The sequence below is a fragment of the Misgurnus anguillicaudatus genome, chromosome 2 (assembly GCF_027580225.2).
Source record: "Misgurnus anguillicaudatus chromosome 2, ASM2758022v2, whole genome shotgun sequence".
In the NCBI taxonomy this organism is placed as follows: domain Eukaryota; kingdom Metazoa; phylum Chordata; class Actinopteri; order Cypriniformes; family Cobitidae; genus Misgurnus; species Misgurnus anguillicaudatus.
In genome coordinates, this window is record NC_073338.2 from 11,223,091 (window position 1) to 11,511,448 (window position 288,358).

At 36.7% G+C, this 288,358-nt stretch overlaps 8 protein-coding genes across 13 annotated transcripts; 3 read left to right on the forward strand and 5 right to left on the reverse strand.

The window, feature by feature from the left end:
* Nucleotides 1-2,116: 2,116 nt before the first annotated feature.
* Nucleotides 2,117-157,261, forward strand: pde1cb (phosphodiesterase 1C, calmodulin-dependent b). Of its 4 annotated transcripts, XR_012371928.1 has the most exons (19): nucleotides 2,117-2,484; nucleotides 21,753-21,800; nucleotides 25,349-25,517; nucleotides 108,503-108,616; nucleotides 112,428-112,610; nucleotides 113,147-113,213; nucleotides 118,338-118,454; nucleotides 118,537-118,677; nucleotides 125,127-125,227; nucleotides 125,957-126,085; nucleotides 129,158-129,259; nucleotides 141,731-141,851; nucleotides 144,241-144,322; nucleotides 144,431-144,545; nucleotides 147,057-147,211; nucleotides 147,715-147,924; nucleotides 151,710-151,766; nucleotides 151,879-151,968; nucleotides 156,628-157,261. XR_012371928.1 is itself a non-coding variant. In XM_055201352.2 (18 exons), the coding sequence occupies exons 1-18, from the start codon at nucleotides 2,322-2,324 to the stop codon at nucleotides 151,887-151,889; spliced, it is 2,085 nt and encodes a 694-aa protein (XP_055057327.2). In that variant the 5' UTR covers nucleotides 2,117-2,321; the 3' UTR covers nucleotides 151,890-152,862. The 4 variants fall into 4 exon arrangements, 3 of the variants coding, with proteins under 3 accessions (XP_055057327.2, XP_073728846.1, XP_055057329.2); XM_055201352.2 differs by lacking the exon at nucleotides 156,628-157,261 and having other exon boundaries at nucleotides 151,879-152,862; XM_073872745.1 differs by lacking the exons at nucleotides 2,117-2,484; nucleotides 156,628-157,261 and adding an exon at nucleotides 16,429-16,832 and having other exon boundaries at nucleotides 151,879-152,862.
* Nucleotides 157,262-176,430: 19,169 nt separating this feature from the next.
* On the forward strand, nucleotides 176,431-178,839 carry neurod6b (neuronal differentiation 6b). Its single transcript, XM_055201363.2, has 2 exons — nucleotides 176,431-176,574; nucleotides 177,192-178,839. Exon 2 carries the CDS (start codon nucleotides 177,201-177,203, stop codon nucleotides 178,164-178,166), a length of 966 nt encoding a protein of 321 aa, XP_055057338.1. The 5' UTR covers nucleotides 176,431-176,574; nucleotides 177,192-177,200; the 3' UTR covers nucleotides 178,167-178,839.
* A 30,211-nt stretch (nucleotides 178,840-209,050) lies between these two features.
* On the reverse strand, nucleotides 209,051-212,488 carry xcr1b.3 (chemokine (C motif) receptor 1b, duplicate 3). The gene is made up of 2 exons (XM_055201358.2): nucleotides 212,363-212,488; nucleotides 209,051-210,603 (listed from the first exon to the last, which is right to left on the reverse strand). The coding sequence occupies exon 2, from the start codon at nucleotides 210,596-210,598 to the stop codon at nucleotides 209,558-209,560; it is 1,041 nt and encodes a 346-aa protein (XP_055057333.2). The 5' UTR covers nucleotides 210,599-210,603; nucleotides 212,363-212,488; the 3' UTR covers nucleotides 209,051-209,557.
* A 639-nt stretch (nucleotides 212,489-213,127) lies between these two features.
* Nucleotides 213,128-215,476, reverse strand: LOC129441685 (chemokine XC receptor 1-like). 2 transcript variants are annotated; one of them, XM_055201362.2, is made up of 2 exons: nucleotides 215,260-215,476; nucleotides 213,128-214,171 (listed from the first exon to the last, which is right to left on the reverse strand). In XM_055201362.2, the coding sequence occupies exons 1-2, from the start codon at nucleotides 215,337-215,339 to the stop codon at nucleotides 213,133-213,135; spliced, it is 1,119 nt and encodes a 372-aa protein (XP_055057337.2). In that variant the 5' UTR covers nucleotides 215,340-215,476; the 3' UTR covers nucleotides 213,128-213,132. The 2 variants fall into 2 exon arrangements, with proteins under 2 accessions (XP_055057337.2, XP_055057336.2); XM_055201361.2 differs by lacking the exon at nucleotides 215,260-215,476 and adding an exon at nucleotides 214,328-214,592.
* A 15,633-nt stretch (nucleotides 215,477-231,109) lies between these two features.
* LOC129441682 (chemokine XC receptor 1-like) lies at nucleotides 231,110-232,254 on the reverse strand. The gene has a single exon (XM_055201357.2). It carries the CDS (start codon nucleotides 232,130-232,132, stop codon nucleotides 231,110-231,112), a length of 1,023 nt encoding a protein of 340 aa, XP_055057332.2. The 5' UTR covers nucleotides 232,133-232,254.
* A 4,206-nt stretch (nucleotides 232,255-236,460) lies between these two features.
* Nucleotides 236,461-238,747, reverse strand: LOC129441684 (chemokine XC receptor 1). The gene is made up of 2 exons (XM_055201359.2): nucleotides 238,642-238,747; nucleotides 236,461-238,176 (listed from the first exon to the last, which is right to left on the reverse strand). The coding sequence occupies exon 2, from the start codon at nucleotides 238,144-238,146 to the stop codon at nucleotides 237,118-237,120; it is 1,029 nt and encodes a 342-aa protein (XP_055057334.2). The 5' UTR covers nucleotides 238,147-238,176; nucleotides 238,642-238,747; the 3' UTR covers nucleotides 236,461-237,117.
* Nucleotides 238,748-242,592: 3,845 nt separating this feature from the next.
* On the reverse strand, nucleotides 242,593-244,685 carry LOC129441681 (chemokine XC receptor 1). Its single transcript, XM_055201356.2, has 2 exons — nucleotides 244,547-244,685; nucleotides 242,593-244,269 (listed from the first exon to the last, which is right to left on the reverse strand). The coding sequence occupies exon 2, from the start codon at nucleotides 244,237-244,239 to the stop codon at nucleotides 243,187-243,189; it is 1,053 nt and encodes a 350-aa protein (XP_055057331.2). The 5' UTR covers nucleotides 244,240-244,269; nucleotides 244,547-244,685; the 3' UTR covers nucleotides 242,593-243,186.
* A 1,698-nt stretch (nucleotides 244,686-246,383) lies between these two features.
* fyco1b (FYVE and coiled-coil domain autophagy adaptor 1b) lies at nucleotides 246,384-275,155 on the forward strand. Of its 2 annotated transcripts, none has more exons than XM_055201348.2 (18): nucleotides 246,384-246,532; nucleotides 247,018-247,117; nucleotides 247,752-247,858; nucleotides 249,913-250,038; nucleotides 254,316-254,422; nucleotides 255,106-255,249; nucleotides 255,501-255,594; nucleotides 256,024-258,216; nucleotides 258,466-258,558; nucleotides 259,237-259,355; nucleotides 259,672-259,839; nucleotides 260,198-260,341; nucleotides 263,040-263,212; nucleotides 263,441-263,561; nucleotides 265,075-265,167; nucleotides 265,716-265,926; nucleotides 273,303-273,412; nucleotides 273,501-275,155. In XM_055201348.2, exons 2-18 carry the CDS (start codon nucleotides 247,066-247,068, stop codon nucleotides 273,574-273,576), a joined length of 4,131 nt encoding a protein of 1,376 aa, XP_055057323.2. In that variant the 5' UTR covers nucleotides 246,384-246,532; nucleotides 247,018-247,065; the 3' UTR covers nucleotides 273,577-275,155. The 2 variants fall into 2 exon arrangements, with proteins under 2 accessions (XP_055057323.2, XP_055057324.2); XM_055201349.2 differs by having other exon boundaries at nucleotides 265,078-265,167.
* Nucleotides 275,156-288,358: the final 13,203 nt, after the last annotated feature.

Genomic DNA, 288,358 nt, shown 5'->3' on the forward strand with positions numbered 1-288,358 from the left:
TGCTAAAAAGGGTTCTTCACAGCAATGCCATTTTCTAGTTCCCCAAGGAACCTTTCTTGAAAGCAGCATACCCTTCTTTAATAATCTGCAGATTTATCTTACACAATAAATAACTTTTTGTGCAACACAAAGATTCAGTGTTAAAAATAAAGTGTTCAAGAACAATTATTGGTTCCCCAAATAACTATTCAGTCAAAGGAAGCCCCTTTTGTATAGCCTGTAAAAAGTTTGCCCACTATAAAAAAAAACATTTGGGCAACTTTGTATAACAGATCTTTATACAATCAGACAAAGAATCAATGACATGTATTTCTTTATTGAAGTAGGAAGAGTTTATCCACTGTAACAACACAATATAGCACAATAACATTATTACGCAGGGCTGGACTGGTAATCTGGCATACCGGGCAAATGCCCGGTGGGCCGACGCACTTGGGGGCCGGTGGATATAATATGCTTTTTTTATTTGCCAACGACCTGCCCATAAAGCAGGGACAGCGGCCCATTGGTTAATTTTCCATACTGACACTGGGCTGGCCCAATCATCTCTTAACAGGCTCCACCCCTCCCCCGCTGTGTCAGATGCAGTCAGTGGACGAATCATACATCTCACACTGTTTGTGTCTGACTAGCCCATAATACTCGTACATCGTGCAACGCGGCCCGTTGCTTGCTTTCTTTGTTTGTGTTTTAAATTCATTAATGGCGCTAAAAGGCGCGGTGGCAATGTACTGTATTTTCCAAAAAAGTTTGCATAAGATGTTTTTTTTTTTTGACAGACCGGCCCAGGAGACACCTAATCAGCAGCCCATTGCTTCTTTTTTATTTGACATTTGGCTAGCCCAATCACAACTTTTCGGGCTTTTTTGTGAAGCATGCAGTGTCAGTGTGCGTCTGTCAAAATAGGAGAGAGAACCGAGTGGACGTGCGGTAAGCAGAACTGCTTTTAAAACACTGTCGTCATAGATATTCTCTTGATACAACGCAGTCAAAAACAGAAGTGGCAAAATGACAGTGATTACACAGCAATAAAATACAGTGTGGGCAGAATTATTAGGTAGCTACATCAAACTTTTGATCACAGTTTTATCAAACATATTTTACTAAATCCAAACCAAAAAAATCTTAATAACTACCATGAATTTTGTAAATAAAGCATGTATAAGTAATACATTGTTGTTAATGATGACTGGCTGGAGAAAAAAGCACCTTATATTCAAGTGTGCAGAATTATTAGGCACATTTTCTTTTACAGGTAAAATAGGCCAAAAAAAGTTTAACACACGCACTGTAAATTCATTATTTGATGTCCATAAGAAAGATGCCATGCATGTGACCATTACACAAGAAATCCTGATTCGGGCAGCAAGGTCATAAAATAGGATGAAAGGAAAAGATGTATACATAAATTAATGTAAGTTATAAAAATGACTGTGGTTTGGAATTTGTAAAAGGTGTTTTAGAAAAAAAGTGATCAAAATATTCTGCAAACACTATAATGGGACTCAGCCACGAGTGTGCGACATCATTGTAACATTTATCAGGTCTCAGTGTTATCATAAGGTGTTCAGAATGGTTTGTTTAAACATTGTGCACACTCACTGGCTAAGACAATTAGCAAATTTTTAAAACCTGCAAAGTCTTTTACAGCGCTTACATTTTTGTAATGTCACATGTCAGTTCTTATACTTTTTTACTTAATCATTATATGGAGTTGGTAGTCAAAATTGCACAAAGATTTGTGATCCTATGTAGTGGGCCGGTCTGGACCAAAATGCCAGGGCCAATTTTTTGTCCCAGTCCAGCCCTGTTATTACGGTTAATAAATGCTTCACGTTGTTCACTGTTATGAAGCTAATTTTAACACCTACTTGACCCTATTGTGTTCCCATATAAATGAGCGAACTGAAGCAATAATATGGATGTCAAATAGACAAATGTTTAAAAAGTAAATATTAATTGTTATTTTACACATGTGGCTCGATAGGTTCGTATTTCATTACTGTGATACACTTGACAGACTAATTACAGCCGCTTGTTTTTTTCGCGCGTGGCCCCAGAGGCGCGTGTTTGCCAAACTACAACTTTATTCGTGACGAGTGCGCGCTTCTCTCGGGAAACAGCGCGAGAGACTCACCTTATTGAATCGCGTCAGTTTGATGAAATGACCCGCAGGTAGACGAAGGCGTTGCAACATCCCAACAGCGATACACTTTGTGTCGTGAAGAAGAGAGAAATGACACAACCCGCACCAAAGTCATGGAGAGTATAATTGTTGTTTTGCGGCAGAGGTTTATTAATCTGAAAGTGGTTCCGAAGAGATGGGCTCGGTGACCTCAGCCTTCACCAGGTCGCGTAACACGCTGGTCAAAGTGGGCTCGGAACCGCAGAAGGAACCGGACGGAAAACACCGGACGCGAAACATCTCAAAGCGCTCCAGCAAACAACCGCTGTCCCCATCACAACCGCCTGCTTCCGTCAGAGGTGAGTTCATATTCTTATCAAGGTGGATAAAACGGTGGCCCCAAATGTTAGGCTATATCTGAACCTTACAGACACACTTACACTTTTAAAAATAAGGGTTTATTATGATCATTAACATGGTACAGTATGGTAATCGTTTCAGTTTGTATTTCTATAGTTTTGCTACAAATACCATGGTTGACCTATGGCTATTTTGGTAAAAATTTGAAAAGAGTCAAACTTAGAATTTGAATTGAGCAAAACATATTCATTATACAATCCCTTACGAAATTTAACCATGTTTATTTTTGTGGTAAAAGTTTAGTTTAGTCATGTTTTTTTGGTGTATTGATTACTATTAGCAAATATAGGCTACCAAGCAACAGCACTATATCTCATAAAAACCATTGTTGTTAAAAACATGGTTATTTTGTGGTTATCATTGTTTTACCATGTTTTTGTTGTTGTTTTAACTTTAGTATAACCATGGTTAATTTTCGTGAGAGATATAGGGGCGGTTTCCCAGACAGAGTTTGGGTTAATCCAGGACTAGGCCTTATTTATAGACCCCTTCAACGTTTGTAAACATTGAATGACTATCGGGTGCGTGCGCAGCATGGGGTCAAACTGTTCATACCATCCAGGCTTTATAATTGAATCTAACAGGGCTGAAAAATGATGACTTACCTCAAATGAAGTGAGCACTACAAACACAAGCCTCTTTGATATTTGTATTGTTCCAGTCTGCACGTTAATTGCTTGCAGCTGCAGATGTTGTATTTTTTTGTTTTTGAGATTCTGCATGAATCGGGAAAACTTAACGGAAGACCTGGTGCGATTTTCACAGCCCACGACGTAAGTAGGCATTTTTGACGATACCGAATAATACGCAACTCTATCTGCTGTCATGGCTTTTCTGACCCCGACATGCGCAGTGGAAACTGCCTGTGACGTGAACCGTGAAGGGGTCTATATTAGGCCATTTAAGAACTTTTTACAAACATACATTACAAAAAACACTACAGGTGTGCATCTTAAGTCAAAACAGTGTCACTATGTTAAAATTAAACATGACTTATATTTTTCTGAGTTTTTTTTTACACAGAATTTATGATAAAGTTATGTATTTTACAAAATCAATAAAACTGGTCGTATATAACACATTTGTCAATACAACACAATCGTATTGCCCCCCAGTTTGAGAACTACTGGGTTCCTCTATGGTTTTACTATAAATAAAACAAAACCAGCAAATACATAAGTAAAACTAAGGTTACTATACTTAGCCTAAACCGTGGGTTAATTTTCATAAGGGTGCTTTTGGACCTGTATAGTTTCTAGGCATGGGGCGGCATGAGATTTTGACGGTATGATAAGCTTAAGCAAAACTACCACGGTTTAACAGTACTGCGATTTTGACAATGCTTAGACTCCTACGTATACAAACAACAACTTTTTAACTGGACACAATACATTTTATTTTTAATCAACATACAATATGTATGCCGGGTAAAAATAAAGCCTAAAGTTAAATGATAATTTTCTTTAAAAATATATATATATATTTTTGTAATTAAATGTAAATTACATGACTTAAAGGATTAGTCCATTTTCTTAAAACAAAAATCCAGATAATTTACTAACCACCATGTCATCCAAAATGTTGATGTCTTTCTTTGTTCAGTCGAGAAGAAATTATGTTTTTTGAGGAAAACATTGCAGGATTTTTCTCATTTTAATGAACTTTAATAGAGCCCAACATTTAATACTTAACTCAACACTTAACAGTTTTTTTCAACGGAGTTTCAAAGGACTATAAACGATCCCAAACGAGGCATAAGGGTCTTATCTAGCGAAACGATTGCCATTTTTGACAAGAAAAATAAAAAATACGTACTTTTAAACCACAACTTTTCGTCTAGGTCCGGTCCAGCGCGACCTAACGTAAATGCGTAGTGACGTAGGGAGGCCACGTGTTACATATATAAAACATTTGCGGACCATTTTAAACAATAAACTGCCACAAAGTCATTAATTAGTATCATTCGACATACAACAACGTCAGAACGGTCCTCATTCTCAACACTTGTAAACACTGGGGCAGAGTTTCGCGTTCGTCCTCTGTGACCTCTTGACGTCATGACATATTGCGTCGGGTCAACTGGCGCATCACGACCGGATCTAGACGAGAAGTTGTGCTTTAAAAGTGTATATTTGTTATTTTTATTGTCAAAAATGACAATCGTTTCCTTAGATAAGACCCTTATGCCTCGTTTGGGATCATTTAGAGTCTTTTGAAACTCTGTTGAAAAAAACTGTTAAGTGTTGAGTTAAGTATTAAATGTTGGACTGAACAAAGAAAGACATCAACATTTTGGATGACATGGTGGTGAGTAAATTATCTGGATTTTTCTTTTAAGAAAATGGACTAATCCTTTAATGATTTAATGAATTTTGTGTAAACACAGCTCATACATTGGAAACGGTATCACAGAAAATGTTAGTGGTTTTGAAACCTTGACTCTTTAAAATCATGGTATACCTTGAAACCGGTAACCGGCCCATGCCTAATAATTTCTTAAAGAACCCATAGCATCCTGTTGCACGAAAGGTTCTTTGTGGCAAAAAAAGGAGTTTAAAGCAGGGGTCTCCAACCTTTTTGTGAGCAAGGGCTACCACCATGGAAAGCTAATTTTTTTATATAGTCTACTCAAAACATTTTGTACTTTAAAATAGTTACAGATATGTAATAAATAAATATTAAAATTGAGGCTATTAAAGGGATAGTTTGACCAAAAATGAAAATTACCCCATGATTTACTCACCCTGAAGCCACCATCTTTTTCAGATATTTTTAAAAATGTCTAGCTTTTCCAATCTTTATATCTTAATAAATGAATATGGGGTCCGCTCCTTCAAGTCCAAAGAATGTGCATCCATCCTTCGCAAAAATAATCTTCACGGCTCTGGTGTAGTACGCAAACGCATTTTTCGTAGTGACATGTGACGTATACGGGCACCATGTTGGAGCCAACTGCTCTAGACTATGAAAAGGTAAAAAAATATGGTTCTTTTAGAAACCTTACTAAATCATCACTACGAAGAACCAATTTTAAAAACCTTTTTTTATAAAAGTGTACTGAGTTTTGGTAATATATTAATATTTGCCCAACGGGATACAACATGTGATGATACCATCCATATCAGTACTAGTACCAGTGGCGCAGAGCCGGCGACAGACCATGACTAACGGGAGCACGCGGCTTCCAATGGGGGGCACGCAATTAGCAACAATAACTTGCAAAAACAAGGCATTAAAACAACAAATACAGTGTAAGCACACACTCGTACAACTGGTACAGACTATCAGCTCATTTCCCGTAAAGTGCAGAAGATCACAAACTAATCAGTATTACCATAATCATGTCGCAATGCTGTTAAAGCAACACCAAAGAGTTTTTTTTACCACTCGAAACAGGGTGAACGGCACTTTCACATTCGCTTTGCAGCCCTCTATCGGCCTAAACCGCACTAAAGAAGTTTCCAACCGTCGGGTCGCGGTCCTGTAGTTCGAGTCAAAACTACAAAAACTTGCTTTACGGCAGACCTACAATCCAATCAGAGCCAGTTATGCTGCAGTATTTAGTAATGGACAATTCCGCTTTTAACCTGTAGGGAGAGCAAAGAACAAAAACTCTTTAGTGTTGCTTTAACGGTCTGCCACACTTCACATTTAGGCTTACGTAAATTAAAACAATGCTAACTTACCTTTAAAAAAACTGAAGGTGGTGTGTGCGAACATTAAACTTCCTTAAAACAGTGTCCAGTAGATTTGAAAATTCCACCTCGACCTCTAATCTCTGAGTTTGAGCCAATCGGTGTTTGCATGAAATCAGATGGTGCAGGCGGTGCTGGTTCGTTCTAAATGTTCTAATATCCATATTTTACACAATCCATAAAATGCCGCAAAAAACACGTTGCTATCAAGTCACATTAATATGCTAAAGAGGTTAAGACGCATGAGACGTCGCAATACAACCAATCAGAGAAACTAGTCTGTTTTAATTAAAAAACATATCAACTATATTTTCCTCATTTCATTACATTAAAAGTCATGAAACATTCAATGTTTAATTTATCTGAATTATTCTTGATATATATTAAATTAATAAAAAAACTGTGTAGGGGGCACAACAAACCGTTTGGGGGGGCACGGCCCGCGAATGCCCCCCCTTGACGCCGGCATTGCAGTGGCGGCCGGTGATTTCTTTTTTCCAAGGGCGCTCGATGCGAAGTTTGTCACAACATGTATGTAGCCTGTAATGTGTGTGGTTCGTAATTTCAAGTGTCGAGTGAACCTATGTGCATCACGTGTCAAATTAAGTACCTGCTGCAGATGCGTCTTAAGGGTTTATGATAAAAGAGACGCTCGGGTTTGCCAGATACTCGCATAATGTCATGCGTAATCAGAGTTTACTGTTAAGGGAGTGTCTTCCCTACTGAAAAATCCAGCTAAGACCAGCATAAGCTGGTGAGCTGGTTTTAGCTGGTCTCCAGCTTGGTTTTAGCTGGTTTTGCTGGTGTTTCAAGCTGGTCTAGCTGTGTTTTATTCACATTTTAAGCTGGTCTAGCTGGACTTAGCTGGTCAGGCTGGAATACCAGCTGGCCCACCAGCATGACCAGCTTTGTCAGGCTGGGAGGACCAGCGTAAACAACCTTAAACCAGCTAAAACCAGCTACCAGCTTATGCTGGTTTTAGCTGGATTTTTGAGTAGGGTTGCGTGTATTTTGTGAATGTGAGCGTCTCTTTTATCATAAACGGTTTTGACGCGTGTGCAGCAGGCACTTATTTTGACAAAACACGTGATGCACATGGTTCACATGAAGCAACAAACACATATATTGAAAACACAAGCAACACACACGACACTCCGAACACATATTTTGAATTTGCGCCCCTCGGATGAGCAGTCACGAGCCGCCACTGAATAGTACAGTCTGTTCTCCTTAGCAACAAAAGCTGTGCCTGAATGTACATTGAGGTCAAACATACAGTAAGCTTTATATTTTTAAACAGGGTGGACAAATTCAAATCTTTTTAACAAATGTGATTGAAACATCTCACATAAGACATGCCTTGCATATAAACATTTATTTCACTTTTAAGAAAATGCGGGGATATTTATTGTATATTGATAAATTACTTGAATATGAATTCGGGCCATGTCCAAATATTTATTGTGCCCACTGTATTTATTCGATACTATCATTAGGTGATTGTGGAATTTCAGTGCATACCTTCATGAGACGGGTGGGAAACAGGTGTTTGCTCATTTTGGGTCAAAACGTGGGTGAAAGCGATCATTTATCTGCACATGAGAGAGTTCAGGCACTTCTGCATAACAGATGAGAATAAAACGCCTCATAATGTGATGATCAGTGATGCACCGCAGTGCTTTGAAGTATCCCGGCCCTTTATTATGTTTAAACGCTTTGATGTAATACCAGGAGTTCCTGGTGCCTATATAGCACATGTGTCTAAAACGGCCCGCGAGCGTTATCATTTAACGATTGCTGTCCTTTTGGAAATATTGACTACACATAAACCAGGTTTATTGGGTATTATACAATCAAAGGGGGAGATATTGTGTCTTACTAAATTTAGTCTCCATCTTTTTATTTTTTTCCACAAGCTTTCAAATGCTATGTCAGTTTATATGATTATATCTCACCATTAAAGGAAGAAAGGGCTCTAGAGGGGGACTAAAATATATCCTGTAGCTCTATGTTTCATGGTTACCATGAACAGGCGACAGTTAAGCTCCCGGTGGGCCCTAACACCTCCCTGTATGGCGTTGCATCTCTAGAGAGACACAGGCAGGGAGACACCAGCCAACACAGTCATGACGGTCAGATCAAAACAAAGGAAAACTTTAGATTTATGAATGTTATGAATGTGCTGTTAATTATACTTACCAGAAGCTGTGTTGTCTTGACGCATTCAGAAAATATGACGCAAGGCTGTCACTAGGGCAGTACCTATTACTCCTATTAGTCCCATTTTGGCTGGGATCAGGACAGACAATTCAATTGCAATGAATATTTAAGGCTTTAGTGAACAGATAAAGTAGATCTAGGGATGCACCGATAGGATTTTTTGGGCCGATACCGATTTAAACAGACAGCTTCTGGCCGATACCGATATTAAACACTTGTATACAATACTATACAGTTGGTCTATTAGCTAGTTTATTTCTGCATCTAATTATTTTTACTGAACATGGATTGGATCTACTTAACATTCAACTGACCAACATAATAAGAGAGGCACAAATTAAGCTAAAACAAATATAATAAGACAACACGACAACCTTCAAAGGGGGTTTGTGCTATTCAGCATTTATTTTATTAACAACATAAACTCATTTTGTACATATAATGGATTTCTTTAATACACATAAATAATGCCAGTGCTATTGCTTTAAACAGAGTATAAATACTTCTTTTCCCCCACTAAAGTGCAGTCTGTTTCTTTTATTGTCCAAGACATTTGAGCCAGCTCAACAAAGGTTTTCTGTCGGTGTTTAAGTATAGTGCACACCAGAACATTAAATCATTTTAATTGAACAACAGACATGCAATTCATTGCCTTTATGTGGTTAATTAATAAACAATCGGTATCTGCCTTTCTCGTGCTATTGCCAATATGCCGATGGTTTCAAATTCATCAAAAATCGGCCGATAAATATCGGCGGCCGATACATCGGTGCATCACTAAGTAGATCTACAGAGATTGTGCCTGACTTGTAACAGTAGAGCTTAGAAAAAAGTTTATTGTTATACTGCAGATCAATAATGTTAATGTAATTAATGAAAGCTCACTTTATTGACCATTGTTAAATATTGCGTCCCTGCTTCGATGATCTACTTAGATCAGCCTATATTGAATTCTCGTTCATGCTTTTATGTATATGTCCTGTTATATTATGTCATATTATTGCTATCAAGGGTATCAGACAGATAAACTGATCTTTAATTTTAGGGTAGACTCATTATAGGCTATTGTTGATGAAGCGTGAATTTGCTTTAATGGTTAATAAGTTATTGTTAAGTTAACATTGTTTTATGGTAAAATGTGCGTTTTAAAAGTGTATGCGATTTTGAAAACAAATTGTCTATGAAATGATACTATTTAGGCAGTAAATTAAAATGTTGTTTGACTTAAATTGAGCTCTGTAAAAGAAAAAGGTTTGTTTTAATTTACAGTATAAGACATTTCCGCTTTTTTTGACGTCACCTCTGTAATGAGCGCATGCAGGGAATGGCGGGAGGACACGCTCTGTCCGTCGCTATGGTAACAGGGACAACTCATTCCCGTGAGCTCGTGCTGTCTCAGTGATGTTCACTCTAAGGAACTCATTTATGCTCTAATGTATAATACTATAAAAATCACTGTCACGTCATTAGATCATGCTGTTAACGAGAGAGAGAGAGAGAGAGAGAGAGAGAGAGAGAGAGAGAGAGAGAGAGAGAGAGAGAGAGAGAAATATTAGGGATGTTTTATTGACCTCTTCTGGTCACTTTTGGAAAATTCACAAGGCACCCAATTACGGACACTCTTATAATTTACTCATCCTCATGTCAGCTCCGATGTATGCGACTTTCTTTCTGCAGCTAAACACAGTTTTATTTTACAATGCCACAATGTTTTAACAATTTTGCAGTACTGTATCTTCTGATATGTGATTAAATAGTGACCGATATTCACATAAACTGCAAACATTCCCACCTATTCAAGCTTAAAAGCTTAAACCCACAGTTGAGTACACTTAGATGTTCTTAAGTTTATCTTATGTATGTACTTAACACATTTTTTTCAATATTAAGTACAATATCAATGTGTGAAATTAGTACATTTAGGGGCGGTTTTCAGGACAGGGATTAGCTTTATCCAGGACTAGGCCTTAGTTTAATATAGGAAATATAATTAGTTTTAACAAACATGCCTTATACTAAAACATTACATGTGTGCATTTTGAGGCAAATGGCCCTGATGTATTTTAAGATATGTCAGTGCAAGTGGTTTTCAGTTTGGACAGCTCTTAAAAATGTTTTAGTCTAGGACTAGTCTAATCCCTGTCCGGGAAACCGGCCCTTAAACAACTTAAATAAAGTGTATTTTAGTGCATCTTTTAAAGAGCACCTATTGTTCATTCATTCGTTTTTAAATTTCCTTTGGTTGTAAGTGTATATTGATACATGTTAACGATATGCAAAAGGTACAAACCCCAAGGTTAACAATGACTCTTCTTAACAATGAGTTTTGGGGCTCTATCTTACACCCGGCGCAATGTGCGACGCAAGTGTCTTTCGCTAGTTTCCACCCTAATTTTCACGTTTAGCGCCGCGTTGTTTAAATAGCAAATGCATTGGCGCCCCCTTTTGGTCTGAAAACGAGGTGTGTTCAGGCGCATTGTTGGCGCGTTGTTATTTTGAGGCAACTAAAATAGACTACGCCATTGACCAACTAAAACCTGCTCTAAAGTCTAAAGTCAATGGCGCAATATGTTTTATGTTATTTAAAGAGCGAATTAGTAATATGCGCCTATAAACGGGAGGACAACGCGGGTTTGCTTATCACAAAGTACATGAATGCGCAGCAGCACAAAAATGCTTTTAAGTATGAAAGATTAAAGGACTGAATGTAAAAGATTATTATTGAGTCTCTTGGACATAAATGAGGACTAATTATGAGACGTTGGAAAGGCGCAAAGAGCTGCTTCACCTGCAGCCTGGTAAGTAAATAAATGCTTTGCTTTAAACAAATGCATCTGTTTTTAAATGTTTTTTTTAATGCTACCTCACGGATTTATTGTATATGATGACTCTGTACCTGTGGATATGGTGAGATGAGAAACATTTTTAAGTAATGCTTAAAAAAACTCTTTGCTAAAAAAACGCTGTCCAAAGTGCTGAAACGCGCATAGAGCCGTTTGTAAATTCTTTATCTCCTGTTTGTTACAAATAAAGTATTTTTACAGTACAAACCTTTTCTTACATACTTGTAAATTATGTTTTGATGATATTGGATAGCCATACATTTAAAGCCATTACAAGTCTGCTTTTTTACTTCCATGACTAAAAGAAAAGGGTTTTAAAGGTTTTAATGAAAAATAACTATTTCAATACAAGTGAAAACAACACAATTATTAAACATTAATCTTAAACTGGGGATCTTCTTCCTCCGCTTAGTTTTTCAGTTTACAAAGTCCGTCATCTAAATAGGGATTCGACATGGCGCCAGCGCAACTTGCTTTTAAAGGGGATGAGAGCTGAGACTCTCATTGGTTTATTGCACGTTACGCCCAAAATACTCCCATTACAATAGGACCAACCCTTTTCGACCATGCGCTTGGCGCACAAACCATTTTTCCCGTCATTAAATTAGCAAAAGTGGATTCGGACACGCCCAGTTAGACGTTGTGGTGTGCGCTTTAGACAATGCGCTTAGATCGTTAAAATAGGGCCCATAGTCTTCAACGTAAAGCTCTTTTCTTGGACTACAACAAACACACAGATTGTAGGCAACAGTTTACTACTGTGGGCCTGTTGATGTGAACAAGACCGACATTATCATAATTCCTCTGCTTCGGACTCACAACCTGTAAATTAACTCCTGTTAACATTGCGTTGTGTGCGAATCTTTCAAACATGGTAAGGAGCGCCACGTTTCCGTCTGACGTCAGAGGTATTCAGACACAACGTACAGATTCGCTGGCCAATCAGCGACACAGAGCTTTTCAAATTTGTGCATTTCAGATCTGAAGCTACAAAAATGTACGGTATGTGGAAAATAATGTGTTTTTTAACCATAAACCACGCAAAATATTGTATTATACCAAATACACAACATAACGTTGCTTTTTAGCAATGAAATAGGTGCTCTTTAAAGTCATTTCAAATCACTTGAAGATATTGCTATTTTCAATCAAAAGTTATTTTCAATCCAGGGTTTGGTCAAAAAGGGATGTTGGATTAATTTAACCCAGAACATATTTATATTTGACACAACAATTGGTTAAAACAACCCAGCATTTTGCGTTAAAACGACCTAGCAGGTTAATTTACAACTTACAACAATAGTTTGGGTTCATCTCTTGAAGATAACCAAGTTTAATTCCCAGTGTATTAAACATATTTTTATATTTAGGTTTTATATTAAACTTACAATGAATCTCATATAACTTATAAAATAGTTGAGATTACTACATTACTTCAATGAATTAAATTATTGATCTCATCATTCATTGTACAGTATAAACAACATTTCAGTAATGTTCCAGTACTCTAACAAATGCTTGATTACTTTAACCCTTTGTTGGATCAAACATGGGCCAACGCAATCAATGTGTCAAGTTAAATTTAAACATATTTTAGTTAAAGCAATCCAGCACAGGTCATAGCAAGAGTTGCGTTTGTCCATATTTTACCCAACCATGGTTTGAAACATCCCAACATTTTTATTTAATTTAGAGTGTATAGACAACTATTTAGCACAATTTTAGAAAGCACTTTACCACTATAATAACCACTTTACATCTGACAAATAGATTCAAATCATGTCCATCATGTGTCTGCTAGTATGTACATAGTATGTAGTGTTGGGCTTTAAGTATTTTTTTTACAAAATATCTTGGATTATTTTTGTCCACACAAAACAGCACCAATTTTTTCTGTGCGTTTCATTATCCACACATTAACCTCGGGATCTCTACAATGAAAAAAGCCTTGGCTGGTTGCCTAGTGACCAACATTCACAATATGACACCATATATGAGCCGACCTTGCGGGAAACCACGCAAACAACCACAGGAACTTTTTATGATTAAATACTCATTAAGCACATTTGATAAAGGACCAGTGTAAGACAGATCATCATCCATTGAATTGCTTTATGATTCATTGCTTGCCTGTAACATATGTTATTAATAACATGACACTGATGTGAGTTTCATCTATGCAAGATTTGAGCCACAACACCATACAAAGGACCCCTTGAGTTGTTTTAGGAGGGTTCACCCTGGCATACATACATAAGGGTTCTATTCTTTTCTATTCTATTCTATTCTGTGTCAATTATCTTCTATTTTATTCTATTCTATGTTGGTTCTGTTCTGTTCTATGTCTATTCTATTCTATTTTCTATTCTATTCTATTCTATTCTATTCTATTCTATTCTATTTTTGTTCTGTTCTGTTCTGTTCTGTTCTGTTCTATTGTCAATAGTGTCAATTCTCTTTAATTCTATTCTATGTCAGTTCTGTTCTGTTTTATGTCTATTCTGTTCTGTTCTGTTCTATGTCTGTTCTATTCTATATTCTATTTTGTTTTATATCTATGTCAGTTTTGTTCTATATCTTTTCTATTCTATTCTATTCTATTCTATTCTATTCTATTCTATTCTATTCTGTGTCAATTATCTTCTATTTTATTCTATTCTATGTCGGTTCTGTTCTGTGTCTATTCTATTCTATTCTATTCTATTCTATTCTATTCTATTCTATTCTTTTGTCAAGAGTGTCAATTCTCTTTAATTCTATTTTATTCTATTCTGTGTCAGTTCTGTTCTGTTTTATGTCTATTCTGTTCTGTTCTATGTCTATTCTATTCTATATTTTATTTTGTTTTATATCTATGTCGGTTTTATTCTATTCTATTCTATTCTATTCTATTCTATTCTATTCTATTCTATTCTATTCTATTCTATTCTATGTCAATTATCTTCTATTTTATTCTATTCTATGTCGGTTCTGTTCTGTGTCTATTCTATTCTATTTTATTCTATTCTATTCTATTTTATTCTATTCTATTCTATTCTATTCTATATTTTATTTTGTTTTATATCTATGTCGGTTTTATTCTATTCTATTCTATTTTATTCTATTCTATTCTTTTCTATTGTCAATAGTGTCAATTTTCTTTAATTCTATTTTATTCTATTCTATGTCAGTTCTGTTCTGTTTTATGTCTGTTCTGTTCTGTTCTATGTATATTCTATTATGTTCTATGTCTATTCGATGTCTATTCTATTCTATATTCTATGTCGGTTCTGTTCTGTGTCTTTTCTATTCTATTTTATTCTATTCTATTCTATTCTATTCTATTCTATTCTATTCTATTCTATTCTATTCTATTCTATTCTTTTGTCAAGAGTGTCAATTCTCTTTAATTCTATTTTATTCTATTCTGTGTCAGTTCTGTTCTGTTTTATGTCTATTCTGTTCTGTTCTATGTCTATTCTATTCTATATTTTATTTTGTTTTATATCTATGTTGGTTTTATTCTATTCTATTCTATTCTATTCTATTCTATTCTATTCTATTATATTATATTCTATGTCAATTATCTTCTATTTTATTCTATTCTATGTCGGTTCTGTTCTGTGTCTATTCTATTCTATTTTATTCTATTCTATTCTATTCTATATTTTATTTTGTTTTATATCTATGTCGGTTTTATTCTATTCTATTCTATTTTATTCTATTCTATTCTTTTCTATTGTCAATAGTGTCAATTTTCTTTAATTCTATTTTATTCTATTCTATGTCAGTTCTGTTCTGTTTTATGTCTGTTCTGTTTTGTTCTATGTATATTCTATTATGTTCTATGTCTATTCGATGTCTATTCTATTCTATATTCTATGCCTGTTCTGTTTTGTTCTATGTCTATTCTATTCTGTTTTATGTCTTTTTTATATTCTATTTTGTTCTATTCTATTCTATTTTATATTATAATATATTCTGTGTCAATTCTCCTCTATTTTATTATATTCTATGCCGGTTCTGTACTATTCTATGTCTGTTTTGTTCAGTTCTATGTCTATTTCTATTCTATTCTGTTTAATTCTGTTCTATGTCTATGTCAATTCCTTTCTGTTTAATTTTATTCTATGTCTTTTCTGCTCTGTTCTATTCGATGTCTATTCTATTTTATGTTCTATTCTATGTCTGTTCCGTTCTATGTCTATGTAAATTCTATTCTATTTTATATCGGTTATATTATATTATATTCTGTTCTGTTGTCTATTCTGTTGTGTTCTATGTCTGTTCTGTTCTACTTCTATTTTTATGCTATTTCTATGCTATTTCTATTCTATTTTGTTCTATGTCTATTAGATGCCTATTCTATTCTATATTCTATTCTATGTCGGTTCTGTAGTGTTCTATGTTTATTTTGTTCTGTTCTATGTCTATTCTATTCTATGTCTATTCTATTTCTATTCTATGTCTATTCTCTGTCTATTCCATTCTATGTCTATTCTATTCTATGTCGGTTTTGTTCTGTTCTATGTCTATTGTGTTCTGTTCTATATCTTTTCTGTTCTATATCTATTCTATTTTATATTATATTCAGTTTTATATCTATGTTTATTCTATTCTATTTTATTCTATTTTATGTTTATGTTTATGTTTGCAATAAAGATAGTGAAGGAAGAGCGATCCGAATATATACTGCACTCTAATCTTTTGCTCACATGTAAGACAGTCACATATTAAACTGTCACAGTATCTGCAGGGGTTTAAGGCCTCCCTCCTTTCTGTGTTTGAACATATGTGGAGAGAGAGAGAGAGAGAGAGAGAGAGAGAGAGAGAGAGAGAGAGAGAGAGAGAGAGAGATCAAAGCTTCAAATCTGTAGCGTATTATTTCATCATAATAGCTTCATTTCTGCCTCCATCAGTCTATTCATCTCTACAGTTTTCTATCTTTTAAAAAAGAAATGAGTGATTCATGATGCCTAAAAGAAACGCATCAAGTAAATCTCACAGCCTTGGCCTGGACTGACATTTCTGGGAATGTGTTAAAAAATCAGCAGTAATTTAGATTACATCTAGAATCACGCAAGCACATTTGAACATCACAACAGAACATTGAACAGACACAGCAGATTTGTAGTGTGGATGAGAGAGGGCACTGTGTGTTATGTTATGCATGGGTACACTACTGTAAGTGCTCTGCTGAGAGGGGACTCACATTCACGGGAGAAAATAATGAGACGGCGCCAGGGGTTGAGAATGATGGCAAGAGAGAAAATAGTGTGTCTCGTGTGATATTACTGTACTGGGAGAAGAGGTCAGATCTGCTTTCTCTGACAGACAAACAAAAGGACGAGAAACCAACGACACGTTGAGTACTTAACTTCACATGCACACAGTTTGGGATTCTCTCAGCAAGCGCTTTGAATGTTTCGAATCTAAAGGAGAAATACAAAATACTGTACGAAAGGAAAATGGAAACAGACTCGAGAAAAAAGGGCTTTACCAAGGGCAGAAGTGCTACTTTTAGCATCGATGGATTCAGCTTCACTATTGGTAAGAAACCAAAAGCTGCTAATTATTACAAGTTTTCAGAAAATGATTTTATTTTAAAGGGTGTTTGATGTTTAGGTTTTCAAATTTCACGCATTGTGTGTTTTGGTATTCTACAGGTACAATCATTTTGTAAACAAAAAGTAAAAAATGGGAATCTGGTGATTGTCTGGTTGTTGAAAAGACACTATTAAGTATCACAACAACTCTATATAGCAAGTTTAGCAACACTCTTAAAAAGAGGATTTGTTCATTATAATGCCATTTAATACATTATGTGTCATTATGTGTTGAAATAAATTAAAGGGATAACGCAAGGTATGTTAAAAGTAACACAAAATGTGTTGTTCCTATAATAAAAACTTACACTTCACTTACAGTGAAGCAGAGTAAAAATCTCCTGACTCAACACAATATCATGACAGTTCTTACACATAAGTAGTCAATTCGTATTTATTCGTACAACCACATTCTGTAACGTTGGAATTAGGGGCGGGGTTTGATTATTGTTTTTTTATAATAATCATACATATTTGTGTGATTCACTTCATTTAAATTCTTATAAATTAGCAAACTTGTAAAATATGTATAAATGCTTGTACATCCAACCAAACTTAATCATTTTATTTTACAGCTCAGGAAATGTATTTTTCCATTTAATATTTTGTTATGTCACCATCACCATGATTGCCAACATCTATTAGGAGAAAAAATGTAAATGCAGTTTTTGATAAAGTAATCACATTTAAAATCATATTAAAACTCAAGTAATTTGGACGAATTGCAACTTTAGATTGCAGTCTTTACTATCTTGACAAATCTGAAGACAGTTTTCCATTTTTTGTCCACTAACACCCAGTTTCTTATTGCTGTCTATTATTCATGGGCTGGTTACTGGTTTCAAGGTATATCGAGGTTTTAAACAGTCAAGGTTTCAAAACCACTTAAATGTTCAACCGTCTCCAAGGTATGAGCTGTGTTTATACAAAATTAATTAAATCATTAAGTCATGTAATTGATTTAAAGTTAACATTTAATATACATTTGAAAGCATATTATAATTTAAAGCAACACTATGTAGTTTTTTTTACCTTTAAATAATGTCTCTAAAATTATTTCAGTGATAGAACAACTTTTAACTGGACAAATTGTACTGTTGCTGCAACCTGAGCAGCCTCCTAGCTGCTACAGGCACACTCTGAAAGTAGCGGTGGAGGGTAGAGCACACAGCCCCGCCCCTTCCCCTGCCTGCAGAAGAGTGTCTGATACCAGGCACTGTTGGGCTTTTCAACCACATGGGGGAGCTGTAAGTCATTTTTACATGGAAACTACATAGTGTTGCTTTAAAGGCTTTATTTTTGCCTGGCATTTAAAAATATCTCATTTTAGGGTTGCAATGGCAATACCGCAACACCGTGAAAGCGTGGTAATTTTTCTAAAGGTTATCATACCGCCAGAATCTTATACCGGCCCATGCCTAATGTCTAAAGGAGAAATTTAAGGGAGTTCACCCAAAAACCTTGTCATTATTTTCTCACCCGCATGTCATTTGAACCCCAGTGTTTTTCTTTGTTCTTCGGAACTCAAACTGAGATTTTGTTTGGGGTTTTCTGGTTACTATGGGGATGGTGAACGAGGTGGTCACCATCCACTCAGTTAGTAAACAGAAATCCCTTGAAGCTTCAAAAGGACCCAAATGTGTTCGATAAATAACTCCACTTGACTTGTATCACATATTTTAAGTGTCTTGCAGACATTTACTCTACTTACTTGTTGTGGATATCGCTGTTGTTTTAAATTATTACACATTAATTAAAAGAAAACTGACTGAAACTGACTAAACAACAGTTCGGACACAGAGAATGTGCTCTGAAAGAGAGGCAACACTTTTTAAAAAAAAATCTGCATTTGCGTTCTAAAGAACAAAAAAAGTAATTTATGGTGTAAGGGATGCATAACGATTATTCACGATTAATCTATTGCAGAATAAAAGTTTTTTATAAAACGGGCAGTTCTGGTTCTTCATTCTGATTGGTTGAAATGGGCTCTAAGCCGTGATAAAATACCCTGGTAAACCCACGGTTCAGACCGCATTGCATAAGTATAACTGCGCCACTGTTGCCGGTACTGATTTATGACAATAAACACCACTTTAATCATATTTTTTATTTGTCTACAATTGCACAATTATGGCGATATCCAGATAAATGTCAATAAATATTGTTGAGTCATCTCGTCAATAAAGAGAAAACGTTCCCTGAGGAGTTTCCACCTCAAATTCATATTTCCGCTATCCACTGGGTGGCGATCATACACAACTTAAACACTGACTCATTCACTCAACACTAAAAACACTAAAGTTTTGAATCTGGCTCTGAATCTGGTCTCTTACAAAAGTTATTCACAAAAATTGAATTATCTCCGCTTTTAGTTGAAAATTTGAGAGGTGATAAGAGAACAAATGAAGGTAGGATGAAACTATTTTTTTTTTAAAGCGGAGGGTCTGTTCTTTCATTTGATATTTTATGTTTATTTGAAGAAGATCATTTTTCTGTAAGGCATTAAACTAAAACTGGGTGGCAACTTAAAAACAGGGAAAGAGTTCAGCATGCTTCCAAGCATATTTGATCAAAATAAACACCACAGTCTTAAATCATATTTTCATTGTGTCTTTGCTGCGTCTGTGTTGGTTGGGAACTGCGCTCTGTTTCAGTCACACTTGATTCTGAGGAACTACTTTGTTTGGCGGAAGAGTAATATTTGTAGTAATATTATTACAACTTATTTGTGTTTCATTTTATGAAACCCTGCTATGCATTTGAAGTAACCGTTTTATAAACGCAATAAGCCCCGTGAAGCAGTGGGGTTACATTGCATTTTATAACAGCTAAGGGGGTTTAAGGCACTCCGCTTCGCGTCGTGCTTAACAACGCCCCTTAGCTGTTATAAAATGCACTGGTAACCCCACTGCTTCACGGGGCTTGTGTGTGTGTGTGTGTGTGTGTGTGTGTGTGTGTGTGTATGTATGTATGTATGTATATATATATATAACCTAACTCAACTCAAACCATTTTAAAAAACCGGTCGCAGTAAACCATTTAAGTTTTAAAACACATACATTTGAGTAATGTGAACTTAAACAAATTGAGTCATATGCAGTTATGCACTTATATTTAAGTTCACACTACTTATATAAATATAAGTGCATAATTGCACATGACTCAAGTTCACAGTACTTAAATGTATGTGTTTTAAAACTTAAATAGTTTAAGGCAACCGGTTTCCTTAAATGGTTTGAGTTAAGTTTACTGTGTTTTACAGTGTGTATATATATATAAATAAATACTTAATATATAAATACTTTATATAAATATACATTTTTCTTAAAATTATACATGCATGTGTGTATAATAATTATGTATATGTACAGTGCCCTCCATAAGTATTGGAACAGAGGCACATTTTGTGTTATTTTAGCTGTTTACCAAAATGTATTCCAGTTACAGTCATATAATGAATATTGGCTTAAAGTCCAAACTCTCAGCTTTATTTTGAGGGTATTCACATACAAATTGGCTGTTCCAATACTTATGGAGGGCACTGTAAATATGCACAGTTCACACGATATAAACAAAAACTTTTATTCTGCTATAGATTAATCGTGATTAATCGTTATGCATCCCTAGTGTAAATTATGACAATATTGTCATTTTTGGGCCAACTATCCCTTTAAGATATTCAAAAGATCTCATTTGTTATTTATCTCACACATACACAAAGTGATGGAAACAGGCACGCTCTGGAATGTTTGATTCTGATTGGTTAAAATAGTTTGTGTAATACTCAATAATAACGCAACAATTAACTCAAATAATTCACGTTCCTATAAGCAAAATAAACACTTCATGTCAGGGTCTTGATCACTCTGTCTTAAATGATTTATTATTTCATACTTAGACAGACTTATTAAACATCTGGTAAGTGCACATTCATGTGGAAGGACAGCGGACTGACAGGGTCTAACAGCAGAGGTGTTACAGTTTCTCATGCCAATGTTATTCACAGCAAATAAAATAAAAATCTGCTTCCTTGTAAAAATTGAATTTAACTACTTAACACTTTGTTAATGAGAAAATAAGAGTGTATAAACTCGCCAATGAGTTGAGGAATACAAGAACGCAGCAGGGAAGCTCATATTCACATTTTAACATAACGCCTGTGGCATTTTCAAACATCTGCCCGTCGTCATGGTTACATGGATGAGCGATCATTTGTTCAGTGCACTGTAAGCTCATTTTGTGTGGCGTGTTGTCAATCAGGTCCAGTGGAGCGTGAGCATGACCACTTCCACCTGGCACCTGAGAATCACTTTTAATGGGTCTTAGTGTTGGAAATGTGTCTTGTCGGTCTTAATACAAACTTACCAATGCATTTTCAGGTGTTGCCCAAAAACAATATATTCCAAAACAACAAATCCTTTGTTTTTTACAGAATGTACACAAAAGAAACAATATAAAACAGTTGGACTTTGAGCATGCCGTGTCGGTAAAAAAATAATTTTTAGTTAATGAAGCAAGCATCACTATTAGCAAGTTTTTTATTTTAGCATGGTGGCATCAGCTTTTAAAAAAAGCCTTTCTGTCTTTTTCTACATTTTTAAGAGACTTGCAGTACACTACATCCCTAGACCCCTACTGACAAAGATTCATTTTAAACACTAATGAAAGCACAGATGCTAAAGTCAGGGTACAGCAATGCTTCACACATCTACCAGCGTGCTGTATTATATTCACATTATGCATACAAATTAGCAGCAAAAAGCTTTTTTGTGTCATGCATTTAACTAAGCCCACTTATTATTATCCTGGATTCTCTCTCTCTCTCTCTCTCTCTCTCTCTCTCTCTCTCTCTCTCTCTCTCTAGTGGCTAATGAGGATGGTGAAACAAACAGACCACTGGCAAGATTTGCACGTAAGTATGTTCTTTTGCACCAGTAGGATTTTGTTTGTCCAAAACCTTGTTTTACATTAATGAGGGCTGGTTTGAAATGATGTGTAGAAGGAGTCTGTTTGCATGCATATCTATTCATTTAGCAGACAGTTGTAACATGACTATGACAGTGTGATGCTTTGATTCTGTGAGGTTTTAACATCTTACAACAATCCAATCAGATGGCGGATGGATTTGACCTGCACAGTTTTGTACACTGGTCCTCCACTAGATGGCAGCATCTGCTCTTAGATAAAAACATCAATACTGTTCATTAAGCAAGAGTTGCATATACCACATGCATCTTTATTATTACATATTAATGATCATAAACAGCCGAAATGAATATAATCATGTGTACAGCATTGGTAGGAGCCAATTAAATGTTTAATCTTATGTTTCCATTTATATAATGTCAAATCAATATACTGCATACGTACTAATAAAAACTACTTAAACGTACTTATATATTTAATCAATTAAATGATAATGTACAACAAAAACAGATCAAATGATCTCAAGTGGTGTTTTGTCTGTAAAATGTCATGTTGACCCCCTGAAATATGTTGAAAGATGTAAACGTGTTTTGATTTACACCAAACGCAGATCCTTGTTTACTTTCAAGTAGTCTTGCCCTACCCAATATGGCGGACTTGTTGATGTATCGCAGTAAAAAGCACTGATGCTGCGTCTATGCATTGTCTAGGCAAAAAACGTCTGGACACAGGGCAACGGAATAAAATTAATTGTTCACAAAACACTTTAGACAATGTTACGAGTACTATTTTTAGCTTAACATGCGGTTTTAAAAACATAACGCCATTGTGGGACTCATAAACAGTGGCTGCTGGTCAGTTTAGGTGCCGGTCACCCAACGTTGCCAGATGTTATTATGAAAAACAAACAAAAATAATAGGCCATAAAGAACAAAGTATATTTAAACCTTGTCTTTCAGACAGGCCCTTGAAATCCTTAAAAGTTTCATCACTCTGTCTTTGTAGTTAAGACTCATCATTGGTTGAATTTAATATACACATTTAGACGCACTTACCCCTGGACGCGTCCCCAAAGTGTCACCGCAGTGACGCAGCGCGAGTTCCCTCGAAAGGGAACCGTAACAATGTATCTTTAAAGGTAAACGATGTAACCTTGCTCTCACTTGAAATGTGTCTTCCCATTTAGTCCTTTAATTTGAGGGTATTGGATCTGGAAAGTCTTTGAAAGGTCCTTGAAGTTAACTAAGGTGTGGGAACCCTGTCAGAGAAATGGCTAACACTTACCTACATCATCACTTTATATCCCAAAGTGTTTCATTAATGCTAAAACACTACGACTAAAGAGTATTTTTAATAATGGGATCATTATTAAATCTGATCAATCTCCGTCATCATTTTACATTAAGTTATAAAGTAAACTGTCTAAACTTACTTATATATGCGGATGCCAATATGAGTAATTTTGAAAATCTAATTAGTCATTCAGGGAACTTTAAATTGTATTTTTAATATGAAAAATTCTGACCATGCAGTAATTCATTTGAAAGACTTTTCCTAAATTGTTTAACTTAATGGTTCAAATTGAAACATTGAGGCTCGGTTTCACAGACAAGGCTTCGCTAAAACCAGGACTAGGCCATAGTTAAATTAAGATGTTTAAGCAAGCCCTAAGGCTAGTCCTAGATTAAAACACATGTTTGAGCTGTCTCAACTGAAAATAACCTGCACTGACAGATGAATTGTCTCTCAAGATACACACCAGTAATTTCTTTTTCTAAGGCAGGTATACAAAAGATGCTTATACTGGGTACACACCAAAAGATAATCGAGCTTATTTTGGCAAATTTCCCCCCTTCCGACAATCCTAGTTATGTCCCGATTATCTTATCAGATTTCCCCTTGGTGTGCGGTGTGTTAAGAGTGTTCGAACCTGATCAGAAGAATGTCAGAGCCGTCCCGATCGCGAATCGTAAATATTAAACATATTAAATCCTGATGTGTGGGGTGAACCCCGAGGACAAACGCGCGCACGCTCTTGAGATTATCACGTGAAACAAAACAATATCCAATCAGAAAGCAAGATGATGGAAGACAGAAGCAGTCATGGCGCAGCACAAAGTGTGGTTGATGTGGATAGAGAGAGACCATGTTCCCGCTGTCTCCACGACTTCACCCAAAACCCTTTACTTTTTTCCCTAGAACTTTCTGTGAAAATCATTCCAAACACTATCACAGGGCTCCAGACTAACTTTTTTCACTAGGAGCACAGTAGCCCCAACTGAAAATTTTAGGGGCGCAACCAAAAAATGTAGGGGCACACACCGTAAATCAACATGCTAACCAAATATTCACATTTCTACTAATTTCCACTGTATTACTAATAAATACTTTAATGATAGATGCAGAAACTATAATGTGCTGTTTCAAATTCAGTGTCACATCACAAAAAAAGGTCAAATTTACTGGTCGCACATTTGGTGGCAGTCTGGAGCCCTGTATCATTGAAATTTCTTCCTGCATATCGTCCACCATGCTTATTCTAAAGTCTCGCGAGATTTTGCAAGATTTTCTGTGTTCACAGTCGAGACTTTGATTGAAAATCTGTTTGTGTGTGTTGTGCTGTCTTTGACACATCATGGCACACCACACACTATAGGTGCAAATGCTTAAATCTAGGATGTTTGTGGTCTATCACATTTTAAAAATCTTATAAGATGTAAAAAATCTTTTGGTGTGTACCCAGCATTAATTGTCTTATTTCAACTAAGGCCTAGTCCTGACTTTAGCTCAGCCTTGTCTGTGAAACCAGACCATTGCGTTGAACCTGACACGCATGAACCTGGTGTCCTTAATTCTTTCTGACAACAAAGCACCTGAACACAACAAACTTCTAATCACGACTTCAGGGGTGGGAATTACCAAATTTACGATAGCACGTGAAGGCAATATCAATAGTGAGAAGTGTAATGTTTCATTGTTTACACCCGTTCACACCAAGAATGATAACTATAAAGGTAACTATAATCATATTAGTGTTCACTAAACAGTCGGTTTATGCTTTGGCTTTGGCATTTTAACACTGACTTTTTCCACGTTTAAGTGCTACAGTTGGGTCTCCAGTGCTTCTATCAACCTAGAAAATGTGAAAAAGATCAACCCAGTAACTTAGTTTTGGTAAACCATTCTCCACAAGCATGTGAAAAAAATAGGTAATTGAAATTTGGCTCCCCTTGTGATGTCAGAAGGGGATAATACCGCCTCTTAATCTGCACTATCCAACCACTTTTTTACATCTTAAAAAAGTCTTGTAAAATGTCCGCTTTAAATGTGCAGGGTCTTTAAATTCAAGTGAATTTTGATTGGCTGGATCGATTCGTGATCATTTGAAAAATATTCCACCCAAAGTGATCCCAAGATTTCATCCTTTGTATTTATCGTTATTGCTGTGGTGTGGACTTCACTATTATCCTTGCTGTGAATGGACCTTAAGTCCTTGATTTTATGTAATAATTTTTGGCTAATTGTACTTTCCAGGCTCAAAGTCTCAAAGTGCACTATGGAGCACGCTCACAGCTGGGACCGGAAAAAAGGAAAAGGTCAAAGTTCAGAGCGATATTCCAGATGATCCACACAGAATAGAAGAGATTCTGGCCGATGAGCTTCCTTTGGATGGTCCAGACGCAACTGAAAAAACTGCTGTCAGGTTCATTTCACTCCTTTTACTCCTATGGCTAAATGTTACTTAACCTTTCTTCTGATTGGTTATGATGTTTCTCTGTGTCAACTCACATATAGTAAGAGTATAAAATGAATGTAGATTTACATATTTCAGATAAATTGGTCTCTGAAGTGTTTAATGAGAAATTAATTTACAATGACATGTCTGACTTTTGTTTACAAGTTTTGAGATCTTGTCATCTGTCTAAGGACAGTTTGAGATGTTGTGGTGATCTCTTCAGATACTCTCGAGGAGGAGAAGCATGTGAGATTACTTGTATGGTTTAAACCAAAAAGCAGCAAGAGATTCAGACATAAGTTGACATTTAATTCATTGCAGTGTGAAATGTAATTTAAAACGTCTTTTGTTTTCTACAAGGAATGGTTTTGTAAGGCCATATGAATTGTTCTTGGAGAATTGATTTTTACCACAGAGATAAGATCGAGGTCAAACAGTATCATGGTGAAGTATTATCAGCCTGACCTGACAGTATTTTCTACTATATTGCCCAAAAAAGCAGCACATATATTATGACATCATAATGATGAAATCAGCAGGACAAAGCATCAATGATTTGAAACAAGTTATTGTTATACCGCTTGGCCGCATGCATAGTTTTGTTGTATCGCAGTGGATACACACTTGAATTCATTGTTTCAATCAAGTGAATACAAATTGATCATGTTTGTTGGGACCTACATGTGACTAGTCCCTTTCACACATACAGTCTTTACTGGTAATTTACTGGTAAAATGCAGTTAACATGTCATGTGTGAACAGAACCTTTCCGGTAAATCAGTGATCCCAATTTTACCAGTAAGACAGGTTGTAAGATTACCAGTAATTTACCGGTAAGCGCTATGTGTGAACAAAAATATAGGATTACCAGCATTTAGAACGGACGACGTCAGACCGCGCTGACAGATCGGGCCAATCAGAAATTTTCTTATACAGGTGACGCATTTACCCCCGTACTGTTTACCGACGTTTCCACACACATGCTGCTTAAAAGTTGAGCACACCTGAAGTTAACATCCACATTTCTTCACCAAAGTTGTTTAAAACGGCTTACCATCAGTTTGCCGAATTGCCGACGTCCTTACACCTTCTGTAAAGGATAATGTGGAAACGTAGGTTCCGTTTGACGCCGCCTAACGCAATTTGTTTGGTCACGAGCAACTTCGCGACTGTTTGCCACAGGACCGTGGATATTAAGTCATAACCCGCCATTGTTTACAAATACGACACAGAGCTCGCCAGCCGCGCGCCACAGGTAACTTCCGCTTTCTCTCCGAGTTTACCGGTATTTTGATACTAATGTGTGAATGATGTCTTACTGGTAAAAAGACGGAATGGCACTGCATGTGTGAACAGCATATTTTTGTATTTACTGGTAAATTAATTCTGGTAAATTCATGGTAATTTACCAGAATTACTGTGTGAAAGAGGCTACTGTTAGATAACATAGAGAATGGCATGCAATTGGCTGCATGTGCACGAGTGCATGCTTGTACTCTGATGTTTATAAGATCAGAAAGAATGGGAGAGATATGTTAATTACACAATTTTCAGTTTTTAAATAGACTTAATTATAGTTCAAACTGATTTTTACGTGGAAAAAGCTAGCTGCTAGCTTTATTGAAAAACGCAGAGCTTCCATTGGAAACAATTGAAAACATACATCGACCACGGCTGTGAAAGCTTTAGTGTGCACGCCCCCTTAGGAGGCGTTCCAAATTCTGTTTATCCTAATAACAACTTTAAACAAATAAATAACAGCCTTGACGAAAGAGAGATGACTGGAACTCCACCGCTCTTATTGGTTGTCGCCAGTGTTGGGGAAAGTTACTTTAAAAAGTAATGCATTACAATATTAACCCTCATAAGACCCTATTTTCCTGTATACGTTATAGTTCCTTGGGGGTAAAAATGACCCCAGAGATTAAAAGAGTGATTACAAAAAATATGTATACATTTTAATGATACAAATAATTTATAACTTTTTCATTTACTTCCCATTTATACATTAATGCTGTGTTTTGGGAGATATGAAGTGCTTTTACACCCGTTTACCACTCAATTCCTCAACTACACTATTAGCTTGCCTGAAAAATATCAATTTTATGTAAAATTCACATAAATTATGATCTAAATTTGATTTAAATTGTTTTTAGATATTGATCTAGATGTTATGTGTTGAATTCAGCCATTTGGTGTTTAGAAAAAAAACAGTTTTATGGTTACAGTTTAGGAAATAAATCACTTTGACCAGTAGATGCCCATAGAGACCCCTTCATTTCACTGAATGTGGCCAACTGCTCAACATCAGTACTTTATTGATACATTTTGTGAATTTATGTTTATATAAACATTAGAAAGGACATTTAAAAATAAATATTATTTCAAATAATATAATTTTTTGTAGTTTTTGATATATTTTGAAATGTCTGTTTTTACAAAATGCCACAGAAATTTGACTGAATGTAAGTGTGTGTGTGTGTGTTGTGTGTGTGTGTGTGTGTGTGTGTGTGTGCACACCTGTGTGAGTATTTTACATCTTTGTTTTGCATCTGTGGCTGTTTTTTTTTGCCAAATTGTATAAGAAATGCTCTCTGTGGCAGTCATACCTTTGTGTGTTTGTGTGTGTCTGTTTGTGTGTGTGTGTGATTGAGCATGTCTTTTCTATGTAACATTTGTGCTCTAGTACCAGGCCTATCTTTCTGTGTTGAAATGTTCGGATTTATTCTGGATGCATTGATTTTTTTTTTTGACAAATTAAAAGATAATTGCGTTACTTAGTTACTTTTAATGCTTATAGTACTTTTTAGTTACTTTTGCATTACTTTTTCTTGGCTGTGGCTTGATCTCTTTCAGGCCTTGCAGGTGTTTTTATGACTGAAAAGTTCTGCATTCAGAAACTGCATATTTCATCACAAAATGTTGAGCTCTGGCCTTCCAAACTGTTCCCACACAGGCGTGCAGGCATAATGTGACTATGTTTAGTTTAATTCAGTACACATTTTTTTAAATCAAATTAATTAAACTAAAAAAGTAACTTGCATTACTTTTTTGAAAAAGTAACTCAAATATTAATTTGTACATTTTAAAAGTAATGCATTACTTTACTCTTTCCTTCAGAAAAGTAATATTATTACGTAATGCACATTACTTGTAATGCATTACCCCCAACACTGTCGCCAACGAAAATCACTTGTCATTTGCATAAAGTTGAACTGTTCTCAACTTTGTCGCGTAGCTGGACACGCCAATTCATATCGCCAATGGCCACTGTTGCTTGTGTCACCGGAAATCGGCAAGCTTTCATTGAAATGAATGAGATTGCGTTGCTTGCTAGTGGCTTGCAAAGTGCACAAAGCTTTATCCTATTGCATATCATATACATTTTTTGTGTATCATATTTTTCCTTAATATCGTGCAGTCATGACAATATTGATGTATGGCTATAGCTTCAAAATCAGTTTGTGATTCAGATTAAGGTTTACATTTTAAATAAAAAATGTAGTTTTTGAAGTAGGTTCAGCTTTAGATCAGATTCAGGTAAGGCTGCAGCTGATGAGAGCATGACTGTAGACTTTTATCCTTTGCTATAGGATATGGGTTATGATAGAGTTAATCATTTGGTACATGTTGGCCAGGCTTTTATAGGAATTGCTTTCTTTCAGCCTGATGATTATAATGGATAGTTTGAAAGTGTGTTTGGTTTAAAGTAGATGCTCCAATGATTCAATATGGTATTGAGTCCATTACCTGAATTTCTCACCACTTTAAAAAGAAGCATGAACCACCATCACTTCATGTGCCCTGCTCTTGACCCTGTGAAATCAATGTGTTTACATTCGTTTTCAGGGTTAATTTCACAGATGGAGTTGTGTGCATGTTTTCTACATGCAAGATTGAAGATATGTTGAGTGTAGCTGAGCATATCGTGAGTGGAGCAATAACTCTTCTGCTCCTCATCTAACAGTCCTGCTGTTTTATATGTGCCGATATCAACACAGCAAAGTGCCATACAGTGTGATCCATGCTTGAATTGATGTGAAAGCAGAATACTGTGCATTTTAAGTTTGGTAGTAAAACGAATGGAATTAAAATCTGGAGTAAAATGTAATATGTGTGAAAAACCAGCTAAAGTTTATTTATTTATTGAGTGTTTTCAACATAAAATCATCCTATATAATGTAAAGAACATTGTGACAATATATTAGGGGTGGGTTGATACTACTTTTTCCATATGGATCCGATTTTGATACCTAAGTTCTGAGTATCGGCCAATCCCGATCTGATTACGATACCTGAGTTCTGAGTATTGATCGATCCCGATCCGATTTAGTTTTATGTATCGGCCAATCCCGATCCGATTTCGATACCTGAGTTCTGAGTATCGACCAATCCCGATCTGATTTCGATACCTGAGTTCTGAGTATCAGCCAATCCTGATCCGGTTTCAATACTTGACTTCTGAGTATCGAACAATCCTGATCCGATTTCGATACCTGAGTTCGGAGTATCGGCCAATCCCGAATCCGATTTCAATACCTGACTTCTGAGAATCGACTAATCCCGATCCGATTTCGATACCCGAGTTCTGAGTATCAGCCAATCCCGAATCCGATTTCAATACCTGACTTCTGAGAATCGACAAATCCCGATCTGATTTCGATACCTGAGTTCTGAGTATCGGCCGATCCTGATCCGATTTCGATAACTGAGTTCTGAGTATCGGCCAAACCCGATCCGATTTTGATACCTGACTTCTGAGAATCGACTAATCTCGATCCGATACCTGAGTTCTGAGTATCGACCAATCCCGATCTGATTTTGATACCTGAGTTCTGAGTATCGGCCGATCCAGTTTCAATACTTGACTTCTGAATATCGACTGATCCCGATCCGATTTCGATACCTGAGTTCTGAGTATCGGCCAATCCCCATCCGATTTTGATACCTGAGTTCTGAGTATCGACTGATCCCGATTTTGATACCTGAGTTCTGAGTATCGGCCAATCCCAATCCGATTTCAATACTTGACTTCTGAGTATCGACTGATCCCGATCCGATTTCGATACCAGAGTTCTGAGTATCGGCCAATCCCCATCCGATTTCGATACCTGAGTTCTGAGTATCGACTGATCCCGATACCTATGTTCTGAGAATCGGCCAATCCGATCCGATTTCGATACCTGAGTTCTGAGTATCGACTGACCCCATTCCGATTTTGATACCTGACTTCTGAGTATCCAATTTCCCAATCAAATTTCGATACCTGCGTTCTGAGTATTGTCTGATCCCGATCCGATTTCGATACCTGAGTTCTGAGTATCGGCCGATCCGATTTCGATACCTGAGTTCTGAGTATCGACCGATCCCGATCCGATTTCGATACCTGAGTTCTGAGTATCGTCCGATCCTGATCCGATCCTATTTTTTGCGTTTAATTCACCGCAACTCCAGTGCATTAACTCCGCGAGCACCACACCATTCAGTTTTTGTGACCTTAAATCTCTTCATATGCATTTGATTATCACATAAAGCTTTTGAATATATTAGGAAGACTTTGAATATAGTGTATAAAAATGTTTATGTTGCTTTTATAATAGTCTGACTTTTGTATAGCATTACAGTAGTAACGCACAGAGTATCGGATTTGGATCGGCACCGTTAGGCCGAATACCCAATCCAGCAAAAAAAGTATTGGATCGGCCCACTCCTAGAAAAATAATATTGATATATTTAATATTGACTGACTGAGTAAGATCATATCAAAGATTGAAATCAATATATACAAACATTCATACCACATCAATAAGTACTATATAAGCTTTCAGGTTCTGCGTTTGAATGCACTCAGACTGCTTTAGTTTGGAGAAATGCTGAGAGCTGTTTCTGTATTCTGTGTACAGAGAGCCGTCTTTCATTCCTACTTGAGTCTGAGACAGATAATTGAAAATATCTAGTTAGTGGACGGATTGGTGATGAGTGTGAATATAAGTGGAGTGTTTTGTCTTTTCTCAGAGATACAATTCAGTGCGGTCTGTTTGACAGTATTAAGACTTTTAAATTGCATTTTCAGCCTTTTGTCTCATTTTATTTGTTTGAGAGTATGGAGTGACAAATGTTATTAGAGAGAGAGGAAATTATATCCGTAAATATTTCAAATCTTTTATCACCCGCATGAGCACCACGCCTCAATGTGTCGAGCATGAGCATGTGCGTTGAAGTTTCTAGTCTGCGTCTTTTTCCCTGCCTAGTCTAGGATGTATTTTTCTGTTTTTTGAATGTACTACTTTCATTTTTGTAAATTATTCTTGTTAATACAGTGGCAAGAAAAAGTATGTGAACCCCTAGGAATGAACTGTTTTTCTACAGTGATTTGCCATAAAATGTGATCTGATCCTCATCTTGGTCACAACAATAGACAAACACAATTTGCATAAGCTGACAACACACAAATCATTTTAGTTTCTTGTGTCTTTTTTTGAAAACACCCATTAAACATTCACAGTGCTGAAGGAAAGTAAGTGTACCTTGGATTTAATTGCTTGTTGAACCTTATTTGGCAGCAATTACTTCAAGCAAGTAAGGAAGGAATTTTTACCCATTCCCCTTTACAAAACCGCTTCAACTCAGATATATTTGTATGATGTCTGATGTGAACTGTTCTCTTGAGGTCATCTCTATGAGGTTAAGGACTGGGCTTTGACTAGGACACTCCAAATGGCACATTTAGTTTTTATTAAAGCAAGTCTGTGGTGGATTTACTTCGATGCTTAAGGTCATTGTCAACCAGCTATTACTGAGCCTCAACTGGCAGACAGCCACACTGACATTATCCTGTACGGTTCATGAAGTCTTCTTTACTTCATTGAGTATTCTGCGTTGTGCCTTAGGAGTCATCTTGTCTTTGCGCCCACTTCTAGGAAGGGTAGCTATAGTATTAAACTGTCTCCATTTATAGACAATTTGTATAAGTGTCGACTGATGGATCTCTAAACATTTTGAGATTGTTTTGTATCCCTTTTCAGCCTTATGGAGTGCAACAACTCTTGATGGGATATCTTTAGAGAGGCATGGTTTATAAGAGCTAATGCTTCTTAGGACATCAATCTTAAAATGTTTGAGTGTCTTTTAATCAATCAAAGTATTCATTCAGACTTGTCTGTCCTCTGTTTTAAGATACGTATTAGAGGAGTCAGGGAAACAATGTGCAAACTTTGGCCTTGTACAAATTGCATTTAAATTCGGTTGCCACTTCATTTTTTTAATGCGTAATCCTGTTCTGTACTAGGGCTGCACGATTTGGGTAATTTTTCCCATTGCGGTTAGTGCTGCTAATATTGCGATTGCGATTATACTAAATGGTATCATGAGTCAACTTAATGGGTTTTAAGGAAAATCCACAAACAGTTTAGCTAAAACGTGTATTTGTAAAACTAGAAATGTTTTCGTATTGCCACGTGATGTAGCAACTGCTCAGTGTCAGTAATCCTAAATCCAAAATACCGCCATACAACAGACATAGTTTTTTTTAGCTAGCAGATCACTGTCAATCTCCTCTGCATCCATCTTCGCTCTGGTATAAGTGACGACGCACACCACACACGTGCACTGCCTTTTTTGTTCGTTTTTCTTTCTTTTTTTAAACAGCAAGGAAAATCATCAAACTGTTATCAGAAAGTTGGTGTTAACAAGTCCACACATTTATTTATTTAATATAATTGCAACATTTTGCTGTCATTTAATTGCACAGGCTGACATTGCGATTGCGATTGCGATGCGATTAATTGTGCCGCACTATTCTGTACACACACAGTTCAGTAATTTACGGGACTAACAACCGCATTCTACAACCGAATTAACTCCCGCAACATGCTGGTAATGACAACTGCATTTACAGAAACTCTGCATAGTGTGTACATAACCAAACTAAACAACTACTTGTTGATAAAGTATTTAAATGTTCATCACTGACATAACAGGTCTCTCTTCTGAAAAAATTAAATGCCTATAAGAGAGAAAAGTCTTCTGTATTTGGGGTGCAGAAAATGACAGAGGCATGAGCGTTTGTTGACTAGTGTTGCCAGATCTTGCACGAAAAATACAGCGAACAAGAAAAATCCCATAATAAACCGACATAAATCCAAAGATCAAAATATTGATACCGGCAGCTTTTCACTTTAATAACACCAAAAACTGGAGCTAAAAGCCATAAACGGTAAACGCCACCACACACAATGCCAAGACAGTGTTTATTGCAAAACATAATGCTGTAATATTATTTTGGTCAAAGCTGTGAATGATAACCACGCGAGACGGCAAAACGTTGCTATGGTTACCTCTGTGTCAATCATCGCATTTTCGAGAATAGTTGCTTTCTACATACCTCCATCACTGCTTGTCTTCTCAAATAACATACACAAGCTTCTTTTTTTATTTTTTGGGTTTCCTGGGCAAGTTGCTGCTTCTTCGACTGTTTCACTGTCACAGGTAACGTTAGGGATGCCTCATAGCAAAGTCTGTCCCCATAATTTGATCACATATGGTTAACGTTAGCTGTAAGCAGTGGCTGAAACTGCTCTTTCAAATAAGCTGTCATAAATTGAGACAGTTATTAAATTAGTATTTATAAAACGGGCAGTTCTGGTTCTTCATTCTGATTGGTTGAAACGCATTCTAAGCCGTGATAAAACACACCGGTAACCTCACGGTTCAGACCACATTACATAAGTATCACTGCGCCACTGTTGCTGCGTACTGATTTATGAGAATAAACACGACAGTCTTTAATCATATTTTTAATTTGTCTACAATTGCACAATTAATGGCGATATCCAAATAAATGTCAATAAATATTGTTGAGTCATCTCGTCCATAAAGAGAAAACGTTGTCTGAGGAGTTTATAACTGAAGTTCATACGCCCGCTATTATCCACTGGGTGGCGATCTTTCCCAACTTAAACACTGACGCATTCACTGAAAACACCGTGTAGTACTGTTCATGTCTGAATCTGATTTCTTACTAAAGTTCTTCACAAAAATGGAATTATCTCCGCTTTTAGCTGAAAATTTGAGAGGTGATAACTGATAAGGGAACAAATGAAGGTAGGATGAAACTTTTTTTGTTGTTGTTGTTTGAAAGCGGATGGTTTGTTCTTTCATTTGATATTTTATGTTTATTTAAAGAAGATAATTTTTCTGTAAGGCATTAAACTAAAACTGGGTGGCAACTTTAAAAAAAAAACGCTGACGGGGAAAGAGTTAAGCATGCTTCATAGCATATTTGATCATCACTTCAACAGTTCCACAATATAAATGTTAATGTATAAATTAGATGAATGGTGATTTATAAAATAAACACCACAGTCTTAAATCATATTTTCATTGTATCTTTGCTGCGTCTGTGTTGTTTGTGAACTGCGCTCTGTTTCAGTCACACTTGATTCTGAGGAACTACTTTGTTTGGCGGAAGAGTAATATTTGTACTAATTAATTACAACTTATTTGTGTCTTATTTTATAAAATCCCGCTAACTTTATGCATATGAAGTAACCGTTTTATAAACGCAATAAACCCCTCGAAGCGCCGGGCCACCAGTGCACCCCATAACAGCCAAGGGGGCTTAGGCACTCCGCTTCGCGTCGTGCCCAACAACGCCCCCTAGCTGTTACAAAACGCACCGGCAACCCACTGCCTCTTGGGGTTTATTGCTTTATTATAACTAACGTTATATGAACATAATAATAGGTCTGGCATTGATACTACTAGGTAGGGAATTAAGGGGCGTTCACATTATAACGATAACTATAAAAAATATAGTTTTGAAAATCGGTTTATATTATATAAGAGAATAGCTGATCTCACACCAAAACTATACCGATACAGATACAATGAACGACATTATTGGGATCACTTTCTAAGCGATTTTTCCCACCTGATGAAGGATAAACCATTGATAGCATTAAAATCTATTTGAACTTCAAGTGCACGAGCACTTAAAATGACAGTGAAGCTCATTGCTGAGGTCTATAACATTAGATTACCTCCAGTTGCTGTGACAATTGACTACGTAATGCTTTTTAATCTAGTACATTAACTAACTGTTATGCCAAAAGGTAAGAGATTACACAAACTATTAGATTCACTGTTTAGAGTTACGTGAAACGCAGCATGTTGAGGACATCTGCAAAAGTTTTTATTACAAGCAATATTAAAGGCAAGTGATTTGCGTGAGTGCCGTGAGCGAATTAGCATAAACGTATTGTTTGGTGATGTGGACGATAATATAGTTATCGTTATAGTTATCGTTATAATGTGAACGGCCCTTCAGTGCTTGTATGATGTATGCGGATACTGTATGAACGATATAGTTATAAATATCCGGATAAGTTACGGCTGGCAATAAGGACGGATCTTTACTTAAGGCTATTGGGTCTATTTGATATGGGTCCACAATAATCAAGCTCATCTTCTCTTAATACAGACGAGATGAAGCCATTAGGCTACTGCTCCCCTCAACTCAAATCTACGTGCGGCTAGGGGCAGGACAGATGTCATGTCAACAATATGACCACGGTTAGCGACTTCCGGTGTTTCCGAATAAGCCCTATAGCTCCGGGTGACTGCTTATGGACAATATCAAGCGTTGGTTGAATGAGTGACTCCGGGCGGGGCTGCCACCACAGCAGCATGCAGGCTCCTGATTGGTTAACGCGGCGCGAAATTCCGCCAAAGTTAAAAATTTTCAACTTGGGTGTCAGCCGCAAATTTGCGTGAACCGCAAAATGCACAAAAGCACCATTCGCGCGTACCGCACACAACGCTCAATTCGCGCGCGAATGAGGCAGAAACGCTTCTTCCGCGCCACGCCGAACGCCTCTTCCGCGCTGCGGGACCTCCAGACGCGCGTCAACGCGTCTTCACATTGACTTAACATTGCAATCACTCGCGCTTCACGCCTCTACTGCGGTTGGTGTAAAAGCAGCATAAGTATGTAATCTACTCGCGCAAATCGTTGAACTGTAGTATGCTGCGCGTTTGCCATAGAGATACACAAACAACATGACAGCGAGCATGGAAGAACGCGTTCCCAAGAAAGGTACAGTGTCATCTGTTATTTGGAATTGGTTCGGTTTTGCGGCGTCAGACACAAAACAAACAACAACCAGCTGCAAAGTGTGTTAGAAGTCTGTTGCTATCAAAGGTACGAACAATTTACTGCAGCACCTTAAACAAAGGCACGCTGTCGAGTGGGAGAGATGTTGTGCCCTGCAAAATTTAAAAGACCGCGGCAGCACAAGCAAACACGGCAAAAACATTTACAAACTGCATCCAGTGACGTTAGTGATGCGGGTTGTCACGTAACCCGCCAGGGGGGTAAAGTTGTCACTTTATTGCGGAGCGGGTCATTAAAAACAAAATAAAAAACATGCATGTTGCGTGCAATACCCCATAGTCTTTATTAATGTTTATTTTCATATTTTATTAGGTTCTTTGATAAGGTTAAATTACGTAGGCCTACGTAGCAACGTAACTTGATATCACTGTTCTGCCCTACAAAGGCAAAAGGCAGTAAATTTGTTTTTGGTCAAAAATTACTTATTGATATTTTTGAGACCTTCAAGACCTCCTTTATTATTTGCATTAGTATCTTGAGTCAATTTTATGTTTTTTCGAGAAAATAAAAATGAAGAAGCAATTAACTGACAACTGAAACTCACTATAATTCTAAACTTTAAAGTCATTTTTCTCAGTTTCACACTCTAGAGAGTTAAGGTCTTTTGCCTTTGTAGGGCAGTGTTGGCCTTATGTCACGAAAACGCTAAGTAGCTTCTGCTGCCAGCCACAAAAATAAAATAAACAGAGAAATAAAAGTGAAGATGAAAGACGAGGTGCAAGAGATATTAAGGTCTGAATTTGTCGGTAGATAATACAAACTTTGCTTTGTAAAGGTTAAAAATGTTTATAATATGACAATGCTGGTTTCTATGGTTCATAACTTAAAGAGTAACTAAACCCTAATCCAACTTTTTTTAGTCACTGATCTGTAAGAATGACGGTTTATTAGTGCTGTTCATTGATTTAAGTAAGTTTTTTGACATTTGGATATAAAGTGTTTCAATACTACAATATATTGTGTAAAAACGTCTGAGTGCTGCCCTCTTCATGTTGAACGGTGGCTACTGCAGTTGAATTTTCCTATTGGATGTTGGGTCCAAAAAATGACTCGTGACGTAAGCAGGTTCAAGCTTACCACGCCCTTGTTACAATCTCAACACACACTTGGTACGAGCTTAGTTCGTCCCCTCTATTTCCGTTGGGATCTGCCCACTTTTCTTGCATTTTTCAAATATTGCCAGTGGGTGGAGTCAAGCTCTGACCAGGGGTTTAGTTACGCTTTAAGCGTATTGTTGCCAGTTTACAGGGCGATGTAATCTAATGGCTGTTTCCAAGCACTTTTAGGCTGAAAAAAGCCTGTTTTCGTTTACATTACACATGCTTAGTATGTCTATTTTAATGGTCACAGGGTGGGTTGGAAAAATAGGCTACACTGTATGACCTACCCAGAACTATAAAAACCCCTAAATCTGGTGCTCTTTCAAATGGACCAACCTGATCTCATCGGAATCCAAACATATTTAATGAGTTGGATAATTTATATGAAATATCATATTAGAAAAAAAAACAATAATGAAATCCCATCCCTAAACCCAATGTCACAAGCGAAAGCAAACCATTCAAAAACAAATTTTCATAAGAATTGCCATGAGATTGTGTTAAATGGACATACTGTTGTTTTCACAGCGGTGATGCAATCATGTCAATTATGCCATCAAGAATGGGTGATAATATCTGCCTGGTTCCTCTTTTAATGTAATAAGGGCTCAGATTTAAGTTCTCATTTACATTTTAATATATAGTTGAACTAAAAGACAGGCATGTGATTTTGAACCCATATTGTGTTTTAACAGTTTATAACCCTGAAGAATGTTTATGTTGGATTTTTATATAATCTAAACTTAATTCAACTTACAGTTACTTGTTATAAGTTGAGATGGATGAGTTTGGATTGATTGCTTTAATTGAACTGTCTGTTTAAACAATTTCTGCGCTCAGAAATATATCTGAACCAAATTTCCGTTCGTTTCCATTAATGCTGGTGCGTGTAAATTTTTTTGCAACCTACAGCTCACCCCTCAATTATAAAACGCGTATGGTAGCTGCCACAGGACAATCATGTCGTCGTCTGAGACAATCGCTGCGTCCGAAAACTCAAGGCAGTGACTCGTTGCCTCGCTGCCTCATGAGGAAATGACTTCGGAGGTATGAAGGCAGCTCAGAGAAAGACTTTCGGACACACTTCAAAGGCACCGTGTTTGAAATTTAAACAGAGAGCGCCTTTGTGATAACTAATTACATATTTGAAAACTACAATACTAATTTCTCGCTAGAAATGCAATTAAAAGGTGTAAAAAGTGAAAGTCTACCTTTATTTACACTAAATTGGTGGTCCAGTCGCGTCCTTGGCCGCCATTTTATTTTTTCGAACTCGACCGGGCTCGACCAATCACATTCTTAATGTACGCCCATGCATAGGTATCTCAGGAGACAGGAAGTAAACCAAACATTGAGTTCGGACATGCCTTGATGCCTTCCTGCCTTGGAAAGCTGCCTCAGAAGGCAGCAATTTAGAGTTTTCGGACACAGCCAATGTAGGGACGAAATGCACTCTGTAGAGCAGTTTGTCCCTTTAGGGCTATAGAAACATGACGGTGACTTACATATAAGGAGGCCAGTGATGTATATAGATAAAAACGTCTCATTCTAAGATTATAAAAACAGTACAGTTCATTATTTAAGGTCTTTATACACCACTGATAATATGGTTAATGTAGATTATATTGCATTTCTGTCAAGACATCCTCCTAAAAGTTACACAATTAACATTTTTAAGGTTTGTAAGTCAAAAAGCGGTCCTCTAAACAGGTATAACATGCAGAAAGGTTTTTGTCCTCTGTGCCAATTGAGAAATAATTCCTAAATGAAGTCTCATATCAGATGAAATAGCCCCATTAGCACAAGCACGTCTGTAATATTTTTGTAATGATGCTTTACGTAATTACTCATGAGACTAAGAAGCATCTAATAATATTCATATCAAATATTCATTATCTTGCTCCCCTAAAGAGAAATACACTTTTGAAAATGATTGTTATTACATTGTTTGTTCCCCACAGATGTTGTCATGATGGCAGTATTCGTAATGTGAACACATCCTTTAACCCATATGACGTTGTCACTTTTCTCAAATACGACCCATAGGAGTATTTACTCACTCAGTGTAACTTACCCGAGGCAGACGGGGCCACAATGAATTGTGGGATTTGAATCTATGTGATAGATAGGTATAGATATTCCTGTAGCTGAATTGGTAGAGCATTTCATTAGCAGCACAAAGATCATAGGTTTGGAAACACATATACAGATAAAAGTTATAGGCTACATTGAATGCATTGTACATGGCTTATACAAAGCGTCTGCCAAATGCATACTTTTTTGTGAATTACTACTAAGGATTTACATATTCGAATCAGAATCGTCGAATCTTGCCGACTGATAGTTGAGTCATCTAAGTGTGTGTACATGGGTTGGACCAGATCAGGTTGTCAATAAATGGTTAACTTTTATTTTCTTTCACAAGCAGCACACAGAAACAACTTTCTGATAAGTGACCAAAACTGCCTTTCAAGTGATGAACGAAGAAGAAACTGGCGATTAATTTTTATCTTTTTTAAGTTAAAATAAAAAGCAATGTTATAAACATTCGTTAAATGATTCCTCATAACATTTTACCACAATGTACACAACATCACACAAAATATAATAAAAACACTTTCGATAACTAAACCTAAAAAATAACAAATGTGATCCTGCTTTGGAAGCCCCGGCTAAATTCAGCGATCTCATTTAATTTTGAGATGTAGCGCGTCAAAGTAGTCAAAAAATGACAAATGACATATAATTTGTGATTGTTACTGTAAATGATAAAAACTAAGCCTTATATGCAATTCCTTAAACGTTAATTTATAACAAGAAAAACACTGGAATGAGTTTAAGACATTAGGCTTTATTATTTTACACAGAAATAACTACTTGCTTACTTTGACTTTGATCATCTCTGTATTCACTTATTCTTATATCATTTGTTTCAGGAATCTCTTTTCTATCATTTGAAAGTGAACACCGACCATAATATTAAATCACAATAGAGACAATCATTCATAAATATGGGTTCTTTATTCAGTGCAGATTTTGTGTCATAACCATAGACTGTAAAAAAAGATGGACGACGCCCGTTTGCTCTCTTCCATTGATGAAAACTGAACCCGACAGTGCCCTCGATACGGCGCTGACATTTTGAGTCTTGAGTCTGCACAGTAGCGATTTCGGGACCAGTCCTGCGCACTAGTGAGCAGGAAGTAAAGCTGCGAAATCAAGGCCCCGCCCTTTCAGAATGCCCATATCACAGCTGTCAATCATGACGTCACACTACCATTGTTATAGCATTAAATAACTAACTAAAAACAAACTTATTTATTTACATCAGCGTGATAAAACTACAGTAAATGACAGAAACCAGCCTCGGAAAAAAGATAATTGAAGTGTAATTAAATTGTTTAGTAGGTCTCAAGTCTCATTGAATAACATGGGGGAGGCGGGGTTTATGACCTATACTGGGACCAGTTACTGGGGGGCGATCGGGACGTTTTGGCTTTACTTTTTAGGGCTTGTGTGGCACGCTTGGTCATCACTGAAATTTCAGAAACAGCCTACCTGCTTTGTAGCTCAACTTTTGACACGATAACCACCCTGTGTTAAATATATTTTAAAACTTATACCTATCGAAAAAAATCTGTTTTTTGATGTTTAGTTTGATGAACTCCTAAATTTGCTCTTAAATCTAAAACGCAGAGCACCTAGCACATTCGGCCAAATTTACGACTTAAATTAGATCAGAATTGACTGGTATAATAAAAAAATAAGTTCAGAAACAATTAAGGGGCAGAACGAATGTGCAAAATGCCTGAAGTGCAGGGGAACAAAACACAAGCCACAAATAGTTAAATCCGATAACCCTGAGTGATCTATAAATAAAATAAAAATAAAGAAATTATTAAAATACTGAAAGTATAGCCAGAATTGCCAACTTTGTCTTTTTAACAGCAGAAACAAAGAGACAACTGCTTTATAATGGTTAATTAACCTGGAAACCTGGACCTGTAGCCCTGTCATTGTTGGATTTATTCACTCACGTTTAAAAATATTTATTGAAAGCTACTTTTTAAAATTATTTTTTATTATCATAATAGGTTGTATATTAATATCGTGCACTCGTATAGACAAAATTTAATAATCCTCATCATAACACACATGCAACGATTCAACTGAAAAATTCTATCAAAGCATTGAATCTTTGACTATTTGAGGGACAGCCTTATTGTCGTTACCAGAAGCTAGTTATTTATTAATTTGTAAAGTTTTAAATATTAATATTTTTCTTACAAAATTGCATCGATTGTCCTTTATTCTATGAAGGATGGACTTTAGGATGTTCTTTTTTGGGCTTTAAATCAAAAGCACCATTTACTACCATTATAAGGCTTGGAACATCCAGGCATTTTCTAATATAACACAATATATTGTGTTCATCAACAAAGATAATCATATACATATATTGTAGGAATGTAAAGTCTGAGAAGGTCATGTGAGGCCTGATGAGGTCATATGAGGACTGATAATATCGTGATTGCATTTTTCAAACTTTAGTTGGTGTGTAAGTTTGCTGTTAGAGCATAAGTAATACATGCAAAATGATAAAGCTCAAAGTTCACAGCCAGGTGATATATTTTCTTTAACAGAATTCGCCTTTCAAAGCCTACAGTGAAAGTCTTGGTTTGGCCAAAAGCCCTCTACTTCCTGCTTTAATGACGTCAGTAGAACCGTTTTTTGACTAAACTCCGCCCACAGGAATACGTCAGTCGCCAGCTAAGCTAACGGCAAGCTAAGCTGCTATTGAATTACAACACACTAAACAAACTACACAATCAGAACTCGTTACGTATTTCTGAAGGAGGGACTTCATAGAACAAGGAAGACATCAGCCCGTTTTGAGGACAGTGAAAAAAGCGCCATACAGATAAGTCAATTGTGTAAAAATGTACACGTGAAACATAAACACATGTTATACTGCACACTGTAAACACAATCAAAGCTTCAAAAACGCAGAAAGAACGTGACCTTTAATTTTTTTTAAATGTGTGTGGTTTTGTGTAATGCTGAAAGAGAGACCTACGACAGATCTAATGCCTCCCTGACCCTTCATGAAATGATCAAACCTGTTAAACTTGTGCTTGTGTGTGTGTGTGTGTGTGTGTAGTGGATGGTGAACTAGTTATTGATTGAGCAGATTGATGAACTCTAACTGATTGTAATCAATAACACAATTCCACATTGACTGTAGTTATCAGTTATCCTCTGACAATGCTTGACCTTGCCTGCTATACCGTAAATTAATCTCGAAGATCAAAATGTAAAAATCTGTATTTCAGAAGGGTGTTGATACACAATCCTTTCAAAATTGAGTCACTATTTAGATTGCCCTTATTAGTGTGCACGCTCTTAATAGCAAACAATCATAACGCTGTTTGAACAACAGGGCTTTGTCGACTCATTACGTTGACGCAAGTAATTTGTAACATTCACCGGCAAGATGTTTATAATATGCTGGCTGATGAAAATTATTAACAGACACGCAAGGCTGTTGTTAATATTGGTTAGCAAAGCGTGTTGTTGTTACGTTCTCATTAAAGCAGCTTGTTCAAGTGCCATCGAAATATGGAAGAAATAATTGCTCAGCATTCTTTAGTTTGACAGATAAACACTTTAAATCAAATACAAAACAGCTCACCTAAATGAGTCACTCATTAATTTGTGTGTATGTGTGTTTGCTCGATGAAAGAAAAATTACCAAAAAAACTATCGGATAAATGACGGAAAACTTAAACTCAGTAATGAGATTCTTGACTCATTTTGAACAATGTTTTTAAATCCAAAAGTATTTCTCCGTCTCTATCTGTCCCATGGTACTAAATTAACAGAGGGTGGTAAATGCTTAACTATATGAGGCAATTTCATTTTGCAATTCAATTATATAAAATAACGTACTGTACAGTATATGAGACGTGCAAATTTAAGATCATTATTGTCTCTGTGGCTTCACTTAATGATAACTGCACATGACAGTGCACCTCATTGTGTTATATATTTTGTATGGTAACACATACAGCCAGAAATATTTCCACCCTCTTGTATTCTGGAATTGTACATTGTTGGAGCGGCACCTGTGTGCCTTCAGCCAATCAGATTTTGAGGAAGCTCTCGCCAATTTAGTGTGCGGTGTGCTTCAGGCCACCTATAAACTGAAGCTGAAACTATTTCTCGGTTGGGTGTTTTCAGATTTGTGTGAGTTCTGCATTTGAGACAGAGCATCGTTTTAATGTCCTCCTGTGAGACCTTTCCTGTGTCAACAGGGCTGCTGGCAATGACCTGTGACATTTGGAGACGTTTACCTTTGTAGGCTGTGATGTCAGCAGGATTCTGTTTAACTCTAAAGTAGAGGTCTGCTCCCGCCCGCTCCCGCAAGGTTCTATTTTGCACTCACCCGCTCCCGCTTAAAATTCACTCCCACTTGCTGCATGGATTTATATTTAAAGAGCACCTATTTCATTGCTAAAAACAACGTTGTTTTGTGTATTTGGTATAATAAAATGTGTTCGCGTGGTTTATGGTTAAAAACACATTATTTGTATTACCGTACATTTTTGTAGCTCCAGATATCATGCCTTCCTCAAACGCTTTGATTTTGTACAAAACTCATCGATCTGAAAAGCGCTGTGTCCCTGATTGGCCAGCTGATCTGTACGTTGTGATTGGCCTGAATGCCTCTGACGTCAGCGGAAATTTTACGCTTTTTACCATGTTTGAAAGATTTGGTTGCTAACAGGAGTTAATTTACAGGCTGTGAGTCCGAAGCGGGAGAAATTATTAAAATGTCGGTCTTGTCTACATCACCAATCTCAGGAAGTAAACCGTTTTCGACAATCCGTGTGTTTGTTGTAGTCCAAGAAAAGAGATTTACGTTGGAAATGATACTATTTACATTGGGGTTTGTACCTTTTGCATATCGTTAACATGTACTGATACAAACTCAAACACCAAAGGAAATGTAAAATCGTGAATCGGACCATAATTGCTCTTTAATGTTTATGGCTAGTTGTAAGAACACCGGCCTTTCTGTATTTTATGTGAATCATAAAAAAGTAAGATTTAAAAAAAAAAAGCAACAACAAAGCCCCAAACCCTTAATCCCATGCTAAACCCAACATCATTCGTGCGAAAGCAATTTGTGGTGAGATCGTATGAATTCTTACAAATTAGCTACCTCGTAAAATAGTTTGTGAGATTGTGAGAAATGTACCTAGCTCTGATTATCCTATGTAACTTTATAACCTCCTATTATTGTATTTAATGTTTGTTTTAGGACTGAAACTTACGATTATTTTCATAATCGATTAATCGGGCGATTATTTTTCGATTCATCTACTAATCGGATAAAACATAAATATTTACTCAATTTGATTTAATATTATAGATACATTAGGTTATTCACTTGTAGAAGTGTACTCTAAAAGTGCAAAAGCCACACACTACCACAGAGTTTTACTAATACGTCATGGTGTCTTTTATCACATGTATGCTGACGACACTCAATTATATTTGCCTTTTAAAGTCGGAAACTTGAATTCGTTACAGCCTCTAGTACTCTGCCTGGACGAAGTCAAACTTTGGTTATCACACAATTTTCTCCAACTAAATGAAAACAAATCGGAGATAATTATCTTTGGTCCATCGCAACTTAAGGAAGCCATGTCTAGTGCTATTGCCCCTTTGAATATACCTATTAAAAATACGGTTAGGAATCTGGGTGTAATCATTGACTCTTCCCTAAGCTTTGACAACCAGATTAAGTCAGTAGTAAAGAGTAGTTTTTATCATCTTAGACAATATTGCCCCAAGCTATATCGCCAACCTCTTAAAAGACCATACTCCGGTCAGGTCTTTGAGATCAGGAGATTAACTTCTGTTAGCAGATCCCCGCTCCTTAAAAAAATCAAGGGGTGACAGAGCATTCATGGTCATCACCCCAAAACTGTGGAACAGCCTCCTTTTGCACATTCGGCAAGTCTCAAATCTAGAAGGTTTTAAGTCTCAGTTAAAAACTTATCTTTTTAATTTAGCGTTCGTTGAGAACAGACCATGTTTGGAGATAGCTTCTTGATGCTTTTATATATTTTATTTCATTTTATCTCTGACCGGTTTCTCTTTTATTGAATTTTATTATTATCTCTTATTCTGTCTTAATTTTCTTTGTATTAATTGGTTTGATATTTTGCTTTTTGTCTTTTAACTACTGTGAAGCACTTTGGGCAATTGAAATTGCAGTAAAATGTGCTATTTAAATGAATAAACAGGGTTTCCCGCAGAAAATTTTTTAGTTAAGGTGGTAGGGTTGGACGGGTGGGCGTGGCAATCAAAGGGGTGGGGCGTGTGCGTCATGATGAAAATTAAAATATTTTAATAAAATAAATAAATAAAATATTTATTTTTAAAACACTCAAATGAAACTTAATTTTGAAGAAACTATGACAAAAAATGAACACATACTAGATTATTAATGAATTAAATGTTTTTACCTCTAAAGGGAATAGCTGCATGATGAACTAAAGGGTTAATAAACACAAACTACAGCACACGTTGTAGAACGTCTGGCGAAAGATGATAGATAGCGCAAAAATTGTAAAAACTGATTATTTTCCACTATTAATTACATTACCTTAAAGAAGTCTAACTACTGTAGCATGTAAATAATGCACATAAATAAAGTGAGCAAGAGTGTTCAACAATTATATCTAATCAACAGGCACGTGAAACCTAGCTAGCAGGTTGCTCAAACAACAAAATCACCAGCTAACTTACTTTAAAATTGCAAGAACTATAGACTAATACAATAACAGACTTAAATAAAACCAAAACATAAGTCCACTTACAGTTCTCACGGACACGCGTTTTATCAACTGACCCTCCTTCAGACATGACGGACCACGTATTTATCTCATTTCGGCAGCGTGGTGCGCGTGCACGCTCGCGGTGTGAAACGTGTCTGTGCTATTCTCCGAGATGTTTTATCAACTGGCTAGTTATCCTCCAGACATTGACCGTCCGGACCACGTCTTTCTCATTTCGGAGATGTGGCTCGCGTACCCGCTCACGGTGTGATGCGCGTACGCGCTATTCTCCGAGATGCATTTGACGGCCTTTTGTGCAGCTAATTTTTTTTTTTTTTCTGGACGACCAGTTAAAGGCGGAGTCCATGATGTTTGAAAGCAAATGTTGATATTTGAAATCACCTAAACAAACACGCCCCTACCCCAATAGAATCTGGACCTTCTGTTGATAGACCCGCCCCACACATACGCAACCCGGCATTTGATTTGATTTAATTGGCTATAAGTGTGTTTTGGTAGTCGGCCCGTCTTCTTTTCCAATGCGTTTTTCAAACATCGTGGACTCCGCCTTTAAGGCGGTAGGGTTTCCAAGCTTAGGCGGGCCGCCTTAACTGAAATATGCTGCGGGAAACCCTGATAAAGTTGAAGTTGAAGTAATATAATCTTTTTGATTTTTATATCTTACGCACTAAATAAAAAAGTTTGTGCAGCTTTTAAATAGTAAAACAAACGTCAAAATATAAATAAAGAAATAAAAAAAATTTCTTCAGAGATTTGCTGGTGAATACATTTTGCCACAGATTAATAAACTAATTTACCTTTAGACCTTGATGAGTATTAACATTATTCGTTATTAACAAAATAAATAACAAAATTTCATAATATGAAAGATATCAACAATTAAAAAATACAAACTCACTTATAGTAAAGGACAAAATTAAACCTTTATTAACCAGCCTTCGTTTGCCCTTTTACTTCCGTCATTGTCCTTCAGAGTTGCTGCATAACAAAATCAACTCAATGACTATTCACAACCCAAATACAAACAAAAGGCAGAGGACCTGGCAACACTGTCTTGCTTCTAATCAAGCTGGTCATGCAAGCTTCTGAGCTCACGCTGTATGAAGAAACGGCCCTGACTATGAGCACGCAGCTCGCCCTGTATTTAGAAACAGCGCCTTGATGACAGCTTGCACTGTATGAAGTGGACTTTTCGACTGTGGTGCAGGAACATGTGATGTCACAGACCAACTAGTAATCGATAGATTATTAATGATTATTATCGATTTTATCGATTAGTTGTTGCAGCCAGTGTTACTATAAATGTACACATTAATATTTGAGTTACTTTTTTTAAAAAGTAATGCGAGTTACTTTTCAGTTGAATTAATTCAATTGAATTAATTAAACTGAACATATTAACGTACAATTACGCACTCTGTGCGCCTGAGTGGGAACAGTTTGAGTCAGAAACGGAGATGACAGGCCAGAGCTTGATATTTTTGCGATCAAGTCTCAGCCAAGTAAGAAAAAGTAACGCAAAAGTAACTTAAAAGTAACGTAAGCATTACTTTCCATGAAAAGTAACTAAGTAACACAATTAGTTACTTTTTTGGGATTAACTTAATATTGTAATACATTACTTTTAAAAGTAAATTCCCCGACACTGGTTGCAGCTCTAGTTTGTTTGCCACCAAAGTAAGGCATGAATGCTTAAAGGTAGGGTAACACATTTTGAAAAATGCTAACGGTAGCCGCCTAGCAATGAAATCATGATCCCGCCCTCAAGGTAAATCGCCATCCAAAGTCACACCTCTTTCAAAACACATGAACACGCACAGATCAGACGGTCACATCTCTTGTCTCATTCACCAGTGAGAAAACTTTGCAGTACTAAGTGAATAACATTTCCAAAATAACCAACATAAACTGGTTTACATCAGAATTAGTTTAAGCACACTTCCGGTTGTGTAGACGTTGTAACTATATCGTTACGCTAATCCATAAACAAACACAAATTTCATAAGCAACACATTGTTTCATCAAAGTAGAATATCTGAATCCATCTCAATACAAACATATCGCGTACCTACCTTACCAAAATAAACAGTGCAACGACCCTTTCAGACCCTTTACGTCCTGCAGCTGTTTGCATCTCGTGGTAAAGCAGTAAAGTTACCGATGTTAATTTGGGTTTTTGTTCTTGCTGATCCAGGCAGTTTTTGCTGTTGTTGTTATAAAAGATGTATTTCGTTGTGTGCCTCCTGTATAGGTTGTCAATTCAGCAGACAAGTTTGCTGTTCTCACTGTTTACAGACAGGAGGACGATGATGATGGTGTCTGCGTGGACTAGCTGCGCGGTGGGCATTCAAATTACGCTTGTGTATGAGGGACAAAAAAGAAAACGTCCGTTCGGACCGAAATCTATGATTGGTTGAACATTTTTTGGTCCTACGCCTTTCACAGATGACATAAATTTCTACAAATACATTTAAACAACTTAACACAGTGATTGCTATCAGGATGTGAGGAGACTTTTAACCAGCATAACTAAAAATGTTTAAAAATCCGTTACCCTACCTTTAAGTACTTACAATAGGACTGCATGCATTATTATGTGTTTGCGTACTAGTGTATAGTGTATACTGCGGTTAACCTGTTTGACACACACTGCCAAAGAAACATTATCAGGAGAAAACAATCAGGATTTCTAGATGAAAAAATGGGATAGCTATAAATGCTTATTCAAGCCTTATCAAGCAGAAGTGCAGCGTTTTTCTCATTTGAGGGTAATTTGCCATAAAATTGCACTGACGGCAGCAGGCTCAGCTTTCTCAATAGAGCTTAAGGTTTAGTCTGTCTTTTAGATATTAATTATTATGTAATTTACATGTGATTTTTGACTTTATGAACAATTAATAAATATTTATTACACATATTTACGATAACAATATCCATGATTATTACGGAAATGTTGCAGATTGTGTTTTGGCCTGTAACAGTCTGTTGGTGCATATATGTTGCTTTTAACATTTGGGTGATTCTCACGAAAACTTGGTTTTAAAAATGTCAAGCATGAACATGTAAAAATTGCTTACATTTAATTTTTTCCCACCAGACATTGAAAAACAAAGTCTGGAGTAAATGGGAACATTAATTTAAAAACTTTTACTTATCATTTAACACTTTTTGTAACATAATTAAAAAATTAGTCCTAAAAAATCTCATTACCGCAACAGTCAGAAAACATCAACACTGACATATTTTCAAAATAACATGACAAACCTGAAAGAACATAATTTGGAGATTCTGCACATGCATTTAAAATCAAAGTATTATGCTTCTATTAATTAAATTAACATTTAATAAGCATCTGTTGCGGTAATGATAATCAAAATGTCGTGTAAGCATTCTGACAAGACAATATTTCAAATTAACTGTAAAAAAATGATCTTACCTGGTAGCCATCTTGAAGTAACTGGTCCATGTGCTTGGTCACTCAAAATCAAACTTTATTAAAATTCTGTATGTGTGCTTAAACTGTTCTCAAAAAGTGTTGCGGAGGATGAGAACATCAGGCATGGACACATCATTTTCCTAATTTTTCTTCATTATTATTATACATGAATATTCAGTAAATATTTTTTCTGTCATCTAAAGTAGTCTAGCAAAACATCCATTTATTTTTTTTAGGGCTGTCAAAATTAACGCGTTAATAACGCGTTAACGCAAATTCATTTTAACGCAACTAATTTTATTAACGCCGATTAACGCAACCCGCAATTTCTGTTTGACCCTTGGTCCAGCCCATAGTTGAATGAACAGAGACCAGAGACGCAGACAAATGGGATCCTGTCTAAATGATTCAAAGGTTTTCATAGAAATAAGAACATTAACCAAATCGTCTAGCAAATGCTCTAAATGCTCGTTGGACATCTGAAATGAATATTTATACGTCTGAGGTGTAACGTTCCCGTCCTCCTAATGCTTAATCTAATGCAAAGATGCGTCTCAATTCATTTTGGTTTCGCTTTTATGCATGACTTAGAAAATAGACTGCAGGACTTGCTTGATGTTAAAAGAGTCATTAAGAGAGATAAAGTTCGGTACCTGATTAATGTTAAAGAGTTATTAAGAGCGACAAGACTCAAAAGCGATGTCCTCACGCTGACTGACTGACATCTGAAGCGCGTGCACACAGACGCGCGAGTGCGCGACCCGGATATATAGACATCTACACAAAATTAAAGTTTTACAAATATCTGCTTTGATAAGAATTCACGCAGGTAGGATCTATAATCTGCTATGTATTAAGTAAATGTTTGGTTAACTGTTGGGTAAAAATATCTGATGTGTAACATTATATTAGATCACTTAGATTTTAAGCAGTCTGTCACTGTGTCAATCAAACAAAAGAAAAAATACATATATTGATTATGTTTTTGCTTTGTGTGTGCTAAATCTTATAGTTTTACCAGTGACTTTAAGGTATTGATGTGGTAATTTAATGTATGGATGTGGTGATTTTTCTGGTAATTTAACTTTGCTGACTCTTTCAACTTCAAACAGGTGTAGTTCTGTCATATTTTGTTATATTCCACCAAATCATGCATTGTTCTATGTTTTAATAGAGAATGTCAAAATATGAACAACAATTTATTTGAAAATTTGCTAATTTCGACTAAATTTGACAGCACATGTCAAAAATGATGCAGCATCAAATAAAAATGGAGAAAGAAAATTCTTCTTAAAGGAAAATGCATATACAAAACAATGGCTTGATGGTTCTGTTAAAAATGTAAACAGGCTGTTGTTAACATACATTTGCATAAAGCATCTATATATGTATATATGATCAGAGTATTAAAAACCTGAAAAGTGTTAAATTAGGGTAAATTTAGAACGGATAGAAATGTGCGATTAATTTGCGATTAATCGCGAGTTAACTCATGACATCATGCGATTAATCTAGATTATTTTTTTATCTATTGACAGCCCTAATTTTTTTTCTTAATATTTTTGTGTTAATTTGATTAAATTACAACATAACGCATGTTCAAACACAGTTGGACACATTGCGGTAATGAGAATTTCAGCAGAAAATGAGATAAAATTTACAATTATAAATTCTTATGTTGAAATCACACATTGTGCAAGGTAGAACACAGTATTGTGTTAATGCTGATGCTTTTTAATGTTACTATATTACACATTTTAAAGCTAAAATCATTAGTGCCGTGGTGTTTCAATGGTTTTGTGAGAATCACCCATTTATGCATTTGTAAGATGCTTTTATACTAAGTAACTTAAAGTGCATTAAGTTATACAAGTCTTCCTGTCACCATCACCATATAAACCAAGACGAATGCTAATACCAGATGTGTTTGTTTATGTGTCTTAAGATGATGTCAATGGCCACGTTAGAAGCCAGTCCCCTGGGCTTGAAGAGCATACAATGTAAACCCCACTTAAAGCACGACAACAGCACAAAGTGCAAAGCATCATCAAACAAGACCATCAAAACAAGAAGAAAAGCTGTGGCACTCACACACAGCACAGGCAGCATCTTTTCAGATAAAAGCAGGGTGGGAGTGAGGTGTCTTTGAAACTTTGGCCTGGTATTTTCTCTCGGGTCCTGCATCAAGTAATTGAAAGGCTTGTAGATGTGAGTTATTGTCGTAAGGGGAAGGAGAGACGGGTGGAGGTGATGAACTAGAGGCAGAGAGATAAACAGACATTAGGTCTGTTTGGACAGGAGCTGTTTAACTTGGGGCACGTGAGGTAATTTAATTATTCACAGGTTGCTGGTTTTATTGTCGGCTGGATGTCAGTGTCTTTCTCCCCTCGCACAGAAGAAATTTCCAGGCCTTAATTACTTTTCGACATTCGAGTAATGCGATTTCCATCAAAATCAACATCTCTGAATGGTATAGAAATGGCAGATTTTGACTAATTCAACACTTTTATCCAAATATATATCACAGCAATGCATTATTATCATTTTTGAAATGCACTTGAAAAACAACAAAGATACCATTTAATATAAAATTTTGAATTACAGATTTGTTCAATTATATTTGATTAAATAGCTTGGTTTTAATGAAAACCACTAAACAGCAGTTTTCATTCCTCTTGTGTTTCTTCATGGCTGACAACAGCTGTCTCTCAATGCTTCCCTGGAGAAAAACATTTCCAGCATGAGGAATCAGATCTGCACTTTAGATGCAGGCCGGACAACACAGCTTTCAGCCTTATTGGATTTTGGGGGTGGCCAGGAAACTTCCCTCTCCATTTATATAATGATCCTATTGTAAGGAGCAGATGGAAAAATAAAACAGGACCAGTAACAAAAAGAGGGATAAACCAAATCGAATCATGCCTTTGTGATGTTGTTTCTTGGCCGGGAGGTAAAGAGAGCAGTGTTGGGTGTTCCTATATACAGTAGCTCATTTGGGTAAGCATTGCATTGTCAGAGCAAAGCTCTCCTGAAAGCACGTATAGTGATAAAATGTATTGCTTCAGTATGTCACGTGAATTAAAGTAGATGTCAAATGGATAAATATAAATCTTGGGCGACAAAAGAAACATACCTTGGGATTTATGGCCAGATTTACTAAACAGGGTAAATAAGCGTGAGAGCGCAATTCCAAAAAAGCACAAATGGGAGTGGTAATATCTGCAGGTTATTTACTAAAAACACGCAAAATAAATTACACAGGGGCAACAGCTGATTTCCATAATGACCAACAATCTACTAAAGCCGCCTTTCCACACACAACATACACACACGATTGTTGGACTTCGCCCCCTAGTGGCAGTCGTAATGAAGTTTCAATATTTACCATAGTGGAATAAAATAAAGGAACACAAATATATGAATCAATAAACATCTCAGCATATATGAACAAAGACCGCAAATAGATTAAAATAACGTGTACATATTAAATTAATAATGTATTAATCAATAATTTTTTTAACGATTCAAATGTTACTGGTAAAATTAAACAAAAAAGGATTAATAATTTTCACCTCACACACTGTTTTTGATTGAATTACACTGAATGCATTACTTGCCGTCAGCATATCAGTTTAATTCAATTTTATTTATGTAGCGCTTTTCACAATTGGTAATTGTTTCAAAGCGGCTTTAAATGAATAGAAGCAGTAAAAAGCACAGAAAAACAACAGATAGCATAACATAATACAGATAGCATAAGCAGCAGTGCGGCTATGAATCAACATTATAAGCGAGCGTAATACTAATGTTACGTATAGAAGAGGGTGCCACGTTAAGCCAATAAAGGCTGACTCCCCAGGTTGAAAAACCCCCTAGGAGAAAAACCCCCCAGACTTTTTAGCCGGGAGAAAAAAAAGTCCTAGGAGGAAAAAAACCCCTTGGGAGATAGAGATATACTATATGTAAACGAGTAAGGAAATTAAACAGGTTCTGGCGGTGGTCGTTGGTCAGGCATCAGCTGGGCATCACGTTGAAGGATGGCTAGTAAATCAGGGATGTTCCAACCTTCACATCAGGGGTGTAGCCATGAGGGGGTCTGGGTGGGCCTTGGCCCCCTCATTTACATGTCCGCCCCCTCAGATTTCCAATTGCTTAAAATAAAATAAATAAAATAAGAAAATGTTGATTTCTTAGTCTGAATGACAGCTGTTTTCAAACTTAATTGGATTAGCTCATGTCATGTGTTGTTGTGCGTAACTTATGCTGTCATCTTTGCATGAGAGTTCATTAATATTTGGTGACAATGGCAGCTGGCGCAAAGTACAATATTACGCTTTTTCAAAAAAGTACGGAAAGATAAGCGAGAAGAAGAAAATGTGCCATCCATATCATCTGAGTCTACTTCATGTTCTGCTGAAACGGTGAAGTAAATATGCTGTTTAAAATGTGTACAGGTGTTAAGCTGTTTTATTTATAGGTGTTAAGTAACATGTTGCCCCCTCCTTTTAAGATGGGACCCCCCAAAAATAAAATTCTAGCTATGCCCCTGCTTCACATTTACCGCATGTAGTCACATTTTTTAACGGATCCAACCCTTAAAACAAATTTGAAAATTACGTATCCGCAGATGGTCGGCACCTAACGCAGCCCCTTTGCTACTCTCCATAGGAAATTAATTGCTTCCGTTTTTTCAGCCGTCATTTATCGTGTACAGTGGAAAGGTGGCTTAAGAGCTGCACAAATTATTTCAGGCTCACAAACATTGAAAAGAACTGGAGGACCAAAAATAAACGTTTACAAGAAGTTTTGAAACACCTGCTATTGTGAGACTTCTCCGAGTGAACCTTTTTATTTAATTCAGCAAATAAAAAATAACGGCTTGGCAAACAATATTTTTAGATAATAAATAAACTGTTACATGTTAAAAAATTCCTCTGCCTTGTACCACGCGCTCTCTGATTTCAATTTCATGCCTCTCCTATCAGCAATAATTGCAGTCATTTCAAGGGCAAAATAATTTAGGACATGCTTTTATCTGCATTGAATAATGGCGCAAATAGCAGTAATATCACACGCGCAAACATTCGTAAATCATGTTGTGTGAATCATTTTAAATAATCTGCCATAAATTTAGCATATAAATATAAAAAATAATAAATAAATAAAAAGCTGTTAAATTTGATTGTTGCACAGAACTAAATGAAGAATATTTAGTATTGTTTTATTAATATTAATGCAGTTAGACAATAGTTATTTTCAAATATATTTTTTAAAAGTCATTTTCAGTTTCACTTGCCAAGTGAATTTTCATTTCGTGCATCACTACCAATTACTACATTTATTGCTAATTTAATAATTTTTTTTATTAATAGTAGGGATGTGCATTTTTGTCATATTTTGATTTCATATCCGTGAGTATGCTTTGAAAGTGTTGCGTGCGTGAGACAGATGCAAGAAGAAAGTCAAACCTTCAAATGCCGCCATACAGGGCCAGAGTGGGGCCACTTTTCGCCCGGGAGTTTCAGCCTCAGGACCGGCCCACTTTTTCCATGGTGTATTTCAAAATTAGCACTTTTTTCAAATTGGATAAATGAAGCAACAGTTCAGCTCTTACTGTTGTGTATAGTTTTTATTAATACCATTTTTCAACCAATAATGTAAAGGTTAAATAAAAATGTAATAATAATTCACTTATTCACTACAAAAAATATTAGTAATAAAAATAAAAAAATAATACAAAGTAATTTTACTGCATATACAGATCAAGCTTGAGTTTTGTTATTAATATTAAATTACATAATATATTATATAAAGTCTATGAATCGCCATATATTGGGTGATACACAAAAGGCTTTTAATAAAATTTTATATTTTGCTTGTGAATAGGTTGACAACGGTATTAGCCAAATAATTACGTTGCTAATGCTAATCATAGGCTATCTCTCTTTACCTGTTGCCACTTGTGTTTGTGCTCTTGAAAATAAATCGTTAAGCTTGGCACATTTGGCAGCATTCTCCTCCAATGCCTTTTCCAGCCCCTCCTGGCCTCTTCCTAACGCGTACCATTACAGTAGGAATGGTCCAGCGCCAGCAGTAGCCAGGGTTGCCAGGTCCAAGAAAAATTTCCAGCCCAATGACAACTTTAAACCCGCCCAAAAGGAATGAAAACTAGCCCAATTTTTACATTTGGCCAATCACAGTTGAAAACCGCGGGATTACTATTGCTTTTAATGTACTTTCCAGATGAAAATTTTCTCAATGCACTTAAAGTGCTCTATTTTCACACACTATTCTGTTCTAAATATAAAAAAATCTACTTTAGTACTTCTTAAGATTATCTTAAGAACATCTAATGCTGGGTACACATCAGAAGATTTTTTACATCTTATAAGATTTTTAAAATGTGATGGACCACAAACTTGAGGATAAAAATCCTAGATTTATCCGTTTTGCTCCTATAGTGTGTGGTGTGCCATTATGTGTCAAAGACAGCACACCACACACAAACAGATTTTTAATCAGAGTCTCGACTGTGAACACAGGAAATCCCACAAAATCTCGCAAGACTTCAAAACAAGAAGATGCGTTTAAAGGTGCAGTGTGTAAATTGCAGCGGTATCTAGTGGTGAGGTTGCAAATTGCAACCAATGGCTTAGTCCACTGCTCACCCCTCGCTTTTGAAACACATAAAGAAGCTACGGTAGCCGCCACCGGACAAACATGTCATCGTCAGAGACAACTTAGTAAAAAAAGTCCGTTAAGGGCGTATGTAGAAAAATGGTGGCACAAAATGGCGACTTCCATGTAAGGGGACCCTCGGTGTATGTAGATAAAAAGGTCTCGTTCTAAAGTAATAAACATAACGGTTTATTATAAAAGGTCTTTATACACCCTGATAATGTAGTTTTGTATATTATTTTGCAATTCTGTCAAAAGATCCTTCTAAAAATGACACACTGCACCTTTAAGGCGAATATCGCATGTTTTTCGCTGCAATCGCTTTGCCCAATTTGCCTCACCCAATGTCTCAGCATGTATTATACGTTCATCAATAGTGTCGCTTTAAATGAGATTAGATAAGATTTACAAGAAAACATTTCCAATGTACTTAGAGGATTTTGCGTCTGAAATTTCAAGTTAAAATCACAAAAAATGAGGTTTGTGTTACAGTTTTAGTGGTTTTACCAACAACGGCCAGTAGGTGTCAACGGTTTGCTGCATACTCTTGTCATAAATGAATCAATTACTTTCACTGCATTATTATTACTGCTAAAACATTTTGAAATATGAAAACTACATTCTAAGAGCTTTCCAATGATATATAGTTTGTCAACATTTTTGAAGATGTATAATAGGATATAGCATTATTAATAAATAATAATAATATGCATTCCTTTGGGAGGGGGGGGGGGCATGTAACAAAAAACTGTCACTAAATTATTTCTATCATCAGATGACTTTGACATATGAAAACTACATTCTGAGAGCTTTCCAGTGATATATAGTTTATCAAGATTTTTGGGGTTTAGGGTGGGGGTTTACTGTTAGAAAAATGTAAAAACATATTGGGCCTACATGTGGGCCCGTGACCTTTTTGAAACTGACTTTCACTACGTCATTTTTTTCTCAAAATGGTAAAGATATATGATAACTACACTCAGAGCTTTCCAATGATATATAGTTTGTCAAAATTGTTTAGGTTTGGAATAGGGTATTAGTGCTATATATATGTAAAAACAAACTGGGTCCACCTGTGGCCCGGTGACATTTTAGAATCTGACTCTTACTCTGTTATAATTTCTCCAAAATGGTGATAAAATATGAAAACTACACTCTTAGAGCTTTCCAATAATATATAGTTTGTCAAGATATTTTAGGTTTAGATAGGGTATTTGTGTTACCAATATATAATAACAACATGGGCCCACCTGTGGACCTGTGGCATTTTAGAAAATGGCTCTCACTACGTAATTTCTTTCCCAAAATTCTGATGATAAATGGAAACTACACCCTTAGAGATTCAAACAATATATAGTTTGTCAGGATTGGATAAGAATTCACATGGAAAACACTGAAGTAAACGTAGGCGCCCCTCTGGCGAGACAGTGACATTTAGCAGGATATAAATGTTTTCAGGCACACTCTCTTCATAAATGAATCAATTACTCTCCCTACATAATTTATTTTATAAAACACTGCTGAAATATGTATTCTAGAGGCTTAGACCTTTCCAACAATATATAGTTTGTAGTGATAGATTAACATTTACCTCAACAATATTGAAGTAAACTTAGGTGTCCCGTATACGGGACGATGACGCTTAACAGGAACCCTTGACTGAATGGTTCTTTGGGAAAGCAAAAATTATTCTTATATGGCATTGCTATAAGAAACCTTTTGTGGCATTATTTTTAATAGTGTCGTAAAGAATAAAAAAACATTGAGAACATCCAATTACAATGAATTTACAGTACACATGCCAAATATCAGAATCCATAATGTTATGTGTTAATAGTCGTGTTTATTGAACAAATTAAATTCAGTGTATTTGTAAGGCAATGTTGAAATTATTTAGTTTTAGAAGTCTAAACAGAATTGACAGCTGGGTTTTAGCAGTTGTCAGTTAAGTGCTTCTTGTCGTCTGTCTGGAAGAAGCTGTAGTTGGCAGGCGTAAGTTAATTTAAAGTCAAACATTAAACATTAAAGTCCACTCTGAATGTCTGAAATAAATCAAGCACTGGTCAGTGAAGTCTCTCAATGTCTCTCTATATGGCTGCAGTTTTTTTCGCCACTACTACACCAAGTATTTGTTTCTTTGGCACAGTGGCATTTTGTTGTTCTTTTTAGTTCCCTTAAAGGGTACCCTGACTATAAACGCATGCATGACGTAAAAGATTGGACACTGGGATTGGTTAGTAAAATTAAAAACAGTATATTGGGGGCTGCCATGTTGTTTTCATCACAATACACAATATGTGTCCCAAATCAAAGACTGCGACCTTCTATGGTCGTGACCTCAAAAGGTGAGCACTCTATCTTTGAAGGTCACAGCCTCCGAAGTCCACAAAGAGAACTGAAATGAGACATTAGCCCTTAAATTGGAATTCCCAAAGGAACCCGTAGCAAACAAAGTTTGTAAACGAGCTTCTGGCCAATTTTGATCATGAAATCCACTCTTAAAAATAAAGATTTGATATATTTTGTCTTTTTTTTGGGCATAAAAGAGAAATCAATCATTTTGACCTGTGCAATATATTTTTTGCTTTTTCTACAAAAACCCGTGCAACTTACGACGATTTTGTGGTTCAGGGTCACAAATAAAGTCAAATGCTTGCAATCAAAACCCTTTCTATAAATGCGAGGCTAACATGGTCAACAAGTCTTCAAGCAGTAGATTGTAAAATGACATGAAACAGAAGATGAGAGTTATAAATCCATTCAAACAGTAGGTGGCGGTATGTGGTCTTGACACCTGCATGCCATTAAAAATACAAGAACATCAACATCTTCCGTTCAGAGAAGGTGGGAGTTTGGAGTAAAACATTCTCACTTCAAAATATATAGTAGATACCATATTTACTATAGTAAACTGTTATAAATATTGCATGTCATCAACCCAGAATGCACTATGCATGAAAACATAATGACGGACCCCATATTTTAAAATGAGTGTTTTATAAGTTTCTATAAATAGATTTTAGTAGTAAGAAGCAAATTGTAGGCAACAGTTTACTTCCTGGAATTGGTGATGTAGACAAGACCGACATTATCATAATTCCTCCCGCTTCGGACTTCGGGCATACACACCAAATGCGAGTTCAACGATTTGCATAAGTAAATTACATAAAGAGTCAATGCAAAGATGCAATTAGACGCGTTCTCACATGGGGCGATGCAAATTAAGCAATATGGGCAGCGCGTTTGCCGTGAAAACACGAGCTATTCGCATCAAACGGGTCTTTAACGCGTCTTCAAGTCCCAAGGTGAAAATATTTAACTAGAGCGAAAAATTTTCATGACACGAAGTAAAATCCCGCGAGTAATTTAGAGTGAGCAACGCATTGCCCCGCAATTGGTGTGTACGTAGCATAAGTTAAATCCTGTTAGCATTGCATTGTAACTGAATCTTTCAAACACGGTAAGGAACGTCACAGTATTCAGGCCAGTCACAACGTACAGATTAGCTGGCCAATCAGGAACACAGTGCTTTTCAAATCCGTGCGTTTCAGAAAAAAATAATATGTTTTTTAAACAATAAACCACGCAAACACATAGTATTTTACCAAATACACAAAATAACGTTGTTTTTTTAGCGATGAAATAGGTGCCTTTTAAAATAAAGCTGGAGGTAATACAGGTGCTTGTGACTTAAAAACATGAAGTAACGTTAGCATAACGGGGTATAGAATTGGAAACAAAGCTGGGAACAAAGGTAAAGATACTAACTAAAAAAATACACGTTACACCTTTAACTGTAAAAGCCAACTAGACGAAACGACCAAGATGTGAAAGATCTTTTTTTCTGTGTATCCATTTCAGCATCCAGTCACAAAGCATCGCAAAATATCATCGACTGAAGCTCTGTAGTGATAAATTGCACTAATGATGTGATGGCGTTATTACTTTCTGGTGCTGTTACTCAGAAATCTGTGACTTTGATCTCCAGATGTCTCAGCAGAAGTTTAAAGATGCGTGTGCGTGTCCTGATAAGACGGTTTGCTTAAAGAAACACAGCTGGATCATCAACATAAACACATTAGCTGCTGCAAGATGTTTTAAGTATATCATTAATGACAATTAATGCTTTAAAAATATCAGATCTGTGTCAGCCAGACTTTTGAAGATTGGCATGTAGAGTGATACATTTTTTAAAAACTTATTTTGGTCACGTACAGGTACACAGGAACAGACTGACAGATTAAGCAACCAATCACAGTTTTTCTCTAGAAAAGTGCAGGGTACAGGCCAAGTTTCATGATTGACAAGACCAATACTAAACATGAAGACTTAGCAATCATTGTAGGATTTTGTAAACTATAGAACAAAAGAGCTTTAAATGTAGGGTAGGCATTTCGGAGAGGTTAGCCATAGCAAGCTAGCTTTGAAAGATTGGTCTGCATGACGTAATGGAACATGTAGGGTTGCCAGATCCACTTAACAACACCATACCAATGACCTGAGTCAAATTAGCCGTACGATCCTAGAGCCCAAATACCAAAACTTTATTTTTATAAATAAAATCATTATACCTTAAAGGTGCATTGTGTAACTTTTAGGAGGATGTCTTGACAGAAATGCAATATTATTAACATAACTATATTATCAGTGGTGTATAAAGACCTTACATGATGAACTGTATTGTTTTTATTACCTTATGATGAGTCGTTTTTATCTACATACATCCCATGCCTCCTTACATGGAAGTCGCCGTCATGTTTCTACAGGAGCCATTTCGTCAGACGATAGCGTGTTTGTCCTGTGGCGGCTTACAGATGCGTTTTGAAATTGAGGGATAAGCTGTTTGCTGCAATTCGCCATCTTACCACTAGATGTCGCTAAATTTCACACACACCACATTTAAGATTGACAGCTTATGAACAGCACACAGCTGACTGATTTAACCTGTGGAAAAAACAACCACCGGCAACAGTATGTATTCGTTTTACCTGTGATTTTAAGGTATGGATGTGGTCATTTTTGTCCTAATTTTGGATTTTTCAGCTTTTTTTACTTTACTGAGTCTGTCAACTTCAAACAGGTGTAGTTCTGTCATGTTTTGTCAGATTCCAACAAATCATGCATTATTTTGAAGTTTTTTAATAGAGAATGTCTAAATATAAATAACTATTTTTTTTTAAATGTTCCCATTCTGACTCAATTTGCCAACATGGGTCACAAATGATGCCGCAGCAAACAATATGGAGAAAGAAAATGATCTTTTTAAAGGAAAAGTCATATACAAAACAATGGCTGATGGTTCTGTTGAAAATGTAAACAGGCTGGAATAAACATACATTTGCATAAAGCATCTATAAGCATCATAAAGCAACTTAGGAAAATAACTCTACAGTCTAAAAATGTCTGTTTTTTTTTTTACACATAATGGGTAAATATTGGACAGAACACATGCTGGGTTAAAAATTACCCAATGTTGGGTTGTTGTTATGCAACAATGGGGTATAAAGGTCTCGTTTGAATGCTGGGTTATTATGGTTGCATAACAACAACCCGACATTGGGTCCATTTTTAACCCACCATGTGTTCTGTCCAATATTTACCCATTATGGGTCAAAAATAACTCAAACATTTTCAGAGTGTAGTTTTAAGACAAAAAATATAACATTTAAGTAAATTAGTGCTTAAAGGAGCATTTCACCCGTAGAAACATTAATCTTTATTGAAAGTGTGTCATATTTGTAGTCGAATTGTAACATACATTTAGAATTTGGTGCCTGTTTGACCGAGAAAAGGGGTGTTTGTAGTCTCACCCCCTCAACAAAGATATTGGACTTCCTTCTTTCAATGATGCAAAATTATGATTTTTACATCATTGAAAGAAGGAAGTGCAACACTGAAATCTGTATTTCTCCTGTCTCAGCGGGAACTGAGGAAATGATGCACGATCATTTAAAAACATGACTGGGGTTCTACAAAGCTTTATGCAAATGGGTTAAGTGTCCCTTTAAAACAAGCAAAAAAATCTGCCAATGGAATAAGATTTTTTTTCTTAAAATACACTGAAAGCTACATTTAAACAAAAAATTGAAATACCAAAGAAACTTTTAGTTTAAATGTAGCTTAAATAAATTGATTGCAACCGCTTACCTTATTCTAGTTCTTCTCAAATAGTGGGGTGGGACCCCCAGGGGGGGCTCGAAGCGACACCAGGGGGGGCGCGCGAGACCCCAGGGAAAATACTTTTTCAGGAAGTGATTTTTAAAGACATTACACCCCAATCACGCTGTAAACCGCTTGTGTTATTTATTGATTATATTTAATTTTTCAGTATCAAATGGTCAAAAAATATATTTTAAATAAGGATTGATTTTTTTTTATTTCAGGGAAATTGATGCATTTTAAGTCTTTTCTGTCACAGACTAAAAAAACAATGTTAATAAAGTTATTCTTTGTTGTAAGTTGATCGATATTTCTTTTTTTGTGTTTTCTTGTGTTTTCTCAATGTTAATAAGGATACAAGGTTTTGCAGATGTGTAATTTTATAGGCAAATTATATTTACAGTCGCGGCGGAGAGTTGGGGGGGCGCGAAATGTTTACCTCTTCCTGGAGGGGGGGGGCGTGACAGAAAATAATTGAGAAGCACTGCCTTATTCCATTGGCAGATTTTATTGTTAGTTTTAAACACAAATTCGCTTAAAGTTTATAAAGTTAAAGTTATTTTTGTAGGTCTCTTTGCTCATCAAGAAAATACATCTTAATTTGAGAATTTTTATTTTTTTTACTGAAAACAAGACAAAAATACTAAGTAAGAAAGTCATTTTTGCAGTGAAAATGTCTCCATGATCCACTTTTTTGGAAATATTGTTGTATCCTGCCTACATCACAAAAAAAATTATTCATTTTATTTACTAAATTTTTTTAAGGTAAGTGGTTGCAATCAATTTATTTAAGCTACATTTAAACAAAAGTTTTTAGTTTTTCTAAATGTAGCTTAAATAAATTGATTGCGACCAATTACCTTAAAAAAAATTTGTAATTTGAATGAATTATTTTTTTCAGCGATCAAGTATGGGACAAGTGCTAGTACGCGACAAACTGAGGCGCGCGAGTGATGTCCGGCTATACCTTTTTTCCGTGTCCGCGTTCGGCTTGTGCGCGCACACGTCTGCAGAGCTTTCAATGACGGACGGCCATGTTTGACACGTATGCAATACAAATGATTTGTAATTCAAGTAATTACTCTACCAGGCCGTCAGGGCAGCACTGATTTGCGACATTTACAGTACATAAAAAATTTAGGATTAGTGAAGAAAAGTTGCCGATCCTCCATTGCAAACAAAGTTTAGAACAAACATCAAGAAAACAAAGAACAGGAATCAAACATTATGGTACCGAAAATGCTTGGAAGAAGTGAACGATATTGTGTGGGTGCAAAGCCGTTTATTTCGTTTGTGTAATTTTGTAGTGGAGTGTCCTGTCTCAATATTTTCTCGCACATGGGCTGTTGTACGCGTACTGTCCGTGCATATTTTGTTATCTTGTAGGACTGCATTTTTCAATGGGGGCATTAACTCATTCACCGCCATTGACGAGTTATCTCGTCATTTATGACTTCATATTTAACTAATAAAAATGCCTTTCTGGACAAATTTCAAAGTGAAAGTGTAATACCGCCAAAACGAATTTATCAAAAACGGATGTTAAAAAGATTTTAAGATTTATTTTAAATGCCTTTATGTTTGATAGTCATTCTGAGTCTGATCTCTAACATAAATTCCTTTAAAAAAACGCAATTTTTTAAGCTTTTTGCTCAAAATGTTGTATTTTTGAAGAGAAATATCCATATTTCAGTGGTTAAATTAAGTGGAAAAAGTAAATATATAATGAAACGTTTTTCCTCATTTTGTTTGTTTGTTTGTTTGTTTATTGTTTGTTTGAAAGCAGAGGGTGTGTTCTTTAATTTGATATAATTTGTATGTTTATATATTTATAGAAAATAATTTTTCCTGCAAGGAATTTTGTGAAAATTTTGTTAAAATCACAAAAATGCAGGTGGGCAACTTTTCTCAAAAAGGCTGGCGGTGAATGAGTTAATATGGCTGTATTAGGGCTCAGTAATGGCAAAATAGTCACCAACATGAAAAAGAGTTGTAATAAAATCGTGAAATTGTGATTTTCCCCTAAAACAATCGTGATTTCCCCCCCATATCTCCCACCCCTACTTTAAGTAGGGTTGTGAATGAATGAATGTGTATGTGTTAGACAGTGACATGACAAATTCATCTAACACTCATAAAATCACAGTTTTGTCAGAGATAAATCACTTTCATGGTTCTCCACTATTCAATTTCAGACTAATTACTCTCTTCATTCTCTTTCGATCTATCTCTCTCTCAATCTCTCTCTCTCTCTCTCTCTATTCTTCATTATAGTGTTTCACACTAGGTTTGATTATTTGGCTTGTGTCATCAGTGTCCACAAAAAGTTCACCAACCTACCAAACAAACTGAATATTAAAGTTAAGCAGGTTCACATACAAGGTCTCGTTTGAAAGCATCATGTTAGACTTGGATGTTTCTCTCATCATTTCCTAGAAGAATTAAATGTTGACATACAGTATGAGTATTAGGGCTGTTTTATCACTGATAATGTGATTGCACACTTTAGTACCTTTGCCATTCCAAGCACAGTTTGAGACACTCGAGGAGACATGCGTATGTCAGATTACTGGGGCTTTCAATTTGCTTTATTTAATCTCACTGATGTCTAGCGAAAACAATTGAGGTATTAAAGAGATGCCATTGGTGATTTTCATTTTGTCCCCATGGGAGCGAGAAACAGTGTGTCATTATTGATCAGACTGCACACTGGGACCTTCAACGCTGGAGGCTTCAGCCTGCCTGCTCTACTCCCTCCCCATCACTCATGAAGTCTGGGTTAATCTGTGCTGCGCTGTATTTCAGAGAGAGAGAGAGAGAGAGAGAGAGAGAGAGAGAGAGAGAGAGAGAGAGAGAGAGAGAGAGAGAGAGAGAGAGAGAGACACTGCAGTGCTATTACACACACACTCACACTCTTGCTTTGAACGCATTAGCATCACGGGTATGACATCTGCAGGGTCCTGAACACAGCTGGGACTCTCCTCTTGTCCGTCTCCGGGATTAAGTTTTTCCTGCCTCAGCATCATGGAGTCTCCGACCAAAGATATCGAGGAGTTCGAACGCACGTCGCTCAAGTACTTGCAGCCAGAACAGATCGAGAAAATCTGGCTTCGATTGCGGGGACTGTAAGTATTTCAACAGGTTTTCTTGTGTTGTGTTGGGTCTGTGTGTGTACTGTACTGTACTGTATGTAGACTCTTAAAAATAAAGGTTCTCAAAGGGTTCTTCGCAGGGATGCCATAGAAGAGCAATTGAACAGCAGATGCAAAACCTTTTAAGTCTGTCTGACACGTTTTCTTGTAAATCTAAATATGACAAATTATATATCATTGGAAAGGCTTAAGATTCTAGAATAAGAATTTGGCCAGCGTTTTACAAAATAATTTATGAAGGAACTGTATTGGAGTGATTTATGACCACAGTGTGCATACATTTTTAAAAATACTGTTAACTCGTTCCACCAGCACACCACTGAAGTTTATTTCAATATTTTGCTATTGAATTCTAATGAAACCTCACAAACTATATTTTATTTGAAAGCTCAAAGCATGTCGTTTTTATATTTGACCCCTGTTTCGTAAAAAAGAATGACGTAGTAACAGTAATTTCAAGAAATGTCACTGACCCACAGGTGGGCCCATTCGTTATTACATGTTTTGACACTAATGTCCTTTTCTTAAAAAGTAAAATATATATCATTTAAACGCTTCAAGAATGTAGTAGTGACAGTAATTTATCAATTTATAACAAGAGTATGCAGCAAACCATTGACATCTAGTGGCCGTTGTTGGTAAATCTACTAAAAGTGTCACAAAACCTTGTTTTTTGTGATTTTATCCTGAAATTTGGATCACAACTGGTTGAGTTATATGGCTTAATTTATTTTTTTATCATATTTGGTGTGAAACATTTTCATTTTTATATATTTGTAATATAAAATATATACTTATAGCATTCTTTTTATTTATTCTAATATACTTAAACTGCTATAACTATTTTAACTCCAGACAGTGAAAAACTTTAAACTTTAGAGATCAAGATTAGGCTTGACAGTTAAGTTGTTAATGAACATATAATACATGCAGAAAGCGTTCTGAAAAAAAAATCATTCAATTTACTCAATTTTTTTAAGGTAAGTGGTCGCAATCAATTTATTTAAGCTACATTTAAACAAAAGTTTTTTTTTTAGTTTTTCTAATTGTTTTTGTTTAAATAGCTTAAATAAATTGATTGCGACCACTTACCTTAAAAAAATTTAGTAAATTGAATTAATCATTTTTTTGAAGGAGGTGGCATTTACAGTCTGAGGTCCTCATTTTTGTTTCTCTTTTTAAGTCAAAGGTTATAAAATTATAAAACTTTATATCTTTTTTTTTAAGTTTGCAGATTCTTAATGAAACCATACAGCCTTTTGGAGCCTTTGTTTTTAACGGTGTATGTTTGCGTGTTTGTACTTATTGTGTTTGTACTCACTGTTATAAGGTTATGCTGAGTATCAGAATTTCATGAAAACATGTCTAGGTGTCAATTTAAATGGGTTTAGTTTTATTCCCAAAATGGAAAAGAATAATGAAATGATATTTTTCTGGGGAAAATGCATTACTGTATAGTTTAATATATATAATGCATTTTTAGTGCATTATTATTTACTTTTTCGGCATTACATAATGGAAACAAGATTTTTTATTCTGATAATAAAAATAAGTGAAGCTTGCACTTCATTGTCATAAAAACAACTTTTACAATGTAAATCTTTTAATTATAAGACAAGTAATGTTTAACAAGTAATTGTGTGCACATCCCACCTTCTGGCAGGTGCAGGGTGAAAAAACTACTAAAGTGAAAGAAATGTAATGTTTGTCTGCAACACTGCTTTTAACTCCCATATTTAATAAAAAGCAACGTTTCGACACTGCTGGGTCTTCTTTAGGCAAATGAGATTGAAGAAAATACGGATCAGCATGTTTTTCACTTTATGGATATATTCGTGACAGGTTTTTCAGGAGATTATGAGTTATTGCGCTCTTTAGTCAGGTGTTTTAAGACTTTCACAGCACTGAGAGCCGCTCACGTTTTAATGTTTCAAATACTTCTTAGATACAAATGAAAGGTTTTGTTCTCCTGTATACATGAACTCAATTCTTTGACGGCAATCAGTTTTTCTCTCTGGCTGTTATTGGGCGCCGGAGACTCTTCAGAAGTCTCTTATTGCTCCAGGACTCAGTGAATGAAATGCAATTTCCTCACAATGTGTGAAGAAGAAAAGAGAAAGACAGAAAGAGAGATTAAAAGACGTGTTACTCTTTTTTCTTTTCTTAGGCCCTCCCATCCTCTCCTCACCTGCAAAGGAAAATTTTATCATTCATTCACCCTCATAACATTGCAAACCTGTATGACCTTCAACCTTACGTGGGTTACATACATTTTAGTTTATATAGTGATCAGGGGCATGCGTGGTATATTTTATAGGTTCTGGGTTCGATTTGAAGAAACAGAGACTCACATAATGATAAAATGCTTCTTCCATAGGCATACATGTAAATGTAGCTAAATTAAATATACCGATAAAATCTATAACTTGAATGTATATCACTTTAGGTAAAAGCATGTTTTAGCAGATGCATTTATGGTGCATGCTTTTGCAACTTTTATAATCCGTTTATTACCAAGCAATGCAATGCTTTCTGAGTGCATTAATAGCATTCAATAGGTTTCCTCTGTAACACTTATTACAGCTTCTGGTCATGCTTTCAGTCTTTAGAAAAGAGCTTTTTTGTGTTCCTCATAAGAAAGAAAATCATTCAGGCGTGGAACAACATGAGAATTTGTGAATGACAAAATTGGGCAAACTATTCTTTAGATTTTAATAAAAAATCTCCTCAGGGAGAGCCAAAACCAATTGTTTTGCTATCATTGCATTAATACCATTGCTCATTCTCAGGATGTTAGGCCAGTTCACGGGATTATAAGCTGCTCTCATGTGTTTCGGGCACGAAGATGAAGCTGTAATGGATAGATGTAGATGTTAACGGTCTACATCTGCCTTAATCTCGTGGAAAAGCTTCAAATGGGCACAGCTGTCGGGTTTGTGTGCGCACATACGTAAACACGGTTTTGCACTTGACCTTGTGTGTGTACAATAGCTTAATGGTTTGAGGGAGTGATTTAAGACAGAAGAGAGAAAGTGAGGGAGTTTCTTTTTCATAAAGAGCTGTTTTAGGCAGCTGTGATGTATTGGCTTATGACAGGGATGAGTAATGAATAGGCAGTGATGGTCTTTTTGTGCGCTGACTAATTGCTTTACTGTCAATTTACTGTTATTAACAGTCTTTAGGCAAATGTACAGTATGTACTGCATGGGTTGTTAGCAACAAGCGTTGAAAGCATACTAGAGGCTGTAGCTGTGTTTCCATTACTCTTCAAATTGGCTCGACCTGATTTTGCCAAGTGACAGATGTCCGCAGGGCAACATATTGTGTTGACCCAAGGACAACATTTTTGTAAATAAAACCCAACCATAACCGAACCCTAAAATCAGAAGGAAATGATAAGTGAAAAAAATGGTCTAAGCAGCTAATCCTGGTTGTAGGCTTAAGCTTGAAACAAACTGTAAACTTATTTCTGAAATCTGGGGTGCGTTTCCCAAAAGCGTCGTTAGGCACCGAACATTCCATCGTTACTTACATCGTTCAACGATTTGGCGTTTCCCGAAACCATCGTTTGAACGAACATTCGCAAACTGCATCGCTAACTTGTGTCGTTGCAACGACAGCTCTTCACCTGTCGTTAGAAGCATCGTTCCTTGTTATTATCATATGTAGACTTACATTAATCATTCTTTTGAACAAAATAAGCAAAAAACATGTTTAAATTTTATAAACAGACTGAAAGCGCTGCATTTGAAAACTGTGCATGTGCGCAGAACTACGAGCGTTAAGACCCTGGGGAATCCCTGGGAGGAGTGACGTAAGAGGGAACTTGCGCGTGAATTAAATATCTTGAAAATAAACAACCGATAACTGAATCACGATAACAAAATCAGTCTTCCGATGCAATATATGTTATTTACAGCAATAATCTGACTTTAAATCGGATTAATTAGTACTTCAGCTCCCACGTGACATCATCAACTATGTTGTTAAACCAACATGGTTCAAACGACGAATGTGCGACAAAGTTACTATGCTTTCATTTCAGTTCATTTCTCCAACGATGCATTGTACTATGGTCGTTCAGCAACGAGTTACGTCATTGTTTGGGAAACGCACCCCTGATTGGTTGATTGAAATGTTGTCCCAGGGTCAACATAACATTGCCCTGAGGACATCAACCACTTGGCAAAATTATGAGAGCCTTCAAATTGCGCAAGTTGAAATGATGGTTTCAAACATTACAATTTCGAGGCATTTTTTAGGCAATTCGTAAATGGGAAAAAAATCGCAATGGAAAAACTTTATCGTATTTACACATCACCTGGCACGCGTAAAACTCACATGATCACTCTTTAGCGTCTGAATTTTTTTTTAATTGTCTTGAATTCGTCCTTCGAGAACTTATTGGATCGTTTGAAATTGGGTCTTGTTGCTAATTGGTACGATCTTTTCGTGGGCTCCGCCCAGGTGTCATAGCTTGTGACCGTAAGTAAAGAGAGATCATTTTAGAGATGAAATGATTTTCTTTTGTTCAAAGATTATGAGGGCACATAAATAATAATACATAAAAAATAATGAAGTCATTTGTAATAAATACCACATTATTCTAGGGCTACATAGCAACTAATCGCATCTAATCTTTTGCAGAATAAAAGTTTTTGTTTACATCATATGTGTGTGTATTGTGTATAATAGTTATAAATACACACACGTCTGTATATATTTAAGAAATATTTACATGCGTATATATACATTTTTATATTTATATACAATTTATATTATGAATAAATATGAATACTTAATACTGTATATACATTTTTTTTCTTACAACTATACATGCATGTGTACCGAGCCCCTTAGGTGACATTGGAGTAAAAGTAAAAAGTTTCACGTGTGCACACGATAGTTTCACGTGTGCACACAATAGTTTCACGTGTGCACACGATAGTTTCACGCGAGCATGCAATAGTTTCATGTGCGCACGCGAAACTAAACTTAATTTAATTTTTGCTCCATGTCCTCTTGGGGGCTCCATACATGTGTGTGTATTTATATATACATAATTGTTATACACTTCACACACATATATATATGATGTTAACAAAAACTTTTATTCTGCAAACGATTAGTTTGATTAGATGCAGACCTACAATATTCCCCCAAAACAATACTTTTTAATTTTAATTTAATTGTGAATTTAAATATGGCGTGGTATGTTTGATTGAAGGAGAAGACATAAGGGGTGTGGTAAACTTCATGTGGCGTCACAAGAACGGACAAGCACATGACATTAAAATATCGCGAGAGCGATTCGGGAGTCGACTGCTCTGTATGCTTTCTAGTCACTCTCACACTGTAAAACCTACCAATTAACTTAACTCAAACCATTTAAGTAAACCGGTTGCATTAGGCCATTTAAGCCTACGTTTACATGGAAACGATCTGAAAAGAAACCGCAAAAGTGGCGTTGCGTTATCACTTTTTATTACGCGTTTATACGAGCGTTTTGAGGGGGAAATCTGCGTGCATATGGTGACGCAAAAGTGTGTGATATTCGATCTAGTATGCACTCCAGGTGGCTAGGTGGCAATGTGAAGCACTGACACACAACAACACGAAGTCCGTGTGCCTGCGTACAACCTTCTTCCTGGTTCTCCCAGGTCTCGTCCAAAGCCGTCTGGTTTGCCTCCGACGAATTGGCGCCTTCTTTGATCAGTAATACTAGCTGTGAATATTTCGTACAACTGCTGGAAAGACTTGTATATTTATCAGAGCTGCTATGGCAACGTGAAGGTCCGACGTATGGAAATAATCCGACATGTTTGTTGTTATTTTCCTGAACTGGCGCATGCCTGTGACGTAAATGCGTACGCGACGAGAGCCACTGTGAGCAGACTTCTGCGTTTTTACTCTTTAGACGAGAATGCGACGGTAAATCGTTTTTAAGATTTCCACTCTGAAGGGGGGTTTCACTTTTTTGCTTTTTAAGCCCCCAAAACGCCGTCGCTGTGTAAACGAAAGGCACAGCCGATAAAATATTTTTACGTTTTCACCCTCAAGCGTTCTCGTGTAAACAGGCTCTAAGTTTTAAAACACATAAATTAAAGTACTGTGAACTTGAGTCATGTGCAATTATGCACTTATATTTAAGTAGCGTGAACTTAAATATAAGTGCATTACTGCATATGACTTAATTTGTTTAAATTCACAGTACTAAAATGCATGTGTTTTAAAACGAATGCAACCGGTTTACTTAAATGGTTTGAGTTGAGTTAACTTTTAGGTTTTACAGTGCATAGTACTTCGATCTCATGCGCATTTCGGTTTGGACGCAACGTGTCGCATAACATCGATTAATGGAAACGTCATCAATAGTTTTTTGTTTTTGTTTACATTTAGAAAGTAACGCTACACTTTTGCGCAAACCTTTAATGGAAATACAGCTCGTGATGCTTTAAAGTCCAATTGAAATTTTTAATTTCGTCCTTTTTTTCCCTTTTTGTATGAATGTGTGACCTGAAGGATATCTATTCTTTAAAATGTTGAAAAAAAATGCATTTAGGAGATATAAGCATTTATATCTCTCACTTCCACCAATACGGATCAACGATTTTGTGACATTATTGTGCACTTCAACTTCTCATCAGATTACATTTTTTGCATTGATGGTGACACGTGGAAAAATCACTAGGGGTTAGGGTTACGCTTTGATAATTTAATCTCAAAGAATAAAACAGATTTTCTTACGTCTAAAGTTTTTCTGCAGTCTCCATCAGCCAAGTTGGTTGCATGTAGAAATATTGCACAATAGTGCTTGGAATGACCTGAGTTTAATTCCCAGCCTGTGGTCCAACCCCCAAATCCTCTTTTTCATCTCATGATTTACTGTTGTCTCTCTACCCTCCTATCCAATTAAAAGCTATACGGCAAAAAAAAAAACCCATTTAACTCAGTCTTACACTGTGTTGCAAATTATATCTTGCTAGTTCTTACTGTTAAGTGATTCAAATCTAATGCAGTTTTTTGGTTTTTATATTGCAGGAGGAAGTACAAGAAAACTTCACAGAGGTAAGACAGTGAAGATCTGCAGCATGCTGAAGTTTCTGAGCCTTTTTAACACAATAAATCAGAGTTTTGTAAAAGCTTAATATTTGCTTTTCATTCATTTGTCACGTGGAATTCGGTAACATTTATTCAGTGTGATCTCAACAAAGTAAAAACCACAGAGTTAATCTGTTAAGACTGAACTTACCCGTCATTATGTTGTTCAAAACCTATAAAAGTTTCATTTTGTTGCACAAAGGAAAATATTTGTAATCAGGCAGGAAGCAGAAACACCTTTGACTTCCATAAAAAGTGTAATGCTCGAGATATATACATCATTTTTCGCTCATTTGTATACATTTATGTGTGTTTATCAGAATTACATGGCAACACAAGCACAGCATTGCTGTTGAAACATCTGTTGAAACAAATGTGTTTTTCGGCCTGCGCCGAGCACTCTGCAATTATGAGTAAGAGGTGGAGCGATGGATAATAGATAATCAAAGATGTCAGGAAAACCAGTACTGAGAGATATCTTGTGTGTGTGAGAGATGGTTAATCCTGGTCTAATATTAGAGTAGTGTGGGCTCGATGGAGACTTTCCTCTGTTAACAGAGGGAGGGAGGACTTCCTGTGCAGATACTCTTTGATTGACAGCTCAATGGGAGTCTGGGTAATTATGGCAGGCTAATTGGCTGCAGAGCATTCTGGGAGTCTGTCATTACAGACACAACAGGACAGTTACAAACACGTGTGTGAAACTACACACATGTGTGTGTTTGTGACTCCATGCACATGTATTCATGAAAAGAAAGAAAGAAAAAGTAGACGGCTATTATTAGTAATTCATTTTGTTGTTTGCAAAAAAATGGCCCGTGTCATGTTTAAGTCTTGTTTTTAGTCTTTTGCACTTTACCTCGAAGACATTAAAATTCAAAAGTAAAAAATGCTAAATGTCAAACACTCTTAGAAAGGATGTGTTAATTAAAAAAAAGTGTTATTTAAAGGTGCAGTGTGTATTTTTTAGAAGGATCTCTTGACAGAAATGCAAAATAATATACAAAACTATATTATCAGAGGTGTAAAAAGACCTTTCATAATAAACTGTTATGTGTTTATTACCTTAGAATGAGATGTTTTTATCTACATACACAGAGGGTCCCCTTACATTGAAGTCGCCATTTTGTGCCACCATGTTTCTACAGAAGCCCTTAACGGACAAACTTTTTTACTAAGTTGTCTCTGAAGATGACATGTTTGTCGGGTGGTGGCTACTGTAGCTTCTCTATGCGTTTCAAAAGCGAGTAGTGAGCAGTGGACTGAGCCATTGGTTGCAATTCGCAACCTCACCACTAGATGCAGCTAAAATTCGCATACTGCACCTTTAACACATCATGTGTCATTTTATGTTGATTTTGTGTTATAAAAAGTTAATGAAAAATGTGTTGTTTCAATAATAACACAGAGATATGTGTATTTTCGCCGACGCATTAATTGTTTTGTCCCAAAACGAATGGGGTGTACACCCCAAGCGCGAATTCAACCATTTGTGCAAGTAGATTACATACAAAGTCAATGAAAAGAACTCGCTCGGGGCGATGTGATTGCTACGAAAACGCGCGATTCTCTTTAAAACGCGTCTCTGCACAAGTTGAAAATATTCAACTCAAGCGAAACATTTGCATGACACGAAGTTAAATCACGCAAGTGGTCTAGAGGAAGGAATGCAATGATTCACGTGTACGCAGCATAACACTGATTGTGTTGTTTTTAACATAATGGGTCTCATTCACTAAGCATGCGTACGCACAAATTTGTTCGTAAAATGTACGGACATTTTAACGTACAAATCATGATTCAACAAAAACCTTCGTACTAACATTTATTTTAAATGTATACAAAAACGTAGACCACACATGTGCAATAATCATGAACAAGAAAAGGTTGTTTTTACGTTTTTGCATACATTTAAAATCAATTATAGTACGAAAGTTTTTGTTGTATCATGATTTGTAAGTTAAAACGTCCGTATGCACATTTTGCGGACAAATTTGTGCGTGAACATGCTTAGTGAATGAGACCCATTGTTCTTAGAAGGAATGCTACGTTTGAAAAGAAAAAGATATTTTGCCATTGACTTTTAGTGACACTGCATTAAAGGTATACATTTAATTTGGGCCAGAAAACCAAATTCTCTGAGGTTTACATTGGTTTATCTCATTTATGATCAGGTACAATGTACAAATGCAAATCATCTCCAGTAACTTGTATGATTTTTAAATATTCCTCCAACCACATTAAGAGGTAGTCTAAAATGCATTCAACCTAATAGCTTTTGTGGTGAGACTTTTTAAGCTGCTCGGAGGTTCTTCATGGGGTTCTGGAACCTTTGAGGTCTTGAGAATCTATTTGTTTGACACTTTATGTTAATAATGTAGACTGTATCCACACAGTTCTCGCACCTGGAGGTCATTGCTTTGAGTAAACATGGGCTGTGTATCCAGAATGATAATAAATGCAAAAATAATGAGTGTAGAATATTGAAGTGGTGACGGCAAACAGTTTAAGAAGGTAAAGAGAAGAGCATTGAGCTAATTCAGTCTGAACACCTGCATGTAAATGACACCAGACACTTTACACAAGCCAACAATGAGCCACTCGACTTCAACATTCATGATAAGAGTGAGTTTAAGAACTCTGTTTGTGTGTGTTTGTGTAAGAGAGAGAGAGAGAGAGAGAAAGAGAAAACTGATTGATTTCTCTTTAAACATAGTAGAAAGTACTAGGGGTGGGAATCGTTTGGACCATCAAGATTTGATTTGGAATCGATTCTTAGGTCCCGATTTGATTCAAAATTAATTCTCAAAGTCTGATTCCATTCAAAATAAATTCTTAGCATCTCGATTAGATTCAGAATCCCTTCTCAGTGTCCCGATTTGATTTAGAATCGATTCTTAGCGTCTCAATTTGATTTAGAATCGATTCTAAGTGTCCCAATTTAATTCAGAATCCATTTTTAGTGCCCTGATTTAATTCAGAATCCATTCTTTGCATCCCAATTCGATTCCGAATGGATTCTTAGCATCATGATTCAATTCAGAATCGATTAATATGGTCCCGAAATTGATTCTCAGAGTTTTGATTCCATTCAAAATCAATTCTTAGCATCTTGATTTGATTTAGAATCAGTCCTTAGCATCTAAATTCAATTAAGAATCCATTCTTTGCACCCCAATTTGATTCAGAATTCATTCTTTGCATCCCAATTCAAATTAGAATAGATTCTTAGCGTCACGATTTAATTCAGAATCGGTTCTTAATATCTCGATTCAATTCAGAACCGATTATTATGGTCCCGATTTGATTCAAAATTGATTCTCAGAGTTTTGATTCCATTCAAAATCAATTCTTAGCGTCTTGATTTGATTTAGAATCAGTTCTTAGCATCTCGATTAGATTCAGAGTCGATCTGCATCCTGATTTGATTCAGAATTTATCCTTAGCATCTCAATTCGATTCAGAATCGATTTTTAGGGTCCCAATTGCTTCAGAATCCATTCTTTGCGTCCCGATTAGATTCAGAATCAATTCTTACCGTCTCGATTCGATCCAGAATCGGTTCTTAATATCCCAATTCAGTTTTAGAATCGATTCTTAGGGCCCTGATTCGATTCCAAATACATTTCTTAGCTTACCGATTAGATTCAGAATCAATTCTTACCGTCTCGATCCGATCCAGAATCGGTTCTTAATATCCCCATTCAATTCAGAATCGATTCTTAGGGCACCGATTCGATTCAAAATACATTTCTTAGCTTCCCGATTAGATTCAGAATCAATTTTTACCGTCTCCAGAATCGGTTCTTAATATCCCCATTCAATTCAGAATCGATTCTTAGGGCACCGATTCGATTCCAAATACATTTCTTAGCTTGCCGATTAGATTCAGAATCAATTCTTAGCGTCTCGATTCGATTCAGAATCGGCTCTCCGCGTCCCGATTTGATTCAGAATCGATCCTTAGCGTCTCAATTCGATTCAGAATTGATTTTTAGGGTTCCCATTTGCTTCAGAATCCATTCTTTGCATCCCGATTCGATTCAGAATCCATTCTTTGCATCCCGATTAGATTCAGAATCAATTCTTACTGTCTCGTCTCAATTCGATTCAGAACCGATTCTAAGGGCCCCGATTCGATTCCAAATCCATTCTTAGCTTTCTGATTAAATTCAGAATCAATTCTTAGCGTCTCGATTCGATTCAGAATCGGCTCTCCGCGTCCCGATTTGATTCAGAATCGATCCTTAGCGTCTCAATTCGATTCAGAATCGATTTTTAGGGTCCCCATTTGCTTTAGAATCCATTCTTTGCATCCCGATTCGATTCAGAATCCATTCTTTGCATCCCGATTCGATTCAAAATCAATTCTTACTGTCTCGTCTCAATTCGATTCAGAACCGATTCTTAGGGCCCCGATTCGATTCCAAATCCATTCTTAGCTTCCTGATTAGATTCAGAATCAATTCTTAGCGTCTCGATTCGATTCAGAATCGGCTCTCCGCGTCCCGATTTATTTCAGAATCGATCCTTAGCGTCTCAATTCGATTCAGAATCGATTTTTAGGGTCCCCATTTGCTTCAGAATCCATTCTTTGCATCCCGATTAGATTCAGAATCAATTTTTACTGTCTTGTCTCAATTCGATTCAGAACCGATTCTTAGGGCCCCGATTTGATTCCAAATTCTTAGCTTCCTGATTAGATTCAGAATCAATTCTTAGCGTCTCGATTTGATTCAGAGTTGGTTCTTAATATCCCGATTCAATTCCGAATCGATTGTGAGCATCCCGATTCGATTCCGAATCGATTCTTAGCATCTCGATTCGATTCCGAATCGGTTCTTAGCATCCCGATTCAATTCAGAATTGATTCTTATGGTACTGATTTGATTCAAAATCCATTCTTAGTGTCCTGATTAGATTCCGATATCTATTCTTAGTGTCCCGATTAGATTCAGAATCATCTCTTTGTGTCCTGATTCGATTCAGAATCAATTCTTAGCGTCTTGATTTGGTTTAAAATCAATTCTTAGTGTCACAAATAGATTCAGAATCGATTCTTAGCTTCCCTATTCGATTCAGAATTAATCTTAGTGTCTCAGTTTGATTCAGAATCGATTTTTAGCATCCCGATTTGATTCAGTTTGTGAATCGATTCAGAATCTTAAACGTACGCATCGAAATGCATCTAATAAATCAAAATCCCTACCCCACCCCTAGTAGAAAGTCAGTCAACACTGTCAAAAATGTGTGATGCTTAAGAAAAAGTTCCACAGTTCCATAACAATTACACATTTAGGGGAAAATCTATTTGAAAGATGACTTCTATTATACCAGAGAAAAATCTTATTGCTCGAAGGTTGCTTTTTCATCGTTCAGGATATTTGACAGAAACTGATGAGGCAAGAATGTTTTAGCTTACTGTATATTTAAATCTTCAACAATATTGACTTTTTTTATTGCAGACCTCGCAGATCTAAGCTCAGTTTGTGAGATTGTTGAGATCTCTTCTTAAACTCGTTTGTGAGATATATCTAAGATACAGGAGACTTTAACATTTGCTGTCCTACTTAATGTCTAGAAGAAATAATAGAGATATTGAAGAGATTTCTTATGCAAGCACCCATATGCCGAGTGTTCGGGTCACCCGAAGTGCCATTGCTTTATATATCTATAACATAATTTATCATAAAAATTACATCACTTTCAAGATTTTGCCATCCCATCAAATAAAAAGTCAAGGAAATGTGAAGATATTGCTTTCCATGTGACACCCATACTGAATGTCAAGGTCAGGGCCATGTGTTCCATCATGGGATACAGTATTGGGATTATTCAGCTCAATGCATATTAAACATCATTTTTACCTCAACGTTGGGTCAAAAATGGATGAACTCAACCTATGCTAGGTTGTTTCAACCCAAAATGCTGAGTTATTTCATCTCATTGTTGGGCCAAAAATAAACATATATGTGTTAATGTAACCCAGTTGCTGGATTTGACCCTTTTTGACTCAAAACTGTGTTGAAAAAACAAAAAAATTATCTTTTCTTTTATGCCTCTTACACTTTATCTTTCTATATGTACACATATCTCTCTTTCTGTCTGCATGGCCTGTCAGGTGCTTTTAATGAAGCAGATTTGCGTGTCCACCAAGACCAGCTCTGTTGTGTAATTGTGGTGATCGCACTGAGTTGCTTTGTGTGTGCAGGTGCGAGACCACCCCCTTGTAATGCACATGTTCACCCCAGCAATTGACTATAGAGCGCCCCCTAGTTCCATGAGCTTTGTTAGGAATCAATTCGCACAGTATTATCCAATAATGCATTAGGTACATTTTAATTGAGCATGTACTTTAACTATATTAAAAGATGTTTATGCTCTATATGTGTTTGGGTGGCTATTAGGTGTCTTTTAAGCGCAAAATTAATTTTCCCTCTGAAGTTTCTAAAAGTTAAAGCTTGTTTTATAGGTAACCAAACAACTATATATTTTTATAATACTGTATTAAAAAGGAAAACACATTGTTTTTCCGTTAAAGTTCGACTACAAGGGTGTTTTATGTTGCCATTTAGTTAATGTACTTTTCCCTTCTGTATTAACACTGGGAAAACAAGAAAGCAGGCCAGGTCTTTTCACTATTCATTTCAGGGCTCCATATCGTCTGCTGTGGCACTATAGATCAAACCAGCCCATAAACTCACAGTCATACAGTATGGCGGATTTCATATACTTTCAAGAGTCAGATTTACACAGCTGTATTTACCACTGAGCAACACTTCTGAGTTTAATGAAGCAGAGATGAACATTCATGTCAGGCGTTACTAATCTATCATAGCGTTCATTAGTCTCTCCAGTGTGACCGATTTACAACTAACAGCATTGATATTGAACCCACTGAGGTGGAAGTATAAATTATTCAGCCTGACGTGTGCTTTTGACCGTGTGTGTGCCGCTGGCTAATATGGATCACTTTTAAAGGAGTGTATAATGAAATAGAAGCTCTGTCATTATTGTCTTTCTATATATATATATTTTGCAATGCATTTAATAAAACAATACAAGTATGTGGTGATTTAATCCCTTGAGATTCTTGTGCTGCTTTCCACATTTTCTGATTCAAGACTAAGTTGACAATACTATATTTGGTATGTTTGTTTGTTTGTTTGTTGTGGTGTTCCTGTAGCTCAGCTGATGACGCATTACGTAAGCAATGCAAAGGTCATGGGTTCGATCCCCAAGGGGTTTACGTTTATTCATTCAGCAGATGCTTTTATTTAAAGTGACTTATAAATGAGAGAACAAAAACACATTTTATGGATTGAATTGTAAATCACTTTGTACAGAAGCATCTTCCAAATACACCATGTAGATGAATTATTAATTTCATGAAAAATTATAGTACAGTTGATGTCAGATTTTATTGTTGGTCAGAAATATGTTGTTTATTTGTGATTTTAGCATGTGATTATAGAGATATTTGTTTTCCCCTTTCAAGTAGACTTTAGACTTCACTGACTGTTAGACTTAAAGGTACAGTGTGTAACTTTTAAAAAGATCTTTTGACAGAAATTCAATATAATATACATAACTATATTATCAGTGGTGTATAAAGACCTCACAAAATGAACTGTTATGTGTTTATTACCTTAGATTGAGCCGTTTTTTTCTACATACACCGTGTGCCCCCTTACATGGAACTCGCCATTTTGTGCCGCCATGTTTCTACAGTAGCCCTAAACTGCTCTACAGAGCGTGTTTTGTCACTACTGTATTTTGTCGTAGACAACAACATGTTTGTCCTGTGGCAGCTACTAGGGGTGTCACGATTCTCCAAATCCTTGATTCAATTACATTTTCAATTCTAAGGTCATGATTCGGTTCGATTCTCGATTTTTACTTTTTTTTTAAGACAAAAATGCTCTGCCATTATTATTTATTATTATTATTATTATTATAGTTTCACATTATCATGCACGTGCTTTTCCTTGCATGGGGATTTGTGGGCTTCACTTTACGCAAGAGAGCTTGTAGAGAGAGGATTCTTCTTGCAAGCACATGAATTTTATGTGCGCGTCTTGGACTCCTAGCATCTGAAATAAATCCAGCACGTCATAAGCAGCTGCGCTTCTCTTTGTCTCACGTCTCATCTGTCCGTAGTCTAAACATAAGCTACAGTGGTAATCCTTACGTTTATTCAGTTTTATGCGTTTCATGCGAGCTGAGGCAAACTATCCCTTTTGTTTCAAATATAACCCGCTTCACAAAAATCCTCTCTCACTCTCGCGTAAGTTACGTGCAGAGAGCTGCTCTCTGTCCAAAGTCAGATCACTAGGTAGTAAATAATCCTGTTTATGATATGCATTTCAAGGAGTCGTAGCAATATATCCCTCGTGTTTAAAATATAAATTGCGTTCCGCTGGACCGATGTTTTTACAGTCACCTCTGAGAGTTTTTTCCCACGCTTGGCAAGCTGACTGGACGTGACATGGGGGCGTGGCAGCATCGACGATCCCATTTTTTTAATTTGAAGTTCGAGGTTGTGACTTAATTCCGATCGATTTCGATTTAAAATCGAAATCGTGACACCCTTAGCAGCTACTGTAGCTTCTCTATGCATTTCGGTGAACGGTGGACTGAGCTGTTGGTTGCAATTCACAATCTCACTGCTAGATGGCGCTAAAATCTACACACTGCACCTTTAACTGTAATTTCTACAGTTACTTACCACAAAATGCCCAGTAAAATACCATAATTTTCCTTTCCAGTTCATTACTGTAATATGCATTGCATTATGGGTATTAACATTTAATTTACAGTGATTTACTGTATGTTTTGAATTTGCGGTACCCTGCTTTAAAACAACAGCAGTAGTGCTACTGTTGTTGAATAAAATAGTGTTATAAAAGTTTAATTCCCCTTCGAGGCAATATTTTTTTTAAACTAGGTTACAGTGAGGGTATTATACTGTAAAATAAAACTGCGGTAAAGGCATCATACTGTAATAAACTTTGATCTTCTCTGTATTCACTTTAGGTACAGAAACACCTGATGATTCTTATATCATTTGTTTCAGGAATCTCTTTTCTATCATTTGAAAGCGAACATTTCAACCCCAAGGAATCAGCCGACATTGGCTTAAGTTAGCACCCTCTTCTATACATTACATTATTAATACGCTCGCTTATAAAATTTATTTATAGCCGCTGTATTTTGCTACTTATGTGTCTTTCAATTATTTTTCTGTGTTTTCCCCTGCTTCTATTAATGTAAAGCTGCTTTGAAACAATTACCAATTGTGAAAAGCGCTATAAATAAAATTGAATTGAATTAAATTGAACTGACCATAATATTACATCACAGGAGAAACAATCGTGTCAAAATTTCAGCAACAGCTTATTTTTTTGTAGCTCAACTTATGACAAGATAACCACCCTGTTTTAAATACATTTTAGAACTTATACCTTTAAAAAAAATCTGTTTTTGAGGTTAACTTGAACTCCTAAAATTTTATTTTTATTCTGACACGCAGAGCTCCTAGCGCATTCTGCTAAATTGCATATGCCAGCACACAACAGTGCAACATTGATACAACCTAAAGCAATTCAAAATTTACAGACTAAAGTTAGATCAGAATTTACTGTTATAATAAAGAAAAAGAAAAAACTTAATAAGGTCAGAATCAAGTAAGGTGCAGAACAAATGTGTACAAAAGTGCAGGGGAACAAAATACAAGCCACAAATAGTTAAATCAGAGTGATCTATAAATAAAATAAAAATAAAGAAATTATTATAATAACAGAAGTATAGCCAGAATTGCCAACTTTGTCTTTTTAACTGCAACAAAGAGACAACTGCTTCTATTGAAAGCTACTTTTTCACATATTATTTGCACATGATCCTTATTTCATAACACATTGTCGACGATTCAATTGTGAGATTGGTAGTCCAATCAGGCTTCTCTTATCGAAGTATTGAATCTTCTAATATTCCGGGTCACCCCTAAGTCTTGCATAACTGAATTAACTGGATGGAGGCGTTGCAAACATGAACGTCTAGTGGGGCGACTTCCCAAAAGGGACTTTGATGTTATTGATTTTCTTACACTCTTATTTTTTTATGATACCTGGCTGTGATATGCAGCACCATTTCTTTTTGCAGTTGTGTAGATGTAAGTTTGAATAAGAAAATCTCAGGTAAGTTTTGGTTTTTTCTCATTTAGGGCCCTATTTTAACAATCCAAGCGTATTGTCTAAAGCGCACGGCGCCCGGGCTAAATGGGTGTGTCCGATTCCACTTTTGCTAATTTAACGACGGGAAAAATGGTAAGCGCACAGTCGAAAGGGTTTTCCTATTCACCTAATGAGTAATGGGTGTGTTTTGGGTGTAACGTGCAATAAACCAATGAGAGTCTCAGCTCTCATCCCCTTTAAAAGCCAATTGCGCCTGGCGCCATGCCTAATCCCTATTTAGATGATGGACCTTGTAAACTGAAAAACTAAGCAGAAGAAGACCACCAGTTTAAGATTAATGTTAAAAAATGGTGTTGTTTTTATTTGCATTGAAATTAATATTTTTTTGAATTAAAACCTTTAAAAGCTGTTTTCTTTCAGTCATGAAAGTAAAAATAGCAGGCTTTTAATTGCTGTAAATGTATTAATATCCTACATAATCATTTTAATCTCATCAAATAATTAGCAAAAATGCAAGAAAAGGTTTGAACTCTAAAAATACAAACAAGAAGTAAAGAATTTACTAATGTGCGGAGAACCGTTTCAGCACTCGGACAGCGTCATGAGTTTTTTAAAACATTACTTTAAAATGTTTCTCATCTCACCATGTCCACAGGTACATTTAAAAACATTTAAAAACAGATGCATTTGTTTAAAGCAAAGCATTTATTTTACTTACTAAGCTACAGGTGAAGCAGCTCTTTATTCCTTCTAACGTCTTATAATCGATCCTCATTTATGTTCAAGAGACTCAATAATAATCTTTTACATTCAATCCTTTAATCCTTCATATTTAAAAGCGTTTTTGCGCTCCTGCGCATCCATGTATGTGATCAGCAAACCCGCGTTGTCGTCTCATTTATAGGCGCATATTACTAACGCGCTCTTTAAATAACAAAAAACATATTGCGCCATTGACTTTAGACCAGGTTTTTGTTGGTCAACGTTGTAGTCTATTTTAGTTGCTTCAAAATAGCAACGCGCCAACAATGCGCCTGAACACACCTCGTTTTCAGACCAGAACGCCCATGGGCGCAAATGCATTTGCTATTTAAACAAGTTGCGCTAAATGTGAAAATGATAATTGCGCTGGTTTTAAACTAGCAAAAGACACTTGCGTCGCGCATTGCGCTGGGTGTATAATAGGGCCTATAGTGTTACTCTACAACTTTTCAGAAGTATTGTGAGTATATATTGTGAAATTCATAAAAAACTACTTCACATCATGAACTGGCAAGACCTGCTAAAATGTTTAACAAAAACATCTTTGTTTATATTAGTGAATAATAAAAGTTTATCATTTTTAAATATACATAACTTTCAATTTTAAATGTGCAAAGTTTTATACAATAAAGTATTATGCTTGTATTTCAAGGACATTTAAAGGGACACCTTCTCATTTTATTATTAGTGCTTATGGCATTAGTGCTTGTCAGCTATTCTTTATCATGAGGTTTTATTGTTAATGGAATATTAATCAGTGCTTGACAGACTGCGTTTTACTGAGAAACCAATCTCTTAAATGTTATGAACAGACTTTAATGCAATTAGCAGTGGCAAGTAATAAAAATTTGTTTGCATATTAGCGTCTGATCAAAGCGTAATGTTTCTTTAAGATAAATCCAAATGAATTAAAAGCACAACAGGCAATTGTTTTATCTTGCTGCTGACTATAAAGCAAGTAAATGAATTTGGCAGCAGTCCCAAAGCAAATGTTAAGACAGAGTTCAAGGAAAATGAAAATGAGTTTGATGTGCTGTACCTTCTGGTCCAGGGTCTCAGCACGCTTTGCTTTTTTACTTTGGCCTTTGCAGACTTGTCTTATGATTATTTTATGCTGTTATAGAGCGTGCTGGTTCTCTTGGGGAAAATAAGTTGTGGTGTACAATGCAGTCAAGCGCTGTTTGGCATTTACTTTCAACAATAGGTGATTAATGCAATTTGCTTTTTCGTACTTAAGGTCAGGGATTTAGGGTCTTAACTGGTAAATTACTGGTCAGCGATTCTTGGGAATTTGGATAAAACAGGTTTAACTTTTGAAAATAAAAAGTTAGTTTAATTACAAAATCTGAATGTATATCATTATAGATCAAGGTCTTGGCTGTTCAGCAATTTACTGGTGCAACTTCCCATGTTCGTATTTTTTTTTTTATAAAATAGGCGTTTTTCCAGTTATTACTTGTACAACATTTACTTTAAGCCTAAATGGAAAAAGTAATGATTTTTTTATTTAATAAACACATTTTTGTATTAATAGAGACTATTTATTTAATAACTCAACAGCACTGAAGAAACATATTGTAAGCATATTCATTTAAAACAAATAAAACTCCGTCTGACGGTGGTGACACTAATCTGACGGTGGTGACATTTGCCTCATTATTCCAAAATGTATACCACTCAAGTCAATGGCTTCTTGCTTTAACTTTATGTAAATATTTGGTCCAAAAAATAACAATCCTGAGCACTGTGATGAACAAATATCAAATCATAACTTCCTAAAATACATAAAACCTGACAGAAAAGACAGAAAACCTGACGGTGGTGACATCTGACGGTGGTGACAAAAACCTAATATAGATAAAAAAATAGATGAGTTGTTCACATTAGCCATCTTGTTTCCCCTCTGTTGCTAGCTACTTCAGACCCCTTCTTAAAAATGATACATTTATTTTATAATCTAATATAATATTTTTTTACAAAGATGACATGTTGACATGTTATGGTTGTCACAGTAGCAGTGCCCAAAAATCTGAACAAGTTTAAGAGAAAATAGCAAACATACAGGAGCTTGAGTGATCTTGAAGCATGCGGTAGAGCTGAAGGTTTGAAAATGGGGTCCTCAGGAATGCAGTTAGTTGTCTGATTTTATTGCTTTTTATAAATATCTGACGGTGGTGACGAATATGTGGGACACATTTTGAGCAATCACAAAATAATAGTAAATGTTGTTCAAAACTCACTGTTTGTAGTTTTTAAAGGTGCAGTGTGTAATTTTTAGAAGGATCTCTTGACAGAAATACAAAATTATATACAAAACTATATTATCAGCGGTGTAAAAAGACCTTTCGTAATGAACCGTTATGTGTTTATTACTTTAGAATGAGATGCTTTTATCTACATACACCGAGGGTCCCCTTACATGGAAGTCCCATTTTGGGCGGCCATGTTTCTACAGAAACCCTTAATGGACAAACTTGTCTCCGATGACATGTTTGTCCGGTGGCGGCTACTGTAGCTTCTCTATGTGATTAAAAAATGAGGGGTAAGTAGTGGACTGAGCCATTGGTTGCAATTCACCAGCACCTCACCACTAGATGCCGCTAAATTTTACACACTGCACCTTTAATACATATTACAATGTACTCTTTCATGCGGTAAATATATTATTCAATTCAATTATTACTTTTGGCGTTTTTAATCAAGTTGAAATGATTATCTCTTAACCAAGGACAGCTGATTTTGTAGGCAATGGGCCAGCATATAATCATTAAATTAACAAATAAACCTATAAAAAAACCTTACATATGTGCAAAGGACCCCCTGATTATAACATTGATATAATCATTGAAATGTTATTAATTTCCAACAGAATTAGCACTTTTCTTAGTGGGACATGTTTTTTCCAAAGTTTCAAGAATCAGTGTGGTGATTCGCAGAGAACAGAACCTTTCTGGTAAATCATTGCTGCCAATTTACCAGTAAGACAGGTTGTAAGTAATTTACTGGTATGCACTATGTCTAAACAGAGAATAATGATTACCTGCATTAGACAGACGACGTCAGAACATGACAGCTTCATGCCAATCATACAAGGCTCCCACGGGTCCTTGAAAATTGAAATCCTGGAAAATTTGTGAATCTGGTGGAAAAAAATCAAGGCACTGGGAAGCTTTTGAAAATACACATACATAGATACAAGTCTACAACTACGGAATGGGCGATCAGGTTTTTACCACAAATTTGCATGACGCGTAACAGTTTTATGTCACCGTGCGCTCAGTTGAATCTACCGATGAGTCTACGCAGCCCAGTAAAGTCAGTGGGTTTCGGTTTCAGTTATTTTTCAATGAATCGTGCAGCCCTAATGTGCCCTGTCAATAACAGAAAGATTTTATGTTTTTATTAGTGCTGGGCAAAGATTAATTGCGATTAATCGCATACAAAATAAAAGTGATTTTTGGCATAATATATGAGTATGTGCTGTGTGTAATTATTATGTATAAATAAATACACACACATTCAAAAATAAATGAAAAAAATATATATATAAGTAAACCAATTCTGAAATGAATATATGAATGTGTGTGTGGTTAAATATACACAATAATTAGACACAGTACACGCACATATATTATGCAAAAAATCACTTTTATTTTGTATGCGATTAATCGCGATTAATCTTTGCCCAGCACTAGTTTTTATGCTTGCTTTTTGAAATGCGTCTCTCCGTACATGCTCTACTGAGGGCAATTAAAACGGATGGCGAATTCCAAACGGCACATGTGGAGCATGTGCGTATGTGCATTTACAGTAGAAAGATACTCACTTTAGCGCCTTTTTGCAGTTAAATGTTTTTAAATCACACGAGTTGCATGCGAGCTGAACCGCGGGATTAACTGCGATCCGTCACAGCACTAGTTATCTTGTCCCGTACCAAATGTGTGTTGTCTTTGATGTAGTCCAGTTGTTTATTGAGTGCAGAATATCGTAGAAACCTTGAGCATGCTCTTTTGTTTTGCAACTACCTAGCAACTACCCTAGAAAAACACCCCGGCACCTGCATACAGTAAAGAAACGCTCTGGCCACAGTGTTTTGTACATGCAATGACATCTGACATTTCTGGATCACATTTTATTAATCTAGTGACATATATTATTGATAAACTAAGAGTGCATTGAGAGCAACAAAGGCAGCATGTATTGACGTCTACCTGGTGTTCTCACAATCGCACACACACACACACACACACCTGTCACCAGTGTTTATTGTCTCTGTTGAGTGACCCCTTACACAAAGGTCAACACAAAATCTCCATTAAGAATGAGTCATTCAGGCCACAGGACAGTTTCAGACGCTGTGCCGTACAACAGAGATTTGATCGGTGGCGTGTGGTCGACTGCTAAAATGACCTGGCAGATTTCTCTCTGGATTTGGGGGTTTTGATGTTTACAGTTAATGGGTTAAAAGCCAATAAAATACCTAGTGTAGCAAACAATTAGTGTATTTACATGCACAAAATAAGTGGATATCTATCAAAAATAAGTTTATGATAGAAATCAGTTTTTATGTGTTTACATGCAAATGAACAAACCCGCGACACAGAATACTGCACCGCCTGTAGTCCGCATTGTCGTTCAAAGAGCCGGCGGGAAATTTATACAGTTGTATCTCTTCTCATGTCTGCAGAACCTGTAAATGTAGCACATGTTTTTAATTTTGCAGTTTATTTGTCAACTGCATGAGTCGAGAGCAGACCTTTGTATGTTACTTATTTGTGACGTTGATCTTTTACACACATAGAAATTCGCACAATGAACAAGACTGCAAAAAGCCGGTTCAGGCATTTAAATGCAACGCGAAATCAGGATAATGGGCAGACATTTAGATTTTTTGCTTTAGCCATTTATGACCCTTTTGTTTTACATGTTTACATGACCTGACACTTTATCTGTTTATTAAGTTGGAGTAAGACATAATAAATAAATTCAAACAATAGGAATGCAATTTATTTAAACCAGAAAATCAATACATCAAACTGGATTTTGAAAGTACAATTGGAAAAATATGTGGGTTCTGTTGCTCAATAGCACGTACAGCATGAAGCTGGCAATGCCAGGGGGTTTAATTCCCAAGAAATGCATTGTCTGATGCAATGTGCATATTCAAATGCACTTTAGAGCAAATTAGTTTTGTGTATTCTTGTTTTGTGGTGTTTTTCTGATCAGATTTAAAGAGTAAAGAGTTCACAGATTGACCTGGTTTTTAATCGTTATTATTTATAAAATGCTGCGTTATTTTTAACCCAGCATTGGCTCAGAAAGGGACACACCTAACCCGGTCCTTCCAGAAAAACGCAGAGTTTTTTTTGTGATTGTTGCAGGCAAAAATCCTTGATCTTGCGGCACGTTTTCTTAAAAAATGCGATGGAATGCGCGGGATATTTATGCAATGAAACTGCGGGAACTTGCAAAAACTTTTGCAGCTTTTCAATGATGTTCATGTCACATTCACTTCATAACGTTCCCATGGCAATAGGGGACATGGCTGTGCTTGTGTGAGGTAAATGCAACATTTTTCAACTTTCTGCTAAAATATATGTGATTTTTGCTACGAAAATTTGGGGATTATGAAATCATGCAAGCCCCGCATATTTTGCCCACGGAAATCTGCAATTTATGCTGCGAAAGTGCGGCGTATTTGAAAAAACGCTTCCCCCGCATAAATATGAGGACTTTGGCTGATTATGCGTTAAATCATACGATCGCATAATCGCATTTTTTTTGGAGGGACTGTAACCCTTGGGTTAAATTAACCCTGAAAATGGTTATATTTAAACGAACAATGAAAACATTTTTTTTTTTTTGAAACAACCCTATAGGTTAAATTACAATCCTTTTCAGTATTGCTTATTATTTATGAGCAGCTTTATATGGGTTTGTCCAACATGATGTTTTTTTCATGAGCTAGCAATGCCTTATGGGATTGCGTTAAAGTGGTCATATGATGCGATTTCATGTTTTTCTTAGTCTTTGGAGTGCATAAAGAACAAATGTACATCCCAATGTATAGGCAAAGAAAGAAGGCATAACTTTTTTTTGCTGTTGCATTGTTGTCACTATGTCGTGGAGACCCTGTGCCTTGGGAGCTGATATTCCAAATATGGTATGGCTCATAATTGTCCATCACACGCTTGAGGTATTTGGCCAATCATTATGCACTGGATATCTGGCCAATCTGTGCACATCACTCTTTTTAGAACAATGAGCTTTGTAAACAATGCTGTAAAAAATCCATAGAAATTGCAGCTGGTTGCCAGTAACTTACCGTAGATTTAAATTTATGTTATTTACTGGCAACATTTTGTTCAAAGTTAAATGAACATGAAACATTTACAAGTCTTTGTCTTTACAGAGTAAAACTAAAAAAACTGCATCAAGCAAAACATTCTGGGAAACAAATTTTGAGGGAAAAACTGAAAAAGGTTGATGATGATTTCTGGTTCCCAGAATGCTTTGCATGAGGCTGTTATTGTATAGTTTTATTCTGTAAAGATAAAGACTTGTTAATATTTAAAATTGATTAAACTTTGAACAAACTCTTGCCAGTAAATAACATAAATTTAAATCTACGGTAAATTACCGGCAACCCAGCTGCAATAAAATTGTAATTTCTACGGAATTTTTTTACAGTAAATGTATGGCATGGCATTTGGAGCAACAATAATGTATGGTATGTGGAAATAATGTGTTTTTAAACCTTCTGTTTAACAACATCATATGACCCCTTTAAAAAATGCATGCAATGTAAGATTGCCAAATGAAGTGGTAACATGCATAAGGTAATCTTAAAAGTGCATAGGAGTATTTAAACAGAGCCACTGTGTCCTAATAGCTGATGACTATGGGCAGTGTATGTGTAAATAAACCAATGATGTTTTCATCTCATGAGTAACACTATATGTAGATATGTGACCTTTCAGAAATCGGATTGCTTTTTGGGATTTCAGCGGGCGGCTGACCTTTTGTTCAGAAAACAATAGCAAAGATTTGTACAAATATGTTTATATTTGCAGTCTGCGTGGTGCGCTAAAATAATTTAGTCACAGTGAAGTTAAATTATTATGGATTTAAACTAATTCTCGAGCATATGCTTTATAAATTTAAACTATATGCTTTAGATCAGTCTGTTTCGCATATGTTCCTTCTATTATTTCATATGTTAGGACATAATACAAGCTTGTGATTTATGTACAGATTCAGCTGGCATGATTATTGCAGTAGTTTCGACCAAAGTGAGAACAAATTGATAAATAAAAATTAAAATATGTGGTATAATTATAGCATTCACTCTAAAAAAACAAACGATGCTATATAGAACCAAAACTGCTGCCCTGGATCGCAATCATAGAAGAACCGCCTCCAGCGCCACACAGCACCGGCGAAGCACCAGCGAAGCACCTGCCCAGAACCACACAGGGGCCATACAGAACCACTATAGCACCAAATATGGTTCTACACAGGTGCTTCACTGGTGCTTCACCGGTGCTATATGGCACTAAAAACGGTTCTTCTATGATTACGAGCAAAGAACCACTTTTGGTGCTGTATAGCACCGTTTGTTTTTAGAGTGTATGCATATATTAGAGGGACTCTTTGTATCCAGGCCTATTCATAATAAAGATGCATCATAAAAATGATCGCCATCCAGATTTCAGACAAATTCAGACACCACCTCAGGAAAAACGCTTGCGATATATTCAAGTTACATTCAGGCGTTTTGTATCATATCTTCTGTGTGCCATCTGGGTCTCTCAATAACTGTCACTGTCTCTTTAATCCAGATTAGTCCTGTGTTTCTCCATAACGGACACATGTCAACACAACCCATCAGCGCCTGCTGATTTCCAATGGTGCAGTTTGTGTGTCTGTGTATCTGTTTCAGCTACATTATATGGGTACTTAAACCCCAGGCATTTGCTACAGTATTGTGAGGACAATCCCAAGTCAAAATAAAGCCCTAAATATCTATGATAATCTAATCTTTAAGTTTCTTATGTGACCAATAAAGTTGCTGCCAATGTACAGCAGACCCTTATCAAGTTTCTGCCCATCTTGTTGTCCATAATATAGAGAGTAAGGCAAGATCTAAAACAGAGCCATCATCACACACTTGACGTGCTTTGCTTCAGGTATTGAGTGCAGAAAGCAGATGTGTTGGTCATGACAGATGAATTCATTAGAAATCTGTCATTTGGTTTTTGACTGTAACAGTATTTGTCCTGTGATTATGTGACTGTGTGGTTTACCCAGCGGTACGTCGGTCACTCACGCTGACCTCATTCTTTATGTGTTTTTGTGTGCGGGGAGGGCGAGCATGTTGTTCATTAAGATTCTCATTAACTGACTAATTACACAGTGAAACAATGCTGTGACATTTCTCTAGACCTCAGCCGCACTGTGTTTCATCATTATTTTAAATCGTTTGTCATTAATTGATTTCCTGCCCAGTCTGTCCATTAGTGCTCTTATTGGCTGCCACTGTGTGTGTGTGTGTGTGTGAGAGAGAGAGAGAGAGAGAGAGATTTAGTAATCAAAATGATTTACTTTATTAAAATATGTTCCTGGTGTTTTTGTTACCCACTTCTTCAGTGAAAATGCTCTGGAATGACATTGTACTTAACTGTTGACAAATAACTGTTCAGGCATTGTTTTGACAAACTTGGGTCACTGCATTAGACTCCATAAAGTCCATAATTCACTTATGACCTCAAACTTATGGGCTCAATACTTTGTGGCGGCTGTTTTTGTGCCCTTTGTTGCTCCGGTCAGAGATCTGCGACATGCCTACCCAGTCTCACAAAGTTTCGTAATATAGTCACGTATTTTTTAAATTCTTTTTTCGTGCTATTATCACGAAATTTTGTGTTTTTTCGTGATCGGATAACGAATTACTGTTTTCGTGTGATTATCACATATTGGTTACTCGACAGTTTTTTCCTATTTTTAAACCATTGTCGCTTAGGGTTAGATTTGGTGCTTGCATTAGAATGTCACTTTATATATTGGTTTATACTATTTTTTCTGATTTATTTTTTTATATGTCACCTGGCGTTAGGGTTAGAGTTGGGTTTGGTTAGGGATGTTATTTTATGTAAATCTAACCCTAAACCGAAGCGACAATGGTAAAAAAATAGGAAAAAACAGTCGAGTAACCAATACGTGATAATCACACGAAAACAGGAATTTGTTATACGATCACGAAAAAAAAACGAAAATTCGTGATAATAGCACAAAAAAAGAATCAAAAAAATACGTGACTATATAACGAAATTTCATGAGACTGGACATGCACATGAGCTATTTGTTTGTATGACCGTAATAATTTTCATTGCTTTTCAGACTGCTTTCAAGAACAAAAACAATGGGCCAAAAACAATGGGCCTTAATGTCCCAATGTAAATCAATTGTTTTCTCTTTTAAAACTGATCTTTGAGCATCACAATAGCGTACATAAAATTTTTTCCTGTGACAGTAATTTCTTCATGTTTTAAAACAGCTTGAATGTAACTCTACACTCTTGCCTTATTTAGTATTTGTAGAACCATGAATATGCTAATTAATCCAGCCTTCACTCTTTTACACCACCTAGGACTATAAATATATGTAAATAGATGCTATATTCGACAGTTTCAGAATCATAACCCATAGCTGCACTTAGGGGCGGGTCCAAATCCTTAGAGCATGGCCCAATTGCTAATTTAACAACAGGAAAAATGTTATAAAGAGTTGGGTTCCAAAACGCGATAAATGCCTTTTTTATTAGTTACCTCCAAAATCAGTATTGTACGGAGCCCCTAAGGGGACATGGAGAAAAAATGAAATCAAGTTTAGTTTCACGTACGCACGTGAAACTATCGCGTGCGCACGTGAAACTATCGCGTGCGCACGTGAAACTATCGCGTGCGCACGTGAAACTATCGCGTGCGCACGTGAAACTATCGCGTGCGCACGTGAAACTAAACTTAAAAAAAAAATTCTACATATGAAGGTTTCGCATGAGCACATGAAAGTTTCACGTGAGCACGCAAAAGTTTTAAGTGAGCACATCAAAACAAAACTTTAGATTTTTTTACTCCATGTCACCTTAGGGCCTCGGTAGTATAGGTCAGTATAAATTTTTTTTTCTAAATTTTACGCAAAATCCGATATCCGACCGCCATGTTGTTCTGTCATCTTTTCTCCCTTTTTTCCAAACGGTGACAAATGCCAGTCCTCCTTCTCTGCAGAATGCAGTAAATCTGCTTAACCAATCACAGCGCACCATTCCACGTATGTACACAATAATGGCGGCCCTTTTAACACACACAGTTTTCCTCATCTACTTTGTACTTCGTGATCAACAAACAAACAAAAACAAAATAATACTTTTGATGGCATTGATAAAACTGTGGTGGTTTTCTGTGGCGGTAAAGAAACATAAGCCATCAACATCTAATAATTTACTTGAGAGGCACTCGGGCGAAGGAAAAATGCCGGCTGTTTGCTTGTTCTTACACGACAGCATCAAGTTTCTGTCATGCTAACATTTAAACAGCTGATCGATGTCAAAAAAGTTCAGCGACTACGTCCCAAGGATGACAGCAGCAATGACAGTAATCTTAATATGACAAAGTAAGTGCATTGATTAATAACATTAATGTTTAATCCGTGTATACCAGTAGTCAACTAAATGAATATAACATGGCAAAGATGAATGCACATTTATATATTGATTCAATAGATTTATAGCATTTTGAAAAAAAAACTTTGCAAAAAATGCATTTTGCAGAAAAATGATCAGTTATTATAATAAATCTTTGAAAATCAAATTATGGATTTAAATTTTTTATGTTTTTATAACCTAAAGATGCTATGTGAAAGTTTATAACAGAAAATAGTGGTTTTCATCTGTTCACTTTCTTGGTATAGAAAACACATATATACCGAAATTAGTCAAAATGGATTTATTGCTTTTTGGAACCAAACTCTTCATATATACATGATCACTGTAATCTCAAAAAGTATTTTTACAAGATTAATTTACCAATATGTAAAAAGGAGGTTTGCATTTTAAAATACTTGTTTTGTAACAAACAGGAGATAAAGAATTTACAAACGTTTTGAAAGCCAAATCATTTCAGCACTGGACAGCGCCGTGAGTGATTTGCTAAAAGTTTTCTTAAAAAATGGTTCTCATCTCACCATATCCAGAGGTACGAAGTCATCCTATACAATAAATCTGTGGCAAGCTAGCATTAAAAAAAACATTTCAAAATAAATGTAATATTTGCAAAAACAATTAAGGGTGGGTTGCACCAACAAGGATTAAATTAAGCAGAGTTTAGAGCTAATCTAGGGTTTGTTGATCCCAGTTTAATTTTAATTCGAGTTGTGTTGCACCACTTAAATTTAAACACAGATTAACAAATCTTAGATTAAACCTTTAAACTGTATTAAATCCTTCATCTGCGATTTATTTTGTCCCCCATGTTGAATTTTCCGGTGTAATTAAACAGCAACAATGTTGACGTTGTCATTCAAAAAGGAAATAAACAGTTTATGCAAGCAAAGGTAATGTAATTGTTGTATTATAAATCACCTACATACACCGGTAGGCTAATCTAAAGGCCTGATTCAAATAAAAACATTTGACAATCTTTTAAAACAATTAACAGACCAGGAAATATTGTGACAGGAAATATCGCAAAGCTCAGATATTGTGCTATAATGAACAAGATGTGTCGACGCATTTGTCATGAAGCACAACCGTGTGTCTGTTCATTCACTGTCCTTTGTCTGACTGGAGCGCGCGTGACAGAGGAGAAGCACATACGAGCATCGGTAGCTGTCCCCGGTGCTGTTAATAATCTTTTTGAGCCGCCAAACTCACTTTGTTGAGATGTTATAATAAACGCATCTTTGAATAGCGCCACCATGCTCGCGGTATGTGTTTCTAATAATTTGGCCAGACATTTAATTGTAAAAAACATATTTAAACCTCTTCATATGCAAGTTTAAAGTTAATCCCTCACTGAGATTTAAAACGGAGTTTAAAGTAATGGAGCAACAGGATTAAAGATAATCTAGATTTACTGTAAGATTTAAACCTGGATCAAAATGACAGTTTAAATTTAAACCTGTTTATTTTTAAACAGGTTTAAAGTTTGGTGCAACGGAATTATTAAATAAGCTTTGATTTAAACCAGATTTAGGCCTAATCCTTGTTGGTGCAACCCACCCTAAGTGAAGTAGCTCTTCTGCCAGCTGATCTCAGCTTTATGGCTTCTAAAGTCCCGTGAACTGTCCTTATTTATGTCCAATAGACACAATAATAATCTTTTACATTTTAATCCTTTTTTTTTCATATTTAAAAACTTTTGTGTGCTGATGTACATTCATGTGTGTGTGTGTGTGTGTGTGTGTGTGATAAGCAAACACATGTTGTCGTCCTCTTTGAATATCAAAAATATATTGCCGCATTGACTTTAGACCAGGTTTTAGTTGGTCTATTTCTATTTTGGTAGTCTATTTCAGTTACCTCAAAATAGCAACACGCTAACAGTGCACCCAAACACACCTCGATTTCAAACCAGCATATCCTTGGGTGCACAAATGGCACAAAAACATTAGCTATTTAAAGGTGCAGTGTGTAATTTTTAGAAGGATCTCTTGACAGAAATGCAAAATAATATACAAAACTATATGATCAGGGGTGTATAAAGACCTTACATAATGAACCGTTATGTGTTTATTACCTTAGAATGAGACCTTTTTATCTACATACACCGAGGGTCCCCTTACGTGGAAGTCGCCATTTTGGGCCGCCATGTTTCTACAGAAGCCCTTAACGGACAAACTTTTTTTACTTAGTTGTCTTCGACGATGGCATGTGTGTCCAGTGGCGACCACCGTAGCTTCTCTATGTGTTTTTAAAAGCGAGGGGTGAGCAGTGGACTAAGCCGTTGGTTGCAATTTGCAACCTCACCACTATGCCGCTAAAATTTACACACTGCACCTCTAAGCAACTGCGTCAGGCTGAAACTAGCAAAAAACACTTGCGCCACATTGTGTCAAGTGTATAATAGAGCCCTTAGACTAAAACTATTGAACCACTTGTTCAACTGTGTTGATATGATTAGTTACATGTTTGTAGTTCTGAGGTGTTTTCAAACCGCGGAAATGAGACTGTTTTCGATTTTATGGAGAAAATATGATGTGTTGAATAATGAATCTGCACATGGTTTGTCTTAAAGCATTTAAAAAAAACAACACATCGATTTTTACATTTTAACTATTTCCTGTACTTTAAATCAAACAATTTTTTTGGTTTATTTGCTGCATGTGTTCTAAGAAAAGTGTCACTATTTCCTTTATTTACAGTACGGGCTTTGAAACTTTAAGCTGGTTTGCTGGTCTGGATAGGCTGGTCTGGCTTGCTGTTTAGTTGTGTTTTGGACAGATTTCCTCAGGAAATCCTGGAATTTTCTTCTTAGCTGCCAGGATCCTTGAACTTCTGACTCACCGTGATTTAAATTCAGCTGGAGTTTCATTAGCCCAGTGATTCTAAAATTGTGGGGCGGGACCCCCTGGGGGGCCTCGACGCGACTCCAGGGGGGGCGCGTGAGACCCCGGGGAAAATACTTTTTCAGGAAGTGATTTTTTTGCACCGTCACTTAAAGACATTACACCCCAAACATGCTGATAAGCCGCTTGAGTTTTTTATTATTATTTATTGATTATATTTAATTGAATTTTTCAGTATCAAATGGTCAAAAAATTTACTGTAAATAAGGATTGATTTTTTTATTTCAGGCAAATTTATGCATTTTAAGTCTTTTCTGTTACAGACTAAAAAACAATGTTAATAAAGTTATTCTTTGTTGTAAGTTGATTGATATTTCTTTTTTTGTGTTTTCTTTAATGTTAATAAGGATACAATGCTTTGCAGATGTGTCATTTTATTGACAAATTATACTATTTGCAGTCGCGGCGGAAAGTTGGGGGGGCGCGAAATGTTTACTTCTTCCTAGGGGGGGCGTGACAGGAAATAATTGAGAAGCACTGCATTAGCCCAAAGGCTGCCCCAGAAAGCACTTAAGCAATTGTGCATGAATATCTCATGAGCAGTCAATGTGAATAGTTGCTTTGCATTGAGAGATTAAATTTATGGCCTGCTGTACTTACCGTGTAGAAGATGGAAGTCTCTCTCTCTCTCTCTCTCTCTCTCTCTCTCTCCTTTTTTAAAGCCATTAATACTCATACCGTATGATGATGTATAGGGTTAGTGTTTAAAATACTCATAACTATTATCTTTTAAATGCTGACCTGCTGAGTCTTGTTTAGCATCCCAATAGATTTTATTAGACACACTCACACCTGTTCATATGCTTTTTCTAAACACAGTACATCCCCTTTTACGAGATAATAATATGTGAAAATATGCTGTTTTCATACCTAAAATGAGACATATATGTTGTTTTTGATGGTAGAACATGCAACCTTTATATCGGCAAATAATCGTAATGGGACGATAAAAGCAATTTTTCACATCTTCAGACGATAGTTTAAAAACAGCCAGCAATAATCATGGGCGATACATCTTCTCAGTCTAAAGAGAACATGAAAATGCAATGAATTTGAGCTCTGTGTTTAGAAAATGTCAAGAAACTTCACCTTTTTAATGTTCAATATTATTAGTCATTATATGTAAGGGATAATGTAGAGGCAGCCGCTAGTTATCGGGAAATAAGCCCCGGCAGTGTGATCAGGACCCGACGCAAAGCTTATTACACGGCTACTTGCCACATAAGAAAAAAACTGGACATGAATATGAATTTGAAACACTTTATTGGCATATTTGTTTTAAATTAACATTTTTATCCTTCCGCGAAACTTTGCACAGATGCATAAAATGATCGTAATACCTTATTAAGATCCTCTGCTTCATACTTGTCTGTCTCCATTTTTTTCTCTTTTAGCCACTTTGAGAAGTTCTAATGCCCATTCTGTATTTTTGTGTGTGTTGGCTTCATAGCTGTCATGCTCTATTTTGTCAAGTTCAGTCTCAGTAAGCTCTCTGTGTCTTGTCGTTGTTGTTCTTTCTTCTATCCACTGTTTAAATGTTTTGTTTTTTCCGTACATGTTAAAATGAATGTCAAAATGTTCCATTCTTAATTGTGGTTGTCCAGTGTTTGTCACAAGATGGCGCCAAACAGTTATCTTTGTTGGCGCGGAGGGATTTAAAACATACAAGTAGTCCGGCTATGCGTTATTACTTTGGAGCGGTTATTATTTGAAAAGAACGAACCTGCAAATGTCTCAACTGACCAATCAGAATCAAGCATTCCAGAGAGCCGTGTAATAAGAATGAATAACATTCAGAAAATGTAATCTTCAGAATTTAGTAATGTAAGTTAATATAACCACAAAACTATCATTATTGGAATCAGTAATGGCAGACACACTGAAAAAAATGATTCATTGAATTTAATAAATTTTTTAAGGTAAGTGGTTGCAATCAATTTATTTAAGCTACATTTAAACAAAAAAGATTAGTAAAGTAAAATAAAATATTAAACTTTTGTTTAAATGTAGCTTAAATAAATTGATTGCAACCACTTACCTTAAAAAAATTTATTAAATTCAATGAATCATTTTTTTCAGTGTATTAGTCTGAATAATCGGCTGTCGGTATTGGTGGAAAAATGTAACATTGGTGCATCTCTAGTGTGAACTTATTGAATTTTGGGTCTCATGGCAGAATAAAGCTGGGTGGAGCAGAGGGTTTAAAAAGAGGACTTGTTGATGTTACCTAAGAAAAAGATAAATCATTTTCAGGAATATGGACTGTTATTTTTTTATTTTGTGTCAATCATGCACAATAAGGACAAGGAAAGTGTTTTTTAAAGGGCTCAGTTTGCTGTGCCAAAAATGAATCCGCTCAAGTTTCTCATGGAAATATTTGACTTTAGTGATGTTGATTGACAGCTGCTGAGATGGGTGGCTATGTTCTTCCAGTCAAACATCATTTTCCACCCACATGTCTCCAGACGTCTGTCATTCCCAGCTGAAACGGGCTTTGTGTGCGGAGCAGTAAGAAGCGCTATTGTTGCTGTGCTTCTGATGGACGACATTATCTCTCTGCATCTCACAATCACGCTGCAATGAGATTCAAAGCTGACATTGTTTTACCGTTTTGTTTTATAACAATTTTCACTTCATCAGTAATGTACATAAACTGCATGAGGCTCATTTTGGACTCTGAAACAATAAACAGAATGCACGTCTTTTTAAGATTAGATCTTAACATCTCGCCTGTATAGTTTCAGAAGGATCTCAACAATGTCACAAATCGTCTCCATGTTAAAAATTATTTGAGCGATGCTATCCATGTTCATTTGAAAGTTTTATACCTTCATAGTTGTATTATTGTTGCTCAATCGGTAGAGCATTGTGTTGGCAGTGCAAAAGTGAACACACATAATGATACATTTGTTTACTTTATAAATATTTAATACACAAATAAAAAACTAAATAAAACTTATATGACATACTCTTAAAATGCTTGGTTATTTTCAACCCAGCGTCGGGTCAAAAACGGACGAACCGAACTTGTTGGGCTTGTTGTTGCTTCAACCCAAAATGCTGGGTTGTTTTAACCCATCGTTGTGTCAAATCGTGTGCATGAGCTATCTAATGTATGAGCAATAATACTTGTGTTTATATCGCAGACTAAACTCTTAAAGGTTAAAGTAAAGCTGAGATATAACTGATTTGTGACAAACAGGACTGTTTGTTTGGGTTTCCCTTTTATCTGTGGCCAGCTGTCAAAACGTTGAGTGGAAAATGTTAATCTTCCTCTGTGATTGCCTTGACCTGGAGGCATCAGAGACACTCAATGACAGTGTGATCGTCATGGTGACAGCCGCCCATCCACTTATTCATGATCACGCTATGAAATCGCTTATTAGGGTATAAGAAACTACCTGAGCTGATGGACACAGGTGGGACCCGGATGGATTTGGTTCTGCTGTAATGCCCACAGCTTTCAGCTACAAATGTAACATATGAATGTCAGATATACATTACATATTTTAAGTCACAGTTATTTATACAGCACTTTTTTACGATGTTGCATTGCCTGAAAGCAGCTTTACAAGAAAAAGAAAACTAGTACAAGAGGGAAATTCCTAAATAAATAGTATAATACCTTACGAAAATTAACCATGTTTTTTGTGGTAAAAGTGTAGTAACCATGGGTGTATTGACCATGGTTAATTTTCAAAAGGGATAGAATACATAGTATAATTGCAAATTGTATTGTCCTAATAAATAGATAATAATCTAATATTTTTAACTGTCGAAAAACTACCGTATTACCGTCTACAGCTGCGAGAGTCCGCTCTGTGCTGCTCCTGTATTTATGTAATTCAATGAATTCAGTGATGTGGAATGACTTCGGGACCTTTTTGAACTTGATTTGGCTTTTTCCGGAGCGACTTATAGTCAGGAAAATACAGTAGTCAATTAATATGACAAATAACAGGTGGCATATAAAACTAAACATACCTTTCCACCTTACATGGAAATATAAAATATAATGCTTCTCATACTAGTCTCCACTACCGATCCCTTACGGTGACATTGGAGTAAAAAAAAATCTAAAGTTTAGTTTCATGTGCTCACGCAAAACCTTCATGTGCAGAATTTTTTTACGTTTAGTTTTGCGTGCTCACATGAAACTATCGCGCGCATGTAAAAGGGATATTGGTACCTCTATATTTACCTTTGGGTACTAATATTAACTCTTATGGGGCGTACACACCCCACTGAATAAAAAAAAACAATTTGCGCGAATAGATTAAATACAAAGTCAATGTAAAGCACTGCGAAGACGCGGATAGACGTGAACTTACACAGGCCGATGCAAAATATGCTAACTGGGTGCCGATAATGCCGCGAAAACACACGTTATTCGCCTCAAACCCATCTTTGCGTAGATTAAAAATATTCAACCCATGCGAAATTCACATGACACAAAGTTAAATCCCGCAAGTAATCTAGAGTGAGGAATGCGATGGTTCGCGTTTGGTTTGTACGCAGCATAATGCGATCATGTGAATTTTTCGCTTGAGTTAAATATTTTAAATTAGCAGAAGATGCATTTGAGCCGAATAGCGCATGTTTTTGCTGCAAACGCGCCGCCCAATTTGCATCATTCACATCGACCCATGTATGTAATATACTCACGCAAATTGTTGAATTCGCGTTTGGTTTGAACACCCCGTTAAGGTACAATATTGTACGTTTTGAAAGTGCACCGCCCCGCCCAATGTTTTGTCCATTTATAGGATCATGTGACACAAGCCAAAGTGGCTACCTTAAAAATACTATAAATGGCAGGGCTTACTGGGATGGGGCCTGCCTTGGCTTGAATAAAATTGTGGCCCTTTACTCTTAGAATAAAATGTACAAAAGCTGTCACCGGTACCCTTTAATACAGTGGTTCTCAACTCCAGTCCTCCCAGAAAATTTTAGATGTCTCCTTATATGAAACACACACCCGAATCCACTCATCAGGCTCCTGACAGAAGGTTTGAAACGTTTCCTTAATTAACACACTAACAAGCTGATGAACTGAATCAGGTGTTTTATATATGGAGACACCTAAAATGTTCTGGGAGGGGGGGCCCGAGGACTGGAGTTGAGAACCACTGCTTTAATAGATACAGTACACCACAATGCATGCTGCAAGTGGCTTAAGAGTGTTTTCAGACCTGTAGATCAATTTCTTTGTTCCGAAATGGCTACAATGTTGCAATTTCATCTTGGTTTAGTTCGCATTCGAAAGGCAATATTTCCAATTAAACTAGACTTTGTTAATATAGTCACATGTGAGTAAACTCTCATTTAATTGTTCAGTGTGCATCTGTATATTTTTCATGATTCCGCTCAAAGTTGTCTATCAGGATGGACCGACAGGAGCTTTGCGGGATTATTCTGTTGCATTTGGTAACTGCGGTTATATTACATTATTTTGAGCAGGAATCAAAACTTAGGCGAGACAACATTCTTACCTATTGCGGGGAACAGCAATTAGAAGACATTTTATAAGGAACAGATGCGCTTTGGTTTTGAATGGTGTTACTGCTCACCAAAATTTGTCACCAAAGAGCTATCAGGTATGTTAATGGTTAATAAAGCAATTAGACAGCCTGTTCATTGATCCTTTGGGTCGGATTGCTTTTACACGTATAGTGTGCAAAAAATATGTTGGGTATACGAAACAAACAAAAAAACATGGTTACAAGAGTAAAACCATATTTACTGTCGTAATCTTTTTCATTTCACTGAGCCCTTTCTTTTTGCATGGCTCTTTCTCGTTATCTGTAAAGCATGATTCCCATTTCGCGTATTCGCTATTATACTAGCGTCTATGGGTTTCAACAGGAGTAAACATAGCGCGTCATATTCAGCACCAAGATGACTATAATTAAAGAGCCAGTAAGATGACAATTTTAAGCATCCTATCACTTTAATTTTCTCAAAATATAAATTTAAAATTACCCCATTTCTCAGAGATCCCCAAACGATTCGTGTAAAGCCGTTCAATGACTCAAGTCTGCCTAAACCCCACCTTTCAGTAGCCTACTCTGCTCTGATTGGTCAACTGACAGAGTGTCTTTGCACAGATCACAGATTAGTCGCACAGACCAACAATAGTGCAACATGTATTGACCTCGTGCTAACATGATTTACTGAGAAGACATTGTCAACATCAATACACATCATTCATCATTAACTCATTCACCGCCATTGACGAGTTATGTCGTCAATTATGAGTTAAAGGAATAGTCTACCCTTTTGCCATATTAAACTATGTTATTACCTCAACCTAGACGAATTAATACATACCTATCTTTTTTCAATGCGTGCACTGTACAGCACTTTGTGGATGTGTTAGCATTTAGCCTAGCCCCATTCTTTCCTATGGTACCAAAAAAAAGTTTTATTTTGTGGCACCATACTTACTGGTATAACTCCTCATGTAATAGTCTTAAATAGGGAAAACACGGAAGTGTTTGGTGGCTTCCCTGTTTGGTACCATAGGAATGAATGGGTTTAGGCTAAATGCTAACACATTTACTATGCGCTGTACAGTGCACGCACCGAAAAAAGATAGATATGTATCAATTCGTCCAAGTTGAGGTAATAACACAGTTCAACATGGAAACAGGGTAGACTACTCCTTTAATATTTAACTAATAAATATGCCTTTCTGGACAAATTTCAAAGTGAAAGTGTAATACCACTTTTATCCACTAGATGGCGAAACCGATTATCCAAACCGAATTTATCAAAAACGGAAGTTAAAAAGATTTAATGATTTATTTTAACTGCCCTTATGTTTGATAGTCATTCTGAGTCTGATCTCTAACATAAATTCCTTTACAAAAATGCAATTTTTTAAGCTTTTTGCTCAAAATGTTGTATTTTTGAAAATAATAATATTTCAGTGGTTAAATTAAGTGGAAAAAGTAAATATATAATGAAACGTTTTTTTCCCCATTTTGTTTGTTTGTTTATTGTTTGTTTGAAAGCAGAGGGTGTGTTCTTTCATTTGATATAATTTGTATGTTTATATATTTATAGAAGATAATTTTTCCTGCAAGGAATTTTGTGAAACTTTTGTTAAAACCACAAAAATGCAGGTGGGCAACTTTTCTCAAAAAGGCTGGCGGTGAATGAGTTAATCCAGGCAATAACAACGACGATTGAAACTAACATTTTACACTCATTTAAGCATTTATGTAAACTAACCGGGTCATAGCAAAACCGTAAGTGAGCATGCGCTAGCCGTTTGCTAACGTGACTCTCTGACAGTAAATGAACAGTTTAAACAAAGACATCATTCATCATTAATCCAAGCAATACAAACGACAATCGAAACTAACAATTTTACACTCATTTAAGCATTTATGTAAACTAACCGGGTCAAAGCAAAACCCGTAGTGAGCATGAGGTACGTTAACCGCTTGCTATCGTGACTCTGACAGTATATAGAGATACAAAGCATCCGTCTCTATAATCAAAGCATTGTAGGTCTTTTTACATTTATGAAGATGGGTTCGCAGACCTGGCATCTCAAAGGTTATGGGTTCGAATCTGACATTCTAAAACAGTGGTTGGGTCAAATATGGATAAACCATTTATTTTACCCAACCATTTGTTAAGCCGAAAGTATACTAGGGCCGTCCGCGTATGCGCGCCGTCCGCATGACGTCATCTTCGTCATCAGGAGGGTCCGCGGCCGGCCACGCGGACCGTCCGCGTGCAGCCCAAAATTTGAGACCGCGCGGACAGCGCGCCCACAGTCCGCGCACGACAGCGCATGCGGGTGAAAACATCCAGACAGTGCACTCCACTATAAACAACCATACAAAGGAAATAGACAGCATTTGCACACACACTATCGTTTTTCTTCTTTAACTTTTACTTCTTCCAAGAACAGAAAGCTGTGGAGCATGTTTGTTTGATTCCTGTTCTTTGTTGTCTTGTTGTTTGTTCTAAACTTTGTTTGCATTGGTGGATCAGTTACTTTTCTTCACCAATCCTAATGTTTTAATGTACTGTAAATGTCGCCAAATCAGTGCTGTCTGTTAGACTAATAATTTGAATAAGAAATCATTTGTATTGCGTATAGTGTCGAACGCGGCCATCCTCGTGTAGCCGCGGGGAGTATACTTGGAAAGCTGCGCGGACGCGTGCGCGCGCGAGCCGGACGCGGAGGCGGAAAAAAGTATACCCGGGCCTTTAGAGTGCAGGGAATATAAATACTGATAAAATGTGTACCTGAATGCACTTTGGATAAAAGCTTCTCATGAATGTAAATGTGCATTTGGGAAATGCTTTTATCTGCCCCTACAGTGCATTTAAGGTATTTTATCAGTATATGTGTTCCTTAGATAACAGCATCGGTGAAATGACAAACAACCAGTGAATTGATTGATTCTGTGACCTTTTACAAGTCATTAATAAACAGTGTTATGTTTAGCAGAATTTCCAATAATCAGATCTCTTATGGTATTACTCGCATCAGGTCATTTAACAGAGGATTTCTTACTGATATTTACCAAAAGTTTCTTCATTCTGCCTTGTTTTTATTCTACACCTCACCTAAAATTTCAGCAGACAGTGAAATTATTTTAACGGACACATCAAAGAGCAGAGAGCCGTCTGAGTGGTTTGATCTGAAAGCCTTTCCTGCAGGAGGATTATTGAAGATGAGTGTGATAATACTAACAGGCGGCAGATAATCAATTGACCCTTAAAGCTCAATTAAATAAGAGCTCAGAAAACAAGTACAGCAGACAACACATCTGGACGTCCCTAAGCATTAATGATTTAATGCATTTGGCAGACGCTTTTATCCAAAGTGACTTACAGCGCATTACAAGGTATAGTTTTTATAAGTATGGATTCAAACCCATGATCTGTATTTGCTGCTAACGCTTTAAAACAACAGTAAAGCTACACAAAATCTTGAATTTGTTGGTGTCATCGGTTGTTTTTTACATTGTCACTTAGGTTTGGGGTTAAAACAAGTTTTTGTTACATAAAATTAAATCCAAAACTAAACTTTAAAGCAACACTGTGTAGTTTTTTTACCTTTAAATAATGACTCTAAAATTATTTCAGTGATAGAACAACTTTTAACAGGACAAATTGTACTGTTGCTGCGACCTGAGCAGCCTCCTAGCTGCAAGCACACTCTGAAAGTCAAGGTGGAGGGTGGAGCACACAGCCCCGCCCCTCCCCCTGTCTGCAGAAGAGTGTCTGAAACTAGGCACGGTTGCGCTTTTCAACCACATGGGGGAGTTGTAAGTCATTTTTACATGGAAACTACATAGTGTTGCTTTAAGAGACCATGGTTTAAAGGTGCAGTGTGTAATTTTAGAAGGATCTCTTGACAGAAATGCAAAATAATATACAAAACTATATTATCAGGGGTGTATAAAGACCTTTCATAATGAACCGTTATGTGTTTATTGCCTTAGAATGAGACGTTTTATCTACATACACAGAGGGTCCCCTTACATGGAAGTCGCCATTTTGTGCAGCCATGTTTCTACAGAAGCCCTTAAAAGACAAACCTTTTTACTAAGTTGTCTCCAACGATGACATGTTTGTCCGGTGGCGGCTACCGTAGCTTCTCTATGTGTTTCAAAAACAAGAGGTGAGCAGTGGACTGAGCCGTAGGTTGCAATTCGCAACCTCTCCACTAGATGTCGCTAAAATTTACACACTGCACCTTTAAAAAAAAACATGAACATGGAGGAATCTATATATTAAATGACATCCTAAAGCAAATCACTAGTCTAATCCTAAACCCAAGCGACAATGGTTTAATAAACAGAAAAATACATAAAACGAAAAGATGTGCCGTATTAAAGGGACAGTTTTTTGAAAATATGTTCATTTTCCAGCTCCTCTAGAGTTAAACATTTGATTTTTACTGTTTTGGAATCCATTCAGTCGATCTCCAGGTCTGGCGCTAGCACTTTTAGCATAGCTTAGCATAATCCATTGAATCTGATTAGACCATTTAGCATCACGCTAACATTTTTTTAATACTCTCATATCTGCCTAGAAAGTCGTAACTTTTAATTTTCTGTCAGTCTTAGTACACGATGTAACTATTCAAGTTTTAAATAGAAAAAATACTGAAATACTTTGGTTATACTTTAGGCGCGATGCTAATGGTCTAATCAGATTCAATGGATTGTGCTAAGCTATGCTAAAAGTAATACCGCCAGACCCTGAAATCAGCTGAATGGATTCTAAAAAGGTTAAAATAAATATTTAACTCTAGGGGAGTTGGAAAATGAACATATTTTCAAAAAAACGTGGAGTGTCCCTTTAAGTGAACGGGATGGACTGTTGTATCATATGCATGCTAAATTAGAATTTGGCGTATGTATTGCACGACTTTTCATACTGCGTGCTACTTATACGTATTTCATGAGAATGGCTTGAAAAAAGCATGGCATTGAGTAATACAACAATATAAGTACCATGGCAAATGTAATTTTTGTACCTTTTTGTGGTTTTCTGGTCAAAGTTTTAGCCCTGATGTTTATGTTCCCAGTAAGGGAAATAAAATATTGATCTTTGTTTTGCAGAATGAAATTTATCTCACTGATATCGACCGGTACTGTCACAACTGCCTCGAACAGAACAAACAGTCATTCAATTGTGTTGTTAAGGGTATGTGATTTTTATTTTTCAGATTGCGATGTTTGGTGAAACAGTTGGAGAGGGGAGAGGCGTCTCTCGTAGACCTGAAGAAAAACCTGGAATATGCGGCTTCTGTTTTGGAGTCAGTCTACATTGAAGAAACAAGGTAAAGTATGGATTGAAGATGTTGTCTGTTATGTGTTAAGTAGTATTAAAGCCCCCCTAACCTAAAAAATGCACTTTTCTAGTCACCAGTGTGTGTGCAGAAACATCCTGTTATTATACAAATCCATCTATTCTTCTTTGTGTAATCTCCCTTAAACCGCAACAGCCACACAAAACAGGCTGTTGGGGATCCCCTAACAATGTGATGTCACACTGATTACACCCCACCCATGACCGCTCACAGACTCTGGCAGAAGATTTAACTACTAGCTCTTAAGGCAGAGACTCAGGTTTTGATGTAGTCCAAAGCACACGTGTAAGCGCTCTACCCCCTACTTTGCATACGGGGAGGGGAACAGAAGCTATCTTTGCATTTAAAGAGACACACACAAAACAGCACGTTTTTTCATTGCAGTCACAAGGGGCCATGTTCAACATCGTATAATGAAAGGTCTGTGGTGTATTTTGAGCTGAAACTTTACAGACACATTTTGGGGATACCAGAGACTTTTATATTGCTGAAAACACATTAGGGGTCCTTTATGTGCTAAAAGTTGCAGATGACATCACTTATTTGTATGGAATATTACGGGTAATGCCTTTTACTATACTACAAAGATAGTATGAGCACTAGACGTACCCCTTTTCTCATAGTTTTTTACCCCTTTTCTCATAGTTTTTCATGGGAATCTATAATTTACATTCTGAATACTCGATTGTTGCCAGCTAGCAGATCTGCTCTCAGCCAGGGGTATGGGATCGGCAAATGACCACAAGCCGGGAATCGAACTCGGGTCTCCAAAAGTGCGAAAGCACCACATGTCAGAGCGCTGCCCACTACACCATCAGCTCTGACATGTGGTGCTTTCGCACTTTTGGCGACCCGAGTTCGATTCCCGGCTTGTGGTCATTTGCCGATCCCATACCCCTCTCCCCTCCCAGTACCTCTCCTTACTCACTGTTAAATAAAAAGCAAAAATGGCCAAAAAAATATAAATTAAGAAGATCTGCTCTCAGCCTTCACATACGTGAAAAAAATATTTTTAAATATCATTTTAAATTCATGAAATCAGGAAAAATCCAAAGTGCTCAGAAATAGCAGAAGAAAATGTATTAAAAAATTTAAGGTGCTAGGGTATAAAAAAAGGCACTCTTCATATTCAAAAAAGTATTATAAAAAGTATTTATTTAAACATGGCTATATAACATTTAAAAACATTAAACTGGGCAGCAACCCACGCGTAGCGGCACAGATAGCCTTCTTCAGGGTCTGCCATGGATTCCCTTTTTTTATGTTTTGTATAATTTTAAATGTATTTCAATATACTGGTATAAAAATGGCCCAAAATATATGTACTGAAATATATTTGGAAATATGTTTACAAACATGTTTTTTTTCACCAATATTTTTTTTGGCTTTTTTTCTTTGTATAGTTTGAATATATATATTTTAAAGCATTTATAGATGGTTTCATCGGACGCACGTGATACACGTCTGGTTCCGAACCTTACTTCCGGTTTCGTTTTTTTAATGGTCTCTTGAACAAATGCCTCGTTGAAAATAACAAATGTTTTGGTTTCCTAGGTAATCTATGTGTTGTTTTTTGCTTGTTATATAAATAAACTACGTTTAAAGAACTTTGTTGTTATTTATTCTTAGCGGAGTTTACCGGAAGTTACGTGCGGACCGCGACAGCCGCTTGTTTATGTTGTTACTGCTGAAACTGTCTATATTCACGTCGCATTGGAAGAAAAACTTTCTATGTTATAAACCTATAAACATAACAGGTTTGAAAAGATTAAAATCAAATATATATTTTTTAACTGCAAAATATAATTTATATATTTTATATTCTATATATATATATATATTATACTTTATACAAACTTTTATTTTTTTTTGTCAGGAAAATATATTTTTTGCTCTAAATACATTTTAAAATATATATTTTAATTAGTGCTGGGCAAAGATTAATCGCGATTAATCGCATACAAAATAAAAGTGATTTTTGGCATAATATATGAGTATGTGCTGTGTGTAATTATTATGTATAAATAAATACACACACACACACACACACACACACACACATTCATGTATGTATTTAAGAAACATTTACATGTTTATATATATTTATTTATATTTTTATATATTCTATATTAAATATAAATGTAAAAAATGTATATATAAGTAAAACAATTCTGAAATGAATATATGAATTTGTGTGTGGTTAAATATACATAATAATTAGACACAGTACACGCACATATATTATGCCAAAAATCACTTTTATTTTGTATGCGATTAATCGCGATTAATCTTTGCCCAGCACTAATTTTAATGTATGAAGGTTAAAACTAAATATATTTTCAAATTCCAAAATATATTTTATTAAGCTTTACTTTCTACAAAATGTATTTAGCATACAGTATATTTAAAACATATTTTTGGCCAAAGAAATTTATTTTTTTGCCATATGGTGGCCGATGACTTCTTTCTTTGAGGGCACATGATGCGTTCGTCACAAGTTCGTCACAACATGTATATAGCCCGTCATGTGTGTGGTTCGTAATTTCAAAATATGTGTTCCGCCCGTCGAGTAAACCTCTTTTCAAAATAAGTGCCTGCTGCAGATGCGTCTTAAGGGTTTATGATAAAAGAGACGCTCGTATTTGCCAGATACTCACATAATCTCATGCGTAATCAGAGTTTACTGTTAAGGGAGTGTCTTGTGTGTATTTTGTGAACGTGAGCGTCTCTTTATCATAAACGGTTTTGATGCATGTGCAGCAGGTACTTATTACTGATGCACATGGTTTACATGACGCAACAAACACATATTTTGAATTCGGCCCCTCGGAAGAGAAGTCACGAGCCACCACTGTTGACTATGTTCACTTCTCTTCAAATATTTGAACCCACTTGCATTACTCAGAGAATTTATGACAGTGGATTATTCAATCGTTTCATGTCAGATACTGATCCAGCTTTCTCATACAATCCTCGGAAATCCTTGTAAGGGAAAATGTAAGAACTAGAGGGAGATCAGTGTAGCAGGACCTGAAGTAATTCATTCCTGAAAATCGAGGTCAATTCTATTAAGAGTTAAAGATCTCAGTCTTCCTGAAAGGTCATTTGATGTGTATCAGAGGTCATCTTTACCTCTGTGTCCTTTAGCAAGCCTTATAAAAACAGTACGGTGCAGTTCCACTATATGATCATGTTTGTGTTTTAGTAAGAGTGTAAATACTTGCTAAAAATGGCTGAAATATGCATCATTTTAGGGCTAAAATGTGACCATGATGTGGATGTGAACACATTAATAGAAACACCTGCAGTATGAGCTTCAACGCTATCAGTGCCAATTCATTCCTACTCAGCGATGGTATTCAATTTCTCTGCGGGGAGATTCAGCATCCCATCATGCCCCTCGCATGCCTATAATATGTTTTATTTGGATGAGCAGAGTGAAGACTTACATTTGTAAACATCTAGATGCCAGGAAAGATCTGATAAAAGCTTATTTAATTATGTAAGCGGAACGTCATCCTGGTCTTGGATTAAGGTCTTGGTCTTGGACACTGGCATAGGGGGCTCACAGGGGTTTGTGTCTTGTTTTTTGGCACACTATACATATTTTTTGTGTCCATTTGTGTCCATCCTACTGTGGTATTACCATTATTATGCAGATAAGTGATGGATTAGTCTCAGGCCACTGCGTCTTGGCTTGGTTTATATTCATTATAATTCAAGTAATATTCCCAACAATTACCATACATATAAAAGTATCTTTCTCTCCTTTTCTCTCTAGGCGATTGGTCGATACAGAGGATGAGCTCAGTGATATCCAATCAGATTCGGTGCCATCAGAGGTCCGCGATTGGCTGGCCTCCACCTTCACACGTCAAATGGGGCTGATGCTCAGAAGGACGGAGGAAAAGCCTCGATTTCGCAGCATCGTTCACGCGGTGCAGGCTGGGATCTTCGTGGAGAGGTGTGGTCTGATATTTTTTCCAGAGGGCCGCTTTTCTACATAATTCTATAATTCAATGTGTTTCAAATAGCAAACTCTTTCATTTCAAAACATCAAAGAACCGAAATCACATCTAGCTGCAGTTTTTTACTTTTAAAGCAATGCAGAAACACAACAGGAACCTCCCCACATGTGTGAATCAATGAATCAGTCGGCATTCTCTCCAGGACATTGTTTCTTACCAGGCAGCTTGAAACTCTGTGAAATAATTATAAATCCACGGATCGAGCGCATGAGTCACCCCGTGCATACGCTGCATACATCATCCTACTGACAAGCTGCTAACAACAAAGTTTTTTCTCATCTGTTAGTGTCATCTATTAAACCCTAATGCATTTATGCAACACTTCATAAATTTTCTGATTTGACAAAGCATTTACTTAAAGTGCAGTTTGATGCTTCGGCATTTGTACTGTAGGTAAAGATTGTGCCATTGTTTTGGAGGACCTTTGGTCTGTGCTGCTACATTCACGTGATGTTTTATTTCGTTTCAACAGAATGTACAGGAGAACCTCTAACATGGTGGGACTCAGTTACCCTCCACCTGTTATAGCAGTGCTTAAGGTGAACACACAAAGTCTTTTCTGTTTTATAAACTTTTTTATTTGTGACCCTGTCTGTGAACTCTAGGTCAAAGTCTCATAATCTAATGATGAGATTAGGAGCATCAGAGTTTGATTTCACATTGATTTGTATCTTTGACATGACCTTACTCAGACTATATTAAAGATATTAATGTTACATTACATTTTTATAATAATAAAAAAGTTCTTTATGTAGGTAGCCTGACATTGTCAGTATTTGAGTCTGATAGCGCTCCATTGGGCTGTGATTATGGGGCATGTTTCAACCGAACCAGGACAAAAAATGCCTCCCCAGATAGCATGCAAACCATTGAAACAATGTTAAAAACAGTTGATTTGTCAATGTTAACTGCATTGAATCAATGTCAGGTTTGCACCCTCCATTGGTATTGAAAAAATGTTGAGATTTCAACAAATCACCATTATTGTGATCAGTGTTTGCTTTAGTTGGGTCCTTGACTCTTGTTATTCACTAAGTTAAATCTTTCTTTTCTTATTTTTAGTGTTTGTATGTGTTTCTGTAGAAACACATGTGCATTGGAAAAGAAAGATTTGTTTCAAAGTTAAGTTGAAACTGGTTGCTTTTTGTGAAGAAGTCAAGATTATATAAAATTAAGCTGCTTTGCATGATTATGTTGATCCATTTTTGACATTTATAATTGTTTTGGTTTGTAAATCCCCTGTGACAAGACAAACAGAAAAATTGCTGACACATCCAGACATCATTACTCATCCTACAAATCTCAACGATGGTGCCAATCATCAAACAAATTCATATAAAACGATCAACTGCAATGCATGCTGTGAGTTATAAATTAGTTTAGTACTACGATGATACCCAGCATGCATTGCAGCATGAAGGTTTCTTTTGTTGATCGTCACCATTGATGAGATTCGTAGACCGATTCATGATGTCAGAGATAGATTCAGTAATTTAACTTTTTTTAGTGTTTTTGTAATCCTCAAAATAACAGACCTGACACTGTTTCCAACTAGTACTGTAAAATAATTTTTTTGCATAACTTTAACAGTATTTCATTAATATAATTTAGGTATATCTACAAGAATTAATCTACTTGATACCTTAGATCTTTGTTTTCTTTGCAATAGCAGATGTATTTTAAAACACTGCTTCAGCAGCCATAAAAAACTTAAGATTAAAACACAAGAGTAAAGGGCCCAACTAAAGCAAACACTGATTACAATAATGGGGATTTGTTGAAATTTCAATATGTTTTTAATATTAATGGAGGGTGCAAACGTGTTATTGATTCAATGGTATTAACATTGACAAATCAACAATTTTTAACATTGTTTCAATGGTTGCATGCTATCTGCGTCTGGACTCAATTGGATATACCTCCAACCAATCAGAGCAAGTGTGTGACGTACTGTATGTTGAAATGGCATCTGCCCCTTTGCAGGCTAACCTGAACTGCTAGTTATTTTGCTGTGATGAGAATAAAGTTATGATTGTATTAAGTCTGAGTTAGAGATTGTACTTCGACACCTACTACTGTATGTTTATAACATTTCATTCATATCACGACATTGTGAGTTATATACAAGGTCATACATTCAGACTATCACTTACCATTCGTAAGTTAGATGAACTTCATCCACGGGCTTCCGAAAAGGAGCTGGCAACGTTCAGAGGCTTCTTTTCCTTGGTCCTCCATAAGTGCGACCAAAGGAGAAACATTTCATTGTGTCCCATCTTCTTAGCGACCATCAGAGCCAGCTGATAAATTCAACTTTTGCCAAATCCCGTATAGGAGGGACGGCAAAAACATCTTTCTGAACAACAAATGCCTTAATCGTGTTTCTCTGTTCCTCTTTAAAAAAACAATGCACTGTCGATATCTTCTAGGACAGACTCGATGGCAGAATCTTCACATCTCAAGCGGCAGCCGTCTTTATTGTAAACGGATTCAACACAAGCGCTCTTTGATGACATGGTTGGTTATATAAAAGCCCGCCCTGCCTGACAATTTGATTGCTTTGATCAGCTCATAGTTGCACTACAACGGAGCGACACCAGACCGAACTTATCGACCTGAAATGTTGTGGCTAACTTCGGCTGGCAACCAGGCTATTATGTAGGATGATTTTAGGTTTTGCTGGGTTTTCACAGAATGGGTCACATATATAAAAAAATAAGTACAGTGAAAATAAGTATTTGAACACCCTGCTATTTTGCAAGTTCTCCCACTTAGAAATCAAGGACGGGTCTGAAATTGTCATCGTAGGTGTATGTCCACTGTGAGAGACATAATCTAAAAAAATCCAGAAATCACAATGTAAGATTTTTTAACTATTTTTTTGAATGATACAGCTGCAAATAAGTATTTGAACACCTGTCTATCAGCTAGAATTCTGACCCTCAAAGACCTGTTAGTCTGCCTTTAAAATGTCCACCTCCACTCCATTTATTATCCTAAATTAGATGCACCTGTTTGAGGTCGTTAGCTGCGTAAAGACACCTGTACACCCCATACAATCAGTAAGAATCCAACTACTAACATGGCCAAGACCAAAGAGCTGTCCAAAGAGACTAGAGACAAAATTGTACACCTCCACAAGGCTGGAAAGGGCTACGGGGAAATTTCCAAGCAGCTTGGTGAAAAAAGGTCCACTGTTGGAGCAATCATTAGAAAATGGAAAAAGCTAAATATGACTGTCAATCTCCCTTGGACTGGGGCTCCATGATCCTAAGAAAGTTGAGAAATCAGCCCAGAACTACATGGGAGGAGCTGGTCAATGACCTGAAAAGAGCTGGGACCACCGTTTCTAAGGTTACTGTTGGTAATACACTAAGACACTGGTTTGAAATCATGCATGGCACGGAAGGTTCCCCTGCTTAAACCAGCACATGTCCAGGCCCGTCCTAAGTTTGCCAATGACCATTTGGATGATCCAGAGGGAGAAAGTCATGTGGTCAGATGAGACCAAAATAGAACTTTTTGGTCATAATTCCACTAAACAGGTTTAGAGGAAGAAGAAGGATGAGTACCAAGAACACCATCACTACTGTGAAGTATGGGGGTGCTAGCATCATTCTTTGGGGGTGTTTTTCTGCACATGGGACAGGGCGACTGCACTGTATTAAGGAGAGGATGACTGGGGCCATGAATTGCAAGATTTTGGGGACAACCTCCTTTCCTCAGTTAGAGCATTGAAGATGAGTCGAGGCTGGGTCTTCCAGCATGACAATGACCCGAAGCACACAGCTAGCATAACCAAGGAGTGGTTCTGTAAGAAGCATATCAAGGTTCTGGCATGGCCTAGCCAGTCTCTAGACCTAAACCCAATAGAGAATCTTTGGAGGGAGCTCAAACTCAGTGTTTCTCAGCGACAGGCCAGAAACCTGACTGATCTAGAGAAGATCTGTGGGGAGGAGTGGGCCAAAATCCCTCCTGCAGTGTGTGCAATCCTGGTGAAAAACTACAGGAAATGTTTGACCTCTGTAATTGCAAATAAAGGCTACTGTACCAAATATTAACATTGACTTTCTCAGGTGTTCCAATACTTATAGTATTTGCAGCTGTATCATACAAATAAATAGTTAAAAAAACATACATATGTGATTTCTGGATTTTTTTTAGATTATGTCTCTCACAGTGGACATGCACCTACGATGACAATTTCAGACCCCTCTATGATTTCTAAATGGGAGAACTTGCAAAATAGCAGTGTGTTCAAATACTTATCTTCCTCACTGTATGTATAAATGTATATGTAAATACACATAAATGCATAAATGTCAGAAAAATCTTATGGATGTATGTATGTATTTTTAAAATGTATATAAAATATAAAATATATCAAAATCTGAATATATATATATATATATATATATATATATATAGATATACTGTATATATATATATATACACACACACACACACACACACACACACACACACACACACACACACACACACACACACACACACACACACACACATGTGTACAGTATAATGTACAGTATCTCAAATACATTCATGAATGTGTGTTTATTTATATATACAAATTAGTAACACACAGTGCACACACATATATTATGCAAACAAAAACGTTTATTTTGTATGCGATTAATCGCGATTAATCTTTTGACAGGAGAAATAACTGTTTGTGTTCCTACAGCTGAATTGGTAGACCATTACATTTGTAGGTCATATGGTTTCAAAATTCTGGGAATTTCGGAAACTTTCCATGGAAATTACACAGGAATATATGGGAATTGTGGCACACGGATGAAGATAAATCATGATAAGGAAGCTAATGTTTGTATGTGATACAGTTTGTAGAAATGACCCAAAATTTACAAATACATTCCTTTAATATTTATGTTTCCAACTTGGAATGTGTCCAAGCTTTGCAACCCTAGTAGGTCATGGGTTCAATATCCAGGCATTCATATTCTTTATTTTTAATACAACACAATTTGATAGCTGTGTGTGATGATGAGACCGAAACTGAAATTTAAATTCTACATTATACCCCTATGCCCAACCCTCACCCCTTTCCTTTGTGCTTTGGTGGTGTGCCATTTCTTAGGGGAATATTTTTTAACCCTTCGTCTCTCCACTCTACTACATGGTCATATGTCCCACGTCAAAATAGATCCAATTTTTATCATAAACGTAAAAGATGCCCCCTTCACCTGTAGTCATATACATGTAAGTTTAGGTACAGTGGCCCGTGACTTTTTCGCCAAAGGCAGCACACCACACACCCCTCTGTTAGAAATTCAGATGCTCTCCCTCTCCGTCTATTCACGTTCTGGTTTCCACGGTCTGTATTCGCTGTAGTGGACTGGTAATTTATAGCCCTGGAAATTTTCGCCGGGGTGCCGCCTCCAGAACATGATTAGACGGGGGGAACCGGGACGCGCTCGTGCTCCAGAGATTACATATGTCTATGTTGCTGTACTATTGTGCATTCATAACGTGTCATATGTTATTAAAACTTTAGCAAAAACTTTTTTGCAAACATTTCTTTAAATTGCACGACTGTAAATATGAACACAAGTGTTTGCGTATTTTATTCTGTTTGTATGTGTGGTGTATCTGATTTTTTACTTAGTTTTTTTTACTCTCAGCATGTGGATAAGTGGTCGTTCGATGTGTTTGCCCTGAATGATGCGAGCGGAGACCACTCTCTCAAATTCATCTTCTATGAGCTTCTCACCAGATATGATCTCATCACGCGCTTCAAGGTAAAGAAACCACACATGAAAATTGAACTTAAGCTTGGTTATGGTCTGTTGCAATTTTTTAATGTTGCCGTGTCTGTGACAGATTCCCGTTTCGGCGCTGGTCTCATTTGTTGAGGCTGTAGAAGTTGGTTACAGCAAACATAAAAACCCCTATCACAACTTGATGCACGCAGCCGATGTCACACAGACTGTACACTACCTGCTGCTCAAGACAGGGATGGTGGTGAGATAAAACACACATAGACACACACACACTTTATACTTGGTTATCTTATCTTAGGAATGTTTTATGTCTTTTGGGGGAGCATAAAGGGATGCACCGTACACGAGAGGGTCCAAAACGAAAAAGTTTGAGAACCAGTGCAAAGAACAATACTTTGCTGTAGTCTGTGTCTCATATATATTTAAGTAGCCTACCTCTCTTTCCAGTTGAATCTTTTACAGTGCATTTACGATCAAATCAAATCCTTATAGGACGACACTCAATCTCTCTCTTTATAATCAGCACTGTATGTCGCACGCTCACAGCGTAGATTGCGTCTTGATTATAATGATCGAGAGGTTTTGTCATGTGGCTCTCATTGCTGACACAGTGTTAACCGTCTTGATATTGTTATCATGCAGAAATCTTTAGGCAGATCTACATCATCATTTCGGTGATTCTCACGAAACCATTGAAACACCACGGCACTAATGATTTTAGCTTTAAAATGTGTAATATAGTAACATTAAAAAGCATCAGAATTAACACAATACTGTGTTCTACCTTGCACAATGTGTGATCTCAACATAAGAATTTATAATTGTAAATTTTATCTCATTTTCTGCTGAAATTCTCATTACCGCAATGTGTCCAGCTGTGTTTGAACATGCGTTATGTTGTAATTTAATCAAATGAACACAAAAATATTAAGAAAAAAAATAAATGGATGTTTTGCTAGACTACTTTAGATGACAAAAAAATATTTACTGAATATTCATGTATAATAATAATGAAGAAAAATTAGGAAAATGTGTTGTCCATGCCTGATGTTCTCATCTTCCACAACACTTTTTGAGAACAGTTTAAGCACACATACAGAATTTTAATAAAGTTTGATTTTGAGTGACCAAGCACATGGACCAGTTACTTCAAGATGGCTACCAGGTAAGATCATTTTTTTTTACAGTTCATTTGAAATATTGTCTTGTCAGAATGCTTACACAACATTTTGATTATCATTACCGCAACAGATGCTTATTAAATGTTAATTTAATTAATAGAAGCATAATACTTTGATTTTAAATTCATGTGCAGAATCTCCAAATTATGTTCTTTCAGGTTTGTCATGTCATTTTGAAAATATGTCAGTGTTGATGTTTTCTGACTGTTGCGGTAATGAGATTTTTTAGGACTAATTTTTTAATTATGTTACAAAAAGTGTTAAATGATAAGTACAAGTTTTTAAATTAATGTTCCCATTTACTCCAGACTTTGTTTTTTAATGTCTGGTGGGAAAAAAAGTAACTTTAAGCAATTTTTACATTTTCATGCTTGACATTTTTAAAACCAAGTTTTCGTGAGAATCACCCATTTATTCTAGTGACATATTTGTGCTCACAAGCACGCAGGCCTACAGTAAATAACGCTTTAATAAACAACCAACAGGTCTTTCATAAGACCTGTTGAAGATAAACAGATTTCTCTATTTAGAGAGAGAGATTTCCCAAATGGTTTTTAACCAAATCACTTTGCTTTCCACTTGACCAATCATTACAACACAATTAATATTTACAAACACGCACACACTATAGCAGATTGCAATGTCTCTACATGCACAACTCAAGAGAAATGCAGCGTGTCATTTCACAGAGCCAAATTGGCATGAATGTGCTTGCGCCGTCTCTTTATTAGATGATTAAATATTAAGATGGCTTCCTGCAGAGTGACTGAACATAGCTGGGAGCTCAGAAAACTAAGAGTTCACTGCTACTGTATACTGGAGATTTATATCTGTGTCAAAGATTACATCCTTTTTGATTTATGCCACAGAATTGTTTACTTGTTTCTTTTCTTTTTACCTTTCGTTTTCTCTATGTGCATCTCATTTCCTTTTTAATTTTCGTTTATTCTCGATTTTTTAATTGCTGAGAAACTGAAAGGGGTTATGAACTTGCTTATTTGATTATTTTATAGAATTAAAGGTGGAGTGCACTAGGGCTGTCAAAATTGCTCAAAAATGACGTTCTAATATTCTCCCTAAAAAAACCACGAATATTCAAACTATTCGAATATCTGGTTGCCCATTTTTTCAACGACGTTAACGACACATTACGTCAACAACAGGACAAATTCATATAAAGAGACATAACCAATTCTATAGGTAGTCTATTTAAATTTAAACATATTTGTATATTACATACACAAAACAAGTAAATCAAGAGACATCAAAGGGATATGTGGTACCTCGGTTACATTGCTTGACAAAACTCCCTGAAGCCTGCTCCATCCACGACACTGATCGGTCTCATGTCCTTACAAATGAACGAAATAAATTTCTTAGTTATGACCTCTTGTCGTGTTGCAGACAAAGAGCTTGTGGCGGGTGATGCAAAGTAAGTGTTAAGACGTGAATGTTTAGCTGGAGTTCCACACATTGTGGTCTCGTACACACTGCAAACTTTCAGGAGTGACAACCGCATTTAAATGTGAAAATGTGATGATTTACACGGAGATAACCAAAGCAACATAGCAAGCATGTAAAATCAACATATCAGATAAATAAGAAGGTGCCAGTCCATTTAAAGATTTAAAAACAAATAATAAAATCTTAAAATGGATTCTGAGAGCGACAGGTAACCAGTGGAGAGATGACAGTACTGGGGTGATGTGGTCAAAGTGCTTTTTCCCTGTCAACAGACGTGCAGCCGCATTTTGAACTAATTGCAATCGGTGAATAGAAGACTGGCCGAGGCCAAAGTATAAAGAGTTGCAGTAGTCCAGGCGATAGTTGTTGAATAATGGGCCAAGCGCACTATTTAAATCTGAGATGTCGGGTTCTCCAAAAGTTATAATTTCAGTTTTTTTGTCATTTAAGTGTAGGAAATTTAGTGACATCCAATCTTTTATTTCACGTAGACATTTACTCAGTACTTCACTAGAATTAATTTTGGTATTTAAAGGTAAATAGATCTGGACGTCATCAGCAAAACAGTGAAATAAAATATTATATTTTTTGAAAATCGATCCCAAGGGTAACATATAAAGTGAAAACAGGACTGGGCCTAGGATTGAGCCTTGGGGCACCCCACTGTTAATTGTTGCTTTACGAGAGTAAAAAGGCCCAGAAAAGGATCTGTCTGTCAGATATGATTGGAACCACTCCAGAGCTGAGCCTTTAATTCCAGCACAGCACTCGAGTCTTGACAGTAAGATCTTATGGTCGACCGTATCGAACGCAGCAGTCAGATCTAAAAGCACTAACACAGCAGGGCTATCATTATCAGAGATTAAAAGGAGATCGTTAAACACTTTTAACAGAATTATGTTTTGCAATAAACCTCTGTCATGTCGTTGTGTATTGTGCGCATTTGTGAGGCTGCGCGCGCTCTTGCAGTGTTGCCAGGTCCTCATCTTTTTTGTACTCACATACCATTTTAGCGCTTAACCGTTTATGGCTTTTGGCTCATGAAGCGATCAAGTTTTTGATGTTGTCAAATGTGAATGTGCCAGTGCCAATACTTTGATCTTTGAGGTAAAGCGTTTGGATTTATTTTGGTTTATTATTGGATTTTTCTTGTTCGCTGTTTCTTTAGTGCAAGATCTGGCAACACTGAGCAGCAAACGCTTGTGCCTCTGTCATTCTCTGTACCGCACATACAGAAGACTTTTCCCCTTGTAATAATTTATTTCTTCAGAAGAGAGACCTGTCATGTCCATGATGCACGTTTAAACACTTTATTAACTAGTTGTTCAGTTCGGTTATGTAAGTTTCTGTATACGCGGTTGTCACTGCAGTTTGCAGGAGTTAATGCGGTTGTAGAATGCGATTGTCAGTCCCATAAATTACTGAAGTGTGTGTGTACAGAACAGGATTAAGCATTAAAAGTTGAAGTGACAAACAAATTAATATGCAGTGTGTACAAGATGCCGTGCACATTTTCGAGATGTGACATCATGTTGCTAGTGGTCGATTCGTATGCTAACAACTTTATCTCGCGGCTCAACAATTTTACCTCCTACCGACCAAAATCCAAAGTACTTCCAGACATAGCTTTTTAGATTTTTGGGGGTTAAAATTGCTTTCTCTGCTGCGGTCGACTTTCTGCCATCTTCCATGCAAGACGCGTCAACTTTTAACAGTGACAGACAGTGTGACTACTGTGACCTGTCCCTGAACCAGGCGCACTAGTGCGCCCACTCACAAAGCAGACAGCCACCCCTCTACTACCGTGGGCTTTTTAAAAATAAATAATAATAATTTATTCGAATATTAATTTTCATATTCGAAATTTGTTTTTTGTAACTATTCGAATATATATTCGAATTTAGAATATTCGTTGACAGCCCTAGTGTGCACAATGTTTGAAGGCCAACGACTCCCTTTTCCAAAGCGTTTTTTATCAAAGCGTTAATCGCTAGCTCTGTAATTTGGCAATGGATTTCTTGTTGGCCTTTTTATTTTGTTTTTCTGTGTTGGTGCGCCTCTTGCCCTGTAGCTGAAAGCCACACACATACTGAGATGCATCCCTCCGCTGTTTATGGCTTTCCTTGTGAAACTTAAGTGATTTGTTATATATTTCTGTTTTTAAACATCTAATCAGTCTCTCCTTGTCCATGATTGATGATTAATATTTATAATGTGCAGAACTGTCATTAAATGAGAAATCTCTATAGGCGGAGGCATTGCGATGCGGCTGATTAGGACATAAACTCTAATTAACATGCAAAAAAGTACCTTTGACCACATGTTGCGGCGTTGTGTGTATACAGTGTCAAAAGTAAAAAGTTTTAACATCATATCCAGGAGATATGTAAAATCACAGGCTTCGCTTATCCCGTGCGAATGCACCACATGAAATTTAGATGTTGGAGAGTAATTTCTTAATCACTGCGCAATCCGCGCAGATTCTACACCGCTTGCGGTAGCGACCGGGCTAGGGATACCGAAGGACGTGGCCGAGAACCTTTCGCAAGCCGACTTCCAAACCCTAAACCAGGAGTGGGGAACCCTGGTCCTGGAGGGTCACTGTCCTGCATAGTTTAGTTCCAACGCTAATCAAACACACCTGAATTTCATTTCCAAGTGATCCTGAAGACTCTAATTTGATTTTCAGGTGTGTTTAATTAGGGTTGGAACAAAACCCTGCAGGACAGTGGCCCTCCGGGACCGGGGTTCCCCACCCCTGCCCTAAACCTAGGACTTTGCGCAGGACCCGCACGCATGCGCTGCACCGTCAGCGCACGAATTTCAGATCCTACGGGCGCTTTTCCGGCAGTCGGCCCATCAATTTCGGCGACCTGACAGTTTCCTGCGATTTGCTGCGGGTTCGCATACAGGATCGAAACTCGGCACACACGCATGTTGAGGTCCCGCTAGACAGACCCCGGAAGGGAGTCGTGAGCGCAGTATGCCGATGGCGAGCGGGTTTCGGAGCTGCCGTACGGGAGCTCTCCAGCAGCATGTGTGTCAATTTTGCCCCGATTTCGACTTTTCCAGGCATCGCGGGCAACCAGACAGTTTCCCGCTACTAGCCGTGGGTTCGAAGACACGGTCGGAAAGGGTCGAAATTCGACATGCACGTTATCGGAGGTCATTTCAGAGCTCGTTTTCTTGGCCAAGGAAGGCAGGAGAGACTTGCAGGGTTGGTTGGAAAGCCCTGGAATAGACCTTTGCGAGGAGTCCAAGCTCGAGGGGGTGGCACTTTTGGGGGCGGAGTTACGGGCATTTGATTATAAAAGCTCATTTGTTATATCTCCGAAAGGGGAGGACCTCGAGACTTGGGGGTGGGGGTGTTTTGAAGGGGGCAGTGAGAGCTTTCAAACGCCAAATTTATTAATTTATTAATTTTACACTCTGTGAATGTTTTGATTATTGTTCTGTATCTGATCTCTAACACAATTCCTTCACAAAAATGCAATTATTTGAGTTTTTTGCAAAAAAAAAATTAAGAAACCTATCCATATTTAAGAGAGAAAAAATAAGATAGGATGAAAAGTTTTTTTTCTGTTTTGTTTGTTTGAAAGCAGAGGGTCTGTTCTTTCATTTGATATATTTGTATGTTTACATATTTTTAGAAGAAAATTTTCCTGGAAGGCATTTTGTAAAACTTTTGTGATAATCAGCAAAAATGCTGGTGGGGGCAACTTTTCAAAAAAAGGCTGGCGGGGAATGAGTTAAGCTTATATAATCTTTATTATATAATGACCTTTTAACTATGAATTTTAATTCTCAGTTCACAACCCCTTTAATATGAACCTACATTTCCCTGTTTTTAGTTGTTATTTTCATTTTAGATGTTACCCCTAAAATTCTTGACGTATTATTATTAGCATACATCCGAGAATAGTTTGTGACATTGTAGGTTTTTTGTTCTAGAGACACATCAAATTTTAGGGGTCTTTTTGAAAGGATAAAGTTTCAGATTTTGAGAACTCATTTGTGTTTTTTCTTTCCTATGGTTTCCGTCCAGCACTGGATGACAGAGTTAGAGATTTTGGCGATGATTTTCGCTGCAGCCATCCATGACTATGAACACACGGGAACCACAAACAACTTCCACATTCAGACCAGGTAACAGTGTGTGAGCGCCATGGGCCAATGTTATTTATCCAAGTTATAATCAATCACCTTTTCCAACTCTGTGCAGTTGTTTTGTGGTGTAACAAAATTGTTAAAGGGGACATATCATGAAAATTTGACTTCTTCCATTTTAAGTGCTATAATTGGGTCCCCAGTGCTTCTGTCAATCTAGAAAATGTGAATAAGATCAACCCAGTAACTTAGTTTTGGTTAACCATTCTCTGCAAGCATGTGAAAAATAGGTCATTGAAATTTGTCTCCCTTTGTGATGTCAGAAGGGGATAATACCGCCCCTTAATCTGCACTATCCAACCACAGCACAGACATTTAGTGCAGAGATGAACTGATTTGCATTTTAAAGGACACACCCAAAACGGCACATTTTTGCTCACACCTACAAAGTGGCAATTTTAACATGTTATAATAAATTAGCTAAATAGTATATTGAGCTACAACCTCACATACATACTTTGGGGACACCAAAGATTTGTTTTACATATTTTAAAAAATCTTGTAAAATGTCCCCTTTAATACATTTCATGTAATCATTTAATGTATATATTTGTCATTTTTTAAAATATTTATTTAGTAAAATAAATTACAATTAAATGTATAGTAAAATACTAGATGAGGTTTTGCATGTCACACTTCAGAGACTGTATATCAAAAAATTTAGATTAGGTTAGATTTCAAATGAAAGCAAGATTACCTTCATTCCAGGTCAGACGCGGCCATCCTGTACAACGATCGCTCTGTGCTGGAGAGTCATCACGTCAGCGCTGCGTATCGACTTCTGCAGGACGATGATGAGATGAACATCTTGTGCAACCTCTCTAAAGATGACTGGAGGTACAGCAACATCTCACCTCCATCATTCTCAGTTTCTTTAATACCATGTTTTTCAGTAACAGATGTTTAACTACGAGAACGCATACAGTACGTTCCTTCAGAAAGACCAAGTTTTCATTTGTGATCCAGTTCGTAAAATTTAAGCTAAAGTCTAATGATTTTACATCGATTACATCGATTGTTTGACATGATGTTACTCAGTCAGTAGATATCAAAGTTATACTATGTAGGATAATTTTATGTAGAAAACAGTAAATCATAAAAAATTAGTTTTGACAGACAGGGTTGAAATCTTTCCACCATAAAATGCATGATGCTTAAAGTAATGACACAATTCTGATGTGATGCATGTAGTGTATACCTACTGTTGAACATTTATGGTAGACAAATGAAATAAACTAGAAAGGGTTTTTCAAGTGTATGAAAAAGAAGTGCAATTCACTCTTAAAAATAAAGGTTCCTAAAATGTTCGGTATGCTTTCATAAAGAACCATTCGGTCGACTAAAAGCTTTTTTGTAGTGGGTTCTACAGACCATAAAAAAGTATAAAGAAATGGCTCTTTTAGGGTGTGTTCATACTTGACATGTTTGGTGAATGCTCCACCGAACAAGCGAACCGAGACCACTGGAAAGGTGGGTCTGGGTCCGCTTCCAAACAAACTCTGGAGTGGTTGGACTGATATGTGAATGCACATGGACCAGAGACAGCGCAACGAATGAAAATCAGGAAGTGATTTCACAAAACGCAACCTTGATTTTACAGCGGGATGAGCGGTGTGTGCATAAACAAAATGAGTAGAGGGCAAACATGGAGCAATGGAGATGTAAAGAGCCTTATTAACATTTGGTCCATCAAGCATAAGCTGGAAAATTAAGCACAAAACGCTTAACTTTATAAAATGTTTAGTGATAGTAAAATATCTTAATGAACTCTGATCTGTTAATAATACCTCCATATAAAAAAGTTTGGGTTGTGACCTTACGGATTAAAGTTCCTTATCTTCAGGTTTGCTGATAAAATAGCGAACCAGGACTTAAAGGGGCCATGGCATGAAAATCTGACTTTTTCCATGTTTAAGTGCTATGATTGAGTCCCGAGTGCTTCTATCAACCTAGAAAATGTGAAAAAGATCAACCTAACTTAGTTTTGGTAAATCATTCTCTGCAAGCATGTGAAAAATAGGTAGTTGAATTTTGGCTCTCCTTATGATGTCATAAGAAGCTCTAATTAGAATAATACCGCCCCTTAATATGCACTATCCAACCACAGCACTGCAGAGAAAAGCACAATTGAGTTTTAATTGCAACAAACCACCATCATTGTAATCAGTGTTTGAATTTCATCAGCTCATTTGCATTTTAAAGGACACACACAAAACGGCAGATTTTTGCACACACCTACAAAGTGGCAATTTAAACATGTTATAATAAATTATTTATAAGGTATTTTGTGCTAAAACTTCACATATGTACTCTGGGGACACCAAAGATTTATTTAACATCTTGTGCCATGGCCCCTTTAATAAAGTGTTTTCTTTTTTTGGTCTGAACCAAGCTTGCCATCCAAGCCCTAAAAAGCCCCAAAGTGTCTTGATCGCCCCCCAGTGACTGGTCCTAGTATAGGTCATAAACCTCGCCTCCCCATGTTATTCAATGGAACTTGAGACCAACTAAACAATTTAATTACACTTCAATTATCTTTTTTCGAAGCTGGTTTCTGTCATTTACTGTAGTTTTTATCACGCTGATGTAAATACAAGTGTTTGTTTTAAAAACAAGTGTTTGTTTTTAGTTAGTTATTTAATGCTATAAAAACGGTGGTGTCACGTCATGATTGACAGCTGTTATATTCGCATTCTGCAAGGTCGGGCCTTGATTTCGCGGCTTCACTTCCTGCTCACTAGTGCGCAGGACGGGTCCTGAAAACGCTGCTGTGCAGACTCAAGACCCAAGATGTCAGCGTCGTATCGGGACACTGGCGGCTTCACTTTTCACCAATGGAAGAGAGCGAACGGGCGTCGTCCATCTTTTTTTTACAGTCTATGGTCTGAACCAAACAAACTGAACTACAAGTATGAGCACACCCTTAAAGGTGGGGTGCATGATTTTTGAAAAAATAAAACACTTTGGATGTCGGAGACGATGGTGTAGTGAGCAGCGCTCCGACATGTGGTGCTTTCGCACTTTCGGCGACCCGGGTTCGATTCCTGGCTCGTGGTCATTTGCCGATCTCATACCCTCCTCTTCTCACTGTACGTTCCTGTTCTCTTCTTAATCACTGTCAAATAAAGGCAAAAATGGCTTTGGAAAAAAACATTTTGGAAAAGGGAGTCGGGCCGAGTACCAAAACACACTTGTAGCCAATCAGCAGTAAGGTGCGTGTCTACTTACAGACATCATTGCCTGGGTTGCGTATGTGTGGGGCGGGTCTACAGAAGGTCCAGATTCTATTGGGGTAGGGGCGTTTTTGTTAAGGTGATTTCAAATGTCAACATTGACTTTCAGAGATCATGCACCCCGCCTTTAAGGTCTTTTGGAGAACCAAATATGAATGTATGGCAGTGGTTCTCAAACCTTTCGTTGTGCAACCACCCCCATGTAGGATGCATCCCTTCACGCCCCCCCCCCAAGACAATTTATTACAAAAAAATCTCAATCTTAAAATTTGAAATTAACAAAACATTAAATTATACAGTTTTAATTACACAGAATTTACTAAAAAATGAATGTATTTTATAAAATCATTAATGGATTTTTTGCCATCACTGCAATGAACCCTTTTAGAACCTTTATTTATAAAAGTGTATGTGAAAGTCCACAGGGCCAAGGGTTTGCATTGGTAAAAAACACCCTAGATTAAAATGCTGGAAGCCATTTTTGACTTCACGCTGTGCTGTTCTCAACCGAGCACTGAAATCTGATAAAAGTTTGGTGAAGTTTTACTGCACATCCGAAATGGAAACGATTTTTGGCATTCAGTGAGAAAACTCTTAAGCTCGCACTTTAAAGCGAAACTGTGCGGTGTCCTCTGGTGAGGCAGATTCAATAACAGCAGTGTTTTTGTGTGTTTAGAGAGCTCAGGGCACTGGTGGTGGAGATGGTTTTAGCTACAGACATGTCCTGCCACTTTCAACAAGTCAAAGCCATGAAGAATTTCCTTCAACAGCCCGAGGGGTGAGAAACCTTTACATCTCTAAACAAATAGTGAACATGCATCACTGGTGATGTGCGTCACCGGAATACAGATTTTATGCCTCTTTAAAAAAGACCTCAATATGTTTAAGTGCCAGCTTCGCCTATAATGTCTTGAATGTCCTGAAACACAAATGTTTTTTATTTTTTTTATTGAGATTTATACATCATCTCAAACCTGAATAAATAAGCTTTCCATTGATGTATGATTTGATTGGACAAATTTGGCTGTGATACACCTATATAGGTTGCAAAAATCCAAATCGCCAGGGCCACATCTATGTATGAATACAGAGATATAATGGGGATAACATAAATCGGCCTAGGGTGTATAATTTGTATGACTGTATATTCTCTCTTTTTTTGCAGACTTTAGTATTGAGAAATTTTGAAAATTTAGGCCCTGTCCCAAATGGCACACTTAATGTGGACTTTCGGTCTTGTGGCCTTAAATGACGCATGCTCGCTTAGTCTATGAGGCTGTCCCATCTTGCGCTCCGAAGTGTGCTCATCAGCGCCCCCTTTGCACCTTTGATGCGATCTTTGCACTCACTTTACCAACCCAGAAGTCCTTCGAAAGAGCAATCAGACCAATCAGACGACAGATGGGAGGAGTTCACACTGATGTGCAACTTTTCATCCTATTTCCGGCATGACATTCGATTCTGTCCCAAAATACGACTCCGGTGCCCCCTCATAGGTCTGCACTAAATGATGTCCAGAGTGTGCCATTTGGGACAGGGCCGTAGAGGAGACACATGTAAGATTTCTGGGGATTTTGTAGAGAGTCTGAGTCTATATTTGAAGAGTTTCGTTGCAAAACGAGATAACCACCGTTTTTTTAATTGTTCAGAAATCTCGTTTTTTTGGTTGTGCATTCCAATTAATATCAATGCAACTGCAGTTGGTTTGTTTTGATTTAAACCGTCATAACTTAAAAAAATACAGCTAAGTAGCACCATAAAACAAAATAATAACATGATAACATAATAATAAACATGTTTTGACAAAAATGTAAAAAAAAGGATTTATCTCGTTTTGCAACGAAACTCTTCATTTGCTCCGCATTTTAGGAGAAATAGTTACAATATTTAACCTTTACGAAAATTAAACAAGGTTAAAGTAAAAATAAAAAACAACATGCTAATATAATTAAACCATTACCACAAAATTATCCTGGTTTTGCTTTGATAATCAAGACACCCAAAAAAGTATGCTTACTACAAAACAAGGTTAATTTTTGTAAGGGAAGAGATCTTATCTTGTAATTTTAAGGTTGTGATTTTTCTTTTGACTTTAACTCATTCCCCGCTAGCCTTTTTTTTAAAACTTCCTCGTCAGCATTTTTGTGATTTTCTTCTAAAAATATATAAACATACAAACATATCAAATGAATGAACTGTAGCGAATTTGCGGGAGGAGGGAAATAACGTTATTTGGAACACTATGAACCTCCGACCGAAACACTACGGGGATTCCCAAGGGAATCTTAGATTTTAGCTCAAAAGGGAATATTATGTATAATTAACTGTAATTAATTATACAAGTTTATCAGGTTTTACCTGGTGTAGCAGAATTAATACTAACAATTAATTAATATGTTCGTCCACCGAAGACATATATCCATAATCGTATATTAACGTCTAAGAAATGTTAATTTCATGGCCTTTAAAATTAACCTTCTCACTGATATTCAGTGCTACTCGCAGCGTGTAGCTGGATCAAAAGGCAGAAATAGTGACTTTAATTTCATGAGCATTGAACACAGAAACAATTCAATTGTGAAAATGCAAACCGGTTTATTAACTATAAAATGAAGTACACATAACTAAACATACACACATACAATAACATAAAACATAGATGAGAAAGAAAAGATTGAAAGAGCTAGAGAGAGAGAGTAAAAGATTGGCAAAGCACTATTGCTTAACATCTGCACAAACCATCGGAAAATCTCTAAGTAGCGCCTTAATTTTATAAGGGGTAAAGCTTAAACATCAGCGAGTAAGACAAGTTTATACTTGCATTTGGCTCTTTGTGTTTTCGTTGCGAAGTTTCTGCTGCACGCGGTGCGAGCAAGGAGAGAGAGAGAGTCCAGATGTGTTCGTAAGATGTAGTCCGTTAAGTTGTTTCGTAGGGCGGATTGGTCCGCGGGGTTTTCCGAACTCTAGCGCAAAGTGCAAGCCAGGAAGACTGTCCCGAAGAAAGACGGGGCTCAGAGAAAAGATGATGAATCCGAGGGACTCTGGTTGAGTCTCAGCGAGTTTCCAAACTGCGCTGGCGGGTTACCTAAGTAACCGGGCGATTGAGCGCTCATGAGTGAACTAAGCCACTGACTGAGATACTGAGCGAATCAGCGATTGAGAGATTGAGCGAACTGAGCGATTGAGCAAATGAGCTATGATGGCTTGGGCGATAGGCCGTTTTGACCTTTCACACGCCCAGCCCATTTTGGGTGTACGGCCAATGTGTGAAGTGTTCGATTGCGCGGGGAAACAAGCCTTTGTTCTTTCAGACAACACATTTGCGTAATTGCATAATGATACAAGTTTGTTCCCATAACTCTTCAAATCGATATTAAATGACATTGATGCGGCTTATGGTAATATGATACATAGAAATGATTGGGAAATAAAGAGTAGATTAATTTGATACTAGACAAGACATGGGTTTAAGATCACGTTGAATAATAATTTCATACCTAAGATATGAACCATGCTACAGTGAACAAAATCTAACTAAAGTGTTAACACACAGTTACATCACACATACATGATCATGCAGTAAAGGGATATAACATATATATACATTAAAACAGCTCATTGTGATTTTTAAATGTGGTTTCATCACAGACATATAGTCTGTGCCCCCAGCTGTGTCTCTGGCAATCGTCGAACGAACGGCTCTCAGGTTTCTCTGGTGGGATCCCTTTGAACCTCCTTTGAAGACTGCATTTGTTTTAATTGTCGCCCACTTTACAGCCTTGATAGGTGGTAGATATCTGGGTGATTGTGTTATCAGGACACAGGGTTATCTAAAGTCACAATTTTAGGGCTGTTTACGATCCAGATGCCAAATGGCCTCAATCTGACTCCGAGCCATTTGCTACATATCCCCCCTTCATGGCCACCAGGGTCTTGAGAGACTTTGGTGGGCGATGGTTCAATAGGCGATGGTTGGACAGGTCATTTGGTCTGGATGGCAGGTGTATCTTAATTTTCTGCAGCGCTTTGGCGTGCCTGCAGAGGGGTGATTTCGATGAGATTGGGCTCTTGCTTGGCTTGCGTGTCTTGCTTCCCATGGTTCCGCTTGAAGGCTTGAGGGACGGCAGCTGTGCACTTGTTTACTGTTTCCTGCATCCCGCTGACTCTTCGGTACAGGATGAAAGTGAGGACAAGAGTAAGGGCGTATCCTACTCCTGTGGAGAGGCACAGTACCGTGTCAGTGGCGGTCCAGGCTCGAAAAACAGGGAGGCTGTGCATAGCTGGCATGCGAGCAAGTGCCTGGAGGGCAGTGTCGATGGGCGTGACATCAATTAGTTTGGTCCCCCCTTCTGCAATCCTCATCTCCAGTTCAGGGTCTAAAGTGAAGTTGTGGTCCCTGAAGAAAGTTGAAAATTCCAGTTCGGTGTGGTACTCCTCACTGGGAAGGTGATAGAGTGCGAGTTCATCGATGTGAAGAATCGCACCTTTTGGAACTTGGATCCACATTGTCTGGTTTGGTAGACTGATGCGGGTGGCTGTGTCGTGTTGGTCGTAGGTCAAAGTGGCCGTGCTGGCTGGGGTGTTGACCAGCCATCGGTCACCTACGATTTCAGCTTGGGTGTAAGTGACCTCGGCTCGTGGTTTAGCTGAGGCCGGACAACGAGAGTCAATCTTCATGGGCCGCAGCCCACAGATGCCGTCAGTGTTGTCCCGAAGGAAAGGTTTGCTGGGGCAGAGATAATGAATGTCCTTAGTGGGGCTGCGCATACGAAGGTTTGGTGCAAGGTACAGCTGTTCGTTGCTGTCATGGTAAGCCACAACAGTGGGGGTGCGTATTCTGATGTGAGTGTTTCCCTGCCAGAAGCCAACATTGACAATGTCTTTGAGTCTGTAGATGTTGTGTGACTCGATGATTGGCAGGTTTATCAGAAAAGCAAGTTCGCCTTGTTCGGGGGCTATGCTTAATGGAATTGCGCTACCTAGGGAGTAGGCCAGATGTGCCTGCAGGGTGTTTGTTGGGCCTGCAGTGGCAGAGGATAAAATGGTCTGTACCAGGCTTAGGGGTACCAGGCAGGGTGGAATGGCTGCTGCGGTGGCTCCGAGTAGGGCTCCCAGGAACCGCTTGTGACGCTTGGTTTGTCGGCCAAGACCTGCCTGTGTGACAGTCATCTTCTGAAGTTGGTACAGCATGTGTTTGATGTCAGCCTCTGCGTGAATCATAGCGTTCTGTGCCCATCGTTCTCCTGCCCAATTGGTTTTTGGTGCTGATGCTGTGTAGTGTGCTCTGTAGACCTCACGGGGGTTGAGTCGGACATAGACTTTTTGGCTATGTGTTCTGCAGTTCGTGATCAGGAGTCCAGGTTGCTCTTTAAGGACGATGCCTAAGACGGGACCCGGCGACACGATTTCAGGTTGCGGCCACCCCCCCTGTAGGCTGATGTACAGAACAGTGATCAACAGCAGCATCCTGGTGACAGAGAGGGAGAGAGAGAAAGAACAATAGGCGAGCACTACAGGTCCTTGTTTGGTCAGGACAGTTCTCTTTCTTTTCATTGGCGGCTGTTCCCTAGGTGGCAGAGTTCTAGTGATGAGGCAGTGTGGAGAAGTTTGGTCCGTCCCCCCTTTACTATCATGCCATAATGTTGAGTGTCTCTTGACTTGGTTCTGGTGGACCCATCTGGAAATTGGTTCCTTCTGACTCCTGCCCATCTTGATCTGGTATGCAATGGGGGAGAGTTTGTCCACAATCTCATGAGGTCCTGTCCAGTGTGGCAGAAATTTCTTTGACAGCAGTCGGTGAGCTGTCTGAATTGGCGGGGCGAAACTGTAGGACCAGATCTTGGTTGTTCGAAAAGCGAAGGTCGTTCCCGGATGAAGTTCATCCAGATACTGGTGAGTGGTGTCATTGGGTGCTGGAAAGCATTCTGCCAACTTTGTGAATTGGCAGATGACCGTGAGAAGGTGTTTGTTGCCCCTCGTTGGCCTGGGTAATGGTCCAACCCAGTCTATCTGGAGGTCTGACACTGAAAAGTTGACACCTCTTTTTTGAAGTGGTGCTCCATGGTTTGGCTTAGCCGGTTGGAACTGGCAGCAAACCAGACATTTCTTGATGTGTTCTGCTACATCGTGCTGCATTCCAGGCCAGTATGCCACCTGTTTCGGTGTTTCATAAGTGGTTTTTGTGCGGTGGTGTGCGGCACATGCTGTGTCATGCGCATACATTAGTATGACCCCCCTATGGGCCTGAAGAACCACAAGCGCAGGTGTAGTGCGGTCATCAGGGACATACCCGAGGATGTTGTGTTGTATGCGCAGCAGGTGCCTGGCATCGTTGAGACGTTTGCGGGTTGGAGCAGCAGATAGGTCAGAGTTTGTGATAGGGTAGGTGGAGGGGTCTGAGAGGTGGTTTAACATAGCTTGGGTAGCGATGTTAAAGGCTTGTAGTTTCTGATGATCTGCATCATCCTGCATGGCATCTGCATCTTTTAAATTTTGTTGAACTTGTGTGTCAAGTCCTGGGTATGGCTCTGAGTCTTTGGCTGGATGCAGAGTGCAGAAGCACTGTTCTGGAGTCTGGTGAAAAGCTGGGATGACATCAGTGTTAGGTCAGCTCCGGTGTCGACGAGGGCTTCTAGTTCAACCTCATTTTCCAAGGTGATGGATAGATATAGCTTTTTAGCTTCTCCTCTTTCGATCAGGTTTCCCAGGAGGCTTGGTACTGGGGCTGTTGTATTAATGGGAAGGCAGTCAATGCTGGTTTCCTGTGACTCTGTAGGGAAGGAGACATTTAACACAGCACTCTCTGGTACTTGCAGGCTTTGGTTGGTTGGTGTTTGAGATATTGTTTGTATGCCAAAGTCTTTGGTTTGTGGGATGAATAAGGAGTCGGGTTTGTCTTCGTGGTCCTCCTTGTGGGGCCTCTTTTGGATTAACTCCTTCAATATTCTCAGAATCTCTGCTGTCTCAGACGTGTCTGTGTCACTCTGTTTCGGGGGTAGCTGAGACTTAGCCTTGCTCTGTGTGTATCGAGACTGATCTCTCTGTTGACTGTTACCAGTATTTGATCTGCCAGGTGCAGGACGGTTACCTCTAGGTCGACGGCCAGGTTCCCACGAGCCGCCACCCTTCTGGTTGTCTGATGAGTTTGGCCGGCTCCATGACCTCTCGGCGCGTCCCATTTGGTGCTTGGGACGAGCCCCTAGATGGCCGTACCATTCCTGGCTGGCTGTAAAGTCTCTTGACCCTCTTGGCCCTCTGTTGAAAGGTCTTTCACTGTGGCGTTGTCGTGCGCCCTCCAGTGGTAGTTCAGGGTACAGTTCAGAGACAGGGAGAATGACAGGGTTTTTAACAGTCTTCTCAGAGGCCGCTCTTTGTTTAACATAAGCTTTATGGGCCAAGTCCCGCAGCTGCCTGGTGGTCATCGTGCGAGGGCAGGCCATAACCCCTAAGTGTGGGCTTACTGTGAAGTGAAGATTTCGCAGGAAGAGGGTCCTGAAGTTAAAGTCCTCCTCCATTCCTGGCTCATTCCGTGAGCCAAAGTAAGCTCGCCTGAGTCTGTTGTAATAGGCCTGTGGAGTTTCGTTTCGGCTCTGTTTGAGGTCCATCGCTGTAACAAGTCCTTGTTCTGCCTCTGGATCCGAAAACTCTTCTATTAAAGCCTTTTGCAGCTGCTCGTAATCCATCTTGACGTTTTCTGGCTGCCGGTCAAGGAAACTCCTCACTTCACGACTGGAAGTAACCCGTAGCAGATACAGTTTGTCTCTTGTGGTTACATTTGGCAGTGTTTGCAAATAAAAGTCAATGTCCTGCAGGGAAGAGTGGATATCATGGCCACCTGCAGGCTCTGGTGTAAATGTTGGGATATTTCTAGCCAGCTTGTCGAGGTCTTTGGGTGCCACGCAGGGCATGTCTGCAGGTGACCTCGGGAAATTCGTCTGTCCCCACCCCCCTATGGTAGTGAGAGGTTCTGGGATGCTGGCTGATGTCTTTAACAGTGGGCTCCCGCCCCCCTTTTCAACAGAAAAGCTTTGGTGGGGGGGTGCAGGCTCACTTGTTGAATGAAAGGGAAAGGTTGCTTTTTCCCTTACTTGTTCAGCTTGCAGTTTATATGCATAAATGAGTTCTCTTTGGGCGGAGTCAAGGTCGTCCCTCGCCTGGTCTCGTTGCTGAGCCAGAGCTCGACCTTCATCTCGAGATGCTCGCAGGTGATTCTCACAGGCCTTCAGCTTGGCATCACGTTCCTTCAGTTCTGCCTTTGCTCTCACCAGAAGATGTTCAGCCTGCTGGAGCTTTCCAGACAGCTCTTCTCTGGCTGTCTTTTCATGTTGCTCCTTGTGCTCTGTGTCTGTGCAGAGTTTTGACAAGGCCTCTTGGAGTTGTCCAATCTTGTCCTTTAGCCTCCAGTGTTCCTCCTCCGTCGATGGGTGTTGATCCTCTAATCCCCGTGTCAGCTGATCTAGACGATTCTGCGCGTCCTCCTGATTCCTCCGTGCCTCTGCCGCTTGGAGCTGTAGAGCTGCTGCATCCTGTTCCAGTTGGGCGATGTTCCTTTCGCCCAGTTTAAGCTGGATGATGAGGTTGTGAGCGATGGCACCTGTGATCTTGGCTATGTCCTTGTGACTGTAGTTCCTCGTTGGGTCGTGGGCTATGAACTTGTCCAGGGTGCCGTCGAGTTGCTCTCTTTCCAGGTGTTGCAGTTCATTGGCGAGGTTGGGCAGGAGTTCAGATGTCACAGCGCTGAGCCAGGCCTCTAGCTGGTCCCAGTGGTTGACAGGGCTTGGTAATCTGGACATGTTGACACACTGGTAGAAGAGAAAACACAAAGAGCCAATGCGAGTCCGCACAGTTCAGCGAGCTACGGCAATAAAATATATATACGTGGGCTATGAGCTTATTATCAGGGCCTTTCTCCGGCGGCACAGATAATCAATGTGGGGGAAATAAGGGAAAAATTTTAGTAATTTGTCGCTTTGTTAAAACCTATAGGTCGCCTTGGACATTTGGTTATTCGAGCGTATTACTAATGAATTCTCCTAATGGTTTGTGCAGTTTTGCTCTTTCAACCCAAAATAAAGTGAATCAAAATAATTAAAATTAATTAATTATAATGATAAAAATAAAATAAAACATAAAGCAAGGTTGCTGGAAATGAAATGAAACAGGAAAGGGAAAAGAGAGGAAAAAACAAATAAATAATAAAAATAATAATAGGAAAAAAAAATAATAATAAAATAAACTGAAAATGGGAATTGAGACAGCCAACAGACGAAGTCCTAAGGCTGGGAAAATGAAGAGGAAGGAGGTGGAAAAAGGGGTTTCCTGTTTCAGCTTAGCAGGTTCTCTACCCTAAATTTGATGACAGGGCCTTACAGGGAGAGGGCACTATGGAGTCATGTGAGTTAGGGGAGTGGCTTAGCTAGATTGGCTGGGCTAGACCCAACCTGATAGGGATCTGGTGCCTCTAGTGGCTATAGAGGGGAGAAAAAGTGCATCTCTTTTACACCAACACTCGTTGACTATTTAAGGAAACCCAGGGTGGAACACAGAGACAAGGCGCTTCCCTGAGCACGCAGCCAAGAGTGCCGGGCCTTCTGCCCTCCCCACCTCGACCGCTCAACAGTCACACCCTTCACACCGCCGGGCCGCACTCAAAGGTGTCACCCACCAACTGGCACTGCCGCTAGGGCTTTTGTGTGTCAGCTGGCAAGGTTAGCGATTGGAGTGCCCGGTGGCAGAGGTTGCACTGTGTCTTGCTGCCTAAGGTGCTAAAGGAGGGAGCTACCACAGCACCCCGACTGTACACACTCGAGTCAGTTCAGCGGGACCGGTCTCTTGTAGAACTCACCGCTGGCGAAGCCTCTGATTCATCTATCAAGTGTTAGCTTTCAAGAGATGCACAGGGGCTTATCCTATTGCACCAGTTAAAACATAAATGAATTCACTGAGAATGGGACTTATGGGGCTGAATTCTATTCACAGTAAAGGATTGATTCAATTAAAATTTAAAATAAATCAAACTGCATTGAATTTAAATTTAAACTTAATTAAAAATACAATCTCTTCAATAGAAAAGAGAACAGGAGAGTAAGGAGTGAGAGAGACCAGCAAAAAAAAAATGAAATAAAATAAATCAAAATAAAATAAAAATTAAATAAAGAAATAATAAATTAATAAAGCCACAGCAATATTAACTATTATTTATAATTTAAGACCATAACATTCAATATGTAGGAAATAAAACTACAACGTAGTAGAATACCCTAGTTATTGAAGTAAGGTCAAAAATCCAAGTTGGATTCCTGTCATACACTCCCAAAAGAGTTTATGAGAGGACCAAACGAGCTTTTCCCACTAGATGGCGATATTTCGCCCAACAAACAAAGAAAGCGGAAGTCAGACGTAGAGTAATGGAGAAGAAGAAGTGTTAGACACTCAAGACTGACGTCTAGTGTTAGAACTAGGTAGTACGCTTTAAACTGACAAAGATTCGCTTCTATACAGTAATTACATCGGCGGCCGCTGCGTTGCTAAGACGACGGATGTAATTTGCTCGTGTTCAGCCGGTGCCTCTTTTGGCTTGCGTTACCGGGACACGAAATAAACAAGAATCCAACGTGCTTTATCATACGTTGTGACTATAAATACTTGATCAAGTTTTCATCTCCTTTAAAATTGAAAAGTCTTACCCTCGGTGCTTACAATTTTAAAAATCCACGTATGTGAATAAAATGGAAAAATACAATAGACAGCTTCTCTAATTGTAAATCATTTCCTGGAGATTTAACAAAAAGGCCTTATCAGATGGGAGTACTCACTCGACCACCGCTTCGCTCTAAATAAAGGAATTCTACTCTTTATTAGGCGGAATCAGACGGTAATGCAGCGTATCAAAGGGTTTTTAATACGGTTACCTTAAAGACTGCAGTTAACTATACATAACAGGGGCGCGAGTCTGTTACGTCCTGAAAATGATACAGGAAAATACATTTTCATTCATACAAAGAAAGAACGAAATCAGTTATAGCTGATAGTTCTTTTTCATTCACACAATGCAAAAACACATTTGATTTGTAACTGGTTTGCTCAGAAAATAATGTTTAAATCTGCCCGCGCGTTCTCCACCATTATATGTAGCGAATTTGCGGGAGGAGGGAAATAACGTTATTTGGAACACTATGAACCTCCGACCGAAACACTACGGGGATTCCCAAGGGAATCTTAGATTTTAGCTCAAAAGGGAATATTATGTATAATTAACTGTAATTAATTATACAAGTTTATCAGGTTTTACCTGGTGTAGCAGAATTAATACTAACAATTAATTAATATGTTCGTCCACCGAAGACATATATCCATAATCGTATATTAACGTCTAAGAAATGTTAATTTCATGGCCTTTAAAATTAACCTTCTCACTGATATTCAGTGCTACTCGCAGCGTGTAGCTGGATCAAAAGGCAGAAATAGTGACTTTAATTTCATGAGCATTGAACACAGAAACAATTCAATTGTGAAAATGCAAACCGGTTTATTAACTATAAAATGAAGTACACATAACTAAACATACACACATACAATAACATAAAACATAGATGAGAAAGAAAAGATTGAAAGAGCTAGAGAGAGAGAGTAAAAGATTGGCAAAGCACTATTGCTTAACATCTGCACAAACCATCGGAAAATCTCTAAGTAGCGCCTTAATTTTATAAGGGGTAAAGCTTAAACATCAGCGAGTTAAACGAGTTTATACTTGCATTTGGCTCTTTGTGTTTTCGTTGCGAAGTTTCTGCTGCACGCGGTGCGAGCAAGGAGAGAGAGAGAGTCCAGATGTGTTCGTAAGATGTAGTCCGTTAAGTTGTTTCGTAGGGCGGATTGGTCCGCGGGGTTTTCCGAACTCTAGCGCAAAGTGCAAGCCAGGAAGACTGTCCCGAAGAAAGACGGGGCTCAGAGAAAAGATGATGAATCCGAGGGACTCTGGTTGAGTCTCAGCGAGTTTCCAAACTGCGCTGGCGGGTTACCTAAGTAACCGGGCGATTGAGCACTCATGAGTGAACTAAGCCACTGACTGAGATACTGAGCGAATCAGCGATTGAGAGATTGAGCGAACTGAGCGATTGAGCAAATGAGCTATGATGGCTTGGGCGATAGGCCGTTTTGACCTTTCACACGCCCAGCCCATTTTGGGTGTACGGCCAATGTGTGAAGTGTTCGATTGCGCGGGGAAACAAGCCTTTGTTCTTTCAGACAACACATTTGCGTAATTGCATAATGATACAAGTTTGTTCCCATAACTCTTCAAATCGATATTAAATGACATTGATGCGGCTTATGGTAATATGATACATAGAAATGATTGGGAAATAAAGAGTAGATTAATTTGATACTAGACAAGACATGGGTTTAAGATCACATTGAATAATAATTTCATACCTAAGATATGAACCATGCTACAGTGAACAAAATCTAACTAAAGTGTTAACACACAGTTACATCACACATACATGATCATGCAGTAAAGGGATATAACATATATATACATTAAAACAGCTCATTGTGATTTTTAAATGTGGTTTCATCACAGACATATAGTCTGTGCCCCCAGCTGTGTCTCTGGCAATCGTCGAACGAACGGCTCTCAGGTTTCTCTGGTGGGATCCCTTTGAACCTCCTTTGAAGACTGCATTTGTTTTAATTGTCGCCCACTTTACAGCCTTGATAGGTGGTAGATATCTGGGTGATTGTGTTATCAGGACACAGGGTTATCTAAAGTCACAATTTTAGGGCTGTTTACGATCCAGATGCCAAATGGCCTCAATCTGACTCCGAGCCATTTGCTACAGAACAGACCCTCTGCTTTCAAATAAACAAAAAACAAACAAACAAAACGGGAAAAAAGTTTCATCCTATCTATACTTTTTCTCTGCTGAAAATACATTTTGTTAGATATCAGATTCAGAATGGTTATCAAAACATATAGAGTTTAAAATTAGTAAATAATTTGCTTAGCTTTTTTCATAAATTGGGTAAATGCGCCATCTAGTGGATAATCGCGGTATAACAGAGAACCATAAAACCTCATCAGGAACACGTTTTTTTCATGCAAATTGACAAAATAACTAGTCAATGGCGGGGAAAGAGTTAAAGTGCAGGTATATTTAAAAACATTAGCATGGTTCATTTCACTCCAGCAAACAAATGAAATATTCAGCCCTCGTAGTAAACACTCAGATTGTTTGTGTTTCTGAATCAGAATTGACAAACCCAAGGCTCTGTCTCTGCTGTTACACACGGCTGACATCAGTCATCCGGCCAAAAACTGGGAGCTACATCATCGCTGGACCACATCACTGCTGGAAGAGTTTTTCAGACAGGTGTGTTCTGATGAACGCTAGTTTATTTTCCAGGCGAGTTCGGCTGGTGTATCTATTTTTTTTTTAAATAAAGGAAGGTTGCATTAAGTAAGTAATAATGGATGACAGGCCGCTGAATTATTCGAAAATAATGCACAGTGGCAATGGAGGTGTTCATTATTTTCAAATATTTTAAAGGACCGGAGTCAATTATTATGCTTATACCACTGTAAACATTGCTCTGGTGCACTGCAAAAAATAACTTTCTAGTTTTATTTTTTTAGTATTTAAAAATTCTTAAATCAAGACCTAAGAAAATAAGTTTAGTTTTTAGACAAAACATATCAAATTTAAGTGAATTTGTGCTTATAACAAGCAAAAACATCTGCCAATGGAATTCAAAAAATTTTCTTGATTTTGCATAATACAAGAAAATTTCAGCAAAAAATGTCTTATTTCATTGGCAGATTTTTTTGCTTGTTTTAAGCACAAATTCACTTAAATTTGATATGTTTTGTCTAAAAACTAGACTTATTTTCTTAGGTCTTGATTTACATTTTTCTACTGAAAACAAGACAAAAATACGAAGTAAGAAAATCATTTTTTGCAGTGTGGTTATTTTAAAGTGGTTAATTTTAACAGGTCAGGTTTGTGTTTATCAAAAAATAATGCACAGGAAACATTTCTCTTCCAATCAAAAATAAAGCATTCAACTAACCCGTGGTATAATCTTGTATCACCTGGGTTTTTTTAACCCCTCGTACTTTTCTCCTTGTTGCAATTGCTCTCTCGTCCAATCAAATATCAGTTTGCATCAGCACTTGCAAAAAATAATTTTCAAGAAAAAAAATCTTAGTATTTTTGTCTTTTTTTCAGTAAAAATATCTAGAAATTCTTAAATTAAGATGCTTTTTCTTTAAGCAAAACGACCCAAGAAAATAAGTCTAGTTTTTAGACCAAAAATATCAAATTAAAGTGGTTTTGTGCATAAAACAAGCAAAGAAAAATAAAAAATCTGCCAATGGGGTAAGCAAAAAAATCTTGAACATTTTTCTTAAACACTAAATTCAAGAAAAATTCAAGAAAAATTTACTTACCCCATTACCAGATTTTTTTGCTTGTTTTATGCACAAAATCACTTACATTTTATATTTTTGGTCTAAAAACTAGACTTATTTTCTTGGGTCATTTTGCTCATCAAGAAAAAGCATCTTAATTAAGAATTTTTAGATATTTTTACTGAAAACAAGACAAAAATGCTAAGATTTTTTTTCTTGAAAATAATTTTTTGCAGTGTGGTCACATCAAAATCCAGGTCCTAAAATTAATCTGTGACTAATCACAATTATGAAGTATTATTTGACTTCAGTGTGAACAGTGTTGATAAGAGATCAACCACATACAAACCTGTATAAATTTCTTTGTTCTGATAAACACATAGGAAGATATTTTGAGAAATGTTTGTAACCAAACAGATCAGAGGTCCCACTGACTTCCATAGATCGCTTATGTTATCAGAAAAAATCTGCTGTAGTGAGAATTGTTATTGATTTTTTCCAAAAGTCTACAGAAAGTTAAATTCGGGTCACGAAAGCCGTTTGTTTATGTTGTTGCAGTTAAAACCGTCTATACAGAGTTGCCTTAGGCGCTTGATAACCCGTGCGCATGTGAGCTTAGACAAATGTTTCACTACAGTTGATGTTACGTTTAATTGTTGGATGCCAACATGTCGGCCTAGTGGCACAACTTTCCGTAAGGTACTTTTTCCGACTTGCTTTGAGTTACAAGGTGTTTATCATCTCTGTGTTCAAACCCACATAAAACACTTTTAAATGGATGAAAGTGTACATTTAAGTTTACTGTGCAGCTCGACCACATTGTTGCAGAACAATGGAAGGAAAATCACATTAACAGTCATCATTCTCTTCTGTATAGAGAGCCCACATACATGTACTTTGATTGACAGACAGGTTTAATGAATGGAAAGCTGTCTGTGTGTGCGTGTATTCTCCTAGAAGGCTCCAGGATGAAAATCGATCTTGACAGCAGAAGCAGTCAAAACAAAAAACTTGACAGTTTATGTTAGCCAACCTTCATGGTTCTTATACAATAAATCTTTCTGAACTTCAAGTAGTGTCGTTTTTATAAATGATGGTCCACTTTTCTCAACTTCTGAGAATTTATTTGACATCAGATTGTGCTGACGTTGCTGGCAAAGACTCTTGCTATAACAAATTTGCTGTGACATTAAATTGTGGTTTTAAGATGTACAGTGTGAAGCTGTAATACTTTGCAGTTTAATAGCTTATGTTAATAATAGTCCCATATATTTGAAATTGCCATAAGCTGTTCCCTGATACAATATACGTGATGCATTATTATTAAAGGGGGCACGTGTTTGGGTTTTCAGGGCGATAAGGAGGCAGAACTGGGTTTGCCTTTCTCACCTCTGTGCGACCGCAAGTCCACAATGGTTGCTCAGTCTCAGATCGGTGAGTAATACAAAATGCACAAACATTTAAAACTATTTGAAGTATTTTTGTAAAGAAGTTTTAAAGCTTCATTCAGGTGTTTTTACATCTTTATGTCGCTTCCTGCAGGGTTTATCGACTTCATTGTCATTCCCACGTTTACGGTTCTAACGGACATGACGGAGAAGATCGTCACTCCGCTCATCGACGAGGCGTCAAATTCAGGCCTCGCTGGATTTCGCAGGTCAGGATACGGACGTTTACCCTTGAGCACATCATTATTCATACGCAGAAAAACTGTCAGTCTGTCTTTATTAAACCGCTTATTTGTGTTATTGCTTTACATTGAGAATGAGAAAGTTCAATCCACACATCAGATCAATTTAAATTCTTCTTTCACTGCTTAGACTCTTACCGCTAACACAATTATAATGCCTGTGGCAAAGCATGTGCATTTTCATCAAAACCCAATTTACTGATGCTGTTGCGTTATTACTGAAAAAACAAACAATTTAAATCCAATACCTGCCTAGGCCCGTCAGGCTTTTCATTTAGAAGTGAGAACTGCTCTCACTCGAATAATTCAGTAGGGTCCAGCGGTACACACTTGAACCAGAGTGAATACAATTTCATAGACTGATTTTATTTGATATGATTGTCTTTGATTGTATAAGTAGGAATGGAAATTCACAACACTGATATAGATAAAGCTGTTACCGGTTTTAGCATATTTTAGCATCTATTTTAAAAGTGCTAAATAATGGCGGTTCCTCAAGAATATTTCGTAAATATAACAGATCTGCACCAGGGTAACGACTGATAAAAACATTTTCGTGAACTTTAAAAAAGTAAAAGCAAAAAATGATTAGCTAAAGTAAACTAAATAAAATAAAAAATATTTATCAAAAATAAATAAAAATATTATAAAATATATAATATGTATCTGTTTTATAGATAATTATAAAATATTTATAACAAATATTTTTTGTAAATCAATAAGCCTTTTAAACGAAACCCACTGACAAAACACATTTTTATAAACTCAAATAAATCGTAAAAAACCTGATAAACTAAAACTAAACTAAACTAACAACAGCTAAATAAAATAAAATTTATAAAATAAAACTAAATGAACAACAGCTAACCTAAATAAAAAATATTTATCAAAAATATTTTAACTGAAACTAAGACGAAAATCACTGATAAAAAATATTTTCATAAACTCAGATAAAATAGTAAAAAAAAACTGATAAACTAAACTAACAACAGCTAACTAAAATAAAAAATATTCATCAAAAATAAATAATAATTTTGAAATCAATAAAACTGAAACTAAGACGAAAATGACTGATACAAAACATTTTCGTAAACTAAAATAAAATTGTAAAAAAATAAAACTGATGAACTTAAACTAAACTAACAACAGCTAACTAAAATAAAAAATATTTATCAAATATAGACGTTTTCATCGGACGCACGTGATACACGTCTGGATCCGAAACTTACTTCCGGTTTCTTTTTTTTAATGGTCTGACTAGTTGCTAAACTGATCTCTTGAACAAATTCCTAGTCGAAAATAACAAATGTTTTGGTTTCCTAGGTAATCTGTGTGTTGTTTTTTTTTGCTTGTTAAAAGACCTTTTAAAGAACTTTGTTGTTATTTATTCTTAGCGGAGTTTACCGGAAGTTACGTGCGGACCGCGACAGCCGCTTGTTTATGTTGTTACTGCTGAAACGGTCTATAAGTAATAATTTTTTGTAATCAATAAGCTTCAAAACTGAAACGACTGATACAAAACATTTTCGTAAACTCAAATTAAATAGTAAAAAAATTATAACTGATAAACTAAAACTAAACTAACAACAGCTAACTAAAATAAATAAAAATATTTATAAAAAAAAAAATACTTTTCGTAATTAATAAGCTTTTAAATTTGAACCTATGACGAAAACAACTGATAAAAAACATTTTTGTAAACTCAAATAAAATTATAAAAAAATGTTAAACTAAACCAGTAACACTTTACAATAAGGTTCATTAGTTAACATTAGTTAATGTATTAACTAACATGAACAAACCATGAGGAATACATTTGTTAAAGTATTTATTCATCTTTTTTAATGTTAGTTAATAGAAGTTTTTAATTGTTTGTTCGTGTTAGTTCACAGTGCATTAGGTTAACAAGATTTTAATAAAGTATTACTAGTTGTTGAAATTAACATTAACAAAGATTAATAAATGCTGTATAAGTGCAGTTCATTATTAGTTCATGTTAACTAATGTAGTTAACTAATGAACCTTATTGTAACTATACACACTATGTGGCAGTTTCTCGGACAGGGATTAGACTAGTCCTACACTAAAATAAATGTAAGAGCTGTACAAACTCAAACATTGCACTGACATATCTTAAAACACATCAGTGCTCTTTGTTTTGCCTCAAAATGCACATGTTTTTAGTAAGGCATGTTTGCTCAAACTAGTTATATTTCCTAATTAAACTAAGGTATAGTCCTGGTTTAAGATAATCCAGGTCCGGGAAACCGCCCATATAAACTCCAAACACAACATGCTTCAAATACTACGAGCTTCACTGTGAACTTCACCCTATAATTGACTGAGCTCACTCTCACTTACAGCTGAATAGGTTGATGTGAGATGATAAGGGTTGCTGTTTGTTTGTATTGTACGCTATATTTTTATTGTGTATTTATGTCATTATATATCCATCTGTCCTGTGCTCATTCTGTACAGTTTGACTGCAGCAGATGTGAAGCGGGACAGTGTGAACAGTTCAGGTTCTGATGGCAGCACGTCTCTGCTCTGTGTGGACCTGAACCACTTTAAAGCCATCTGGACTGAGGAGGTTTCTCGCAACAGAGAACGATGGAAGACTAAAGCAGATAAAGGTGAGACAACCAGCGTAAGATTCGCCGGTCTGGTCCAGCTTACTGGTTTCAAAAGTGTTTTGGGCAATTGTTAACTGGTCACGTCAGGGACCGGCAACTTAAATGAGCTAAAACGGTTTCTAAAGCTGATCTATACATGTTTACTGTCGTAAAACACATCAATATGAACCCTCTATATATGGTATACACGTTGAATGCATTAAAAAGATATGCCAGGGATGTGGTTGGTTTAGTGTGCAGAGCTATAATAATGGACAGAGACTGGCTACAGTTATTTGAAAATGAACAAATATGTGTTTTTGTATGTCGTTATCACTAATTGTCTTTAATTAGATTCATTTTTTCATAGTTCTGACTATTTTAAATGTTAAAAATAGTATTAAAAAGTGCATAACTTTTGCAAACTTTCACTGCTTGTGTAAATGGATATAGCATACTTGCTTAACTGAAGCATTGCGAGTAAACAGAAAATAATGAGTCTCCCGCTGCCTGTCTGATATCAGAAACTGAAGAGAAAACCAAACGAGAGACTGAAGAACAGCAGGGGACAACAGCAGAAAACAGCCAACAAAACAAAGACCCACAGCCTCCAGCAACAAAACAAGACGGGGTCGCTGAGGACGACCCGGGGGGAGTGACCGGACCTCCAGAAGAAAGTCTCCATCGTAACGACCCATCAGAGGAGCACACGAAAGAACAGAAATTACAGAATGGTACGTCGTCTTATAAAGATACAGTGGCCGAGAAATGCAAAATGAAACAAATTAAAAACACAAATGCAAATCTAAAAACAAAATGCCAAGTCGAAAAACACAACAACAAATCCAGTGACAAAATAACAAATTAGAAAACAAATTAGAAAATAAAACAATAAATCTTTTTTTATTACATATAAACAAGGTAGACATAGTCAAAATATCACAACAATACATTAAAAAGTAAACATACATAAAGCTGGGGGGTAAATTAAGCATTACACAAATACACTCACATAAAGGATTATTAGGAACACCTGTTCAATTTCTCATTAATGCAATTATCTAATCAACCAATCACATGGCAGTTGCTTCAATGCATATAGGGGTGTGGTCCTGGTCAAGACAATCTCCTGAATTACAAACTGAATGTTAGAATGGGAAAGAAAGGTGATTTAAGCCATTTTGAGCGTGGCATGTTTGTTGATGCCTGAGTATTTCACAATCTGCTCAGTTACTGGGATTTTCACGCACAACCATTTCTAGGGTTAACAAAGAATGGTGTGAAAAGGAAAAAAAAACATCTAGTATGCGGCATTCCTGTAGGCGAAAATGTCTTGTTGATGTTAGAGGTCAGAGGAGAATGAACCGACTGATTCAAGCTGATAGAAGAGCAACTTGACTGAAATAACCACTTGTTACAACCGAGGTATGCAGTAGAGATGCGCGGTTGGCGGTTACAGCCGCGGACTCCGCGGATAAACCGCGGATCGGGCGGATGACGTGACGAAAAATAATATTTTAATTAAATTCGGGCGGGTGGCGGATCGACTGCTTGTTATTAGCTTTGTTCTTCAAAGCATACGACCTTAAAGGTGAGCATTATGTCTATCAAGGTGGCAGGCTCAGAAGTTCGCGAAGAGAACTGAAATGAGACGGTCTAGCCTTCAGAGGACCCATAATTTGGGTCACCTGTTGCACGCGCCCCCAGTAGCGCCCATTGCGCCTGTCAGCAAAAAACAGCGGAGACATTTCTGACTCATTAAAATAAATATGTAATCAGAAAAATATGAATTTATTTTAGAAAATATGACACATTGATGTAGATTAAACTATTCAACAACAGTATATCAAATAATCAACCTTAGAAATATACGCAACATAAACAGAATAATATTAACACAAAACATAACTTATAATACTAAAACAGTGACAAGAAAAAGTTTTCTAAATACACTTTTATTTAATAAAGGTTTTAATTGTTTGGGATAGCCTCGGCATGTTAAGGATCCATTCGTTCTATCATTAACAGCGCAGAGAAATGAGGACGCATTTTGACACAGCTCTTATCAACGCCGGCGAAAGAGGTACGTGGCAAACTCAAAAAAATGAGAATTAAAAACAAAGGAAATAAAAGGTCAGAAAAGGGTTGCCTGGAATAGGTTTTACAAAGTGGTAAATCAGTAGGATGACACTAGGGCAGACTATGTATTTGTGCGTTTAATTTAGGCTATTTATTTATTTTTGTCCCATGTCATGTGCGCCGATCGGAGACTGGTCTTTATGATTTAAAAAGAAAGCATTCAAGTGAACAGTACTAAACGAACTAAATTTCAGCAAATGCAAACTTCAATCAAACATAGTAAGAGGTGAAGTATAGCTTTAGCCTACAGAAATGCTTATTGCATTAATTTTTAAATGTGTGCGAGGTCCGTGCACGTCCTTCGCTAGCTAAACGAGCATTAAATATTAATGACGTTGAGTTTATTGTTTTTATTAATGTATATTCACAAAACTTATCAACAAAACATTGATTAAAATTATGAGACAAATTATCTGAAACGAAATTCATTTTAAAGTAGAAAACAAAACTTAAATTAAACTCGAAAATAATGTCTGACCCATTACAATTCTCCCTTCATATTGGCCTTTACAACGCCCTATATGGCGTTTAAAATTACAGTCTATCTTTCGTAATAAGCGAACTAAAATTAAACAAAACATAAACACATTACAACAATATTCAAACCCAACAATACTCAAACATAAATATAAAATAGACATTATGATACATGTTAAAACAATCCGATATAGCATTTATAATAGCTGGTTGGTAGATGTTTACTATTTTTGTCAAAACCTCCGTTGCAAACCTCCATTTACCTGAATAAAATAATTTTTACTTTGAAAATGATGCGCTGTCACGTTAACACCAGCTGTTTGTTTACATAAGACTCCATCTACATTTACACTCAGCGCAACGTCTGATTTCTTAAACTAAAACAGGGTCTGCAGCGTTGACGAACGAATCCGTTTATGAGGGTCGAAAACGGTGATGCAGATGAAAGGCGTAAACGTAGCGAAAGTAACGCATTTTAAAGGATAAACGCATTAATGTAAACATAGCCTGAGTTCACTGCTTATATTCTAGGGCTTTCTAGTCTCGCGGCTGTCATCAGCAGCGGCTGTCATCAGCAGCGCCTTGCATCGCCCAGTCAGCGGATGGCGGGCGGGTGCGGTTTTGAAAACTGGTCAGAAACGTTGGTGCGGATGGATGGCGGACGGATGATGAGTTTTGTGATGCGGTTGCGGATGAAATAAAAGCCCATCCGCGCATCTCTAGTATGCAGCAAAGCATTTGTGAAGCCACAACACGCACAACCTTTACTGTACCTTTAAAGTACAGTACAGCACAGCTGGTAGCACACTGTGCACATGTAAATAGACTCTGTATTGCCCTTACTGTGGGTTCAAATTTAGCCATCGTTCTGCAGTCCAAGTTTAGTTTTTTTAACTCGACCAGGCTCAACCAATCACATTCCCTGCACACACGCATAGAATTGTGGGATAAGCGGGTGTGCCTTACATAGATATGTATATTAAAGTCTAGGTGTCTTATGATGGAGTTTCTAATGTCATCATCTGGCGGCCATCTTGTCTCAGTCAGCTCGCTCACTTGTAGCATTGTGTTTTAATGGTGCAGGTACTTTTAAATGACCATAACTTGCTTAATTTTCTACCAATTTTCAAATGGTTTGGTTTCTTACAAACGTTATTAACGTTATTAAGCGCGGACGATACATCTAGCCTTTCTTATACATATCTGTGGTGCCTCATACATCTTGAAAAGTGAAGCCACTGGCTCTTTGTTCGCCCCCTGGTGGCTGGCTGCGGTACAAGTCATAAACCCCGCCCTCTCCATGCAAACGGACAGGTTGTCATCCAATCAGCGGTAACTATTCCATTCACGCAATGTACCTACCTTTTCTGGTTTGTAAATTTGTCATTGTGTTTTCTGACTTATTTGTTGTTGTGTATACTTGTTTTAAGATTTGCTTTTGTGTATTTAATTTGTTGTTTTGTTTTGCACTTCTCAGCCACAGTAATGAAGACTAGCAGAATCTTAACATTCATGAAGATAATATTATACCAAAAGAAAGGACAGATGTTTAGTTTTTGAAGTTTAACATTTATCATTTACTGCCCCCTGCTGGCCAATCATAGGTTTTCAATAGATTGACAATGCAGTCGTAAACGATTCAAATTGGTTGTAGTACGCTTAATATTTACAGAAAATACGGTGCACAGTATATACATTGATATTCTGTTTTTAGTAATAGTATGCTAGTGTCATGTGTGTTTCACACCATGTCATCTTCTTTTATCCAAAGCAACATACAAGCTATACATTTTTATCAGTATGTATGCGTGTACTTTGGGAATCAAACCCATGACCTTTGCGATAGCCCTACCAATTAAGCAACAGTGTTTTTGATGTGATGTTGTCTTATGTCTGTCAAAAGGTGAAGTGTCTCAAGAGTCAGAATCACCATCATATGAAGAGAAGAGAACACTTGATGGTAAACATGCACACATCCCTTCTGGATCACAGACTTGCTTTAGTTTATTATAGAACTACATGCAGTAGCCATAAAGTCTCTAATAAATCTCCTCATATTCTGTTTTTACCAGAAACTGCCTAATGGGGTTTCAAGTCTGACATTCAGATGTAGAGTCCTGCGAAAGCTCCAAGGTAAAGGAGGAGAACGCTCGGTTCTGCAGGTACACAGCGCCCTCTAGTGGACATAGCTAATGATCGCATCGCTTCATGTTCGGCCACAATCTCCTTCAAAGCCTTTATCTCCTGACTTTAGAAAGATTCATGTAGGTTTTGACTGATGGGTACAACAGGCAGTTTTCTTTAATAATCCTTTAGAGGGCAGCAAAAATAGAGAAGGACTCATTCTGCTTAATGGAAACAATTAAAGTTGTGAAATTTGGTTTCTTTTTTATTAAAACAAAAGACAGAAAGGCTACTAGGCTATATGTGACCCTGGACCACAAAACCAGTCATAAGTCATAAGCACGGGTATATTTGTAGCAATAGCCAACAATACTTTCTATTGCTCAAGATTATACATTTTTATTCCAAAAATCGTTAGGATATTAACCCTTATTTATTGTTGGGAATGTTTTCATCCACTATGGAGTGCTTTAGAGTCTAATTTGGCCACAACTTTCTCTGTGTTTCAGCAAATGGTATGATTTTTGGTGACAAATCTTATCTGGGGTATATGCACAACTTACTTCCATATTCCTGTTAAACATAGTAGATTGCTTTCGGTTCTGTATGCTGTACGCTGACATGGTGCTGTTTTCATACACAAAGCCTTAAGGAACTAAATAATCCATGTCCAGTGGATATGCTCATTAACATCTTAAACCTACGTAAAAGAAAATGTACTAACTTTTTTATACTTTATAGCTTTTGACAAAGGGATTTTCTTCTCACATACATTCAGATATCAGAATAAAAAAGAACATAACACAAATAATAATACTAATGATGACAATAACAAACTACAATAGCACACACTGGCAACCGGAAGCAATCAACCCAGTTTTTTGGTTTGGTCACGTGATGTTTACCATATACTGTATTGACACAAATTTTGGGAAAATTCACTACAAATTCACTTCTAAATTCACTTCTAATTTTTTTGCATAAATCTGTTAATCAACCTCAGTACTGACCAAAACTACTAAATGTTTACAAAATTTCAGGATTTTAACTCATTAATTGCCAAGTTCATAAATGATGTCACTTATTTGGGGAAAAACACACACAAAATGACTGATTTTGAGTATAAAAAGTGATTGTGGACTGGATATTTTTTTAATTTTTATCACAGTCTTTTATATTGAAAATCATTCTTTTGTGTGTTTTTCCCCGAATCGGTGACATCATTTGTGGGCTTGGCAATTAAAGAGTTAAAATCCTGGAATTTTTGTGAACATTTTGTAGTTTTGATCAGGACAGATGTTGATTAACAGATTTATGCAAAAAATTAGAAAAACTATTCTTCTGATACATTTTGACTGTGCCGTTTTAGTGTAGTTTAGTGGATGTTTTTGTCCCGAACAAGATGAAAGGGTAGTGAATTTGAACAATGCACAAGGGTTAAGATCATTTTCCATGAAGATATTTTACCGTACCCTAAATACAGTACTGTGCAAAAGTCCACCATCACCAGCATTGTAGTATTAGCAAAGTTTTAATGTTTCAATTTTCAGATCTAAATGTCTTCTTCAGGCATCAGTCAGTATTTAGTGTGACCTCTCTTGGCACGAAACACATCTTGAGCTTTTTTGAGGAGACTGAAGTCATGAAATCATTTGATTAGAATTATAAATTAGGATTTAATTTTATTTAGGTTTAAGAGATCCTGCAGCTGCCTGCTATTGTTCAAGTGGAAGTGGAGTTTAGCCTAAATACTTGACACTTCAGCTTATACTTTTATACTGTTTTTAATACTACATACACATTTCATTTATTTTCTGGTTGTATTCTAATAAAGAGACTGAGAAATATTTATATATGATCAATATACAATTGCAAAAACAACAAATCTAATGGTGGCATGATGGCTTAAGACTTTTGCACAGTACTACTGTATATCAAAATGTATTTATCATTAGTAATATATGTTTCTAAGGACAAATTTAAAAGTGAATTTATCAATATTTTGATTTTTTTGCACCCTCCAGATTTTTAAATAGTTTACATTTTTGAAAAATAAGTTACTGCCAAAATCAGTATTATATCAGGTCAGTAGTTAAAAGTAAATTCTTAATTGTACGCAAAATCCAATATACGCCGTGATATTCTGTCATATTTTCTCCCTTTTTTCCCAAAATACGACAAACGCCACTCCTCCTTTTTTACAGAACGCAATAAATCCATTCCTGATATTACAGCCCACCAGTCACGCAATGTAAACAAACAATGGCGGCGCGCTGAGTACACTGAGTCCTAGTTTTCCTCATCAACTTTGTACTTCGTGATCAACAAACAAAACAAAATAATACTTTAATTGCATCGCTAAACCTGTGATGGTTTTCTGTGACGGGAAAGAAACGTAAGCCATCAACAGCTAATAATTTCCGCGAGATGCACTTGTTCTCCCAACAGCATCATGCTAACACATTGACCCCAGAGGATCTTATAAAAAAACTTTACATTATTTTACTCAAAGTCAACGAAAATCGAGCGGGACCAAAACATTTTACAGCTGATCGCTGTGAAAATGTAAAGAGACGACGTCAAGTACAACCGCAGCAATGACAGTGTTCTTGATATAACAAAGTAAGTGTTTTGGTTAATGCCATTAATGTTTATTTTTAACCACTAGTCAACTAAATAAATATAAAATGGTAAAGATGAATGCACATTTATACATTGATTTAATAGATTTATAGCATTTTGAAATAAAAAAACTGTCATGGATTTATTGCATTTTGTGGAAAAAATAATTCGTTTTTATAATAAATCTTTGAAAATCAAGTTATGGATTTGAATTTTTTATGTTTTTATAACCTAAAGATGCTATGTGAAAGTTTGTAACAGAAAATACTGGTTTTCATCTTGTCACTTTCTTGGTATAGAAAACACGTTTTTACCGAAATTTGTCAAAATGGATTTATTGCGTTTTGGAACCAAACTCTTCAAATATTGTCCTATCCTAACAAACAATACATCAATGTAAAGCTTATTTATAAATCTAAATTTTTTAAACATTGACCCTTGTGGTTTTGTGGTCAAGGATCACATATAAATAAATTCTTTAATGTCTTTATGAATCGGATCAACCTTGTAAATGACTCTTATGCCATGTGTACATGTAGAAAACAACAGTTCATACCTAAATATTATAGTTTTTCTCAGTCGCTTTGGTGCATTTCTCACAACACTATTTACATTTGCACAACAGTTAATGCAGTTCTCAAAACAATTAGTACAAACTGAAAATCCTAATTGATAACCTGCAAAAGCATGTCACTTGCTCAAAATAGATAATTCATTTCACAAAAGCAAGTTTTCAAAGTGTCAGTGTCATCAAAATGAAAAGTCCTGACAGCATTGTTTATGAACAAGATAGTCAAAAGTCATGTTTTCATTATGAAAGTATACTTTATAAATGTTTTCCAATGCAAAAAAGTCAGATCTTGGTGACACTACCTGAAAATACTCAAGATAGCACTTTATATTGCATAGCTATTTGAAAAATACAGTGAAGTTACACCTTACTGTATTTAGTGAGGTAACTGAGTACAAGACACTGAATACTGTATGTATGTTTCACATTTTTACTGAATATGCTCTTTGCATTTCGAATTTGTTCACAGCATTGTGCAAAAGAAAAAATACACCCTTATTTACAACAAACATAAACTCCCTTTGGCTGTGCACACTGTAAACAATATTGCAGTACATATGAACTGAACATACAACATACATAGTACTGTAATCATTCATGCACATCCAGACTTTCCTCTCTGTCTGGCCACATAAATTCAGAAATTGTTCAATCTAGGAGACATTTCTGAAAAAAGAAAAAAATATATATATTGACAACTAGTTCAACATGTTTGTGTGTAATGACTCAAGCAATGAAATGAGGACTACTAGATTTATATGGAATGACTATTCAGCATTCACAAGTATAGTTAATTTTGACTGACATGACATAAACAAATGATAATATTATAAAACAACAGAGAATTGTATGAAAGCAAAGCAATTGATGCATGTCCAAAAGCATTTGCAATTCGTTTGAAGAAATGAGAAACTGCAACTATGATGTAAACAAATGACTAAATGTTGGAGGTTGAACTAGCTGTTGTGCAAATGTGAATAGTGATGTGAGAGGTGCACCAGAGCGACTGAGAAAAACTGTACAACTACAGATATTTGGTTAGGCCTAGATACAGATAGTTTTGATTTTTAATCCATGTATCAAATGATTATGTCATGAAATCCTGAAATCCCAGAATGTACAATTTGCAACTGTATTGTCATTGTGACCCAATTGAAAATAATCACACAGTATGAGTTTTGTTGTGTTCACGATATAATCTTCCCTGATCATTGGCTAATTCTTTTAAAACGATAGTAAGAAAATGCTTTTATCCACCAATCCCGATTATATGCCGATATGTTGGTGCATCCCTATAAATGCTATAGTAAATAGATATAAATATTGATTGGGACGTTGATATTACGATGACTGTCTGAAACTTTCCCAATCAGTAAATATACCATATAGGACAATCTGTGAATATCAGTTCTCAATTTTCATCCAGATCTGCTTTCTGGCCTGAGAATGCAGTGATGTTTTGTTAAATGCGCTTTACTAGACACGTGCTGTTGTATCCCTGCAGATATACATTGAACGACCAACATTGCAGCACATTGATTGAGAATAGAGGTTGTGTACATGAAACCCTGAATGTGTATATGTATGTATTATTACTGTAAATGAAAATCGGCGTTTAGTTGAGAGCTTTTGTACTTGAGAAGAGCTGTATGAAGTATTTCAAGCATGTTTATGTTCAGCTGTCCAATAGAAACAACCTCTTGGTTTCGCTTGCCTACAAATGCCTTCCTCTTTCTCGATGTAATCTTTCTTCTACCGAAAAATACTTGTCAGTGTAGACCATAACCATATCACTGTGTTTATCTCGCAATACCATACAAAAGAAATCCTAGTGACTGAAATAACTCTTAGTCTAGTTTACCGATCTCACCTGTTACAGTAAACAAACTTTCTCGTAAAGCAGATAAAGCGATTTATGAACATATATAATAATATAATGTAAAAGCGTTTATAACTGTTGATCTGAACGTCTCCTGTCAAAAGGAAACATTTTATTCGTATCTGTCATTTTATTTTTTCATTTAAGGAAAGTATGTTGCATGATTAGATGTGTGACAGATTAATCTCGCAATCTGCTGTCGAGTATAAAGTAAATGTTTAACTTCTGAATTGTGTTACAATCATGTCAGATTCTTTGTTAAACTTAAACAGTTTTTTTTTTACCAATAAAATGATCAACTTTGTTATTTTCCCTGATAAAATGGCAGCAGATGAAGATACAGATTGAAATGAAACATTTACTTTATTCCACAAGTCACTATATTTTGTTTTTTTCACTATATTTCTTCCTGTGACTTAAGACTCGATATCTGTTATATTGAGTTGAGTGTGTGTGACAGCATGCGTGCGTGCGTGCGTGCGTGTGTGCGTGTGTGTGTGTGCGTGTGTATGAGCAGATCATGATCAGTTTGTAAAAGTTGACACTGTGATCTTTCGTGTGATCTTTCGGTCTCCATGATTTCTGTTTTGAAGCAGACAGAGAGAGACACACCAATAAACATGAACTTAAAGGGCTCAGAACAAGTGTGCTGCTGTTTTTGGCACTGGTGCGTGTTGTCACGTGTTTATTCTGCTGTTTATTTCCACCGGCATTAATTCTGTCTTCATGGTGTATAAACAAATGAAAAGAGTTTACAGTACATTTATAATGGAAGCAGTTCCCAGTACTGGAAATGAATGATGAAATATTAAACTGGCACATTGTTTAGTCATTAAGATGGATTATATCAGATATCCAGTCTTTTATTTTGCTTCATGTGTGCCTGGGAATAATAGGACAAATAGACAAATTGCATGTTAGTGACAGCAGGCCAATATTAAAGACTTAAAATTCGAGAAAGGCCTGTGCAACGATCTGCCACTAGATGTCACTGTTATAATGAAAACAAATGTAAGGGAATGAGTATGAACATCTTTATGATGTTTTTGGGTTTTGTGAGGACCAGTTAATAAAATCTCAAATACGCTACATTGTGGGGAGAAGTTATCAAGTCTCATGAGCTAAACAGCTTCATAAATGTCTTAATAAAAAACTAAGACAGATTTGCATTATGGTTTGGTTTAAAGGGATAGTTCACCCAAAAATAAAAAATCATAATTTCCTCACCCTCATGTTTGAGTTTTTTTATTTGGATGAGCAGAAAAGAAGATATTTTGGCAAATGATGGCAAGCACACAGCTGCTATTGACTTCCATAGTGGGAAAAACAAATACTTTTGGAAAATCGTGATATATAATGAAAAATATATTTCGATAAATTATACAAAATATATTTTGATAAATGATATTACTTTGAATTCCATAGTATTTGTTTTTTCTACTATGAAAGTCAATGATTACAGCAGCTGTGTGCTTACCATCATTTATCAAAATATCTTTTTTTGTGTTCAACACAAAAAGAAAACTCATGACAACATGAGGATGAGAAAACGATGACAACATTTTCATTTCTATTGAAATAATTATCTCAGTAGAAGGGTCAGTGAAGTGACGTTAATTTTTGTGTCCGTATGGTTCAATTGAATGTCAAAGGGTTAAAATTTCAAAATAAATGTGCAGATTACTTGCATACATTCTCTTTTTTGAGGACCAAGTCTAAAATTTCTGGTTTTATTTCATTTTAAAAGAATATTTGGGGGATAGTTGGAAAAATGTCAGTGTGGTGTAACCAGTCTGTGTCAATTGGTGTAACTTAGTGTAAGATTTAAAAAAAAAAAATGAAAATATATATTTATAAAAAATGTGAAATAAAATAATATCATCTAGTTTAGTGTAATATGATTTTTTGTATAAATGTTTACATCATGATTCAAAGATTATTTAGAAAACAGAGCTGTTTTCAGCATATGTCAGAACAAATATTAAAAACGCATTAATATTTACATTTAGTAATAACTAATAAAATTATATTTTGAAATTATTTAAAAAAAAATTATGATTACACTTAAATGCCATCAAGGTGTATAAAATATTTAATATTTTTCATTCTTTGGCGCAATTGGCGGTTACACCATTTGACATTTTCAGGTCAATTCAATCTTAACTTTCATAAAAATGGTGCAAATGTAATTTTTTATTGCATAGAATAAACATCAATACACTTATGTGCATTGAAATAAACCTGATGCGTGCTTTAAAAACAATTTTTTTAAGATTTTTTTATTTTTATGATTACGCTTACATGCCATCAAGGTGTATAAAATATTTAATATTTTTCATTCTTTGGCGCAATTGGCGGTTACACCATTTGACATTTTCAGGTCCATTCAGTCTTAACTTTCATAAAAATGGTGCAAATGTAATTTTAATGCACTTTGTGCATTGAAATAAACCTGATGCGTGCTTTAAAAACAATTTTTTTTAAGATTTTTGAATTTTTTATGATTACGCTTACATGCCATCAAGGTGTATAAAATATTTAATATTTTTCATTCCTTGGCGCAATTGGCGATTACACCATTTGACATTTTCAGGTCCATTCAGTCTTAACATAAAAATGGTGCAAATGTAATTTTTATTGCATAAAATTAATATAAATACACAATGTGCATTGAAATAAACCTAATGCATGCTTTTAAAGTTTATTTCTTAATGATTTTTGAATTTCTCATCTTGTCAAACCATATTTTGTTACTGAGCCAGCAACTACAAAAGCTACAAAAACTAAAAAACAGATGTGTCATTTCATGTAAATTGTTTGCAAAGTAGCTAAAGAGATTTGTCATGTAAACATGTTGTCAGGCTGTACAATGAACCTTTAACATCCACAGAAAGGTTTTTTATAGTGAAAATGGTTCATTGGAGAACTGTAATGATGGCGTTGCTATGAAGAACCCTATAGGATCTTTATTTTTCTGCACGTTTGAGTATAAATGCATGCGTGCTGGGTGGATGTATCCTAAATCTTAATATCAAACATGCTGCACTTAAATGAAATCAACAAACCTCTTCACACATCAACCGCCATCTGCTTTTTACATCCCAGACTTCAATTTAAAATTGCACGTTTCATACATAAAAACAGCTCAAAGACAACTCCACTAACACCTCACTTGCACCATTTTCAGTTCACACGGAAAACACGCGGAAGCAAAAATAATAATCTTGACATCAAGGCGTGTGTGCACATCTGTGTTCAAAGATCCTAATCCACCTTTACGGGTGTTATATAGGACATGATGTATGTCACGATGTTCGGTGTGTAAGTCGTCTGCGTATCATATTTATTTCACAGACGCAGTCTAAAGCACGTCCATAAACACACACACGAGTACAGTAACACAAATACTCTTTCTTCATTAAGACTTAACAGCTTTATCTGAGCATATTGTAACTCAAATGTGAGAAGTGAATATAGCCCTTCAGTGTTTCACAGTCGCTCTGGTTTCACACTAAAGGTCACTGCATTGAAACCCAAGTTTCCAATAGAAATATTATAATGAAGAGCGAGTCACCGTAGCAACAGGCCATATGCTGTGTTATATATCTGGAGAATATTGAAGAAACAAAGGTGTTAAATTTAGTGTTGCCTGGAAGGTTCCTGTGATATTGTTTTTCTGGCAATAAATTATGTTTTTAATGAAAATATAGAAGTAATAAAGGACTTATTATTTAAAATAACATTAAGTCATTTATATAATAAACTAATTTGTAATGTGTTGCTTGCAATCAAAATTATCAAATTTTTGTATTTACTTTTTTGCAATTTAAGATTTAATGTAATTACATCATTCTGATATTTGCAAACAGATTTATTGGTATTTTTACTTGAATTTATTTGCGTACAGGGTTCTGAAAGTAAAAAGACAAATAATTTACTTTATAGAGAAACTTAAAGGTGCAGTGTGTAACTTTAAAAAGGATCTCTTGACAGAAATGCAATATAATATTCATAACTGTATTATCAGTGGTGTATAAAGACCTTACATTATGAACTGTATTGTTTTTATTGCCGTTTTTATTTACACCTCGGGTCTTCTTACACGGAAGTCGCCGTCATGTTTCTACAGTAGCCCTTAACAGACAAACTGCACTACAAATGACGTTTCATCAATACGTTGTCTTAGTCAATGACATTTTGTCATGAGAACGGTGGATCGAGCCTTTGGTTGCAATTTGCAATCCCACCACTAGATGCCGCTGAAATCTACACACTGCACCTTTAATAGAGAAATGTGTTGTTAATTTATAAAGCTTTTAATAGACAGCATGAGCTCTGAGTTTAAGTGATGAAAGAGTATAAGCCATAAGTCATGTGATTAGCTAATAAAACTAATAAACTAATACACATGACTAAATTCTCAGTAAACACTACACTGTCATTTACGGAGCCCCTAAAGGGACATGGAGCAAAAATTAAATAAAGTTTAGTTTCGTGTGAGCACGTGAAACTATCGCGTGAGCACGTGAATCTATCGCGTGAGCACGTGAAACTATCGCGTAAGCACGTGAAACGATCGTATGAGCATGCGAAACTATCGAGTTTAGTTTCGCGCCCGCACGTAAAACTATCATGCGCGCACGTGAAACTATCGCATGAGCACGTGAAACTATCGAGTGCGCATGTGCAACTATCGACTTAAGTTTCGAGCCGGCACGTAAAACTATGGTGCGCGCACATGAAACTATCGCATGCTCACATGAAACTTTGCTTTCACATGCGCACGCGATAGTTTCACGTGTGCGCCATAGTATCGCGTGAGCACGTGAAACTATCGAGTGCGCACCTGAAACTTTAGAGTACGCACGTAAAACTATCGAGTTTGGTTTCCCGCGCGCATGTAAGACTATCGCTTGAGCGCGTGGGGCTGTCGGGTGCGCACCTGAAACTTTTGACGCGATGGTTTCACGTGTGTGCGCCGTGGTTTCACGTGCGCACGCCATAGTTTAGTTTCACGTGGGCAAGCGAAACTATCGCGTGAGCGCGTGGGACTGTCGAGTGCGCGCCTGAAACTTTAGAGTGCGCACGTGGAGCTGTCTAGTTTAGTTTCCCGCACGCATGTAAGACTATCTCGCGCGCACATGAAACTTTAGCGTGCGCGCGTGAAACTTTAGCGTGCACGCGTGAAACTTTAGCGTGCTCGCGTGAAATTTTAGCGTGCTCACGTGAAAGTTTTGCTTGCTCATGTGAAAGTTTCGCTTTCACGTGCGCGCACCATAGTTTCATGTGAGCACGCGAAAGTTTCTAAACTTTCAAATTCTGCACATGAAGGTTTTGCGTGAGCACATGAAAGTTTCACGTGAGCACATAAAACTAAACTTTAGATTTTTTTACTTCAATGTCACCTTAGGTGCTCGGTAGTCATTAACAAAAATGTTTTTTTAAATATGGTCCCGTGCTGTTACTAGAGTACCTCAAAGGTACATATTGGTACCAAATACACTACATATCTGTACCTAATTATAATATTAAGACATTTTAAGGGTACTGCCCCAGTGACGGCTTAGGACCATTTTACATTTGTATGTTTCTGATAGTGTACAAAACAGATCAAAGACTAATGTTGTTTCAACAGAAATAAAAATGGTTACATAATACCTTAGGGGGAGTTTCCCAGACAGGGTTTAGATTAATCTAGGACTAAACCTTAGTTTGTAGTTTTTACAAACATACATTACAAAAAACAATACTGGTGTGCATCTTGAGACAAAACAATGGTACTGATATATTTTAAGACATATGTCAGTGCAAATTGTTTTAAACACCTCAAACATTCGTTTTAGTCTGGGACTAGGATAAGCCCTGTCCAGGAAACCTCCCATTAGTGTCCAATACCAATGAAACTGCGGCATAAAATCAAAATCAATTATTTTTTTTTTCAGTTTGCTTTCGTGTGTTTTATTTACACTGGACTAAAACTTACAACCTCACTACAACAAATCTAGTTTAAATAAATAAATTTATCAATTTGAAGTTATTACAGTAATAAATTGTATTCACGCACACGCTTACAGGTATGAGTATACGAACGCAAGAAGCTATATTCATTCACAATCTTGTCAGATGAGCCACAGTCCCGAGAGATTCGGCAAACAAAAGCACAGACCCCCTTTTCTGACTGACAGCTGATGTCAGTGTTTGGACCGAGACCAAGCAGTGATGAAACAGCATTTCCTGATCCAAACCAACACTACAGCAACAATGCATACACACAGCCTGCATAATTTACTGGCATTGAATCAGAAACAGGAGAGCTGAGAGGAAGAGCCTGCCAATACAGACAACCTGATATGAAGAGTTCAGATTATTGAGCTGTTGAGAACGGCCCAAAGGTCTCATTATGAAGAAACGGGAACATTTAACCTTAAAAAAAAGCATGAAACTGTCATCAAAATTTATAAAAATCACAGATTGTAAGAAGGTCACCAAAAAAGTCCCATTTTTGTAACAGCTATTGGGTAAACATTAAAAACTCCACTGGTACATTATGGTAAGAGGCTGCAAATCAAATGCAATGAATGATTCATTCTGTAAACCTGTACTTTGTGAACCTAAAAAGAAGTATGTCACGCATACAACATGAGGGTCACATCTCACATACGGGCGTCTATGTTTAGTGTTTTAGTGTGGGGTGCAGGTAACTTGCTAAAATGGAGATTTGAGCTCTGGTTTCAGATCTAGTTGTTGTCTTCCTTCTGCTTTTATGAGTCATGCAAGATGCTAGAATTTTAATTGGTCGTTGTTGGTAAATTAAAATTTTACTGTTAAACTTTCTGTCATAATGGTTTGCATTGTCTTTAAAATTTCAGTCACAAAAGTCACACGTTTGTGAACACGTTTGTCATCTCAGACACTGAGGTGCAGTTTCCCGGACAGGGATTAGACTAGTCCTAGACTAAAATAAATGTAAGTGTAATATAAATGTAATAACTGTCCAAACTGAAAGCAACTTGCACTGACATATCTTAAAATACATCAGTGCCCTTTGTTTTGCCTCAAAATGCACACAGGTAATGTTTTTAAGGCATGTTTGTTCAAACTAGTTATATTTCCTAATTAAACTAGGGCCTAGTCCTGTCTTGAGCTATTCCCTGTCTGGGAAACCACCCCTGACAGTTTAAAGTTAACCATGTTTTGTAAAATAATTATTATAGAAATATTCAGTAGATATTTGTTTATACATTAAGTAATAAAAAAACTGTCACTCTGAGAAATATTCACTGAAGTAAAAAGTCTGACAGTAAGCATTCACCTTTATTAAAATTAATAAAATACATTTTATAGTAAAGAAAAAACTACTAATATGTTAACACTTAACAATAAGGTTGTATTCATGCATTAGCTACCATGAACTAACAATGAACAAAAGTTATAAAGCATTTATTAATCCATGTTCATGTTAATTTCAGCATTTACTAATACATTTATAAAATCAAAACTTGTAGTTATTGCAAAGTGAACTAACATAAACAATCATATTGACATTAACTAACATTAAAGGGATAGTTCACCCCAAAATGAAAAATCTGTCAACGTTTACTCACTCTCGTGTTTTTACAAACCTGTATAAATGTTTTTGTTCTGACAAGCACAGATAAAGACATTTTGAGGAATGTTTGTAACCAAACCAATCAGAAGCACCATTGGCTTCCATAGTAAGATAAAATACTATTGAAGTGAATGAGGGTTAATAATCAATTTGGTTTCAAACAAATAAATGGGTACGTTATTTGCCCTAAATGCCTAAACAGTGTCATGTGTAATAATAATAAAATCAATCCTAATGGTTTAAATTGAAAATCATATCCCAATATAGGTCATCATTGCAAAATTATACCCCAATATATGACATTTTCGGTAGAAGTGCTAATTTAGTAACTCCTCTTTTGGTCATATTTGGGATAATGGACAAACAACCAAAACAATCGTATGGGTTGAAAGATTGGTTGGAATTTTCATTTTTTTGTGAAAACTGTCCCTTTAATAAAGATTAATAAATGCTAAAAAAAAAGAAAATATTGCTCATTGTTAGTTCATGTTAGCTAATGCATTTACTGATATTAACACATACAACCATATTGTGGTTACACAAAATATTTTTAGAATAATGATGTTTCTTTTAGATACAGGGCCACAAACGGATAAATTTATTTAAATGTATCTAAAAGCTGAATAAATAAGCTTTGATCGATGTATGTTTTGTTAGGAGAGGACAATATTTGGCAAAAGTAATATCTAGATCTAACTTATAAAAAGTGAGGCAAGTGATTGCATGGGAAGTTTTAGGTTGAGTAAACTTGCAACCTTTTTTAAGTATAATAAACACTGTAATATTACTTAATACAAATGCAACAAAATTAAGTTGAGTTAACTAATAGTTCTAGTATTACTCTGTTAGTTGAATTTACTTTTCTTGGTACATGTAACTTTTTATGGTTTGTTGTTGTTTCCATAAGTATTGATTTAGACTTCATATTTCTGTGAGATGAGGGCATGAATTGTTTATTCAATCAATGTGCCCACCCAATTTCGTTTTGGGCAGCTGTAAAGCGCGACATACTTCAGTATGCCGTCTATGCACATGCACCAGCCTTTTGAACAATGGTAACTACAAAACTCAAAAGAATAAACCGAAACTCTTCCAAATCTCGAAGATAAATAAACATTAAAAACTAACAAGTCTTTCTTTTTAGTTAAAAACACATAAAATAGAGTTTAAATTCAAATTATACTCTCCAAATGCAGTCCCGTGCAAAGCATGCTGGGATCTACGAGTCCACTGCCTAGTTAGTTATGTTTTATTATTAAGTTAATTTCCCTTTTTACAAATTTAAGTGGATTATACATGATAAAATAAAGTTGAATTTACTCAATGATGTGATCATTTAGAATTACTCAAATTATTCAAATTATTATGTTATTTTAACTCATGTTTTGATTAAAAAAATAAATATTAAAAAATTGTAACACAGTTTACTCATTTTATTTAGTTAAATCTACTAAGGCACAGAAACACAGTTTACAGTGTACAATCTGAGTGTGCAAAAAATCAAAATATTGAGAAAATTGCCTTTAAAGTTTTCCAAATGAAGTCCATAGCAACACATATTATTAATGATAGAAATTATAATACTAGGGCTGTCAAAAGTTTGTAAAATAAAAGTTTGTGTCTGCATAATATATATGTGTGTGTACTGTGTGTATAGATTATGTTTATATAAATGAGCACATACACATATACATACATACAGTAGATACATATATATATATAATTACACACAGTGCGCACACATAAATTATGCAAAAAACTTTTATTCTGTATGTAATTAATCGCAATTAATCTTTTGACAGCCCTAATAAATACATTTGTTGATATATTTACAGTAGGAAATTTACAAAATATCTTCATGGAACATTATATTTACTTAATATCCTAATGATTTTTGGCATTAAAAAAAACAATAAAGTCACATTTCCATGTATTGTTTATGATTCTCTTAAATTGCAATTTAATGAAATAGGTTTTATTGCAAGGTCACTGTAATGTTTAAAATCAGTCACAAATAAGTACAATTCATGGTTTAAGCAATAAAATGAACATCAGGTAAAATGTATGATATGATATTTCTTTTGTGAAAGGAAATGATGTCATCTTTAACTCAACAGTTATGCAGTGATATTTTCCTGTTATTGCTTTTAAACATGCACCTGTTACGGTGTGATATTTATCCTGAAGCACAACATATAAACTCTTTCCTCAAAACTCTTTAATAAAACAAATAAATTATTAATGATTTCAGATTTCATGTCAATTAACCGTCTATCTCCTTCTGTGTTTTTAGGTGTCACTGAATATTTTAAACATGTTTTTTCTATGATTTATGGACATAATGTGAGCATCAAACTTCCTGCTTGGATCCTTCTACTTAATTGAATTACACACGTAAAGGATCGACCTTTCTGTATTTAACACGCCACGTGTGTCTTGCAGGAAATAAAACACATATGTGTTTGTGTAGGAGTTGTGTTTGTGTGTGACCATCGGTGTGTTCTCCTCGCACCTTCTCTTCCATCTGAGGTTCCACCTGGACGGTGCAGTCTGCTGGCATATGGGCCATGTAATTGGTAGAAACAGCACAGCTGTAGACGGTGGTTCTGAGACCCAAAGTCCTCTAATCACTTCAGAATAACAGTCAACAGCTCGGCCAACCTGCACGTCCCTCTGCGTGAGACTGCGCTGTACGGCCAAGCCACCACATCACTGTTATCGTCTCACTTGTATTTTATAACACATATGATATATGGGGGAATATACAGTGCAATTGCACATACATTTGGTTATATTTTAATTATTTGGAACTCATCATCATGGATCACAAGATGTTACAAGCCATAACAATTTAATATTTTCTGTAAAAAGTGTCTCTCCAGTTTCTCTCTGTATGACTGTCAGTTCTGTTACATACTGTCAACACTGTTACTCTACCATGGTAACAGTGTATGACAGTAACAGAATTGACCCTGACTGATTCGGACAAAAGGAAATCACGATTTTCAGCTTTGCAAGACACCTTTCAAAGAAAATATTATATTGTTACGGCCTGTAACATAATTGTGATTAATGAGCTTCAAACCAAATAATAAAACTAAAATATATAACCTGTCACTGCAAAAAATTACTTTCTTTATTAGTATTTTTGTCTTGTTTACAGTACAAATATCTAATAATTCTTAAATCAAAATTTATTTTCTTGATGAGCAAAGAAAATAAGTCTAGATTTTAGACAAAAAAATATAAAATTTAAGTGAACAAGCAAACAAATCTGCCAGTGGGGTAAGAAAACAATTTCAGAAATTAAGTTTACTTTTTCTTAAACACATAATTCAAGAAAATTTTCTCACCCCATTGTCAGATTTTCTTTGCTTGTTTTATGCACAAATCCAATTAAATTATATATATATATTTGTCTAAAAACTAGACTTATTTCATGGGCATTTTGCTCATCAAAAAAAGGCATCCTTACATTGCAAAAAATTATTTTCAAGAAAACTTTTTTTTAGTATTTTTGTCTTCTTTTCACTAAAAATATCAAAAAATTCTTAAATTGAGATGCTTTTTCTTCTTTTCACTAAAAATATCAAACAATTCTTACATTTTTTCTTTAGACCAAAAATATCAAATTTAAGTGATTTTGTGCATAAAACATCTGCCAATGGGGTAAGCAAAAAAATCTTGAACATTTTTCTTAAACACTAAATTCAAGAAAAGTTAGGTTACCCCATTGTCAGATTTTTTTGCTTGTTTTATGCACAAAATCACTTAAATTTGATATTTTTGGTCTAAAAACTAGACTATTTTATAGACTAAAACTATTTTCTTGGATCGTTTTGCTCAAGAAAAAGCATCTTAATTCAAGAATTTATAGATATTTTTACTGAAACAGATTTTTTTTTCTTAAAAATCATTTTTTGCAGTGTATTAATAATGTTTAGATATTTGTACTGAAAACAAGACCAAAATATTAAGTAAGTGTACCAATGTAGAGTAACAGTGTTGACAGTATGTAACAGAACTGACAGTCATACACCGAGAAACACACACTCTTAAAAAAAAAAAACACTTTGGACACCAAATGTAGGTCTACCTGCAAATATATAATCACCCACATATAAAGAAAATAGGATAAAACTGGATAAACCCATACCCACCATAGAGGGAAAGATTTATAAACTTAAAGGGACATTCCACACAAAAATGAAAATTTCTTTCATCATTTTCTCATCCTCATGTTGAGCTAAACCTGTACGTATTTCTTTATTTTCTAATGAACACAAAAGAAAATATTTTGATAACATATCCTCCAACCCATACGACTGTTCTGGTCATTTGTCCATTCCCTCAAATATGACCAATAGAGGCGTTTACTAAATAAGTGCCTCTACCGGCCAACCACAGGTAAAACTTATATATTAGGGTATGAACTGATAGTTTGGGGTATACTTGTGAAAATGAAAATCTGTCATTATTTTCTCATCCTCATGTTGTTTTAAAACTGTATGAATTTCTTTTCTCTGATGAACACAAAAGAAGATATACAGCTGATTGTAACCATTGACTTCCATAGTAGGAAAAACAAATACGATGAAATTGGTACCATCAACTGTGTGCTTACCATCATTTATCAAAATATCTTCTTTATCATTTATCACAATACATATATAATGTTTGTTTTTCTAGTATGGAAGTCAATGATAACATCTGCTGTGTGCTTATCAAAATATCTTTTTTTGTGTTCATCAGAGAAAAGAAATTCATATAGGTTTAAAACAACATGAGGAGGAGAAAATGATGTTTTTGGGTGACCTTCATATACGTATAGTGTCATTTTTTCAATGTCACCTCTATGCAGACTATTAACAAGTCATTTGTAGGCTTATACCCTTTGAAACGTGTAAACAATGCAGGCTTGCTTTTGTTTCAAAATGACAATTATTGTATAGGATTTTGTTTGATGATGATAGTGACATAAAATGTAATACAATTTGGTCTCTCTAAGCTATTGAATTTGTTTCAAATGACTTACAATATAGTAGATGAGAAGTATACAGTATTTTATGGTATTTTTATAGTCCTTTTCTACCTTAAATGCCTCTAGTCTTCCCGTACTTTAATTACTGTCTATCTTTGGTCGTCTCCCACAGATGATATAACATCACACGGGTTTCAAACCACAATGAGGGTAAGCAAATAATGTCAAAATGTTGAGAATTGATGTTTCTCTTTATTCTTCGCTTAATTTCAGAGAACAGCTGTTAATTTCGAGGCAGCTTGTTTGATATTACGACCACGTAGCCGTTGGATCTGAAAGAAGAAACTTCCACCGTAAACAAGAAATCTGAAATTCAGCAGATGTTTAGTTCGCCTGTTTTGATGTGAAGTTTTGTGTATGACGCGCGCGCGTTGGAAATCATGTTGATTTTTGCGTTTTGCGCCACGGCGAAGGTGTGATTATGAAATTCAAGGTGAGGGTGCGTCTCACAACACCGTCGGTTACTGTAAGTGTAGGTGTTAGTTGATGCCACAGTCAGAAACATCTGTGGATAAAAGTTTCACAAAGCTCAGTTTTACTTCGAGTAAGAGGTATAGAGAGAGACGCAGACTTCTTTTCTAACACTTTCTTCGCTTCGCTTTGTACTGTACGAATCTCTGTGCCACCAGCATCTCTGGATATAAGACCACCAGTGTGTCACCTGTGATTCTGCCAGGAGTCTCTGTTTCTCATCGTGAGAGTTCCAGCACCTTCATTAGCAACTCGGCTTGTCACACTGCCTTTAAACGCTGATAATGTGATAATTAAAACAGCTGACAAGCACGAGCTGTCATCTCTGTGGCAACAAAAAGCCTCATTTACAGGTGGAAGAACAGCGAACCATCATCCTAGTTTACCATCCGCTTCACTGGAAACAATCATATACATCATACAACCCAGTAGAAGAAGATACAGTGGCACGGTAGACTGTAATTTTTACAAAAAAGTCACTAATGATAAAGCCATTTGTGAATATTGTAAGGGTATTGCTTTATTTTGACAATATAAGAGGGGTTCTCAACCTTTTCCAATTCAAGGCCCCCATACTGTCAACTACAAAATTTGAAGGCCCACCCACTCATAATTTTTACCCAATAAAGTATACAAGAGCTTGGCATAACTAGACAGAACGTATATGTAAATATCCAAACACTTATTATGCTGATTTTAGTAGATTTAGCTTATTTTCCTATTCTTAATAATTCAGACTGATCTCACGGAAAATCGTGTTATAGTCACGAAATATTTTATTTATTTATTTGTGTCCATGGCACGAAATTCAGCTTTTTTTGTGTCTTGAGCACGAATGTCTTTTTCGTGTCACTTGCACGAATTTCTAGAAAAAAAACTTTTTCGTGTCATTTGTATTGTTTTCTCATAGTTTTTTCTGTATTCTTACCATTGTCACTTGGGGTTGGGGATAGAATCACTTTCTGTTACATTTTTAGACATCCTAACCCAATCCCCGCCTCTAACCCCAACTTCAGGGAAGAATAGTTTTAAAAGCAGAAGAAAAACATGTAGAAACCAATACATAAAATGACATAAAAAAAGTTCTGCCACGGACACGAAAAATTATTTATAGACAATTGTGCGTGTGGCAACGAAAAAGGCATTCGTGCTCAAGTCACGTAAAAAAACTGAATTTCATGCCATGGACACAAATAAATCAATAAATTTTTTGTGACTAACACGATCTTCCGTGAGATCATGTTGGAATACTTTTATGTCATCTTGAGGGCCCCTTTTTACGTTTACTGGGGCCCCAGTGGTCCCCGGCCCCATGGTTGAGAAACACTGGACTATAAAGAACGTTGCACCTAAATCCAGGGGCGCAACTAATGGGGGAAAGTTAGGACGATTCTAGGCTCACGCAATTTTGGGGCCCCCAAAGAAAATTTTTATTAGTAAAAATTAATACTTCAGCTGATTTTTCACTGGCAGGCTCACAATTATCTAGTAGATGAAGTTAAAGGTTTTTGGGTTAAGGTTCATACACCGTATTATGTATATTTAATCTTTGTGTAAGAATGTTGCATTTTCTCTGAATATTTGATTATTACTGTAATGTATTTTTCTATTAAATTTACATTTGCATAATGAATCATCTTATGGCCACAGACATGGTTGTTTTCTGACTACACACTGATTATAGTGATCAAAAACAATACGTTATAGGTATGCATTATTAAATTGCTCAGACAAAGATTTTAGACAACTAGGTTGGCTTGTATTTTTGGGGCAAAATGGGAGTGGTAGGGGGCCCAACCTTATATTCTTTCATAGGGCCCAGAATTGCTAGTGGCGCCCCTGCCTATATCTCAACAAACTGTCATTTGAGTATTGGTAGACTGTCTGCTTATTATCCGCTAACACTTTATTGTCATGGCCCCACAACATACTGTACATCTGACTTTCCAGAGAAATATTTTATTGCTCTTTCATAGCTCAGGAATTTAGGTATCAACTTGCCCCAATTTTGAAAATGTAGAACTTTAATTAAATCCAAACTGTTAACTCGTAATATTTTTCAACAAATATTTTCAGCGTTTCTAGACTATTTTAAGTCGTAATGTGAGATGAATATGTTTGGAAATTAAGTGCAAGGCTCGGTTGGCTACTGTAGGTATAGACCGAGGAGAAAGCCTGCCTCTGCTCTGCCCTCCCGAGCTCAACAGTGCCCCACATTTTCTCCATGTAAATTTGTGGTGAAAAATGGAAATGCAGCGAACCCTAATAGAGAGCCATATGGGCAGATTTTAATATGTCACTCTAGATTTTACGTTACGGACAATATATCATTCCGCGTTAGCAAAGTGCACATTCGTTTGCGTGACAACATACGGCTGATTTTCCAGGTTGTGAGCATCGCAAGTGGTACAAATCAGCCCGATTGTAATATATTGTGTAGTTTTTATTACAGGATTTGTTTGAAAAGTTGTCAATTAATGAGAAATGGGACATCAAACTTCTTTGCCCTGACAAGCCAGATATAAAAATTGTGCAACAGCCAAACGACCAACGGTAAATCGTTCAGTAGGGCATTTGAAGGGTCGTGGAATGACACACTGCAAAAAATGATTTTCAAGAAAAAAAATTCTTAGTATTTTTGTCTTGTTTTCAGGAAAAATATTAAAAAAATTCTTAAATTAAGATGCTTTTTTTATTTGCAAAACGACCCAAGAAAATAAGTCTAGTTTTTGGAACAAAAATATCAAATTTAAGTGATTGTGTGCATAAAACAAGCAAAAAAATATTTCTTAAATTTAATGTTTACAACTTTTGCTTGTTTTAGTGCACAAAATCACTTACATAAATTTTATTTTTGGTCTAAAAACTAGACCTATTTTCTTGGGTCGTTTTGCTCATCAAGAAAAAGCATCTTAATTTAAAATTTTTTAGATATTTTTACTGAAAACAATTCACAATCTCACTGCTAAATGCTGCTCACTGCTAAAACGAGCCTGATCTCATGAGAATTTGTACATATTTTACGATTTGGCTAATTCGTATGAATTCATTCAAAGTTAATTGTGCAAAAACGTACAATTCTCATGAAAAAACAATAACGAAACCCAACCCCTTGCCTAACCCCAACATCACAGGGGTCAAGGCAAATCGATAAAAATCTCCGAATGTGGTTGTATGAATTAATACAAATTAGCCAACTCCTAAAATATATACAAATTCTTGTGAGATAGCGTTGCTAAAACACATTAAACCTTTAACAAATTAAGTTAAACAATTGTAACTTGTTTTTATAAGTTATGTAAACTTATCACAAGTCAGGACCTAAAATAATAAGTTGAATTGACTTGCAAAACCAAGTTGTTTTAACTTTACACAATGAAACAGTCTAATCCTCAACTAAACCTCTAATGAAAGTTGTTTGTTGAGAGTGGACCATCAAAATAAAATAAAATAAAATAAAATCCTTAAAAGTAAAGTTCTTTACCTTTGGGCAGACATCTTGTTGATCCTTTTGTATAACTTTAAGAGCAGATCAATACATTTAGCCTTTATCATCCGTTCTTTCATTCAACTACACCATGATTTATTACCAGAAAAGACCAGAGAACTAATTAGTGAAGTAATTAATTAATTTAAATTTGCATATTTGCATTTGCAATTAGTGCAGTCAACTGATGAGTCTGAAATGAGGAGTTTCACTCATCAGATACTGGTGTGAACTGGACCAGAACACACAGAACGCCAGCTGAGGCGTTTTAGGGGGGCAGCTTTGTGTGCGTGTGTGTGAACGGGTGCCCAAATGTTGCTGTTTTGGGGACTGCCCTCTGCTGATATATCTACGGATAAACTAGTAGCTTGTCTAGTATATGATATAGGGACAACGAAGCGTAAACTAAACACAGCTGTAGTTCTGAAGGACTTCTCATAAAATAAATAAAGAAAAAAACTCAACCGTACTGCAGGGCAGAGATGCACCGTTGTGATGTAAGCTGCATAAAAATGTACTCCAATCACTGTGTCATTGTGGTGCTAATGTCTGTAACTATTATGATTTAAACTGAGCTGCCCCTGAAAGACACTCTTAAAAATAAAGATGCTATATAAAGGGTTCTTGTTTTGCCCAAAAATGGTTCACAAAAGAACCTTTTCTTTCTTGCCTTTTCATTATGTGTTGAACCTTGAACTGTTTGTGCAACAGAAAGGTTCTGTTGGATGATATAAGTTCTTTATAGAACCCACGAAAGAACAATTTAAGAACCTTAAACACAGTTTTAAAAATAAAGGATACTAAAGGTCTTTGTTTTAAAATGATTATTTGTAGTCAGACTATAAAATGTATGAAAGAAATGATTGATTTAAGAACCTTTGACTAAAAGGTTCTTTGGGGAACCATAACATTCCTTTATCACATCTTTCTTTATAAGAGTGCAGTGTAGGCAGGTTGATATTTAATATTATTTTTACTTATTTCTTTAAGGGCTTGAGTGTACACCAAATAATATTATTTGCTCTTCCCTTCAATATATTTAGTATTTATGTCTAGCAAGGTCAGTGAAATAAACATCTGTTTATATTTAATCCAGCATTAGGTCAAAAAGGGACAATTCCAGCCAGTGGGTTAAATTCCCTCAGAAAATGTTAAAGGGGTCATATTATGAGCTTTTTTTAGGATGTAAAATAAGTCTTTGGTGTGCCCAGAGTCTGTATGTGAAGTTTAAGCTCAAAATAACCCACAGATAATTTATTATAGCATGTTAAAATTGTCACTTTATAGGTGATGTTTTTGGGTGTGTCCTTTAAAATACAAAACTGATCGCAAAGATGGTGGTTTGTTGCAATTGAAACTCAATTGTGCTGCCAATTTTTCACAGATTTTTTGCTCATTTTTCCGTGGCATTCTCACGGATCTCCACATTTTTCCGTGGCCCTGGTTACTCAACTGTTTTGTCCTATTTTCTTACCATTGTCGCTTCGGTTTAGGGTTAGATTTACATAAAATGACATCCTTACCAAACCCAACTCTAACCCCAACGCCAGGCGACAATTGTTTAAAGTTTAGAAAATATAAAAGAATAAATCAGAAAAAATAGTATAAACCAATAGTTAAAGTGACATACTAACGCAAACACCAAATCTAACCCTAAACCGAAGCGAAAATGGTTCGAAAATATGAAAAAGCAGTTGAGAAACCAATCCGTGAGAATGCCACGGAAAAAGACAGTCCGTGGCAGGGCCACGGAAAAATGCGCAGATCCGTGAGAATGCCACGGAAAAATTAGCAAAAAATCTGTGGCTGTCCCATGCAAGGAACTTTGTGAGATCACATTGGATTTTTGAGTCATTGTTTTAACGTAGCCAACGTAATTTTTTTCATTCATCCAATGCTGATTTCCAAATAAATTGTGTTGACATCACTTCCAGCACCAATAGCATTGCATCATACACTTTGACTTCATCACTGGAAACATAAACCTTAATGCATATACAGTATAGTGACAATCAGCAATATCATTCATTAAAAAAGAACTGTATAACAGATAACTAACAGAGATAACAACAACAGCCAATAAGGAAAGCAAACACTAAAAAAATCTAAATGAACACCACACAGTGCATGAAGGGAAACTTTCAAAATCCTTGCTAAATGTAAAATTGTTTATACAGTAAACCACAAAACTCCTTGCTAGCAACATATTTCGGCTAATTTTAGTCAGTAAACGCAAAAAACACATTGACTCTTTCTAATAAAAATGTTGGTTCAAGTTTCCTTTGTCGGGAAAACATTTTGAGTTATATTTTTTTATAGTGAACAATGTGTTAAAACAAATCCAGCATTTTGGATAAAAACCACCCTTCACATGGTTAAATTACAACATAAAGGGTTGCAACACAGCATTTTTTTTTGAGTGTATGAATTTTGCGATGAAGAATTGTGCCGCAGAGCTATCTGCTATCCACCAAAAAATTTTAAGTAAACAGACGTCTCAACTATACTGTAGGCCCATCGACCGTATATAGCCTAATCAAATACATGCCACACTTTCATATCAAAAGCATTTAGCAGTCTCCACACAGGTATTGGCGCAGGAGTGCTGGCATTAATCTTTTTTTGTACACGGAGTTTTCTGACGGTAAATGAGAGCCTCGCGGTGCCCATTACCGTGAGCGCCAGATGATGAGAGCCGAGTGAAAGTCCCTCGAGACTGCGTCACGTGACTAGCGAAACGTCAGTGGCAGATGGCACGGGTACCAGAGCTGCTGCCTGGCATGGGTGTCATTTCTCAGAGAGAGAGAGAGAGAGAGAGAGAGAGAGAGAGAGAGAGAGAGAGAGAGAGAGAGAGAGAGAGAGAGAGATTAAAGGAATTCTTACAGCTCTACATCAAGCACATGGGAGGCAGTTCTGAATGTCGCCAGGAATTTGAACATGCAAGCTAAACACTGAAATATAAAGGTAAGGAATCGAAAATATATCGATTTGTATTTCCTCTTGGCTTGTTTACTTCGATTCTAATGTATTTCTGTAGCAATCTTTCTCATTTTGCATAGTTGTAAAGCAGCTTCGCCGAAAATGTTTTTTAGCTAAACAGTATAGAAAAAAAGGACAAAAGAAATCACAGAAAATAACATATTATGAATTTTATTGAATGGATGTTATTATTGACGTGAATTGAAACAATTTATCGTATTTAACCTGTAGTTTCAATTTGGGCAAACATTATTTATTGTAAAAAATTATGGTAAACTGCGTAGGAAATTTGTGTACTCTGTTATTATTAGCTCTGCTTTTCTACCTTATGTATATGTTGTTTACCCTGTGGTTATTTTTATTTTATTTTTTTAGGGGGGGGGGGGCTTATCTTAATTTTTTTGTGGTGTATTTACATTCCTGTTGTTATAAAGTGTCTTATTTTTTAGTGTTTAAATTTCAGCTTTATAAAACAATATGTAATTGATCCGTAAAACGACAATTTGTCATGCCAATTTGCAGTCTTACAGGCCCTGTACCCTTTGGTTACTCTTTGCCATAGTCGCTGACTTCATCTGGTTGTTAATTTTGCTGTTGCACAGGTGCAGACGATGCTGACCGTACCGTTTGAAGATCCAGACATGATGCGTGAATCTCAGTTCAGTGCCAGATTCTCCGGTCAAGAAGAAGTCCGTACACTTAACGCGTCCAATGCGGAGCTCCAGGAGGCTGAGGACGACAACACGGATCGAGAGGAGGAGGAAAGAGAGGACGACCGCGACGAGAACGGCCTGCCCAAGAAGAAAGGCCCGCGCAAAAAGAAATTCCCCGAGGGGCGCGGCGAACGCGTGAAAGTGCGTCGCCAAGAAGCGAACGCGCGCGAGCGCAGTCGCATGCACGGACTCAACGACGCCCTGGAGAGCCTGCGCAAGGTCGTGCCATGCTACTCCAAAACGCAAAAGCTCTCCAAGATCGAGACACTGAGGCTCGCCAAAAATTACATCTGGGCTCTGTCCGAGACTCTGAGCGCGGGCAAGAGACCCGACCTGCTCGCCTTTGTGCAGACCTTGTGCAAGGGATTATCCCAGCCCACCACAAACTTAGTCGCGGGGTGCCTGCAGTTGAACGCCCGAAATTTCCTTACAGATCACAATGGGGAGGTGTCGTATTCTGGCAGGCCTCCATATGATGCTCTGTATCCGTATCCGAACGCGGAGATGGGCACGCCCACCGGCCTCAGCACTGGGACCCGGGACAGCGCCAAACCGTTCCGGCCCTACAACTATTACGCATCCTACGAGTCCTATTACGACGGTGGCTCTCCGGAGGCCAGCAGTCCCCATTTTGACGGCCAAATCAGTCCCCCGATCAATTATAATGGGATTTTCTCGCTTAAAAAGCACGAGGACCAAGTTGAGTACAGTAAGAACTGTCACTACGGAATGAGGTACTGTAATGTGCCCGGTCGAGGCTCCATGTACCGCGTTTCCCCTGACAGTCATTTCCCTTATGACTTACATCCCCGCAGCCAATCGTTTCAGAGCCAGGACGAATTAAATACGGGTTTCCATAATTAAAAGCAAGTGTAGGGGTTGGATGCCAGTTACACTAATCTGTCAATTAATTAGTGCGTGTTGCAGACGAGGGGGGCTTTTACGCGTTTCAGTGTTTGATTTTATCCTGTTATTTATTTTAAAATGATGTAAAGTTTATTCTATTTATTTGAGATTGCATTGGTTTTGTTGATGTTTGTGGTGAGGTAACCTGTTCATCGACGCAGGGTGTGGTAGGCCTGTAGCTCTTACAATCAATTAATCAAATAGGGGATAGAAATGAAATTTAAAGATGCTGCTGGACTTCTTAAAACACGTGTTTTAAAGCTTGTCTCATCTTGTGGAAAATGGATTTGTTACTGTGTCAATATGCGCTATTCAAAATCATTCGATTCATGAAAGCAATAATGGATCTATGCAACAGTCCGTGTATTAACAAAATGTTTTGCAAATTATTGTGTGATTTTTTTTCTTCCTTGGTTAGGCATTTGTGTATTTGAAGCATATACTCCCCAATACGCATAATGTCAACAAATCCTATATTGTGATTTTGCTATGTGAAAATAATTTTGGTTAGTGTTATTCACGGGAGGGATATTGGGTCTTGTGGATGATGCGAATGTAAGAAATCTTCTTAGAAATCTTACTTCGTTTGTATTTCGATCATCTTATCGAAATAAAATTTAAATGTGATCAATTGTATATTATTTTTTATCCAGAATTATTTTAATTGTCGATACTTCAGGAATATACGTATTTTAGCATAATAATAGATTAAAGATAGCCTATGTTTTACAGAGACATGTAAAGAGGTAATTTCGACTGTTTGATATTGCCAAAGTAGTGTGGTAATGGAAGTCAGATCGCAATCACATTTATGACTTAAAATATTATAACTCTTTAATTTTACACACATTAAACGTGTCTAAAAATATAGAAACGAATAAAAAAGGAAAATAATTAAAAAGTTTTTTCGATTAATATAAGTTTAAAGTAAAAACCTAGGTCTCTAGTTTTTAGTATCTTAAACGTTATGTAAAAACAGAACAAACTTTAGCATTATAAAACACTAACTAATTCCAGTAGGTTCTCTAACAATATATTTGAACATTTTTTTTCGATGGTTTCTAAATTCCTCTGGACATCACTAATGAATCTTTCAGTCTTCAGGTTGAAATGCTGTAATTTGATGAAGTGTTTTCTGAAGGTGACCCGGCTGTGAACTCCAACAACAGAAACTTAAACACTAAAATAATAAATATTCAATTAGCAATGGCTTGGATTTGAATTAATGTTTATTCATATTTGGTTATATAAATGCTCCACTGGGGTTATAACGCGAACATGTTGAATTCATTATGACCTTTCACAAACTTGATAATAATAATGTGTTAGCCCATTAACGGACTTTATTTTATTATTAACAATTAATAATTAATAATTAAAACATTTAACAAATCGAATAGAATAGTTTTTAAACTGTAGTGTTATCCTAAAAATAATATTAGGCTATAAATAATTTTAAAATGACTTAAGGTACCATAGTGTTATTTAAGTAGGCTAGGCTTATACTGTATAATACAATTTGACATTTGTTAGAGATTTATTTTAAAGGTAAATATTTATTTTATTTTAAATGTCTCTTAACCAGACTTTTACTTTATTTAAAACTTTTACAACTTGTTCTGCCGTTTTAAAATAAGAAACGAAATTTCGATTTAAGAAGACCCGTGTTTATGATTTGTGTTTCTATAGGCCTGTTTATTATTATTATTATTATTATTATTATTATTATGATGTTTATTATTATTATACATTATTTAACCTACGCTCCTCTTATGAATTAAACGAATAGAGTTGATGTGTTGGGAACGGAAGTGGACTCGAGCCAAATAGCTGACAGATTGTCTGCTGTCACTGCATGGGCCGAACTGTCCAAAACACATTTTAACTCAGTATATAAAAAGAAAACAGATGAATTACATTAAACATTTCAACGAATCAAAATGTTCAGGAAGAGAACAGATCTGCAAAATGTACAAAATATATTTTTGAATTTAATATTTTTAATCCGACTTTGCAAAGGATATGCGGGTTTGGAGATGGATGGGTATTTTTTTTAAAAAGGAATATTTTTTCGTTAATATTCTAGGGAGACCGAACTGTCGATCTTTAAAGGTATAAAGTTTATCTTTAGAACTACAAAACGTAATCATTATGTAACGGAATATACAAGCAAATTTAGTAAATTAAATATTAATAAAGATGTAAAATATTTTGGCGTGTGTTGATAAAGTAATATAATAAAATATATTTACAATTTTGCCATCAATTTGGTATTTTATATTATTGCCTAAAAGACACAATTTTAAAGGCAAATCTGAACTGTTATTTATTTATTTATTTTATTTATTTTTTGATAAATTTGCTTATTCGTTTTCAAACATTACAAGCAAATGAGCAAGCAAATTTCTTCAAGAAGAAAAAGCAAGAAAGTACTGCTTTTAACATCATCATGTCCTGCGCTGTAGCAGAATGTGAAAATATCCCTCTGTGCTGCTCAGACAGACACTGTTTGACATGTGAATCTCTAGAGCTGGAAACCTGCAGGCCAATGATACCATCCATCCTCTCACGCTAATCCTGTACTTCAGTCAGTCTCTGACAGCTGCTCCCTGACAGCAGTGTGTATGTGTGTGTGAGAGAGAGAGAGAGAGAGAGAAAGAGAGAGAGAGGTCTGCAGGCAAACAGTCTCAGGGGTGAAGGTCTGATGGTTGGCATGCATTTCCTCTCCTTTGACTGAGAGGTTAACCATGAATGTGCCCCCCTCCACGTATCCGAGTGTATAGAGGTAAAGTGTAGAAGAGCATATGGCGTATTCTGTGTGGGTGGCAGAATTGGGGTGTTGGTGGTGGGTAGGTGGGGTGGGTTGGGGGTTCACATACATATCTATTGTCTATGGATTAATGCAAGCCATATTAAAATGCTATTTATAATGTATGCGGCGAAGGCATACATGCATATAGATAAACACATACAATCAACTTACTCTAAGTGAATCAATTAACGAGTACCTCATAATTGCACCCCATGGCACAATTGTCAGTATGTCAGGAGTAAGTAAATATGAATACCATTTACAATAAATTACACTGTTTGCTCACAATATACAGGGCACCGAAAAGATTGAGATGTAAGTTAGCGGTAGAGCACAAAATTAGGAAATTAAACAAAAATATCGAAATTTAGCAAACATTAAAAACACAAATATGAAACAAACATGAATTTTAATTAAAATTCACTAATATCACTATTATATACTTATTTATCAATGAGGCCTTTTATATATCAATGAATGAATGATGTGAAGTCGTAGTACTTTAAAAAAGGTGAAAATAGGGCAAAACTATGTGAGTGTACGTTTAATAAATAAATTGTATTGATTTAACTAATCTATTGAATAGAATTAAATGAATCCTAGCTGTTAAAATAATTGGACTATGTCTTAAATTCAGGGCACATTCCTCTGAGTTTGGCATTGTTTTAAATAAATAGCCTGTTAGAAATAATCTGGGTGATTAAAAGTGAAAAATGGTCTGCCCCCACAATGGTGATTTAACACCTTAAACTTTGGCTGCAAAAGTGAATATTAATTCTCAGAGAGAGAGCAAGAGAGAGAGAGAGCGCGAGCGAGAAAGAGAGAGCGCACAGTTCTAGTCACATATCGTCAACCCTCCCCAAATTTCCAGCCTTCCCCGGGACACAGATGGCCTGGGACACAAAACTCTCCCTATTAAATTCCTAATAATCATTTCTCTTGTGGAATGGTGTGAGAGGCTGGAGGGGGGTCTGCTGTTTAATTAGATGCTTTAAGAAGCAGAGGCAGTGTGTGAAGCAGTGCATTCTGGGAGTGATGGGTGCGAGGCTGCCATAAAATGACACCACGGCAGAAGCCAGGAGCTCATTTGCATGTCAGATTGGCATCAGATTGGCACGAGATCTGGGCAGAGGGAAACACTTTTGAACTCAGCAGTCAGAGGTCTGGAGTTAGGAGACAGACAGCAATTACAGTAGGTCCATCTTCCAGAAGGTGTGACTGTGTATTAGGAGAGAAAATTACAAAAATTACATAATAGTAATGTGATAGTAGCCTACCCTAAAATAATGCTGGGTTGTTTTAACTCATGGCTGGGGAAATAAACACAGTCGTTGGGTTAAATTAACCTAGAAAATTTCCATATTTGACCCAATCATCCGTTGAAACAACCAGCATTAGGTTAATTTGAACTGGTAAAACGGGTTGGGTTTGTTTATATTTTACCAACAATTCAGCAGTTTATTTATTTATGGGTGTAGTTACAGTATGAATGCTGCAAATAATAATAAAACTCTGTACATTAAAAGTATTAACCTTCCATTTTGTTGGTTTCAGAAATCTATCTGTAAGCCATGATGAAAATCAATTTTTATGTTATTTTGTAATTGTATTTCTGTAATAGCTATTTGTCATACGCATAACCTTGGGCATGCAATGTGAAAATGGCGGTACAGTATGCGCAAAACAAAAATTTGAAAATCAAAGAATTTAAACGGTTCATGTTTTCCTTAGATAAACTCATTCAAAACTAAAAAATGTGTGTATTTTCGTGTATAAACAGCACATGAATATCACAAAATGACGTAGAATTTTTTTGTTGTGGTGTAAATCGTAAGTACAAAATTACTTAAATATGCTGCGCAGACGGTCCGGCGTATGACGTCAAAGACTCGGAGCGCTAGGTCGATTGGCATGCGGAACACCGCTAAATTAAGAACTAGCCTGACCAACTAGCAATTAGCTAGGGCTAGCATCATTCTTTTCTGATTCAAATCGGACCAATATCCTTTATTTTTTTTATGTAGGGCCTACTGTAGTCCCCTAACTGACTTAAAAAAATGTCATGACCAGCCTTGAAGAACATCTATTAGATGATTAACTTAACTTGTCGTCTGGTTCTCAAACTTTTCGGAGTGCCCTGCTGAAAAAAAACAATACAACCATTACAGAAAATTCTAATGGTTTCCATTAAAATATCAATAGGAACCATTAGCTTTTACCATTAAAACCAATACACCGTAGTGTGTTTTGGGCCATATCCTAATCCATTAGAACCAATACATAGAACCAATAGAACCGAGACCAACAAAGACCAATACACCGTAGTGTGTTTTGGGCCATATTCCTTTAGAACCAATAAAATTCCCGATAAAACTAATAAAACTAATATAATTTCTGTGATGGTGTCTATTGTTTTTTTTAAGCAGGGTGCACCCTTCTTTGTGTAGGGTGCATCCCTTTGCCCCCCCTACAAAGTAAATTCATGACATAAAACAAACTTAAAATTGAAAAATACACATATTATTGATCGGTTTACAGGACAGGGATTAGATTAATCCAGGAGTAGGTCTTAGTTACATTAAAACATTTTCGTTTTTACAAACATAACAATAACAAAAGTGGTGTGCATGTGTGCATCTTGGGACAAGGACACTGATATATGTTAAGATATGTCAGTACAAGGTGTTTTTAAATGAAGGCAGCTCAAACATGCATTTTAGTGTGGGACTAGAATAAGCCCTGTCCGGGGAAAGTACATTAAATGATTCAATGTAGTGCTGTTGGTTGGTAGCGATATTTTTCTGAGATTTAATTACTGCAGAATTATAAATAAATTATAAAATGTCACAAATCTGGGCCCGCCCCCAATTTGGGAACCGCTGGTCTAAACAGTCTCCAAACCGTCATCTGTCAGAGTTATGCGAGTGACTTTACGCACACCCTTTCTAAAGTGATTATTTTATTTAATTAGGTGTTAAATGTACTATATATGAAATAAACTTTTAAATATAAATGTGTTGTTTTATTTAAATGTGTCGAGTATGGTATTCTATATCTAATGTTGTACAATATATGCAATATTAATATATACAGTACTTTGTGAGACTGTAGTGTACGTGTGTGGGCATGTTTATTGTATGGTGGGAGTAGGTTAAGCTGGAGAAACATCGCCATGTAAAGGCAATGGTCAACTTTATTATATGATTTATACACTGAGGATGAAGAGTGTGTTTTATACCTGACTATAGAAGGCGAGCTGTCTTGTGTGTTATAAATGTTGAATTCAGGGTTCCTCACTTCCACCAGTTTGTAATTCTCTACATCTTATTATATAACTTTATCATATGAAGTGGTATCCATGGCATCCAGTAATCTGTGCACGGTGGTTTCTGCCAAATGCATAAATGTAATTGTAATCTTCTTTCATGGTATGTCTGTATCACACTGAATTAAGACCTGTTTGTATTTCATTAATGTGTATTATTGCTTTTGTATTTCATACAGGGTCAGCTTGACAGAACTGTATTTATATGATATTTCAGTTTTTTGGAGGGGTATTGAACATGATATAGTCACTGATTAAACATGCATGAGTTCCTGTCGTTTATATAAATCATAAGTTTATTGGAGTCCCAGAAAGACTAATCAGAGACATATTTAACTTCCATTAGTAAAAAGTGATGACAGATCATTTATAATAGCTCTGTGTGAGCTGCGAGACTCCAAGCTATTAAAGATCTCCAAGAACTTCATGTTCATTTGACATTTTTTCACAGTATAGCACCAGAGGAATCATGTACAATCAGTGTAAACTTTTGTTTAGCTTTTTTAATTCAATTAAACTCAATTCTTGATACAGAAAATAGGCATACATTTAATGATTCAAACTGAAATTTCCCTGTGTGAGATTTTATGTGTTTTTCTGTACTGTTTGTCCGCTAGCTAATAATGCACATCCGACTGCGCTTCACAGAAACGCACCTGCTGCTTTTACGACTGATCACAAAATCTGAAATAAATCAGGCGGTGAAGTTTATTGGAAAATAAACATCAAACTGTTAAAGGAATAGTTTACCCAAAAATGAAAATTCTGTTATCATTTTCTCACTCTAAAGTCTGTATAAATGTCTTTGTTCTGATGCACACCAATGAAGATATTTAAAGGAATATTTGTAACCAAACCGATTATGAGCCCCATTCACTTCCAAAGATTAATATCTTCCTTCGTGTTCATCAGAACAAAAAAAATGAATACAGGTTTGTAACAACATGATAGTGAGTAAATTATGACAGAATTTTCATTTTTGGGTATATTATACCTTTAATGTGTTAAAGCTTTATCCAGCATCAGCAGCATTCATTTTGAATTTTCAAACTCCAAATGAAAACTGCTATTTATTTATAACACGCTGCCATTAGATCTGTTCCAAAACCTAGAGATGATTTATAGGGAAATGCTCCCAATTTGAAAGCTCTTCCAAAAGACAGACATCATATCCTAGTTATGTTGGCCAGATACTGCAGAATTGTCACTTATTCTCTGTAGAGAAGACAAAAATCCAGAATGCATCACAACAAGCTTAGTAAAAAGAAATCATTCAATTCTTTTTAGGTTAAAGGATTAAAAGACTTTAAAAGGTAGCTGCATATTTGTGCAACTCAGGGTTAATGTGTTTATTGTTGCATGATGCATAATTCTGCTCACATAAATTACATGTATGCAGATAAAAACCTTAAAAACAATCCATGCATTGAATGCATGGCCTCTTATAGTAAAATAATTGCATTGTCTTCTGAATTTAAGACTGGAGCTTTTGCCCGAGGGCTGTGAGTAATTCTTATATCAAGGTGGAGGTGTACTTGACCCAGGGCTACCGTATAGCTTCAACACCAGATGTGTGATTGTGTGTTTTCGTTTCCAGTCATTGAACTCTGAATCAACTCAATCAAAGTCGTTTACTCTTTTAAATTGCATTACCACACAATACTGTATTGTTTTTAATTTCAGCAATAATGATGTAATTGATGCTAATATGGTTTAAAACACTTTTCACAAGACACGCATTCAGCCTCAATGCCTAACAGTGTATTCAGGGTCATACAATATTTGTGTTGTGGTCAAATCTTATTCCATTGCATTGTCAAGTGCATCGCTTCGTGGTTGTACAGTATGAGATGCACAAGAAACAGTTATGGTTAATGTTATTGATTTTGGGGGATAATGCATTGCATTGAGAAGAATTAACTGGAGTGCATTAATAGTGTTTGCTTTGACATTATTATAACTTGTTGAAACAATTTACACTATTTCTTTAAATTCAAAGACCACAAACACTGCAGACGTGCGACCTAATGAGTAACGTGACAGTCGTGTGTTACTCTCTGTCTCTCTGTCCTGCAGCACACATCTCTGCTGTTCAGTTCTGTTCCACCTGTCCACTGGGACGGCATTGCTCACCAGGGCCCGCCCTCCTCCTCTTCCTGTCCTGTGATTGGTCGAAAGTGAGCTGTCTGACTGCAGAGGGGGAAAACTTGGTTCACATCCAACAAAGTGTCATTGGGGACACGCATGGCCTGCTGTAGGCAGGGACTCGGGCGCTAATGGGGCCCGCAGCAGCACCTGGGGATTTTGGAGAAAGGGTTGGAGGAGGAAAGCGGAATGCCTTGGAAACCAGAAGGACCATTTTCTCCTTTTTTACCATACCTTTGAAATGGGAAGGTGTGGTGTTCGACAATCTGTCACGTTTGTTTTTGTCATTAGCTGTTGGTTGACAGTTTGGTTTTGACTTGATGTTACAGACAGACAAGCAGGCAGAAAGGCAGATAGACAAACAGGCAGGATAGATAGACAGATAGACAAACAGGCAGGATAGATAGATAGACAGACAGACAGACAGACAGGCAGGATAGACAGAAAGACAGACAGATAGATAGATAGGAAGTAGGATTGATGGATAGATGGATGGGTGGATGGAAACACATTTTTTAACAGAAGGACAGCGAGAGACAGACAGCCGGGCAGAGAGAGAGAAAGAGAGAGAGATGGAAGATGGATTGATGGATGGAGGGAGAAAGAGAGCAAAAAAGAAGATAGATAGATAAGTAGATAGATAGATAGATAGATAGATAGATAGATAGATAGATAGATAGATAGATAGATAGATAGATAGATAGATAGATAGATAGATAGATAGATAGATAGATAGATAGATAGATAGATAGGAAGCATGATGGATGGATGGATGGGTGGATGACTGGCTGGATGGATGGATGGATGGATGGATGGGTGGATGGACGGACGGACGGACGGACAGACGGACAGACGGACAGACAGACAGACAGACAGACAGATAGATAGATAGATAGACAGGAATATATGGATGGAAACACATTTTTTAACAGACAGGGAGAGACAGACAGCCGGGCAAAGAGAAAGAGAGAGAGAGACGAAAGATGGATTGATGGATGGAGGGAGAAAGAGAGCAAAAAAAGAAGATAGATAGATAGATAGATAGATAGATAGATAGATAGATAGATAGATAGATAGATAGATAGATAGATAGATAGATAGATAGATAGATAGATAGATAGATAGATAGATAGATAGATAGATAGATAGGAAGGATGGATGGATGGATGGGTAGGTCGGTAAGAAGGGTGGTAGGTAGAAAGGTAGATAGACAGATTTATTGATAGATAGACACGACGTGTTGATGGTATGATGGATTGATGGATGGATGGATAGATGGATGGATGGATGGACTGACGGACGGACGGACGGATGGATGGATGGATGGCTGGATGGCTGGATGGACAGACAGACAGACAGACAGACAGACAGGTAGGTAGGAAGCTTGATAGATGGTTTGATGGAAACATTTTTTCAACAGAGGGAGAGACAGACAGCCGAGCAGAGAGAAAGAGATAGATGGATGGATGGATGGATGGATGGATGGACGGACAGACGTATGTACAGAGGGACGTACGGACAGACAGACAGACAAACAGATAGATAGACAGGAAGCAGGATGGATGGATTGATGGAAACATTTTTTCAACAGAAGGAGAGACAGACAGCCGAGCAGAGAGAAAGAGAAAGAGAGAGACGGAAGATGATTTGATGGATGGAGGGAGAATGAGAGCAAAAAAAGATGATAGATAGATAGATACTGTAGATAGATAGATAGATAGATAGATAGATAGATAGATAGATAGATAGATAGATAGATAGATAGATAGATAGATAGATAGACAGGAAGGATGGATGGATGGATGGATGATGTATGGATGGATGGGTAGGTCGGTAAGAAGGGTGGTAGGTAGAAAGGTAGATAGACAGATTTATTGATAGATAGACAGGACATGATGATGTAACACAGTCTCACCCCATGTCGTCAATATTTGACGACACTTGACCATTCGTCAATATGTGACGCGGAGGGTATACCTTTCGCGTCATTTTTTGACGAACTGGGGACTTCAATACTATTACGTCCGTTGCATTCTCTTCTCCTATTTTCTTACAATTTTCGCGTCGGTTTAGGGTTAGATTACGCAAAATTAAACAGTGTACGCGAAATTAAACAGTGTACGCGAAATTAAACAGTTGTCACCTGGCGTTGGGGTTAGAAACAGTTGTCACCTGGCGTTGGGGTTAGAGTTAGGTTTGGGTAGGGATGTCATTATGTAAATCTAACCCTAAACCGACGCGAAAATGGTAAGAAAATAGGAGAAGAGAATGCAACGGACGTAATAGTATTGAAGTCCCCAGTTCGTCAAAAAATGACGCGAAAGGTATACCCTCCGCGTCACATATTGACGAATGGTCAAGTGTCGTCAAATATTGACGACATGGGGTGAGACTGGGTTGGATGATGGTATGATAGATGGATGGATATATGGATGGATGGATGGATGGATGGATGGATGGACGGACGGACGGACGGAGAGACAGACAGGTAGGTAGATTTATTAATAGATAGACAGGACATATGATGGTATGATGGATGGATGGATGGATAGATGGTATGGTGGACGGACGGACAGACAGATAGATAGGAAGCTTGATGGATGGATGGATGGATGGGTAGGTAGGTAGGTCAGTAAGTAGGTAAGTAGGTAGATAGATAGATTGGATGGATGGATGGATGGATGGACGGACAGACGTACGTGTGTACGGACAGACAGACAAACAAACAGATAGATAGACAGGAAGCAGGATGGATGGATTGATGGAAAAAAATTTTCAACAGAGGGAGAGACAGACAGCCGGGCAGAGAGAAAGAGAGAGAGAGACGGAAGATGATTTGATGGATGGAGGGAGAACGAGAGCAAGAAAGACAGAAGATGGATGGATGGATGGATAGGAACACATTTTTTGAACAGATGGAGAGCAAAAGACAGACAGCCAGCCAGGCAGAAAGAGAGAGAGATGGAAGATGGGTGGATGGATGGAGGGAGAGCGAGAGACAGCAAGGCAGAAAGAGAAAGTGAGACAGAGGATAGATAGATAGATAGATAGATAGATAGATAGATAGATAGATAGATAGATAGATAGATAGATAGATAGATAGATAGATAGATAGATAGATAGATAGATAGATAGATAGAAAGATAGATAGATAGATAGATAGATAGATAGATAGATAGATAGATAGATAGATAGATAGATAGATAGAAAGATAGAAAGATAGATAGATAGATAGATAGATAGATAGATAGATAGATAGATAGGGCAGGATGGATGGATGGATATGAACACATTTTTTAAGGAGACTCACAAGTTACTCTAGTGTGATGATAGATAATAAATGAAAAGGACACAGCAGAATGAACTCAGATCAGTTGATAATATATCCAGAGTTCTCAGATATAATAATCTGATCGTAATGGTTTTGATCCTTTTATGCAGATGGCGTAATGAACCTGAACTCAATTATCTCTCTGTTTAAATGTTCCTCTCAGCACAACTTTTAAAAACTTGTGGAACGAAGCTTATATGAAACACATATGCTCAACTAAACAGAGTAAGACTATATTTACAGGAGAAAAGAAAAACATTTATTATTTCATTAAAAGCTTGTTTGAAAAAAATCTGGATGAGAGAGGGAACGAAAGAGAGAGAGAGAGAGAGAGAGAGAGAGTGAGTGAGAGAGAGAGAAGTGGTAAACAGGCAGGGCAGGTGTTGACGATGCTAATGAAACGGATGACAGATGGCGAGTTTCTCCGTCGCTCACTGTGCGGATAATGGATGAAGGTAATCAAATTCCTCTGTGGCTCTGTGACTTTCCTCACAACTTTCCCATCAATAGTGCCATCAAACCTCACGGCTGTCACGCACTCTACAGCTATAAGAACCCTGCAAAACTCAACGCACCCTTTTACACAGAGGCCTTTAAAAAAAAAGGAAGGGCCGTTAACACAGGACGTCTATTGCATCCGTCCGTTGCATTTGTTTTCAGTGTAAAGATGGACAATTTTGACCCCTGTTATGTGCCTTACTATGAATGCAGCATTTTAAATACACAGTGTTTAGTTAAAACAGTTTAACTTTTAAAATGCTTCTCGAAGGACCTGTGATTTTGTGGTTTGTTGGTTGGTTTAATCTCTTTAACAAACGACCCGATTGTAATCCAACTTCATTGCCAGCATTGCCATAACTATAACATAAATTGAATGGGGGAAAGGGCTGTTGGGTAGAATTTATCACATTTTTAAAAATGTATTACAGAAATAAGGTCAACCTTAACCAAAGTCGTTTTGCAATTATAAAATTGCCCAAAAGGTACAGGGAAAGTTTTCATGGTAGCATCTAAATAAAAGAGAATTAAACGAATACAGTACTTTTGATCTAAAACATTTTAAACTCTTGTTTAGTCTTGGATAACTTTATTATAATGTACACAATTTTTTATTCATAAACAAAAATGTAGCTTTCCCTATTTTATTTATAATATATTTATTATATTCATACATAGCACTAAAATACCAGATTTGTATTGCTTCATGAGTGCCCATTCAAAAAAATCTTACACTTTATTTGGAAAACTGTACACTCTAAAACTGTTTGGGTTATTTTAAACCCATAATGGGTAAATATGTACAATTTGATTCATTTATTCATGTTACAAAATTCAGCTTTTGAGCATTAATGTCTTTTTCGTGTCAGTCGCATGAATTTTTTATAAATAGTTTTTTGTGTCCGTTGCATGACTTTCTTTTTCGTGGCATTTTATGTATGGTTTCTCATAGTTTTTTCCTCTATTTTCTTACCATTGTCGCCTGGGGTTGGAATAAGTTTCTCTTACATTTTTAAATATCCTAACCCAAACCCCAACTCTAACCCCAACTAGCCTGAGAATAGTTTTAAAAGCAGAAGAAAAACATATAAAAACCAATACATAAAATTTATCCTAACTCAAAGCCCAAATCTAACCCCAAGCCCATGCGACAATGATTTAAAATTAGAAAACATAAAATGACATGAAAAAGAAAGTCGTGCCACGGACACGAAAAACTATTCATAGAAATTCGTGCGACTGACACGAAAAAGACATTTGTGCTCAAGGCACGAAAAAAATGTAATGTTGTGCCATGGACACAAATAAATGTATCAAATTGTTTGTGACTATAACATGACTTTCCTTGATATCATGTTGCTTAAAAATGACCCAATGTTGGGTTTTTGTTATGCCACCAAGGGGTATAATAATCCAAAAGTTTGGTTAAAAAAACCCAGCATTGGGTCAATATTGTATGGTGTGTTCTGTCCAATATTTACCCAACATGGCTTAAAAATAACCCAGCAATTTACAGTACTACCACATTATTCTTCTTAATTGGGCATAAAGCTGATTCATAAACATTATTCTTGGACATTAAAATACTGTTTTCTACACTATTGGACAGCTATAAGTAATCCATTTGTTACTTTATTTCAAACAAAACCATCAAATTCAAATAAACATTTCATTTGCATACATCCTTAAAAATTTATGTGCTAAACAATGCCATAGAAAAACCATTGGCTGTATGGTTCCATAAAGAACCTTTAAAATACACGTTCTTTATTGTGGAAAAAGTTTCTTTGTTGTGGAAAAAGTTTTTTTAGATTATTATAAGAAAAGAGTAAATGTTTTTTTTTTTAAGAATCTTTGACTGAATGAACCAAAATGGTTCTTCTATGGCATCGCTGTGAAGAACCTTAGGAGCTTTAGTTGTAAGAGTGTAGGCTACTCATACTGAATGTTTGTTATGACTTACACAAAATACACAAATTCATTTTTTTCTAATAACAACATATGAACACATACATGACAAGGAAATGTGAACAAAACATTTTCACAGGTCTTACTTCTGAAACAGATTTTCTGTTGTCAATCTTGCTTAGAGTAACAAGGTGCTAATTAAATCAGATACATATGCAGAGTGCTGAAACATATTGGATCTAAAAAGTGTAATTCTTTGTGTGGGAGGGGATGCTGTCAAAGTGTGCATTTGTTTTTTGTTTTTAATTCATTCTTTTCTTTTCCTGATTTGGCTTGTTTTCATACATACCTTTTTGTTTTGTGGCTGAATAGATTAAATGTTTTTTTAAGAAATAAAAGCAGTCTGCCCCCCAACAAAACATACGAATGTAATTATTAGTGTTGCTTCAGTTTAAACATGCAGTTCATCTTGTGTTTGTGCTAAAAACAAAAATAATACTTCAGATCATTGGGCTTGTTAAGGAGAAGTGAGATGTTTCTTTTCTATTCGTTTAGATTGAACAAATTTTGGTTGCTAGATGATAAAAAGACAAAATGTACAAAGACTACCAATAAACAGCGACAAGAGTATCGTAGAGACTTGAAACTGGGCTGTTAAGCAGCCACCTAGCAACCACCCAAACACCCTAGCAACAGCACTGCAACATGCTAATAGAGACTTTGAGCCCCTTAGCAACCCTCTGGCAACAACCCAAAACTCCATAGCAACTGCACAACAACATGCTCAGAGATGCAGGACACCTTGGCCATCACAACAACCCAAAAACACCCTAGAAACCACCCAAACAGTCTAGCAACAACACAACAGCATGCCAAAAGAGACCCAGAACACCTTAGCAATCTCTTTAGCAACAAAGAAAACACCATTAAATCCAAACAAACACCATAGGTGCCACACAACAACATACTAAAAGAAGCTCAGCACATTTTAGCAGCTCTCTAGTAACAACCCAAGCAACAACTAAACACCCTAAAAACCATACAACAGTATGATAAAATAAATTTAGTACACCAAAGTAACCCTCTAGCAACAACCCAAAACACCCAAGCAACCACTACACACCCTAGCAACCACACAACAGTATGCTAAAACAGACTCATAACACCCTAGCAATCTTTTTAGCAACAAACAAAACACCATAGAAACCACACCAACACCATAGGAGCCACACAGCAACATGCTAAAAGAAGCTCAGCACATTTTAGCAGCTCTCTAGCAACAACCCAAGCAACTACTAAACACCCTAAAAACCACACAACGGTATTGTAAAATAAATTTAGTACACCAAAGTAACCCTCTAGCAACAAACCAAAACACCCTAGCAACCACCAAATACCTTAGCAAACACATAGCAACATTCTAAAAGAAGCTCAGAACACCTTAACAATCACATAGAAACATCCACAAAACACCCTATAGCAACCACCAAAAACCCTAGCAACCACACAACAACATATCGAAATAAAGAATCAGAACAGCTCAGCAACAACCCAAAACACCCAAAAAAACCCACACAGCAACATGTTAAAAACTTAAAACACCTTAAAATCATCTTGAAACAACCCAAAACACCCTTCCAATCGCACAACATAGTAAAAAAAGACTCAGAATACTTTAGTAACACTAAGGTGCAAACCAAAAAACCCAAGCAACCACTACACACCCTAGAAACCACACAAAAGTATGCTAAAAGAAACTTAGTAAACCAAAGCAACCCTCTAGCAACAACCCAAAACACCCTAGAAACCACACAACAATATGCTAAAAGAGACTCAGTCCATCTTAGAAATCTCTCTAGCAATAACCTAAAACACAATAGCAATATACTAAAAGATACTGAGAACACCTTGTCAGCGCCTGGCAACAACCAAAACACAATAGATACCACCCAGACACCTTAGAAAACACTTAGCAACATCCACAAAACATTCTTTAGCAACCACCAAACACCCTAGCAATAACAGCAACATATTGAAATCAAGAATCAGAAAACTTCATCAACAACCCAAAATACACTAGCAACCCTAGTAACTGCATACCTGTAACAAATGCTAAAGACTCAAAACACCTTAAATTATCTTGGAACAACCCAAAACACTCTAGTAATTCTAGTAATCGCATAACAACATGCCAAAGACTCAAAACACCTTAAATCATATTGGAACAACGCAAAACACCCTAGCAGGCCTACCCACAAGGCAATGCCAAAGACTCAAAACACCTTAGAATCCCTTTGGAACAACCCAAAACACCCTTGTAACCATAAAAACCACATAGCAACATGCTTAAGACTAAAAACACCTTAAATCATCTTGGAACAACTCAAAACACCTTAGGCCCCACATTGGAACATGCCAAAGACTCAAAACACCTTAAAATCACCCTGGAACAACCCAAAGCACCTTAGCAACCACACAACTATGTGCTTAAAGACACTCAGAACACCTTAGTAACCCTCTAGCAACAACTTTAAAAACCCTAGCAACCACACAGCAACATGCTTAAGACTCAAAACACCTTAAATTCCCATTGGAACAACCCAAAAACCCTAGTAACCACATATCAACATGCTAAAGACTCAACGCACCTTAGAATCCCATTGGGACAACCCAAAAAACCCTCGTAACCCTAGTACCCACATAGCAACATATTGAAAATAAGAATCAGAACACCTCAGCAACAACCCAAAATACCATAGCAACCCTGGTAACCACACAGCAACATGCTTAAAACTCAAAACACCTTAAAATCCCATTGGAACAACCCAAAACACCCTCGTAACCTTAGTACCCACATAGCAACAAGTTATAAAGAGTCAAAACACCTTAAAATCCCCTTGGAACAACCCAAAACACCCTCGTAACCTTAGTACCCACATAGCAATATGTTATAAAGAGTCAAAACACCTGAAAATCCCCTTGGAACAACCCAAAACACCCTCGTAACCTTAGTACCCACATAGCAAAATGCTATAAAGAGTCAAAACACCTTAAAATCCCCTTGGAACAACCCAAAACACCCTCGTAACCTTAGTACCCACATAGCAATATGTTATAAAGAGTCAAAACACCTTAAAATCCCCTTGGAACAACCCAAAACACCCTCGTAACCTTAGTACCCACATAGCACCCTCGTAACCTGTTATAAAGAGTCAAAACACCTTAAAATCCCCTTGGAACAACCCAAAACACCCTCGTAACCTTAGTACCCACATAGCACCCTCGTAACCTGTTATAAAGAGTCAAAACACCTTAAAATCCCCTTGAAACAACCCAAAACACCCTCGTAACCTTAGTACCCACATAGCACCCTCGTAACCTGTTATAAAGAGTCAAAACACCTTAAAATCCCCTTGGAACAACCCAAAACACCCTCGTAACCTTAGTACCCACATAGCACCCTCGTAACCTGTTATAAAGAGTCAAAACACCTTAAAATCCCCTTGAAACAACCCAAAACACCCTCGTAACCTTAGTACCCACATAGCACCCTCGTAACCTGTTATAAAGAGTCAAAACACCTTAAAATCCCCTTGGAACAACCCAAAACACCCTCGTAACCTTAGTACCCACATAGCAATATGTTATAAAGAGTCAAAACACCTTAAAATCCCCTTGGAACAACCCCAAACACCCTCGTAACCTTAGTACCCACATAGCAATATGTTATAAAGAGTCAAAACACCTTAAAATCCCCTTGGAACAACCCAAAACACCCTCGTAACCTTAGTACCCACATAGCAATATGTTATAAAGAGTCAAAACACCTTAAAATCCCCTTGGAACAACCCAAAACACCCTCGTAACCTTAGTACCCACATAGCAATATGTTATAAAGAGTCAAAACACCTTAAAATCCCCTTGGAACAACCCAAAACACCCTCGTAACCTTAGTACCCACATAGCAATATGTTATAAAGAGTCAAAACACCTTAAAATCCCCTTGGAACAACCCAAAACACCCTCGTAACCTTAGTACCCACATAGCAAAATGTTATAAAGAGTCAAAACACTTTAAAATCCCCTTGGAACAACCCAAAACACCCTCGTAACCTTAGTACCCACATAGCAATATGTTATAAAGAGTCAAAACACCTTAAAATCCCCTTGGAACAACCCAAAACACCCTCGTAACCCTAGTACCCACATAGCAACATGTTATAAAGACTCAAAACACTTTAAAATTACCATGGAACAACCCAAAACACCCTCGTAACCTTAGTACCCACATAGCAATATGTTATAAAGAGTCAAAACACCTTAAAATCCCCTTGGAACAACCCAAAACACCCTCGTAACCTTAGTACCCACATAGCAATATGTTATAAAGAGTCAAAACACCTTAAAATCCCCTTGGAACAACCCAAAACACCCTCGTAACCTTAGTACCCACATAGCAAAATGTTATAAAGAGTCAAAACACTTTAAAATCCCCTTGGAACAACCCAAAACACCCTCGTAACCTTAGTACCCACATAGCAAAATGTTATAAAGAGTCAAAACACTTTAAAATCCCCTTGGAACAACCCAAAACACCCTCGTAACCTTAGTACCCACATAGCAATATGTTATAAAGAGTCAAAACACCTTAAAATCCCCTTGGAACAACCCAAAACACCCTCGTAACCCTAGTACCCACATAGCAACATGTTATAAAGACTCAAAACACTTTAAAATTACCATGGAACAACCCAAAACACCCTCGTAACCTTAGTACCCACATAGCAATATGTTATAAAGAGTCAAAACACCTTAAAATCCCCTTGGAACAACCCAAAACACCCTCGTAACCTTAGTACCCACATAGCAATATGTTATAAAGAGTCAAAACACCTTAAAATCCCCTTGGAACAACCCAAAACACCCTCGTAACCTTAGTACCCACATAGCAAAATGTTATAAAGAGTCAAAACACTTTAAAATCCCCTTGGAACAACCCAAAACACCCTCGTAACCTTAGTACCCACATAGCAAAATGTTATAAAGAGTCAAAACACTTTAAGATCCCCTTGGAACAACCCAAAACACCCTCGTAACCTTAGTACCCACATAGCAATATGTTTTAAAGAGTCAAAACACCTTAAAATCCCCTTGGAACAACCCAAAACACCCTCGCAACCCTAGTACCCACATAGCAACATGTTATAAAGACTCAAAACACTTTAAAATTACCATGGAACAACCCAAAACACCCTCGTAACCCTAGTACCCACATAGCAACATGTTATAAAGACTCAAAACACTTTAAAATTACCATGGAACAACCCAAGGCACATTAGAAACCACACAACTATGTTCTAAAAGAGACTCAGAACACCTTAGTAACCCCCTAGCAACCACACAGCAACATGCTTCAGATTCAAAACACATTAAATCACATTGGAACAACCCAAAACACCCTTGTAACCCTGGTACTCACACAGCAACACGCTTAAGACTCAAACACCTTAAAATCACTCTGGAACAACCCAAAACACACCAGCAACCACACAGCAACATGCTAAAGACACCTTAAAATCCCATTGGAACAACCCAAAACACCCTAGCAACCCTACAACAACATGCTAAAAGAGACCCAGAACAACGTAGTAACCCTCTAGCAACAACCCAAAACACCCTAACAACCCTACAACAAAATGCCAAAAGAGACTCAGAATACCTTGCCAACACCCTGGCAACCCTCTTGCAATACTTTTACAGATAAATCTCTAATTCAGACATACCTCTGTAGAAGTACTGTAAAAGAACAGCAAGAGGAGCTGTGCCTTTGTTCGAAAAAACATGGCTCTATTTCAGTATTTATGCATTTTTAATGGCCTCTCCGTGATTTGCAAACAAACGTATATATGGCCTAATGGAAACATGGACATATGGTAAACGCATCAAAACCCTATCACATTTGCACATAATAGCGCCCATCCACACACAAACCCTATTTAATAACGTATAGATAGTTTGATGATTGCGACGGCGATGTCTGATGCGCACACGACTCAGAGAGCGTTGCTATCCTCGGGCACCGCTGCCAAGCTGCCAGTCGGTATCGTCACACCTTACTGCCTTTAAAGATTGCCCTGCAGGGACAGGAGGGAGCGCTGAACAGCCGGGCAGCTCTGGAGAGTTACGAGGTGGGAGCCATGCCAAGACGTGCCCACCAGAGAGAGAGAGAGAGCGAGAGAGAGGGGGGCGAGGGAGCTATTCATCCACAGCTATCATGAAGGACAGAGAGTTGGGACTTCAACCGGCTCGACACGGATCTTACATGCGCCCGCACAGCCAATCAATTCTCGGAGCCTTTGCGATGATGCTGCGTGAGATATATGCGCAGACATGCGGGTCTGCGGCGTCGTAATCCGCAGAAATGCCAATAGAAGGCAGAATGTAAATGAGGCTGTTATTACACAGTTGCGTTCATCAAACTGAGCTGGAGAGACTTCAATGGGCCTGATGAATATGCATGCAAATTTGTTAATTAAGTTAATTATTCTGCTGAAAATTCATTTGTCTTCCCAAGGACATTTCTGCAATGATTTTAACATGTTTCTACCATTAGTCATGCACAGTGCTGTTTAAAATCACTTTGTCCGTTCCATTTATTTATTTCATTTTTGGAAAAAGTTTTGCTCCCCGCATGGGAACAGTGTGGAAACCTCCCAATTGAACAACTGTCCACGTATTAAAAAAACAACTAGGTGATAGTGTCATGGTACGGGCACTGCCATTTTTAATGTGTCAGTGCCAGCAGAGAGAGAGAGAGCTAGAGGATATAGTTTAGGCCTACGATGCGCAGTGACGTTGCGACTAGGAATGGTCCGGTTACCGCTTTCAAGGTACGCCGAGGTTTTAAACAGTCAAGGTTTCAAAACTACTAAAATGTTCTGTGATACCGTCTTCAAGGTATGAGCTGTGTTTATACAAAATTCAATACATCATTAAGTCATATGATTAATTTGATGTTTACATTAAATATACATTACGAAAATATTATATATTTTTCAAAAGCATATTATAATTTAAAGGCTTTATTTTTACAAAATAACACATTTTACACTGTTAGACTTAACTGTAATTTCTACAGTTACTTAGCACAAAATGCCCAGTAAATTACTATCATTTTCTTTTCCAGTTCATTACTGTAATATGCATTGCATTATGGGTATTAACATTTAATTTACAGTGATTTACTGTATGTTTTGAATTTGCGGGTGATTGCTGTAAAACAACAACACTAGTGCTACTGTAGTTGAATAAAATAGTGTTATAAAAGCATATAAAATGGAAAAATAAAATATATCTATGAAATGAAATACATTTTATTTGTTATGCTTTTAGCAGTGAAGAAAATTTCAAAATATGAATTGTTTTTCAGCAGTGTAAATAATTTATTGAGAAAGGGATTATGTATAAATGCTTGACCATCCGATTTGAATTTGACCTCAAGACTTCAAAACACTAGTGACGCCAAGATTTCACTCCTTGGAGTGTCGGAACAGTGACAGAAGAGGCTATTTGGGGAGTGTAGCGAGTAACTTTCATCAAGTGACTCTGTAGCACTGTGGTATTGTTATGGACCCAGGTTCGATTTCCCTTCAAGGCAATATTTTTTTTAAACCAGGTTACAGTAAGGGTATTATACTGTAAAATGGAACTGCGGTAAAGGCATCATACTGTAAAAAACATGTACAGTTATGGTACTGTAATGGGGCGGTTACAGTAACTCACTGGCAACACGTAGTTGCCCATACCGGCCCATGCGTAGTTGCAAAGAACGCGGAGGCACAGAAGAGAGAGCAAAACAAAAAGCCAGTCCCAAGTTAGAAGTCTAAAACAAGGATTTTAAAGAAAGTGGTGGTGGATTTCAATATAAGACAAAGAAGATATTGAGTTAACACTTTCTGTAGCTAAAACAACTCACAATGCATGGTTTTCACGAGAGTCACCTATTCCGACCAGATCTTACTTAATTACTTTCTTTCTTTCTATAGCACATGGCATCATCACAAATCTAAAACAGAAAAAAATAAATTAAAACGCTCAGTACACTATGTCCCACTTCATATGGCGGCAACTCACTCTCGTGAATGTGTTTGATCATTACTGGAAGTTTTAAATATGGATATTTTTATTACAAAATTGCATCGGTTACCCTCAGAAGGTCTTTGTAAAACCACTGGAGCCATGTAGATTACTTCTGTGAAGGATGAAGGCACTTTTTGGCCTTTAAAATTCGTATCACCATTTACTTCCATTATAAAGCTTGAAAGATCCAGAACATTCTAATATACAGTAGCTCTGGTTATATTAGAAAAAGATCAACATGATCTCATGAGAATACGTGTGTATTTTTACGCGAAATGTGGTTGTACCACGCGTACATTTACTTACGTTTTCATACGCACTAAAACATACATTTGTTCATATTCCTATACAAACATATTAAAATGTGTTGCTTTGTCGTTTCTTACTATTAATTATATTATTAATAATATTAATTTATGTCAGTTTACTCATTTACCTCATGAAGGGGCAGTTTCCCAGACAGGGATTAGAATAGTCCTAGACCAGTGTTTACTTTATCTTCCAATTTTTTTCTGAGGACCACCTAACAGAATCCCACTCTAACACGCCCCCAAAAAACATAAAAATAGGAAGGATAAGCTAAATTTAAGTTTAATATTCAACTGTTTCAAGACAAAAATTAATTTTTTTAACACAAATGCAATGCTATGTTCAGAAATTATTATATGAATTTTATTTCATTTGAACAAGTAAATGTGAAATGAGTTACAGCTTAATATGAACAACAAACTGCACATATGAAAAAAAAACTGCAATTAAACATACTATAACAGCCTAGGTCCCACTTAATGTCATTCCAAAGAGCCCTTAGTTTAAAACTGAGGTGGTGGGTATATGAAGTCTATGGTTGTAACTATGGTAACAATAAAAAGCTGAAAAAAAAGGTCCCCTTCATGTCCAAAATGACTGAAATTACAGGGATTTTACACATGAAACAAAAACTAGTACATTACAAAACTAATAGATCTGTGGATTTTAGCTGCTTTCAGTTGACGTTTGATCTTTTCTTTTGACTCCTCTTTGGTTTAGCCACCGATCCATTTTTACGTTATTAAAACAGAATGGCAAGAACTGATATCACAGTTTCGCAAGTGCATAAAAAATCTACTTAAATAAGTGACGATTGTATAAACACTTGCCTAGTTTAGGTCATCTTTTGGCGGACCACTGGGGGGGTTTGGGGGACCTGGTCCGCGGACCACTTTGAGAACTACTGTCCTAGACTAAAATAAATGTAAGAGCTGTCCAAACTGAAAAAAACTTGCACTGATATATCTTAAAATTCACTAGTGCCCTTTGTTTTGGTTCAAAATGCACACAAGTAATGGTTTTAGTAAGGCATGTTTGTTCAAACTACATTTCCTAAGGCCTAGTCCTGTCTTAAGCTAATCCCTGTCCCACAAACCACCCCAAAATGTTTTTGACTTTCAAAGAAATACACAATATTAAACAAGACTACACTTTAAAATCTTAACATTTCTATAACAATTTAACCATTTTGTAATATTCAATTTCTTTTCCATGACACACAAAACACGTTTTCTCATGCAGTCTTCTCCTATGCAACAACAATTATACCAAAACACAACATAAATTCACAAAAGATGTTCATTTTATTTATTCGCTGTAATCCACATCTTTAAAACTCATATGATTGCGAGGAACAGATCCAAATTCAGCCCTTTATCCAGCCATCTTGATCCTAGTTCTCATCAGTGACCGTAAACGTCGAATCTCGCGTTCGTTATGAATTTGAATTCAAATATTGCGCCTCAAGAAGCTTTACGACACATTACTTTACAGCAGTGATATCAGTGACGTCACAGATTTGCAACATTGCAGTTTTTCAGTCTATGTACTTTTTAAATTTGAAATGTGCATCTTGACAGAGAGAAGCGGAATTAAATTTCTGGTGGATTGATAACTTTAAGGGTACGTTTACACGTGGGCGGCTATTTTCATAAACGGACATTTCAACCTCTCCAGGTTCAAAAACAATATCGTGCACACATGTCAGTTTTCAGAAAAGTGTTCATTTACACGTACCCGTGTATATATGCCGTCAGGAGAAGCTCAAGCCCACATATCACCAATCACCATAGGTGCGAGCTCTGGCGCATACTGTGACGTTGGTCGTCTAACTACCCGTTCTCACCAAGATGCGTACAAATGATACGCAGTGTCATTATCGTGCAATAGATACGCCAAATTCCGATTTTGCGTGCATATGATACGCCAGTCCTTCCCATTCACTTATATGGCGAATCGTTACGTGACGTTTTATTTATTGTTTTCTCATTTGTTCTCTGCCCTTTAAACCATTTTCGCTTGGGTTTAGGGTTAGATTTCACATTTGTTTAAGCAGGTTATTTAATATACAGGTTTCTCTATGTTTTTATCTATATTTAAGCCATGGTCGCTTGGAGTTGGGGTTAGAGTTGGGGTTTTGGTTAGGATGTCATTTTTATATAACAAAAAGTTGTTTTAACCCTAAACCCAAGCGAAAATGGTAAAAAAACAGAAAACAAATGAGAAAACAATAAATAAAACGTCACGAAACGATTCGCTATATAAGTGAATGGGAAGGACTGGCGTATCATATGCACGCAAAATCGGAATTTGGCGTATCTATTGCACGATAATGACACTGCGTGTCATTTGTACGCTTTTTGGTGAGAATGGGTTGCGTCTAAACATCCGTTTGTCTCAGTTTACATGCAAGCGTGCAAACAAAGGTTTTCAAAATCTCCACTTTGGGCGGAGTTTTTAGAAAGAATTGGTTTCAGAGGCGAGATCTCCGTTTGCGTGTAAATGAAGGGCGCAAACGAATAATAATGTCTCAGTTGTTCAAAATAACCATGTAAATGTAAACATAGCCGTATACTTCTGTACTTCATAAACTCCAGAGAGGACCGCGGCTGCAGCACATCGTCATTTTAATGACTTTTTGTACAGCTTTGGAAATTTCGCAATAAATAAATTATTGTGATTATACATGTCTATCTGTTATGCTTTTTATTTCTATCATTACAAGATTTTAATCAACTGTTTTGGGTAGGACTGTATTAGTGGCTTAAATACTTTTTACACTATATTGTTGCTAAAAGTTTCTTACCAAATTTTTTGTATGAAAATTTTGGGTTTAGTCTAAAGTTTGGGGTAGGGTTAGGGTGGTAACATTATTGATATAATGGTTTATAAAAATGTTTATGGATATAAAATCTTTATGCTATAAAATATTTGTAAATGTTTTACGTTTTGTAAAAACGAAATAATGCTACGCTTACATGTTGCAAATACGTCTACATTGTACGGTTCAGCATCTATTTAAATGTACAAAAAAGTATGTTTTGTGTTTTTGAAAGTTACAACAAGACCAGGCTGGAAAGATCTCAGATGTCTTAAGGGTGAGTAAATCATGGCATAATTTTAACTATAATAAACCATTCCTTTAAGCTCAAATTGTGCTATAAAACACCTCTATTCAAAGTCTTTTCAGCTACTATGCATGTGCACAGATTGGCAAGCGCCTTACACGACTCCCCCAGACAGTCTTTTAAATTGAAGGTGGGACTTTTTTTGCAAGAGGCCATATTGAGTGTCGCATTGTCCCCCTACAGCGGCGCTCAATGTTGTTATATCCAATATCTTTGATAGGATGTTATGGGTGGCTGTTAGCTACAGTATCTGCCCAAGTCAAAAAACCCCGCCTTTATTTCTCTCTTCTGGTCCATAGATGCTTGTTTTTCTGTCTGCCGCAGGCAAAAATCGTAAGTTAGATCTCCTAGAAAAGTAAAAGCATTGGATTTTAATTGAGCCCTTCGTGCCCGTAGCACAAATGATGCGGGACGAGTTTGTTTAAATCTCTAACCCGCTGTATGCCTTAGCAAGCACTGCTAATAAAGAAGATGGTTCAGGTTATAATGAGGAGAAGATTAGGATCGAAATCTTTTAGAGAACAGATGTCTATCGGCTTCAATCGACGCCACACCTGGTTATTAAAATGCATCGTTTCATACGGCAAGACATTTGAGCGAGCACAGAATAATTCCTTTGATATTTAGACGAGAGGAATTTTGTTTCAGCAAGACGAGACTCTAATTCTCTGTTCAGACCGTTAGATTAAAATCATGTAAATGAAGAGTCGTTGCTATTGTGTAGAAAACATCTCATTTGTTAAATCTCGGCAAGACTGAACAAACAGATCTAGCATGAGTGTAGTTTGAGACCAGCAAAACTTTGAACGTTTCATAATGAAAGTCTTATTTATCTGTTTGCTTTGATGATTTCGACACTGTATTTCACACCAATCTGCTCTCAATTAACCCTAAAGTCCACAGAGTTTTGCCCAAAGGAAAGGCACCACCTTACCCCTCATATCTGTAAATAACTATGAATAGTTTACATATGCTTATTTATAATAATTCATGATAAAAACAAAATATAAACATATTTATACTTTGATCATTGCATAGAAAACATTTATGATTGGACTCAAAACCTCAGCATGCGTGACCATGTTCCCATGTGACAACTAGCCCCGGTCTCGCCTGTGTGTATGGTAGGATAAATATCAAAAACAAGCATTTGCTTTTTAGATGTAAAAAGAAGGATGTAAAAACAGCAGAAGAAAATAAAGTAACATGTTAAGTTAAATAAAGACAGAAGGAGAGCAGGTAAAAACGGGGACGTCTAATGAGACACTATTGAGCAGAAAACAACATCTGTTTGGCTTCTGGCTATAATCTGAGCACACGTTTGCCAGAGAGGTACAGTATGGTAAAGGACCGTATATTTCAAAAAAACTTGTAAACAGATGCGGCGAACAGGTTTGTGTGATCTTAACTTTTTTCAACAATTAAAATTAGTTCCCATTCAAACGCTTTCAAAGTTCCTAAAAATAAATATAAATAAAAATAAATTTCATGTTATGAACAAACATGATCTCACTCAAATAATCTCTTCTGAAATGTTGTCCACCTTTAAAGTTTATTGTGGTTGAAATTGCACATCTACTGAACCCTTATAAAGGTGCAAACGCTGTCACTGGGGCGCTACCCTTTCAAAAAGGACGTGCACCTTTGTACTTAAAGGGTGCATACAGGTACCTTAAAGGGATATATCTTAAAAGGGTACTCTTATGAATATTAACCATGATTTTTATATGGTAAAAGTGAAGTAACCATTGTGTTTTGTGTATATTGATGGTTTAACTATAGTTTTTGAAAACCATTGTTGTTAAAACCATGTACCACATTCAGTCAATGCTTTAAACACTTCTGAAATGTCAAAACAACACACTGAGAGGAAAAACACTAACATCAAACACCAATACAGAAAATACTAACTTTTTATCTTTACAGTTTCAACAATTTCAGTGACTTCATAAAAAGTAATATTTTCTTTCATATGATTTATTTACATTTTTAGAACATCATAATTCTTTAAGGTAAATGAAAATTAGCAGTTTGCTTCAGTAGTCTGGAGTAATTTACGGAATTACAGTAATGAGGGAAAAAGGTAGAAACTAAAAGTAAATATTGTAATTCAAACAAATAATTGAGGGGCTAATCCTGCATCTCTATAGCATCAGGCAACTACATGGCACACTTCTCCCTCCACAAACCCGTCTTCCTTGTTCCATTTCCAAAATTAGTCTTTCTGAGCTCTACCTATATATATTTATATAAATATAGTTATATTTATATATAATTATATTTATATATTTATATGAAATTGCAATCAGCAGTGTTTGAAAGGCACAAGGATGTAATCAATTCTGTTTTGAATGTGTGGTTCACAGTTTTAAGAGCAGTGTGTTAGCATTTGAACAAAGTGCTGTAAATTCACAGTGTTGTTCAGGTTGTGTTTAAAGTCATGGGATAAAGTTTTGAAAACAGTGTTTAAGCAATGTTTGGTCCACATGAACTGCTGCTGTGCAGACTGTAGTTAGAGTTTTGCACATTTGACTCCAGTTGTGCTCGCTGTTGTTTAGCAATCGAAAAAAAATGTATTACAATATATTATATTTTATCATTTTTCATTTAAATAAAAATACTTATTTTGGATTCAACATGTTTTATAGGGGGAGTACCAAGTACTGCGCTGTAAAAAAGTTGGCTCAATTTAAAAAAGTAAGTTACCTGGTTGCCTTAAAATTTTTATTTAATTAAATTAAAAAATATTAGTTGACACAACCTTTTTTACCCAACGTTTTTGAGTAAATTAAAGGTCCCATTCTTTCTGTGTTTTTGAAGCTTTGATTGTGTCTACGTTGCGCAATATAACATGTGTTCATGTTTCACATGTAAAAAAATTAGATTTTTCACACAATTGACTTATCTGTACAGAGCCCCTAAGCTGACAATGGAGGAAAAAAATCTAAAGTTTGCTCACGCGAAACCTTCATATGCAAAATTTTTTTTAAGTTTAGTTTCACGCGCTCATGTGAAATTAATGCGCGCGCACGTGATACTATTGTGCGCGCACGTGAAAGCGAAAGTTTCACATGCGCACGCAATAGTTTCACGTGCGCACGTGAAACTAAATGCGGTAGTTTCACATGCACACGCGATAGTTTCACGTGAGCCCTGGATAGTTTCACGTGAGCATGTGACAGTTTCACGTGCGCACGCAAAACTAAACTTTATTTAATTTTTGCTCCATGTCCCCTTAGGGGCTCCATAGTATACCGCTGTTTTCACTGTCCTAAAAACGGGCTGATGTCTTCCTTGTTTTATGAAGTCCCTCCTTCAGAAATAATAAGGAGTTCTGATTGTGTAGTTTGTTTAGTGTGTTGTGATTCGATAGTAGCTTAGCATGCTGTTAGCTTATCTGGCGACTGACGTATTTCTGTGGGCGGAGTTTAGTAAAAAAACTGTTCTAGTGATGTCATTAAAGCAGGAAGTAGAGGGCTGTAGTCCAAACCAAGACGTTCACTGTAGGCTATGAAAGGGCAATTCTGTTAAAGAAAATATATCACCTGACAGTGAACTTTGAGCTTTATCATTTTACAGGTATTATTTATGCTATTATAGCAACATTACACACTAACTAGGGTTTAAAAATGGGATTAGAAAGAACGTGACCTTTAATATTTTAAATATATAATATAATATAATATAATATAATATAATATAATATAATATAATATAATATAATATAATATAATATAATATAATTTTCTCCAATATCGGTCTAATATCTATACCGAATACCGTATCAGCCCAACCCTATTTTTAAGTTGAACCAAAAGAATCAATAGTATGGTTTAACTTTATGGATGTTTGATTTGTATTAATGCTAAATTCAGTAAAAAATAAAGGATTATCACCCTATTTTAATAAAAGTAAAGTAAATCCATGGATTTGGGGTTGAGATGCAAGCAGCTGTATAAATGTGACCCTGTCTGTGAAATTCAGGCTTAAGTCTCATAATCCAATGCAACAAAGTTTGATTTGACTCATTTATTTCAATCTTTTACATTACAATTGTCCCCACAAAGATAGGAATACCAGTGTGTGTGTGTGTGTGTGTGTGTGTGTGTGTGTGTGTGTGTGTGTGTGTGTGTGTGTGTGTGTGTGTGTGTGTGTGTGTGTGTGTGTGTGTGTGTGTGTGTGTGTGTGTGTGTGTGTGTGTGTGTGTGTGTGTGTGTGTGTGTGTGTGTGTGTGTGTGTGTGTGTGTGTGTGTGTGTGTGTGTGTGTATATATACACATTACTGTGCAAAAGTCTTAGACCACCACCACCAGACTTGTTGTTTTAGAAGTTTTAATGACCATCCATATTTATTTTTTTATCTATTTTATTAAGAAAAAAATACAGAAAATACATGAAATATGTACAAAATATAAAAAATTAAAATTTCAGGACCAAGGGGTGGTTTCCTGGACAGGTATTAGATTAATAGTATAAACCCTGTCCGGGAAACCACCCATAAATGTCTTCTTTAGGCATCATCGGTGTTTAGTTTGACCTCTCTTGGCACTAAAAACATCTTGAGCGTTTTCGAGCAGAAAGAAGTAAAAAGACGAATTTCTTTTAGGATTCAATTTAATTTAGGTTTAAGAGATCCTATTGCTCAAGTTGAGTGGGGGGTTGGGTTACCCTAAATACTTACATTTTTATACAGTTTTTAATACTATATACACATTTCCTTTATTTTTCAAATATAATGATTTTGTTTATTATTCAAATAATTACTTCTAATAAAATCATAGCTTCTCAGAAATGAATTTTATTTTTGAAGTATTTTGCATTTCTGCCAGAGTCTGTTTTTATATAAAAAAAAGATTGGGGGTGCTTTTAATAGCTTATGCTGCCTCAATGAATAAAACCTAACACAAACAAAATGTGGATTATAATTTTAAGTAGCAAAGTGAATATGTTTCTCACTGCTTGACCATCACTGCCATCTGCTGGATAGCAGCATAAACGAGCCATCATAAACATTGATTTTAAAGGAATAGTTCACCCAAAAATTAAAAACATTTATCATTTATTCACTCTCATGTTGTTACAAACCTGTATTAATTTATTTGTTCTGATGAACACAAAGGAAGACACTCCGAGCAATGTCTGCAACCAAACTGATCAGAGGCCCCACCGACCTCCAAAGTAGAATGAAAGAAGTCAATGGGGCCTCTAATCAGCTTGATCACAAACATTGCTCAAAATATCTTCAATCGTGTTCATCACAACAAATAAATCAATACAGGTTCAAAAAATTTAATTTTTTGGTAAACTATCCCTTTAAGAAACTTGCTTACATTAACACAAATACTAATTTTCATAGGCCCACTCAAACGCATTAGCAGTTTGTTTTTAAACTTTTGGTTTTCCTTCCGCTTTTGTCTTTGTTCCTCTTACGGGAAAGTTTTGTGACACATCACAGTACTTACAACGCTTCTCTGAATTCGACAAATTATCATTCACTCTCAGATTTTTTTTTTACAAAAGCTGTCACGGTACCCTTTAAAAACGTACACCTTTGTGGCTAAAGAGGGCATGTTAGTGCCCCAAATGGCACATATTGGAACCTACTACATATAAGGACCTATTAGAAAAGCAATTTAAAGAAACAGTGATGACAACGCACCTGTTGAACATGTTGAATTTTTCTAAAAATAATAGCTTATTTTTATTATCTCAAAGACTTCACAGCTATTGTTATTTCTCATTGATTCATATATTTTTAGAGATGTGTTTGTCCTGAGTAGCTGCTCTGACTGGTGTAAGTATATCTTCTGTATCTCTGTGATGACCAAGTACAGCATCTGGACCACGGCAGGTATCTCCTGAACTTATTTCCTCCTAAGATGTGTATGAGAGGGTTCAGACAGCAGTGGCTGTAAGCAAGAATGTGAGTGATACAGTACACGATCTCGAAAACTTTCTCCAACCCTGACCCCTGCAATCCATGGACACCCAAAATCTTCAATGCATAGAGGAAGAGGAAGATGTTGTACGGTGTCCAGCAGACGAAGAAGCCCATGACAATGGTGAAAATAGAACATGCGGCGTTACGTCTGTTTCTGCTTGTGATGCGGCTTTTGTAGATGGTGAATCCAATGCGGCCATAACAGAATGCAATAACTAGGAAGGGCAGCGTGAAAAAGAAAATGATCTGAGTGAAATATCCAAACAACTCCGAGAACATTGAGTCATAGTGGGAAGCGCAGAAGACACCGTCAGGAACATTTACAGTTCCAGAGAAGAACGCTTCGGGCAGACTGAAGCCTGCAGAGATCAGCCACACCAGGACGGATGAGATGTGTGTGATTCTGAAAGAATTCCTAACGGATGTAGCAAACACCGGATGCACGATCACAATGTAGCGGTGGACCGTCATGACTGTGAGGAACGACATGTAGCTGTACAAGCCCAGGAAGATGCCCAGGTTGGACAGCTTGCAAAACATCTCACTGAAGATCCAGCCACAGACGTGGTTGACGGTCCAGGGGACCAGCGTGAAAGTGAAGATGATGTCGGATGCGGTGAGATGAAGAAGGAAACAGTCAGCGGAGCTCTTTAAACCCTCATGCATCAGAAGGGCCCAGAGCAAGAAGCTGTTTCCTGGTAGACTGATGCAGATGATGATGCTGTAGCACACAGCATTGATCACAGATGCAAACGGAAGATGTTCCTCTAATGTAACGAAATGATCATCCAGTGTATAGTATGTATAGTTCATATCATAATCATAGCTGAAGTTCTGGTTCTCTTCACCCATCATGCTGCCTGTGCATGTTAAATAATGCAAAAAACATTTTCTTTAGTTTCTCACTTGTTAAGGAAAAGATAATAAAATAAATTACATCTCTTACACTCATAACATTTCATTTTTTTTTCTTTGAAACACAGAATTCAGATGCATTCATTTTTTACATTACTTTTGTGTTTGACAGAATTATTTTTAAGATTTACATTTTAAATTTTTTGCATTTGGCAGAGGCTTTGAAGCAACGTACAGTATACAAACATGTGAACCTGGACCATAAGGGTTTCAATTTTTAAAAATTAAGATTCATACATCATCTGAAAGCTGCATAAATAAGCTTAGGACAGGACAATATTTGACCGAGATACAACTATTTGAAAATCTGGAATCTAAATGTGCAAAAAAAGCAAAACATTTAAAGTTGTCTAAATGAAGTACTTAGCAACACACATTACTAATGATAAATACATTTTTAATATATTTAAATCTACAAGTACCTGTAAAAGTAATTTACAAAAATCTTCATGGAACATGATCTGTACTTAATATCTTAATGATATTTCACATATTTTATATTCCCTGGAATCGAACCCACAACCTTTTGCACTGTAATGTATATACAACAGGAACACATTTATGTTTTTGTTTTTTACATTTATTTATATTTCATGTTCAAAGAAAAATATTTGGTTATTATATTCACTGGCTCTTTCTAACCCCAAATAGCTGGAAGAAATCCGAAAAAAAAGACAAACCAATGCTCGGGCCCCAGGAGGTACAAGCAACTTGCTTGCAGTTCATTCAAGTTATAGATTTTATCAGTAGGCCTATATGCATGTTATCTGGGAACCTCAAACCACAATAAAAACCCATATTGCACTGCTATTGCAAAAAAAAGGAAGAAAGAAAGAAAGAAGTACATTGTAGAAAAGTTGGATTCCTAAGACCCGAGCCCTGGTCCGTCTCCATTTCAGATTTCTTCCAGCTATTTAGAAAAACCAATAAATATAATATAATATAACCAAATATTTTTCTTTGAACATGAAGCAGTGTAATTGTCCACGTTTGTGTAAAACAGGTTACACAGAATTAAGTATTATGATACAAACAACATCAAAAATATTGACAAACCAGGTATTAAAGGTTAAAAAATACTTCAATTGCCAATATCTAAATAAAAAAATACTTAATTTTTCACAAAGTTTTTTTAACTTAAAAATGTAAGGTTTTTAGGCGTTACCATTTCAAGTAATTTTTAAAGTTGATCCAACTTTTTACAGTGTAAAAAGAAAGAAATTAATTAATAAGAAATAATTAAAAATAAATTATTAAAAACAAAAGTAAAAAGCACTAAAGAAAAATTCACATGACAACTCCGCAATCGTACAGTCATAACATTTCTTTTTTTTCTGTTGAATTAGATTTATTTTAAATGTATGCATTTAGCCAACGCTTTAAAACAACTTCAACGCAATAGCCTATATTTTTTATCAGTACTGTATGTGTATTTCAAACATACAAAAATTACTGATCTACCACTAAACACATTTATTTTTGTTTTTCACATTTATTTACATTTATGCATTTGTCAGATTTATTTAAAGCAACTTGCTTGCAGTTATAGATTTTATCAGTAGGCCTATGCGTGTTATCTGGAAACCTCAAACCCAAAATATAAACCCAGTATTGCGCTTCTAATGCAGAGAAAAGAAAGAAAGAAAGAAAATAAAACTAAAATCTAGAGTTGAATTAAAAGCACAAGCAGAAAACAAGAAGTACCTTCTTCTGGTGGTTTCCTCCTTAAACCATTAATCCAGTCTAAAGCAGAGATTGTTTCTGCATGTTTATTGTATCACATGAATGTCCAGCCCACAACATCCAATCAGATCTCAAACAAATTAATCTGAAGTTATAAATCACACAAACTATTGTCTTAAAAATATATTCATTGCGAGTCTGTATTTGTGCATAATTACTCTTTCACTTTCACTCTTAATGCACTGTGACACTTTACAAATAAACCACAACTCTAAAATAGAGATTAAACTGAAACTTTACTCCGATAAGTCTCCTACATATTTACATATTTCTCATATACAGATGTGTATCATGAGAAAAAAACTTTTACACTTAACAATTTATATATTATCTCAAACTGTACTCAGATTTGTCAAAGCACAAGTGTCAGAGATCTCAATATGAAATCCCAGAGAGGGCTTATCCTAGTCCTAGACTAAAAATCATGTTTGAGCTGCCTTTATTTATAAACATCTTGCACTGACATTTCCTAACATATATCAGTATCATTGTTGTGTCTCAAGATGCATACCCGTATCATTTTTTGTAAGATATGTTTGCAAAAACTACTTTAATCCAAGACCTTAGTTTATATTAGGACATTTATCTAAACCCTGTCTGGAAAACTGCACCAATACGAAATTATTACCAAATTACAAGCATATTTTTAAAGCTCTCTATATATACATTAAAACAAAAGACCAATTTATAAATTGATCAAGTTATCAAAAAAATGTCATAAAGCTTCATTTTTACAGCGAGTGGAGCACACAGTTCTCAAAATCTCTCTCGTTCGTGTTTCCTTGAGTCCTGAAGTCACTAAGATCCATGGTTCCTCTGTTCCTCCTGAATTCAGGAGAACAGCACAAAAGTCTTGAGACAACGAGCCTGAACTTCGCTCTGAGAAAATACAATGCCGGGTTCATGCAGCAGTGAGAAAACGCCAGAATTCTGCAGATGATAAATGCAATATTCAGCCGGTAATACATGCAGGGGTCATAGTAGGACATCATCACTATGAGTATATGATACGGTCCCCAGCATATAAAAAATGCAATGACGATACACAGTACCAGAATCACAGTCTTGTGTTTCTGTCTGTTTGCTGTAGACATCAGCGTCAGCAGGATTTTGGTGTAGCAGAAAACAATGAGTACAAACGGTACGAGAAAAAATAGGACCAGCTGTGTGTAATATCCCACATTATCATCCTCTGTGTGGGTGCTTTTACAAAAGTAGCTGTCGAAATCTTTTTGTGCTTTGGAGGCCATTGAATCCCTCATGGAAGCAATCAGACTGATGATCCAAGCGCCGGCACAGGCGGCTCTGGCACACCATAGCCTCCGATTCCTTGTAAACCAATCGCCTCTCACCACCACGACAGCAAAGCGGTCAAGCGTCATGGCCGTCAGAAGCATGAGGCTTCCGTAGATGCCCACAAAGTAGGCCCCGCTCATGATCTTACAAACGACGTCGCCGAAGATCCAATGGTGAAGAAGTTCCACGCACCAAAACGGCAACGTAAGCGTGAACAGTAGATCAAAAAGTGCTAAACACAATATGAAGATGTTGGTGGGCCTCTTCAGATTTTCATAGCAGGTGAGAGAAAACAAAAGGAGACCATTGCCAATGAAACTCATACAGAAGATAGTGGCATAGCACACGGCTGTGGGTTTTCTGTCATCATAAACCTCACACAGAGGAGTTAAATCATGATATTCATAAGATGAGTTGTAGTCATATGAGTCATTTTCATAGGTGCTGTTGTGTGCCATCTCACCTTTTGCGTCTCTAGAGAACATGGTGAAGAACAATGAGTAACCTTCTTATTATTTTGCAAAGCAGTTGAATACTTTAATAACTATGTCAAGCCTAATCCAGAGCTATGCAATAATGTATTTAAACTATGCCATTACATAACAAAAGGACAATGAAATTCACACTTACCTCAGTGACTCGATTGACAGAAATGTGTTTCTGCTTAATGCTTAATTCTCTGTCTTGTTGCATCACACTTTAGTTAACGCAGTTGTTTCCGTTAGCTAATGTTACTTTCACAATGAACAATCTAAAAGTGTTGCTTGGCACGTAAGTGTACTATGTGATTTCTGGGAAGCCTAAAATCTCCCAAAAAAGTCTAAACTATATGAGGAATTTGTAATAAAGAATAATATTAAATAATATTATATTTAAAAATACTTCAATTGCCAACACATACATTTAAAAAAAATTACTTCAAAGTTTTTTTAACTTAAAAATGTAAGTTTATTATAGTAATTTTTTGCCATTTCAAGTAATTTTTAAAGTTGATCCAACTTTTTACAGTGTAAAAATAAATAAATTAATTAATAAGAAATAATTAAAAACAAAATATTAAAAACAAAAGTAAAAAGTACAAAAAAAAAATTCACATGACAACGCCGCAATCGTACAGTCATAACATTTCTTTTTTTCTGTTGAACACAAAATTCAGATGCATTCAGAATTCAATTGTACTTTTGTGTCTCACTGATTTTTTTAAAGATTTACATTTTAAATTTATGCATTTAGCAAACGCTTTAAAACAACTTCAACGCATAGCCTATATTTTTTATCAGTACTGTATGTGTGTTTCAAACCCACAACATTTTGCATTGCTACTGTACTGCTCTACCACGCATTTATGCATTTGTCAGATTTATTTAAAGCAACTTGCTTGCAGTTCATTCAAGTTATAGATTTTATCAGTAGGCCTATGCGTGTTATCTGGGAACCTCAAACCCACAATGAAAACACACTATTGCGCTTCTAATGCAAAGAAAGAAAGAAAGAAAGAAAGAAAGAAAATAAAACTAAAATCTAGAGTTGAATTAAAAGCACAAGCAGAAAACAAGACGTACCTTAATTCTGGTGGTTTCCTCCTTAAACCATCAATCCAGTCTAAAGCAGAGATTGTTTCTGCATGTTTATTGTATAACATGAATGTCCAGCCCACAACATCCAATCAGATCTCAAACAAATTAATCTGAAGTTATAAATCACATGAACTATTGTCTTAAAAATATATTCATCTTGAGTCTGTATTTGTGCATAATTACTCTTTCACTTTCACTCTTAATGCACTGTGACACTTTACAAATCAAACTCTTAAAATAGAGATTTAACCGAAACTTTGCTCCGATACAAGTCTAAAACATATTTACATATTTCTCATAAACAGATTTGTATCATGAGAAAAAAACGTAGTAATCTTTTCATGTATTATCTCAAACTGTTCTCACATTTGTCAAAGCACAAGTGTCAGAGATCTCAATATGAAATCTGAGGTGATTTCCCAGAGAGGGCTTATCCTAGTCCCAGACCAAAATGCATGTTTGAGCTAATAACTCTGGTTTTATACAAATTATAGCCAGAACTAGAAGAATGGTATTTTTGGTCAGATGTTGCTCTCTAAAAGGGTCAATGAACGAGACAGGAACATTTTTATGATTTTTCCACAATATTTTTGATAATCTACATTTAAAAAATGGCAGGGGGTCCAGCCGATCATTGTCTAAGATAAGTTTACTGCTCTCCGTGTGTTAATTGTTTGTTTGTTTGATAGTGGAATTTAAATTATAATCCTGAAAATAGTTTGAAAGTGTAAAACAACTTTTCAATAAAATTAACAATTGGAAACTATAGGCTACATTTAAGAACAATTATTTTAAAATAGTACATTAGTTTACATTTGAAGTTGATCAAAACCTTTCATAAAAGTTTTGACATTTTGGACAATTGCCTTAGAACAACTTTGATGAACTTTTTTGATCCACTTCAAATGTTGACTTCTTTCTTCCTTTCTTTCCTTCTTTCTTTCTTTTTTTAATTCTTCACGCCATTCCAGAATCTGTGGCTGTATTCAAATGCTGACTAATATGTATGATAACAATTATAGACAACCTTAGCTTGCATTTCATAAATTATTATTTATTGAATTTACTAACTAAAATTATTAGCTAAATGATTAGCTTATTAAATTATTTAGTTTAATGTTTTTTATGGCCCAACTCTAGATATGAGATGATGGGTGGGCCAAGTGATATTCCAGGTGGGCCGGTCAGATTGGGGGGGGGGTCTTTGATGCTTTAATCTCACATGTCTATAGTTTTAATAATCATATATTTAAGACAATTGTTAGGATTCTTAGTTATTGTTGTGTTTTCTTTATTTTTAATATTTTTGTACGTATTTTGAAACTATATATATATATATATATATATATATATACATATATACATATATACATATATACATACATATATACATATACATATATATATATATATATATATATATATATATATATATATATATATATATATATATATATGGTTAACATGTTTATTTTGCATTCTCTCTTTTTGCATTTGTAATGGTTTTTGACCCCTTAACAGATCTTGCATTAGGTAACTTTAGATTTGATAAAAAGGGCAGTTCTTTTTAAAATAACTATTTACATCAACTAAAACAAACCTGTTACTTGAGTGAAGCATGAACAGTACGAATTGGGTTTATTCTTGTAATGTTTTGTTAAAAAGGCGCAGTTCTTTACATTTTAAATTTCTTGATTGGGTGGGCCAGGCCCACTCTGGTCCCCCTTGGAGCCAGACCTGTTTTTAGTTGCCCTTTAATTTTCTGGTTGAACCACCTGAAATGTCCAATAAATTTACATTTAACAGACTTTTACTTGTTGCTATGTCACATGGGATGGGGGCTTAGCCCACATGACCCTACAAACACAACAATTTTTTAATTATTATGATATTAATTATTAATATAAACGCACATACTCCGTCTGCAGTGCGTATGCGGAGTGTAATTTTAGACATGGCTGAGTCGGTCCTTAAAAGTGTGCATCCTTAATGCACACTTCTTATCTTGTCTCTCCTATAATATCTAAAGTATATTGTTATGTGAAAAAACCACATGTAATATTGTTTATTGAGGAGGCGGTCTTTTCACAGAAAGTGTCAATCACATGATTATTTGATACGCATCAGCAGCGGGTCAGCAGCGCACTACAAACGGAGTAGCTACTGTATGTGTGAAAGCACAACGGGTGCTTGACGAACCCTATCGCGCAATACTGCAATACACACCGCAAACCCACTGCACACAGAGTAGGCTATGTGTGAAAAACCCTCACTTCTGCCTGTCATTGTTTGTTCTCTGTTCTTTTTTGCATTCCTACTTTTTTAAACCTGATATTTCGCCTTTGCATTTTCTCTACATTCTGGCTTACACCTGGAAAAATGTTAGCTCATAAAAGCCTTAGTAAAAAAGTAAAAGTGCATTTTTAAGCTATATTTCTCATAGGCATTCATTTTATGGATTAAAGTGATTTCATTTTTACATACAGTATATGCACATTGACAAGCTGTGTAAGTTATTATGATTTAAAGTTATTAAAAAGAAATTAGATAAAACAGTTTTATTTTTACCTGCTGAAAGACGATGCCCGATGACTGACTGCATGTTGTCAACAGTGCCACCACCTGCAAGCGGGAACAGATACTGGACTGTACCAACTCCACACAAGCTGCATTTAACAAAATAATCAGGCCTAAAATAAGCCCTGATCTAACGTAAACAGACGGAATAGCAAAACACATTCGAAATAATAACAATAAAATCAATTCAATTTGTAAACTAAAAAGTTTTCAACCCTTAAAAGATCATTTTATTTTTATAAAAGCCACCCCCTCGCAACACCACTGGATCCTGGTATAGGCCTAGCAAAGCTTTTGCCTGTGATTTCAAACTCATAAATGTGCTTTTTAAACACAATTAAAGTGTGTTTAATAAAATAGCTTTTTTCTAGTTTTACATTGGTTGTACAACCTGACACAAAATACCCATTACTTTAATTATTTTTACAGTATTTGAAAAAAAACTAAACGTTTCATTTAGCCATAGACCCTGCGTGGTTCACAGTATGATGTGATCATGTTTATTGTTTACACTTGTAAACGTCTTAATAAAAGGCCCATGATTACGGTTGACAAACATCCAAATTGTTGGACAAAAGTTTTTTAATTATCCTAACATCTCAACAACTTTTTTTGCAATTTGTATATAGAAATTATTTCAAACATAAAATAATGCCAGAGTATCTTATTTTGAATTTGTTATAATTTAAACACCATTGTCTTAAACTGTAAATTAGTAAAGACAGTTGCCCCGCCTGCCATTTTACAATTTTAAGATACCAAAAAAAAAAGATTATTTATTATTAAAAAAATACTCAAAATGTATATAAACCAAATAGGGTTTATAGAAAAAATGGCACAAAAAGTTATTTTACAGTAAATAATCCAATTGAACACAAAAATAAGCATGTCATGTCATTGACCCCAAAGACTAAATAAATATTCTAGTTATGATTAATGTTATTAACTTCCTTACAAGAAAGTTAAAAACCAAACTAGTGCTGCATATTGAAATGTAGGCTATATTTGGTTGAATAAGTAAATTGTGAATCAGTAGACTGCGGTCTTCTGTGGTGTTTTTTATTGTCTTCCTGGCAACATGATCTTGATGAATCAGTTAACCAGTAATGAAACTTTGTAATTCCATAAAAAGGAACTTCAAAAAACAGAAAACACACCACTACATAGCAACAATATCAGACAACAATATCAGACAATCAAACACAGGAATCACAGGAGGACCCCAGATAGCAAGCACATGTGGGCCACTTCAGGCAAAGATGCGGCACTGCTGGTCTTCTTATGGCAGAATAAAAGGGATGTGAACCTAAAGTGGCTCACATGTAAAATAGCAAAAATGGGCCAGATATATCAAATCACATGTGGGCCTTTTAAGGCAAAGATGTGGTGCTCACGGCAACATGTCATCTGAATATGAACCAAAAGTGGCCCATCTGACAAATAGTGAATATGGCCCAAATATCAAACAACAAATATGGGCCACCTTTGGCAAAAATGCTGCACAACAGACACGGCCTAATCTTGGAATAAACCAAATGTGGCCCTCACATGTTACAGCAAATGTGGCCCAGCTCTTTACAAACGTGTCTGGGCCAGTTTTGGCAAAGATATGGCACGGTAAGAACCGGCTCATGTGGGTTTGTGTCTAAAGTGGCCCACAAATGTTGCAGCAAATGTGGCCCAGTTCTTTTAAAACATATCCGGGCCGGTTTTGGCAAACATGTGGCACAGTAAGCACCGGCTCATGTGGGTGTGAGTCTGAAGTGGCCCATATATGATGCTGTAAATGTGGCCCAGCTGTATAAAGATGCATCAGGGCCAGTTTTGGCAAAGATATGGCACAGTAAGCACGGGCTCATGTGGGTTTGTGTCTAAAGTGGCCCACAAATGTTGCAGCAAATGTGTCCCAGTTCTTTTAAAACATATCCGGCCCGGTTTTGGCAAACATATGGCACAGTAAGCACCGGCTCATGTGGGTGTGAGTCTGAAGTGATCCATTTACCCATCTAACAGAGAAAAGTTCTAAGAACGTTCCCTGAAAGTTCCCAACATGCCCAAAAACTTTCTGCCAACATAAAAAGTGTCCAGTTTTCTTGACGTTCTAAGAACGTTTCTGTGTTGTCTGAACATTGGAGGAATGTTACATTTTACCATTTTTAAACGTTATGACAATGTCCTGTTTTAATGTTCACACAATGTTTAAAACAACAACATTGCATTTTATTATTTTATAAAACATTTCTGAATGTTCAGTAAAAATATTGCTGAAGGAAATACAATTCACTTATTAGGTTTAGATGTTGATGCTTTGTTTAATTTTAAGTCACCATTATTGTGATTAGTGTTTGTTTTAATTGGAACCTTGACTTCTTTACCAATTTTTCTTGGTTGCCTTACTTTGTGTGTATAAAACAAATTTGTTATGGCAATGTTAAGTTAATAGTGCAATTCTGTGGTGTTTAGTATATAATGGTAAAAATCATCATCTAATTTACTTATCAAAAGTTTCTTTTCTGTCAATGTTGTTTAGGAGATCCAGCACTTTCACAGCAGTTTGTCATTAAGGAGTTTTAGAAATTTTGGCAAAAAATAACCGTTGTACATTTGGGACTTACAAACATCAAGAATCAGACTATGAATCTCAACCATGGTGACAAAGAAAATTGTAAAAAGTTCATTATTTAGCCATGTCGCAGTGCATGCTGGGAGTCCTGGATGAGATTTGTAATTTGTTAATACCCAGCATGCATTGCAGCATGAAGTTTTTCATTTAATTGTCACCATGGTTCAGATTCATACTCTGTTTGTGGCCTCAGTCTGGCTTCCTTGTGGGCGAGACGTGTCAAACAGGAGTGGACCACACAAGTGCCATCAATCCATGCCAGGTGTGGGCCAGTGAATGGTGTTGGGTCTGGGCTGAATCTGGGCCAAAATTTAAATTAACTATTACCCAGATTTGGGCCAGATCTGCATTGTTTGCTTTGTGTTTGGCTGACATGTGGCGCTTCTATGGTTTGCTTTTGGTAAAGATCTGGAAAAAAAGAGTGGACCCAGGGACGTGCACAGGGGGGTTGCTCAGGTTGCCCGGGCAACTGCCCATATGCCCTTCTCGACTCAAGTTGCCCTTCCGAGGTGGAACATTTTTTAAGTGTAACTTGGCCGAAAATATGTAGAAATACATGCAAGTAAAAAATTTTTGCTCACGCGGATCGAACGAAAAGCCGTTAATTATGCGGACTGAGGACATGCAGAAACAGTCGAGTTGGCAGATGATCATCAATGTTTATAATGTTTCACGCAGGTACTGTTGATGATAAACTTTCATATCTTAATGTCCAGGTAAGAGTCAAGTATTAAGTCAGTTAATAATAAAGCCACCGGCGTTATTGGCTGCAGCTTCCTTATCCACGGAGCGGACGCTGTATACAAAGAAAAAACGTTTTTTATTTTAAGTGGTTTTAATGCTGGTAAGCAATCAGTTATATTATGGCACTTTGTATTAAAGTAATTTGAATCTTAGAAACTGCATCTAGATGCAGACGACGCTACAGTTATTCTGTCCTCTGTCACTTTTTTCACACATTCACTGTATTTAACGAAATATGAATAGCATAATATTACATTTTGAATTCAAATTCACACACAAAAAAAGTTACTCTCATAACTATTGACAATCTATTTGGCCTTTATTATACATGTATGATGTGAAAAACAAGAAGGGCATAGCTATATTCTAATTTAACGTCTAATTTAAGTTCCTCTACTCAAAAGACCAAGATTCCTCCGAATAGAACATGCACAGTACACAAATCAATGTTCCTTTTGATGGGGATATGCCGATATGCGTTTACATGACCAAAATTTCGGGTTAGAAAAGAGGTAACCCAGGGGTAATATTTTGGGATTTTAAAAACAGGAATATGAGCATATTCGTGTTTTGCCGGTGTTTACATGGACGTGCGTGACCAGGTTGTTGCTAATATTCCGGATTTGAATGGGTTATTGGCTGCATGTAAACGTAGTCACTGAGTGTTTAAGTTAATGAAATAATGAAGTGATGATTAAGACATTAATGGTGAACACCTGCTGGTCATTCTGTGTCAAATCAACTTAATTTTTAGACATTTTCCTGTCAATTTTTGGTGACTTTTTCTGGAGAAAGTAATATTAAAATGATGAAGAAAGTTAAATTATTAAATACTGACTAGGAACAAAGAACAAACAGAAACCAATAGTAAACTTCAAACGAATAGTAACGACTTCATGAACTTCTTTTCTAACAAAATTACGGCTATTAGGGAAAACATCGTAGCTACCCAAGCAGCCACCACTCTACCCATTAGTTCACTTAACACTAGACTACCATACGAACATCTTGATTAATTTAAACCTACTACAATAGATGAGCTCTCTAGACTAGTTACATCATCCAAATCATCGTCCTGTATATTAGACCCCGTTCCCACAAAACTACTTAAAGAGGTATTTCATGTAGTGTCAACCCCGGTTCTAAATATCTTTAACTCATCGCTAGAAATAGGATACGTTCCAATAGCTTTCAAACTAGCAGTTATTAAACCGCTGATTAAAAAACAACAGCTTGATCAGGGAGAGCTTAATAACTTTAGACCAATCTCAAATCTCCCTTTTCTCTCGAAAATATTAGAAAAGGTAGTGGCAAGCCAGTTACGCACATTCTTGACAAATAATAGTACATATGAAAAGTTCCAATCAGGATTCAGGCCCCACCATAGCACAGAGACAGCGTTGCTTAGAGTTACAAATGACCTCCTATTAACATCCGATCGTGGTGAAATCTCAATTCTTATATTACTAGACCTTAGCGCAGCCTTTGACACAATAGATCACACAATCTTACTCAATAGACTAGAAAACTATGTTGGTATCAGTGGTCAGGCGGTAGCCTGGTTTAGGTCGTATCTAACCAATCGCTATCACTTTGTTTATGTAAACGAGGAAGAGTCGTATCACTCCCTGGTTAAATACGGTGTACCGCAGGGATCGGTTTTAGGTCCTATCCTGTTCTCGTTATATATGTTACCCCTAGGAGACATTATCAGGAAACATAACATAAGTTTTCACTGCTATGCGGATGATACCCAGCTTTACATCTCCTCACATCCCAGTGAAACACACATGCTTTCTAAGCTAACAGACTGTATTAGCGATGTTAGTGACTGGATGGCACATAACTTTCTTAAGCTCAACTCCAATAAGACAGAGATACTTATTATTGAACCGAATCGCTACAAACATAATATGTCAGATTACAAGTTGCACACAGATGGCTGCACTGTGGTGCCATCTTCCACGGTTAGGAACTTAGGTGTGATGTTCGACAGCAACTTATCCTTCGATAGTCATATCGCCAACGTCTGCCGCACAGCATTCTTCCATCTTAGAAATATCTCGAAAATACGCCATATACTGTCTACATCTGACGCAGAGAAGCTTATCCATGCTTTTATGACCTCTAGAATAGACTATTGTAACTCGCTACTCGGGGGATGCCATGCAAATCAAGTAAACAAGCTTCAGCTAGTTCAAAACGCTTCTGCAAGGGTACTTACTCGTTCTAAAAAGTATGACCACATAAGCCCAATTCTAGCATCTTTACACTGGCTACCAGTTAAATATCGCATACAATTTAAAATATCACTAATCACCTACAAAGCCTTAAATGGCCTAGCACCCTCATATCTTAGAGAATTATTTTCAGAATACAATCCATCACGCACACTACGGTCGCAAAATTCTGGTTTCTTGATTATCCCTAGACTGTCAAAAGTGTCTAAAAGTGGAAGATCCTTTTCCTACTTAGCCCCTAAGCTCTGGAATGATTTACCAACCGATGTCCGAGAATCAGACACAGTCGATCATTTTAAATCTAGACTTAAAACTTTTCTCTTCAACAAAGCATTCGCATAATTTGTCTAGTAAAGGTACTTAACTCGAAATAGTTATTTGTACTGAACAAAGCACTCGCTGTCATAACACAGACCAACCAAATAAATAGATAAAAACCTTATCTTATCGTATGGTCGGGTTGCGATTTTGGAACTTTTGTGTGTCTTGTGAATAGGATGCCATACAGACCCGTTTGCCACTGAACCAGTGGTGTCAAAAGTATTCATATTCATTACTCAAGTAGAAGTATAGATACTAGGGTTTAAAAAGACTTTTGTAGAAGTTGAAGTATCAACTCAAGCTTTTTACTCAAGTAAAAGTGAAAAAGTACTGGTTTCAAAACTACTTAAAGTATAAAAGTAAAAGTAATGTAAGGAAAAAGTGTCATTACGGAAAAAAGCCTAGGCCGCACCACAGGGGCCTTTTGGGCACTACCCTATCTCCTCTAAAAAAATTTTCTAAAGGCCATAATAACTATAGTGTTATTAAAATGTTAATGTTAAAAAATTTGGGATGCACTAGGGCCAGGGGTAGGCAACGTCAGTCCTGGAGTGTCGATGTCCTGCAGATTAGCGCTAACCCTTATAAAACCTTGGTTACCTGTAGTTTCAGGTGACTTTAACCTTTATTAGTTTGTTCAGGTCTGCTTGATTAGACCTGGAGCTAAACACTGCAGGACATCGGCACTCCATGTTGCCTACCCCTGCACTAGGCTATCTGTTTCAACCACATACAATATATGCCCATTAAAAATGAACGCATTTCAAATACAAATACATTAAAGCAGTGGTTCTCAAACTGGATGGTGCCAGGGGCCCCAGTTTTATAATATTTTATGAAATACATTACTTTATTATAAATTCTGTGTAATTAAACCTCAGAAAAATAAGGCTACTAAACAAAAGCAATAAATTGTATAATTTAAAATGTTTTGTTTAATTCAAATTTTAAGTTTTAGAATGTTTGTCAATCCACTGTACACAAGGGAGGCCGCAAAAAATGTTTGATAACAACTGCATTAAAGAACCATATATGTGTACTACTGAGCATTAACATGTGTTCCATAGAGAGGAAGATATGATGACTAGTTGCCTATAAATTTTGTAATGGTGCAAAAAGTCAATCTTCAGAGCAGTGCCGCTGGTGGCCAAACTTTTACAGTGGTGCCCTCTTTAGTTAAAAAACAACAAAATCATGCACAACTATAGTATGTGTGAGAATAGAAATATGCTATTGTTATCATTTATATATGTATTTTGACAGCAATACAAACTACAAATATGCAATTATATTTTATAGCCTATATTTCTGCATCTGTACTTGTGTAGCTAATGGACTTTTGTATACTTTACTTTATTCAGTATAAATTCAAGCAATTTTGGAGAATTACTAAATGTCTTTATTGTAAGTAAATTAAAAGTCAGGTTTAAGGAAACAGCTGATGTCTATTAACAAAAGCAAAAGTTGGTATGTATGGTTATGTGTTTGATTGATTTAACACTCAAGCATTTAGCTAAGTAGGTTTTGTTAATGCAAATAACATTTACGGCAGTTATTAGCATATACAAAACAACAATGTCTTTAGCATAGATATCTTTGCCATGCTTCAAAACGCAACGCAGCACAATGTCATTTAAGTTGAACAACTGAAGTTACATGATATAAATTGGTATTGTTACACTATTTAAATCACACAGATGAGTTGGTGTCAGCAGCCAGCTAAACATTACACAGGCTTGTGAACGTGAACTGACCTGAAAGTGATGCGCAAGTTTTATTTCGTACTTTTCCATTTGAAGACAGAATGCCGCGTTCTGTTACTGTACAAACAGATGGCGGATGATATCAAAGCATCGCGAGGGGAGACACTCTGCATGCTTTCTAATCGCTCTCGCGGTTCTTTTATGTTTATCTTTGCAGCGCTATCGAACAAACTTTTGATCATCTGCAGTCAGCTGGGGGGCGGGGATTGCGTACAAACCAATAGGGAGTCGAAATGGTGTATGTTTATACTTCTCATCCAACCACAATCGGATTCATCTGGATGATGCAATTTATCAAGATAGGTTTTTTTAACGATGACAAGCCGGAATGGGGGGTTGTTTGTTTTCTCTGGCTAACTTTGTTATTGTTTTATTTTGGATTACATTAATCATTTACATATGTACATTGACAACATTTATGTACAATACATTGTTATAACTCTCTTGTTGTTATATATGTATGTATATATACATGTTCATATGCAATAAAAAAAAAAAAAAAAAACGATGACAAGCCGGAATGTAAAAAAAGAAAACAAGTTGAAATTAATAGAAGTAACGAGGCGATTTTTCAAATGTAAGGATTAGAAAGTACAGATAATTGTGTGAAAATGTAAGGAGTAGAAGTAAAAAGTCATCTGAAAAATAATTACTCAAGTAAAGTATAGATACCCAAAATATCTACTTAAGTAATGTAACGAAGTTTTTGTACTTCGTTACTTGACACCTCTGCACTGAACCTGCATTAACGACGACAGTGGGGCTCCTGGCCTTAGTCAAATGGGTTGGCACGTATGGTCGGGTTGCGATTTGGTGCTTTCGTGTGTCTTGTGAATAGTATGCCATACAGACCCGTTTGCCACTGAACCTGCATTAACGACGACAGTGGGGCCTCCAGCCTTAGTCAAACAGGTTGACATGTATGGTCAGGTTGCGATGTTGGCGTTTTCTCGTGGTCTTGTAAATAGTATGCAATATAGACCCGTTTGCCACTGAACCTGCATTAACGGCGACAGTAGGGGTTACAGGCCTTAGTCAAACAGGTCGACAGGTTTCATTTTCTCTTAAAAATCAGAAGGTGACCCTTAGTTACCATATATACCGTCACAGTGGGCCCCCAATTTGCTAAATCCTCAACTGTGGATAATATAATTATGCCGCAATAGTTAGTCTGTCTGAAACTAAGCTGATTAAACCACATCACTGTGTGACACTTGCATTACATGTGAACGGCCCCTACGCTAATATGATTTTGTTTTTCTCTCCCTGTCTCGTCCTCGACCCTGAGGACAATGGGACAAACAGACCCAGTTCCGGTAGATGTGAAAGTCGGCACACCTCTGATCTACTGGTCGTCCTTCAACGTGATGTCCAGCTGATGCCTGACCAACGATCACCGGCAGAACCCGCTTAATCTCCGCTTAATCTCCTTATCCGTTTATATGCACACATATATATCTACCAAGGGTTTTTCCATCCTAGGACTTTTTTTTAATTCCTCGGATAGACGGCCCGGGGTTTTTTTTACCCCGGGGGGGCAGCCGTCTTGGGCTTAACTTAGCTTCCTCTCCTAGACGTTACATTAGTAATACGCTCGCTTATAATGTCGAGTCATAGCCGCAATTTGACTGCTTATGCTATCGTGTATTATGTTGTACTATCTGTCGTTTTTCTGTGCTTTTACTGCTTCTATTAATGTAAAGCTGCTTTGAAACAATTAAGTATTGTGAAAAGCGCTATATAAATAAAATTGAATTGAATTGAAATACAATAGATAAAATACCCAGAGTTAAATGAACACTACTGGTTGTATATATGACTCAATCTTACAGAGTTTTAAAAAGTAACACTAAAGCAGAGTTAAAAGCTGCAATCTTTTACTTTTGCCTCTCTTTCATCATCTCTGTTTGAAACTTAAAATTCAAACTTTCTTGTATGATGGATGATAAGTTTAATCTCTATACAACAGCTGTAAATCTGATTAATAAAGTGATTCACCATTGTGCCGATAAGTGTTTCCTTTAGTGGGGCACTTGGATCGTGAAGTTTAGAGTTAGTCATATTCTGTTCATTGTGTTTATAAAACACATCTGTTAGAGCAAAGAAGATGACACAGATGAAGTCTTAAACTGTTGATATGCTACAGTAGTTGTTAGGCATTGTGATTCAAAAAAAATTAAAAATGTAAATTATAATTTTATGTTTTGTCAAACCTGTGACGCTCCCGTGCTGTTATAGCCATACCCTTAAGAGTTAATTTTTTTACACAAATCTAATCTGTGGTTTCAGTTGGACACTCTGAGACATCAACAATCAGCCTATGAAACTCAATCATGGTGACAATCAACAACAAAGCTTCATGCCGCAATGCATGCTGGGTACCAGGACTGTAGAAAACTCTCATAACTCCCATCATGCATTGCAACATGACAAAATTGTGCAACTTTCTTACCATTTACTGTCACCATTGTTGAGATTTGTATCTAAAGTGTTGATGTCTCTCTGAACCAAAAAAAGAAAAAAAAACTAAAGCATTAAAAAGCACTATTATTCAAAACTGTGTAATTTGCATAGAGCTTCATTTTTATGTTTAATCTCTTTATTCTTCACCTCTCTCTTATCTTAGCAATTGCTAAAAGTGGAGAGTTAGATCAGTGGAAGTCAAGGGACAAATGCCGAACTAAAGGAAACACTAATCACCATAATGGTGACTTCAAATGAATCTAAAACACAAACTGGAGATTTATTGTGATAATTTTTGTGGTATTACATCACGTCAGAAAGAAGATATGTCTACTAAATCACGTGTGTGAAATAGTTGAGTATTTTGTTCTGACAACAGTTGTTTAGAAGTTAAAAATATCATCATCTACAAAATAACTTTACAAGCAAGTTGTAATTCTAAGTTTCAAACAGAGATGGTGATAGAGAGGCAAAAGTGAAAGATTCCAGCTTTTGTCTCTGCTTCAGTGTTACTTATTAAAACTCTGTAAGATAGAATCATATAGACACACTGCAGTTTTTATATCTCTATTGCATTTAATATTTTGACCTTTTTCATCATTTTAGTATTGCCTTCTCCAGAGTTGATTTCACATGGAATGACCAGCAGGTGTTCACCATTAATGTCTTAAACATCACTTCATTATCTCATTAACTTTAACACTGATTCAGGGTTAATTGAAGTGTTAACTTTATCTCTGTAGAGTGGGGCCATATACTGTAAACTCCCAACAGTGTTAATTTAACACTGGGAGTTTTACTGTGTAGCTTCTAGTTCTTTTGTGACTACTTCAGGTTCTCAAAATGGTGGAAGACAAGTGAGTGACGTCAGCTGATATTGGTAACACTTTACAATAAGGTTCATTTGTTAACATTAGTTAGCTAAATTAGTTAACATGAACTAATAATGAACTGCACTTATTATACACCGTATTATACCTGCGTATACCCTAGACTACAGGACTGGGAATGCAGCAAGAGGCGTCATGCCCATTCAAACTGAGGGGGCACGAGCTCTGTTTTTTTTTTTTTTTTTTTTTGAGGCAAATAGATTTTGCATGCAACCTCAAAATCAAAGACGCGTCCATTAATCTGTTATTTGACTTTTAATCTGTTTAATATGCACAATACTATCAATTCTGTGCCGTTATTCTCCTCAAGAAAATGTATGGTTTAAAATGTGACAGTCTCAACGTTATATTATTTAGCAGAGATTTCTAGATTTATCTTGGTACAATGCCAAAGTTCGCCAGAGTTAACGGGGGCGCGGAATCACACATGCTTACATATGAGGTCAAATTTCATGCAAAAATCTGTTCCTTTAATAATTTTATCTAAACATATATTTTTTAAATCATTATTAAACATTAAAATCAATTAAAAGCTTATGTAATTTTTGTTGTTTATATGGAATTAAAATTACATTAATTTTATAGGATAATGCAGTTGTTGTGCAAAATGCATTATTAACACAATTAAACAAGTCATTAAACAAAACATAAAAAAACAAACAAAACATGCCGTTTCAGATGTAAATATGATGCCAATGTGTCATTATTCTGATTAAATAGTCTTTGATATAAAAGTTTGTCAACACTTTTATTTTGGAGGTTTTTTGCATGAAGGTATGGGCGCTCAGATTGTTAGAAATGTAAGTGCCATGGAAAAGACTGAAAGCTCTATAATATTTCGTTTGTCCATGTATGCACAAATTTCTGTGAGCTGTGCACAGTGTGCCCCCTTAAAAAAAATTGTGCATGACGCCCCTGAATGCAGCACCAAGACTGGTAACCTAGATGACAGCGGATGTTATATTGTGCAGACTTTTCCTGTATAAGAGCACTGACATGGGGTTCACAACGGCAGTGAACAGTCAGAACTGTATTGAACATAAGGCTACTGTAGTATCCGGTGTAGAAGACAAAGTTAACTGCTTTACATGCCTCATTTCCAAAAGTCCACCCGTACATGTAATAGTAGGCCCAAATGGGCAGGCCAAAGGTGAAAATCAGATCAGAGAGGGACAGATTTAACAGGAACGTGTTGGTCAGGGATTTCAGATTTTCGTATTTCACAAGGACCCACAAGACCAATTTGTTCCCCACACAGCTGAACAGAACCACTACATGTTTATTGTATCACATGAATATCCAGCCCACACCATCCTATTAGATCTCAAACAAATTAATCTCAAGTTATAAATCTCATGAACTATTGTCTTAAAAATATATTCATCTGGATTCTGAATTTGAGTCTGAATATAATTTCTCTTTCACTTTCGCTCTTAATGCACCGTGAAACTTTACAAATAAACCACAACTCTAAAATAGAGATTAAACTGAAACTTTGCTCTGATACAAATCTCCTACATATTTACATATTTCTCATAAACAGATCTGTATCATGAGAAAAAAACTTTTACACTTCAACATTTTATATATTATCTCAAACTGTACTCAGATTTGTCAAAGCAAGTGTCAGAGATCTCAATATGAAATCTGGGGTGGTTTAACAGAGAGGGCTTATCCTAGTCCCAGACTAAAATGCATGTTTGAGCTGGCTTTATTTAAAAACATCTTGCACTGACATTTCTTTACATATATCAGTATCATTGTTGTGTCTCAAGATGCATACCAGTTTCATTTTTTGTAAGATATGTTTGCAAAAATTTGTGGCGCTGTCCCGCTCACAGGACACCTAAGTTTACGTCAATATTTTCCATATACATTTTATGTATATCACAACAAACTATATATTGTTGGAAAGGTCTAAGCCTCTAGAATACATATATTAACAGTGTTTTATAAAATAAATTATGTAGGGAGAGTAACTGATTCAATTTTAAAGAGAGTGCGCCTCAAAACATTTATATATGTCCTAATAAGGTCTTGGATTAATCTAAACCCTGTCTGTGAAACTGCACCAATACGAAATGATTACCAAATTATAGAGCTTTCAGTCTTTTCCAGTCTTTTTATTTTTAAAGCTCTCTATATATACATTAAAACAAAAGAACAATTTATAAATTCATCAACTTTAAAGAAATTTCATAAAGATTTATTTTTTTACAGTGAGTGGAGCACACAGTTCTCAAAATCTCTCTCGTTCGTGTTTCCTTGAGTCCTGAAGTCACTTAGATCCGAGGTTCCTCTGTTCCTCTCGACAAAGGGCCTGAACTTCGCTTTGAGAAAATACAATGCCGGGTTCATGCAGCAATGAGAAAACGCCAGAATTCTGCAGATGATAAATGCAATATACAGCCGGTAATACTTGCAGGGGTCATAGTAGGACATCATCACTATGAGTATATGATACGGTCCCCAGCATATAAAAAATGCAATGACGATACACAGTACCAGAATCACAGTCTTGTGTTTCTGTCTGTTTGCTGTAGACATCAGCGTCAGCAGGATTTTGGTGTAGCAGGAAGCAATGAGTACAAACGGTACAAGGAAAAATAGGACCAGCTGCGTGTAATATCCCAGTTTATTGTCCTCCGTGAAGGTGCTTTTACAAAAGTAGGTGTCTAAATCTTTTTGTGCTCCGGAGGCCATTGAATCCCTCAGGGAAGCAATCAGACTGATGATCCAAGCGCCGGCACAGGGGGCTCTTGAACACCACAGCCTCCGATTTCGTGTAAACCAATCGCCTCTCACCACCACGACAGCAAAGCGGTCAAGCGTCATGGCCGTCAGAAGCATGAGGCTTCCGTAGATGCCCACAAAGTAGGCCCCGGTCATGATCTTACAAACAACATCGCCGAAGACCCAATGGTGGAGAAGTTCCACGCACCAAAGCGGCAACGTAAACGTGAACAGTAGATCAAAAAGTGCTAAACACAACATGAAGATGTTGGTGGGCCTCTTCAGATTTTCATAGCAGATGAGAGAAAACAAAAGGAAACCATTGCCAATGAAACTCATAAAGAAGATAGTGGCATAGCACACGGCTGTGGGTTTTCTGTCATCATAAATTTCACACATTTTGCTTAAAGTACCCCCTTCATCATATGAGACATTGTAGTCATATGAGTAATTTTCATAGGTGCTGTTGAGCTCCATCTCACCTTTTGTGTCTCTAGAGAACATAGTGAAGAACAACGAGTAAGCGTTTCAGAAGGTCTGATCATTCTGTCTTATTATGTTGCAAAGCGGATAAATACTTCAATAACTATGTCAAGCCTAATCCAGAGCTATGCAATAATGTATTTAAACGATGGCATTGCATAACAGAAGGATGGCATTGCATAACAGAAGGACAATGAAATTCAAGCTTACCTCGGTGACTCGATTGACAGAAATGTGTATCTGCTTAATGCTTAATTCTCTGTCTTGTTGCAAGTTATTTCCGTTAGCTAAAGATACTTTCTATAGTCATTTATTGAATAGTCCTATAGGTGCTTTTTCACAGAGAGTGTCAATCACATGATCATTTGATACGCAGAAGCAGCATGTCAGGGGCAGGTCAGCAGCCCACAGCAAACAGAGTATGTGTGAAAGCACAACGGGTGCTTGACGAACCTAATCGCACACTCCTGCAAACGCACTGCACACAGAGTAGGTGTGAAACAGGCATAAAATCACCACCTCTGTCATTTTTTCTCTGTTCTTTTTTGCATTCCTTTTTTAAAAAATGGATATTTCCTTCCTTGCATTTTCTCTACATTCTGTTTTCAACCTGGAAAAATGTTAGCTCATAAAAACCTACTCTAAATATCATAAGTGCCAGGGGTGGATTTAGTGATTTGGGGGCCCAAGGCAAATCCATATTTTGGGGCCCTAACCTTTACTTTATATATTTACACACACGCACGCACGCACACACACACACACACACACACACACACACACACACACACACACACACACACACACACACACACACACACACACACACACACACACACACACACACACACACACACACACACACACACACTCACCAGCACAGATAACTTACCATTAAACTTAGAAATATAGTAGTGATAATGGTTTTATGTGTAGTCAGAAGATGTGATTCACTGTTAAGTTAACTGTGGGGTGCAGAGTTGTTAATGATAACGGGATATAGCATGCTATGAGAGGGATTGTTCATTCGCGTTAGTAAATTAAAGCCAAAAATTTTCAGCAAGTTGTCTACTCTATTTATAATGACAGAGATATTACATTTAATGTATTTTTATGAGACATTTTGTAATTTCTGGAAATGTTTAATTCAGAATAAGACAAATAATGCAGGGTACCAAAATTCAACATTTTGTTGATTTTGCCCTCTTACGCGATCGCGAACAACTGGAGGGGCTGACTGGCAGCCGACATCTAACTCCAGATTGTAAAATCAGTATTTTGTCTCTGATAAGCCCTCAATTAAACTAATAAATATGTGACCCGTCACGGAAACCAGGGACACAAGTCGGCAGCACAAGTTCCGAGAAAATGAGAAACAAAGTTTTTTTTTTCAAAATTTGTGATTTTCGTTTTATTGGAGAATCTGTTAGTTGAGATCACGAAGAAGCCTCTCCATGTTTGAGATAGCAGTTTTTATATATTTAAAAGCGTACATTTTGTGGTTAAAATAGGCTTGTTTTTCCAGAGATTCTAGCGTGCAGCGGGGGGCGTCATTGTCTGTGTATATTTAAATACTGTATAAGCTTGTGTTTTCGCCTCCGCCCCCAAAAGGAACAGCGTGACTACTAAATAAGGATAGTTCGCCCAAAAATGAAAATAATGTAATTAATGACTCACCCTTATGTCGTTCTAAACTCTGAAGACCTCCGTTCATCTTCGGAACACAGTTTAAGATGTTTTAACGTTAGATTTAGTCCGAGAGCTTTCTGTCCCCTTCATTGAAAATCTGTGTATGGTTTCCATGTCCAGAAAGGTAATAAAAAGATCATCAAAGTAGTCCATGTGACATCAGTGGGTCAGTTTGAACGTGTTGCAGCATCGAAAATACAGTTTGTTCCAAAAATAGCAGAATTACGACTTTATTCAGCATTGTCTTCTCTTCCGGCTCGAGCGCGAAGTCACTTGACTGTATTGACTCTGCTGCCCTGTTCCTCAGATATGTTTGCTAAGTTTTTGTTTTTTCAAGCGTATAGCGTGCGTCTCCCCAGACTGTAAAGCTCGGGCGCACAAAACGAAAGAAAAATAAAAGAAGCTGGGGCGGAACAAATAACAGTCAGCTGCATCGTACGTCAGCCGCGTCACTGACTTTATACGGCGCCGCAGTCGGATGACGTCAAAGTACCGCGAGAGCTCCTCAAGAAATCTTTCGGAGTAGTTTAATTTCGAGTCGCTCTCGCGGTACTTTGTCGTCATCTCTTTGTCAGTTCCTGCAGCGCAGCACGAGTCCAAACACACAGAATTTACATAAAGATTGTTGAATTCATTATATAATTGGCTACATGTTTTGTCTATCAATATTTTCCATGAAGTCATTGGCTGATGGAGGAACGAGCGAGCGATTGGTAACATCTTTAAAGGACGTCACGTTTTCGACGGCGCTGTTTGGATGATCTGTTATACTACCTATAAAATAAAAACTTAACTTTGAAGGCGGGTTCACGTGTTTAACGGAGTGTAATCATATACCCTTACATGTTACGATGTAAATAGTCCTCAGATTGTATATTATGTTGTATTACTAGACATTCATGCGAAATCTGATGTCAACAATATAGACTATACATCTTTACTTCACGGATTATACGCATTTGTGGACAAAATGGTCATTGGATAATCTGAAACAGACTGGATTCGAGTTGTGATCAACACAAAGGTAAAAAGTCAATGTTTATTTTTGCATGTTGTCATTTGGACTTCTGTCATAAAATACTACATGATGCTAGAACATCAGTATCTCAAAACGGCTTTACAGAGGGTATGGCTTAGCTTAATGAGATGTAAATGAGCCCTATTGTCTCCCCCAGTTGGAAAGAAGAGTCTCTTTCGTCTCGATTTTCTCGGTTTGAGTATTTCTGAGTTCCTATATTCAAATGGCCACAACTTCTCCATATGTTATCAGATTTCCATGTGTTACACATCGTTGGAAAGCTTAGAAACTGCACTTTCAGAATCTGTGAATAACTCAAAATGGCCCAGATCCGACTTGTGTCCCTACTTTCCGTGACTGGTCACATATGACCATTTAGTGCATTAGATATGCTGTGTTCACTGCCAAGACAGACACAAATATGGCGGCGGGCTTGGCGGAAGTGACGTCTTTGGTACCCATGAATAGAAATAATTTTGAAAATAAAATAATGTCAAAGTAACTTATTTTGAATTTGTAATAATTTAAACACCATTTTAACAGTTTTCTTAAACTGTAAATTGGTACAGACAGTTGCCCCCCCCCCCCCCGCCATTTAACAAAAATATTTATTATTAAAAAATACTGAAAATGTATTGAAGCTAAATAGGGTTTATAAAATGGCACATGTCATAAATGCTTCAAGTTATTTTTTATAGTAAATAATGCCTTTGGACACAAAAATAAGCATGTCATGTCATTGACCCCAAAGACTAAATAAATATTCCAGTTATATTTAATGTTATTAACTTCCTTACAAGAAATTAAAAAACCCAAACTAGTGCTGCATAAATTGAAATGTAGGCTATATTTGGTTGAATAAGTAAACTGTCAATCAGCAGACTGCGGTCATCTGTGGTGTTCTTTTATTGTGTTCCTGGCAACATGATCTTGATGAATCAGTTAACCAATAATAAAACTTTGTAATTCCATAAGAAGGAACTTAAAAAACAGAAAACACACCACTACAAAGCAACAATACCAGAAAATTAAACACAGGAATCACAGGAGGACTAATCACAGAGAACAAGACTTGAGCACAATTACGTTGGGGCAGGAACAAAATTACAGACTTACTACAAAATGGCGGTCGTGATTGTTTTGAACACATCCAATGTTTCCTGTGCCATTTTGTAGTAAGTCTGTAGTTTTTTCCTGCCCCAACCTAATGGTCGTTCCAAACCGAAGTGCTCAAAACTGACCAATTCAAATGGGCCCACCAGAATGACAAATTTCAAAGGGTAAAACTGAAGATCACTACACTGCCCATGATTCTTTGTGCAGTTATACTATTATGAATGCATTAGCACAATAAAACTAACAAATTTAGTTAATTATACATGCTTATGCTTGACAAAAAATAAAAAAATTACTGCATAAGCAGGAATCATCTGTAGTCAAAAGATATCCATTAAAAATTAATTGCTTATAGAATTAATGACTCCTATAAGTCCATTGCCCATGGTGCCACTAAAGTAAGCACAAACCAAAACAAACTAACGCTAAAAAAACATGCATCTTACAAATATTCACTTTCTGTTTTTTTATTGAAAAGGAAATATTCACTTTACAGTCAAAACTTTAAATATACTTTTAAAAAGAATGCTTTTATTACCAATATAAACAAATGTTTATGTTTTCATAAGCCCCAAGTTGAGACATCAGAAAAATATCAGTCTATATACTCATGTTTTCTATTTTAGATTAGAGAAATATGCATACATTATGGATGTGACAGAAAAGTACAATGCTTGGGAGGCAACATACTTTATAGGAATTCTGTAAATTAAAATGCACAAACCTGAACCAATAACACCCAACAAATGTGACCAGTCACGGAAAGTAGGGATGTGAAATTTCTTTGTTATGGGTGTGACAATTCTGAAATAACTTAACTATGGAAAATAGTTAAATGCTTTAAAAACTATAACAGTTACTTTGCATGGGTATTAAACCACCAAATATTTACATCTGAGAAACCAGTGTGGGGAAAACTTTACCTTTCATGATAATGTTATATTTTCATGAAATTGCCCAGCAGATTTTTAATATAAATGCATTTAACATGACAAAACAAAGCAAAAAACAAACAATTTGTTTTATAAAACATATAAAGCACAGCAAAAGTATAAAAAACATTTTTACATTTAGCAGTGTGTGCAGTGTTGCAATAATTCTTATAATTTTACATGCACTATTCGAGCCCTCTGTTTTAAAGGGCCAGTTCACACTTTATTCTGTCAATTATAAATCTTAAGAACTAATACATTGATATTTCTTCCTCGTTTGAATAAATGAACCGGCTGTGTCGGTCCTGAGGATCCATGTCCTTCTTACAAACAGTCCATAACATTTTCTTCAGGTGATTTCGAAATTTGATTCCCATGAAGACGTAAAACAAGGGATTCAGGCAGCAGTGAGAGAAAGCCACCATCCGGGAGATGTGCATCATATAGTCAATAGAGGTGCTGACTTCACATTCATTGAATGGAGCGATACCCCATGAAATCAAAGAGTCCAGAAATATGGCCACATTGTACGGTCCCCAACCCAAGAAAAAAAACACCACTATGCAGAGGATTAACCACACAGTCCTGGCGCGAGTGTGAGACGTTGGTCGATGCAGCCGCCACAGGATTTCGGCATAACAAAAACTGATGACTATGAATGCACTAATGAAAAAGACATTTTGCAAGTATGTACCAGTAAGCTTCCAGTTAATCTGTTGGTCAAATTCACAGTGCTGGAAAACATCTGTGACATTTGGCATCTCATCACTGGGGTCCGACACAACTCTTTGAAATTGGGAGTAGGGGAATGCAGCACCAAGACTGATAACCCAAATGACAGCGGATGCTACATAGCAGTGCAGACTTTTCCTGGATGAGAGCACTGACATGGGGTGCACAACGGCCACGTAACGGTGAACGGTCAGAACTGTGACGAATATGAGGCTGCTGTAGTATCCGGTGTAGAAGACAAAGTTAACTGCTTTACATGCCACATTTCCAAAAGTCCACCCGTACATGTAATAGTAGGCCCAAAAGGGCAGACCAAAGGTGAAAATCAAATCGGAGAGAGCCAGATTTAACAGAAACGTGTTGGTCAGGGATTTCAGATTTTCGTATTTCACAAGAACCCACAAGACCAATATGTTCCCCACACAGCTGAACAGAACCACTATGGTGAAAACGATTGGAGTGACAGTCGCTTGAAATTGAAGCACCTTTGCCTTTTGACAGCTCTCATCAGAATAATCAGTTGTTGTTTCAAATTCACTTTCATTCATTTTGATACAAAAATGCTGCCCAACCAGTACCTGAGGAACAAGAAAGAGTTTTTTACACTCTATACAATGCTGGGTTATATTCTACCAATCGTTTGGTCAAAAAGGGACAAGCCAAGCCGTTGGGTTAAGATAACCCAGAAAAAGGTCATATTTGACCCAACAATGGGTTAAAACAAACCAGCATTTTGGGTTAAAACCCTACAACTCTATAGGTTAAATTATAATAATAACATTTTATTTTAGAGTGTATATTATTAATGTAATCTGTACAATATGTAAATCAAATACTGTAATGTAAAATGAGCCAAACATAGGCTATATAAAACAAATAATGTTAAAGATTTCAAAACAAACAACTAATAAGTAAATGATGCAATTAATATTATATTTCAGAAGTATGAAAAGAACATGCTGTTTTATATCGCAAATATTAATTTACATATGAAAACTCTGTCATAATATTATACAAACCAATAACCAATTGTAATTCTTTACCTTTAAGATAAGTTTTAGAATGTTGTCCAAAGAAAACTATACTTGAATCGGGTGCCTGCAAATGAAACCTTTCAAATGACTGAAACCCTTATCATGTGTGAAACCTTTCAAATGACTGAAACCCTTATCATGTGTGTCTGTTCCTATTAAAGTTTCACCTGCACATATCAAGGCAAAAAAAGATCCCCTATCCTGAAAAACAAAACCCACTGCCCATTCTCTGTTCCTGAATAATTTAAGTAAAAGATCAGGAGACATTATTTGTTTCTAACATAAATAACATGGGGTACAATAAGGCTAACTAGTCACAAATTGTAACAAACCTGTCATCCCGATTGTACAATAAGTGGGTCATTAATACTCTATAGTATTCAGTATAAGGTTAAGTAGTTAGGGTATTGATCAGGAAGTCAACTATTTTATAAGTTGTCTGAGACTCTCGTCACAACATGTATTTAGCCTGTCATTTGTGTGGGGGGGGTGTAAGTGGGGGCATGGCCTTGAGTAGATGAGGATATAATCGATATAAATGAGTATAAACTTTTTCAAGATGTCTCTGAAGATGGAATGCATGAAATCTTGGAAGATGGAGGGGCGTTGACTAATCCAAATGGCATGACCAAATATTCTAAATGGCTGGTAGGGTTTACAAAATCCATTCATTCCATTCATCACCACTTAGGATCCTGATGATGCTATACGCACGTCTCAGATCCAGTTTTAAAAAGATCTTGGCACCTCTCAGTTGTTCCAAAGCTGCTGGGACGGGAAGAAGGGGATAACAAAACTTAACTGTGATCTTGTTCAGTGCTCGGTAATCAAGAAGTAACGAAGAAGAATGGAGATGAAGCAGAGGAAGTCAAAGGGCTTCGCTTATGTACTTCTACATTGCTTCCTGTTTCAGGATGGTAAGTGGATAGATTTTACCTTTAGACACTGGTTCACCTGGTAGGAGATCAATTGCGCACTCCCATGGACGATGAGGTGGTAGTTGTGAGGCTCTCTTGGGACAGAGCACGTCCAGAAAGGCATTGTATTCCTCAGGAACAGCGACTGGAACGTCTACCTTCGGGCTATTAATGATGTGGAAAATACCGATATGGGTGAGACATGAGGAGGATGAGGAATCTGTAACTGAGGAAAACAGGATGTTTTCCACAGGATGGAAGTTTCATTAACCACGGTCGCCCTAATATGACATCCATGGTGGAATTGTCCAGAACCAGAAGTTTGATAGTTTCCCTGTGTAGAACCCCCATGTCACAACGAGTTCACTGGTTTGAATTTTGATGGATGATTGATTAAGGGATTTACCAGTTACAGACTGGACTTTGAGTCTCTTGTAAATCCGTTCCTTTTGGATTTGGATATCAGAGCAGAGTTGCAGTAAGATGAAGTTGCCAGCTGACCCAGAGTTGAGGAGGGCAGTGACAGTAACAGAGAAGCCAAACAAATAGAGCTTAACTTTAGTAGTAAAATAAATTAGCATAAATTGGAGTAGTGTGTTGAACTGTAGTCACCAAAGGTCTTGAAGAAAACTTCTGTGAATACCCTGCAATGGACAACTTTCCTGTTTGAGATGGTACAGATTATCACAAACTGTGGTATCATCAGAAGGAATGCCAAATACCTCTTAAAAGTATTCCATGAACTTGGATATGTTTTGAAGAAACGAAACGTTTTGATGCCAGTTGGATTGAGCACACTGTAATGCCTTACCGGTAAGCAGCGATATGATGAATGATATCTTGCCACGATCTGTGAAAAAACAATTATATTGCATTTCAAAGAGCAGGGAACATTGCAGCAGAAAACCTTTACATTTCTTAGCTAGACCAGAATAGGGCGCAGAGTTAGCCATGGGAGCTGCAACTATGGTAGCAGGGGACGATGCTGTGACTGGTATAGTGGAAGTGCCAAACAGTTCCTGAAATGGGTCAGCGGGCACCGCATCCATGTTTTCTGTTTACTGGTTCGGTCTTCTGTTATGGTATACAAAGGAGTGGGACACAGGAGTAAATTTGAGAAATTACAGATGAACCCAAGCGCAGACACAAGAAAAAACACTAGGGATTTTATTAACAAAAAACAGGAAACAAAAACCCACGATAGGGCAAAACTAACATAAAACAGGGTAAACGAAACACTAAAAAGACTTGATTATATTTAACAACAAACAGTAAACTGGACTAGATTAGACTAACACTAAAACAATAAAAATAGACTTAACTGGATAACTCTCTGGAACACGACAGGAACAAAGCAGTGCGTACGTAGACAGAAAATGGGAACAAGGACTTAAATAGGGGAGCAAATAATGAGGGGGACAGGTGACAATGATTAAACAATAAAGACGAGAGGATTACAAGGTGGCGGGGTAAACGTGACAGGACACGAGAAACACATGGGCAAATAAAACCAATACAACGAACATGTGTTCCCACACAAAACAGGGTACTGTCAGAACCCTGTCACAAAGACTAGATATAATACAATACAAGATTCTGACAGGCTGGTGGGTTGATGTTATGGTTAAGGAGAAAGATAACAGTAACAGACGATGATGGTAACAGATAACTCCACACATACATTTTTTGACAGTCAAAAAGTTATAACAAATAACACTTTCCTTAAAATCTAATCCGATAAAGATGATGACAACGGTGAAGATTACAGAAGTCTGAAGTCATTTTTACATATACTGGTTCCCTCCAAGGCTGCTGTCTGTCTCCTCTCCTGTACATCTTGTACACTAACAAGTTTCACAGTTTGTACCAGGACAGATACATACTTAAGTTTGCTGATGATTCTGTCATTGTCATCCTGCTAACAGGGGATGAGCGGGACCATGGGCCAGTCCTCAATGACTTTGTAGAGTGGTGTGATAGCTCCTTTTTACAGTTGAATGTATCCAAAACTAAGGACATGATCATTGACTTTGGCAGGTAACCTCCTTCCCCTACAGTTACGGTTATTAAAGTCATGGACATTGAGCTCGTGGAGACATATAAATATCTTAGAGTCATTTTAGACAACAAACTGTGTTTTGAACCCTTGGTTGATGCTGTCTCAACAAATAATCCAACAAAGACCATACTTCCTTAGGAAAATGAACTTTTTGTTGTCTCTTTAGAATTTATGACTTTGTTTTACCATGTTTTTTATTGATTTTATTGAATCGGTTTTATCTTTTTGTTTTGCTGCTTGGTTTGGAAGCCTCCCCCTGACAAACAAAAATAGACATGGTAGTCTGGTTAAAGTGGCGAGCAAGATTTCTAGGAGAGGTCAGGCTTAACTTGGGAAGTTATATATAAAACAGGTCCAGAAGAAAGCTAGTGTTATAGCTCAATCACAGGATCATCCCCTTAGAACAGAGTTTGAGCTTTTGCACTCTGAGCGGCGCTATCGAATTCCTAGATGAAGAACAAAGAGGTTGCAAATATCATTTATTCCATCAGCTGTGAGGCTTTTTAATGGCACTTAGCACTTTGTAATAACTTGCATAAGTTTCATTTTTGCACTTGATCATGTTTTGTATTTTATCTGTTATTGTACATTATGTTATTTGGGTCGTTAATGTGAATTTCATCTTTGTTGGTTGGTCTCTGTTGGTGAGTGTTGTTTGTATGTTAATGTATTTTATGTGGAGCATTGCTGCAAATCCCATTTCACCTTGTGGGACACTAAATGTACTTTGTACATAATGTACATAATGTTGCCTTGAGGACATCAACCACTTGGCAAAATCAGGAGAGCCGTTTTCATAAGCCCCTGATGATCAAGTTCAGACATCAGAAAAAAATCAGCCTAAACTCATGTTTTTTATTTTAGATTAGGGAAACATGCATACATTATGGATGTGACAGAAAATGACAGTTTTTGGCAGACAACATACTTTGCAGGAATTCTGTAAATTAAAATGCACAAACCTGAAGCAATAACACCCAACAAATGAATAAAAAGGGACAGTTCTTTAAACAACATTTAATATTTATTTAAGTTTAAGTTTTATTTGTACATTTATGACAATGTGACATTTCTCCGTTATGGACGTTCTAAAAATGTGTACTATACTTAACTATGGAAAAAAAATGCTTTAAAAACTTTAACAGAGACTTTGCATGGGTATTTAAACCTCCAAATATTTACATCTGAGATATCAGTATGGTTCCAAACTTTGGGTAAAAACTTTTTTCATATAAATGCATTTAACAGGAGAAAATAAAGCAAAACAAATATTTGTTTTGTAAAACAGTAAATGTATATAACAAAGGTATATAGCAAAGGTATATAAAAATGTTTTTTTTTAGATTTTATAAATTTTTTGCATTGCAGCTTTTACAACTTACAATTTTACAATTACATTTTACCACACAATTTTATTAAAATAAACATTTGGAAAATTCATGATCATTTGTATTCAATTACAGATGCTTTACAATAATTCTTATAATTTTGCAATTTTACATGCACTATTTGAGCCCTTTCTTTTAAAGGGCCAGTTCACACTTTATTCTGTCAACTATAAATCATAAGCACAAGTAGCTAATACATGGATATTTCTTCACCGTTTGAATAAATGAGCCGGCTGTGTCGGTTCTGAGGCTCTCTGCCCTTCTTACAAACAGTCCATAACATTTTCTTCAGGTGGTTTCGAAATTTGATTCCCATGAAGACGTAAAACAAGGGATTCAGGCAGCAGTGAGAGAAAGCCACCATCCGGGAGATGTGCATCATATAGTCAATAGAGGTGCTGACTTCACATTCATTGAATGGAGCGATACCCCATGAAATCAAAGAGTCCAGAAATATGGCCACATTGTACGGTCCCCAACCCAAGAAAAAAAACACCACTATGCAGAGGATTAACCACACAGTCCTGGCGCGAGTGTGAGACGTTGGTCGATGCAGCCGCCACAGGATTTCGGCATAACAAAAACTGATGACTATGAATGCACTAATGAAAAAGACATTTTGCAAGTATGTACCAGTAAGCTTCCAGTTAATCTGTTGGTCAAATTCACATTGCTGGAAAACATCTGCAATATTATCTGTGGAATTCATCGCAATACTGGAGTTTGACACCCTTTGAAAATGGGAGTAGGGGAATGCAACACCAAGACTGCAAACCCAGATGACAACAGATGCTACATAGCAGTGCAGACTTTTCCTGGATGAGAGCACTGACATGGGGTGCACAACGGCCACGTAACGGTGAACGGTCAGAACTGTGACGAATATGAGGCTGCTGTAGTATCCGGTGTAGAAGACAAAGTTAACTGCTTTACATGCCACATCTCCAAAAGTCCATCCGTACATGTAATAGTAGGCCCAAAAGGGCAGGCCAAAGGTGAAAATCAGATCGGAGAGAGCCAGATTTAGCAGGAACGTGTTGGTCAGGGATTTCAGATTTTCGTATTTCACAAGGACCCACAAGACCAATATGTTCCCCACACAGCTGAACAGAACCACTATGGTGAAAACGATTGGAGTGACAGTCGCTCGAAATTGAAGCACGTTCGCCTTTTGACAGCTCTCATCAGGATAATCATCTGGATACGGGTAATCAGTTGTTGTTTCAAAATCACTTTCATTCATTTTGATGTAAAAATGCTGCCCAACCAGAACCTGAGGAACAAGAAAGAGTTTTTTTACACTCTAAACAAAACTGGGTTATATTCTACCAATTGTTGGGTCACAAAGAGAGAAGCCAAACCGTTGGGTTAAGTTATCCCAGAAAATGTTTATGTTTGACCCAACAATGGGTTAAAACAACCCAGCATTTTGCATGAAACAACCCTATACTGTAGGTTAAATTATAACCTAACGGGTTGTGTTCATCCCTTTTGACCCAATGTTGGGTTGAAAATAATTATATATTCTATAAAAAATTCAAATTCTTTACCTTTAAGACGAGTTTTCGTAATGTTGTCCAAAGAAAACTGTACTTGAGTCAGGTGTCTGCAGATGAAACCTTTCAATATACTGAAACCCTTCATGTGTGTTCCTATTAGAGTTTCACCTGCACGTACCAAAAAAATTATGCTCAGATCCCCTTGAAAAATCATAAACCTGAAAAACAAAACCCACTGCCCATTTTCTGTTCCTGAATAATTCATTTTCAAGTAAAAGATCAAAAGACATTATTTGTCTCCAACATAAATAACATGGGGTACAGCAAGGCTAAACCCTGTTGAAAAAAACAATAAAACCATTACAGAAAATTATAATGGTTTCCATTAAAATACCAATAGGAACCATTAGCTTTTACCATTAAAACCACTACACTGTAGTGTGTTTTGGGCCATATTCCATTAGAACCAATGCAATTTCCAATAAAACCTATACAATTTATGTGATGGTGTCTATTGTTTTTTAGCAGGGTACTGTAGTCACAAATTGTAAAAAAACATGTCACCCCCATTGTACCCTGTAAAATAATCCCAATAATTGGGTTATTTATAGTAATCAGTAGTTAAGGTTTAGTAATAATGGTATTGGAAGTTGACTATTTTATAAGCTGTCTCAAACTTAAAGACCTTTGAGTGCATCCAAGGTCTCAGCTGAAACGTTGAACAAGTAACAGAATAATAAGTGTTTATTAAAAAGGCAGTTTAAACATAAAAATGCAAGAAAGATGTCGGCCCTGCCTGTTGATGAATATCAGTGGTCTCCCAACTTGTAGCCAGTGCTGAACTCATACATAAACTGATTCATGGCATATTAGATTATTGGTGAAGTGTGGCACTATATTTGAAATCCATATATCGTTTGTTAAATTAAGTTAATATAGCCAATAGGGCACATAGGCCTACCAATTTGGATATGTGTTCATGTAGCTTAACTGATGGGTTGAGCATTGCGTTGATTCATGGGTTCAAATCCGAACACACAGGCCTGTGGATAAACATTTGCACTGTAAGTCTCTTTGGTAAAGCATATGCCAAATGCATGAATGTGATCGTCACCCTACTAAAAAATCCAGCTAAGACCAGCATAAGCTTTGCCAGGCTGGGAGGACCAGCTTAAACCAGCTACTGCCACCTTAAACTAGCTATAACCAGCTACCAGCTTATGGTCTCCCTACTGAAAAATCCAGCTAAGACCAGCATAAGCTGGTGAGCTGGTTTTAGCCGGTCTCCCAGTTTGGTTTTAGCTGGTATTGCTGGTGTAGCAAGCTGGTCTAGATGTGTTTTGGTCACTTTTAAGCTGGTCTAGCGTGTTTTGGTCACTTTTTAACCTGGTCTAGCTGGAATTAGCTGGTCAGACTGGAAGACCAGCTGATCCACCAGCTTGACCAGCATTGCCAGGCTGTGAGGACCAGCTTAAACCAGCTACTGCCACTTTAAACCAGAAAAAAACAGCTACCAGCTGGTCTTTGCTGGATTTGTCAGTTGGGTTTTGATTTTCCTTGTGTAAAATAAATATTACGTTTTTTTATTGTAAATATTAATTTGTTATATGTTTTTGTCTTATGTTTGTGACGTAAGAGCTCATTAATTAAAAATAAAATAAATGACATGAAATAATACAAGAATAGTTGAATAATGAAAAAATTAGGATACATTCAAAAGTTGTTTATAAATTGTCACACGTTTTATTTTTTATGTACCAATAAGATAATTACATCGCAAATATATTCTTTTTCATAATTATGTTGCGAAAAGTACAAATAAAGCGCTCATTATTCATCACGGGATACCTTTATTTACGGCGGTTCCGTGCAACCAAACTAGCTGTACGTCCGAACCAATCAAACGTCGTGTTCAAAACCCTGCGCCTGTGATTGGACGAGAGTGCTGTCAGTTAATCATAGTGGCCCACCTCGCAATGCTGCAGGGTTTGTATCTACTGTAAATAATCGATCGCGAAGAACATCTTTCTTTATGAAGTATGTTTTTATTTACATATATTCATTCTTATTTATATTTTTAAATCTTGTTTAGATACATGTGAGCGTATGATGATGCTTTAAGCGCTGTTGTTTAACTTACTCTATTAGAAAGTTGTTAAGTTTAACTTAGCAGGTGCGACTGTATTTTTTAATCTACAGCTAATTTGAAATCTAATGCTTATTGATGTGTTTTTAACAGATTTATTGTAATAAATTAATATTTTACTCTCTTTTTTGTTGTTGGGCACTTTCCCTCATTCAAAATCAAACCTAATACAGTCATTATGCACCTGCAATCACTTGTATTCAGTAAACTTTTTTGAACATTATTATATATTCTTCAATTATTATTATATTACGGTAAATACCTTGAAATATTTCGTTTAAAAAAATATAGGATGCTGTCTTCACAAGTTCTACTAAGCATTTCTTAATAGTTTGCAGTATTGTAAAACCACTTGTTTGTTTTGTTCAATCTACAGGCACAATGTTGATTTTATGAAACATCACCACTAACATATAAAGCCACCATGAGTACAGTCGGTGAAAATCAACTGCAGAGAATAATAAGAGATCTACATGGTACAGACGGCCCTATTTCTTTCTGTTTCTCTCTCTCTCTCATGTGATGTCTTGAATATCTAAACAGTCATGTGAACTGACTAGCTTGATGTATTTGCCCAAGATCCTTAAAGAGACACTGCTGTGCTGTATTGTCATTTAAACACAAAGCCTAATATTATGATAATATCTATGTGTTTAGTAAATATTTAGCTGTTTATGCAGTGTTACATTTACTCATGTGTCTATAACCTGTGACATTTGATCCAGTAAGACGACATCAGTTCTGTCAAGATCAATGTTGAAAAGTAATTGAAGAGTTATTATCATTGCAATCGGTCATGGGTTTGAGCCCAGGGTACACACATATAAAAAATGTATACTTGCATACCTTAGCAAATGTTTGTACGTCATGATGTACGTAACTACAGAAAGCAGTTGGTGTAGTTATTGCTGCTTATAGGGGTTTGGTGGTTATTGACTGTAAGAGGGCAACTGGGGGTTATATAGTGTGCTGTACATACTTTTATTACATTTAGCAGATGCTTTAATCTAAAGCGAAAGTATCATTATCATTATGTGTGTTCCCCTATGGGTTGAACCCATGACGTTTGTGCCGCTAACACAATGCTCGTCCAAATGTTTTCTTACGCAGATGCAGTTTCTGAGCTGAGCAAAGAACACAGTGAGACGGGAGAGCCCATCACAGACGACAGCCCGAACCTTCACAAGTTCTGCTATAAACTGGAGTATCTATTGCAAGTATGACACAGTCTTTGAAATATTTTATATAGTGTTCATTAGTGTTAGTGTTCAGGGTTCCCACAGGTCCTTGAAATCCTTGAAAGTTTGTGAATCTGGGGGGAAAAAGTCAAGGCCCTGGGAAGTTTTTGAAAATATACATACATAGAAACAGATCATTGAAAGCGCTTGAATCTATTTTATGCAAGAAGTTTTCTGGAAAAAAATCCATATTATTCCCTGTGTAGTGTAGGATAATATCATAAAAATTCTAGACTTTTTAAGCAAACTTTAAATCACTTTAAATGCTTATATTTTCTGTATGTGAATGTTGATTCATACCAAAATGCTTTTTTGCATAGTTGTGTTTGACACATGAAAACGTCTCGGGTTACGTATGTAACTGTTGTTCCCTGAGAAGGGAACGAGATGCTGCCTCTCCCTTGCCATACTTCCTGCGTCCCTGTAACGCCGGCCATATTTCAGATAGCGATATACTTCTTGGCTCCCGCGTCACCCTGTCTTTGTCGTTAAGCCTCACCATTGGTTGAATTTGATATACACATTCAGACGCACTACTAACCCTTGCAGGTGTCCCCAACGTGTCACCGCAGTGACGCAGCGCGAGTTCCCTCGAAAGGGAACTGTAACAATGTATCTTAATAGGTAACACGATGTAACCTTGCTCTCAATTGAAATGTGTCCCCACATTTAGTCCTTGAATTTGAGGGTATTGGACCTGGAAAGTCCTTGAAAGGTCCTTGAATTAGAAGTTAACTAAGGTGTGGGAACCGTTCGTGTTAAACCCCATTCACACAGCACTTTGGTCCCAGGAAATTTGCATAAAATTGAACACAAACACGTCCCGTAAATGTTTTGGGAGCCTTCCCGTAAAGAGGACCTAGTAACATTGCCTTAACATTCACGGAAAGCATTCTGGGTGAACAGGAGGCAGAAACGATGCCGTAAGGGGCGTGCCGTAGTAAGGACACACATGTCATCTCAACAAGAAGTTATGGTTCAGCTCTTTGATGATTATTCTTAATAAACTGATAATGTTTCCAGTTTCCTTTTATTGGGGAAAGCCCATAAACGTGTGTAGCAAAAACCGATCGCATGATTTTGCGTTGCATGTAAACACCTTAACTGGCTTTCTCGCAGTTTTGTTCATGTGCGCATGTCTCCGCGTGTGAAAGATAAAACATTACATGGGGAAATAAGTGCAAAGTAATGCATAAAAGTCTCCGCTCGACTAAAGCGGTTGGCAGAGAAACTGCGAAAATGAAAGCTAGCATGTTACAGACAAAAGAGTAATGTTTGCAGACATGAGAAGAGATACAACAGCATATTTTAAGACAGATTTCCCATCTACTTTTTGAACGACTATATGTATTATATGCTGTGACTGCCAGCGAGAAACCTGACAAATCTCCAAATCCATGTAAACACAGTTTTCTGCATAGCCGTTTTTTCTGTGCATGTAAATGCAGTCATTGGGAGTATGAATTAATCAAAAATAAGATCCTGGACGCATTTTCTGTGTATTTTTCAGTGTAAGGGAGTCGCGTCTAGGACAACTTGAAGGTATCGTAAATCAGAAGTGCACATTAAATAGCGCGAGCTTTGTCAGATAGCGTCTACTTCAAAATGCAAAATATACGTTAGCAGCCAATGTTAATCGTTAATGATTTGGGACAATTATGATGTTATTTCATATTAAACTATGTGGAGCTCTGTGGCGCGACAGGGATTTGAGCAACTTCCTGAGTCAAAGCTGGGCGGTGCGGACAGGCGCCACCTGGCGACGCCGGTTTGCGTATACTCATAGAAAACAATGTGTTCGATTTTTTTAGAACAGTGCGGCGCTGCGCGTCCGGTGTGTGATCCCCTTTAGTGGTTTGTGCTTGTAAGGAATAAAAAAGTAAGTAAGGATAACCAGCATGCAGGAAGCTATTTAGTAATGCTAAGGAAAATAGATAGTTTCTTCAGTTTTTATGGGTCTTTATCATAAATCATAAATGTGCCCTGTTCATTCAGAGTTTGTTGTGCTGTAACCCTTATGCTGTTTTGTCTAGTTTGACCAGAAGGAGAAGCTAACATTCCTGAGAGCCAGGAAAGACTACTGGGATTATTTCTGCGACTGTTTGGCCAAGATTAAAGGATCTAATGATGGCATTCGCTTTGTCAAATCAATCCCTGAGGTAAATCCACAACACAAGCCCACACTTCTGCTGGACAACACACATCTTCAGCCAGTGTGTGTTTGGCTCTGCCCTATCTTCTTGTTTCTTCATCTCATATTTATTATATTGGTTTTCTTACATCGTGATATTCATTGTCTTATGCTCCCCTCATATCAGACGCAGCAGGTTGGTCATGTGCTGTGGTTGTTAGACTAGCATAAGCATTGTTCATTAACCCAAGACTTGCAGACATCACTGTTGATTTTGCTCATGATTAGGGTTATAAATTTAAACCAACCCCAAACCATACAGTAAGCATTACTCATCTGTGTATTGAATGTACTACAGTACGTCATTTCATCCGACATACATGTGATATGTCGTATTTTTTAGGCTTGTTTGATGTACTTTTCTGAGAAATTGGACTTAAGGCGAATGATGAAATAGTATCACGGTGACTTACACTGAATGAGGAACCTGAGCCAAAACTAGGAACCAAAATATTGGGATGGACTAAACACCACTCATTGTAGCAACCAGCCTGGGTACCCTAGCAACAGCCTAGCAGCACTCTGCATTATGGCATCAACTTTTGCATTGAAAATTAACCTAGTTATAACCTAGAAAGCAGACTGTAGTAAGATAAGATTAGAGGTGATCATTGTGTTTCATTGTGTTCACAACACAGTCAGGTGAACTCCTTAAGTTGTGTTGCACACAAAGTGAACCTGGACCACAAAACCAGTTATAAAGGTACATTTTTAATGGAATAAGCTTTCCATTAATGCATGGTTTGTTAGGACATGACAATATTTGATAAAACTAATCTAAGGGTGTAAAAAAATTGAGAAAATCGCGTTTAGAGTGGTCCAAATGAAGTTCTTGACAACACATTACTAATGATAAATATATATTTGATATATTTATGGTAGGAAATTTACAAAATATCTTCATGGAACATGATCTTAATATTTGAATGATACTTGGCATAAAAATAGTTTTGACCCATACAATGTTTTGTTGGTTATTGCTACAAATATACCCAAGCGACTTATGACTGGTTTTGTGGTCTCACATTTAGTCATAGATTATTGCATTTTTTTTAGTTGTGAGACATATACAAATAAATACTTTAAATTGACTGTAGCTTTGGATAAAAGCGTATGCGAAATGCATGCATATAAATGTAGAAGCTGGCAAAAGTTTGATATGGAGTACCCGTGGGATTTCTACAAAATTTTGTTATAACAAAAATGCACTGTTTTGTAAGTGTCTTGAATCCAGAATGACTTGAGAAATCCAGCATTAACTGCAGTCTGATGTTTCCATCTGCTGTCCTTATGTTCTCTGGTCACCCACTGTAATCCTCCATCTGCTTTCCTGACAGTAGTGTCCCAAAGACAGACATTGATTTTGTTTGAAATCGCATATACTGTACTACTTTTGTCAGTATTCATGTAACACTTGAAGTTGAATGTCTTACTGCTTCAGCTAAAATGTGCAGTTTACATGCAGAGCATAATACACAGAATACTGTATCTCACAATGCAATGTGTGTCAAATGAACCAAAGGTGAACCTACTGTAGTTAACCTACATACTTGAGATATTTTTATGTATGTAAATAAATAAATAATGAAAATAATTGAACATGTCAGATGACAGCATTAAATCAATTGACTTAAAATGATTATTAAGTACCACAAACTGTACTTGTTACCCTTGCTGTGCGTTCATAGCAGACGCGAATGAAGCGAATAAATCACGCTATTTGCGTGTAGTTGGACGTTTAAACATTTAAAGGTCCCGTTCTTCCTGTATTTTTGAAGCTTTGATTGTGTTTACAGTGCGTGATATAACATGTGTTCATGTTTTATGTGTAAAAAACGTGGTATTTTTCACACAATTTACTTATCTGTATAGCGCTGTTTTCAATGTCCTAAAAAACTGGCTGATGTCTTCCTTGTTCTATGAAGTCCCTCCTTCTGAAATACGTTACAAGTTCTGATTGTGTAGTTTGTTAAGTGTGTTGTGATCGATAGCAGCTTAGCTTGCCGTTAGCTTAGCTGGTGACTGATGTTTTCCTGTGTGCGGAGGTTAGTCAAAAAACTGTTTTATTGACGTCATTAAAGCAGAAAGTAGAGGGCTGTAGTCCAAACCGTCATTCGATTTAGGCTTTGAAAGGCGAATTCTGTTAAAGAAAATATATCGCCTGGCAGTGAACTTTGTTTTATCATTTTACAGGTATTATTTATTAGGGCTGTAATGATACATCGCTTTCCCTATTAAAAAGACCTGCCTGAAATCGATTCTGAATCGCAAGGCTCCGATTCTGTGTTTCATGCACAGCTTGTGCGTGTACTACGGCTCTATGATCAGTAAGTCCTTATCAATCTAAAATCACTATGAGTTTGAGTCGTTTATAATGTGAATTTACTCGTCAAACACAATCATTCAGAATATTTTTATTATCATGAAAATACCTGAAACAATCTAAAGAATAGCAATATAATTATCCCTTTAGACATTTTCTGGAATAGCGTTTGTAATGCTGCTACTTCTGTGGCACAAATGGCGTTTCTACATGAGAGCGCCCTCTGGCTTTTGGATGTGGCGACATTTCACCGTAATTCATTGAAATTCATTCATTGAGAAAACACGCATTTGCACGATTCATCGTTACAGCCCTTTTATTTATGCTCTAACAGCAACATTACACACTAACTAGGGTTTAAAAAATGGGATCAGAAAGAACGTGACCTTTAACTTTACTCGCGTCATTTGAAGAAAAAATATAATTTTTTACAACTTAGCAGAATGTCCGACCTCCTCACTCACTTTCTTCCAAGCAAGAACCTTTTTATTCTTGTTTCTATAAAAGTAAGAAGATGTGTTTTACAGCTCCTCATACAGCGACAATGATTTTGTCCTCCATTTAATGTTTTGTATTTCTGCCTCCACTTGCTTCATCGTAATCATGATGTTCAAATTTTTTAACACACATCGAACGTCCAGGATGTCCAGGATCACGCCGCAAGATGTCTTTGCATTAACTTAACATGAAAATCACTTATGCTTAACGCTTCATTCGCGTGTGGTATGAACGCACCATGACTTTCAGTATGCAATTATCTGCTTATACACATTATGCAATAAGTAGCAATTTTAAACATAGCTGACAGATAATGTCTCCACTTTGTTTTTTGAAAATATGCTCATTTTCCAGCTCCCCTGGGGTTAAAGATTTGATTTTTGCTGTTTTGGAATCCATTTAGTCGATCTCCGGGTCTGGCGCTACCACTTTTGGCATGGCTCGGCGTAATCCATTGAACCTGATTGGACCATTGGCATCGCGCTCAAGAGTGGCCAAGGAGTTTCGATGTTTTTTGTATTTGAAACTTGACTCTTCTGTAGCTACATCATGTACTAAGACAGCACAATGATATTACGCAGCAGCCGAAAATAGTCCCCTTAGTAACTTTAAATAGCAGCGGACTGTTTTCGGGCACTGCCTAATATCATTGCGCCACTTCCAGCCATGTTACGGCAGCAAAGTCCTTGATTTTTACATCAGAATGAGAGTTCAGTCCTAGCCATATCTACCTGAATATCACAACTTTTAATTGTCTGTCGGTCTTAGTACACAATATAACTACAGAAGAGTCAAGTTTTAAATAGGAAAAATATCGAAACTCTTTGGTTATTTTTTAGCGTAATGCTAATGGTCTAATTAGATTCAATGGATTATGCTAAGATATGCTAAAAGTGGTACCACCAGACCTTGAGATCAGATGAATGGATTCCAAAACGGTAAAAATCAAATGTTTAACTCTAGGGGAGCTGGAAAATGAGAATTTAAAAAAAAAGGAGTGTCCCTTTAATACTCTTACCTTTCAAAACCTAAGTGCGATGTCAGTGATGTTATCAGACGTGTTAACATATTTCAGACGCTACATCTATGATTATTTGTACACGTGCACTGTTTAGGAGCAGTTTCCCGGACAGGGCTTATCCTAGTCCAAGACTAAAATGCATGTTTGAGCTGCTTTAATTGAAAAACAACTTGCTCTGACTCATTTTAACATATATCAGTGACATTGTTTTGTCTCAAGAATTACACCTGCAGTGTTTAAATATTCTCTAATGTAAACAAGGCCTAGTCCTGGATTAACCTAAACCATGTCTGGGAAACCACCCCTTAATGTCTTATTTAGAACGTTTACACATTCAGATATCATAAAGTAATTGATGTCTTATATTATTTGTTTATTTAATGCAAACATTTTTGTGATTTAGCTAAAGACGTCTCTAGGGAAGGGGCGATCTTTCATACGATACTGTCTCGTGCACCAGAGACTGGCAGATACTCTTCAGCAGTGTGTTATGAACTACGAGATCACATGGTAATGTACTATTCTGATAGACCTCCATCTTTATAGTACCTTGTAGAGTGTAATTGTTCGTATGTTCGTATGTATTCATAATTTGGCATTAAAAACGTAAACAGAAGAAAACATCATGAAGAGAAAGTTGCAGTATGGTTGCACATCAAGTTTTGCCAAACTTGTAAACAAGCACTTTGGTAGAAACTGCAACTATTTTGCTTCTTTAAGTTTGAATTTCACATGATAATAATTTAGAATGAAAAGAGAAGTTAGCTCTACTCGCGCACTTTTAAAGCTTTAGACTTAAAAAAAGTCTACAATTAAACACTCATGCATGATTTAAATGCATGGATATGACAACATGCTCACTTGAATGTATACATAAAAGCATTAGTGCATATATATTAAGGCATATATGTTTTTGTAAAGTGTCTGTTTATGTCACAAAGAATGTCACACTACCACAATTTCATTTCTCTTCCTCGGCTCACTTTCATTTCTCTTGAAACATGAAAAACTTGCTTCCTCTCTTATAGCATGCAGAGATGTAATGTCAGCATTTTTTGTTGTGATGCATACCACACGGTTATTGTACCATGCTACCCAAAGACTGCAGATTGACAGGAATGCACAGCAAACATAAAAACTTTTAGAAATAAGATTTTCATCTAAGCGGTTTGTGCTATTTTTATAATCCACAGTACATGGTATTATGAACGCAGTCCATTCCTGAAGTCCCATCTTAACATCGATATCATCAACCATCTGTATGAACTCAATGAGATTCAGTTTGATGTAGCATCCAGGGGTCATGACCTTGACTCTGACTGGCCCACCTTTGCCAGGTAATTCATGATAATTAATCCTCTACACAATTAACGTTTAAAGTTTCACAGATAACATTTAGCCAGCAATCTGTGCGTTTCATTGGTTTTTCTCCTGAATGAGCAGTTGGCTTCAATAGGACAACAGGGATAGGCTAAAGTGTCTTCCCACATCTAACTCTACATCCGGTGTAATTCATGCCCAGATTATCTTAATAAAACAAATGAGCAAGACAAAGGACATGTTTGTTTTGTGCATGTTACACCTACAGGAAGACTCTGGGATCAGCAGTTTCATCTGCCCATGTGTGGAAACCACCCAGTCGCTGCTCCAGTGTCAACAGTCTGGCCAGCAGTTACTCACAGGTTTGGTACCACATTAGACACTCTTAAAACTTTAGGTTTTCTTCATCATCTCAATTTTAATCTCTGTGTGGAGCAGTGGCTTTTGGCAGACTCCTGCATACAAAAATCTCATTGAATTTTTACAAATAATGTCCAAAGGAATGTTTGGGAATGTACAGTAAACTGATATTTTCTAATAGCGCACACTAGCAAAATATATAAATAAATAGAAATAATTTTTAGGGAAAAATACTAACATGTCTAGACTTTTGCAAAGTACTGTATTTTAAGTTTCATTTGTTAGCATTACTGATTTGACATTGTATTTGATCCAAAAACACTAATAGTTCAATAACAATCAGTATCAACAATAGACCAATGTGAGAAAATGCTTGTTGATGTGCTCATATTGGGTCTATAAACGTCAATCTGGCATTTTCATTCCTGCAGCAACCTCAGGAGTTTATTTCAGGCCAGGATTTTAGTTCCAGTCTTCTAGGTGATTTGGGGGAGTTGGGTGAGCTCTCCTGTAATGCTTCTGAGGACCTCCGCATTGAGCTTGACCAGTCTGAGCTGAAACAACAGGAGCTCCTGAAGAAGATCCAGCTGCTCACCAAAGAAGCAACTGATCTGAGGGCTGTGATCAAGGATCTAGAGGACCAGCTTTTGGCTTCTAAAAGTTCAAATCAAGAGAAGGAAAGAGTGCAGTCCATAGACTCAGCTGGGGCTGAGCAGGAGGTGTTTAAGGCTGTCAGAGAGTGCACTGATCGTCTCCATACCACCACACAAGAATTGGAGGCTCTCCGAGTTCAAGATGCTTCAGAACGCAACTTAGAAACCAAGCTGAACATAGCAGAAAACAGGAACATGGAGCTGCTGACAAAGCTTGACGGAGCTTTGAGTGAAAAAGAACAGCAGGCCTCCAGCTACTGCGACTCCGCCTGGAAATTCCAAGAGCTACTGACCAAACTAAAGGAAGTTGAGCAAGAAAGGATTGAGTTAAAACGAGAAAAAGATGAATGTTCCAGACAGGCTGAGCGACTTGCTCAGGAGTTGAAGCGACAGGAGGTGAAACTAAAGGAGGTGGAAGGTAAACTTGAGGTATGTACTGCATCTGCCAACAAGGAACGAGCAGACAAAACGCAGCAGGCTGATGAAATGCAGATGACCATAAAAAGCCTCCAGGGTGCACTCTCACTCCAGGAGCGTGAAGCGGGTAACCTCAACACACAACTACAGGACTTGCAGAGTGCACTAGAAGACAAAGAGTCCAAGCTGGAGGAGCTGAAGAGGAGGACGCAAGAGGGGCTGCAACAGAGAAGTGCACTTAAGGAGCAACTTAAGGAGAAGGAGACAGAGCTACTCAACAACACTCAGAAGGTCCGAAAACTAGAGAAGAACAACCAGCAATTGGCAGCAGACAGCCAGAGCTGGCAAGCACAAGCCAAGAAGCTGGAGGAGTACAAGAACCAGTGCACAAGTTTAATGGAGATCAACGCCAAGCTGATTCAGACTGTTAAAAGAAACGAAGAAAGCAGCAAGGAGCTGGCCCAAACCAATGCTGCTCTACAGAGAGAGCTGATTACAGCACAGACATCAGAAGCTCAGTTGAGAACCAGATTGGAGTCTGCTGGATTGACAGTGGATAACCAACACCTAGAAAACTGCATACCGAATGGCCAGGTGAAGAATGAGAAAACAGAGGTGGCATTGACGAAGTTGGAAACTGAGCACAAAGAACTGGGAATAGATGGAAAAGAGAAGAGTATACCAAAGTTGGAAGAACTAGAGGGTGCTACAGACACCCAAGAGAACAAGATGTCTTGTAGTCACCTACAGGAGACCAAAGACTCCTCAAGCTCTGATAATGAAGAATCCACTTCTAGGTTGGCTCTGGCTGAGGCCCAACTGGAGCTCAACATGAAGGAAGTTTGTAGACTTCAGGAGGAGGTTTTAGAGCTCAGGGCACAGCTATTGGTGAGCTCAGAGGAGAGGGTGAAGATCCAGGCTCTGCAAGAGGTAACAGAAACTTCTAGAGAAGACCTTCAGACTCAGATGGAGCAGCTAAAGACTCAGGTGGAAGAACTAAACCGCAGACATGTAGAGGAACTACTACATTGCCAAGAAAGAGAAGGAGTACTGGTAAAGGAAAGGGATATGGGGGCCAAAGCCCAAGAGAGACTCCAGACGGAGGTAAATACCATGCGGGAAGAGCTTCAAGTGTTGAAGAAACACAACGACACACTGATGCTTGAGAACGGAGAGGCTCGTGAGGCCTTACACAGAGCCAACACGGAAACAGCAGAGCTTGGGGTTAACGTTTGCATGCTGACGGGCCAAAACGAGGAGGCTAAGCTGAGATGGGAGGAGCTCTCTACTAAAATGGAGGAGCAGCAGAAGGCGGCACAGGAGGAGGTGCGAACTTTGAATGAATCTGTGGAAGCCATGAGTAAAGATAATGCAAGACTCCTAGAGCAGCTTAAGCAGACTGAGGGACTCCCCAAAACCATGCAGGAATTGCAGGAGCAACTTGAACAGGCCAAAGAAGAAGTCAAGAGCCTTCAGGAGATCCGACAACGAGAGATGGACAGTCTGAAGTCCCAGCTGAGCGATGAAGCTGCACAACACGAAATCCAAGTGCAGGTAATGGAGGTCAACATTTCTCATAAATGGAAGCACAATTAATTTTTTGACAACCTTTTTCAAAGGTCTTACTGTATTGCAAGGTGGAACTTGTCTGACTTTATAGTAATCACTGTCCTTGGTTATTTTTTGCATGTGCATCAGTAATTTCAGCTGCTACAACATTTATTAATCCATAGATGATTGTACCATGCGAATTGCATTAGGTTTGGTGTTTTTTTAACTGCATTTTCCATCGTCTTTGTGAAGGGTCTAAATGAAGAACTTGATGAATTGAGGAAGAAGCTGGATATTGAACTTGAGAGAGTGTCAAGTCTTGACTCCAAAGTGTCAGAGCTGGAGGTATTATAATCATGTCATTATACTCTTGATGGATGTTAAGGCTTCTTTTGCATTTATGCATTTGGCAGATGCTTTTATCCAAAGTAACCCACAGTGCATTCAATCTATAATATTTTACCTTTGACCCCAGTGAACTTTTAAAGCAGACCCTGTTGGGCTAATGAACAAATTGTTTTAGCAAAATAATTATTTATTACTCTTGTGCATTTTGAGGGAAAACAAAGGACACTGATGTATTTTAAGATATGTCAGTGCAATTTGTTTTCAGTTTGGACAGCTCTTACATTTATTTTAGTATAGGACTAGTCTAATCCCTGTCTGGGAAACCGCCCCATCATGTCTCACTTATCATAAATTGATACTGAACTAAATTACGAAGTGCTTAAAGATCAGAAGTCATTAGGGTACACTCAGAAAAATGCTGGGTTATTTTCAACCTAGCGTTTGGGTCAAAAAGAGACGAGCCCAGGCCGTTGGCTTGAAAATTAACTAATGCAGGGTTGTTTCAACCCAAAATGCTGGGTTGTTTTAACCCACCGTTGGGTCAAATATAAACATTTTCTGGGTTATTTTAACCCAACATCCGGGCTTTTTGACACAACGCTGGGTTGAAAGTAACCCAGCATTTTTCAGAGTGTAAATGTGGGATTCTTTCTCCTGTATGTTTGTGTTTTAAAGTCTGTCAACAGCGACTACAGTCAGATGATTAAAAAGAACGAAGCCCTCATCGGGAATTCTGAAACCATTATTAACCAGAAAGAGGAACAGATAAAAACACTCAGAGAGAACTTATCCAGGTAAGAGATTTCTGTACTTCTTTTCAGGGAGTACAGAACTGTAAACAAATAACCGCAATGTGCATCAGAATCAGAATGAGGTTTATTTGCCAAGTGTGCCCACACACACAAGGAATTTGTTTCGTTTTTTTACAGGAGCTCTGGGTAATTGTTCAGGCTGGAAATAGCATGGGGGGGGAACTGTTTTTATGCCTGGATGTTCTAGTGCACAGAGATCTGTACTAATGTGCATACTGTACATCAAAAACAGGATTCATTTCTCAATCTGCTGGGCTTACTGAATGCTTATTGGTCTGTTCTGTGGCTTTCTATCCAGAGCTGAGGAGCAGTTGGCTCTTGCCCAGCAGTCCTGTCATGAGCTGGGGGTGAACTTGAGCAGAAGTGCGATGGAGAAGCAAACCCTTGAGCTGAGGATGTCTGCTGAGATAGATGACCTTTACCGCACCAAGAGGAACCTGGAAGAGCGACTTATTGAACTTATAAGGTGTCACCTTCTGTTCCTTCGTAGTTTGACCTGGATACTGTATCCATAACCTCCTAATGATGTTTTAAGTCACGTGTTAATCTAAACACATACGTTCTTTTCCTATAACCTACCTATATAAAGGAAAGGTCTTTGAAAACTCCTATTGCATCTGCTAAATAGTTCCAAAAACGTTCTTCACTGTGCATTTTACTGTCTGCATTCTAACTTTACGTATGTATTTAATATAAACGCTTCTCTTCCTATTTAAACATAGCTTTCCTCAGACCAAATGTTAAGTGTTGTACGTCCCTTTGGATAATAGGATCTGCTACATAAACACATGCAAATGTAAACGTTTTGTATAACTTCTCTGTAGGGAAAAAGATGTGTTGTGGCAGAAGTCGGATGCGCTGGAGTTTGAGCAGAAACTGAGAGCAGAAGAACAGACAGACCGAGACGTCACATACTGTCTTACCTGCCGTAGCCAATTTGGCTGGACCCTGCGCAAATACAACTGCGGGTAATGAAATGGTTTTGAACTGGGCACGTTCTTGTGATCAAATACAACTAGATGCATGTGTAAATGTGTTTCTTTAAAGGTGTACTTCACTTTTATAAAAAAAAAATTCTGATAATTTACTCGCCCTCATGTCATCCTAGATGTTTGTCTTTCTTTGTTCAGTCGAAAAAAAATTAAGTTTTTTGAGGATTTTTCTCCATATTGTGGACTTTAGTGGACATCAACAGTTTACAGTTTCAATGCAGCTTCAAAGACTCTAAAAGATCCCAACTGAGGCATAAGGGTCTTATTTAGCAAAACAATTGTCATTTTCACCAAAAAAAAGGAAGTACTGACTTATCGTCTTGCACTAGCTTTGTGTCGCGCCAGCGCAACCTTAGGGTGTTTTCACACCTGTCTCATTCAGTTCGGTTGAATCGTACCAGAGTTCGATTGCTCACTTGGTGCGGTTTGTTTGGGCAGGTGAGAATGCAGCAATCGAACACTGGTGCGCACCAAAAGCGGACCAAACAAGCGGACTGGGACCTCCTTGAATAGGTGGTTTTGGTATGCTTTCAAACGAACTCAAGAGCGGTTTGTTTGTGGTGAGAACACGATTTGAGATCGAACAGACCTAACTGCAAAAGTACTGCGCATTTTTGACTAAACCAGCTGCCGTAGTCAGCTGCGCAGTGCATTATGGGATGAGGAAGTGTTTATCGACAGTTTCCATTAGCAATATTAGCACGATGACAGATCGTGGACATACCTGGAGTTGCGAGGAGGTGTGGGTGGAGCCTCAGAAATTTGGTGTCTTCGTCGTGTGTAGTGCATTAAAACATTGTTTTCAAGCTGCATCCGTGATTCATTCTGGAAATGAACAGTTTGTATAAAGCGCTGTATATGTTTAACAACCACGGACATAATTACAGTACAGCATGCAGTCGTATGTCCACAGTGTCTGCTGTATTTTCCTCCTTTTTGTTTACTTCCGGGGTTCCGTTGGAATTCCGCGCATGTTGATTCTGACTAATCGAGAAGCAGTTTAGGAAATACGTTCAAATACATGTGGCCAATGAGTGATGTTGATCTTATCACATGTCTGAATTTTGGTTCTTTTCAACTGGTGCAGACCAGAGCAATCAGTGTGGTGTGAAAAGGAACCAAAACTGCAAAAAAGCTACAATGTATCATTTTTTGCTTTTGGTTCGGACCAAATGAACCGAACTGCAGATGTGAAAACACCCTTACGTACCGTATTTTCCGGACTATAAGTCACACCTTTTCATAGTTTGGCTGGTCCTGGAACTTTAAGTACGTGAGCGATTTATACGTCAAAAATATTTTATATGATCCAAGAGAAACCATTACGGTACATTCACACGGGGCGAAAGCGTTAACGCTTGACGGAAGGCTTGTCTGAAGCGTGGCCAACAGCCAATCACAGTGGCCGCAACCTATGCTCCAGTCTTCCATACACGTAATTGGCTGGCTCTGCCTAGGTTATTTGAAAAAGGCGATCTGATTGGCTGACGCACGCGTTGTCACTTGAAAAGTAGAGAAATATTCAACTTCTGCCGCGAGCAACGGCACTGACGTGGCGCCGACGGATCCACAATTTAGTTCGGCAACGCATGACGTCACCCATTGAAAGTGAATGGGAAGCGTTAACGCTTACGTGCCGTGTGACTGTACCATTACCGTCTACAGCTGCGACAGTCCGCTCTATGCTGCTCCTGTATTTATGTAATTCAATGGATTCAGTGTGGAATGACTTCAGGACCTTTTTGAACTTGATTTGGCTTATCGTGTTAATTTAGCCTATTCAGCCTCTCAGGTACATTCTGTATGCTATTTATTTATCATTTAAATAACTGATAAAAATACTTTAAGGTACAGACATTTATTCAGCCTGCTGTTCTGTGCTATTGTTAAGTTGCATAACTTGCCTTTCCAGATTAAATGTCTGTTCTTCGGCTTGGATTTTGTAAAATAATTTTTTTAATAAACCCGATAGTCCAGTGCGACTTGTTTTTTCCTCTTCAAAACGCATTTTTGACGGATGCGACTTACACTCCGAAGCAACTTATAGTCTGGAAAATATGGTATTATGTAATTACGTCGAAAGGTCAAGCATGATGTATCCTAGACTACCGCTCCTGTGTTTACAACTGTGGAGAAAGAGGACCGCTCAGACGTTGTTGTATGTGAATGTCTCAGTTCCTTGTTTAAAATGGTCCGCAAGTGTGCGTTTCACGTCACGTGTGACCTTTCAATGTGATTACGTAATTAGTAAGGTTGCGCTGGCATGCCACACAGCTTGTGCAAGAAGAGTTGTTTAGAAGTAAAACAATTTTGGGGGGGGCGACGATGATGATTTTTTTCGCTAGATAAGACCCTTATGCCTCGGTTGGGATCGTTTAGAGCCCTTTGAAGCTATATTGACACTGTAAACTGTTGAGGTCCACTATATTGAAAAAAATCCTGTAATTTTTTCCACAAAAAACTTAATTTATTCTCGACTAACAAAGAAAGACATAAACGTCTTGTTTGACATGTGGTGAGTAAATGATCAGAATTTTTTTGTCACATACAACAGAGATTTTTTGTACATATTACACCACAGGCTTCTCATTGGGCCATTTTTACTTGCTTTGGCAGTAATGAAGTCAGTGGTAATGGGTTATGTTAGACATCACGTTTGTATAATGTGTTTTAGGATATGCGGCCGTCCCTTCTGTTACAACTGCTGCAGTCATGTGGCGAGTGCTCAGCAGGGCGGCCCCAAAGTGCGATGCTGTAAGGACTGCTTCACTCACAACAACATCCCACAGGTGGATTCGAGTACTCCCAAATCAAGTCCCACCAGAACCAGCAGATATGGCGTCAAATGTGAGAGAACATAAATATTATTTTGAAAATATTACATTGTGATCAATGACAATGAATACCAAATTGTTCAAATAATTACAGCATTCATACATGACTTATATATCATCCATATATTTGCTAGATGGTACATTAGGATATGAAACAGTGAATAAATGACTCACTGCACAGAAGTGAGTCATTTATCGGTGTGTGGATCACGGGCTGTAATTTTGCGTGTTTTCCACAAAGGGGAGCCGAAGTCTCCTCAGCCAGACGATGCAGCGTTTGACGTGATCTCAGAAGATGAAGTGAGCTCTGTCCACGACAGTTCACTGTACACCACCGCACTGTCCTCAGAGTCAGAACAACTGTAAGATACACCAACACATTACTCCTATCATAAGTTTGAATTACAAGAGCATTTTTGTGTTTTCCTCACAATGTAACGTGTCAGGTTATTCTTCATTGTGAGAATAATATGTAGGTCAACCCAGCACACATAAATGCATTTCCTTCCTGTTAGCACAAATCCTCTCCACTAATTTAAATGTAAACACAACACATCAAATTAAATAAAAATTTCATTAGTTTCATTATTTGATTTATTTTCATTTGTCAGCGTCAATTTGACATGATTGGAAATGAATGCATCCTAATGTATTTCTAACTATATCAAAATTTTCCTTCAAAATCAAAAGCCTCATCAGTTGAATGAATTTTATTTACGTGGCAAATTTCCATGTAAAATTATTACATTAGGTCAATGTAAAAATAGTTTACATTGCATTTAACAAACATGATCACATATTTTAAAGAGCACCTATTTCATTGCTAAAAACAATGTTATTTTGTGTATTTGGTATAATACAATGTGTTCACAGGGTTTATGGTTTACAAAACACATTATTTTCCACATACCGTACATTTTTGTAGCACCAGATTTCACTCTCTTCCTGAAACACACGGATTTGGAAAGCTCGGTGTCCCTGATTTGCCAGCTAATCTGTACGTTGTGATTGGCCCGAATACCTCTGACGTCAGACGGAAATGTGACGCTTATTACCATGTTTGAAAGATTCGCTCACAATGCAACGCTAACAGGAGTTAATTTACAGGCTGTGAGGAATTATGATAATGTCGGTCAACATCACCAATCCCAGGAAGTAAACTGTTGCCTACAAACTGTGTGTTTGTTATAGTCCAAGAAAAGAGATTTACGTTGGAAATGATAATTCGCGTCATCGTTTACTTTTAAGGTAATAATTTTCGTGGAAATTTGCCACGTAATTTAAATAAATTCAACTAATGAGACATTTAAGTGTATTATTAGAGGTTTTTAGTGATGTTTTATGCCTTTTATGATTCATTTATATTTGCAGTAATTTTCACACACTATATGCAGAATTAAAGGAAATACGACAGTTTTTTAATATTTTACTGTGTTCTTGCCTCAACTTGGACAAATTGATGCATGCCTATCTGTTTTCAATGCGTGCACCTAATCTTTGTGCAGGGTCTCGTGAATGTGTTGGCATTTAGCCTGGCCCCATTCATTCCTATGGCTCCAAATAGGGATGAATTTAGAAGCCACCAAACACTTCCATGTTTTCCCCATTTAAAGACTGTTACATGAGTAGTTACACGAGTAAGTATGGTGGCACAAAATAAAACTTTTGTTTGGAGCCGTGGGAATGAATGGGGCTGGGCTGGGTGCTGACGCATTCAAGAAACGCTGTGCAGGGTTAAAAGTGCACGCATGGAAGAAGATAGGTATGTATTAATTAATCTAAGTTGAGGTAAGAACATAAAAAATATAAAAAAACGGTGGTGTTTCCCTTTAACAAAAATGTATAATAAATATAAATGTATGCATGTCTGTAAAGCAGCAGTGACGTCACAACCACAGAGGACTCGGACGAGCTGATTGGCTCTGCTCAGGATGCGGAGATCCACCTGCTGAAAACTGGAGAGATGACGTAAGACACACAACCTTTATACTGATGCACATGTTAAAAGGATAGTTCAGCAAAAAATGAAAATTTACTCACCCTCAAACATCCAAGATATATATTTCTCCTTTAAATGAGTTATATTAGAAAGTGTCTTGGCTCTTTGAAGCTTTGTATTGGTAGTATATGGTGCTGTAAATTTTGCAGCCCAAAAAAGTACGTCCATCAATGCGGCTCAAGTGGGTTAATAAAGGCCTTCTGGGGGTAATTGATCCAAATATGTAATAAAAATATCCATATATACAACTATAATAACTAGCTCACGTACTGTACTAGGTACAGTAATGGTCTACTGTAATGCCTGCTTAAAGGCGGGGTGCATGATTTCTGAAAGCCAATGTTGATATTTGGAATCACTTAACCAAACACGCCCTTAACCATGTTGGTTAGTAGACATGCCCCTTACTGCTGATTGGCTACACGTGTGTTTTGGTACTCGGCCCGACTCGTTTTTGTATGGGGTCCATATGTTTCTAATTACATGTTTATAATGAGCATTACTGTCTGTTTCTCAGGTTGAGTGTGGAGTACAGCCTGGAGGATGTGGTTCAGTTTGGTGGTGAGTTCAGAGAACTCTTCATCAAGTCCAGCTGTTACAGCGTTGTTCTCATAACTGCTGCTCATCCTGGTCATACGATCAGCTGGATCTTCTCCTCTAAAACCAAGAGCATCGCCTTCAGTGTAGTGTACAGAGAGAAGAAAGACACGCCTCTGGAGCAGGCTAAGGTAACAACATTTTCCAGAATCTGTGCCGTATTTAAAGTCTTTTTCCACAGCGTTTTAAGTTTGCTAATTATCTGTGATTTCACTTTGGAGAACACATGCGTGCATTTTAGTTTATGATAAGATCACAATGAGCGCTTGATGCCCTGTTCATTCATGCTTATGAATGATCTCAGCTTCAGCACGGATAGTGACGAGCTCCCTGACATTTCGTCATTAATGTTGATCTGCTTTTAAATCCCTGTGTCAATAAGCTCAACCATAACATTTTGTTGCGATGACACGAAGCGTCCTCACTACGGCACAGCCCTTAAAGAAATATTCCATTTTCTTAAAAGAAAAATCCAGATAATTTACTCACCACCATGTCATCCAAAATGTTGGTGTCTTTCTTTGTTCAGTCGGGAGGAAGTTGTGTTTTTTGAGGTAAACATTGCAGGATTTTTCTCATTTTGGTGGACTTTAATGGAGCCCAACATTTAACACTTAACAGTTTTTTTCAACGGAGTTTCAATAGACTATAAACAATCCCAAACGAGGCATAAGGGTCTTATCTAGCGAAACGATTGTCATTTTTGTCAAGAAAAATAATAAATATACACTTTTAAACCACAACTTCTCGTCTAAATCCGGTCGTGATGCGCCAGCGTGACCCCGCGCAATACGTCATGACGTCAAGAGGTCACAGAGGACGCACGCGAAACTCCGCCCCCCTGTGTTTACAAATGTGTTGAAAGAGGACCATTCCTACGTTGTTGTATGTGGAATGATGCTAATTAATGTCTTTGTGTCAATTTATTGTTTACAATGGTCCGCAAATGTGCGTTTTATATATGTTACACGTGACCTCCCTACGTCACTACGCATTTACGATAGGTCGCACTGGACCGGACCTAGACGAAAAGTTGTGGTTTAAAAGAGCATATTTGTTATTTTTCTTGTCAAAAATGACAATCGTTTTGCTAGATAAGATCCTTATGCCTTGTTTGGGATTGTTTATAGTCCTTTGAAACTCCGTTGAAAAAAACTGTTAAGTGTTAAGTTAGTATTAAATGTTGGGCTCTATTAAAGTCCATTAAAATGAGAAAAATCCTGCAATGTTTTCCTCAAAAAACATAATTTCTTCTGGACTGAACAAAGTAAGACATCGACATTTTAGATGACATGGTGGTGAGTAAATTATCTGGATTTTTCTTTTAAGAAAATGGAATATTCCTTTAAGGCATTTTTGCTGCGTCTTTGTTCACACAGAATGCTTTCAGTGAGTGTTACGGCAATGTTACTAGGCCTTTTTTACGGGAGCGATCCCAGAACATTTTAAGGAATGTGTTTGTGTTGACACAGAAGCCTCTCTGCCAAGTTCACAGACATTTTCTGGGACTAAAATGCTGTGTGAATGGGGTTAAAGACATCTGTGGCCGGTTGAATAAACATAACTACTACGTTAAAGGGCCATTTAAACAATGTTTTTAACCGAAACAGGAATATTTTCATGCGTTTCGCTGCTTGTTTTTATATCCAAGATTGTTTATTGTCATTATACAAACCACAGCGTTTTCCAGTCCAAATTTGAGAAAACAAGCGTTGATGTCATGTATTACGTGTTTAGTCTACAGGCATGCGTCAGTAGGGGAGAGCGAGGCACAACCTAGCATTGTTTGGCTTAGGCTCTATCATTCAAAGAATATTTAAGTTAGATGAATAATTTTTTTACACAATCAACACATACATCTCTGCTACAAATGAACACTTAAAGTTTGTTTGTGGGATCTACCGTTATCATACAATTACACTTAAAATGACAGGAGTGCAAACGTTACAACTTACCACAGAGGGTTTGTTGTAACACCTGCTAGAAAATTTGGTTAAAAGACAAATAATTTATTCTGTCTATATGCTAAAGGTGGACATTGTTTATATATCTGCCTATAATAGATAGATATCCACACATTCATCCATCCATGATCCTTCATCTAAACATCCTTGTATTAAGCATCAATGTATATAAAGAGTTTTTTTTTAAAGGGCACACTTAAGACTAAAAAAAATCATAATTGTGAATTATTTCCTCTAATATTGTAGTAGTAGTTATCATTTTGATGAATTGTATTTACATTGTTTTCATTTCATTATCATTGTATACCTGAGGTTTCATTGTAACACTGTGTGACAACTAACCCTGTTGTGTAAAAATGTTTCAATCCCAGCTATCAGTTAATAAGAGTTGCTGTCATGTTTCAAAATGGTGTTATGTTTTAGGTAACAAGACATTGATTAAAGTAATATAATAATATAATGACGTACACACCCAACTCAGAAATTTGAAAAAAACATACGATTAAAAAGTAACTTTCATGCCTCCACAACACTGGATCAGAAAAAAAGTGGTGGGAAAAATCTAATAACAAAGAAATTACAAACATTTATAAAAAAGAACAGAGTTGCAGAGTTAGTAAGGTCCAAAATTAGCATTAGGTACAGAAATCTAATCAAATGAATAATAACACCGTCTTTATTGTATGAATTAAATATAATAATTATTTTTTAGAGCTACAGAAATGATTTTCTCTTTGTCTTGGGTTGTTTGATTAACATTATGTCACGACAGGGTAGGAGAGACAGGACGCAAACGCAAGGTTCAAAATAAATAACATTTAATAATAAAAACACGAGGGCAGACATGGTGAAGGCAGGAACACAGGAACATGAACACAGGGACATTAACACAGGAACAGACAGGGTATCAATGACAATGATCCAGCAGTGAGCAAACAGAAGACAGAGGTATATATACACACACAGACTAAATGACAAACAGGTGTGATGAGGCAGGTAATTAATCAATGAATGTCCAGGTGATAACAATCGGAACAGAGACAAGACATGACACGGATTAACCGTGACATTACCCTCCCCTCTACGAGTGGCTACCAGACACTCACATAAAACAACAAAAACAAAGTCTGGTAGCGAGAGTCCAAGGGAGGGGTGGAGGGCTTGGGGACCCTGGCGAAGCCGGCAGCCGCCGGGATGAGACCAACAGGACGGTTGGCCGGACTGCGCCAGGAGAACCGGAGCGATCGCTCCGAGAACCGAGGCAGACGAATTACCCCCCTCCTGGGAATCGTCGACGATCAGATGCCCCCGGAAATCATCTCCCATCCCCTCGCGGAAACGGAGACCCTCGGTAGCCACCCCGGGGAAATGATCGGGCGTGGTCCGTTCCGGATCCCCCTGCGAGCAGGATGGTGGTCCTCCGAGGGACCGTCGACGACGACTCAACCGTTGGGGGACCGCCTGGGCCGATCCTCCTCCCGCAGGAGCGAGCGATCGCTCACGGTGGTCCCCAAGAGACATCGGGGCTGATGGGGAATGAACCCCGATGTCACTACTCCCCCTCGACGAAACTCCTGGGGGAGCCGCCCTCCGTGAACCTGCTGCGTCCAGTTTGGCTGGATCATTCTGTCACGACCGGGTAGGAGAGACAGGACGCAAACGCAAGGTTCAAAATAAATAACATTTAATAATAAAAACACGAGGGCTGACAAGGTGAAGGCAGGAACACAGGAACATGAACACAGGAACATTAACACAGGAACAGACAGGGTATCAATGACAATGATCCAGCAGTGAGCAAACAGAAGACAGAGGTATATATACACACACAGACTAAATGACAAACAGGTGTGATGAGGCAGGTAATTAATCAATGAATGTCCAGGTGATAACAATCGGAACAGAGACAAGACATGACACGGATTAACCGTGACACATTAATGATACAGACTTACTTGAGGTTACTGTCTCTTTAAGATAAGCACAGACTGGTTTCTGCCTCTAATCTATACATGGGCATTTAAGACATAAACAAATGTTTTTATTAGAAAAAGAATACTGTGGAGATCATTTTGTTTGTATGTGTCAAGAACAGAAACATTTTATGTTCGATTGCTTTTTGAAACGCGTCTCTCTGTGTGTTCACTTTTGAGTGCACTTAAACCCGCGCTCGCACACACAGACGGAGGGCAAATTCCAAACAGCGCAACATAAACAGTTGCTCCACATTAAAACGTTACGTTGATTTTCATTTGCTCTATTCAGCTATTTTTTAACGACTACAGTTTGAGACACAGTAGCGCAACTCTGTCTAAAGTTTACACATCCAGAGTTCTGATCTTTAAAGGGCATAGTTGGACCGGACACATTAAACCGCATGTGTGTCTGAACATACAGAAAACTGCTTAATTTAGCGCCTTTTTGTGGATAAAATGTTTAAAATCACTTGAGTGTTAACATTTGCAAGCCTTTGAAACACGTGCAACTTTCCATTTAAAAAATTGCATATTAATCCGCGAATTGCATGCAAGCCGAACCGTGGGTTGTGATCCGTATGGATCACGGATCGACTGCGATCCATCACACCACTCCAATATACTGAATTTATTAACGCTTCTCTGATAACATTTTGCTGCTTTTTTGTCCAGGGTCACTTGTAGTATGAACCTATTATTAACCTGATTGTTTGTATTTATAGCTTTGTAGAAGTATGCGTATGTGCGCAGACGTTTCTCTACAAAGTAACACTAGTTGTGTTTCCATCATTCTTCAAATTGCAATAGCTAATTGAAAATGCACCCAATGCAAACACAGCAATTTTGCATAATCTATATATCACAAAAAAAAAACGTTTTACGCTCTGGTGAGTTTTTTCCAGGCAATGGTTTTTCGAATGACAACTAAATCATGGTTTAGTCACATATCACTGATTAAATTGAAACGCTGTCATTTCACAAGTTTTTTGACAACATTTAGAAAAAACGCTATAAGGTTTTGCGTTAATCTTTAATAGAAACGCAGCTACTGACAACTAATTGCCTGGTACACTTAATACAGAGTTTTAGTTGTTTTCGTGAATCTGTGTCAACACTGATAACGTTGTCGTGTGTACGTAAAATTCTCCAAAAACGCAAAGTACAAACTTTTCCATTTTTACTACATTGTGGTTGTGTAAACGCAGCATCAGTATGTGCCTTAGCGGTAGGGATGGGCGATATGACCTAAAATCCATATTGCTTTATACATTGCAGCCTCTTGCGATAGCGATATGTATTGCAATATAATAATTTCAATAGACTTGTTTCAGAACAGGTTATACAGGGAGTGCAGAATTACTAGGCAAGTTGTATTTTTGAAGATTACTTTTGTTATTGTACAACTACAGTGCTCTTGGTCAATTCAAAATGTTAACAAACCCTCAAACCTGAACATTTAAGTAGTAAAAGTGAAATTTTGGCTTTATTAAGAGAATATTTCTATGTACATCATCATTAGGCAACTATTAGTGTGCAGAATTATTAGGCAACTAAATGAAAAACAAAGATTTTACCATCTCACTTGTTTTTTTTTTCACTTGTTAAAGTGAGAATAATAAACAGACTCTATATTTACAAAAAAAATTAATAAAACAATAAAAAATAAAAAAAGATATAGACTCAGTGACCAGTATAGCCACCCTTCTTTTCGATAACAGTCACAAGCCTTCCATTCACGGATTCAGTCCGTTTCTTGATCTGATCTGAACCAACATTTGTGCAGACGCAACCACAGCCTCCCAGACACTGTTCAGAGAGGTGTAAGGTTTACCTTCACTGAAAATGTCCTGTTTAAGAAGGCCTCAAAGGTTCTCATTAGGGTTTAAGTCAGGTGAAGAAGGGGCCATGGCATTAGTTTTTCACCTTTAAGGCCTTTACTGGCCAGCCACTCAGTTGAGTACTTGTGATGTATGTGATGGAGCGTTGTCTTACAAAATAATCAGTCTTCTTGAAAGATGCAAACTTTTTCCTGTACCACTGCTTGAAGAAAGTGTCTTCTACATTACAGGCAGGCAGGCACAGACAGGTATTATTAAACATGAGCTTGTTGGACCTTTTTTTAGGTTGAAAATGGAAATAAAAAACAACTATCAGACCTACTGCCAATTTTTAGAAGACACTTTCTTCAAGCAGTGGTACAGGAAAAAATCTGCATCTTTCAAGAAGACTTTTTTATGCAAGACAACGCTTCAGCACATGCATCAAGAGTACTCCACTGCATGGCTGGCCAGTAAAGGCCTTAAAGGTGAAAAACGAATGACATGGCCCCTTCTTCACCTGACTTAAACCCTATTGAGACCTTTTGATCCCTTCTTAAGCAGGACATTTTCGGTGGAGGTGAACGGTGCACCTCTCTGGGCAGTGTCTGGGGGGCTGTGGTTGCGTCTGCGCAGGGTGGTGGTTCGGACGGGATCAAGAGACTGTCTGGATCCGTGACTGGAGGGCTTGTGGCTGTTGTCGAGGAGAAGGGTGGCTGTACTGGTCACTGAGTCTGTGTCTTTTTTATTTTTTATTGTTTTATGGTTTTTTTTGTAAATGTAGAGTTTGTTTGTTGTTCTCACTTTGACGGGTGAAGGGGGAACACGTGAGATGGTGGAATCTTTGTTTTTCATTTGGTTGCCTGGTGGTTCTGCACACTGGTGGTTGCCTAGTGGTGATGTACATAGAAATATTCTCTTAAGAAAGCCAACATTTCACTTTTACTACTTAAATGTTCAGGTTTGAGGGTTTGTTAACATTTTGAATTGACCAAGAGCACTGTAGTTGTACAATAACAAAAGTAATCCTCAAAAATACAACTTGCCTAATAATTCTGCACTCCCTGTATATCGCGCGTGGAGCAGCAGTTAACTTATGTAACTTATGGCTTAAATCCAAAAAATAGATGTTGCTTCGGTCTTTTTCACGAGTTCCTCTGTTCGCTGACGCTTTCATCCATGTTTATTCGGCTGCAGCTCGTGGCTGTAAAGTTCGCGGGTAGATTGTGTCATCAACATGCATTATCCCACGTAGGGATGAAACACACTCTGTTTTTCCATTTTTTGCCAATGGGGTAAGCAAAAAATCTTGAACATTTTTCTTAAACACTTAATTCAAGAAAAATTTGCTTACCCCCTATTGGCAGATTTTTTTGCAACTTAAATTAAGATGCTTTTTCTTGATGATCAAAACGACCCAAGAAAATAAGTCTATTTTCTAGACCAAAAATATCAAATTTAAAAGTGATTTTGTGCCTAAAACCAGCTCATCAACTTAAAGCATCTTAATTTAAGAATTCTTAGATATTTTTACTGAAAACAAGTTTTCTTGAAAATATTTTTTTTGCAGTGCAGTCTTACTTTTTGGATTGAAACTATAGACCAATCGACCTTTTATGTAACTGACTTGGAGTTATGACTTTAGAAAACAAATAGATAACCAACATGTAAGACTAGTCTGCTCCACCAGTCATAGGACAGCTGTAGAAATTTTAATGAATGATCTCCAAACCTAATGCAACTTTTTCAGGTTCTGATCCCTCTGACAAGATGCAACTCTCACAAGGAAACCATTCAGGGTCAGCTGAAGGTCAGGAACCCTGGAGAATTCACCCTCATCTTTGACAACTCCTTCTCCAGGTCTGCACTGCCATGCATTTATTTCTTCAACAAATGTCCTATCATCTACTGTCATTGAGTTATGAATAATTATTGTTCCTGTTTGCAGGTTTCTTTCAAAGAAAGTCCTCTACAAACTGACTATAGAGACGCCAGAGGTCCACAATGGAAGTGATTCTCCTTAAACAGGAAAACATCTCATGCACACACACACATATATATATATTTATAAAGCCAAGTGGGCATTGCTGCTTTGAAGGAATTTTGTGGCCTTATAAGGAAAAAAATCAAGAATATGCTTTTATATTTCTTAGTTTTAACCCCAAAACTAAGAAAAAAATTAATAAATATTAGTTTAAACAGATTAAACATATTGTAGGACTATTTTGCAATATTACTTTATATATTTAAACATATGTCAATGCAGTATTGGTTATACTGCTGTTGCTTTAAATAAAAAAATCACTGTACTTTAGTATTTTTATCACAGAAAAACAAATGACTATATTAAAAAATTAAGAATGTAATAACAATAATCTCTTAAAATAATATGAACAATTGACACATTACAGTTACGACAATTTCAGGGAAAAGGGCATTTTTTGTCATTAAACTATTGTCACAATTGTAAATTTTTTATATAAAAATAAGCTTCAGTTTTCCTGTTTGGGTAAAAAAATGATCCAGTCAAATGATCATATAATTAAAAAATAATGTACTGCCACAAGTGCAAACTTTAATAGACGTATTATTTTTAGACTTAACAACCACGCTGACAAATTTAACACTGAAACATGAAGGATGTGGACAAGAAAAAAATAAATGAAGCCCACAAGTAAAGCTGTGTGGTCAGGAGGGAAATGTCCATGTCTATATGAAGGATTTGATTGCAGATTATGCACTACATAAAAGCTTTATATATTTTTGAAGTGAGATTTACTATAGCTACTAATGTGACTTTAGTGTATGGACAGATACGTCCGTCTGTCTGTTTGACATTCCTTTATGCCAAATATTCAACTTGCACAAATGCATAAAATGGGAAAAATGTTTGGAGCCTTAATGGATTTATAAATGGAAAAATACCAAACGTTTGCATCAATGTAAACTCAAATAAATAATAAAATGCTGGGTTATTTTCAACCCAATGTTGGGTCAAAAAGGGACGAAGCCAACCCGTTGTAATTTAACTTATGCTGTGTTGTTTCAAACCAAAGTGCTGGGTTGTTAACTCGTTATTAGGTCAAATATAGACATTTACGGCTTGTTTTTTTCCTTTTTGACCCAGAGTTGGGTTGAAAATAACCCAGAAGTCATTAATGAACAAATCTATTTTTCTTATGAGATTACAGATACTCTAGTGCTCTTTTTAAAGGTCTTAAGTAATTACGATTTCTATGCAGACGTAATATTTGTATTCATAAAAGGGTAATTACGATGTGTAATAAGTCTTAAATGTTTATGTCATGCAAACATTTATGAGCTGCTTTGTGTTTTGCATTAATAAGGTTTTGTTTGTAGAAAGTAATGATGATAGAAATAACAGCAGCTCATGTTAGATGCTGTAAATGACACTTTGACTATTGTATGTTACATTTTCGTTGGTTCTCCACTGTTGCACTTTCTAAATGTTTTTTAGAGTCTAATACGGTACTAATCAAGACAGAGAAACTAGTTTTAATATTCTGTCTAATTTCTGTATGCGGCTAATATTGCGGCTGGTTTGAAATGAAGCTATTGAATTAAACCTTCTCATTCGTGTGATTCTTTCTTTTATCTTTAATTTCACTTTATTTCCATAAACATCCTTCTCCTCGGGCAGCATTAATATGTCACCCTGTCTGTGAAAATCAAGCTAAGGTCATAAAATTATCCCACATACTGTAATGTAAAGAACATACTGTGAAAATATATTCTTGAGATCTTTAATATTGACCGAGTAAGGTCATCAAAGATTGAAATCAATGTGAAATCAAACTTTGATGCTCTTAATCATTATTATATTGAGACTTTAACCTGGATTTCACAGACAGGGTCACATATCTGTTGGTTTAAAAGTATATGCAATTACTTAAATTTTATATTAATGTATCGAGATGCTATGTAAAGGATAATGTGGCAGCTGGTTGTTATCACAGAAATAAGCCTTGACAGTTTGATCAAGACCCGACACGAAGCGAAGGGTTATTTTGTGATAACAACCGGCTGCCTGTACATTATTCTGCTTATAACACAGCTACATAAGTAATGTAAGGAACATTAAATATTGATTTGTAATTAGCCGTTTACTTTTAAGATAAGACATTCAAATGTCACAAACACACTATTTAATCATTTGTAAATATATATAGTCATTCTATATTTACACTGTAAAAAAATACTTTGCTGCCTTAATATTTTTTGTTGAATCGGCTCGGATTTACAAGTCATTTCAACTTTCTATTATTTATCTTGACTAGGGAGTTGTTATAACTACAGGTGAGTTGTTATAACTTATAAAATTAAGTTAGCTTTTCTCAACTATATTTTTTAAGTTGTGACAACTCGTCTCTGTTGACATGACTTGTAAATTTGAGTTGATTTAACGTAACAATTGAGGCAGCAAAGTATTTTTTACAGTGTAGGGATACATTTTATGTTAGCCAAAAAGATAGAAAATCAGTATTCTATATTGATGAATTAACTAGTTGGTTGAATATTATATCCCCATAATTGATTATTTGGCAATCTGAAGCTCTAATGACTTTTTAAATATATTAATGTAAATCAACATTTGATTTATTATTTTGTCAACTGTGTTACGGACAAATGCTGTCACATAAAACATGCGAATTAAGTACCACATGTTTGATAACACATCTGTTTGAAGGTTTTTGAGGATATCTCTCCTAACTGATTTGAAAATTATGATTTTGGGGCTTCATAATGGGTGATTCAATATGTATTTTTGTGGGATGCCATTATGAAGGATGAAACTTTTCTTTAACATAAACCCACATTATGCTGAATTAAGTGTTATTCACAATCCTTACCCAAGACTTCCACATCTTTTTTTCTGATAGTTCACATTTAAAAGATTTATGACATGAAAACAACACAGTTGACGACAAATGAGTAACACAATTGACAGGACGCATTAAAGTTTCTCAGCAGCAGATAAACCCATCTCTCTAAAACACAAATCATTCTGTTTAATATTAGGGTAAGCTTATTTCAAATCATGGAGTCATATCGAATTTATGAATACTCCATGAAATCATTGCAATATATATGGGCGGTTTCCCGGACAGGGTGAAGGTTAATCCAGGACTAGGCCTTATTTATATTAGGTAATTTTAAGAAGTTTTTACAAACCTACCTTACAAAAAACACTACAGGTGTGCATCTTAAGCCAAAACAATGTCAACGAAATATATATAATAACACTAATGCAAATATTATTATAAAGGTGAATAAAGTTTTATGACACCTTTTTTCATTATTTATTCTTCAAACCATTCCACCATATGGCTGTATTCATGGCGAGAACTGGTTAATCCATACACAGGTTGATCCACACAAATTAATCCATACACGGGTTGATCCACACAAGTTAATCCATACACAGGTTGATCCACACAAGTTAATCCATACACTGGTCGATTTAAACAAGTTAACACAGGTTGGGGAGGAGCCATTATGACACTTCAAGTTGTAAGGACTTGTACAGTAACATCACAACACTTTTTCAGTGATGACTAGCAGAAACAGATATATGGAAAATCTGTTATAATAATCCTAGAGTACACATTACAGTAATTGCTGTGTAATGACAACAGTTTGTGATTTTTTTTTTATCTACAACACTTAGTGTGAGCATAAATTAACACAGAATTGCCAACATTTTCATCAACTCTAATGCTTGTTTATGGGTAACACAGTTGACATTGTAGGGCAGTTGACGGTCAGTCAATCTACTCTATGTGCAGACAATAATATAGATATTATATTGAAGAGGAGATGTTATGACTTTAAATTTCCCTCTAAAAAAGGAAGGTACATACCTTGATGTTGGACTTGTGATTTTGAAACAAACCATTGCTGATTTATAGGGGTTTTATTGTTTTATTTTTCTCGAGCATACGCAAAATGGGGGATTTAATGTAGATGCATGAGCAAAATATTTTTAAAAATAATTTTTTTATTTAATTATATTTATAGACAACAGAAACATGTATTTTAGAGCTAATCTAAAGAGCAAAACCTCACATTTACCAAATGGGACAGCACAAAACCAGCAAATTCTAGTATAGAATAGTATTTTTATTTTTGCAAGATAAAAGATGGATATCTGTTGGATTTTAAATTAATGAATTAGAAAACTCCTCTGATATTAAAGTGATCACTTTTAGTGAACAAAAAATACAAAAAAATCAAATCAACATATATTTTTATGCTACTTTAACTTAAAAAATTAAATTAAACAATTTCAACTTGTTTTTATATGTCAAATATTTACGGGTCAAAACTTAAAATATTAGCTTGCGAAACCAAGTTGTTTTTACTTCATGCTGCATTTTTTTTATGTTATTAAAAGACATATTTATATTTATTTTTTATGTAATATTAAACTGTACCTGTCAAAATAATTTGCAGTGTCTCTGTTACCTTGTGTTATTCGTTTTGAGAGGTTAATATAACTGCAAATGTTGCAGAATTAAGCATTTCAACGAGTTGTGTAATAAATTGCTTTAATAATAACCTATACAAATAATTCCACCATTTTACACCCTGCAATATGTTTCTTTAAAATAAATGTTTTTCTTTCTTTTAACTTTGTACTCAACATCATCCCTTTACCATGGTAAAAATCCCTGCAGTGCACTGCTTTTTTCTCTGTCTGGCCAACCATCTGCTCCAAACATATTCTGATGTTCTCTGCGGTGATTATGTCTCTATGTATCCACTAAGGATATTGATTATTCCCAGGCATTGCTTCATCCAATCAGTAGCAGGATGCTGTTGCCCTTGGTTACAGCATCCAGCTCTGCAGAGAGCGCGGGTGTCGTTCAGCTCGTGGTGAAGTGTGTCTGAACACGGTGTGTTTGCGGTGCAGTCCAGACCGTTTCCCAAGGTTAATGATCCTATTGTAAATCAGATCACATCCTGTGACCAGCGTGCAATGATCAGAGATTTACTCGCATACAGTGAGAGAGCGAGAGGGAGAGAAAACTGAGGGAGGGCGTGCTAAAAAAATGTGAGTTGAATAACAATCACATTTAAAAACAGCGACTTGCACTCCAAGGTTGCAACTGTGCATTGAGTATTGGAAGGTCAAATGTGTACAGTAATGTGATTCGTTGTAGCTGATACACACATTTTCTACCATATCTGTTATTCATCATAAAGATTTCACAGTTTACTACCCATAATGCAGTGTGATTGATTTAATCTCACATTTCCAGTGTGATAAATGAACCACCCCAAATTTTAACATCTTGACTCTTGGCAACTCTCGGCAGTTAATGTATGCTAAGCAATAGGGGGCAGTCTTACACATAACAATTGTTACTACTGGACTGCACCTGTTAGATAACAATCAATGAGACGTTCTGATTCATGAAAGTGCATTCATTAAAACAATCAAAGGCAGTAGAAACCTGACGAAAAATAACTATTATTATATAACAGCTGACTGTAAGTAAACAGACCCCAACATCCTATAAAAATGCAAACAGTAGTTCTTAATTGTATTATAATCAGGTGATATTGCTTAATTATTTAACCCTTTCTGTTTAGATATATACAAAAAAATAAACTCCTCAGTTCAGGGACGTCATGCACCAATTATTTTTAAGGGGGCACATTGTGCACAGCTCACAGAAAATTTGTGCATTAAAGGGGACATTTCACAGGACATTTTTAAGATGTAAAATAAATCTTTGGTGTCCCCGTGGTACATGTAATGTAAAGTTTTAGCTCAAAACATCATATAGATAATTTATTATAGTAAGTTAAAATTGCCACTATGTAGGTGTGAGCAAAAATGTGCTGTTTAAATGCAAATAAGCTGATAAATGGCACTGCAGTGGCTGGACAGTGCAGATTAAGAGGCGGAATTATTATAATGAAATCCCCTTCTGACATTACAAGGGGAGACAAATTTCAATTACCTATTTTTGCTTGCAAAGAATGGTTAACCAAAACTAAGTTTTTCTAAGTTGATAGAAACCCTGGGGACACAATTATAGCACTTAAACATGAAATAAAGTCAGATTTTCATGATATAACAGAAATATTATAGAGCGTTAACAGCGTTTTTTTTTTTTCATTTTCACTTACATTTCTAACAATCCGACTTTATGTGAAAAGATCAAAATAAAAGTATTGACCAAATTTTATGTCAAATACTTATATCAGTTAATTGAGAATTCGTACATATTTTACAAGTTGGCTAATTTGTATAAATACATACGAAATTAATCGTGAAAAAACAACAACAACCAAACCCCTAACCCCGCACCTAACCACAACGTCACAGGAGTCAAGGCAACGTCACAGGAGTCTGAAATGGCATTTATGTTTGTTTGCGTTTCGTTTAATGACTTGTTTAATGCTGCTTAATTGTGCGATTAATGCATTTGCACAACAACTGCGTTATGTTATAAAATGAATGTAATTTTAAATTTTAATAACAGTAAAAATATAAATAAATAAAAAAAGTATATAAACAATAAAAATGACATAAACGTGATAGACTTTAATGTTTATTTAACATTTTTAATCATAAATTTTTTAGACATTGAGGGTTAAAGCAACACCAAAGAGTTTTTTTACCTTAAAATAACGTTTCCAAAAAAGTTTCAGTTGTTCATCCACTCGAAACAGGGTGAACGGCACTTTCACATTCGCTTTGCAGCCCTCTATCGGCCAAAACCGCACTAAAGAAGTTTCCAACAGTCGGGTCGCGGTCCTGTAGTTCGAGTAAAAACTACAAAAACTTGCTTTACGGCAGACCTACAATCCAATCAGAGCCAGCTTTGCTGCAGTAGGCTAAATTATTTACGTCAGTGGTAATGGACAATTCCGCTTCCGACCTGTAGGGGGAGCAAAGACCAAAAACTCTTTAGTGTATAGAAGTGTTTAGGGTATAGAAGTGTTTTGAGCATTCCTGACGACGTTTTAATTCTTCAGATACAAAATGCAGCAGAAAGGCAGGAAGCAACATGTTACAAGAACAAACAAAAAAAACAATGAAACGGTGAAAATCTTTGAAAAGTGATAAGGATGCAGCACAGTGCTTTACAAACTATATATGGGTGTTTATATAATTGCAAGTACATCCAAAGTCATTATTTTTTCTGCTTTTCAAATGTTTATATAAATAATAGTGTTAATAATTTGGTACTCATTGTCATGGATTACAAGTTACAGGTCATAACAAATATTATATATAGCTTACATTTTTTTGGCACGGAAGCCATATTTTGTATTGCTATTTAATGCAAAAAAATGTGGTCTTTAGGTATTTAAATAATTTTTGACTATATTCTCATTTAAGATCCAATTAAATGTCATTTTTGATCACCCCAGACACAGTTTGGGTGAAGCGCAGTTGATGTTCCCCATATTACTATATGCATTTAAGGTCTACAGAGACACATGGCCTCTGAAATCTGTTTATGATTCAGTGTGTGAATTTTATTACCATAATAAATAACAGAGTATCACACCTTCCTTTATCTTGGCCACTGTGTGAAGACACTTTTTATTCATTTTCTCGGTCTCTCTTGCTAGTGCGCTGTTGGCATTCAGTGCGTATTTCGAATTCCCAGTTGACATCTTGCAAATGCGGTTGTGTCCCGTTTGCTTGTGTCAAACACGATTTCGTCCACAGGGGCGTTGATCACAAACTTCTACCCTGTCGGACAACAACCGAGACCTCCCTGCTCATTTCAGCCCTGTGTGTCGTCTCCGATCTCTTGTCATGCACACTTATCTTTTCTTAACGTGTTTCAGTTTTCATATTGAATTGTTACTCCAGTCATTGTATATCAGATCTAAAGAAAATGTAAGTGGTGCTCGTCTAAACCTGTCACCATGATGGTTGCTGTTGGCTGGATGGTTAGTGCATTGCTTTGTGGTCGCAAATGTAAAGGTGCACTGGAATGGTTTTCTGGTTGCTAGTTATTTCTGAATGGTTGCTATGGTGTCGGGTATTTGCTAAGAAGAAATGAGAGATGTAGTGATTTGCAGATAACAATGTTCTGCATTCTGAAGATTAGTATTAGTTTAGTAATATTTAATAGACATGTTTGTGACCACCATCTTATTTATTAATGAATCATGTTTTCCTCTCTGAGTCATTCCATGTTTCTATACTAATGAGGGATGTACTGGCCTCATGATGAGAAACATGTTTACCTGTGTTGCAAATCTCATTCAAAGAAGGTGGAATATGTGTTAATGTTAGAAACGTTAGAAAATAATCAATTATTCATTGATTCATACATTCATATTTTTCCTTCTTTCAAATCCCATCTTAGCTTTCCAATTTATAGTCTTTTTGATCTGTTGTTTCCATGACAACATGCAGTAGCTCCAAACCTTTCAATAACATGTACAAATATGAGCAGTGTTGAGACGGCCCTTTTAATCCTCTTGGTTTGCAAGTAGAGAGTTATTATTGTTATTATTAATAATAATAATAATTAGTATATGCAGAATTACTATTGTTCATACCTCTTATTATTACTCTCTTTATACTACAAGTATTTGAACAAAATCTATGCAACTACCCACAACATTGTGGTGACAGTGTTTGCAAAGCCAGGAACCTCTCACATCCCGGGAAGCCATTATTCATTTTAATAGCCGTACAAACACAGACGTCTTGCTAAAACAAGGCAAAATTTGGGCTGTCATTGAAACCATTGTCCAAAAATAAAGTAATGAAACCAAACATCTTGCAATCATTGTTGAATATCATACATCTTCATAAATTATTTTGCATGTAATCAAATTCAAATTTATTTTTGCCAGAAGTGGGTTACTCATAGCTGGACTTAATGGGCTCCATAGTTAACCTAGATGGTGAAACAATGGCTATTGTTTGGTGGGATGTTTCTTTGGAAAATGAAATTAATCAGCCTGAAAGAACAACAAACATCTTTAGGTGCGTATATGAGTGGTCTTTGAGTTGCCCACCAAAGCACATTCAATTAATAGTCTTCATTTTAAGAGTTATTTATTACATATTTTGTATATTAACTTGGTTTCTTTTATGTATGTTGTAGCTCTTCAGCTATTATAAAAGCATGGAGACAGAGCTGTACTTGCAACAACAATGTTGTAACTTTATGGACATGACTTTCTAATCATTACAACAACATTACTTCAACTTTTGGGAACCACCCTCTTAACTCATTTCCCACCAGACATTTTTTGAAAAGTTGTCTGCCAGCATTTTGGTGATTTTCAAGAAAGTTTCACAAAATGCCTGCCAGGAAAATTTTCTTCTAAAAATATATAAACATACAAATATATCAAATAATAGAACAGAACCTCTGCTTTCAAACAAGCAATAAACAAACAAACCGAGAAAAAAGTTTCATTCTATCTATATTTTTTATAAATTTAAATATTTGGTATTTTTGTTTAAAAAAAATAATGTTTTAGCAAAAAGCTGATATAATTGCATTTTTGTGAAGAAATTTTGTTAGAGATCAGATTCAGAACGATTTTCAAAACATAAACAGAGTTTTAAATTAGTAAATAATTTTTTGTTTCAGTTTTTTATAAATTGGGTAAGTGTGCAGTCTAGTGGACAATTGCAGTATTACAGATTAGCATAAAACTTGCGTTTCCAAGCGTTTAAAACGCGGTTGGTGTGATTAGCCCCTTACGGTGGATGTGTTGAATACTCTAACTTATGTGAACTTTCCTCTTAAGCTGGACTAGCTGAATATGTACTCGTGTGTCTGTGTGTGAATTTTGTAATGCTGGGTTTACACCAACCACGTTTCAGGCGTCAAAATCGCATCTACCGTGCCTAGTTTGCCGCTTGAACAGTTTGAATGCATTTGCGCGTCTAGAGCGAAGTACACACGCGGAAAAAGCAAGCATTTGACCCACGTCAGAGGCAAAATCCGCTTCTTGTGGGAGGGGCAAGTGCAATGCAGTTGTCTGTTTGCAAGATGGCTGATTGTGCATTTATCGAGAGAGTTACCGGTTTGTATTTAGTCACCTTATTTAGGAAAATAAACGGCGCGGGTCGATAAACATCACGTGACTCAAAAGTGAAATGTGTATTACAACTTACCAGGTTGCCCAATGTCCTCACTGACACTCTTCAAAGTGAGGTCCTTTTTATTCCTGTCTCCTCTATAGAAATAAGACTGTGTGTCGTTTAGCTCCGGGTGACTGCTTACAGACAATATCAAGCGTTCCTTCAGGTTGAATGAGTGACTCTGGGTGGGGCTGTTGCCCGGCAACAAGCAGGCTTCTGATTGGTTAACGCGGCGCGAAAATCCCGCAAAGTTACAATTTTTCAATTCGGGCGTCAGCCGCAAATTCGCGTCAAACGCAAAATGCAGAAAAAGCACCATTCCCGCATACCGCGCGTACTGTGCCAGACGCTCAATTTGCGGCATTCGCGCAAAGTATACGCGTGAATGAGGTGGAATTGCGTCTACCGCGCTGCGCCAAACGCCTCACCCATGCCGCGAGACCTCCAGACGCGCATCAACGCATCTTCACATTGACTTAACATTGAAATCACTCGCACTTGACGCCTCTACCGCGGCTGGTGTATACGCAACATAAGTCCATCAGTGGTATGTAAGGGGCTTGCATCTGCCCCTACAATGTTAACATTTTAAACAATGATAAAACATATCAACAAGTAAAATAAAATAAAACATAAAAGTAAAACAAAAAAGTTTTAAGTAGACCATATTGAAAAAAATTATTCATTCAATTTACTCCATTTTTTTAAGGTAATTGGTAAATTTAAGGTAATTTTTCTATATAAAATTTATAAAAACAAAACAAAAACTTTTGTTTAAATGTAGCTTAAATAAATTGATTGCAACCATTTAAAACCAGTAAATTGAATGAATCATTTTTTTCAGTGTATCAAAAATAACCCTCCAAATTGTTTTATCCATTTTGTATAGTCCTTGCCCACAAAAGGTTGCGGACCCCCTGGTATAGATACAAATCAATCCAAGAACCACACGTATCAAAGGCCAGCCATAAGGCTCAAATACATTAAATATGCAGAGGATCTTTCCTTTGGATTTATGATTTGCATATTTATTAATGATCCACGGATGTATCGGCCGCTGATATTTATCGGCTGATTTTTGATGAATTTGAAACCATCGGCATATCGGCAATAGCACGAGAAAGGCCGATACCGATTGTTTATTAATTAACCGCATAAAGGCAATGAGTTGCATGTCTGTTGTTCAATTAAAATGATTTAATGTTCTGGTGTGCACTATACTTAAGCACCGACAGAAAACCTTTGTTGAGCTGGCTTAAATGTCTTGTACAATAAAAGAAACAGACTGCACTTTAGTGGGGGAAAAGAAGTATTTATACTCTGTTTAAAGCAATAGCACTGGCATTATTTATGTTTATCAAAGAAATCCGATTATATGTAAAAAATGAGTTAATTTAATAAAAGAAATGCTGAATAGCACAAACCACCTTTGAAGGTTGTCATGCTGTCTTATTATATTTGTTTTAGCTTAATTTGTGCCTCTCTTATTATGTTGGTCAGTTGAATGTTAATTCCAATCCATGTTCAGTAAAAATCATTTGATGCAGAAATAAACTAGCTAATAGACCAACTGTATAGTATTGTATACAAGTGTTTAATATCTGTATTGGTATCATCCAGAAGTTGTCTGTTTAAATCAGTATCGGTGCATCTGTAATATTTATGATGTTATTTGTATATTTAATATGTTTATATATTTGTATAGTATTTTTTATTATATGTGCTTCTAATGGGTCCCCAGAAAATGTTAAAAGAAAAATAAAGCAAAAGGTCTGCTGTGCTGCCAATTATTTTAGTTTGTGAACAATTTGCTGTCATTATAATATCACAATTACTTTTTATTTCACAGTTTAAATGTTGCTTTACACAAAATATGGATGGAATATTTGCTAAAGGGTCATTGTATGTGGGGGTCCCTGCTATCATAAAATTTGTGCATTAATGTTTGCAGGTGGGTGCTTGCAAGCACATGGAACTGAATATGGGGTAATAGGTCTTCCCGAAAACATGTTGCACATTTTGTATATACGCCTCTCTGCATATTAAATTTATATGAGCCTTGTGGCCAACCTTGCACATGTGTGCATCTTTTTTAATTCTTGCATTGTTAAAATCAGTTACACTAAAGGAATCCAGCTGATAAATAGACTTATACAAAGAGAGAAAGCGAAGAAGACAAAGCGATAAATTCGATTCACTTAGACACCGAGGTCATGGCCCTCCGCATGTACCATCACACGGTAACTAATTTTGACGCATGTGCATGACACCACGCATGATATCATGTGTCACTTCAGAGCCGAGATGTTCTCGCAGGCCAGAAGGACTTGATTTAGTGTGAACTTGAATCGGGTCATGCGTAGGTTGGCGTGCTTGCATGGAGATCCTTCAGACGCCCGTGATTACGACCGTCACTGAAGGTTTTTTCTTCAAGCACAGAATAAATGGCTCGGTAATTACAATATATCGCTGCAGGCATTGGAACGGACGTGCTTTCCAGCTCAGGTTTCCATGGATACCCCGTCTGTTCTGGAACCTTTCTAATGCGAGTACTTGACTTCCATTAGAGAGGCGAGCGGCGGTGGAAGAGAGCGCGTTTCAGCAGAGCTGCACATACCTGTCAGCTTCTCATTACATACACAACTAGACATCTTAACATACCTTTATCACCTTTCATTTAGCACCAGCTCATCTTATTATCTGCTTTTGATAAATGTTCCTGTAGCTCGAGAAACACACGTACTAATAAAATGTATAGCTTGAATATAAGTCACTATCTGTCAAATGCATAAGTGTAAATATGATGTAAATCTTTGAATGCTTGAGACAGATTTAGTGCTCATTACTATATATATATATATTATAATTATCGGTCGCCTGATGATATATTATAATAAAACACATCTCCTTTATCTCTGGCTTTGATTGAATTTCTTTCCCAGTTTTTATTTGCTTGGCTGTGTTTATAATGGCAGACTTCCATACCACTTCTTCTCCCGCAGTACTGTATGTACTGCATTCTGTCACTTATACGTGAAATGTCTTGATGGTTTACATTTTGACTCTACCCATAAGAAAAATCACAGATGAGATCTCTGTTATATCTCCGTAAAGCCAATCTTGAAAATAGTTCACATTAGCACATTATAAATGTTTGAAATGTATTGCTGAAACACAAAAGACTGTAAACTATGTACTACTGAATAGACCTTTTGCGTGTTTGTAAACAGAGATGACGTATTTTGTGGGCGGAGCCAAACTGGTGTTAGAAAGTGACAGCTTTGCAGTAGCGGTGTGAAGTGTTAGTGTTAAACTGTGATTGTTATGGATCCGGTGTCTGTTTCCCTTCAGTGTAATGTTTCTTATGGCGTTTTCATCCTGTTTTGTTGATTTTTTTAGATAGATTAAAAGTTTAAATGGCTTGGCTACTGATATAATAATATTTTAGAACAAACAGTAGGGACAAAAAAAGGAAGAAGATATAGGCTATAAGATATAAGGTAAAAAGAAATAATAGAAAACGGAAAATGGTATTATAGAATACATGATATTATTGCTTTTTAGTATAACCCATTCAAATCTTTAATCTTTCTAAATAAATTATAAACGTAATGTGATGAAATCGCTATAAGAAACACATAGAGGGAACATCGGACACCTTCTCTAAATATTTTCTATTCTAACGTTAATTATTAATAAAATAATTAATAGATTTTTAAAGCAACACTATGTAGTTTCCATGTAAAAATGATTTACAGCTCCCCCATGTGGTTGAAAAGTGCAACAGTGCCTGGTATCAGACACTCTTCTGCAGGCAGTGGGGGGCAGGGCTGTGTGCTCTACCCTCCACCGCCACTTTTAGAGTGTGCTTGTAGCAGCTAGGAGGCTGCTCAGGTTGCAGCAACAGTACAATTTGTCCATTTAAAAGTTGTTCTATCACTGAAATAATTTTTGAGACATTATTTAAAGGTAAAAAATACATAGTGTTGCTTTAAAGCAAAACTTTAGCGTTATTTTCTAAATATCAACAACAAAAAGTTTGCGAAATTACAACTTTCCTTTAAACGATGTTATGCGACTAAAACGTAATTTTGTTCTCTCACGATAAGTCATTCCAAAAACTAAGGCAGCGGGTGTGTTACCCCCATAGACTGTAAAAAAGATGGACGACGCGACGTGGCCTCCTTCTATAGAGGGTATGCACATGACGGCACCGTCGGGGAGAGGGACTGCGCTTACACCCACTGAGTGTGAGTACAGCGCATTTGAGTACAGTGTGACATCGGCGAAAACACGGTGAAAAGGCGTCAATGGGAAAAAGCTGTTGTGCGATAGACTGTACTAACAGATTAACAAGAATTCGGAGCTATTGTTTTACAGACTGCCAAAAAACACAGAAAGGAGAAGTAAATAGATTGTTCATGCCAACGTCCACAGACCACAGGTGGGTTGATAAGTTGCAAGGGTCACTATCAAGCAGAGGTTTTACTTTCTACTTAAAATTATTTTTCAAGTATTTGTATTTTATCAGTGTTTTTCTTTAAAAACATACATTCCAAAACATATTATCATAAATTTTACTCATTACATTTCATAAATACTAGTTTTTGTTTTACATTTAATATTTAAGTACATTAACGTACTTTTAGTCAAGTAAAATTACACATTTTTTATGTAATTAGGTATTAAATAAATTTTAA

Coding starts and splice junctions, on each gene's coding strand:
- LOC129441682 (XM_055201357.2), bottom strand. CDS start 232,132: ATGTTCTCTAGAGACACAAAAGGTGAGATGGAGCTCAACAGCACCTAT.
- xcr1b.3 (XM_055201358.2), bottom strand. CDS start 210,598: ATGATGGGTGAAGAGAACCAGAACTTCAGCTATGATTATGATATGAAC.
- LOC129441681 (XM_055201356.2), bottom strand. CDS start 244,239: ATGAATGAAAGTGATTTTGAAACAACAACTGATTACCCGTATCCAGAT.
- LOC129441685 (XM_055201362.2), bottom strand. CDS start 215,339: ATGTTATACAATAAACATGCAGAAACAATCTCTGCTTTAGACTGGATT. Junction 214,172..215,259: donor AGGAAACCACCAGAATTAAG/GTACGTCTTGTT, acceptor CATGTTCTCTAG/AGACGCAAAAGGTGAGATGG.
- pde1cb (XM_055201352.2), top strand. CDS start 2,322: ATGGGCTCGGTGACCTCAGCCTTCACCAGGTCGCGTAACACGCTGGTC. Junction 129,260..141,730: donor TTCCTTCAACAGCCCGAGGG/GTGAGAAACCTT, acceptor TTTCTGAATCAG/AATTGACAAACCCAAGGCTC. Junction 144,546..147,056: donor GGCCTCGCTGGATTTCGCAG/GTCAGGATACGG, acceptor CATTCTGTACAG/TTTGACTGCAGCAGATGTGA.
- neurod6b (XM_055201363.2), top strand. CDS start 177,201: ATGCTGACCGTACCGTTTGAAGATCCAGACATGATGCGTGAATCTCAG.
- LOC129441684 (XM_055201359.2), bottom strand. CDS start 238,146: ATGAATGAAAGTGAATTTGAAACAACAACTGATTATTCTGATGAGAGC.
- fyco1b (XM_055201348.2), top strand. CDS start 247,066: ATGAGTACAGTCGGTGAAAATCAACTGCAGAGAATAATAAGAGATCTA. Junction 250,039..254,315: donor TTGTCAAATCAATCCCTGAG/GTAAATCCACAA, acceptor TTTGTGATTTAG/CTAAAGACGTCTCTAGGGAA. Junction 255,250..255,500: donor GACTGGCCCACCTTTGCCAG/GTAATTCATGAT, acceptor TTACACCTACAG/GAAGACTCTGGGATCAGCAG.